We start from the raw sequence: 264,826 nt of genomic DNA on the forward strand, positions 1-264,826 counted from the left end.
GCTGTAGCAGCAACTGCTATTCTGGGGGAAGCAAGCAGGAAATTAACCTTTGGGGGTCGTCTCATAGTTACTACTCCACACCGGGTTAAGACGATATTGACTAAGAGAGCTGGGCACTGGCTGACTGACTCTAGGAGTCAAACTTCTTCACAACCAATGTCTCTCATTGGCTCAGCTCTGGTCCCTTTTGGACACAGCTGAAACTGGCCCTTATCTAGCATGGGGCAGCTTCTGTCTCACAGAGGCCACCCCTGCAGCCCCCTGCTACCAAACCCTTACCATGCAAACCCAATACTGTGATCCTTGAATATTAACCAACTTTCTTGTGCCCCTCTTCCCTCCTGGGCCTTATCCCTGTCCTGGTTTCAGCTAGGATAGAGTTAATTTTCCTCCTAGTAGCTGGTAGGGTGCTGTGTTTGGGATTTAGGATGAGAAGAGTGTTGATAACACGCTGATGTTTTAATTGCTGCAGAGCAGTGCTTACACTAAGCCCAGGACTTTTCAAGGAGTATTCACCCAGGAGTAGGGGGGATGAGGGGAGATATGGATCCTCAAGGGTAGTTCAGGGAAAGAGGTATTATATATATATATATATATATATTTATATTGCTTAGTCAGGAGTTTATGATCTGGTGGCAATTACAGAGACATAGTGGGACAGCTCACATGACTGGAATGTGGTCATAGATGGTTATGTCCTTCTCAGGAAAGACAGGCCAGCAAGGCGAGGTGGCGGATTTGCTCTTTATAAGAGAGAGCAACTACAATGTATTGAGTACTGTCCAGGGGCGGATGAGGAGCGAGTTGAGAGTCTGTGGATGAGAGTTAAGGGACAGGCTGGCATGGGGGATACTGTTGTGGGTGTCTATTACAGGCCACCAGATCAGGGTGAAGAAGTTGATGAGGCCTTCTAGAGGTAGCTGATAGCAGCCTTGCAAGTACATGCCCTGGTTATCGTGGGGGATTTCAACTACCCTGACATTTGCTGGAAGGCCTACTCAGCCAGCCATCCGCAGTCCAGGAGGTTCCTCCAGTGCACTGCTGATAACTTCCTGATGCAATTGGTGGATGTGCCATCTAGGAGAGGAGCGCTGCTGGATCTTGTCCTCACTAACAAGGAGGGGCTGGTTGAAGAGATGAAAGTTGAGGGAAGCCTTGGTTGCAGTGACCATGAGATGGTGGAGTTCAGGATCTCACGTGGCAGGAACAAAACACCAAGCAGAATCACAACCCTGGACTTCAGTAGGGCCAACTTTGGCCTTTTCAAGCAATTGCTAGGGGAAATCCCATGGGACAAGGTACTTGAAGGAAAAGGGGCCCAGGATAGTTGGTAAGCATTCAAGGACTGCTTCTTCCAAGCTCAAGATCAGAGCATCTCAACAGGTAGGAAGTCAAGAAAGAGAGCCAGGAGACCTGCATGGTTAAACAAGGAACTGCTGGGCAAAGTCAAGTGGAAGAGGAGAGTCTACAGATCATGGAAGGAGGGGCTGTCCACTTGGGAAGAATATAAGACTGTTGTCAGAGGATGTAGGGAGGCAACTAGGAAAGCTAAGGCCTCCTTAGAATTAAACCTTGCAAGAGGGGTCAAGGACAACAGAAAGGGATTCTTCAAATACGCTGCAGATAAAACTAACACTAGAGGCAATGTAAGCCCACTGATGAATGAGGTGGGTGCCCTGGTGACAGAAGATAAAGAGAAGGCGGAGTTACTGAATGCCTTCTGTTTCTCTGTCTGTAATGCCGGAGGCTGTCCTGAGGAGCCTCGTACCCCTGAGGCCCCAGAGGAAGCTGGGATAAAGAAGGAGTTTGCCTTGGTGGATGAGGACTGGGTTAAGGACCGATTAACTAAGCTGGACATCCATAAATCCATGAGTCCTGATGGGATGCACATGCGGGTGCTGAGGGAGCTGGCAGCAGTCATTCACAGGCCACTCTCCATCATCTTTGGTAAGTTGTGGGGAACGGGAGAGGTGCCTGAGGACTGGAGGAAAGCAAATGTCACTCCAGTCTTCAAAAAGGGCAAGAAGGAGGACATGGGTATCGATAGACTGGTCAGCCTCACCTCCATCCCTGGTAAGGTGAAGGAACAACTTGGCATTGTCTCTAGACATATCAAGGATTAAAAGGTCATTAGGGGCAGTCAACATGGCTTCACCAAGGGGAAGTCATGCTTGACCAACCTGATAGCCTTTTATGAAGACATAACCAGGTGGATAGATGATGGTAAAGCAGTGGACGTGGTCTATCTTGATTTCAGTAAAGCATTTGACACCGTCTCCCACAGCATCCTTGCAGCTAAACTGAGGAAGTGTGGTCTGGATGATCGGGTAGTGAGGTAGACTGTGAACTGGCTGAAGAAAAGAAGCCAGAGAGTTGTGGTCAATGGGACAGAGTCTATTTGGAGGCCTGTATCTAGTGGAGTCCCTCAAGGGTCGGTACTGGAACCAGTATTGTTCAATATATTCATCAGTGGCTTGGACGAGGGAATAGAGTGCACTGTCAGCAAGTTTGCTGATGACACTAAGATGGGAGGAGTGGCTGACACACCAGAAGGCTGTGCTGCCATCCAGCGAGACCTAGACAGGCTGGAGAGTTGGGCAGGGAGAAATTTAATGAAATATAATAAGGGCAAGTGTAGAGTCCTGCACCTGGGCAAGAACAACTCCAAGCACCAGTATAAGTTGGGGACTGGCCTGTTGGAGAGCAACGTAGGGGAAAGGGACCTGGGGGTCCTGGTGGACAGCGGGATGACCATGAGCCAGCACTGTGCCCTTGTGGCCAAGAAGGCCAATGGCATCCTGGGGTGTATTAGAAGGGGTGTGGTTAGTAGGTCGAGAGAGGTTCTCCTCCCCCTCTACTTTGCCCTGGAGAGACCGCATCTGGAATATTGCATGCAGTTCTGGGCCCCTCAGTTCAAGAAGGACAGGGAACCGCTTGAGAGAGTCCAGCGTAGAGTCACAAAGATGATTAAGGGAGTGGAGCATCTCCCTTATGAGGAAAGGCTGAGGGAGCTGGGTCTCTTTAGTTTGGAGAAGAGGAGACTGAGGGGTGACCTTATTAATGTTTATAAATATGTAAAGGGTGAGTGTCAGGAGGATGGAGCCAGGCTCTTCTCAGTGACATCTAATGATGAGACAAGGGGCAATGGGTGCAAGCTGGAACATAGGAGGTTCCACTTAAATGTGAGAAGAAACTTTTTCACAGTGAAGGTGACAGAACACTGGAACAGGCTGCCATGGGGGGTTGTGGAGTCTCGTTCTCTGGAGGCATTCAAAACCCACCTGTACGCATTCCTGTGTGATGTGATTTAGGTGTTCCTGCTCTGGCAGGGGGATTGGACTAGATGATCTTTCAAGGTCCCTTCCAATCCCTAACATTCTGTGATTCTGTGATTCTTTGATAAGCTATATTTGATGGATTTAGTGAAGAATTAAAAGAGATGGGCAGATTGCCCAATAACTGGTCAGCCCAAATATGTGAATCATATGCTTTGAAACAGGCAATCAAACTTCATGAAGGAAAAGAGGGAATCATCTATACCGATTCGAGATATGAATATGGGGTGGTTCATACCTTTGGTAACATCTGGGAGGAGCGTGGGTTGATCAATAGCAAGGGGAAGGAATTGGTCCATGAAGAGCTTGTAAAGCAAGTCCTAGATAATTTATTATTACCTACTGGAATTGCAATAGTGCATATAAAAAGTCACCAGAAAGGGAATCACAGAATCACAGAATCACAGAATCACAGAATTGTAGGGGTTGGAAGGGACCTCAAGAGATCATCGGATCCAACCCCCCTGCCAAAGCAGGTTCCCTAGAGCAGGTTGCACAGGTAGGCATCCAGACGGGCCTTAAATATCTCCAGAGAAGGAGACTCCACAACCTCCCTGGGCAGCCTGTTCCAGTGATCCGTCACCCTCACCATGAAGAAGTTCTTTTGCATGTTGGTGCGGAACTTCCTGTGATCCATTTTGTGGCCACTGCCCCTTGTCCTGTCCCCACAGACCACTGAAAAGAGGTTGGCCAAATCCCTCTGTCTCCCACATTTAAGATATTTGTAAACATTAATAAGATCCCCTCTCAGTCTTCTCTTCTCAAGGCTGAACAGACCCAGGTCTCTCAGCCTTTCCTCATAGGGAAGATGCTCCAGGCCCCGTATCATCTTTGTGGCCCTCCGCTGGACTCTTCCCAGGAGATCCCTGTCTTTTTTTGGATCGGGGAGCCCAGAACTGGACACAGCACTCCAGGTGAGGCCTGACCAGGGCAGAGTAGAGGGGGAGGATCACCTCCCTTGACCTGCTGGCCACACTCCTTTTAATGCACGCCAGGATCCCATTGGTCCTCCTGGCCACCAGGGCACACTGCTGGCTCATGGCCAACCTATCGTCCACCAGGACCCCCAGGTCCATGTACTGATACATGGAGTTGTTCCTTCCCAGAAATTCAGTCACGGCTCAAGGGAACTATGTAACAGATGAAAAAGCCCAGGAGGCGGCCTTGCAGCCAGAAATCACTATAAATTATCTTATATGTGAAGTACCCTCCCCACCGGAAAAGCAGATATTTAGTGAAAAAGAGAGAGAGGTTTTTAAAGAATTAGGAGCCACGGAGTCCAAAGGAAAATGGATGCTCCCTAATGGGAGAGAAATGATGAATAAAGCACTAATGAGGCAAATATTAACTGTTTTACTTAAGGGAGTTATTGGGGAGTTCAAGCAATGTGTGACGCTGTGCTGTGGAATTATGTACGTGTAGGAACATATATATACTCTGGCTAAACAATAATGCAGGAGTTGTGTAGTATGTTAAAAGGTAAATAGGAAAATTATCTGCAGACAGCCCAAAAGGGGGCAAGAACCAGGAAGTCAACGCTTCCAAAGTGTACAGGTCGATTTTACAGAACTTTTTTTACAGATTTTACAGAAGATTTAAATACTTACTGGTCTTGGTCAATCACTTGTCAGGGTGGGTGGAAGTTTTCCCTTTAGTATCTGTTACTGCAAGCGTGGTAGCTAAGGTACTTCTAGACCAGATAATTCCCAGGTATGGAATCGTTGAAAATATTAATAGACTCTGATCAAGGAAGTCACTTTACATCACAAATATTGCAAGGGCTAATGCGGACTCTAGGAATGAAATGGGAATTTCACGCTCCTTGGCATCCTTCCTCTTCTGGAAGGGTGGAGCAGATGAATCAGACAGTAAAGAAGCAATTGACCAAGTTCTGGAAACTTGTCTCCCCTGAACGAAGTGCTTACCTTTGGCACTCCTCCGAATTCAAACGGCACCAAGAAAAGATGTGGGAGTTTCACCATATAAAATATTATTTGGATTGCTGTACATGGACAAAGGGAATGAATTACCTCAATTCGAGACAAAAGATGCTTTTCTTAAAAACTATATACTTGATCTGTCGTCCTCTTTGTCATCTCTCAGGACCCGTGGATTGTTAGCTCAGACCCCACCCTTGGAAGTCCCGATCCATCCATACCAAGCAGGAGTTTGGTTTCTGATATGAACATGGAGGGAATTGAAGCTGCAACCTGAGTGGGACTGACCGTTCCAAGTACTCCTGACTACTGAGACGACAGTAAGAACAGCTGAGAAATGGTGGACTCATTACACTCATTACATCCGGGGTGAGGACATCAGTTGATCCTGAGACCTGGGAGACTGTTCCTATAGTCCTTTAAAATTAAAAATTAGGAGGGGGTGCAAATCTTAGTTGTAAACTAAACTTCAACTTCTCCTTAGGAAAAAAATAATGAATACCATGTGTTATTGGGGAAAAGAGTTGGATTACATAGACTTAGAGTGTTCCCAGATCATTCTTCATACTGATGGAAATTCAGGGGGCAATAATACTGATCCTGGGTGTGGAAATGTTACCTGTGAGGAGGGGAATTATCTATACTGTACCTAATATGGTAACTATGGGAGTGCTAATATATATAATGCACGCCAAACACAGCGCGGGAATCATTCGTTAACCGGATGGCCAGTCCCAAATGGCAAAGGGTGGTATTGGCTATGTGGTAATAGGGCCAGGAAAGTGTTGCCCCTAGGATGGAAGGGAGCTTGCACCCTGGGGGCAATAATTGTGAACGTAACCATTACTGAGAATATGCAAAGCCAAAGCACAGGCCTCCTTGAGACACACCTATGCAGAATCAAGAGGACTTGAATTAATCCTCTAGTGGAGAGAGGAAAGGTGTTTCACAGTTTCGCGAGGTGGTTTATCCCTTGGTTAGGGGTGAGTGAATTAGAAAAAGCTACTGTGAATATCTCAGCCATAGCTGAAGAATTAGAAAATAACACTCTGGATGAGATCCAGGTACTGCAAGAGGAGGTGACAATTCTATCAAAGACAGTATTCCAGAATCTAATGGATTACTGGCCTTGCAAGGAGGGGTTTGCACTATAATTAATGCCAGTTGCTGTATGTATGTAGACCAAATGAGGCGAACTGAGACTGATATCAAAAATATTTGGGAGAAAACCAAGATCTTACATGAGGTGGTCCAAGACGACACTTCCTGGGGATTTAGAGACATTTGGGAAAAACCGACCTCGTGGTTGCCTGGATGGGAATGGCTCAAGCAACTCTTTGTTAGTTTTCTAGTAATAATGGCATTGTGTATCTGTCATGTCCCATGACATCCGAAGAAAAATATTGCACCCTAATGCTGGAAAAAATCAAGAGTGGGGGATGTGAAGGGGTGCAAAAACAATAGGAGTAAGAAAAGAAGAGGGGGGAATTGTGAGAAACAAAGTTGTGTTTTTGCAGTGGAAAATTCCACTAACCTTGCGTATTCAAAAGGGATTGTGCAGGCATGAGAGTGGCATAGCAGTGGGGAGTATGTTAAGCAGATAAGGGGAAGGTCCCACTGTCTCAAAATAAGGAGGCTAGCTAAGAAAAGCAGGACGAGCAGTGCAAAATCAATAAAATCAAAAAATCACAGGCCCTCTAGTCACGAGAGAAGAAGGAAAAGAAAGGAAAAGGAGCAATTAATGGTTAGTCAAATTAAATTTTACATATAAGGTATAGCAATAAGCGTTGAGTAGTTTGTGAACCTGTAGTACTCAGCCAACGAGCAAACAGGGGAGGAATCAAGCGTCGGGTAATAGGGAATATAAGGTTATGACATACTTTTGCTGTGCACTCCTGCTTGCAGGACGCCCGCCATTGCAATTGCAAATAAAAATGCTGCTTCACTGAGATCCTCGCCTGAGCCTTTGTTATTGGCTGCAGATTGTTTCTCACAATATTTACAAAGCAAATGATGGACAATGCAATTGCTCACCACCTGCTGACCAATGCCCAGTCCAGCCCTGAGCAGCGGTCACCATAGGACTTGCTTTTCAAGGCCCAGGATAGTGTTCTAGGTGGTGGCATGGGGCACAGGATATGTTTCCAGCCATCCGGTGGTTGCTTCCACCACTGTAAGTACATGGCACTTGCCATTGCTGGTTTGAGGGAGTGTGATGTAATCAATCTGCCAGGCCTCCCCATATTTATATTTCAGCCATCGTCCTCCATACCAAAGAGGCTTTGACCGTTTGGCTTGCTTGATTGCAGCACATGTTTCACAATCATGAATAACCTGTGCTATAGTGTCCATGGTCAGGTCCACCCCTCGATCACGAGCCCATCTGTATGTTGCATCCCTGCCTTGATGGCCTGAGGTGTCATGGGCCCATCAAGCTATGAATAATTCACCCTTATGTTGCCAGTCCAGGTCCACCTGAGCCACTTCAATCTTAGCAGCCTGATCCACCTGCTGGTTGTTTTGATGTTCTTCAGTGGCCTGACTCCTGGGTATTTGGGCATCTACATGGTGTACTTTTACAACCAGGTTCTCTATCCGGGTGGCAGTATCTTGCCACAGTGCAGCAGCCCAGATGGGTTTGCCTTTGTGCAGCCAATTGTTCTGTTCCATTGCTGTAACCTCCCCTGCAGGGCATTTGCTACCATCCAGGAGTCAGTATAGACAAAGATCAATGGCCACTTCTCCCATTCAGCAACCCAGAATGCCTAAGAAAGCTTGTGTTTCCTTTTTGCCACATTGTGGAGACATAGCTCTTATTTTGTTGATCACATCCATTGGGATCTGACAACGTCGATCTTGCCATTGTATTCCTAAAACCTGGATCTCCTGTGCAGGTCCTTTGACTTTATTTTGCTTTATGGAAAAACTTGACTTCAAAAGGATTTGGACTACTTTCTTCTCTTTGAGAATAAGAAAGCAGGAACATTAGTGGTTATAGAGTTTGTCTTCCCATGTAACCATTATGCATGCTGAGACCCTGCTTTCCAGGAAGTGGCTGGACATCTATCTGCTTGCCAATGGGAAGTAGTAAAAGTATTCCTCTTCTTGCTTTCCTTGTGTGCACAGTTTTGCCTTCCCTACTAGCCTGTCATTATCTCGATCCATGAGTTTTCTCACTTTTGTTCTTCCACTTCTCTTCCCAGCCTGCTAGGGACAGGGAGTGAACAAGTGACTGGGTGGTTGCTTAGTTAGTGACTGACTGTATTGGATGTACACAGCAAGGTTTTGGTAGCAATGAGAGGCTGCAGAGGTGGTCTTTGTGAGAAGAGGTAGGGGGCTGCCCTGTGCCAGAAACAGACAGTTCCAGCCAGCTCAGCAACAGACCAACCACTGGCCAAAGCTGAGCCAACCAGCATAATCTGGTGGCACCTCTGTGAAAACATATTTAAGAAAGAATAAAACTCTGCAAAGCAGTGTAAGGAGTGTGATATATGGAGTAATAATTCGTGTCAAGAAGATGGTTGATGTTAATAAAGAAGGGGGAGATGTGGGAGTGTGGCCATGGGGGTCGACAAGCCCCATGGTTGGGGATAACATCAGACTCAACGATGAGGCCATCAGGAATGTAAAGAGTTTAGAGGGAACATTCTTCATTTTCCCTCAGACACTAGATGGATGCCCTAAATACTTGACTTCTCTTTCCACATACTGCAATTTATTTTTTGATACTCTCAAGCCCTGTTTTCCCAGAAAGTTGAATAGCTTGTTAGTGGCTTCCTTCACAACTGTTTTCTCCTGTCCTGACAATAAAAGCTCATCTACATATTGTAACAGTAACACCCCTTCCGGCATATGGAATTGATCCAAAATCTGTCCTAGAACTTGCCCAAATAAATTCGGTGACTCTGTAAACCCCTGAGGTAATACTCTCCATCTGTATTTTTGCTTCTGCTCCATTTCAGGGTCTTCCCACTCAAAGGTGAACATATCTTTGCTCTCAGGATCTGAGGGCACCCCATTAATAACACCGATATTCCAGTCTAACAACTTACTATTCCAGTGGCCAATTTCATCATCAAATCCCTTCCAAAAAGTTAGTCCATTCCTTGGGTACATACAATAATTGCCCAGTGATCAGTTTATCCCCTAGTCTCAGCTTGGTGTCCCCAAAAAGTAGCACTGTTATCCCAGTCCCTTCTACCCCCATCACCTTCAGGGCTTCATTAGTTAAATTAAGGCCTGATACTTTACGGGCCAGCAATGACCTAGCTGCCCCAGTGTATTAGGTTTATATGGCAAGGTTCTGGTAGCCGTGGGCTTGCAGCGGTGGCCTCTGTGAGAAGAATCCAGCAGCTGCCCCATGTTAGATAAGGGCCGGTTTCATCTGGGTCCAAAGCAACGCTGTTGGCATCTCTGTGAGAGCACACACAAGAAAAGCAAAACAAACAAACAAAAAAATGCTGTACAACAGCAGCTGGGAAAGTGAGGAGTGAGAAACAGCCCAGCAGAGACCAAGGTCAGTGAAGAAGGAGGGGGAGGAGGTGCTCCAGGCACCGGAGCTGAAGTTTCCCTGTGGCCTGTGGGGAGGCCCATGGTGGAGCAGGCCGTCCCCCTGCAGCCCATGGGTACAATGGTGGTGCAGATCTCCACACTGCAGCCCGTGGAGGAGCCCACGGTGGAGCAGGTGATCGGGGAGGGGGGAATCTGCTGCCTGTGAGGGTCCTAAGCCGGAGCAACCCGCTCCTGACGGATGGACCCCACGGCACAGACCCACACCTGGAGCAGCTCTCAAAGAGCCGCTGCCTGTGGAGAAACCCACACAGGACCAGCCTAGGAAAGTCCGCAACCCGTGGGAGGGACCCCACGCCAGAGCAGGAGAGAGAGCGACCCTGAAGGAGTGGTGGAAATGAAGCACCACGGACCAACCACAGTCCCCACTCCGCCCCCCCGCCCCACTCAGGGCAGGGAAGATGTGGAAGAGAGTGGATGGGGGAAGGTGCCCTCAGCTTGTTTCTTTGTTTCTCACTGCTCCAGCCCATCAGCAGTAGGTAATAAATTTTATTAATCTTCCTATGCTAAGTCTGTTTTACCCATGACGATAATTGTAGAGTGATCTCCCTGTCCTTATCTCAACCCTTGAGACCTTTTAATTTATCAAGGGCTCTCAGTGGGACTAGCTTTCTGAGAAGCCCTGACTCCCCTATTCTGAATTTATAATAGCAAACAATTTCTCCTTCTTCTTCCACTCCGGATACTCCTGTGATACATGGAGTAATAATTCGTGTCAAGAAGATGGTTGATGTTAATAAAGAAGGGGGAGATGTGGGAGTGTGGCCATGGGGGTCGACAAGCCCCATGGTTGGGGATAACATCAGACTCTTAACGATGAGGCCATCAGGAATGTAAAGAGTTTAGAGGGAACAAAGAAGGGTGATTCAGAAGACGCCATGCCGTCTCGGGTTGCTTGTTCTCCCGCCGTTAAGGCATGGAAGTTGCTGGGGGTTTGCTTGTTGCCGGGCGAAGTTGTTTGACCAATGAAGAGTTAGTGGAAAAGGACTGCTGTGGGGCGAATGGTATAAGAAGGGAGCCCGTCCTCAATATGGGATGTAACACATATATAATGAAGTTATGTCATTAATAAAGAAGTAGCAGTTACTGATCCTAAAAGAACCCTGGTGTCCGTGTGGTCGTTACGCCACAAATGGCACCCGAACAGGGACCTGAAGAAAACAAGAACAGGGACATGAACAACAGGAACAGGGACAGGCTAACAGAACAGGGACCAGGACAGGAACGGGGACATTGATCGCCTAATGAAGATGGGTTCGGCCAAACTCAGCAAACCGCTCAAAGGAGCTCGTATAGAAAGTCGCTGGAAATAGGCGCACCGGAGCTGGAAGGAAGCTCAAGCTGAGAGAAGCGGACCCGCGCACACAACTGCCCCTCGCTGGCCGAAGGTAAGCAGTTGCGCATTATGGGGAATCATACGTCCTTAGAAACAAAGACTGTCCTGGTAACCTTACAGCTTATTCCCTTTATTAACAATCAGACAGTTTATGATCCTGAAACATGGGACCAAACTGAGGTCAAGGTGTGGGACTCTGCTACTAAAAACGACAAGGTTGCGGTGGGATTGCTCGGCACCTGGCGAGCAATCTCTGAGGCCTTAAAGAGCCGTGTGCGACCACAATCAGAAACGTGTGGTTTGCCAGATAGTGAGGGAGCTGCGGGCTCGTCCACCGATCCTTCTGCTACACCATCGCCCCCCCCGCCGCTACTGCCATCGCAGGCCTTTGCTGTTACGCCCCCTGGTGACCTGGACGTTCCTTTTGATCCAGGCCCTATAGGCCCTGAAAAGGAGCCGGATCTGTTTCCCTTCGATCCGGGAGGAATAGGATACATAAGGCCCGAAGGCCGAGTTGCTTAACAACTTAAAGCGAGACATATTGTTCCCACGACTAGCCCTGGAATTCTCTGGTGTTTGTAATCAAGAAAAGGAATGGAAAATGGAGACTGTTATATGATCTGAGAAAGATTAATGAAGTCACGGAAGATATGGGAGCACTTCAACCAGGATTACCAACTCCAACTATGTTCCCCCAGTCATGGACATTAATAGTAATAGACTTAAAGAAGTGTTTGTTAAACACTTGCCAGAATTCGGAAAACTTTGCCATGTTTATGTTTCAATGGATACCTTTTCTGATTGTACATATGTATAGGCGTACTCGGGTTTCTTATGAATACGTAAAAGCAATGTTCTATATATTTAGAAAGTTCGACGGTTGTGCGTGCGTGTTGGTAGAGCGTAGACTCCCCGCGCACCCAGCGCTGTTTACTTGCCTTTAATAAATATTACTAAATTCAGATTGAGTTGTATAACAGGAGTGAGGAAAAAAAAAGTGAGACAACAGTATGAACAACAAGGTTAGAGATGAAGGCACGCACCTAGTGTGCGTGCCGAATTGTCCAAGCTACAGGGGTTATATACAATCAAAATATACATGTTCATTAGATTTCCGAGAAATATTCAACGTATTCATAGTATTTCCTGTAACTCGTTAAAATATGTAAACGACACATGCACAACTGTTTCTACTGGTGGTCTTTTGGGGGTCTCTGGTGGTCCTTGGTAGTCTTCCTCACTGTGTTTGCTACTTGAACCCAGTTCTTGCATATGCTCAGACCATCTCATTCTTTCTTAACTCATTGTTCAAATTTAGGCATGCATATTAAGCTAAGTCATTTACACATCCAAAGACGTGCACAGACCATGACTTCCTGGCCTATTTACAGGCACATCCTCCAGGCCTGGGTTATCTTGCCCCCCTCCCCCATCCTGGGATGCAATTCTGTATGGTCTTACAGATAAGACTGACTTAATTAGTAAGTAAGGCAGCACCAGACATACAGAGTTCCTAGTCTTCCTCCTATCTAACTAAACATAAAATATTTCAAACTTGGTTCTATTATTCTATCATGGAGAGAACCATATGTCCTTCTGACTTAGTATCACAGACACCAAGGTCAGTGCAGAAGGAGAGGGAGGAGGTGCTCCAGGCACAAGAGCTGAAGTTCCCCTGCAGCCTGTGGAGAAGATCATGGTGGAACAGTCTGTGCCCCTGCAGCTCAAGGTGTACCACGGAGGAGCAGATTTCCATGCTGCAGCTCATGGAGGAGCAAACGGTGGAGAAGGTGGTTCTGACCTGAAGGAGGCTGCGGCCTGTGGAGAGCCCCCAGCAGAGCAGACTGTGGGATGGACCTGTAGACCACGCAGGAGCAGGTGATCTGGCAGGAGCTGCTGCCCGTGGGGAGCCATGTTGGAGCAGTTTGCTCCTGATGGATAGACCCTGTGGTATGGACCCATATCTGGAGCAGTTCTTGAAGAGCTGCTGCCTGTGGGAAGCCCACGCAGGATCAGTTCAGGAACTGCATCCTGTGGGAGGGACCCCAAGTTGGAGCAGGGGAAGAGAGTGACCATGAAGGAGCAGCAGAGGTGAAGTTCTACAGACTGACCACAGCCCCCATTCCCCTGTTCCCCTGCGCCACTCAGGGGGAGGAAGTGGAAGAGGGTGGATGGGGGGAGGTGTTTTTAGTTTGTTTTCTTTGTTTCTCACTTCTCTAGCTTGTTAGTAATAGGTTAGAGGAGGCTGAACGAATTTTAGTAGATAAGATAGGCTAATGAGCATGTGAAAGGAAGCCAAAAGGATTTCAGTAGATAAGATAGGCTAATGGGCATGTGAAAGGAAGCCAAAAGAATTTTAGTAAATAAGACAGGTAAGGGACATGTACTATATCTTCCGCTATCTATTGTGCAAAGAAACTGAGGCAGGAAATTCTGGGATTCCCCACGAAAAACAGTTCCTGATAGAAAACAGGAAGCACATTTCAAGAACCAACTGAAATCGAATCTGCAGTTTAAGCAGAAGCTGAGAAGCTTATGAGTCTGCACTGAGATGGGAGGTCAACCAGCGGTGACGAGGAAGACTCACTAATCTTCATCCCCACGATCCCCGGCAACCACTACCAGAAAACACTGCGCAAGCGTGGATAGGAGGAATCTATGAAAATGACTCCCTGGAACTAATTTTAATACAAAGCGGGGATAGGTCACGCATATATATAGGCATCTCAAGAAACTTCATGCGTATGTAACTCTTCACCACATATAACCAAGGCAAGTGCCGTGCTGGGGTGCGCACGACTTTGGTGGGACTACCCCCCGTGCCACCCAGCGCTGAATAAACATACCTACTTTACAATCTTACTGATTGTGGAGTTTGCTTTTCGCACATCAGTTTGGCAAGCCAGGCAGGAGACGCTCTGCTCGGCTGCGGGATCGACTGGGGAGCGGATGCCCCTAGGTGCACCCCGAGTATTTTCCTCAGAGGGCACTCCACTCTCAGCCGCTCACCCGAAGAGCAGACAAGGACCTCCTGAAGCTGCGGACAAACGGTATGTTTTACAGTACAGGAAGGGCCTGTAAGTCGTACGCGTGGCTGGGGCAGCTGGTAAATCGCGCAGAGACATCTGGTGTGCAGCATAGTCCCCGTAAGAGAGGAGGGTACCCTACAGGCTGACCAATAGAGTGGTCAAAGGAGATTAGGTGACCGATAGAGTGGTCAAGGGGCATTTGCTGACCGATGGAACAGCCGCTAGCGATCTTGGGAGTAGATCAAGCAAATCCGAGGTTACCGCTGCATCCCAGTTTTGGGAGCCAGGACGGACCTGCTAATGACTATATAAGAAGCAGGAGAAGGGTAAGTGGGCCTCTCAAAATTGTGATTTATTGGAGTGTTAATAACTGAATGTCTTATTTGTGGATGTCTGGGTATCTCATGTTGAAAGCATTTGTGTAAGTGTATGTGTTTGAAACAAAGTATCGTTGTGGAGTGAGTCACTCCACGAAGAACACAGTCAGAAACAATACTTGTTTGGTTGGTTATCGTTTTAAATTACATATTCTTGTGGTATGAACGAGATGTGCTAGAGGCCTCTCTGTATGATTGCGTGATTGTGCTGTGAGTGAGACGCAGCATTGCTGTGAAGCGAGTGCGAAGTTCCGATCCGGGGTTCCATATTCTCTGCGAGGGGAACAGCCGGAGACGAAAGAGGCGCATGACAGACCGAAAAGGAGTGCTGTTTTATCCAAGTGTTGATTGGTGGTGCCCAATATATGGGCCCGGCAGTGTGTCTTGTAATCCTATTTTGTTCTTAAATGTTTTGAGTGTGACAAGGAGAAAAGCGGGAGCACTATCTAAGTAACAATCTAGAAGATTTGGAATATTCACTGTGGTGTTTGGTCAGTTTCCCAAGTATCGGGGGAGGGGGGCTGACTGATTATCAAAGTGGTAGAACGGAGAGTCACTTCTTTGGTGGTTCGGGCCTGAGCCCTGGGAATTTGGTAAGAAGGGGGAGAGCATGGATACACAGGAGCAATTCCGTGTTTTGTGTGGGCTTACTAACAAAGTGCATGAGAAAAATTAGCATTCGGCTTGAAATTCGGTCCTGTTGAAATGTAAATTTTGTGAAAAAGGTGTTATTGTTTGTCTAGAAGATGGAAGGCTGAGTGCTTCAGGTGTTTTCCCGAAGTCCTGTGGATTTATGATTGGAACGGGGTTCATTAATAATCTGAAATAGTAAAGTCTGTATGTGGAAAAAAGAGTTTAATCCCAGAGAACTGGGACATTTGGGAAGAAGATTAGGAAAAGATAGTAAAAACCTGCAATAAAAAGGTTTGCGTGGAAATTGAAACAAGGGACAGTAACTAATATAAATAAATAAAAGGGAATGGGAAATCAAGGAAATGGGTAATATCCAAAACAAAGACGTTTTAAAGAAAGCCTCCTTGGGTGCATATCGGCACATTGGAAGGATATTGTTAGAAATGGGGGCACAGAAAGCAAGAGGACTTTCACTAAGTATTGCAATCAACGGTGGCCACTATATAAGCTAAATGGCCACTTTATGGATCAACCGACTATAACGGTGTCTTGCAATTAATGTTGTTTTTGAGGAGAGAAGGAAAATAGGATGAAATGTTGTATACTGATATGTTGTTTCAGCATCTTAGAAGGAAAAGGAATGGAATTAAGTTGGCCCCTGACTGAGCCTTTGGTGTTGGCATTAGAAAGGTACAGGCTGGAGAAAGATAAAGGAAGTGTTAAAAGGGTTGTTGAAGGTGTTAAAGGTTGTGTGGCATGTAGTATTTAACAGAGCTGTTTGAAGTTGAATGAGCAGGGAAAGAGCATGTAGGAATGCTAATAGTTCCGCCTCAACCCGAGGCTGAGATCTCTAAATCACGGGTGTGAGCCCTCTGGGGCAGAGGGACCGTGATGGGTCCGAGAGAGTTGTCATGGAACAGCTAACTCTTAAAGCAACCTGAGTTCGTGTGTGAGCTCAGATTGCCAATGGGACCGCTCAGGGAACTGTCAACGATTGCATTCCCCTGACCGACCCCCCACTGAGACCCTAATCACCCCGGAAATTAAATACCAAAATCTGGTTAAATTGGGAATTGAGAATCTGTTCCAACAAGGTCCAAAAGAAACCCCTAACCCCCCACTGAGACCCTAATCACCCCGGAAATTAAATACCAAAATCTGGTTAAATTGGGAATTGAGAATCTGTTCCAACAAGGTCCAAAAGAAACCCCTATGGAAGTTTTGGACCAACTTTGAAATGTAATGAAGAAAAAAACAACAACAACAAAAAACCACACACACAAAAAAAGCAAACAAACAGAAATTTGGACCTGGCTTCAGAAAACAAACAGAGGCAATTGGCTAGCCTCTTTCTAGGGCAATCGGCCCCTGATATCAGAAAGAAATTGTCTTAGGCTGCAGGACAAACTTACAACAGTCAGGAATGACGGGGACCTGGGGCATCTACCCTAGCAGGTCCACCAGTTGAAATAAAGCTAGGAAACGAAGAGAGAAGCTTGAATTTTTTGTTGGTTACGGGAGCTTCTTTCTCTCTGTTAATTAGTCTGTAAATGTAATAGGAGCAACTGGCCAACAGGAAAAGGCGTTTTTTGCAATGCTTGAAATTTAAATTGGGAAAAATGGTTGGAATTACAAAAACAGTCAAGTTTGGTTCATGGTACTAGATTTAAAGGATGCCTCTTTCTGCCTGCCCGTGGCAACTGAAAGCCAGAAACTCTGCCTTTGAATGGGAAAAATCCTAATAGAGGATGGAAAACTCAGCGTACGTGGACAGTGTTACCACAGGTGTTCAAGAATAGCCCCACCATATTCGGGAACTGTGATCTTGAAGCTTGAAAGACCCCTTCGGGAAAAGGGGACACTGTTGCAATACGCAAATGATAGCTACTGAAGAAGAAAAGGAACGTGTATAATGGACTATTACTTTACTAAATGTTTTCGGCACTAATACTGTGAACCCAGCCTCCTTACAGAGTTTCCAGATCACCCATTCATGACTGCATCAAAACCATGGACATGGAACCAGACTTAAAGGATACACCCCTCAGCTTCATCTGCCAGGGACTTCGCCTCAGGATATGCGGTAACAAACATCAGTCCCAAAGGTGGAAATCATTGCCTTGATAAGAGCTTTTGAGCTCGTAAACATTTGGACAGATTTGAAATATGCCTTTGGTGTGGTGCATGCACACGGGGCAATTTGGAAGGAGAGAGGACTTTTATCTTCCTCAATTAAACATGCAGAAGAGATAATGAAATTACTCCAAGCAGTATACCTGCCTACTAAAGTTGACATTAAGGACATCAACTAGGGGATACTGATATTGAAAGGGGAAATAGATTGGCTGATGCAGGAGCCAAAGGGGTGGCAGAACGGGCATCTGAGAGTCAAATTTTGGCACTAGTACCAGGAACAGAAAACCAGGCATTAACAAAAGCTTTAGAAAATGAAGTAGAATATTCTAGGATGTAAATGGAAAATGTTACCTACAGGTTTAACGTAAATAAATGATGGGAGAATTGTGATATTAAATTGAATGGTAATTGTAGAACATAATAAAGCATGCTGGGGAGCTGAAAAATAAACCACAGACAGGAATCACGCTCCAAACAGTCGTAAATTAATTTTTTTCAAACTCCCAAGAAAAGGGGGGTATCAGTAACTGACACCTTTTCAGGATGGCCAGAAGCATTCCCGACTAGAACAGCCAAGGCTCGGGAGGTAATTAAGATACAAGAAATAATACCACATTTCGGGATCCCCATGACTATATCTTCTGACAGGGGGTCACACTTCATCTCAAGGGTGGTACAACAAACTAGCCGCCGTCTGGGTATAGACTGGCAACTACATACTCCATATCACCCTCAGTTAAGTGGTCAAGTAGAAAAAACGAGCCACTTAATCAAACAACAAATTGTAAAACTGGGACAGGATGTGAACTTGGCCTGGACTCAGTCTCTTCCCCTAGCTCTTTTATGCATTCGAACTAAACGGAGAGTGAAGGAAGGGTTGAGTCCTTTCGAAATCTTATACGGAAGACCTCATGGAATACAAGGGGGAATATCTATGCAAGCAGGGGATGAAATTATGGCATCCTATATGGTGGCCTTGGGCAAACAGCTGAATGAGATTGGAAAACATGTGAGTGGGACGCGGGGTAGAGGACTAGATGGGCCGGTGCATGATATACAGCCTGAGGATCATGTGTATGTAAAGTCTCTTGCAGAAAAAACTTTGAAACTACAGTGGGAGGGACCATTCCAAGTGCTCCTTACTTCTTCCACGGCAATCAAGATTAAGGAGCAAAACGCCTGGATTCATCACACCAGAGTGAAAAAGGCTCCCAGGACTCCATGGAAGGTTACTCAGGTGCAGCCTGGAAAACTAGGTTTTTCACGGTCTTAATTATTGAATCAGAAAACCGAACAGTGGGAACAAAATACTTATGTGAAACTCACCCAAGCGGTGAGCAATAGTTTTAACCTTTCTGACTGTTGGCAACTGCCTAAAGGTAACCTGGAATTTCCTGTATGGGGAATACCCAGTATGAATTGGACACTAACCTTTGCACACCGAAGAAATGGAACATGTCCATTTGGCAAGGATGATTATGAACATCTAGGGGAGAGATTTGAACTACTCCCACGTGGGAAAGTTAATGTTTAAATGACAAGTTCCCGTGCATGGGTACAGGTCCACTTAGTTGGCTAGCCCAGGAACCTGATAATTGTAACACGGCAGAATATGTGGGAATTTTTAATCTTACTGAAATTAAAGAGTCGGGTGCAAGAGTCAGGACGTGCTGATAAAAAGAGGCATGATGGTCGTGGCCTCAATCCCCTCACACAAATTTGCAAGTTACAGAAGGGGTTTAATTGATTGTGTGGAGACGGGCATGCCAGAAAAAGCCTCCCCTCAAATTGGAAAGGTCATTGTATTGGAGGCTATCTTAACCCACGAGGAGGTATTTTTACTGAACCGCCCCTGGGAATAATTCGGACTTTATGGAGGCAGACCCATGCTGTCCCAGATAATCCCCTTGTAATAAGGCCCACGGGGTTCCACAGTTCCGTTAGATGGTTGATTCCATCCTTGGGAGTGAGTGAATTAGAGAAAGCTATCATAAATATTTTAGCCACACTAGAAACCATTGAGAATGCTACAGCCGATGCTCTTTCAGCATTGCAAGAGGAGGTTTCGTCCCTACATAAAGTGGTGCTCCAAAATAGAATGGGACTGGACATGCTTTTAGCTAAGGAAGGGGAACTATGTACAGTAATAAATCAGACTTGTTGTGTACATGTAAACAAGCAAAAACGGAGACAGATTTGGGAAAAATTTGGGGGAAAAAAAATCCTACATGCAGTAGCTCAGGATGATTCCTCTTGGGGGATTACAGATTTGTTAGAAAAATCAACTTCTTGGCTACCGAATTTAACTTGGCTGAAACAGCTATTTGTCACAATAATCATAGTCGTAATTTTGTCCATTGCACCTGGCATAGTAATACGATGTGCCTTGTGGTGTTTTAAGAATATGGGAGACTCCTATAGTGAGGAAGAAGAATCAATTAAGATAAAAATTGGAGTCCAACGAATGCTTTGAGAGAATGCTGGACGAAAGAAACACTGTATTAAAATAGTAAAAGAATTTACTAATCCTCTTGAAAAGGGGGGACTGAGAGGAGGCTGAAAGAATTTTAGTAGATAAAATAGGCTAATGGGCATGTGAAAGGAAGCCAAAAGAATTTTAGTAAATAAGACAGGTAAGGGACATGTACTATATCTTCCGCTATCTATTGTGCAAAGAAACTGAGGCAGGAAATTCTGGGATTCCCCACGAAAAACAGTTCCTGATAGAAAACAGGAAGCACATTTCAAGAACCAACTGAAATCGAATCTGCAGTTTAAGCAGAAGCTGAGAAGCTTATGAGTCTGCACTGAGATGGGAGGTCAACCAGCGGTGACGAGGAAGACTCACTAATCTTCATCCCCACGATCCCCGGCAACCACTACCAGAAAACACTGCGCAAGCGTGGATAGGAGGAATCTATGAAAATGACTCCCTGGAACTAATTTTAATACAAAGCGGGGATAGGTCACGCATATATATAGGCATCTCAAGAAACTTCATGCGTATGTAACTCTTCACCACATATAACCAAGGCAAGTGCCGTGCTGGGGTGCGCACGACTTTGGTGGGACTACCCCCCGTGCCACCCAGCGCTGAATAAACATACCTACTTTGCAATCTTACTGATTGTGGAGTTTGCTTTCCGCACATCAGTAATAAATTTTATTAACCTCCCTTCTCCTTCAGCAGTTTCTGCAACTTGTCATGTAGGACTCAAAACAGCAGCCTTCCACCTCTGATGCTTTCCCACGATACAACAGGATCCATCTATGAACAGGGCAAATTGCTTCTCATTTTCTGGTAGCTTGTTAGTGAGGTTTCTTCAACACGTGTCACCTTCTTCTCTGGTGATATTACAAAATATTTGCCTTCTGGCCAGTCCATAATCACTTCCAAGATTCCTGGGCTGAGACAGTGAACAAGATAAAGAATGTTGTTTCCATAGGTCTTAGCTAGAACAACTGTATGTTAATCACAAGGACAGGAAGACCCCAAAGATAAGGGAGTAAAAGACTGTATGCATAGATAATGGAACCAGCAAGAACTGGCTTGACTGCTGAAGTCTGTCAAAGAAAGGAAAGGTCAGAAGTTTAGCAGCAAGGAAGCCTCCTGGCCTTCATCAGAATAGGGATGGGACGGGAATAGGGACGGGAACCTATGTTAATGATTCTTCGGAGACTTGATGAATATGCAAGAGACTTACGGGAAAAGGAATGAATATGTATTTGTCCCACTAAGCACACTGCCAGTAACTCTTGGTGTGTGTGTGTTACGCAGAGCGATCCCCCCCACACCCAGCACCGTAATAAAGAATACCTGCTTAATAACTTTGGTTATTGAGTTTTCACTGCATCAGGATGGCTCAGGGAACTGTAGATGATTGCATTCCCCTGACTGACCCCCCCACTGGGACCCTAATCGCCCCAGAAATTATGAATGGTTACGTAAATAATGAAATCTGTTTAAATTGGGAATTGAGAACGTGGTTCCGAAAGCTTTAAATCATTCAACCCTGTATAGTATCCAACAAGGTCCGAAAGAAACCCCTGCAGAATTTTTGGACGAACTTTGAAATGCAATGAGAAAAAGTTTGGATCTGGCTTCAGAAGATGAACAGAGGCAATTGGTAGCCTCTTTCTAGGGCAATCCCCCACATGCCCGGCACCATAATAAAGAATACCTGATTAATAACTTTGGTTATTGAGTTTTCACTGCATCAGGGCGACTGCGGTTTCCTATTCGAGCCCACTGTGTAATCAGTGCAGCTCACTTCCTCCACATAGCATCAGTTGCATGATGTGTAGAGGGGTCATTTCTTTGAACATCGAGCCCAGCACCGGCAATTGGGGTGCCAGAAGGAGCTGTGCTTCAGTAGCAACCACTTCCAAAGCAGGTCAAACCCCTTCATATGCTGCCAAAATCACTTTTTCGGTTAGAGTGTAGCGGGCCTCAGATCCTCTGTATCCCCGACTCCGAAACCCTAGGGGTCGACCTAGAGTTTCCCCAAAGCTCTTTCTGCCAGAGGCTCCAGGTGGGGCCATTCTCCCCAGCTGCAGTGTAGAGCACATTCTTTACATCTGGTCCTGTTCGGACTGGCCCAAGGGTTATTGCATGTACTACCTCCAGTTTAATTTGTTCAAAGACTTGTCATTGCTCGGGGCCCCATTTGAAATTGTTCTTCTTATAGGTCACTTGACTGAGTGGGCTTATAAACATTGTAATTTGAAATGTGCATTCTCCAAAAACCCACGACACCTAAGAAAGTTTGTATTTCTTTGGAATTGCCAGGATGACGACAGACCTTTTTCAAGCATTCTGCCAGCTTTTTAGGATTTTGCACTTCTTCAGGGGTCAATTTCCAAAGCACTGGAGGCTCCCACTGCTCTAGATGCCTGCCCATATCCTCCCACACTCCTTGGCACTCATAACTATCCCGCCTCAGGACATATCTCCAGATGAGATTCCTAAGTAGTTGTTTAACCTTAAACAAATTCTGAAGCGCATTCAGGAGACATAACAATAACAACATGCTGGTTTGAACATCCCAAGGATATTCAAATTTTTGAAGTGCTATTGTAACTAGCCTGGAGGAAAGGGAGAGTGAAGAAGTGGGGAAAAGTATCCCCCCTTTTCCCTCCATAGATTGGCTCTCTGAGTAAGAAAGTTAAAAGGTGTAATTATTAATAGTTTCTGAGATATAGTTTCTGAAGTATGGACGTGACAACAGTGCTGAGTACAAATACCAAGTTACACAGAATCACACAGCATAGTTTGGGTTGGAAAGGACCTTAAAGATCATTTAATTCCAACCCCCCTGCCGTGGGCAGGGACACCTCCCACTAGACCAGGTTGCTCAAAGCCCCATCCAACCTGGCCTTGAACACATCCAGGGATGCGGCATCCACAACTTCCCTGGGCAATCTGTTCCAGTGCCTCATCACCCTCTGAGTTAAGAACTTATTTCTAATGCCTAATCTAAATCTACCCTCTTTCAGTTTAAAACCATTACCCCTAGTCCTATCACTAAACTCTTTGATGAAGAGTCCCGTCCCAGCTTTCCTGTAGGCCCCCTTTAGGTACTGGAAATCTACTATATGGTGTCCTTGGAGCCTTCTTTTCTCCAGGCTGAACAAACCTAACTCCCTCAGCCTGGAATTAGTCTAATGACTAGCAATTTTTAATATCATAAGCCAGTGTTACACAGTACAGCAAAATAATAACCTCAAACCAGTGACGCAGTGAAAACTGAATAACCAAAGTTATTAAGCAGGTATTCTTTATTACGGTGCTGGGTGTGTGGGGGATCACTCCACCTAACACACACACATACCAAGGGTTACTGGCAGTGTGCTTATATTAGTGGGATAAATACATATTCATTTATTTTCCCGTAAGTCTCCTGTATATTCATCAAGTGAAGAATCATTAACGTAGGTTCCCGTCCCTATTCGCATGCATACTGGAGTCTTTGGGTGGTCCTCTGGCGTACTCTGGTGATCTTTTGATGAAGGCCAGGAGTCGCTGCTAAATTCCTGACCCTTCCTTTCTTTGACAGACTCCATCAGTCAAGCCATTTCTTGCTGGTTCCCTTATCTATGCATACAGTCTTTTACCCCCTTATCTTTGGGATCGTTGACATACCATTGTGCTGGCTAAGACCTACGGAATCAACATCCTTCATCTTGTTCCCTGTCTCACCAGCCCCCAGAAATGATAAACAGCACAACGGGGAACACATACAGTAAGTAATGTGCTATATAACTCAATTCAAAAAACAGGCACAGCAGACCTGCTATCAAAAGAATCGACGTTGTGATTAGCAACTATTAAACCGATCTAATGATTACAACAGTTTTGTTTTAACACACTCTGGTCAGATCTGTTGTTATCTCAACCCTTCATGACTCATTTTGGGTGCCAAAAAGTCTATTGTGGTTTAACCTGGCAGGCAGCTAAGCACAACACAGCTGTTCGCTCACCCTCCCTCTGGAGTAGGGTGCAGGAAGAGAATCAGGAAAAAAAAAGTAAAAGCTGGTGGGTTGAGATAAAGACAGTTTAATAGGACAGAAAAGGAAGAGAAACAATAATTATAATAGTAATAATAATAATATGTACAAAGCAAGTGATGCACAATGCAATTGCTCACCACCCACTGACCGATGCCCATCCCATCCCCGAGCAGTGGTCCCCCCCACCCTGGCCAGCCCCCCCATATTAATTGTTCAGCATGACATCAGATGGTATGGAATACCCCTTTGGCCAGTTTGGGTCAGCTGTCCTGGGTCTGTCCCCTCCCAGCTCCTGCTGCACCCCCAGCCTCCTTGCTTGCAGGACAGAGCGAGAAACTGAAAAGTCCTTGGCTTAGTGTAAGCACTGCTCTGCAACAACTAAAACATCAGTGTGTTATCAACATTATTCTCATCCTAAATCCCAAACACAGCACCCTACCAGCTACTAGGAGGAAAATTAACTCTATCCTAGCTGAAACCAGGACACTGATAAGTCCCCTTTTACATGACAACTACATAAAGAAAGCACTTTAAGCTAAGAAAGGTACTTCATATGCAATGAAGGAAAATACATTATTACCATACCATATTGTAAACTGAATTAACTTCAGAAGAAGAAGTGTGGGAATAAAAATGTTTTTGCAAGTATTATCTGTAAAGCGTCAGATAGGTTGTGAACCTGGACTGCCCAGTCCATGGGGAAACAGGGGAGGGTCCTGGTCGTCGAGGAAATAAAGTATATAAACTGTGCTATGTAACTAGTAGGCGTGCTCCTGCTTGTGGGACGCCCGCCATTGCAATCGCGAAAATAAAAAAATGCTACTTCACTGAGATCCTCACCTGAGCCTATGTGATTGGCTACAGAGTGTTTCTCACAGAAGTGTCACATTTCAAATGTGGGATGCAGAGACCTTCAGAACTGTGCCAACCATACATTGACAGATTGTTAACTCACTTTTTTCTATTAGAGTCTAGATTTTTCTCTTAAGTTACAAATGTATTATTTTTAACTGAATGCTGCAAATCTATATACTCATGCTACTTAGATGTCTTACAGGAGGACTAATAGGAGTTAAGTGTTATGGTCTCCATTGCCAACTAAATTGTCGAGGACAGTTCACTGATTTGCTCTCTTTGGGGAGGCATACACAGAGTTATGTGCATCCATGTTCTCAACACGCTCTTACCTGATCATGAATATCAACCATCATTGAATTCTGCTGTGGTGGGTGAGCAGCTGGGTGAAACATATGATGGGATATATTTGGAGGGTGAAAAGTTTGGGGATCTTCTATTGCTTGCTGCTGTCCATAGGAGAGATGGCGATAGTTTTCATCTTGGCTAATAGAATTATGTCGAGACAGAAGATCCCTTCTTGCTCTCTGACGGTGAACAGGAGGACTGAAAACACATTAAAAGAAAGATGAAAGATCACATTAAGAAAAGTTTGTGGCACTTATAACAGGAAGCACAAAGAACTCAATAGTAAGGACATTTTTATACTGGAAAGTTCTACTAAACCAGGTATGTTAGCTTGGCATACAATCATTAAGAAAACTGCTGAAAGCCCTAAAAAGCACTAACGCATATTTCAATATAAGAGTACTTAAGTAGAGCTTAACACAAAAGAGAAAACCAGAAGCATTTAAAAAGAAATATTACCTTCACAAAACCTGTTAAAAAGACATTTGAGCACTTGATTCACAAAATCACAGAATGGTTGAGGTTGGAAGGGACCTCTAGGGGTCATCTTGTCCAACCTCCCTGCTCAAGCAGGGACACCTAGACCCGATTTTCTTGAACTATGTCCAGATGGCTCTTGAATATCTCTGAGGATGGAGACTCCACAACCTCTCTGGGCAACCTGTTCCAGTGCTCCATCACCTGCACAGTAAAGAAGTGTTTCCTGATGTTCAGGTGGAACGTCCTGTGTTTCACTTTGTGCCCATTGCCTCTTGTCCTGTCACTGGGCACCATTAAAAAGATCCTGGCTCCATCATCTTTACACCCTCCCTTCAGGTATTTGCATACTTTGATAAGGTCCCCTGTGAGCCTTCTCTTCTCTAGGCTAAACAGCCGCAGGTCTCTCAGCCTTTCCTCCTAGGAGAGATATTTGAGTCCCTTAAGAATCTTCGTGGCCCTTCATTGGACCATCTCCAGTAGGTCTCTGTCTCTCTTGTACTGGGGAGCCCAGAACTGGACACAGGACTCCAGGTGTGGCCTCACCAGGTCTCAGAATAGGGGAAGGACCAATTCCCTTGACCTCTCCACAGCATTTGCCTTCTTTACCACAAGGGTGCATTGCTGGCTCATGTTCAAGTTGTCCACCAGCACCCCCAGGTCCTTTTCTGCAAAGCTGCTTTCCAGCTGGTTGGTTCCCATCATGAACTAGTGCCTGGGATTATTCCTTCACAGGTGCAGGACTTTGCACTCCCCCTGTTGAACTAAGGGTTCAGAAACACTAAAACCCTTTGTTGTAGGGTTTAAAAACCCTAAAAACAAGAATGCAAAGTTTAGTAGACTTCCACATATTTATATTACACAAGAATCTTTAATTACATGATCACAGATTCCCCCAGAGTTCCTGCCATATCCAGGGTAAAGAACAATGGCTCACTTAGTGACAGCAGACAAAGCAATAGGCTACTATGAAAATAAATTATTTCCTTAGCTCTTACACATGACCATCACTAAAACACCACAGTGCTTCACAAAAATTACCTTTAGAAGATCCTAGCAAGTTGTAACTGTGGTAATATTTCTATTTTATGATGGGTAACTGACATTTAGATCAACTGAAGCTAGAACATCTGCTTAGTTATGTGAGAAACACTCTGTAGCCAATAACTTAGGCTCAGGCGAGGATCTCAGTGAAGTAGTAATTTATTCGCGATTGCAATGGCGGGCATCCCACAAGCAGGAGCGCACCTATTAGTCACACAGTACGGTTTATATACTTTATTTCTCGATGACCAGGACCCTCCCCTGTTTCCCCATTGACTGGGTAATCCAGGTTCACAACCTATCCGATGCTTCACAGACAATACATGGCCTTCAGTTGCCGGCCTGTTAAATTTCTAATGTCTTATGACTTTTTTACTGTTTGAAGTGGTAATGTTTTTTCACTTATCTGACTTGACTTGACACCATGATCTTCACCTAATTGTTCTAAGGAGTCTGGTTGTCTGCATTTTACAAGGTCGCCTGCTAAGTTTTCTTATCACTGCAAGCATATCTCAATACCCCATTCCTTACCTTTAAACAATTTAACTCTGCAGAAACAACATTTTTATTCCCACAATTCCCCCCTTTTTTTCTTTATAAATTGTTGATTTTTGCAAAACTTTTCTCTAACATGTAATTTGGTAGATATCTTCCTCTTCTTCACTTTATTTGCTTTCCATCTCCTCTAATATCATCACCTTATCTGAGTAAGATGGTGGCTCCATGGTCATTTGTTTCAAGAGCGCAGTTTCAATTAACCACTGTACTAGTCCTCTTACACAAGGGATAATGCAACAACCAATGGCTGTCAAAACTCCTGCTACTACAATCAAGGACGTAAATATGGACATTACCATCCCTTTCCATTTACCAAACCAAGATTCCAAACATCTTGTGATGGAAGTGCCTGTTCCTAAGTTTTCTGCCAATTCACTGGCAAGGGTGGTAAGCCCTTGCAATGCTCTAGTTACTGTGCCATCCAGGGCAGTATTGTTGGGTATAAAAGTGCAACAACAGTTGCTCAGTATCACGCACACACCTCCTTTCTCCACGAGCATCATATCTAATGCTATTCTGTTTTCCCAAGCCATTTTGCTGGTGGCATCTCGTTGTTCAGCGATTCCTCTTATCGCATCCCTTGTATAATTTATGAATCTCTGCTGATTATAATAAATATAATTAATCCAGTCCTCATTCTTATTGATTGTTACCCACCAGAACAGTGACTCAAACCCTGCAGCAATTTGATTCCTGGCTTTATGTTCATCAGGAACTCCTCTAGGCACCCAATAGAATCTATGTACGCTCTATCATCAAATGATACTCCTAAGCCTCTTTTACTTCTTCTGGGTATTTGTGATGTTTCTCTTTCAAATGCCAGGGTGAAGGGTATAGCTAATTGAACAAGTGCACAATTGCCTCCCCAGTTAGATGGTAGGGTGGACCGTAAGATCTTCCTTCCACAGTACCACCAGAGATCTGCCCTGGGGATCTCAAGTCTTGAGCAGTTTCCCATCAAGTCCTTGGTAGCATTCAAGGTCCTCGTGCACAAGGCAAATTCTCCCAGATGACGGGTAGCACTCACACCCTGCCGTGAGAGGCAAGCTGTATGGTTACCTATAGCTGTAGAGAATACAGGGGGAACCCTGATATTGCTATCACGCAAGGAAGGGAACAGCAAAGAGAGAGACTTACAGGCCTCATTTCCCCTGGCAGTCTTTTCTTGGTACAATGCAATCAAACATCGCATCCCCTGGGAATCCTTGGTCCACCCCAATGGGAAGGGCACTATCCGGGCAATCGGTCATCCTGAGGCACAAGCATAGCAATTGCTATGGTTGAGACTCTGGACAGTATAGTTGACCCATTCTATCCAGGCATTCACATCCCCATACCCTGTTTCAATCTCAAATGTTTGAACTGCCGCATTTCAAAGAGGGCCTCCTGTTTTCTCTCCTGTTTTCTCCTTGAGTTTCTCCCTTTCTCTGATGGCAATAGAGGATCGTTTCCATACAGCTATTCTCAATCTGGCTGTTGGGTCTCTCCCAGTTATTTATTCTCTCTGCTCAATTGTTGTTGGGCATTTAAATCTCCACAAGCTAACACCTCACAAGCATCAAACATGACGGATTGTGGTACATAACCCTCTGTCACATTCACCCATATTTTTACGGGGTATCCCGTCTTACTATTATCTGGTCATGCCTTTTCCAAGTTGCCAATTGACCAAGGCCTTCTCTGAGGCCTACAATCACTAGAAACAAAATTAATAATTGATTTTTCCCTGTCATTATTTTTAACCGTTAGGTTTCCAAATAATTATCAATACAAAGAATAAGATATATGTACACTACTACTAGAACAAAAACCCCTTGGGAGCACTTCAATTCACTATAGGTCTGTCCTTTCTCTCAATCACAAGTCACACTCATTAGTTACCTGTGAAAATAAAAGGTTAGTTTACAATTGTAAGCTTTTATCCTGCTCAGAGTCCAGTATGAGATTTTTCTCTTCGATTTCAGCTTCCAACGAGTCTTCTGTGGGAACAGCTTCCCAGGTACTAGGGTCGACGGATGCTTTCACTTGAGTATAGTGAGTCCAAACTTTTTCCACAGTTCTTACGGCTGTTTCAGTGGTTAGTAGTACTTGGAAAAGTCCTTCCCACTCAGGCTGGAGTTTTGATTCTTTCCAGGTCCGAATCAGGACCCAATTTCCTGGTTGATGGTGGTGAATGGGGAATTCCAAAGGTGGAGTTTGAGCCTACAGCCCACGGGTCCTGAGAGATGACAAAGAAGAGGACAACCCCAGAATACAGTTCTTAAGAAAACTCTCTTGTTTCGAATTGTGGTATCTCATCCCTTCTGCCCAGATAGGGCAATCCGAACAGCATCTCATATGGTGAAATTCCTATATCCTTTCTTGGTGCTGTGTGAACCTGGAGGAGTAAGCATTTTACCCAAGGAAGTTGGGTTTCTAACACTAATTTAGTTAATTGCTTCTTTAATGTCTGGTTCATTCGCTCCACCTTCCCAGAAGAGGAGGGGTGCCAGGGGGTGTGAAAATCCCATTCAATCTCTAAGGCCTGCATTAACCCTTGCAGTACTTGTGAAGTGAAATGACTTCCTTGATCTGAATCAATGTTTTCAACTATCCCATATCTAGGGACCATTTGCTCGAGTGATACCTTAGCCACAGTGTTCGCAGTGGCAGATAGGGAAGGGAAAGCTTACACCCATCCAGTCACGTGGTCAATTAGGACAAACAAGTACTTAAGTCTCCCTGCTTTAGGTAACTCAGTAAAGTCTACCTGTATACTTTGGAAAGGTCGAATCCCTGGCTCCCGTCCCCCTCTAGGTGGGTTACGGATGACCTTTTTATTTGCCTTTTGACATATGGTACATCCTCTGCATATTTGCTTCACTAAAGTGTATATTCCTACACAGACATACTTTCTTAGCACAACATCACACACTGCTTGCACCTCCCAATGACTCTCTTGATGTAAAACAGTTAATATTTGCCTCATTGGTGCTTTATTCAGCATTTCTCTCCCATCACGGAGTATCCATTTTCCCTCAGACTTCATGGCTCCTGATTCCTTAAAAAAATCTTTCTCTTAAAGCTTTTTAGTTCTTTCTTAGTTTTCAACAATTCCCTGAATCCTCTCTGGATTTATTCTCCGTTTTCCCTCAGACATTAGATGCCTTAAATACCTGACTTCTCTTTCTACATATTGTAATTTATTTTTCAATACTCCCCAGCCCTGCTTTCCCAGAAAGTTGAATAGCTTGTTAGTAGCTTCCTTCACAACTGTTTTCTCCTGTCCTGACAATAAAAGATCATCCACATATTTGTAACAGTAATACCTCCTCGGGAGGTTGTAATTGCTCCAAAATCTGTTCTAGAACTTACCCAAATAAATTGGTGGCCCTGTAAACCCCTGAGGTAAAACCATCCATCTGTATTGTTGCTTCTCCCCCATTTCAGGGTCTTTCCAGTCAGAGGTGAATATATCTTTGCTCTCAGGGCCTGAGAGCACTCCATTAATAACACTGTTATTCCAGTCTAACAATTTACTATTTGAATGCCCAATTTCATCATCAAATCCCTTCCCAACAAGTTAGTCCCTGCCTTGGGTACATACAATAATTGCCCAGTGATCATTTTATCCCCTAGTCTCAGCTTGGTATCCCCCAAAAGTGGCACTGTTATCCCAGCCCCTTCTACCCCCATCACTTTTTAGGGTTTCATTAGTTAATTTAATCCCTGATACTTTACGGGCCAGCAATGACCTAGCTGCCCCAGTGTACTGGGTTTGATGGCAAGGTTCGGGGGGGGGGCTGCAGTGGCAGCCCCCGCGAGAAAATCTAGAAGCCTCCCCGTGGCAGATAAGGGACAATTTCATCCGGCCCCAAAGGGGCCCACCTCTGCCCAGAACCAAGCCATGAGCAACACAGTCCGTGCCTCTGTGAGAGCACATCCACGAAAAGAAACAAAAAAACAAACAAAAACCTGCTGCTCAACAGCAGCTGGGAGAGCGAGAAGCGAGAAACCTCCCCGCAGACACCAAAGTCAGCGCAGAAGGAGGGGGAGGAGGCGCTCCAGGCACCGGAGCCGAAGCCCCCCTGCGGCCTGTGGAGAGGCCCCTGGTGGAGCAGGCTGCCCCCCCCACCCCCGCGTCACCACCCCGTCCCTCCGTCCCTCCCTGATACTGTTACTTAGATAATGCCTACATCCTCTTTCCCTGCTCATTCAACTTCAAACAGCTCTGTCAAACACTACATACCACACCTTTAACACCTTCAGTAACCCTTTTAACACTTCTTTTTTGTCTTTCTCCAGCCTGTACTTTCACCAAAGTCTCAGTCATTGGCCAACTTAATTCCATACCTTTCTCCCTCCAGGATGCTGAAACAACATATCAGTATACCAGATTTCATCCCATTTTCCTTCTCTCCTCCTTCTTCCACTCCGGATATTCCTATTTGAAGTGGCCAGTCTGGCCACACTTCAAAGCCTGTCCCTGAGCTTTCCTTGCCTGCCATTCCTTCATCTCTCTTCCTATCCTTTCTATACTGGCCCTGACTCCCCCTGAAAATTTCCTTCCTCTTTCTCCAAGCCTCTGCCTCACTACCTGCTACTGAGAGAAGGAGTTAGGAGAATCTTATCAAGTAGAGATAGAGCGCTGACGGCATTAAACTAGGATGCTACTTAGTGTCTTTGCTAACTATGGTGCATTGTGGAAATTAACTAAAGCAAGAAGCCTTGGGCCCCTTACCAAGGTCAGTCTCCTAATAAGAGAGTGAGCCTGTCTTAAGAAACTGGTAGAAACTGGTCCTGCGGATGGACAAGTTGCCAAGGAGCAACTGAGTCTGTGCAAAGACAAGAGGTCAACTAGCGGTGACGAGGAAGCGTCATCAACCTTCATCCCCACGACCCCCGACGACCACCACCAGAATACACTGCGCAAGCGCAGATGGGAGGAGTTTATGGAAATGACTCCTTGGAACTAATTTTAATACGAAGCGGGGACAGGTTATGAATGTGTATAGGCGTATTGTGAAACTTCATGCATATGTAACTCTTTACTGCATATAACCAAGGCAAGTTGCCGCGTCAGGCGCGCACGACTTTGGCGGGACTAACCCCCGTGCTGCCCAGCGCTGAATAAACATACCTACTTTACAATCTTACTGATTGTGGAGTCCGTTTTCCGCAAGTCACTACACTGTCAATACCATTAGTTTCGCTCTCTGCTTTTCCTTCTCATCTCCCCTCCTGACATACACCTCCAGGGCCTCCCGCAGGAGGGCCCCCCACAGTGACTGTTCACTACATCCCCCCACCTTCTGGAGCTTTTTCTGTGTATCTTGCCAGGCTTTAATCACAAAATGAACTTTCAAGAGCCCTTGGGATACCGGGTCCTCGGGACTCACCCCCGAACACTCCCCCACCCCGACCCCAAGTCTCCCACATGACCCCTGCGCTGCGCACTATCACCACTCCAGCCAGGATCGGCAAGTGGGCACCTCTGCTCTGCTGGTATTACCCCCAGTCCCGGAGGATGAGCTCCTTCCCATTCTTGTATAGCAGCTCTTCTCCTGATCATTCTCATTTCTTCCCCTGTAAACAATATACTTAGTATAGACATCATTTCCCCCCAAGAGTATAAGTTAGGTCCTAGGAACTGGTCTAATTGCTCAGCTAGCCTGATGGGGTCCTCAATTAAAGACTTCATCTCCTTCTTAAAACCCCTAACATCTCTCTGCCGGTAAGGAGAGGGGGGAGTTCACCTAAGAGGATACACAGTTAGTGTTAGTACTGTTAGTATCAGGGAAGGCAAAATTCTCAATATCTCTTCTACCTTGTTCTAATTCTTGCCAGAGCCTAGAGTACGCTCTTCTCTAGGGACAGTGTTAATTGCAGTCCCTGTCTCCCTTCCTGGAGCGACTGCTGCTGCCACCGGTGCAATATTAGGATTATAGGGAGCATAATTTGGCTCCTTCTCCGAAAAAAAAGGAATTTTATTGTTTACACATAAATTTAAAGCCTGAATTTTCATCAGGCCCGTATTTTGGCCAAAATACTGCTGTTTCCTTAATTGGTTCTTTTGTCCAGACTGATGCACAATATTTAACCATTTTTTTCTTTTATCATCTCCTCTAATTTTGAGATTATTTTTCCAATTTCTTATCATTCTTCAGGAAGAACTGTCAGTAGGCACTCCCCCAGGGATATCTCCCTTTCCCCTGGAACTCATATTTCCCATTTTTCCTAGCCCTTGTCAGTGTGCTGCTACAGAAATTTCCCTCCTGCAGGGTACCACACACTAAAGTTCCGATTCTGGAAAATGGGGGTGTACTGCCAGGCACTTTACCGTGCAAGGGGTACCATACACCAAATTTCCCGAGACTCTTCCTTTCTCTCCCTTATCTCACGCTTTGTCCGTCTCCGGCCGCACCCCTCGTGGAGCTACGGAACCGCGGATCAGGACTCCACACTCGCTTCGTACAGAAGTACGTCTCAGTCACACATCACACAGAGTCTCACCCGACCCCCAGGGCAATACTTAATATTTCTTACCTTGGTCTGTGCACAGAGTTACCGGATCAATTCTTAAACCCGGAGTGCCTACCTTCTTCCCTTCCCCACTACTTCATGGATCCTGCCTCTTTAATCAGTCTCGGGCCCTCTGTCAGCTCTCCGCAGAACCACCACCATCGATGCACAGGACTGCTGAAATCAGCGGGGGCATGCCTTCCTGCTGCTGCGGCGGTGGGGCTCCCCGGTAGGCGACTGGATCCCGGACGAGCCCCCAAATTGTGAGAAACACTCTGTAGCCAATAACTTAGGCTCAGGCGAGGATCTCAGTGAAGTAGTAATTTATTCGCGATTGCAATGGCGGGCATCCCACAAGCAGGAGCGCACCTACTAGTCACACAGTACAGTTTATATACTTTATTTCTCGATGACCAGGACCCTCCCCTGTTTCCCCATTGACTGGGTAATCCAGGTTCACAACCTATCCGATGCTTCACAGACAATACATGGCCTTCAGTTGCCGGCCTGTTAAATTTCTAATGTCTTATGACTTTTTTACTGTTTGAAGTGGTAATGTTTTTTCACTTATCTGACTTGACTTGACACCATGATCTTCACCTAATTGTTCTAAGGAGTCTGGTTGTCTGCATTTTACAAGGTCGCCTGCTAAGTTTTCTTATCACTGCAAGCATATCTCAATACCCCATTCCTTACCTTTAAACAATTTAACTCTGCAAAAACAACATTTTTATTCCCACAGTTAGAGTAAGCAATTTAGAGACTTGGGATTTTAGCATGTATTCATGAATCACACAAGTAAAAACTTGGCCATTAAAAAAAGTTTTGATGAAGTGACTTACATGGCATTTCTTATAAATTTGGTCTGAGAACAAACTAAGTAGAGACCATCCCACAGTCCCTCACCTGATTCTACAACATGCCTTCCAGTCTCCACAAATAGCAAAATTATCCATTGCATGTTCAAATGGCATGGGAAGTGCTACCCTGAGTATGGAGCAGGCTGAATGAGCCAAACTGCAGAAAAAAAAAAAGAAAAAAATAAAAAAAAAAAAGAAAAAAAATAAAAAAAAAGAAAGGGTCTGTGACAACTAGAGCACATCCTTTTCAACACATCCTGGAACAGAATCCAAGATTCTCAGCTTTCAGCATTCCCTTTGTTATCATCAAACAACCCTGAAACCTGTTGGCAACTCACTATGTAACCCTGACATTTCTCAAGCTGGATCCAGTTTTGCTACTGAAGATAGGAGGGGTGGAGGAGACAGAGAAGGGTACTACCACAGTAGTTCAAATGCTTTCATGCCTGTATCATAGTCTGTCATAGATTAGTCATACTCATAGATTGTCCCCCTCTACATTATTACTAATAATGATCCACCCATTTAATGTTTTGCATTAGGACAATTTTCTTTCCTCTATCTGATTCTAATCCTAGAGCAGATAGTACTTCAGGCAGTAGACATTCTTTTTTCTTTGTAGTATTCTACTTATGACTTTAAAGATGTTATTTCATACTTAAAATAAAAAAAAATAACAAAATCGATGCATATATGCACTATGTCCACACATCTCTTAAATACCTGTAGGTATGGTGACTCCACCACCTCCCTGGACAGCCTGTTCCAATGCCTAACAACCCTTTCCACAAAAAAATTCTTCCTGACACCCAATCTAAACCTCCCCATGTGCAACTTGTGTCCTGTCACTTGTCACCAGAGAAAAGAGATCCACACCCTCCTCACTGCAACCTCCTTTCAGGTAGTTGTAGAGGGCAATGAGGTCTCCCCTCATCCTCCTCTTTTCCAGACTAAACAGATCCAGTCCCCTCAGCTGCTCTGCATAACACTTGTTTTCTAGTCCCTTCACCAGGTTTGTTGCTCTTCTGGAATGCATTCCAGCAATTTGAAACCCTTCTTGTAGTGAGAGGCCCAAAACTGAATACAGTACTCAAGGTGCGTCTCACCAGTGCCAAGTACAGAGGGACAATCACTTCCCTAGTCCTGCTGTCCACACTACTTCTGATACAAGCCAGGATGCCATTGGCCTTCTTGGCCACCTGGGCATACTGCTGGCTGTTCAGGTGGTCGACCAACACCCCCAGGTCCTTTTCTGTCAGGCAATTTTCCAGCCACCCATCTCCAAGCCTATACCACTGCATGGAGATATTATGATCCAAGTGCATCACCCAGCATCTAGTTTTGTTGAATGCCATACAATCGGATGCAGCCAATTGGTCCAGCCTATCCAGATCCCTCAGCAGAGCCTTCCTACCCTCAAGCAGATCAACACTCCCACCCTACTCGGTGTTGTCTGCAAACTTACTGAGGGTGCACTCAATCCCCTCATCAAAACCATTGAAAAAAAAGTTAAACAAAACTGGCCCCAATACTGAGGCCTGAAAAGCACCACTTGTGACCAGCCGCTACCCCCATTTAACTCCATTCACCATGACCCTTTGGGCCCAGCCATCCAGCCAGTTTTTTACCCAGCAAAGAGTACATCCGTCCAAGGCGTGAGCATCCAGTTTCTCCAGAAGGCTATGGGAAACAGTATCGAATGCCTTGCTGAACTTTACATAAACAACATCCGCAACCTTTCCCTCATCCACTAAGTGGGTCATCTTAGAAGGAGGTCAGATTAGTTAGGCAGGACCTGCCTTTCATAAACCCATGGTGACTGGGTCTGATCACCTGGTTTTCCTGTACATGCTGTGTGATGGAAGTTGGGATGAATTGCTCCATGACCTTCCCTGGCACATGCTCCCAATAACTGCAATATAAAACATATGCAAGGACTTATGTTTACAAGAATTGTAGGAGGAAAGTAGAGTTACTAATCCAAGTACCAATTTATTGTAAGAACAATTAAGCAGATTTCCTAATTATGATCAGCACTGATCTTCAGAGTAGCTTATTTTAAGGCTACTTCTAGAGAGAAGTAGAAGAATGCAGGGTTGTTTTTTTTTTGCATTGATTCTTGTATGTTTTTCTACCCCAATCGGGTAGAACAAAAATTCTCTGAAAGCAGCAACATCAGAAGTAAAATATTTTTTTTTACTTTGTAGAGCTATTTAAAAATCATTTATCAAACCTCAGAGTATCCCAATAGAACTTCATATAAATTATTAAATACCTATATTGAAGATGCACTTCAATTTTTTTCTTCCATACACTGTGCTAGGTTATGTATAAAATAAGTAAGTGACAGTCCCTGACAACCAAAATCATTCACAAGCTTTCACTTCACAGAGTGTCCGGGTGAACTAAAGTAGGTCAGATGGAAATAGACAGAAGAACAGATACTGAGTACAATCTTTAGGCAGGAACAGCCATCACAAGCTGTTCATAACTGAAGAGTCTTGATCTGTATTCTTTAAGTTCTTTAATTTCTTTGAAGCAGCGACTTTTTGAATGTACTTACTCAGTTCAAAATTACTGTTATGGTAAAGAAGAAAGGAAGGTGGTAAATGCAACATACCATATCATACCAAAGGGACGGAAGTCTGCAGTTTCCAGTGATTGGTAGAGAGGGAATGGAATGGTCCTTTTTTCTGTTTATCATCTCTGGGGCTGGTTTAAGGTTTCTTCTAGTTTTATCACTTCATTGTACTGTGCAACACTGTCTTCTGATATGATAAAATTACCCATTGTGAGCATAATCTGGTATTTCTACTCAGTCATCTTTGTACTTCAGGAACTACCTCTTGGAAACTATTAACACTTACACTCTATACCTTTTGTCTTCAGATAGCCAGTCTGTGCAGGATACAAGGGAGAACACTTTCCCCTTCTTCATCTTCCCTTACTCCTTCATCTTCCTCTAAAGCTCCAAGCTAATTACAATAGCTCTTCAGAATTTTGAATATCCTTCGGATGTTCAAACCAGCATGTCTTTATTGCTATGTCTCCTGAATGTGTTTCAGGTTTTGCCTAAGGTTAAACAATTAGTTAACAATACCTCCTTGCTGGTAGGGCAACATAAGAAGTAGAAAAGTCCATGGCTCTATGTAAGCACTGCTCTACAACAACTAAAAATATTGGTGTATCTGTCCTGGTTTCAGCTAGGATAGAGTTAATTTTCCTCCTAGTAACTGGTATGGTGCTGTGTTTGGGATTTAGGATGAGAAGAGTGTTGATAACATGCTGATGTTTTAATTGCTGCAGAGCCGTGCTTACACTAAGCCAAGGACTTTTCAGCTTCTCGCTCTGTCCTGCAAGCAAGGAGGCTGGGGGTGCAGCAGGAGCTGTGAGGGGACAGACCCAGGACAGCTGACCCAAACTGGCCAAAGGGGTATTCCATACCATCTGGCGTCATGCTGAACAATTATATGGAGGGGCTGCCCAGCGTGGGGGGGACCACTGCTTGGAGATAGGCTGGTCATCCCTTCTACCCTTATATAACAGGTATGAAGCTCTAGAACATGACAGTCAAAACAACAAAGTAGACGAAAGCCCGTCCCAGTTGGAGAGGGTGCCTAAGGCAAGGCAACCTACCCCCCACACTGCTATATCTTCTGTCAAGAAAGAAAGAAGGGTTATCGTCATGGTGGACTCCCTTCTGAAAGGGACAGAGGGCCCAATATGCCAACCGGACCCAATCCACAGAGAAGTCTGTTGCCTCCCTGGGGCTCGGGCGAGAGCCATTGCTAGGAAAGTCACTTGCCTGGTACAGCCCACCGGCTACTACCCGCTACTGGTCTTTCAGGCTGGTAATGACGAGGTAGCAAGGAGAAGTCCGTGAGCGATCAAAAGGGACTTTAGGGCTTTGGGGCGACTACTTAAAGGATCAGGGGCACAGGTTGTGTTTGCCTCTGTCCTTCTGATAGGGGGGATCGATGCTGACAAGCAGACTCGTCACATTAACATGTGGCTTCGGGACTGGTGCAACCGGCAGAATTTTGGGTTTTTCGATCATGGGAAGGTCTATGTGACACCGGGCCTGCTGGCACCAGATGGGATGCGCCTCTCTCAGAGGATTTTTGATCAGGAGTTAGCGGGGCTGATAGACAGGGCTTTAAACTAGAGTCGAAGGGGGAAAGGGATAAAACCAGGCCCGCCGGTGATAAGCTAAGGGATGGTGCACTAGAATCAGAGGGACTGTGTGCCAGTGAGGTCCTTCGGTCTGCTCCACAAGGTGTTGCGTGCAGTGAGGCGCATTTGAAGTGCTTCTACACAAATGCACGCAGTATGAGGAATAAAATGGATGCGCTAGAAGTCTTGGCCCAGTCCCACAGCTACGACATCATCGGCATAAGTGAAACCTGGTGGGATGAGTCCTGTGGCTGCTGTGTTGCAATAGATGGTTACAGGCTCTTCAGGAGGGACAGGCAGGGTAGGCGAGGTGGGGGGGTGGCAATGTACGTGAAGCAGGGGCTGGACTTCAAGTAGGCGATGGCAAAGTTGAGAGCCTCTGGGTAAGGATTAAGGGATGAACAAATAAAGGGGATGTCGTTATGGGAGTCTATTACAGACCACCCGGCCAGGACGAGAACGCTGATGAATTATTCTTTGCGGAACTAAGAGATGCCTCGAGATCAACTCCCCTTGTCCTTATGGGGGATTTCAACTTGCCAGACGTCAACTGGGATTACCACACGGCCGACACGAGCAAGTCCAGGAGGTTCCTAAAGCACCTCGATGATAACTTCTTGGTGCAGGTGCTAAGGGAGCCAACTAGGAAAGGTGCCCTCCTAGATCTGTTGCTGGAGAACAGAGAGGGTCTTGTGGGAGACGTGGCAATTGGCGGCTGTCTTGGCCATAGTGACCATGAAGTGGTTGAATTTAAAATTTATGGTGACAGAAGGAAAACTGCCACCAAAACTTCAGCCCTGGATATGGGGAAAGCAGACTTCAGGCTGCTCAGGGAACGTCAGCAAGGTCCCCTGGGAAACTGCTTTTGAAGGCATTTGTGTCCATCAGTGCTGGTCCATCTTTAAGCACTGCCTCCTAAAAGCACAAGATCAGGCAATTCCAAAATATCGGAAGTCAAGCAGGCGGGGCAGAAGGCCGGCCTGGCTGACCAGGGGTCTTCTACTGGAGCTTAGGCGGAAAAAGAAAATGTATGGCTGCTGGAAGGAGGGTCAGGCAACGTGGAAGGAATATAGGGATGCTGTTCTCGTTTGCAGGGAGAAAATTCGTGTGGCCAAAGCCCAACTAGAGTTGAAGCTGGCCATGTCTGTGGGAGACAATAAAAAAGTTTTTTTTAGATATGTTAACAGAAAAAGGAGAACCAAAGAAAACATAGGTCCGCTACTAGATGGGGAAGGTCTCCTCACAAACAAGGACATAGGCAAAGCAGAGACATTTAATGCCTTCTTCGCCTCTGTCTTCAACGCTGATGATGGGCTTCAGGACCCCAGGTGCCCTGAGCTGGAGGACCATGACGGTGGGAAGGACAAACTCCCAACCGACCCTGAATGTGTGCGGGATTTCCTGCTCCACCTGGGTCCATACAAGTCCATGGGTCCGGATGGGATTCATCCCAGGGTGCTTAGAGAGCTGGCTGACGTCATCGCGGGACCTCTCTCAATTATTTTTCAACGGTCTTGGGAATCTGGTGAGGTCCCAGTAGACTGGAAGCTGGCAAATGTTGTACCAATTTTCAGGAAGGGCAAAAAAGAAGACCCTGGCAATTATAGGCCTGTCAGTCTCACGTCAGTGCCTGGTAAAATTATGGAGAAGATAATCCTTGAAGTTATTGAAGCGCACCTGGGGGACAATGCAGTCATTGGTCCCAGCCAACATGGGTTCACGAGGGGTAGGTCCTGCCTAACAAATTTGATTTCCTTTTATGATAAGATCACCCATCTAGTCGATCAAGGGAAACCAGCTGATGTGATCTTTTTGGACTTCAGCAAAGCTTTTGACACAGTTTCCCATAGGATCCTACTGGACAAAATGTCCAGCATACAACTTAACAAAAAAATCATACGATGGGTGAGCAATTGGCTGATGGGCAGGGCTCAAAGGGTTGTGGTAAATGGGGCCACATCTGGCTGGCGGATGGTCACTAGTGGGGTCCCTCAAGGCTCCATTTTAGGGCCAGTCCTCTTCAATGTTTTTATAAACTATTTGAATGTAGGACTAGAAGGTGTTTTGAGCAAATTTGCCGACGACACCAAACTTGGAGGAGTTGTGGACTCTGTTGAGGGTGGAAAGGCCTTGCAGAGAGATCTGGACGGATTGGAGAGCTGGGCGCTCACCAACCACATGAAGTTTAACAAGAGCAAGTGCCGGGTCCTACACCTGGGACGGGGCAACCCTGGCTATACGTACAGACTGGGCAATGAGACGCTGGAGATCAGCCCCGCAGAGAGGGATCTGGGGGTTGTGGTTGACAGCAAGTTGAATATGAGCCAGCAGTATGCCCTGGCAGCCAGGAGGGCCAACCGTATCCTGGGGTGCTTATCAAGCACGGCATCGCTAGTCGGTTGAGGGAAGTGATTGTCCTGCTCTACTCTGTGCTGGTGCGGCCTCTCCTCAAGCACTGCGTGCAGTTCTGGGCACCACAGTACAAAAAAGATGTAAAACTGTTGGAGAGTGTCCAGAGGAGGGCGACGAAGATGGTGAAGGGCCTAGAGGGGAAGATATCCGTGTGGTGGAAGTTTGTACAGAGTGCACTATCATCATATGCCAGCTCATTGGCAGTAATGACCTGGAAAGACCATGAGGAACGCACGGTGGATGAATTGGCTAAACAACTCCAGCATACGAAGAAAGTCTCTCCTCTTCCCAATGGATGCTCCATGCATCCTTGGCATAGACTGTCTCAGGAGAGGATATTTCAAGGACCCAAAAGGGTTCCACTGGGATTTTGGCGTAGCTGCCTTAGAGACAGAGGACATGAAACAGTTGTCTACCTTGCCCGGTCTCTCGGAGGACCCTTCTCTTGTGGGGCTGATAAGGGTCGAAGAACAGCAAGTGCCAATCGCTACCACAACTGTGCACCGGCGGCAATATCGCACCAACCGAGACTCCCTGATTCCCATCCATAAGCTAATTAATCAACTGGAGAGCCAAGGAGTGATCAGCAAGACTCATTCACCCTTTAATAGTCCCATATGGCCAGTGCAAAAGTCTAATGGTGAGTGGAGACTAACAGTGGACTATCGTGGCCTGAACGAAGTCACGCCACCACTGAGTGCTGCAGTGCCGGACATGCTAGAACTCCAGTACGAACTGGAATCAAAGGCAGCCAAGTGGTATGCCACAATTGATATTGCTAATGCATTTTTCTCCATCCCTCTAGCAGCAGAGTGCAGGCCACAGTTGGCTTTCACTTGGAGGGGAGTCCAATATACTTGGAATCGGCTGCCCCAGGGGTGGAAACATAGCCCTACCATTTGCCATGGACTGATCCAGTCTGCGCTGGAGCAGGGAGAAGCTCCTGAACACCTGCAGTACATCGATGACATCATTGTGTGGGGTGACACAGCAGAGGAAGTTTTCGAGAAAGGGAAGAAAATAGTCCAAATCCTTCTGAAGGCTGGTTATGCCATAAGACAAAATGAAGTCAAAGGACCTGCACGAGAGATCCAGTTTTTAGGAATAAAATGGCAAGATGGACGTCATCAAATCCCAATGGATGTGATCAACAAAATAACAGCTATGTCTCCACCAACTAGCAAAAAGGAAACACAGACTTTCCTAGGTGTCTGTGGTGCAATTGCCTGAAGTAACTAGGAAAATAAAACTAATATTCACATTTTAGAGAAAACGTACAGCACTGAAGAGGCTTTCAGGGTAGGGCATAGCTGCATTACCTGAGCGTTCCCTAGGCCTCCAGCCTTAGATGCTATCACACTGGGGGAATCTGGTGTGCTGACTCTAAGGAACAGTACGGAGCATAGAGTGGAGTGGAGACACCACAGCTAGGCTCTGTGACCAGGTGGGGACTCGATTGTTCTTGTGCACACCAAGACCGGTAAGCCACACTTTTTGCTACCCTGAGCCAACGACCTGTCATGTTTTGACATATGCTGTACTCTAGTGTACTTTTGCTCATTATAATATCATTATAATACCACAACACACCTCCACCCCAAGGGCTACGAAGATGGTGAAGGGCCTAGAGGGGAAGATGTATGAGGAGCGGCTGAGGTCACTTGGCCTGTTCAGCCTGGAAAAGAGGAGGCTGAGGGGAGACCTCATGGCAGGCTACAGCTTTCTCACGAGGGGAAGTGGAGGGGCATGCGCCGACGTATTCTCCTTAATCACAAGTGATAGGACCCGCGGGAATGGAGTGAAGCTGAGGCAGGGGAGGTTTAGGCTAGACATCAGGAAGAGGTTCTTCACCGAGTGCGTGGTCGCCCACTGGAACAGGCTCCCCAGGGAAGTAGTCACTGCACCAAGCCTGTCAGAGTTTAAGAAGCGATTGGACTGTGCACTTAATCACATGGTCTAAACTTTTGGGTAGACCTGTGTGGTGCTAGGAGTTGGGCTCGATTATCCTTATGGGTCCCTTCCAACTCGGGATATTCTATGATTCTGTGATTCTATGATTCTATGATTCTATGATCAGTCAGCGGGTGGTGAGTAATTGCATTGTGCATCACTACTTTTGTACACATTATTAGTAGTAGTACTATTATCATTATTATTATTATTTTCCATTTTTTCTGTCCTAATAAACTGTCTCTATCTCAACCCACAGGCTTTATTTTCCTGATTCTCTCCCCCATCCCAGAGAGGGAGGGGGGAGAGCGAGCGAACAGCTGTGTGGTGCTTAGCTGCCGGCCGGGATAAACCATGACAGTATCACCACTATCTCCATGAAAAATCCAAAACACAATATTGTGTGAGCATCTATGAAGAAAATTAAGTCTATCCCAGCCAAAACCATGTCAATAGTCAAGACAAAACAATGGAAGCAGAAGTCAGCTTCTTTAGTAAGGGAAGAAGCAACTCATAGAGTCATAGAATAATAGAATCCTAGCATGGCTCGAGTTGGGAGGGACCTTAAAGATCATCTACTTCAAACCCCCTGCCATGGGCAGGGATGCCACCCACTAGATCAGGTTGCTCAGTGCCTCATCTAACCTTGTCTTGAACACCTCCAAGGATGGGGCAATCACAACTTCTCTGGGCAACCTGTTTCAGTGCCTCACCACCCTCTGAGTGAAGAATTTCCTCCTAACCTGTAATCTAAATCTCCCCTCTTTTAGTTTAAAACCATTCCCCCTCGTCCTGTCATCATCCGATTGAGCAAAGAGTTGCTTCTCATCTTTTTGTAAGTCCCCTTCAAGTACTGAAAGGTTGCAATGAGGTCCCCCCGGGGCCTTCTCTTCTGTAGGCTGAACAGCCCCAGCTCTCTCAGCCTCCTTAGGCTTCCTTCGAAGAAGGTGTAGGAGGAAGAATTGGAAGAGGCAGGCTGTTCTAGATCATGGCCATCACAAAAACAGGAGGTGGAAGAGAGAGAAATCATAAGTGAGTCAAACCACCCGATCCCTATCCCTGAGTGAGTTGCAAGATATGCCAAAGGATTTTGGCCGTCACTCACACAAGCACATTGTCACCTGGCTGCTCCAATGCTGGGATAAGGGGGCCAGAAGCCAGGAATTAGAGGGTAAGGAAGCCAAGCAGCTGGGATCCCTCTCTAGGGAAGGAGGCATTGACAAAGTGACTGGAAAAGGGGCTCAAGTCCTCAGCCTCTGGAGGCAACTCCTGTTAGATATGAAGGAAAGGCATCCCTTCAAGGAAGATATTATGTCACCCAGGCAAGTGTACCACTGTGGAGAGAGGTATCCAGTACCTGAGGGGACTAGTCACGCTGGAGGTGATTTATGATGAAATGGACAATGACCAGATGCTGTGGTTTAACCCGGCTGGCAGCTAAGCACCACACAGCCGTTCGTTCACTCTCCTCCCGCAGTGGGATGGGGGAGAGAATCGGAAAAAAGTAAAAGCTTGTGGGTTGAGATAAAGACAGTTTATTAGGACAGAAAAGAAAGAAAAAAAATAATGATAGTAGTACTACTACTAATAATGTGTACAAAACAAGTGATGCCCAATGCAATTGCTCACCACCCGCTGTCCAATGCCCAGCCTATTCCTGAGCAGCGGTCGTGTGTCGTGTTCCCCCCCCCCCTCCCCCCCAGGCCAGCCACCCCATAGTAATTGTTCAGCATGACGTCAGATGGTATGGAATACCCCTTTGGCCAGTTTGGGTCAGCTGTCCTGGGTCTGTCCCCTCCCAGCTCCTGCTGCATGCCCAGCCTGCCCGCAGTGATTGGTATGGAGGATGATGGCTGAAATAGAAATACGGGAAGGCCTGGCAGATTGATTATATTACACTCCCACAAACCCTCAGTGACAATGGCCATGTACTTACAGTGATGGAAGGAACGACATGATGGATGCAAAAATATCCCATGCCCCATGTCACCACCAGGAACACTATCCTCAGACATGAAAAGCAAGTCTTACGGTGACATGGCACCCCACAAAGAATTGAATCAGACAATGATGCTCGTTGGGATGCACATGTAGCAAAAGCTACTTGGTTAGTTAACACTAGGGGATCTGCCAGTCGAGCTGGCTCTGCCCAATCAAAACACTTATGTACTGAAGAAGGGGACAAAGTCCCTGTACTATTCGTAAAGTACTTCCTGGGATAGACAGTCTGAGTTATTCCTGCCTTGGGAAAAAGAAAACCCATCCATGGGACTGCTTTTGCTCAAGGACCTGTGTGCACTTCATGAGTAATGTGGATGGATGGGGAAATCTGATGTGTACCTCAAGGGGATTTGATTTTGGGGTGAGAGTAGCCCATGATTAGAATTCATAGAATCATAGAATATCCTGAGTTGGAAAGGACCCACAAGGATCATTGAGTCCAACTCCTGGCTCCACACAGGGACCACACAGGGACCATATGTCAAACCATATGTCTGAGAGGGTTGTCCAAACGCTTCTTAAGCTCCGACAGGCTTGCTGCCATGACCACATCTCTGGGGAGCCTCTTCCAGTGCCCAGCCACCCTCTTGGTGAAGAACCTTTTCCTGATATCCAGCCTGAACCTCCCCTGATGCAGCTTCAAGACATTTCCTCGGGTCCTATCACTGGTCACCATAGAGAAGAGATCAGCACCTAACCCTCCACTCCCCCTCATGAGGAAGCTGTAGGCTGCGATGAGGTCTCCCCTCAGCCTCCTTTTCTCTAGGCTGAACAAATCAAGTGACTTCAGCCACTTCTCATAAGTCTTGCCCTCTAGACCCTTCACCATCTTTGTTGCCCTCCTTTGGACACTCTCTAACAGTTTTATGTCTTTCTTATATTGTGGCACCCAAAACTGCACACAGTACTCATGGTGAGGCCGCACCAGCTCAGAGTAGAGCGGGACAATCACTTCCCTCAACTGTCTAGCTATACTATGCTGGATGCACCTCAGGATATGGTTGGCCCCTTTGGCTGCCAGGGCACACTGTTGACTCATATTCAACTTGCCATTGACCAAAAACCCCAGATCCCTTTCCACAAGGCTGCTTTTAAGCTTCTCGTCCCACAGTCTGTACATATATCCAGGATTTCCCCATTCCAGGTGCAGAATCCAGCACTTGCTCTTGTTAAACTTCATATTGTTGGTGATTACCCAGCCCTCCGATTTGTCAAGATCTCTCTACAAGGCCTCTCTATCCTCAAGGGAGTCAACAGCTCCTTCCAATTTAGTGCTGTCCGTAAACTTACTTGGTATACCTTCAAGTCCTGCATCCAAATCATTTATGAAAACATTAAAGGGAACTGGCCCTAAAACGGAGCCCTGCGGAACCCCACTAAGTGACTGGCCACCAGCCTGATGTAACCCCATTTACAAGAACCCTTTGGGCCCGACCTGTCAACCGACCTGTTCATCCATCTTATTATGCTTTTATCTAACTGTATTCTGGTCATTTTGTCCAGAAGGATACTGTGAGACAGTATCGAAAGCTTTACTGAAATCCAAAAACATTACATCAACTGGCTTCCCTTGGTCAACTAGATGGGTGATCTTGTTGTAAAAAAAAAATTAAGTTTGTTAAACATGGCCTTCCCCTCATGAACCCACATTGACTGTTACCAGTGACTGTGTTGTCCTTCAAGTATTTTTCAGTAACTCAACAGGCTAATCTTCATCATTTTACCAGGCACTGAAGTGAGACTGACAGGCCTGTAATTACCAGGGTCTTCTTTCTTGCCCTTCTTGAAAACTGGGACAACATTTGCCATCTTCCAGTCGACTGGGACCTCTTGAGAGTCCCAAGACCACTGAAAAATATTTGAGAGAGGTCTCGCAATGACATCAGCCAGCTGAGTACCCTGTGATGAATCCCATCGGGCCCCATAGACTTGTATGCATCTAGGTGGAGCAGCAAATCCCGCACAAGTTTGGGGCTGACTGGGAGTTTATCGTTCCCGCAGCCACGGTCCTCCAACTCGGGGCAGCTGGGGTCCCAGAGCCCATCATCGGTGTTGAAAACAGAGGCAAAGAAGACATTAAACGTCTCAGCTTTGTCTGCGTCCGTATTTGCGATGTGACCATCCTCATCAAATAACAGACCAATGTTTTCTCTGGTCCTCCTTTTGCTGTTAAAATACTTTAAAAAGCCCTTTTTATTGTCCCCCCGCAGTACAGGATGGCTTCAACTCTAATTGAGCTTTGGCAGCACAAATTTTCTCCCTTCAATGGTGAACAGTATCTCTGTACTCCTCCCATGTCGTCCGAGTTGTATTTGTTTTTTCATACAACAAATTAAATGTTCAACTGTCCGTTTCCATAGACCAGCAATATTCATCCTTTCCTTTTGTGGTGGTTTTACCCTGCTGGGCATCTAAACTCCACCACAACTGCTCTCTCATTCCAAAATGGTGATACTCCAAAATCTCTGCCTTCTGGCCAGTCCATGATCTCTTCCAGGATTCCTGAGCATTAAATGAAAAAATGCATTAAACATCTCTGCTTTGTCTATGTCCCTGTTTGTTAGGTGACCATCCTCATCAAGTATCAGACCAATGTTTTCTCTGGTCCTCCTTTTCCCATTAACATTCTTTAAAAAGCCTTTCTTATTGTCCCCTACAGTGCTGGTCAGCTTCAACTCTGAGCCTTGGCCTCACAAATTTTCTCCCGACAAAGGCGAGCAGCATCCCTGTAGTCCTCCCATGTCGCCTGATCTTGCTTCCAGCGACCATACACTGTCTTTTTCTGCCTAAGCTCTTGAAGAAGATCACTGCTTAGCCAGGCCGGCCTTCTGCCCCTACTGCTTGACTTCCGACATTTTGGAATTGCCTGTTCCTGTACTCCTAGGAGGTGGTACTTAAAAGCCAACCAGCACTAATGGACCCCAATGTCTTTAAAAGCAGTTTTCCAGGGGACCTCACTAACTAGTTTCCTAAGCAGTCAGAAGTCTGCTCTCCCCGAATCCAGGGTTGAAGTTTTGGTGGCAGTTTTCCTCCTATTGCCAAAGATTTTAAACTTGACTACATCTTTTTACATGTTAGACAATCTTCCCAAAGACGAATCACTAGGAAACTAGACAAGAATGATTTGTAGCCTGCCTCAGAACACTCAGGCTAGGGACAAGTAACTTTTTATATCAAGATAACAGGAGACAACACAAAAACATACACAAGAAAAAAAATCAGAAAGAAGATTTGAATGTAGGAAGGATACAGAGGGTTCAGAGAATTTGGCAGATCAATAAAATACAGCAAAGGGATAAAGTACTTACTGCTCTACCTACACTTCATATCTGCCTTTGGCTAGACATCTCTTAATTTAGTGTCCAAGAAAGGCGCCAGAGTTAAAATGAACATGCTTTATACAGGGCAGGAGGTGTTAGTCTTGGGGAAATGGTTATTTTATCTTTTTCATTTGGAGAACATCACTTCAAAGACAGCAGAAATGTAAATTACTATGTGGTTAGCCTTCATCACGATTCAAAATTACTAATTATTATCAAGTCTGGAATAGCTATGCTAAGAACTAATTGCCTTTTATGTTAAGCAATGGTATCAACATTCCAATTCGTTTGCCACTAGAAAGGAAAAAAAAAAAAAGATAAAATCCTTGTCTGAACTACATATAATTATGTTTTTAAAATGGACTTTTATATGTTTTTCTGCACTGAAAATAAAGAAGTCGAGGGCTGAACTTCAGGTTATTTTATAAGTTGTCATAAAACCACCCCAAAAAAACTGGTGGCTTTATTTAGTTTTAACTATAAATAAATAAACAGATTCCCATGTGATGGCTACAGTAAGGTTATAAAAGCATGCTATGAAAATGTAATAGGTGAAAATAACAAGGTTTTAGTAGTGGGGGGCTACAGGGGTAGCCTCTGTGAGAAGAGGTAAGGGGCTGCACTGTGCCAGATACAGACGGTTCCATCCAGCTTGGCAGTAACCTCACCACTGGCCAAAGCTGAGACAATCAACAAAGCTGATGGCTCCTCTGTGAAGTGACAGCCATTCAACTGGCTTCAGATATTGCTGAACGAGAAAAGTGGCCAGTTCTCTATCTCTATACTGATTCATGGATGGTGGCAAATGCCCTGTGGGGGTGGTTACAGCAATGGAAGCAGAACAACTGGCAGCGCAGAGGTAAACCAATCTTGGATGCCACATTGTGGCAAGATATTGCTGCCCGGGTAGAAAACCTGGCTGTAGAAGTACGTTACATGGATGCTCATGTACCAAAGAGCTGGGCCACTGAAGAACATCAAAACAACCAGCAGGTGGATCAGGCTGCTAAGATTGAAGTGGCTCAGGTGGACCTGGACTGGCAACATAAGGGTGAATTATTCATAGCTTGATGGGCCCATGACACCTCGGGCCATCAAGGCAGAGATGCAACATACAGATGGGCTCGTGATCGAGGGGTGGACCTGACCATGGACACTATAGCACAGTTTATTCATGACTGCGAAAGATGTGCTGCAGTCAAGCAAGCGAAATGGTCAAAGCCTCTTTGGTATGGAGGACGATGGCTGAAATATAAATATGGGGAGGCCTGGCAGATTGATTATATTACACACCCACAAACCCGCAATGGCAAGAGGCTTGTAAGTGGTACTTAGAATGGAGGAAGCAACCACTGGATGGATGGAAACATATCTCATGCCCCATAACACCACCCAGAACACTATAGAATGCTGTAGAAGGGGATAAAGTCCCTGCAGTGCATGTAAAAAACATGCTGGGGAAGACTCTTCCCACCATGGGAACAGAAGGAGGAAGAGGCTGATGTCATAAACACAGCAGGAACCACTGATCGCTATCCTTGTGTGAGCTGCAAGATATGAAAAAAGATTTCAGATGTCGTCTAGGAGAGCACATTGTTACCTGGATGCTCCAGTGCTGGGATAAGGGGGTCAGAAGCCAGGAATTAGAGGGCAGGGAAGCCAAGCAGCTGGGATCATTCTCTAGGGAAGGAGGCATTGACAAAGTGACTGGAAAAGGGGCTCAAGTCCTCAGCCTCTGGAGGCAACTCCTGTCAGGCCTGAAGGAAAGGTATCCCTTCAAAGAAGATGCTGTATGTCATGTGTATGTAGTGCATATAAAGAACTTAGTGGGGAAGACAGTCTGGGCTGTTCCTGCCTCAGGCAAAGGCAAAGCCATCCATGGGAGTGCTTTTCCACAGGGACCTGAGTGCACTTGGTGGGTAATGTGGAAGGATGGGGAAGCGTACCTCAAGGGGATTTAATGTTGAGTGAAAATAGCCCATGATTTGACTTGTATGATGTTAGTTGCTATGTAATACTGCATGTCATAGAATCATAGAATGGACTGGGTTGGAAGGGACCTCAAGGATCATTTAGTTCCAACCCCCCGCCATAGGCAAGGATGCCACCCACTAGATCAGGTTGCTCAGGACCTCATCTAACCTGGTCTTGAACACCTCCAGGCAGGGGGCATCCACAACCTCTCTGGGCAACCTGTTTCAGTGCCTCACCACCCTCTGAGTAAAGAATTTCCTTCTAACCTCTAATCTAAATCTCCCCTCTTTTAGTTTAAAGCCATTCCCCCTTGTCCTATCATTATCCACCTGAGCAAAGAGTCACTCTCCAGCCTAAGACACCCTCAATTACTGAAAGGCTGCAATGAGGTCACCCCGGAGCCTTCTCTTCTGTAGGATGAACAGCCCCAGCTCTCTCAGCCTTTCTTCATAGGAGAGGTACTCTAGCCCCTTGATCATCTTCATGGTCATCCTCTGGACCCATTCTTCTTGTGCTGGGGGCTCCAAAATGTACTGGATGCAGTACTCCAAGTGGGGCCTCACCAGGGCAGAGTAGAGGGGGACAATCACCTCCCTCCAGCTGCTGGTCACACCTCTGTTGATGCAGCCCAGGATGCAGTTGGCCTTCTGGGCTGCAAGCGTGCACTGCTGACTCATGTCAAGCTTTTCATCCATCAGAACCCCCAAGCCCTTCTCTGCAGGGCTGCTCTCTGAGTTCTTCTCCCAGTCTGCACATGTCTGGGATTGTCCTCGCCCAGGTGCAGCACCCTTCATTTAGACTTGAATCTCATTAGGTACACGTGGGCCTAATTCTCAAGCTTGTCCAGGTCCCTTTGGATGGCATCCCTTCCTTCTGTTGTATCAACCACACCACTCAGCTTGGTGTCATCTGCAAACTTGCTGAGGGTGCACTCGATCCCATCGTCTATGTCATTGATTAAGGTGTTAAACAGTACCAGTCCAGGGACAGATCCCTGAGGGACACCACTTGTCACCGGCCTCCACCTGGACATAGAGCCATTGACCATCACTCTCTGGATGCGGCCTTCAAGCCGATACCTTATCCACTGAATAGTCTACCATATCTCTCTAATTTGGAGACCAGGATGTCATGTGGGACTGTGTCAAAGGCCTTGCAGAAGTCCAGGTAGATGACATCAGTCGGTCTTCCCTTGTCAGCTGATGCAGTCACTCCATCATAGAAAGCCACCAGATTGGTCAGGCATGATTTACCCTTGGTGAAGCCATTCTAGCTGTCTCAGATCACCTCTTTGTCTTGCGTGTGCCTTGACACTGCTTCCAGGAGGATCTGTTCTATGATCTTGAAAGGCACACAGGTGAGGCTCACCAGTCTGTAATTTCCGGGTCCTCCTTTCTACCCTTTTTAAAAAGGGGGATGATGTTTCCATTTTTGCAGTCACCAGGGACTTTGCCTGACTGCCAGGACTTTTCAAATATGATGGAGAGAGGCTTTGAAACTGCATCAGCCAGTTCCCTCAGGACCCTGGGATGCATGTCATTGGGCCCCACAGACTTGTTTATGTTTATTTTCAACAGGTGGTCTCAAAACTGCTCTTTGTTTACAGTGGGTGGGACTTTGCTCCCCCAGCCTCCATCTATGGGTTCAGGAAAATGAAAGACTTGGGAAGCCTGACAGTGAAGACGGAATCAAAGGAGTTGTTGAGTACCTCAGCCTTCTCCACGTCTGTTGTTACCAGTTCTCCCTTCTCATCCATCAGAGGGGGTACACTCTCCTTGGCCTTTCCTTTCTGAGCAACGTATCTATAGAATCCCTTCCTGTTATTCTTTGCATCCTTTGCCAAGCTCAGTTCCATCTGTGCCTTGGCTTTCCTGATCCCATCCCAGCACATCTGGACTGCATCCCTGTACTCTTCTCAGGCCACTTGTCCCTGCTTCCACTGCCTGTGCATTTCCTTCTTGCACCTCAATTTGATCAGCAGGCCCTTGCTCAGCCATCCTGGTTGTCTGCCCTCCCTGCCACTTTTTTATGCAGGGGGATGGAGAGTTCTTGCGCTCTAAGGAAAACATCCTTAAAGAGTCTCCAGCTCTGCTCAGCTCCTTTGTCCCTAAGGACAGTGTCATCACTACGATGGTTGCTGTATGCCATATTGTCTTACAATAAGAGTCACCCAGATAATGATGAATAAATTTTGATGGAAGAGAGCAAAATGCAGTGGTGATAGAACCAGACAAGTGCAGTGGTGATGGAATCAGAACTGGTTTCAGCAAGCAACATCCAACACCACACACCATCTCTCCTGCCCCGACAGACTGTTATGTTCCCAAAGTCATGGATTAAATGACCTCAACAGTGAGCCAATAACTGATGCTGTTTGCATCTGTGTGAGAGCAGATTTAAGCAAGGGAATAAAAATACTGCACAAGAGCAGCTGGGAGAGTGAGAAACAGCCCTGCAGACACCAAGTGAAGAAGGGGGGGGAGGAGGTGCTCCAGGTGCCAGAGCAGAAGTTCCCCTGCGGCCTGTGGAGAGGACCACAGTGAAGAAGGTTGTCCCCCTGCAGAGGGTGGATGGGGAGAAGGTGTATTTCTTTTGTTTTATTTGTTTCTCACTTCTCTAGCTTGTTAGTAATAGGTAATAAATTGCATTAATCTCCCTATGCTATGTCTAGTTTGCCTGTGATAATAACTGGTGAGTGATCTCCCTGTCCTTATCTCAACCCTTTATCTTCATCGTATTTTCTCCCCCTTTCCCTTTGAGGAGGGGGAGTGAGAGAGTGGCTGTGGTGGAGCTCAGCTGAGTAAAACCACCAAACCTCCCAGCAAGGAGGCTGGAGGTGTGCAAGATGCTGTTGGGGGACAGAAACAGGACAGATGACCCAAACTGGCCTAAGCGATATTCCATACCATATGAAGCCATACTGAACAATAAAACTGGGGTGGGGGAGCCACTAGTCAGGGTCTGGCTGGGCTTTGGTCAGCAGGTGGTGAGCAATTGCATTGTGCATCACTTGCTTTGTATATTATATTATTATTATCCCTTCCTTTTCTGTTCTATTAATCTGTCTTTATAGTCAACCCATGAGCTTTTTTTTTTTTTTTTTCCCAGATTCTTTCCCCCATCCCAGCAGAGATAACGTCAGGGTCAGAGAAGGAGGGGGGAGAAAGTGCTCCAGATGTCAGAGATGCCCCTGCAGCCCATGGAAGAGACCATTCCAGAGCAGATATTCACACTGCAGCCTGTGGAGGACCCCATGCTAGAGCAGACGGATATTTCCTGAATTAATTGCAGACTGTGGAGAACCCACTCTGGATCAAAACTTTTACTGAAGTACTGCAAACCAGGACCAGGTCTCGGGATACCTAACACTATTGTTTGGCCTAAAAATCCCCCAGCTTTTTTTCCTCAAAAAAAGGAGGATGACACATATATTAACATGTAATGGAGTCTCAAACAAGGGGATGTCACTCAGCATGACTTTTCTGTGCACAGACCACCCTAATGTTAAAGGACAATATAAATACAATACAGCTCAGAGGAAACAGTCTAGGAGGTTTCTGGAGAGCGTGGAAGTTCACTAACTGACGCAGCTGGTTAGTGAGCCTAGAAGGGGAGGTGCCCCGCTAGACCTTCTGTTCACAAACAGAGAAGGACTGGTGGTAGATGTGGTGGTCAGGAGCTGTCTTGGGCAGAGTGACCACGAAAAGGTAGAGTTCTCTATTCTTGGCGAAGTCAGGAGGGGGATCAGTAAAACTGCTGTCTTGGACTTCCGGAGGGCTGACTTTGAGCTGTTCAGGACGCTGGTTGGCAGAGTCCCCTGGGAGGAGGTTCTGAAGGGCAGAGGAGTCCAGGAAGGCTGGGCACTCTTCAAGAAGGAAATCTTAAATGCTCAGGAGCGGTCTGTCCCCACGTGCCCAAAGACGAGCCGGCGCGGAAGAAGACCGGCCTGGCTGAACAGAGAGCTGTGGCTAGAGCTTAGGAAAAAAAAGAGGGTTTATGATCTTTGGAAAAGAGGGTGGGCCAATCAGGAGGACTATAAGGCTGTTGTGAGGCTGTGCAGGGACAAAATTAGAAAGGCCAAAGCTCATCTGGAGCTCAATCTGGCTACTGCCGTTAAAGATAACAGAAAATGTTTTCATAAATACATCAACACAAAAAGGAGGACTAAGGAGAATCTCCATCCTTTACTGGATGCAGGGGAAACTTAGTGACAAGAGATGAGGAAAAGGCTGAGGTACTCAATGCCTTCTTTGCCTCAGTCTTTAGCGGCAAGACCAGTTGTTCTCTGGATACCCGGTACCCTGAGCTGGTGAAAGAGGATGGGGAGCAGAATGTGGCCCTCATAATCCACGAGGAAATGGTTGGCGACCTGCTACAGCACTTAGATGTACACAAGTCGATGGGGCCGGATGGGATCCACCCGAGGGTGCTGAGAGAACTGGTGGAAGAGCTGGCCAAGCCGCTTTCCATCATTTATCAGCAGTCCTGGCTATCAGGGGAGGTCCCAGATGACTGGAGGCTAGCAAATGTGACACCCATCTACAAGAAGGGCCTGAGGGTAGACCCAGGAAACTATAGGCCTGTTAGTTTGACTTCAGTGCCAGGGAAGCTCATGGAGCAGATTATCTTGAGTGTCATCACGCGGCACTTGCAGGACAACCAGGCCATCGGGCCCAGTCAGCATGGACTTATGAAAGGCAGGTCCTGTTTGATGAACCTGATCTCCTTCTATGACAAAGTGACGCGCTTAGTGGATGAGGGAAAGGCTGTGGATGTGGTCTACCGTGATTTCAGTAAGGCTTTTGACACCATTTCCCACAGCATTCTCCTCAAGAAACTGGCTGCTCATGGCTTGGACTGGCATACGCTTCGTTGGGTTAAAAACTGGCTGGATAGCCGGGCCCAAAGAGTTGTGGTGAATGGAGTCAAATCCAGTTGGAGGCCGGTTACTAGTGGAGTCCCCCAGGGCTCAGTGCTGGGGCCGGTCTTCTTTAATATCTTTATCGATGATCTGGATGAGGGGATTGAGTGCACCCTCAGTAAGTTTGCAGACGACACCAAGTTAGGTGCGTGTGTCGATCTGTTCGAGGGTAGGAAGGCTCTGCAAGAGGATCTGGATAGGCTGGACCGATGGGCTGAGGCCAACTGTATGAAGTTCAACAAGGCCAAGTGCCGGGTCCTGCACCTGGGGCGCAGCAACCCCAAGCAGCGCTACAGGCTGGGAGATGAGTGGTTAGAAAGCTGCCTGGCAGAGAAGGACCTGGGAGTATTGGTTGATAGTCGGCTGACTATGAGCCAGCAGTGTGCTCAGGTGGCCAAGAAGGCCAACAGCATCCTGGCTTGTATAAGAAGCAGCGTGGCCAGCAGGGCTAGGGAGTTGATTGTCCCCCTGTACTCGGCTCTGGTGAGGCCGCACCTCGAGTCCTGTGTTCAGTTTTGGGCCCCTCACTACAAGAAGGACATGGAGGTGCTTGAGAGAGTCCAGAGAAGGGCAAAAAAGCTGGTGAGGGGTCTGGAGAACAAGTCTTACGAGGAGCGGCTGAGGGAGCTGGGGTTGTTCAGCCTGGAGAAGAGGAGGCTCAGGGGCAACCTTTTCGCTCTCTATAGGTACCTTAAAGGAGGCTGTAGCGAGGTGGGGGTTGGTCTATTCTCCCACGTGCCCGGTGACAGGACGAGGGGGAATGGGCTCAAGTTGCGCCAGGGGAGGTTTAGGTTGGATATTAGGAAGACAGGGTTTTTAGGCATTGGAATGTGCTGCCCAGGGAAGTGGTTGAGTCACCATCCCTGGAGGTCTTTAGAAGATGTTTAGATGTAGAGCTTAGTGATATGGTTTAGTGGAGGGCTTGTTAGTGTTAGGTCAGAGGTTGGACTAATTGATCTTGGAGGTCTCTTCCAACCTAGATGATTCTGTGATTCTGTGAAGTAGCCACTGCATCCAAGAGCTCCAGGACCTGGGGATTCCTCTTGCCATGATGCTGGAGCCTAGCCAGGAGACCTGGGGGTCTCCATCCCATGCTGATGGATGCAGCTACTGTTTTCATGTTTGCAATTTCAAGCAGTAGCAAGGCTGAGTGGGCAACCCAGAGACACCCACACATACATACACACAGGGCACCAACACAGCTGGCTACCCAGACTGCCACAGACTAGGCACTGCCTTTAACAGCACCTACATATAACACTACCAGGACTCACGTAAAACATAAGTATAGGCTGCCAAGTCCCCTTCCTCTTTGGCTGCTAGGGATTAAAGTTCACTATGGAGAGCACACACACCCTCACTCTCTAGATTCACAAGCACACACACTTGCAAATTTCTCACTGATCAATGTCCAGCCCGTCCCTGAGCAGCAGTCACCCCCCACCCCAGCCAGCCACCCCATATTAATTGTCTCACCTGACGTCATATGGTACAAAATATCCCTTTGGCCAGATTAGGTCAGCTATCCTGGTTGTGTCCCCTCCCAGCCCCTCGTGCACCCCCATCACGAGAGAGAATACCTAGGTGTTGTGGTTTAACCCCAGTAGGTAGCCAAGCACACCCCAGCTGCTCTCTCACCCCTCCTCCTCAACATAACAGGGGGAGAAAAAACAATGAAAAAAAGCTCATGGGATGAGATAAAGACAGGGAGATCACTCACTAATTACCATCAAGGGGAAAACAGACTCAGCTTGGGGAAGATTAATTTAATTTATTGCCAATTAATAACAGAATAGTCATCCATGGAGGGTGGGGTGCAGCTCCTGCCAGATCACCTGGTCCACTGTGGGTTCCTCTCCACAGGCTGCATTTCAAGCATAGAGCCTGCTTCTGTGGGGCTGGAACAGGCTCTACCTAACATGGGGCAGCTCCTGGACTTTTCTCACAGAGGCCACCTTTGTAGCTCCCCCCTCCCGTGTAGTGGGTTTACATAGCAAAGTTTTGGTAGTGTGGGGCTGCAGGAGTGGCCTCTGTGAGAAGAATCCAGAAGCTGCCCCATGTTAGATAAAGGCCAGTTTCATCCGGCTCCAAAAGGGACTTGCCGCTGCCCAGAGTCGAGCTACTAAGCGATGTTGTTTGTGCCTCTGTGAGAGCATACTTAAGAAAGGGGAAAAAATGCTGTGCAACAGCAGCTGGGAGAGTGAGAGGAGTGAGAAACAGCCCTGCAGACACCAAGGTCAGTGAAGAAGGAGAGGGAGGAGGTGCTCCAGGCGCAGGAGCTGAAGTCCCCCTGCAGCCTGTGGAGAGGACTATGGTGGAGCAGGTTGTCCCCCTGCAGCCCATGGTGTACCACAGTGGAGCAGGTTTCCACACTGCAGCCTGTGAAGGAGACCACGGTGAAGCAGGTGGGTCTGACCTGAAGGAGGCTGCAGCCTGTGGAGAACCCCTGCTGGATCCAACTCCAGGCTGGACCCATAGCCTGTGGAGAGGAGGCCACACAGGAGCAGGTGACCTGACAGGAGCTGCTGCCTGTGGGGGATCCAGGTTGGAGCAGTGTGCTCCTGATGGATGGACCCTGTGGTACTGATCCATATCTGGAGCAGTTCTTGAAGAGCTGCTGCCTGTGGGAAGATAACAACAGATCTGACCAGAGTGTGTTAAAACAAAATTGTAATAAGCATTATAAGCATTGGACTAGTTTAATAGTTGCTAATCACAATGCTGATTTTTTGATCTCAGGTCTGCTGTGCCTGTTTTCCAAACTGAGTTATATAGCACATTACTTACTGTATGTGTTCCCCGTTGTGCTGCTTATCCTTTCCGGTTTAGGGTTATTATTTTGCTGTACTGTGTAATGCTGGCTTATGATATGATAAAATTGCTGGTCATGAGATTAATCTGGTACTCATACTCAGCATTGCCGTCAACTCCATACTTTGGAAACCATATCTCAGGAACTATTAACAATTACACCTTTTACCCTTTTTCTTCAGGGAGCCAATCTATGGAGGGGACAGGGGAAGATATTTTTTCCCACTTGTTCGCTCTCCTTTTCTCCTTCACTCCCATCTTCTTCTCCAGGCTAGTTACGATAGCTCTTCAAAACTTTGAATATCCTTGGGATACTCAGACCAGCATGTTCTTGTTGTTATGTCTCCTGAATGCGCTTCAGGTTTTGTTTAAGGTTAAACAACTACTTAAGAATGCCTTCCAGAGATCTGTCCTGAGGCAGAATAATTATGAGTGGCAGGGAGTGTGGGAGGATATGGGCAGGCTTCTAGAGCAGTGGGCACCCCCAGTGCTTTGGAAGTTCACCCCTGAACAACTGCAAAATCCTAAGAAACTGGTAGAATGCTTGAAAAAGGTGTGTCATCACCCTGGCAATGACAAAGAGACACAAATCAGTGCAACGTACTGGGGCTTGGCCTATGCTTACCGAGCTGCAATCGACGCCACTCCAACCCCAGTGACAGGCCATGTGGCCACTCCAAGCCCTATGACGGGCCCCAAGGCTGAGCCAGGGAAACAGACTACCAGTGTCAGTTGCACCCGTATCCCAGATGAAACAGTGGATGAGAAAGTCAGGTCGTTTAGAAAGCAGAGGAACTCCTACTGACACTAGGGATGAAGAAGATGAGGCAGGCTACTCCAAAGTGGCTGGGCCATCAGAGGAACAGGAAGATGAAGATGATGCTCATAAGAGCATCAATGACTACCCGATGCCTATCCCAGCGTGAGCTATGAGATATGTGAAAATATTTTGGTCATTGTCCAGGTGAGCACCTTGCCACCTGGCTCCTCTGGTGCTGGGACAGCGGAGCCAATAATCTGGAATTAGAGGGTAGGGAAGCCAGGGAGCTGAGATCCTTTGCTAGGGACGCAGGCATTGACAAAGGAATTGGAAAAGGAGCACAAGTGTTCACCCTCTGGAGGGTGAGGGACAGAGGATCTGATCAGAGCTAGCAACTCTTTAAGGATAATTTCCTTAGAGTGCAAGAGCTCTCTATTCCCATATGCAATAAATCAAGCAAGGAATGTAGGAAACCGGCATGGTTGAATAAAGATCTGCTTGTCAAACTTAGGCAAAAGAAGGAAATGCACAGATGGTGGAAACAGGGCCACGTGCCGTGGGAAGAGTACAGAAACACTGTCCAGATGTGCAGGGATGGGATCAGGAAAGCCAAGTCATTGACAGAACTAAACTTGGCAAGGAATGCAAAGAAGAACAAGAAGGGGTTCTTCAGGTACGTTGGCCGCAAAAGAAAGACTAGGGAGAGTGTAGTGCCTCTGACAAATGAAGACAGAGAACTGGTAACAACAGACGTGGAGAAGGCTGAGGTACTTAATTTCTTTGCCTCGGTATTCACTAGTGGTCAGGCTTCTCACATCTCTTGAGTCCCCAAACCTCTAAGTGGGGGCTTGGGGAGCAGAGTGTGGTGGTTTTACTTGGGTGGGCGGCCGAGCTCCACCACAACCACTCTCTCACTCCCCCTCCTCAAAGAGGAACGGGAGAAAATACGATGCAAAGGGCTCAAGGGTTGAGATAAGGACAGGGAGATCACACTATTTATCGTGACGGGCAAAACAAACTCAGCGTAGGGAGATAGTAAAATTTATTGCCTATTACTAACAAGCTAGAGAAGTGAGAAACAAAGGAAAGAAACCAAAAGCACCTTCCCCCCATCCACCCTCTTCCACCTCCTCCCCCCCGAGCGGCGCAGGTGAATGGGGGTTACAGAATCACAGAATCGTCTAGGTTGGAAGAGACCTCCAAGATCATCTAGTCCAACCTCTGTCCTAACACTAACAAGACCTCCACTAAACCATATCACTAAGGACTACATCTAAACGTCTTTTAAAGACCTCCAGGGATGGCGACTCAACCACTTCCCTGGGCAGTCCATTCCAATGCCTAACAACCCTTTCAGTAAAGAAGTTCTTCCTAATATCCAACCTAAACCTCCCCTGGCGCAACTTTAGCCCATTCCCCCTCGTCCTGTCACCAGGCACGTGGGAGAATAGACCAACCCCCACCTCTCTACAGCCTCCTTTAAGGTACCTATAGAGAGCGAAAAGGTCGCCCCTGAGCCTCCTCTTCTCCAGGCTGAACAACCCCAGCTCCCTCAGCCGCTCCTCGTAAGAATTGTTCTCCAGACCCCTCACCAGCTTTTTTGCCCTTCTCTGGACTCGCTCGAGCACCTCCATGTCCTTCTTGTAGTGAGGGGCCCAAAACTGAACACAGGACTCGAGGTGCGGCCTCACCAGAGCCGAGTACAGGGGGACAATCAACTCCCTAGCCCTGCTGGCCACGCTGCTTCTTATACAAGCCAGGATGCTGTTGGCCTTCTTGGCCACCTGAGCACACTGCTGGCTCATAGTCAGCCGACTATCAACCAATACTCCCAGGTCCTTCTCTGCCAGGCAGCTTTCCAACCACTCATCTCCCAGCCTGTAGCGCTGCTTGGGGTCTCTTCCAGGATTCCTGGGCGGTTGGGTTTCCCCATTCGAGCCCGCTGTGTAATTAACGCTACCCACTTACTCCATGTAGCGTCGGTTTCATGGTGTATAGCGGGGATTCTCCCTTTGAACATCCAATGTAAGACAGGTAGCCGTGGTGCCAAAAGGGGCTGTGCTTCTGTACCGGCAACTTCTGAAGTGGCTCGAACTCCCTCATATGCTGTTAGCTTCTCCTTTTCAGGTGGGGTGTAGTGGGCTTCTGATCCTCAATAACGCTGACTCCAGAACCGCAGAGGTCGACCTCGAGTTTCTCCTGTTTTTTTTGCCAGAGGCTCCAGGTGAGGCCATGCCCCCCAGCTTCAGTATAAAGTAAGTTTTGCAAAGCTGGTCCTGTACGGAGGGGCACTAGGCCTACCGCACGAGCTATTTCTTGTTTGATTTGTTCAAAGGCCTGTTGTTGCTCGGGGCCCCACTCAAAATAGTTCCTCTTTCGAGTCACTCGATATAGAGGACTCACAAGCTGACTATAGCCTGGAACATGCATTCTCCAGAACCGCACAAGGCCTAGGAAAGCTTGTGTTTCCTTTTTGGTAGTTGGTGGAGACATAGCAGTTATTTTGTTGATCACATCCATTGGGATCTGATGACGTCCATCATGCCATTTTACCTCCAAGAACTGGATTTCCTGTGCAGGTCCTTTGACCTTACTCTAATGGCATAATCAGCTTTCAGGAGAATTTGGTCTGTTTTCTTCCCTTTCTCAAAAAGAACTTCTGCTGTCTTGCCCCCCATGACGATGTCATAAATGCATTGCAGGTGTTCAGGAAGTTCAAAGTGTTCCAGTGCAGTCTAGATCAGTCCATGGCTAATGGTAGGGCTGTGTTTCCACCCCTTGGGCAGGCAATTACAGGTGTACTGGATGCCCCTCCAAGTGAAAGCAAACTGTGGCCTGCACTCTGCTGCTAAAGGGATGGAGAAAAATGCATTAGCGATATCAATTGTGGCATGCCACTTGGCTGCCTTTGACTCTGGTTCGAATTGAAGTTCTAGCATGTCCAGCACAGCAGCACTCAGTGGTGGTGTGACTTCATTCAGGCCACAATAGTCCACTGTTAGCCTCCACTCTCCTATAGACTCCAATGGTGACAGAGTTCAAGGAGGAGTCGGAGAGATTAGGGACCATTGGGGAGTGTGAGCAGGAGTTATACTGGCGGAGCAACTCCTTGCCGTGCCTGCGAGAAAGGCACCAGGGTGATACACCCCAAAGAGTGGTGGACCCCCTACCCTGTAGCTGTCGAGCAGAGGGAAGGGACCTAACAGCTGGAGAGGAATGGAAACAGGTCCCTGCTTGGCATCACAGGCAAGCCCCCTCCCTACCCACCTCACCTCCCCAGGTGCCCTTACACAATAGATTTGAAGCTCTGGAGCTTGAGGGATGGGGTAGGTGAGGATACAGTGGAAGGTCTACCCAGGAGGTTGTCTAGGGCAAAGAAGTCAACTCCACGCCTCAAGACTGCCTACACCAAGAAGGAAAGAAGGGTAATTGTTGTAGACAACTCCCTTCTCAGGGGAACAGAGGGTCCCATATGTCAGCCAGACCCTGCCCATAGGGAAGTCTGCTGCTTCCCTGGGGCCCGGGTCAGAGACATTACCAGGAAACTTCCCGGCCTGGTTCACCCCTCCGATTATTAACCCTTATGGATAATTCAGGCTGGCAGTGACGAAATTGCTGAGAGAAGCCTGAAGGCTATCAAAAGGGACTTCAGGGGATTGGGGCGGTTAGTGGATGGAGTGATGGTGGTGGTGTTTTCCTCTATCCCTTCAGTGGCAGGGAGGGATTCTGAAAGGACCTGGAAAGCCCAGCGGATAAATACATGGCTGAGAGGCTTGTGCCATTGCAGGAATTTGGGGGGTTTTCACCATGGGAAAGTTTACGCGGCACCTGGCCTGATGGCTGCAGGTGGGTCCCACCTGTCTCAAAGGGGGAAACAGATCCTAGCCCAGGAGCTGGCAGGGCTCATTGAGAGGGCTTTAAACTAAGTAAGAAGGGGGACGGGGATGAAATAAAGCTCGTTAGAGGTGTGCCAGGGGGAACAATGTCAGGGCCGGGGGAGAAGGCAATGGCCCAAGTGAAGTGCATCTACACTAATGCACGCAGCATGAGCAACAAACAGGAGGAGCTGGAAGCCATTGTGTGGCAGGCAAACAGCAACTTAGTTGCCATTGCTGAAATGTGGTGGGACCACTCCCATGACTGGAGTGCTGCAATGGATGGCTATAAGCTCTTCAGAAGGGACAGGCAACAAAGGAGGGGCGGTGGAGTGTCTCTCTGTATTAGAGAGTGTTTCGATGTTGTTGAGCTCGGGGCTGGGAATGATAAGGTCGAGTCCCTATGGATAAGGATCAGGGGGATGGCCAACAAGGCGGACATCCTGGTGGGGGTCTACTATAGACTGCAAAACCAGGATGAAGAAACGGAAGAGGCATTCTACAAGCACTTGGCAGAAGTCACGCAATCACCAGCACTTGTTCTCATGGGGGACTTTAACTTCCCGGACATATGCTGGAAATACAGTACAGCCCTGAGGAAGCAGTCTAGGAGGTTTCTGGAATGCATGGAAGACAGCTTCCTGACTCAGCTGGTTCGTGAGCCTAGCAGGGGGGGTGCCCCGCTAGACCTGCTGTTCACAAACAGAGAAGGACTGGTGAGAGATGCGGTGGTCGGGAGTTGTCTTGGGCAGAGTGAACACGAAATGGTAGAGTTCTCCATTCTTGGTGAAGTTAGGAGTGGGGTCAGTAAAACTGCTACCTTGGACTTCCGGAGGGCAGACTTTGATCTGTTCAGGATGCTGGTAGGGAGGGTCCCTTGGGAGTCAGTCCTAAAGGGCAGAGGGGTCCAGGAGGGCTGGACGCTCCTCAAGAAGGAGCAGGCTGTCCCTGTGTGCCATAAGATGAGCCAGCGGGGAAGAAGATTGGCGTGGTTGAACAGAGAACTTTTGCTGAGTCTCTGGGAGAAAAAGAGAGTTTATGTCCATCGGAAGAAGGGACAGGCGACTCGGGGAAAGTACAAGGAAGTTGCCAGCATATGCAGAGAGAAAATCAGAAAGGCTAAGGCCCAGAACGAGCTCAAACTGGCCACTACAGTAAAGGATAACAAAAAAATGTTTTCACAAATATATTAACAGTAAGAGGATGGCCAATCTCCATCTCCACTGGACACAGGGAGGAACATGACTGCTGAGGATAAGGAAAAGGCTGAGGTTCTCAATGTCTTCCTTTGATCTGTCTTTACTAGTCAGACCAGTTATCCTCGGGGTACTCAGCCTCCTGACATGGAAGTCTGAGACAGGGAGCAGAAGAAACCCCCCACAGTTCAGGTGGAAACAGTTAGAGATCTGCTGCTCCACCTGGACTGTCACAAGTCCATGGGGCCAGATGGGATCTACCCGAGGGTGCTGAGGGAGCTGGCGGACGTAACTGCCGAGCCACTTTCCATCATCTATCAGCAGTCATGGTCATCCAGAGAGGTCTCAGATGACTGGAGACTTGCTAATGTGACTCCCATCTATAAGAAGGGTGGTAAGGAGGACCCGGGGAACTACAGGCCTGTCAGCCTGACCTGGGTGCAAGGAAAAGTGATGGAACAGGTCATCTTGAATGCAATCACACAGCATGTTTGGAACAGTTCTTCAAGAGCTGCTGCCTGTGGGAAGCCCATGCAGGATCAGTTTGGGAAGGACTGCATTCCATGGGAGGAACCCCACGTTGGAGCAGGGGAAGAAAGTGACTGAGAAGGAGCGGCAGAGGAGAAGCGCTATAGACTGACCGCAACCCCCATTCCCCCTGTTCCCCTGTGCCACTCAGGGGGAGGAGGTGGAAGAGGGTGGATGGGGGGAAGGTGTTTTTGGTTTCTTTCCTTTGTATCTCACTTCTCTAGCTTGTTAGTAATAGGCAATAAATTTTACTATCTCCCTACGCTGAGTCTGTTTTGCCCATCACGATAATTGTTGAGTGATCTCCCTGCCCTTATCTCAACCCTTGAGCTCTTCTCATCATATTTTCTCCCCCTTTCCCTTTGAGGAGGGGGAGTGAGATAGCGGTTGTGGTGGAGCTCAGCTGCCCACCTGAGTATAATCACCACACCCACCTGGTGGATTATGGAAAGTCTGCTGACATAGTCTACCTAGACTTCAGCAAAGCCTTTGACACGGTCTCCCACAGTATTCTCCTGGGGAATCTGGCAGCCCATGGCTTGGACAGGTACACTCTTTGCTGGCTTAAAAACTGGCTGGATGGCTGGGCCCAGAGAGTGGTGGTGAATCGAGTGAAATCCAGCTGGTGACTGGTCACAAGTGGTGTTCCTCAGGGGTCGGTGCTGGGGCCCTCCTCTTTAATATCTTTATTGATGACTTGGATGAGGGAACTGAGTGTACCCTCAGTAAGTTTGCAGATGACACCAAGTTGGGGTGTGTTGTGGTTTAATCCGGCTGGCAGCTAAGCACCACACAGCCATTTACTCACCCTCCGCCCTCCCTCTCTGGGATGGGGGAGAGAATCAGAACGAAATGAAAACCTGTGGGAAGGTAAAGACAGTGTGGTTGAGATAAAGACAGTTTATTAGGACAGAAAAGAAAGGAAAATAATAATAATAATAATAATAAGGATAATAATAATAATAATAGTACTACTACTAATAATGTGTACAAAACAAGTGATGAACAATGCAATTGCTCACCACCCGCTGTCCAATGCCCAGCCTATCCCCGAGCAGCCGGTCCCCCCACCCTGGCCAGCCCCCCCATATTAATTGTTCAGCATGATGTCAGATGGTATGGAATACCCCGTTGGCCAGTCTGGGCCAGCTGTCCTGGGTCTGTCCCCTCACAGCTCCTGATGCACCCCTAGCCTGCCCTCTTGCAGGACATTGTGAGAAGCTGAAAAAGTCCTTGGCTTAGTGTAAGCACTGCTCTGCAACAATTAAAACATCAGTGTGATATCAACATTATTCTCATCCTAAATCCCATACATAGCACCATACCAGCTACTAGGAGGAAAATTAACTCTATCCTAGCCAAAACCAGGACAAGGGGAAGTGTCGATATGCCGGAGGGTAGGAAGGCCCTGCAGAGGGACCTGGACGGGTTGGGTCGATGGGCAGAGGCCAATGGGATGATGTTCAACATGGATAAGTGCCGGGTCCTGCACTTTGGTCACAACAACCCCATGCAACGCTACAGGCTTGGGGCAGAGTGGCTGGAAAGCTGTGCAGAGGAAAAGGATCTGGGGTTGTTGGTCGATGCTCGCCTGAACATGAGCCAGCAGTGAGTCCAGGTGGCCAAGAAAGCCAACGACATCCTGGCTTGTATCAGGAATAGTGGAGCCAGCAGGACCACGGAGGTGATCGTCCCCTTGTACTCAGCTCTGGTGAGGCTGCACCTCGAGTACTGTGTTCAGTTTTGGGCTCCTCACTACAAGAAAGACATCGAGGCCCTGGAACGTGTCCAGAGAAGGGCTACGAAGCTGGTGAAAGGTCTGGAACACAAGTCCTATGAGGAGTGGCTGAGGAAAGTGGGGTTGTTTAGTCTGGAGACGAGGAGGCTCAGGGGAGACATTATTGCTCTCTACAGCTACCTGAAAGGAAGTTGTGGGGAGCTGTGGGTTGGGCTCTTCTCGCAGATAACCAGCGATAGGACTAAATGGAATGGCCTTAAGTTGTGCCAGGGGAGGTTCAGGTTGGAAATTAGAAGGAACTTATTCTCAGAAAGGGTAGTCAGGCATTGGAACGGGTTGCCCAGGGAGGTGGTGGAGTCCCCATCCCTGGAGGTGTTTAAAGAAAGGTTGGATGTGGTACTTAGGGACATGGTTTAGTGGGTGATTCTGGTGGTAGGGGAATGGTTGGACCAGATGATCTTGGAGGTCCTTTCCAACCTTTATGATTATATGATTCTATGACTTTCTCACTGGCCATATGGGACTGTTCAAGGGTGAATGAGTCTTGCTGATCAATCCTTGGCTCTCCAGTTGATGAACCAGCTCATGGATGGAAATCAGGCAGTCTCGGATGGTGTGATATTGCCACCGGTGTACCTTTGTGGTAGCAATTGGCACCTGCTGTTCTTCAACCCTCAGCAATCCCAAAACAGAAGGGTCTTCTGAGAGGCCGAGCAAGGTAGACAGCTGCTTAATCTTCTCCATACTTAAGGCAACTATGCCACAAGCCCACTGGTACCCTTTTTGGTCCTTGAAGTACCCTCTCCTGAGGTAGTCTATGCCAAGGATGCATGGAGCCTCAGGGCCAGGCACAATAGGATGCTTTTGCTACTCATTCCCAGTTAGGCTTACTTCCGCCTCCAATACAGTTAACCATTGAGATTATACCCCTGTTGCTCCAGAAATACAGATGGGCTCTGAGGTCATTCCAACCTCTGTGACGGGCCCTGCAGCTGTTCCAACTCATGTGACAGGCCCCAAGGGTAGGCCAGGGAAACAGTGTCAGTTGCTCCTGTATCCAAGATAAAACAATGGATGAGAAAGTCAGGTCATTTATAAAGCAGAGGAACTCGTACTCAGACTGAGGAGGAAGAAGAAGACGAGGCAGGCTACTCCAAAGTGGCTGGGCCATTAGAGGAACAGGAAGACGAAGAGGAAGATATCATAAGAGCATCAATAATTATCCCCACAAAGGGAGTGGGGAGGGTGAGCGAACAGCTATGTGGTGCTTAGCTGCCAGCCAGGTTAAACCACAACAAGCAGTAATTTTCTTAGGATACCCCCTTTTGTCTGCTGTATTTCCTTGCAGTTCACATACCCGAGCTGCTAGGGTCGAGGTAGGTTCACCATCCCGCTTCCTCCTGTCTTCCCCATGGTGACACAGATAAAACCACAGGGTGCCATGTGCTGTGCATCCTCGGTACTCTCTCCCTCGAGCAGAAAAACGCTGATTCTTATTAGCCTAGATACTGGTCCATCTGGGTGAGGAAGTAGATATATGTTCTTTAAGGTGGTGTACCTGTTGGGACATTTTCTCCACAGCTGAGATGCAGGCCTGTAAGGGGAGAGAGACATTTTCTTCGTATTGCCGGAGTGGGCTGGACACAAGATCCACTGTTGGTTCCATCCCATCACTCCAGTTCATTGCTGCCAGCACGCTGGTGGATGATGATGGTGCGCTCTGTACAACCTTCTGCCACGTGGCCCGTGTGCACTGGACTTCATCAGGATCTTTGTGTGCTTGGTCATTGTCCTAATCACTATAAAGCATTTCCAGCACAGTTAATTCCCTCAGGTGCTGGAGACCTTTCTCCATGGTGGCCCATTTGCCTAGTTGATATTCAATAGGGATACTTTTCCTTCACACCTGATATCCTCCACCAATTGAGTTCCAGAGGAGAAGAAAGAGAGAGTGCAGTTGATAATATTCTCCTAGAGATAGTTCCCAAAGGACAGAGATGATAGCAATGCAGGGCCTGAATACCAGATTAGGCTCAAGGCCAGTGCTTTACAGCACGGTGAACTGAAAAAAAACAAACAGCCTTTAACAAGCTCTCAGATCTGATATATAGCAAAAGGGAGAACATGGCACAGATCACATAAAACAGGATCATATAGAACAATATTAAGAGCAATCCAGACAACATTGTGACTAGCAACTGTTAACTAAGTATGATAATTGTAAGTTCCCTCTAAAGTGCTCTGGTCGAATCTATTGTTATCTCAACCCTTCAAGACCCATGTTGGGCGCCAAAAAGGACTGTATTGGTTTTACCCTGATGGACAGCTAAACTCCACCACAACCGCTCTCTCACTCCCCCTCCTCAAAAGAAGAGGGGGAGAAGAAAGTATGATGGAAAGAAAAAAAAAGCTCACAGGTTGATATAAGGATAATTTAATTAAAGGGAAAAGAAAGAGGAACAAACAAGCAAAGGCCGTGCAGAAGCAAAGAGGGAAGAAAAAACAATTATTCTCTACTTCCCATCAACTAGTGATGTTCAGCAACGTCTTGGGAAGCAGGGCCTCAATACATGTAGCAGTTGTTTGGAAGGACAGATGTCCTTCCCCTTCCCCTTCCCCTTCCCCTTCCCCTCCCCTCTTCCTCCTTTTTCCACCTTTTATTGCTGAGTGTGACATCATATGGTATGGAATATCCCTTTGGTCGGTTTAGGTCAGCTGCCCTGGTGAAGTCCCCTCACCACTTCTTGCCCACCCCCAGCCTACTGACTTTAGCGGGGGGGGGGTTGGAGAGAGTCTTAATGCTGTGCCACCACTGCTCAGCAATAGACAAAACATTGGTGCGATATCAATTCTGTTCTAGCTACAAGTTGCTAAGCCTGGACCAAGGGACCTTCACAGGAAATACAATCTCTGGTGACCAGCGGTAGGACCCGAGGGAATGGCATAAAGCTGCATCAAGGGAGGTTCAGGCTGGATATCAGGAAAAGGTTCTTCACCAAGAGGGTGGCTGGGCAATGGAAGAGGCTCCCCAGGGAAGTAATCATGGCACCAAGCCTGCTGGAGTTCAAGAAGCGTTTGGATAACACTCTCAAACACATAGTCTAATTTTTTGGGTGGTCCTTTGGGGACCCAGGAGTTGGACTTGATGATCCTTGTGGGTCCCTTCCAACTCAGGATATTCTATGATTCTGTGATTCTAAGATGTATATTCTGATTTAAGCTCTTTCTCATGGCTGGGGCACTTGAAATGTCTTCACATAGATGGGGTTTTCTGGTGTTTAAGGAGGCTGATCTTATGGAAGTGGGAGCCCTTCCTCAGGAATTGCCCATTACATGGTCCTGTGGACTTGATGGACTTTGGACTTGATGGTCTTGAAGGTCTTTTCCAACCTAGACTGGTCTATGTGGTTTAATGAAACTTTACACCAGAAGTCTTTGACTTCTTCTTTGTTCTTTCAAGTTAAATTGCAGTTTATGAAGGAATTCAAAAGTGAGTGGGGGATGAGCAAATATATGTTTCATAGATTCATAGGATAATTCAGGTCTGAAGGGATCTCAGGAGTTTTCTAGTCCAACCTCTTACTCAAAGCAGGGTCAACTATGCTATCAGACCGTATGAGTTGACCAGACTGGATAATTGTATTCACACCGGCTTCATTTTAAGGAAACCATGATAAACAGGAATCAATACTGGGTCCAGTCCTGTTTAACATCTTCATTACTGATCTGGATGATGGGGCAGAGTGTACCATCAACAAGTTTGCTGATGATACAAAAATGGGAGGAGTGGCTGATACGCCAGAGAGTAGTGCTGCCCTCCAGAAGGACCTTGACAGGCTGGAGAAATGGGCTGACAGGAACCTCATGATTTTCAGCAAGGGGAGGTGCAAGGTCCTGCATCTGGGGAGGAACTATGTTAGCATGCACCTCGTAGGAATGGAGTGCATATGCTGAACTAGAGTTCTAGATGGCATCTATGTACTGGCAAATATGGATCCCACTGATTTGAAGTCTGTGCTTATCTTCTCCAAAAAGGTCTTTTCATCACTTACGTGTTTATATCCTGTATATACAAGGATTCTTGTAAATGGGGTTACATCAGGCTGGTGCCTTCCCTGAGACAGGCCCAGCAGGCAGAAGGGACACTCAATAGAGGGGTTTCCCTGTCCTCTGACAGGGAAACTGTCCTCTGTCCATCCAGCTGAAAGCACTGACCTAGATGATAAGGGGCAGTGTCAACAAGTCCATGCCCGGCATGGCAGGCGTGTCCCCTCAGGGACTTCCTTGCCTTCCCAGGTGCCCGCGCACAATAGGTATGAAGCTTTGCAGGTTGATCTGAACAATACTGAGGAACATGGTACATCTGGCTTGGAGGTGACACCAAGGTCACGTTGACCTGCACCCCGCATAAAAACAGCTCCCACCAAGTAAAAAGATGGGACGTTGCTGTGGGAGACTCCCTTCTGAAGGGAACAGAAGACCCAATATGCGGACCAGACCCACTTCAGAGGGAGGTCTGCTGCCTCCCTGGGGCCCGAATTAGGGACATGAAGAGAAGGCTTCCTGCCCTGGTTCACAGAATCACAGAATCACAGAATCACAGAATTGTAGGGGTTGGAAGGGACCTCAAGAGATCACTGGGTCCAACCCCCCTGCCAAAGCAGGTTCCCTAGAACAGGTTGCCCAGGTAGGCATCCAGACATTTATTTGTAAACATTAATAAGATCCCCTCTCAGTCTTCTCTTCTCAAGGCTGAACAGACCCAGGTCTCTCAGCCTTTCCTCATAGGGAAGATGCTCCAGGCCCCGTATCATCTTTGTGGCCCTCCGCTGGACTCTTCCCAGGAGATCCCTGTCTTTTTTGTACCGGGGAGCCCAGAACTGGACACAGCACTCCAGGTGAGGCCTGACCAGGGCAGAGTAGAGGGGGAGGATCACCTTCCTTGACCTGCTGGCCATGCTCCTTTTAATGCACGCCAGGATCCCGTTGGCCTTCTTGGCTACCAGGGCACACTGCTGGCTCACGGTCAACCTGTCGTCCACCAGAACCCCCAGGTCCATCTCCGCAGAGCTCCTGTCCAGCAGGTCATCCCCCAGCCTGTACTTGATACATGCGGTTGTTCCTTCCCAGGTGCAGGACTCTACACTTGCTCTTGTTAAACCTCATTTGGTTTCTTCCTGCCCAAGTCCAAGTTCGGCCTTTGGACTATTACTTGTTATTGATTTTTCAGGTAGGCAGTGATGAAACTTCAAGATGAAGTCCGAGGGCAATCCAAAGAGACTTCAGGGCCTTGGGACAACTAGTTAAGGGGTCAGGACCATAGGTGGTGTTTTCCTCTGTCCCTCCGGTTGCGGGTGAGGAACAGGAAGAGACAGCAAATCAATATCTGGCTCCGAGCCTGGTGTCACCAGCAGAACTTTGGGTTTTTTGATCATGGGTCATTTTACAAGACACCAGGCCTGCTGGCGATGGACGGGGTTCACCTGTCTCTAAGGGGGAAAAGGATCTTTGCTCAGGAGTTAGCAGGGCTCATTGATAGGGCTTTAAGCTAGATTTGAAGGGGGAAAGGGATAAAACCAGGCTTGACAGAGACAAGCCTGGGGGTGGTATGACAGTGGTTATGGGATGGTGTGCTAGCAAGGTCCATCAGTCTGCCGCCCCTGTTGAGGTAGGGGATGGAGAGCCACACAGCAGCAAAGGCACAAGGGACATTGACGGGTTAGAAATCACAAAAGTGCCTGGTAATGGTCATGCAGGAATTAGGGCTTCTCCCCCCAAAACGGTGACGGATTCACTAGCCCAGCTGAAGTGCATCTACACCAATGCACACAGTATGGGCAACAAACAGGAGGAACTGGAAGCCATTGTGCAGCAGGAGGACTATGACATAGTTGCCATCACTGGAACATGGTGGGGTGGCACGCATGACTGGAGCGTTTCAAAGAATGGCTACAAACTCTTCAGAAGGGATAGGCTAGGAAGGAGAGGCAGTGGGGTAGCCCTGTATGTTAGGGAGTGTTTGGATTGTCTTGAGATTAATAATGGCGATGACAGGGTTAAATGCTTATGGGCAAGAATCAGGGGGAAGTCCAATGATCGAGTTAGGAAAGCTAATGCCCAAATAAAATTGAATCTCACCAGGGACGTCAAGGACAACAAGAAGGGCTTCTATAGGTACATCAATTATAAAAGGAAGACTAGGGAAACTGTGGGCCCTCTCCAGAAAGAAATGGTTGACCTAGTTACACAGGATATGGAGAAGGCCAAGGTACTCAATGACTTTTTCACCTCACTGTTCACTGGCAAGTGCTCTAGCTACATCGTCCAAGTCCCAGAAGGCAAAGGCAGGGACTGGGAGAATGAAGAAACTCCCAATGTAGGAGAGGATCAGGTTCAGAACCATCTAAGGAACCTGAAGGTGCACAAGTCCATAGGACCTGATGAGATGAATCTGAGAGTCCTGAGGGAGCTGTCTCATGAAGTTGCTAAGACACTATTATTTGAGAAGTCGTGGCAGTCTGGTGAAGTTCCCACAGACTGGAACAGGGACACCCCACCCCTCACAGTTTTAAAAGGGAAAAAAGACGCAAGGAACTACAGGCCAGTCGGTCTCATCTCTGTGCCTGGAAAGATCATGGAGCAGATCCTCCTGGAAACTATGCACATGGAAAAAAAGGTGGTGATTGGTGAAAGCCAACATGGTTTCAGTAAAGGCAAAATATGCCTGACAAATCTGGTGGCCTTCTACAATGGGATTACAGCATTGGTAGATGGGGAAGAGCAACTGACATCATCTACCTGGCCTTGTGCAAATCATTTGACACTGTTCTACACGATTTAAACAGCACTTCTTCCGAGCTCAGGATCGGTGCATCCCAAAGAGTAGGAAATCGGGGAAGGGTGGCTGGAGACCTGCGTGGATGAGCAAGGAGCTCATCAACAAGATCAAAAGGAAGAGGAAGGTCTATGAAATGTGGAAAAAGGGCCTGTCCTCTTGGGAGGAGTATAGGAGTGTTGTCAGGGCCTGCAGGGACACGACAAGGAAGGCTAAAGCCCACCTGGAGGTGAAGCTTGCAAAAGAGATAAAGGATAATAAGAAGTTTTTTTTTTTTAAGTATGTAAACAGTAAAAGAAAGACTAGAGATAATGTGGATTCCCTGCTGAACGAGGGTGGTGTCCTGGTAACGGGGGACACTGAGAAGGCGGAGATACTGAATGCCTTCTTTGCTTCGGTCTTTGCTTCAAAGAGTCCCCCCCCTCCCCAGGACTCCTGGACCCTGGAGGGAGGAGAAAGAGTCTGGGAAGTGGAGATCTCCCCCCTGGTTGACGAGGGAGTGGTTCGGGAGCATCTGAGTGAGCTCAACGCACACAAATCCATGAGCCCCGATGGGATGCATCCACGTGTCCTGAGGGAGTTAGCGGAGGTGATCGCCAAACCACTCTGTCATCTTTGAAAGGTCCTGGAGAACAGGAGAGGTGCCTGAAGACTGGAGGATAGCCAATGTCACTCCGGTCTTCAAGAAGGGCAAGAAGGAGGATCCGGGAAACTACAGGCCAGTCAGTCTCACCTCTGTCCCTGGAAAGGTGTTGGAACAGCTTGTTCTGGAGGCCATCTCCAAGCAACTGGAAGAGAAGAAGGTTATGAGGAGTAGTCAGAATGGATTCACCAAGGGGAAGTCGTGCTCGACCAACCTCGTTGCCTTCTATGATGGCATCACCAGCTCGGTAGATGGGGGGAGAGCAGTGGATGTCATCTACCTTGACTTTAGCAAGGCTTTTGATACTGTCTCCCATGACATCCTGCTAGCAAAGCTGAGAAAGTGTGGGATAGAGGAGTGGACAGTAAGGTGAGTTGAGAACTGGCTGACTGGCCGAGCTCAGAGGCTGGTGATCGGTGGCGCAGAGTCCGGCTGGAGACCTGTGACTAGCAGTGTTCCCCAGGGGTCGATGCTGGGTCCGGTCTTGTTCAACGTCTTCATCGACGACCTTGACGAGGGAATAGTGTTCACCCTCAGCAAGTACGCTGATGATACAAAGCTGGGAGGAGTGGCCGACATGCCAGAAGGCATTCAGCAAGACCTGGACAGGCTGGAGAGCTGGGCAGGAAGAAACCAAATGAGGTTTAACAAGAGCAAGTGTAGAGTCCTGCACCTGGGAAGGAACAACCGCATGTATCAAGTACAGGCTGGGGGATGACCTGCTGGGGAGGAGCTCTGCGGAGGAGGACCTGAGGGTCCTGGTGGACGACAGGTTGACCAGGAGCCAGCAGTGTGCCCTGGTGGCCAAGAAGGCCAACGGGATCCTGGCGTGCATTAAAAGGAGCATGGCCAGCAGGTCAAGGAAGGTGATCCTCCCCCTCTACTCTGCCCTGGTCAGGCCTCACCTGGAGTACTGTGTCCAGTTCTGGGCTCCCCGGTACAAAAAAGACAGGGGTCTCCTGGGAAGAGTCCAGCGGAGGGCAACAAAGATGATACGGGGCCTGGAGCATCTTCCCTATGAGGAAAGGCTGAGAGACCTGGGTCTGTTCAGCCTTGAGAAGAGAAGACTGAGAGGGGATCTTATTAATGTTTACAAATATCTTAAATGTGGGAGACAGAGGGATTTGGCCAACCTCTTTTCAGTGGTTTGTGGGGACAGGACAAGGGGCAATGGCCACAAAATGGATCACAGGAAGTTCCGCACCAACACGTGAAAGAATTTCTTCATGGTGAGGGTGACGGTGCACTGGAACAGGCTGCCCAGGGAGGTTGTGGAGTCTCCTTCTCTGGAGATATTCAAGGCCCGTCTGGATGCCTACCTGTGCAACCTGCTCTAGGGAACCTGCTTTGGCAGGGGGGTTGGACCCAGTGATCTCTTGAGGTCCCTTCCAACCCCTACAATTCTGTGCTTCTGTGATTCTGTGATATCCTTGTCTCTAAATTGGAGAGATTTGGATTTGACGGATGGACCACTCGGTGGATACAGGATTGGCAGGATGGTCTCACTCAAAGTGTTGTCAATGGTTCAATGTCCAGGTGGAGATCAGTAATGTGTGGTGTTCCTCAGGGGTCAGTATTGAGACCAGTGCTATTTAACATCTTTGTTGGTGACATAGACAGTGGGATCGAGTGCACCCTCAGGAAGTTTGCCGACAACAGCAAGCTGTGTGGTGCAGATGACATGCTGAAGGGAAGGGATGCCATCCAGAGGGACCTTGACAGGCTCAAGAGGTGGGCCCACGCGAACAACATGCGGTTCAAGAAGGGCAAGTTCAAGGTCCTGCACCTGTGTCAGGGAAAACCCAAACATGAATATAGTCTGGGTGACGAGTGAATAGAGTAGCCCTGCGGAGAAGGACTTTGGGGTAATGGTGGATGAAAAGCTCAACATGAGCTGACAATGTGCAAATGCAGCCCAGAAAATCAACTGTATCCGTGTCTGCATCAAAAGAAGCGTGGCCAGCAGGGAGGTGATTCTCCCCCTCTACTCTGCTCTCGTGAGACCCCACCTGGAGTACTGTGTTCAGATCTGGGGCCCTCAGCATAAGAAAGACATGGACCTGTTAGAGTGGGTCCAGAGGAAAGCCATGAAGATGATCAGAGGGCTGGAGCACCTCTCCTATGAAGAAAGGCTGAGAAAGCTGGGGTTATTTAGCCTAGAGAAGAGAAGGATCCAGGGAGACATAGTGGCCTTTGAGTACCTAAAGGGGGCCTACAGGAAAGATGGGGAGAGACTTTTTATCAAGGAATGTAGCGACACAACAAGGGGTAACAGCTTTAAATTAAAAGAGGGTAGGTTTAGGTTAGATATAAGGAAGAAAATCTTTACTATGAGGGTGGTGAGGCACTGGAAAAGGTTGCCCAGAGAAGTTGTGGATGTCCTCTCTCTGGAAGTGTTCAAGGCCTGGTTGGATGGGGCTTTGGGCAACCTGGTCTAGTGGGAGGTGTCCCTGCCCATGGCAGGGGGGTTGGAACTAGATGATCTTTAAGGTCCCTTCCAACCCAAACCATTCTATTAGTCTATGATTCATTCATTTTTTCTGTTTAACATATGATAAATATTATTCAGTGTTGCCTGAAATAGGCTTCCCCTGAGTTGACAATAGAGAGTCCCTAGAAACTGGTCCCTAATCTATATAGCTTGCCTACCTCCTTCTATTTCGTGCAGGTGTGCTACAGTGTTCCCCAGAGAAGTGATGTTGGTTGGACCGAGCCAAAGGAGGCTGCCTATTTGATGTCATCTCCCATGGTCGCACTGGTGGTGATGCAGTTGGTGATGACACTGTATAGTCAAAGACTGAATGAGAAAGGCGTTGTCTCTTGGGACTCGAACTATCTTCGCTCTGTGGCAATATAAAAAAGAAAAAAGAAAAACCCTCAGCTGAGTGATTTGTTTCCCATACTGAAACTCCAATATTATTTTCTTCAGCTAGCATTAGAGAAATAGACTTAACAAACTAGATCAAAACACCATAAAATTACAAAACTATAATTAGTTATAAAATCTACTGCCTTCATAATGTAAACACTTATTTGTCCGCATGAGCATTTTTACTAAAGCATATTTTAGCAGCATCAAGGTATTTTAAATACTAATGCTAAGATAACAACCTAAGTTATATCAGATAAAGGAGTAAACATTTACTTCAGAAGAAGGAGGTATGTCACATTTTGTTATAATATCCAGCACAGGCACCCCCCCCCCCCAAGAGATATAGGATATAAACACGTAAGTGATGAAAAGACCTTTTTGGAGAAGATAAGCACAGACTTCAAATCAGTGGGATCCATATTTGCCAGTACATAGATGCCATCTAGAACTCTAGTTCAGCATATGCACTCCATTCCTACGAGGTGCATGCTAACATAGTTCCTCCCCAGATGCAGGATCTTGCACTTCCCCTTGCTGAAAATCATGAGGTTCCTGTCAGCCCATTTCTCCAGCCTGTCAAGGTCCTTCTGGAGGGCAGCACTACTCTCTGGCGTATCAGCCACTCCTCCCATTTTTGTATCATCAGCAAACTTGTTGATGGTACACTCTGCCCCATCATCCAGATCAGTAATGAAGATGTTAAACAGGACTGGACCCAGTATTGATTCCTGTTTATCATGGTTTCCTTAAAATGAAGCCGGTGTGAATACAATTATCCAGTCTGGTCAACTCATACGGTCTGATAGCATAGTTGACCCTGCTTTGAGTAAGAGGTTGGACTAGAAAACTCCTGAGATCCCTTCAGACCTGAATTATCCTATGAATCTATGAAACATATATTTGCTCATCCCCCACTCACTTTTGAATTCCTTCATAAACTGCAATTTAACTTGAAAGAACAAAGAAGAAGTCAAAGACTTCTGGTGTAAAGTTTCATTAAACCACATAGACCAGTCTAGGTTGGAAAAGACCTTCAAGACCATCAAGTCCAAAGTCCATCAAGTCCACAGGACCATGTAATGGGCAATTCCTGAGGAAGGGCTCCCACTTCCATAAGATCAGCCTCCTTAAACACCAGAAAACCCCATCTATGTGAAGACATTTCAAGTGCCCCAGCCATGAGAAAGAGCTTAAATCAGAATATACATCTTAGAATCACAGAATCATAGAATATCACAGAATCACAGAATGTTAGGGATTGGAAGGGACCTTGAAAGATCATCTAGTCCAATCCCCCTGCCAGAGCAGGAACACCTAGATCATGTCACACAGGAATGCGTACAGGTGGGTTTTGAATGCCTCCAGAGAACGAGACTCCACAACCCCCCATGGCAGCCTGTTCCAGTGTTCTGTCAACTTCACTGTGAAAAAGTTTCTTCTCACATTTAAGTGGAACCTCCTATGTTCCAGCTTGCACCCATTGCCCCTTGTCTCATCATTAGATGTCACTGAGAAGAGCCTGGCTCCATCCTCCTGACACTCACCCTTTACATATTTATAAACATTAATAAGGTCACCCCTCAGTCTCCTCTTCTCCAAACTAGAGACCCAGCTCCCTCAGCCTTTCCTCATAAGGGAGATGCTCCACTCCCTTAATCATCTTTGTGGCTCTGCGCTGGACTCTCTCAAGCAGTTCCCTGTCCTTCTTGAACTGAGGGGCCCAGAACCGAATGCAATATTCCAGATGCGGTCTCTCCAGGGCAAAGTAGAGGGGGAGGAGAACCTCTCTCGACCTACTAACCACACCCCTTCTAATACACCCCAGGATGCCATTGACCTTCTTGGCCACAAGGGCACAGTGCTGGCTCATGGTCATCCCGCTGTCCACCAGGACCCCCAGGTCCCTTTCCCCTACGTTGCTCTCCAACAGGCCAGTCCCCAACTTATACTGGTGCTTGGAGTTGTTCTTGCCCAGGTGCAGGACTCTACACTTGCCCTTATTATATTTCATTAAATTTCTCCCTGCCCAACTCTCCAGCCTGTCTAGGTCTCGCTGGATGGCAGCACAGCCTTCTGGTGTGTCAGCCACTCCTCCTATCTTAGTGTCATCAGCAAACTTGCTGACAGTGCACTCTATTCCCTCACCAAGTCATTGTGGAATATATTGAATAGTACTGGTCCCAGTACCAACCTTGAGGGACTCCACTAGATACAGGCCTCCAAATAGACTCTGTCCCATTGACCACGACTCTTTTCTTCAGCCAGTTCACAGTCTACCTCACTACCCGATCATCCAGACCACACTTAGTCAGTTTAGCTGCAAGGATGCTGTGGGAGACGGTGTCAAACGATTTATATATCCTGAGCTGGAAGGGACCCACAAGGATAATCAAGTCCAACTCCTGGGTCCGCAAAGGACCACCCAAAAAATTAGACTATGTGTTTGAGAGTCAAACTCGTCCTGTCATCATCCGATTGAGCAAAGAGTTGCTTCTCATCTTTTTGTAAGTCCCCTTCAAGTACTGAAAGGTTGCAATGAGGTCCCCCCGGGGCCTTCTCTTCTGTAGGCTGAACAGCCCCAGCTCTCTCAGCCTCCTTAGGCTTCCTTCGAAGAAGGTGTAGGAGGAAGAATTGGAAGAGGCAGGCTGTTCTAGATCATGGCCATCACAAAAACAGGAGGTGGAAGAGAGAGAAATCATAAGTGAGTCAAACCACCCGATCCCTATCCCTGAGTGAGTTGCAAGATATGCCAAAGGATTTTGGCCGTCACTCACACAAGCACATTGTCACCTGGCTGCTCCAATGCTGGGATAAGGGGGCCAGAAGCCAGGAATTAGAGGGTAAGGAAGCCAAGCAGCTGGGATCCCTCTCTAGGGAAGGAGGCATTGACAAAGTGACTGGAAAAGGGGCTCAAGTCCTCAGCCTCTGGAGGCAACTCCTGTTAGATATGAAGGAAAGGCATCCCTTCAAGGAAGATATTATGTCACCCAGGCAAGTGTACCACTGTGGAGAGAGGTATCCAGTACCTGAGGGGACTAGTCACGCTGGAGGTGATTTATGATGAAATGGACAATGACCAGATGCTGTGGTTTAACCCGGCTGGCAGCTAAGCACCACACAGCCGTTCGTTCACTCTCCTCCCGCAGTGGGATGGGGGAGAGAATCGGAAAAAAGTAAAAGCTTGTGGGTTGAGATAAAGACAGTTTATTAGGACAGAAAAGAAAGAAAAAAAATAATGATAGTAGTACTACTACTAATAATGTGTACAAAACAAGTGATGCCCAATGCAATTGCTCACCACCCGCTGTCCAATGCCCAGCCTATTCCTGAGCAGCGGTCGTGTGTCGTGTTCCCCCCCCCCCTCCCCCCCAGGCCAGCCACCCCATAGTAATTGTTCAGCATGACGTCAGATGGTATGGAATACCCCTTTGGCCAGTTTGGGTCAGCTGTCCTGGGTCTGTCCCCTCCCAGCTCCTGCTGCATGCCCAGCCTGCCCGCAGTGATTGGTATGGAGGATGATGGCTGAAATAGAAATACGGGAAGGCCTGGCAGATTGATTATATTACACTCCCACAAACCCTCAGTGACAATGGCCATGTACTTACAGTGATGGAAGGAACGACATGATGGATGCAAAAATATCCCATGCCCCATGTCACCACCAGGAACACTATCCTCAGACATGAAAAGCAAGTCTTACGGTGACATGGCACCCCACAAAGAATTGAATCAGACAATGATGCTCGTTGGGATGCACATGTAGCAAAAGCTACTTGGTTAGTTAACACTAGGGGATCTGCCAGTCGAGCTGGCTCTGCCCAATCAAAACACTTATGTACTGAAGAAGGGGACAAAGTCCCTGTACTATTCGTAAAGTACTTCCTGGGATAGACAGTCTGAGTTATTCCTGCCTTGGGAAAAAGAAAACCCATCCATGGGACTGCTTTTGCTCAAGGACCTGTGTGCACTTCATGAGTAATGTGGATGGATGGGGAAATCTGATGTGTACCTCAAGGGGATTTGATTTTGGGGTGAGAGTAGCCCATGATTAGAATTCATAGAATCATAGAATATCCTGAGTTGGAAAGGACCCACAAGGATCATTGAGTCCAACTCCTGGCTCCACACAGGGACCACACAGGGACCATATGTCAAACCATATGTCTGAGAGGGTTGTCCAAACGCTTCTTAAGCTCCGACAGGCTTGCTGCCATGACCACATCTCTGGGGAGCCTCTTCCAGTGCCCAGCCACCCTCTTGGTGAAGAACCTTTTCCTGATATCCAGCCTGAACCTCCCCTGATGCAGCTTCAAGACATTTCCTCGGGTCCTATCACTGGTCACCATAGAGAAGAGATCAGCACCTAACCCTCCACTCCCCCTCATGAGGAAGCTGTAGGCTGCGATGAGGTCTCCCCTCAGCCTCCTTTTCTCTAGGCTGAACAAATCAAGTGACTTCAGCCACTTCTCATAAGTCTTGCCCTCTAGACCCTTCACCATCTTTGTTGCCCTCCTTTGGACACTCTCTAACAGTTTTATGTCTTTCTTATATTGTGGCACCCAAAACTGCACACAGTACTCATGGTGAGGCCGCACCAGCTCAGAGTAGAGCGGGACAATCACTTCCCTCAACTGTCTAGCTATACTATGCTGGATGCACCTCAGGATATGGTTGGCCCCTTTGGCTGCCAGGGCACACTGTTGACTCATATTCAACTTGCCATTGACCAAAAACCCCAGATCCCTTTCCACAAGGCTGCTTTTAAGCTTCTCGTCCCACAGTCTGTACATATATCCAGGATTTCCCCATTCCAGGTGCAGAATCCAGCACTTGCTCTTGTTAAACTTCATATTGTTGGTGATTACCCAGCCCTCCGATTTGTCAAGATCTCTCTACAAGGCCTCTCTATCCTCAAGGGAGTCAACAGCTCCTTCCAATTTAGTGCTGTCCGTAAACTTACTTGGTATACCTTCAAGTCCTGCATCCAAATCATTTATGAAAACATTAAAGGGAACTGGCCCTAAAACGGAGCCCTGCGGAACCCCACTAAGTGACTGGCCACCAGCCTGATGTAACCCCATTTACAAGAACCCTTTGGGCCCGACCTGTCAACCGACCTGTTCATCCATCTTATTATGCTTTTATCTAACTGTATTCTGGTCATTTTGTCCAGAAGGATACTGTGAGACAGTATCGAAAGCTTTACTGAAATCCAAAAACATTACATCAACTGGCTTCCCTTGGTCAACTAGATGGGTGATCTTGTTGTAAAAAAAAAATTAAGTTTGTTAAACATGGCCTTCCCCTCATGAACCCACATTGACTGTTACCAGTGACTGTGTTGTCCTTCAAGTATTTTTCAGTAACTCAACAGGCTAATCTTCATCATTTTACCAGGCACTGAAGTGAGACTGACAGGCCTGTAATTACCAGGGTCTTCTTTCTTGCCCTTCTTGAAAACTGGGACAACATTTGCCATCTTCCAGTCGACTGGGACCTCTTGAGAGTCCCAAGACCACTGAAAAATATTTGAGAGAGGTCTCGCAATGACATCAGCCAGCTGAGTACCCTGTGATGAATCCCATCGGGCCCCATAGACTTGTATGCATCTAGGTGGAGCAGCAAATCCCGCACAAGTTTGGGGCTGACTGGGAGTTTATCGTTCCCGCAGCCACGGTCCTCCAACTCGGGGCAGCTGGGGTCCCAGAGCCCATCATCGGTGTTGAAAACAGAGGCAAAGAAGACATTAAACGTCTCAGCTTTGTCTGCGTCCGTATTTGCGATGTGACCATCCTCATCAAATAACAGACCAATGTTTTCTCTGGTCCTCCTTTTGCTGTTAAAATACTTTAAAAAGCCCTTTTTATTGTCCCCCCGCAGTACAGGATGGCTTCAACTCTAATTGAGCTTTGGCAGCACAAATTTTCTCCCTTCAATGGTGAACAGTATCTCTGTACTCCTCCCATGTCGTCCGAGTTGTATTTGTTTTTTCATACAACAAATTAAATGTTCAACTGTCCGTTTCCATAGACCAGCAATATTCATCCTTTCCTTTTGTGGTGGTTTTACCCTGCTGGGCATCTAAACTCCACCACAACTGCTCTCTCATTCCAAAATGGTGATACTCCAAAATCTCTGCCTTCTGGCCAGTCCATGATCTCTTCCAGGATTCCTGAGCATTAAATGAAAAAATGCATTAAACATCTCTGCTTTGTCTATGTCCCTGTTTGTTAGGTGACCATCCTCATCAAGTATCAGACCAATGTTTTCTCTGGTCCTCCTTTTCCCATTAACATTCTTTAAAAAGCCTTTCTTATTGTCCCCTACAGTGCTGGTCAGCTTCAACTCTGAGCCTTGGCCTCACAAATTTTCTCCCGACAAAGGCGAGCAGCATCCCTGTAGTCCTCCCATGTCGCCTGATCTTGCTTCCAGCGACCATACACTGTCTTTTTCTGCCTAAGCTCTTGAAGAAGATCACTGCTTAGCCAGGCCGGCCTTCTGCCCCTACTGCTTGACTTCCGACATTTTGGAATTGCCTGTTCCTGTACTCCTAGGAGGTGGTACTTAAAAGCCAACCAGCACTAATGGACCCCAATGTCTTTAAAAGCAGTTTTCCAGGGGACCTCACTAACTAGTTTCCTAAGCAGTCAGAAGTCTGCTCTCCCCGAATCCAGGGTTGAAGTTTTGGTGGCAGTTTTCCTCCTATTGCCAAAGATTTTAAACTTGACTACATCTTTTTACATGTTAGACAATCTTCCCAAAGACGAATCACTAGGAAACTAGACAAGAATGATTTGTAGCCTGCCTCAGAACACTCAGGCTAGGGACAAGTAACTTTTTATATCAAGATAACAGGAGACAACACAAAAACATACACAAGAAAAAAAATCAGAAAGAAGATTTGAATGTAGGAAGGATACAGAGGGTTCAGAGAATTTGGCAGATCAATAAAATACAGCAAAGGGATAAAGTACTTACTGCTCTACCTACACTTCATATCTGCCTTTGGCTAGACATCTCTTAATTTAGTGTCCAAGAAAGGCGCCAGAGTTAAAATGAACATGCTTTATACAGGGCAGGAGGTGTTAGTCTTGGGGAAATGGTTATTTTATCTTTTTCATTTGGAGAACATCACTTCAAAGACAGCAGAAATGTAAATTACTATGTGGTTAGCCTTCATCACGATTCAAAATTACTAATTATTATCAAGTCTGGAATAGCTATGCTAAGAACTAATTGCCTTTTATGTTAAGCAATGGTATCAACATTCCAATTCGTTTGCCACTAGAAAGGAAAAAAAAAAAAAGATAAAATCCTTGTCTGAACTACATATAATTATGTTTTTAAAATGGACTTTTATATGTTTTTCTGCACTGAAAATAAAGAAGTCGAGGGCTGAACTTCAGGTTATTTTATAAGTTGTCATAAAACCACCCCAAAAAAACTGGTGGCTTTATTTAGTTTTAACTATAAATAAATAAACAGATTCCCATGTGATGGCTACAGTAAGGTTATAAAAGCATGCTATGAAAATGTAATAGGTGAAAATAACAAGGTTTTAGTAGTGGGGGGCTACAGGGGTAGCCTCTGTGAGAAGAGGTAAGGGGCTGCACTGTGCCAGATACAGACGGTTCCATCCAGCTTGGCAGTAACCTCACCACTGGCCAAAGCTGAGACAATCAACAAAGCTGATGGCTCCTCTGTGAAGTGACAGCCATTCAACTGGCTTCAGATATTGCTGAACGAGAAAAGTGGCCAGTTCTCTATCTCTATACTGATTCATGGATGGTGGCAAATGCCCTGTGGGGGTGGTTACAGCAATGGAAGCAGAACAACTGGCAGCGCAGAGGTAAACCAATCTTGGATGCCACATTGTGGCAAGATATTGCTGCCCGGGTAGAAAACCTGGCTGTAGAAGTACGTTACATGGATGCTCATGTACCAAAGAGCTGGGCCACTGAAGAACATCAAAACAACCAGCAGGTGGATCAGGCTGCTAAGATTGAAGTGGCTCAGGTGGACCTGGACTGGCAACATAAGGGTGAATTATTCATAGCTTGATGGGCCCATGACACCTCGGGCCATCAAGGCAGAGATGCAACATACAGATGGGCTCGTGATCGAGGGGTGGACCTGACCATGGACACTATAGCACAGTTTATTCATGACTGCGAAAGATGTGCTGCAGTCAAGCAAGCGAAATGGTCAAAGCCTCTTTGGTATGGAGGACGATGGCTGAAATATAAATATGGGGAGGCCTGGCAGATTGATTATATTACACACCCACAAACCCGCAATGGCAAGAGGCTTGTAAGTGGTACTTAGAATGGTGGAAGCAACCACTGGATGGATGGAAACATATCTCATGCCCCATAACACCACCCAGAACACTATAGAATGCTGTAGAAGGGGATAAAGTCCCTGCAGTGCATGTAAAAAACATGCTGGGGAAGACTCTTCCCACCATGGGAACAGAAGGAGGAAGAGGCTGATGTCATAAACACAGCAGGAACCACTGATCGCTATCCTTGTGTGAGCTGCAAGATATGAAAAAAGATTTCAGATGTCGTCTAGGAGAGCACATTGTTACCTGGATGCTCCAGTGCTGGGATAAGGGGGTCAGAAGCCAGGAATTAGAGGGCAGGGAAGCCAAGCAGCTGGGATCATTCTCTAGGGAAGGAGGCATTGACAAAGTGACTGGAAAAGGGGCTCAAGTCCTCAGCCTCTGGAGGCAACTCCTGTCAGGCCTGAAGGAAAGGTATCCCTTCAAAGAAGATGCTGTATGTCATGTGTATGTAGTGCATATAAAGAACTTAGTGGGGAAGACAGTCTGGGCTGTTCCTGCCTCAGGCAAAGGCAAAGCCATCCATGGGAGTGCTTTTCCACAGGGACCTGAGTGCACTTGGTGGGTAATGTGGAAGGATGGGGAAGCGTACCTCAAGGGGATTTAATGTTGAGTGAAAATAGCCCATGATTTGACTTGTATGATGTTAGTTGCTATGTAATACTGCATGTCATAGAATCATAGAATGGACTGGGTTGGAAGGGACCTCAAGGATCATTTAGTTCCAACCCCCCGCCATAGGCAAGGATGCCACCCACTAGATCAGGTTGCTCAGGACCTCATCTAACCTGGTCTTGAACACCTCCAGGCAGGGGGCATCCACAACCTCTCTGGGCAACCTGTTTCAGTGCCTCACCACCCTCTGAGTAAAGAATTTCCTTCTAACCTCTAATCTAAATCTCCCCTCTTTTAGTTTAAAGCCATTCCCCCTTGTCCTATCATTATCCACCTGAGCAAAGAGTCACTCTCCAGCCTAAGACACCCTCAATTACTGAAAGGCTGCAATGAGGTCACCCCGGAGCCTTCTCTTCTGTAGGATGAACAGCCCCAGCTCTCTCAGCCTTTCTTCATAGGAGAGGTACTCTAGCCCCTTGATCATCTTCATGGTCATCCTCTGGACCCATTCTTCTTGTGCTGGGGGCTCCAAAATGTACTGGATGCAGTACTCCAAGTGGGGCCTCACCAGGGCAGAGTAGAGGGGGACAATCACCTCCCTCCAGCTGCTGGTCACACCTCTGTTGATGCAGCCCAGGATGCAGTTGGCCTTCTGGGCTGCAAGCGTGCACTGCTGACTCATGTCAAGCTTTTCATCCATCAGAACCCCCAAGCCCTTCTCTGCAGGGCTGCTCTCTGAGTTCTTCTCCCAGTCTGCACATGTCTGGGATTGTCCTCGCCCAGGTGCAGCACCCTTCATTTAGACTTGAATCTCATTAGGTACACGTGGGCCTAATTCTCAAGCTTGTCCAGGTCCCTTTGGATGGCATCCCTTCCTTCTGTTGTATCAACCACACCACTCAGCTTGGTGTCATCTGCAAACTTGCTGAGGGTGCACTCGATCCCATCGTCTATGTCATTGATTAAGGTGTTAAACAGTACCAGTCCAGGGACAGATCCCTGAGGGACACCACTTGTCACCGGCCTCCACCTGGACATAGAGCCATTGACCATCACTCTCTGGATGCGGCCTTCAAGCCGATACCTTATCCACTGAATAGTCTACCATATCTCTCTAATTTGGAGACCAGGATGTCATGTGGGACTGTGTCAAAGGCCTTGCAGAAGTCCAGGTAGATGACATCAGTCGGTCTTCCCTTGTCAGCTGATGCAGTCACTCCATCATAGAAAGCCACCAGATTGGTCAGGCATGATTTACCCTTGGTGAAGCCATTCTAGCTGTCTCGGATCACCTCTTTGTCTTGCATGTGCCTTGACATTGCTTCCAGGAGGATCTTTTCCATGATCTTGCCATGCACAGAGGTGAGGCTCACTGGTCTGTAGTTCCCCGGGTCCTCCTTTCTACCCTTTTTAAAAAGGGGAGTGATGTTTCCCTTTTTCCAGTCACCAGGGACTTCGCCTGACTGCCAGGACTTTTCAAATATGATGAGTCTTTGCAACTACATCAGCCAATTCCCTCAGGACCCTGGGATGCATGTCATTGGGCCCCACAGACTTGTTTATGTTTATTTTCAACAGGTGGTCTCAAAACTGCTCTTTGTTTACAGTGGGTGGGACTTTGCTCCCCCAGCCTCCATCTATGGGTTCAGGAAAATGAAAGACTTGGGAAGCCTGACAGTGAAGACGGAATCAAAGGAGTTGTTGAGTACCTCAGCCTTCTCCACGTCTGTTGTTACCAGTTCTCCCTTCTCATCCATCAGAGGGGGTACACTCTCCTTGGCCTTTCCTTTCTGAGCAACGTATCTATAGAATCCCTTCCTGTTATTCTTTGCATCCTTTGCCAAGCTCAGTTCCATCTGTGCCTTGGCTTTCCTGATCCCATCCCAGCACATCTGGACTGCATCCCTGTACTCTTCTCAGGCCACTTGTCCCTGCTTCCACTGCCTGTGCATTTCCTTCTTGCACCTCAATTTGATCAGCAGGCCCTTGCTCAGCCATCCTGGTTGTCTGCCCTCCCTGCCACTTTTTTATGCAGGGGGATGGAGAGTTCTTGCGCTCTAAGGAAAACATCCTTAAAGAGTCTCCAGCTCTGCTCAGCTCCTTTGTCCCTAAGGACAGTGTCATCACTACGATGGTTGCTGTATGCCATATTGTCTTACAATAAGAGTCACCCAGATAATGATGAATAAATTTTGATGGAAGAGAGCAAAATGCAGTGGTGATAGAACCAGACAAGTGCAGTGGTGATGGAATCAGAACTGGTTTCAGCAAGCAACAATCCAACACCACACACCATCTCTCCTGCCCCGACAGACTGTTATGTTCCCAAAGTCATGGATTAAATGACCTCAACAGTGAGCCAATAACTGATGCTGTTTGCATCTGTGTGAGAGCAGATTTAAGCAAGGGAATAAAAATACTGCACAAGAGCAGCTGGGAGAGTGAGAAACAGCCCTGCAGACACCAAGTGAAGAAGGGGGGGGAGGAGGTGCTCCAGGTGCCAGAGCAGAAGTTCCCCTGCGGCCTGTGGAGAGGACCACAGTGAAGAAGGTTGTCCCCCTGCAGAGGGTGGATGGGGAGAAGGTGTATTTCTTTTGTTTTATTTGTTTCTCACTTCTCTAGCTTGTTAGTAATAGGTAATAAATTGCATTAATCTCCCTATGCTATGTCTAGTTTGCCTGTGATAATAACTGGTGAGTGATCTCCCTGTCCTTATCTCAACCCTTTATCTTCATCATATTTTCTCCCCCTTTCCCTTTGAGGAGGGGGAGTGAGAGAGTGGCTGTGGTGGAGCTCAGCTGAGTAAAACCACCAAACCTCCCAGCAAGGAGGCTGGAGGTGTGCAAGATGCTGTTGGGGGACAGAAACAGGACAGATGACCCAAACTGGCCTAAGCGATATTCCATACCATATGAAGCCATACTGAACAATAAAACTGGGGTGGGGGAGCCACTAGTCAGGGTCTGGCTGGGCTTTGGTCAGCAGGTGGTGAGCAATTGCATTGTGCATCACTTGCTTTGTATATTATATTATTATTATCCCTTCCTTTTCTGTTCTATTAATCTGTCTTTATAGTCAACCCATGAGCTTTTTTTTTTTTTTTTCCCAGATTCTTTCCCCCATCCCAGCAGAGATAACGTCAGGGTCAGAGAAGGAGGGGGAGAAAGTGCTCCAGATGTCAGAGATGCCCCTGCAGCCCATGGAAGAGACCATTCCAGAGCAGATATTCACACTGCAGCCTGTGGAGGACCCCATGCTAGAGCAGACGGATATTTCCTGAATTAATTGCAGACTGTGGAGAACCCACTCTGGATCAAAACTTTTACTGAAGTACTGCAAACCAGGACCAGGTCTCGGGATACCTAACACTATTGTTTGGCCTAAAAATCCCCCAGCTTTTTTTCCTCAAAAAAAGGAGGATGACACATATATTAACATGTAATGGAGTCTCAAACAAGGGGATGTCACTCAGCATGACTTTTCTGTGCACAGACCACCCTAATGTTAAAGGACAATATAAATACAATACAGCTCAGAGGAAACAGTCTAGGAGGTTTCTGGAGAGCGTGGAAGTTCACTAACTGACGCAGCTGGTTAGTGAGCCTAGAAGGGGAGGTGCCCCGCTAGACCTTCTGTTCACAAACAGAGAAGGACTGGTGGTAGATGTGGTGGTCAGGAGCTGTCTTGGGCAGAGTGACCACGAAAAGGTAGAGTTCTCTATTCTTGGCGAAGTCAGGAGGGGGATCAGTAAAACTGCTGTCTTGGACTTCCGGAGGGCTGACTTTGAGCTGTTCAGGACACTGGTTGGCAGAGTCCCCTGGGAGGAGGTTCTGAAGGGCAGAGGAGTCCAGGAAGGCTGGGCACTCTTCAAGAAGGAAATCTTAAATGCTCAGGAGCGGTCTGTCCCCACGTGCCCAAAGACGAGCCGGCGCGGAAGAAGACCGGCCTGGCTGAACAGAGAGCTGTGGCTAGAGCTTAGGAAAAAAAAGAGGGTTTATGATCTTTGGAAAAGAGGGTGGGCCAATCAGGAGGACTATAAGGCTGTTGTGAGGCTGTGCAGGGACAAAATTAGAAAGGCCAAAGCTCATCTGGAGCTCAATCTGGCTACTGCCGTTAAAGATAACAGAAAATGTTTTCATAAATACATCAACACAAAAAGGAGGACTAAGGAGAATCTCCATCCTTTACTGGATGCAGGGGAAACTTAGTGACAAGAGATGAGGAAAAGGCTGAGGTACTCAATGCCTTCTTTGCCTCAGTCTTTAGCGGCAAGACCAGTTGTTCTCTGGATACCCGGTACCCTGAGCTGGTGAAAGAGGATGGGGAGCAGAATGTGGCCCTCATAATCCACGAGGAAATGGTTGGCGACCTGCTACAGCACTTAGATGTACACAAGTCGATGGGGCCGGATGGGATCCCCCGAGGGTGCTGAGAGAACTGGTGGAAGAGCTGGCCAAGCCGCTTTCCATCATTTATCAGCAGTCCTGGCTATCAGGGGAGGTCCCAGATGACTGGAGGCTAGCAAATGTGACACCCATCTACAAGAAGGGCCTGAGGGTAGACCCAGGAAACTATAGGCCTGTTAGTTTGACTTCAGTGCCAGGGAAGCTCATGGAGCAGATTATCTTGAGTGTCATCACGCGGCACTTGCAGGACAACCAGGCCATCGGGCCCAGTCAGCATGGACTTATGAAAGGCAGGTCCTGTTTGATGAACCTGATCTCCTTCTATGACAAAGTGACGCGCTTAGTGGATGAGGGAAAGGCTGTGGATGTGGTCTACCGTGATTTCAGTAAGGCTTTTGACACCATTTCCCACAGCATTCTCCTCAAGAAACTGGCTGCTCATGGCTTGGACTGGCATACGCTTCGTTGGGTTAAAAACTGGCTGGATAGCCGGGCCCAAAGAGTTGTGGTGAATGGAGTCAAATCCAGTTGGAGGCCGGTTACTAGTGGAGTCCCCCAGGGCTCAGTGCTGGGGCCGGTCTTCTTTAATATCTTTATCGATGATCTGGATGAGGGGATTGAGTGCACCCTCAGTAAGTTTGCAGACGACACCAAGTTAGGTGCGTGTGTCGATCTGTTCGAGGGTAGGAAGGCTCTGCAAGAGGATCTGGATAGGCTGGACCGATGGGCTGAGGCCAACTGTATGAAGTTCAACAAGGCCAAGTGCCGGGTCCTGCACCTGGGGCGCAGCAACCCCAAGCAGCGCTACAGGCTGGGAGATGAGTGGTTAGAAAGCTGCCTGGCAGAGAAGGACCTGGGAGTATTGGTTGATAGTCGGCTGACTATGAGCCAGCAGTGTGCTCAGGTGGCCAAGAAGGCCAACAGCATCCTGGCTTGTATAAGAAGCAGCGTGGCCAGCAGGGCTAGGGAGTTGATTGTCCCCCTGTACTCGGCTCTGGTGAGGCCGCACCTCGAGTCCTGTGTTCAGTTTTGGGCCCCTCACTACAAGAAGGACATGGAGGTGCTTGAGAGAGTCCAGAGAAGGGCAAAAAAGCTGGTGAGGGGTCTGGAGAACAAGTCTTACGAGGAGCGGCTGAGGGAGCTGGGGTTGTTCAGCCTGGAGAAGAGGAGGCTCAGGGGCAACCTTTTCGCTCTCTATAGGTACCTTAAAGGAGGCTGTAGCGAGGTGGGGGTTGGTCTATTCTCCCACGTGCCCGGTGACAGGACGAGGGGGAATGGGCTCAAGTTGCGCCAGGGGAGGTTTAGGTTGGATATTAGGAAGACAGGGTTTTTAGGCATTGGAATGTGCTGCCCAGGGAAGTGGTTGAGTCACCATCCCTGGAGGTCTTTAGAAGATGTTTAGATGTAGAGCTTAGTGATATGGTTTAGTGGAGGGCTTGTTAGTGTTAGGTCAGAGGTTGGACTAAGTGATCTTGGAGGTCTCTTCCAACCTAGATGATTCTGTGATTCTGTGAAGTAGCCACTGCATCCAAGAGCTCCAGGACCTGGGGATTCCTCTTGCCATGATGCTGGAGCCTAGCCAGGAGACCTGGGGGTCTCCATCCCATGCTGATGGATGCAGCTACTGTTTTCATGTTTGCAATTTCAAGCAGTAGCAAGGCTGAGTGGGCAACCCAGAGACACCCACACATACATACACACAGGGCACCAACACAGCTGGCTACCCAGACTGCCACAGACTAGGCACTGCCTTTAACAGCACCTACATATAACACTACCAGGACTCACGTAAAACATAAGTATAGGCTGCCAAGTCCCCTTCCTCTTTGGCTGCTAGGGATTAAAGTTCACTATGGAGAGCACACACACCCTCACTCTCTAGATTCACAAGCACACACACTTGCAAATTTCTCACTGATCAATGTCCAGCCCGTCCCTGAGCAGCAGTCACCCCCCACCCCAGCCAGCCACCCCATATTAATTGTCTCACCTGACGTCATATGGTACAAAATATCCCTTTGGCCAGATTAGGTCAGCTATCCTGGTTGTGTCCCCTCCCAGCCCCTCGTGCACCCCCATCACGAGAGAGAATACCTAGGTGTTGTGGTTTAACCCCAGTAGGTAGCCAAGCACACCCCAGCTGCTCTCTCACCCCTCCTCCTCAACATAACAGGGGGAGAAAAAACAATGAAAAAAAGCTCATGGGATGAGATAAAGACAGGGAGATCACTCACTAATTACCATCAAGGGGAAAACAGACTCAGCTTGGGGAAGATTAATTTAATTTATTGCCAATTAATAACAGAATAGTCATCCATGGAGGGTGGGGTGCAGCTCCTGCCAGATCACCTGGTCCACTGTGGGTTCCTCTCCACAGGCTGCATTTCAAGCATAGAGCCTGCTTCTGTGGGGGCTGGAACAGGCTCTACCTAACATGGGGCAGCTCCTGGACTTTTCTCACAGAGGCCACCTTTGTAGCTCCCCCTCCCGTGTAGTGGGTTTACATAGCAAAGTTTTGGTAGTGTGGGGCTGCAGGAGTGGCCTCTGTGAGAAGAATCCAGAAGCTGCCCCATGTTAGATAAAGGCCAGTTTCATCCGGCTCCAAAAGGGACTTGCCGCTGCCCAGAGTCGAGCTACTAAGCGATGTTGTTTGTGCCTCTGTGAGAGCATACTTAAGAAAGGGGAAAAAAATGCTGTGCAACAGCAGCTGGGAGAGTGAGAGGAGTGAGAAACAGCCCTGCAGACACCAAGGTCAGTGAAGAAGGAGAGGGAGGAGGTGCTCCAGGCGCAGGAGCTGAAGTCCCCCTGCAGCCTGTGGAGAGGACTATGGTGGAGCAGGTTGTCCCCCTGCAGCCCATGGTGTACCACAGTGGAGCAGGTTTCCACACTGCAGCCTGTGAAGGAGACCACGGTGAAGCAGGTGGGTCTGACCTGAAGGAGGCTGCAGCCTGTGGAGAACCCCTGCTGGATCCAACTCCAGGCTGGACCCATAGCCTGTGGAGAGGAGGCCACACAGGAGCAGGTGACCTGACAGGAGCTGCTGCCCGTGGGGGATCCAGGTTGGAGCAGTGTGCTCCTGATGGATGGACCCTGTGGTACTGATCCATATCTGGAGCAGTTCTTGAAGAGCTGCTGCCTGTGGGAAGATAACAACAGATCTGACCAGAGTGTGTTAAAACAAAATTGTAATAAGCATTATAAGCATTGGACTAGTTTAATAGTTGCTAATCACAATGCTGATTTTTTGATCTCAGGTCTGCTGTGCCTGTTTTCCAAACTGAGTTATATAGCACATTACTTACTGTATGTGTTCCCCGTTGTGCTGCTTATCCTTTCCGGTTTAGGGTTATTATTTTGCTGTACTGTGTAATGCTGGCTTATGATATGATAAAATTGCTGGTCATGAGATTAATCTGGTACTCATACTCAGCATTGCCGTCAACTCCATACTTTGGAAACCATATCTCAGGAACTATTAACAATTACACCTTTTACCCTTTTTCTTCAGGGAGCCAATCTATGGAGGGGACAGGGGAAGATATTTTTTCCCACTTGTTCGCTCTCCTTTTCTCCTTCACTCCCATCTTCTTCTCCAGGCTAGTTACGATAGCTCTTCAAAACTTTGAATATCCTTGGGATACTCAGACCAGCATGTTCTTGTTGTTATGTCTCCTGAATGCGCTTCAGGTTTTGTTTAAGGTTAAACAACTACTTAAGAATGCCTTCCAGAGATCTGTCCTGAGGCAGAATAATTATGAGTGGCAGGGAGTGTGGGAGGATATGGGCAGGCTTCTAGAGCAGTGGGCACCCCCAGTGCTTTGGAAGTTCACCCCTGAACAACTGCAAAATCCTAAGAAACTGGTAGAATGCTTGAAAAAGGTGTGTCATCACCCTGGCAATGACAAAGAGACACAAATCAGTGCAACGTACTGGGGCTTGGCCTATGCTTACCGAGCTGCAATCGACGCCACTCCAACCCCAGTGACAGGCCATGTGGCCACTCCAAGCCCTATGACGGGCCCCAAGGCTGAGCCAGGGAAACAGACTACCAGTGTCAGTTGCACCCGTATCCCAGATGAAACAGTGGATGAGAAAGTCAGGTCGTTTAGAAAGCAGAGGAACTCCTACTGACACTAGGGATGAAGAAGATGAGGCAGGCTACTCCAAAGTGGCTGGGCCATCAGAGGAACAGGAAGATGAAGATGATGCTCATAAGAGCATCAATGACTACCCGATGCCTATCCCAGCGTGAGCTATGAGATATGTGAAAATATTTTGGTCATTGTCCAGGTGAGCACCTTGCCACCTGGCTCCTCTGGTGCTGGGACAGCGGAGCCAATAATCTGGAATTAGAGGGTAGGGAAGCCAGGGAGCTGAGATCCTTTGCTAGGGACGCAGGCATTGACAAAGGAATTGGAAAAGGAGCACAAGTGTTCACCCTCTGGAGGGTGAGGGACAGAGGATCTGATCAGAGCTAGCAACTCTTTAAGGATAATTTCCTTAGAGTGCAAGAGCTCTCTATTCCCATATGCAATAAATCAAGCAAGGAATGTAGGAAACCGGCATGGTTGAATAAAGATCTGCTTGTCAAACTTAGGCAAAAGAAGGAAATGCACAGATGGTGGAAACAGGGCCACGTGCCGTGGGAAGAGTACAGAAACACTGTCCAGATGTGCAGGGATGGGATCAGGAAAGCCAAGTCATTGACAGAACTAAACTTGGCAAGGAATGCAAAGAAGAACAAGAAGGGGTTCTTCAGGTACGTTGGCCGCAAAAGAAAGACTAGGGAGAGTATAGTGCCTCTGACAAATGAAGACAGAGAACTGGTAACAACAGACGTGGAGAAGGCTGAGGTACTTAATTTCTTTGCCTCGGTATTCACTAGTGGTCAGGCTTCTCACATCTCTTGAGTCCCCAAACCTCTAAGTGGGGGCTTGGGGAGCAGAGTGTGGTGGTTTTACTTGGGTGGGCGGCCGAGCTCCACCACAACCACTCTCTCACTCCCCCTCCTCAAAGAGGAACGGGAGAAAATACGATGCAAAGGGCTCAAGGGTTGAGATAAGGACAGGGAGATCACACTATTTATCGTGACGGGCAAAACAAACTCAGCGTAGGGAGATAGTAAAATTTATTGCCTATTACTAACAAGCTAGAGAAGTGAGAAACAAAGGAAAGAAACCAAAAGCACCTTCCCCCCATCCACCCTCTTCCACCTCCTCCCCCCCGAGCGGCGCAGGTGAATGGGGGTTACAGAATCACAGAATCGTCTAGGTTGGAAGAGACCTCCAAGATCATCTAGTCCAACCTCTGTCCTAACACTAACAAGACCTCCACTAAACCATATCACTAAGGACTACATCTAAACGTCTTTTAAAGACCTCCAGGGATGGCGACTCAACCACTTCCCTGGGCAGTCCATTCCAATGCCTAACAACCCTTTCAGTAAAGAAGTTCTTCCTAATATCCAACCTAAACCTCCCCTGGCGCAACTTTAGCCCATTCCCCCTCGTCCTGTCACCAGGCACGTGGGAGAATAGACCAACCCCCACCTCTCTACAGCCTCCTTTAAGGTACCTATAGAGAGCGAAAAGGTCGCCCCTGAGCCTCCTCTTCTCCAGGCTGAACAACCCCAGCTCCCTCAGCCGCTCCTCGTAAGACTTGTACTCCAGACCCCACACCAGCCTCGTTGCCCTTCTCTGGACTCTCTCAAGCACCTCCATGTCCTTCTTGTAGCGAGGGGCCCAAAACTGAACACAGTACTCGAGGTGCGGCCTCACCAGAGCCGAGTACAGGGGGACAATCAACTCCCTAGCCCTGCTGGCCACGCTGCTTCTTATACAAGCCAGGATGCTGTTGGCCTTCTTGGCCACCTGAGCACACTGCTGGCTCATAGTCAGCCGACTATCAACCAGTACTCCCAGGTCCTTCTCTGCCAGGCAGCTTTCCAACCACTCATCTCCCAGCCTGTAGCGCTGCTTGGGGTTGTTGTGCCCCAGGTGCAGGACCCGGCACTTGGCCTTGTTGAACTTCATACAGTTGACCTCAGCCCATCGGTCCAGCCTATCCAGATCCTCCTGCAGAGCCTTCCTACCCTCGAGCAGATCGACACGCACCTAACTTGGTGTCGTCTGCAAACTTACTGAGGGTGCACTCAATCCCCTCATCCAGATCATTGGTAAAGATATTAAAGAGGACCGGCCCCAGCACTGAGCCCTGGGGGACTCCACTAGTAACCGGCCTCCAACTGGATTTGACTCCATTCACCACAACTCTTTGGGCCCGGCCATCCAGCCAGTTTTTAACCCAACGAAGCGTACGCCAGTCCAAGCCATGAGCAGCCAGTTTCTTGAGGAGAATGCTGTGGGAAACGGTGTCAAAAGCCTTACTGAAGTCAAGGTAGATCACATCCACAGCCTTCCCTTCATCCACCAGGCGCGTCACTTTGTCATAGAAGGAGATCAGGTTCGTCAAGCAGGACCTACCATTCATAAACCCATGCTGACTGGGCCTGATCGCCTGGTTGCCCTTCAAGTGCCGCATGACGACATTCAAGATAATCTGCTCCATGAATTTCCCTGGAACTGAGGTCAAACTAACAGGCCTATAGTTCCCCGGGTCTACCCTCTGGCCCTTCTTGTAGATGGGCGTCACATTTGCTAGCCTCCAGTCGACTGGGACCTCCCCTGATAGCCAGGACTGCTGATAAATGATGGAAAGCGGCTTGGCCAGCTCTTCCGCCAGTTCGCTCAGTACCCTCGGGTGGATCCTATCCGGCCCCATCGACTTGCGTACATCCAAGTGCTGTAGCAGGTCGCCAACCATTTCCTCGTGGATAGTGAGGGCCACATCCTGCTCCCCATCCACCATCCACCATCCCCATCCCCTTCCACCAGCTCAGGGTACCGGGTATCCAGAGAACAACTGGTCTTGCCGCTAAAGACTGAGGCAAAGAAGGCATTGAGTACCTCAGCCTTTTCCTCATCTTTTGTAACTAAGTTTCCCCTGCATCCAGTAAAGGATGGAGATTCTCCTTAGTCCTCCTTTTTGTGTTGATGTATTTGTAAAAACTTTTTTTGTTGTCTTAAACGGCAGTAGCCAGATTGAGCTCCAGATGAGCTTTAGCCTTTCTAATTTTATCCCTGCACAGCCTTGCAACATCCTTATAGTCCTCTTGAGTAGCCCGCCCTCTTTTCCAAAGATCATAAACCCTCCTTTTTCTCCTAAGCTCGAGTCACAACTCTTTGTTCAGCCAGGCCGGTCTAGTTCCGCGCCGGCTCGTCTTTGGGCACGTGGGGACAGACCGCTCCTGAGCCATTAAGATTTCCTTCTTGAAGAGTGCCCAGCCTTCCTGGACTCCTCTGCCCTTCAGAACCTCCTCCCAAGGGACTCTGCCAACCAGCGTCCTGAACAGCTCAAAGTCAGCCCTCCGGAAGTCCAAGACAGTGGTTTTACTGGTCCCCTTCCTGACTTCGCCAAGAATAGTGAACTGAACCATTTCGTGGTCACTCTGCCCAAGACAGCTCCCAACCACCACATCTCCCACCAGTCCGTCACTGTTTGTGAACAGAAGGTCTAGCGGGGCACCTCCCCTGGTAGGCTCTCTAACCAGCTGTGTCAGGAAACTATCTTCCACACTCTCTAGAAACCTCCTAGACTGCTTTCTTTGGGCTGTGTTGTGCTTCCAGGATATGTCTGGGAAGTTGAAGTCCCCCACAAGAACAAGCGCTGACGATTTCGCGGCTTCTGCCAGCTGCCTGTAGAACTCCTCATCTATCTCCTCATCCTGGTTCGGTGGTCTATAACAGACCCCCACCAGGATGCTTGCCTTGTTGGCCTTCCCTCTGATCCTAACCCAAAGAGACTCAACCTTATCATTCCCAGCCTCAAGTTCCTCAACATCAAAACACTCTCTAATATAGAGAGCCACACCACCACCCCTTCTGTGCTGCCTGTCCCTTCTGAAGAGCCTATAGCCAGGCATTGCAGCACTCCAGTCATGAGAGTGGTCCCACCACGTTTCCGTGATGGCAACCAAGTCATAGCCTTCCTGCTGCACGATGGCTTCCAGCTCCTCTTGTTTGTTACCCATGCTGCGTGCCTTAGTGTAGATGCACTTCAGTCGGGCCATTGCCTTCTCCCCCGGCCTTGCCATTGTTCCCCCTGGTACAGCTCCAACAAGACTTATTTCAGCCCCGTCCCCCTTCTTTCCTAGTTTAAAGCCCTCTCAACGAGCCCTGCCAGCTCCTGGGCTAGGATCCGTTTTCCCCTTGGAGATAGGGACCCGTCTGCGGTCACCAGGCCGGGTGCCGAGTAAAGCGCCCCATGGTCAAAAAACCCAAAATTTCTGTATTGGCACCAGCCTCTGAGCCACGTGTTAATCAGGTGGGCTTTCCGTGTCCTCTCGGTACCCCTCCCTGCCACTGCAGGGATGGACGAAAACAATACTTATGGTCAGTCTATAGCACTTCCTTTCCACCGCTCCTTCACAGTCACTCTCTTCCCCTGCTTCCACGTGGGGTCCCTCCCACGGGATGCAGTCCTTGCTGAACTGATCTGGCGTGGGCTTCCCACAGGCAGCAGCTCTTCAAGAACTGCTCCAGATATGGGTCCGTACCACAGGGTCCATCCATCAGGAGCACACTGCTCCAACCTGGGTCCCTCACGGGCAGCAGCTCCTGCCAGGTCACCTGCTCCTGTGTGGTCTCCTCTCCACGGGCTATAGGTCCGGCCCGGAATCTGGTCCTGTGGGGGTCCGCCACAGGCCGCAGCCTCTATCGGTGCAGGTCCACCTGCTCCACCCTGGTCTCCTCCACGGGCTGCAGCGTGGAACCCTGCTCCACCGTGGTACTCCATGGGCTGCAGGGGGACAGCCTGCTTCACCATGGTCCTCACCACAGGCTGCAGGGGACTTCAGCTCCTGTACCTGGAGCACCTCTCCCCCTCCTTCTTCACCGACCTTGGCGCCTGCAGGGCTGTTTCTCACTCTTGTCACTCTCCCAGGTGCTGTGTAACAGCGTTTTTTTTTGTTTGTTTGTTTTGTTTTGTTTTGTTTTTTCATTTCTTAAATATGTTCTCACAGTGGCGCAAACAGCATCACTTATTGGCTCGGCTCTGGTCAGCAGCGGGGTTCTTACCTAACATGGGGCAGCTTCTAGATTCTTCTCACAGAAGCCACCCCATGGCCCCCTGCTACCAAAACCTTGCCATGTAAACCCACTACACAGAGTCCCTTCTACTCTAAATGAAGAGCAAGTTCAGGACCTCCTGACACAACAACTACAAGTCTATGGGGCCTGATGACTTGCATCCCAGGGTCCTGAGGGAATTAACTGATGTAGTCGCCAAGCCACTCTCCATCATTTGAAAAATCATGGCAGTCAGGCAAAGACCCCAGAGACTGGAAAAAAGGAAATATCACTCCCCTTTTTAAAAAGGGTAGAAAGGAGGACCTGGGGAAATACAGACCAGTGAGCCTCACCTCTGTGCATGGCAAGATCATGGAATGAGTCCTCCTGGAGGTGGTGTTAAGGCACATGCAAGAAAAGGAGGTGATCCGGGACAGCCAGCATGGCTTCACCAGGGGCAAATCGTACCTGACCAGTCTAGTGGCCTTCTGTGATGGATTGCCTGCATCAGTCTACAAGGGAAGACCGACCGATGCCATCTACTTGGACTTCTGTAAGGCCTTTTGACACAGCCCCACACGAAATCCTAATCTCTAAATTGGAAAGATATGGATTTGAAAGGTAGACCATCTGGTGGATAAGGAATTGGCTCAGTGGCCACACCCAGAGAGTAGTGGTCAGTGGTTCTATGTCCAGGTGGAGGCCAGTGATGAGTGGTGTCCCTCAGGGGTCTGTCCTGGGACCGGTGCTTTTCAACATCTACATCATTGACATAAACAATGGGATCGAGTGCACCCTCAGCAGGTTTGCAGATGACACCAAGCCGAATGGTGCAGTAGATACAACAGAAGGAAGGGAAGCCATCCAAAGGGACCTGGACAAGCTTGAGAAGTGGGCCCACGTGAATCTAATGAGGTTCAACAAGCCCAAGTGCAAGCTGCTGCACCTGGGTTGGGGCAATCCCAGATATAAGTACAACAGACTGGGAGAAGAACTCATTGAGAGCAGCCCTGCTGAGGAGGACTTGGGGGATTCTGGTGGACAAAAAGCTCGACATGAGCCAGGAATGCGCATTTGCAGCCCAGAAGGCCAACTACATCTTGGGCTGCATCAACAGAGGTGTGACCAGCAGCTTGAGGGAGGTGATTGTCCCCCTCTACTCTGCCCTTGTGAGGCCCGACTTGGAGTACTGCATCCAGGTCTGGAGCCCCCAGCACAAGAAAGATGTGGACCTCTTAGAGTGAGTCCAGAGGAAGGCTACAAAGATCATCAGAGGGCTGGAGCACCTCTCCTATGAAGAAAGGCTGAGAGAGCTGGGGACGTTCAGCCTGGAGAAGAGAAGGCTCCAGGGAGACCTCATTGAAACCTTTCAATACATAAAGGGGTCTTATAAAAAAGATGGAGAAGGACTCTTTACTCAGGTAGATAATGATAGGACAAGGGGGAATGGTCTTAAACTAAAAGAGTATAGATTTAGACTAGTCATTAGGAGGAAATTCTTCACTGTAAAGGTAGTGAGGCACTGGAACACGTTTTCCAGAGGTTGTGTATGCCCCATCCCTGGAGGTGTTCAAGGCCAGGCTGGATGGGGCCTTGGCCAACCTGATCTAGCGGGTGGCATCCCTGTCTACGGCAGGGGGGTTGGAGTTAGATGATCTTTAAGGTCCCTTCCAACCCGTGTCATTCTATGAGTCTATGAATATGAAAGGAAAAGCCATCACAGCATCATTCCTCTGTAATCTACAGAATGCAGTGGAGTCTGACACTGTCTCACTCACCTGTTGAGGTCTAAGGTGAGAGGGACTGAACAACCTGATTCCTAAACAAATTGGCAAAAGACCTGAATTCTGGAAAATTACTGACCAAAAGACAATGGCCTCACAATACTATAAATAGCAATTCCAAGCAAGAACTCTTTGAGCTCTCCAGGGACCACAGCAGGCTGCCCTCTCGATCTCCCCTTCCCGTGAGCTGGAATGCCTCTCAGGGTACCCCTGAGGAGATGTGCATCTCAGGGCTGACTCCTCAAGGAACAAGCTTGTCTGAGGATAAAAGCCAAGGGAAAGTAGGGTGAGTAATTCACTCTAAAGGGGTAGGGGGTATTTTGGAAGCATGTGTCTGGATTTAGACACCCACCAGGGCCCTACAGTAAGTCTCGGGTGAACCTTGACATTCATGAATCTTTAACTAAGTTGCTGTTAATATTGTAGCAAATTCCTTTTGATCATTGTGTTAATTGACTGATACTTAGATACAGATTAAATGCTGTTAAAATCATATAATCTAACCTTTTTATTTGCTATAAAGGTATATAATAAATCCTTAATTGCTGCTACGTAAGAGTTGTGTAAATCTAATTCCACGACAGTAGTTTTCCTTGTAGCAATGATTTCAGTTTTGCTAACCTATGAACCAAGGCCCTAGAATTATCAGCACCAGCAGCCCGTTTATGCCCCCCTTGACTGCCACACCTCTGTGCCCGATAATAATCCCAGTCTTTCAGCTCTGCAATACCCCTTTTGCTCTTACTGCTCCCCTTTCTCCTGCAGTAGCTGTGGTGTCTAAGATATAATCCTTCCAAACATTAAGATGTACAAAGTTATAGGGAAGATTTCCAAGAACAGTGACAAAGCACAAAGGACTTTTAACATCATCATCAAACAAAACACAAGAAAATATTAAGAAGTGTTAGTGCAAGCATATGCAACACTGAACCACTGCAGCTAAAATATTACTTTGATTCTATAACCTTAAGATGAGGAAGAGGCAAATCTGGGCATTTTACACATTCTGTATATTTCATGCTAAGTATTATACTTCATTAATCAGTATCATATAAACGTTTAATTTAGGGGAAGAATCTGTCCCTTATTTAGTGCCTTATCTAGCAGTTCTTAGTGCCAGCAATGGTCCCATGGTGCTTTATTTTTTACATTACTATTGGATGGTCAGTTTGTTTTTATTTGCATAGTAACTAAGAAAATAGATTGCTGGATGAAGTCTCTGAAAAAGAGACCTCCAAAAAAAACTTACAAGTTTCATCTTTGGAGGTTTGTTCACATATAAGAACAGTGAGAAATTAAATGAGCATGCAATCAGTTAACTGATTGCCCAGTCTTGCCCAAGACTGGGAGAAGGTCTAACCATGTACGATGTAGAAATACTTAGATCACCATAACCCATTGATTTCAGAAGTTTAAAATCTGAATTTTGGGCAAGTAAATATAGCATGACAAGTTGCATTATGCAGTACTTTCTGCTGTAAAACAGTCTCAGAAAAAAAAAAAAAGTGACCTCCAATCAGATTGTTCTTGCAGTAATCTAAAGACAGCTGGCAATCAGAGAGACTACATGTTTCTTTTCAAGTAGAGGAAGTGTCTTTTTATGTAATTATGCCACTTTTGAAATAAAGAGAAATAGGAGGAAAAACATTTAAAGAAAATAAACTGAATATGGTTGAAAGGCACTGAAAGATAATATATCTCTCTACCTTTAATAGGAAGCCATTATTGGTGTTTAAAGCAAAGTAATATTTCAAACAATGGCATTTTCTTTTTAAAAAATACTTTTCCCTAAATACAGAACTTCAAGAAGATTTTTATCAATTTTTGTAATTTCTTTAACAATTTCAGCCTCACTTTATATTATTATATTAATTTAAAAATAATTGAGATTAAATATAAATGGCCTGTTACACATCAAAGAAAAATTGAAAAAAATTACAAGTATAAAAAAGGGTCCATCTGATTCATGCATTAATACTTGAAAGTTCCCACCTCCAAAACAGCAATTTAAGACTTGTTTATAATCATTCTACAATACAATGTACAATGAAAAACTACATATGTATGAAATACTACATCTTTTTAAGGGATAAGTTGCAAAATGTTTTTTGATGATGGAGGGTTAATCAGATTCTCTGTATTACCAATAACTGTTTTTTAATGCCATAAGGCCATGCAATGAAGAAATCCTAGTTTTTCTTGCTGATCTCACTGAACATGAATTCAAGATTCTTGCATGTTGAATTGGTGTGGAATTCCTTATTCACATAGACACACATGGAGTGTTGGAAGAAAGGGGTAGGAGATTGTTATTATACCCTAGTATTGTAACCTACTGCTTTTAGAAAGCAGTATTATAGCTCAAGTTTGGTAGAATTATGTATGGTCCTGAGAAGAAACAATCATTTTACTGGGGGAATCATCAGATTATCCTATAATGTGAGAAATGGTTTCACATTTTCTCATAGAAAAATCAAAGATACTACTAACATAAAACTGACATTGAGGTAGATGTGGTTTAAGCCAGCAGGCAGCTAAGCACCACACAGCTGTTTGCTCATTCCCCCACAGTGGCATGGGGGAGAGAATCAGACAAAAGAAAAAACTTGTGCGTTGAGATAAAGAGAGTTTAATAGGACAGAAAAGGAAGGAAAAATAATGATAATTATTATGATAAAGTAACATACAAAACAAGTGATACACAATGCAATTGCTCACCACTTGCTGACCGATGCCCATCCCATCCCCAAGCAGCGGTCCCCCCACCCTGGCCAGCCTCCCCATATTAATTGTTCAGCATGATGTCATATAGTATGGAATATCCCTTTGGCCAGTTTGTGCCAGCTGTCCTGGTTCTGTCCCCTCCCAGCTTCTTGTGCACCCCCAGCCTCCTTGCTGGCAGGGCGGTATGAGAAGCCGTAAACTCCTTGACTCTATGTAAGCCCTGCTCTGCAACAACTAAAATATCAGTGTGTTATCAACATTATATTCTTCCTAAATCCAAAATACAGCACCATACCAGCTACTAGGAAGAAAATTAACTCTATCCCAGCCTAAACTAGTACAGGAGAAAAATAAATATATCTCTGCAGTGCTTCCAAAATGCATTTTTCCTGTGTTTTGGACGATATTTACTTTTATCTGCTTTTACAACTTTGATACAGAATCAATACCAATAAGAAAGATGGATTTTCCTCTCCTGCCTTCCAACAAATGTGGAAAACAAATAAGTTCTAGTTCTTTTGTTCTATCAGTTTGGAGGCAGATCATATGCTACGCAACACCAAAAAAAAAAAAAGTTTGCAGTCTTCTGTAATTTAAACCTGCTATGGTCTGCCCCCTCCAAAAGTTTTATGACATACCAAAAATGGAATTTTCAAATGAAATTAAAACAGTTTTACTTGCCCATATATTATTATCTTCCCTGAATTTTGTCTTAACCCAACTTCTAATAAAAAGCTGATCTTCACCATAATAGCAGAAAGGTAGGAGAGTTAAAAAGGAAGGAAATTGGAATATGGAGGTTGGTGTATTAGTGTAACTCTGAAAGGAAATTATTACTGCCTGATCCTCTTCCCCAAGAATCCACATGGAACATAGCTCACAAGGAACAACAACAACAACAAAAAATTATGAATAAACAACTTGTAAAAAGAACTAAAGAATCTTATTGCAGAGTAATGTTTACATAGAGTCAAGGACTTTTTTGCTTCTCACACTGCCCTGCCAGCAAGGAGGCTGGGGGTACACAAGAAGCTGGGAGGGAACACAGCCAGAACAGCTGACCCAGACTGACCAAATAGATATTCCATACCATGTGACATCATGCTCAGCAATAAAAGCTGGGGTAAAGAAGGAGGAAGGGGAGGACATTCAGAGTGATGGCATTTGTCTTCCAAAGAAACCATTACGTGTGATGAGCCCTGCTTTCCTGGAAGTGGCTGAACACCTGCCTGCTGATGGGAAGTAGAGAATGAATTCCTTGTTTTGCTTTGCTTGTGCACGCAAGCTTTTGCTTTACCTAGTAAACTGTCTTTATCTCAATCCATGTTTTCTTACACTTTTACCTTTCCAATTCTCTCCCCCATCGCATCTGGGGAGAGTGTGCGAGCAGCTGTGTTGTACTTAGCTGCTTGCTGTGATTAAACCACAACACTAGTTGATAAAGGAACCCCCCTCCAAGGCAGTCCAGGCTTCATGTTAATAAAATAATCAATAGATTGACAGGAACTCCAGAGGCAATTCCTGCTTTGCACAGATAAAATAGCTGACTAATTGATATATGCTATTTGTATGTTTAGATATGTTTATTATTTGATAAGACAATAGTTAAGATGCACATAGTTAAGATAGTTAAGTTTAACTACTCAATAGAAACTGATCATACGTATGCTAGAGTTGTCTTGTAGGACCAGGAGCCAGCTAGATTATGACAATTTACAGAACAGTTAGGGGAGTCTCATCTGAACCATTACAAGGACCCTTGCAACTGAGACTCCTGTCAACATCCAGACAGCAACTGGATATCCTATTTGAGAGATTCCCTGAATTAGCATTACCCTATGCAGAAGATGGCAATAAATCAATTTCTTTAAGTAACACAGTGTGAATACGCAACAGCACCCAGTGACTGTACAACTGAATCCTGACCACACAATCTTCAACTCTTTTATCTCTTTTAACTCTTTTCTCTCTTCCACATTTCCACAATCTGTTCCACACTTCTAAAGTATCACCTAGAAGTGACTTTCAACCCTGTTGAGTGTCCAAGAAGGACAGAAAAGGCTGCCTATTGTCCATTACAGAAGGCAAAGGTATAACATATCTAAGTTTCCTTGAAAATGGATCCAACACCATAGAAAAAGAAAACAATTTAAAGTAATTAGGCTATTTTTTCCTCCTTGTTTAGTTAGAAAGAAGCTTTTCAGACCTTGGAAACACCATAAGGGAAAGTAACTGTCTTACTCTACCACAGTGTATGAGTGCTGGGGCCCAGAGCGCACCAACAGACTCTGCAACCTCTTTCCTGCTCCCCATCAAGGAGCTGGCTGCCTGCTCAAGGCCAGCTCTGATAAAGCACAGTTGTGTAACCTGGGATCAGACTGCTAAGAAAGAGCTGGGAAAAGCCTTGGTGCAGGGGCTAGCCCCTCCACTCAGGAGCTGCATTTAAGTTCAGGCCCTTGGACCTTGTCCTTACCTGAGCTACACTGTAGGTATATTATGTACGTTTGTACCTGGCTGTGTACCTTTTTGATCCTGTCCTTGCCTTGCTGACTTGATTTCCTAGCTTGACCTTAGACCTGCCTCATCACTATGGGCTTGCCTATCATTGGATTGTAGCTGACCCTGGTCACCGTCACTAGACCTGCTCTGCTCTCCTTGTTCAGATGCTGTGAGACTGCACCCTTTTTGGTGAATCCACTGCCCTGTCTGCCTTGCTGTCACCCTCAGCACCCAGTTCGCATGCTCTTATGGAACAGCCATTCCTTTAATTCAATGTGAAGCTTTAAACATTTTTTACCAAGTTAAAGCTAGCATATTTGTCCAATATTTTATTTGTGAGATAACTTGTAAGACCTTAAACCTGGGACACACTTCCAAATTATGAAAAAAGACAGTCATTCTGAAAAGGAACTTGGCTTTAGAATGAGATGAAAATGCTACAAACAAACTGATTCTTAAGTTACCCCACCAATTCAAAATACAAGTATTTTTGTGGTTATCAGAGCCCTGACAGGCAGCTAGCATTCTGACTTCTAAGAAAGATTAATTAAATTTGACTAATACATGCCCTTTCCCAGGGTCAAGGCAACAAGAAAGCTTATTATACAGCATCAAACTTGAAAATAATGTAATGCATGTTACATATTGGACTAATGTTAAGCAATTTGCATTATTAATGAAAGGTACTTTTACAGAAAAAAAAAAGAACAGAAACATGAAAGTAAGTCCTGACAATAATTCAACCTGAAAACTTTTCCCTTCTGTATTCCACACATATATTGTTGATTCAAGCCTCACTGAACACTTAACAACAATTCCAATGCACATCTCCACAGACTGAAAGTAAACCAGTGTTTGAGCATGATCCCTTGCTAAAAGGTTAGGAAAAAAACTTGCATGGTGCTAGAAAGTATAATATTTTAAAGGTACAGTAATGAACAATAGGTTCCTGTCTGTAAAACCTGGAGTTCCCATCTCCAAATATAGAAAGAAAAGCCATTGCAAAAAAACCTCTCTGCATTGTTAACTATCTCAAACCCCAGAAGTCACAAATGATGGTAGTAAAACATGTTACTGTGTCTAACATATTAACAATGACATTACTACTCTTTGTTACCTGTGAGAGTCAGTATGGTAAACCACAAATATTTAGAATATCAAGGGAATGCAAACAAGAAGAAAAATATGCTACAAGAAAACGTCTCTTTAATCAACTAAAATATTGTCTTGACTACAGTACATATACTTCTTAAAAGACCAGTAAGATTTCAAAGTGTGATGCAAAGTTAGCTACTGGGCCTGGAAAACAAACATTATTAGTCAAATAAAAAAAAAAAGTGATTCATTAAAAGATGCACCTTGTAAATGGAACATTTATGCAAATCTCACCTTGTCACTGTCATTGCTGCAAATGTGATCTTGATGGATTGACTGGCACTGAAAGGAAGGGCCAATGCTACCTACAAGAGAAGCAGGGGGAGAAGGAAGAAAATGGCATTAAAATAAAAAACCCAATTCCTATGAACACTAAAAATAACTATAGACAACTGTTGCAGCCAGAAACAACTTTTACACAGCAGAAATATTTACTTACCAAACATGTCAGACAGCTCATATTTAATCCTGACAATAAGCATGAGAGAGACATTTTTCAATGTGCCAGCAATAACTTCACCCAGATATTTTTTAGATGTTTAAAGAGAACAAAATTAGCACTGGTTCATCAAGCCAAAATGAAAATATACAGTAAGATACATGTGCACAAGTTTAAGTAAAGACTAGGTTATACTGAATCAAAATAATTAGAAGGCAGGAACAGCTTTTGTATATCATGCAAATGAATACATGTGCAGAGCCTGTATGCTGTGGAAAAAAAAATTGTCTCCCTCTTCCCACTGAGCAAAGACCTTAAAATAAAAAAGTAGAAAAAACAGTCTCATTTGTTGCGCTGGATATGGCTGGGATGGAGTTAACTTTCCCTGCAGCAGCCCACACAGTGCTGTGCTCTGCACTTGTAGCTGGAACAGCACTGGTATCACACCAGTGTTGTGTCTGCTGCTGCACAATACTGGCACCACATCAGGACTCCCTCCAACCCCCCCAGAGCCAGCAGGCTGGGGGTGGGCAAGTGATGGGGAGGGGACATCGCCAGGGCAGCTGACCTAAACCAACCAAAGGGATATTCCATGCCATATGATGTCACACTCAGCAATAAAAGGTGGGAAAGGGAAAGGAGAGGGGTGGGATCTCATTGTGAAAACATCTATCCTCCCAAAAAACCACTACATGTATTGAGGCCCTGCTTCCCAGGATGTGGCTGAACATCTCTCATTGATGGGAAGTAGAGAGTAACTGCTTTTCTCTCTGTGCTTCCGCACAGCCTTTGCTTTTTTTTCCCCCCCTCTCCCTTTTCCCTTTAGTTAAATCATCCTTATCTCAAACCTTGAGCCCTTTGTGTCGTATTTTCTCCCCCTTCCCCTTTGAGGAGGGGGAGTGAGAGAGTGGCTGTGGTGGAGCTTGGCTGCCCACCCGAGTAAAAACACCACATTTGTAAAGCTGCATTATCACATGGTTTCCTTGTGGAAGATCTACCTAAAGCTTTTCTCTAACAATTTCTCATTGTTTTTGAAGTTTTTAAATGTGAATATTTTTTTTTTGTAATTTCACATACACCATTTTTATACATCTTTGTGGTCCACATTGCTTTGGGCCATAAGAGGGCTAAAGATTTTGTAAGAATGCTTGACAAAATACAAACCAGCCACAGGCAGAAATCATTGTCAGTGCCAAGGCTCCTTAGCCACCTCTCACAATACAGTTATTTGGAAAAAAAATCTTAATGTCATTGCTTATTGCCATTAATACTTCAGTTAATCAAAAATTTATCAGACGTTAAAGTTGCTTTCAATATTTTTTTCTTGCTTTTAAAGTAGAAAGTCAAGAATCATATGTGAGTGTCAGTTAATTGGTGAGTACAATTACTTTGTTGTAAACTTGTTTTGTTCAAGGACATGATCTTCAAAGGAAATTTTTTAGAAAAGTTTTAATCCTTCCCTTCTCAAATGGAAATGTTAATGGAAATATACTCTCACTCCTCAAGTATTCCTATAATTGTATCTTAGGAAAGAAAAACAAAATTGCCCAAAAAACACAAACAAAAAACAAACAAACAAACAAACAAAACAAGAACCTCCCTGTTAGTTTGAACACCTCCATGATTTCACTACATTGAAATTGCTAATTTGTTACAGACTACTTTATTACTACATAAACATAATAAATGACTATTATACCTAGATAAGTGTTTTACTGATTATTGGTTTGAACTTCCAAAATTGATACCAGTTGCAAACTAACAACTTGACCAAGCTTATTTAAATCTCTTAGCCTTTTTACTCACAAGCAATCTTTGAAGTGAATCTAGATTCCACAGGGTTTTTTTATTACTATTATTTTGGTCTATGTGGTAAGGATGACATAAGAATACATGCAAAAAGCTTGAAAGCTTCACTGTTAATTCGAACATCAGTCATTATTTAGCTTCTTATTGTTTCTGTTATTATTTACAGGTGAACAAGTGCTCAGAATACTGGAAATAGCAGAAGGGTTTTTCAACTTTGGGTACAGTAATTTCTGTCAAGATTGGATTGACAGACACCCAAATAATTATCGGTTGTTTGGCCAGTACAAAGTGAAAGTAGTAGCCTCCATTTAATTCTTAGATAAGATCCATGCACGTTGTAAAACCCACTAAAACAAACCCCTGCCACCTGTGGCAAATTCTATGGAATTTAAGCTATAAATGTGATATAAGGAAGAAATTATAGTTACAATTGTGGTGTAGCTGGTTATCAGGGCTGTGCTTATGTGTTTATCCAGTGAACCAAGTCATCAGTTCCCTTTGGTGGTCCAGGAGCTCAAGATAGTCTCTTCTATGTGAGACAATGGACTGACTTGAGACAAGGTGATTGACAATTCCAGCACCTTCACAAAAAAGCATTTGACTAATTGTTACAGGACCTCTGCCACTGGGAATTTCAGATAGTCCAGGAGATTCCACCAAGCAGCCCCTGCTGTGCATAGGCCAATTGATAGGCACTACTTATATGCTTCAATATGTTGATTAATATCCTGAGTGGAGAATCTGGTAGTCCCAGTGACTCCCAGGGGCAGCTCCTGTTGTAAAACTGTATATATATGTGTCCTGGTTTCAGCTAGGATAGAGTTAATTTTCCTCCTAGTAGCTGGTAGAGTGCTATGTTTTGGATTAGGATCAGAAGAGTGTTGATAACACACTGATGTTTTAATTGTTGCAGAGCAGTGCTTACACTAAGCCAAGGACTTTTCAGCTTCTCGCTCTGTCCTGCCAGCAGGCAAGCTGGGGGTGCAGCAGGAGCTGGGAGGGGACAGACCCAGGACAGCTGACCCAAACTGGCCAAAGGGGTATTCCATACCATCTGACGTCATGCTAAACAATATATGGGGTGGCTAGCCAGGGTGGGGGGGACCGGCTGCTCGGGGATAGGTTGGGCATCGGTCAGCGGGTGGTGAGCAATTGCATTGTGCATTACTTGTTTCGTACACATTATTAGTAATAGTACTGTTATCATTATTATTTTTTTTCTGTCTTAACAAATTGTCTCTATCTCAACCCACAGGCTTCATTTTCCTGATTCTCTCCCCCATCCCAGAGAGGGAGGGGGGAGGGTGAGCGAACGGCTGTGTGGTGCTTAGCTGCAGGTCAGGTTAAACCACAACAATTAGATACTTGTAAATAGTCAGTAGAAACTGTTCCTGCACATGCAGAAATGGTCATGTAGGACAGTATTTTTTGCACATAGTTAAATGGAGATAATCAGTAGCAATGGCTCATGCATGCACCGGAGCAGTCACATAGGAAGAGGAGTGTAGTGGGTTTATGTGGCAAGGTTTTGGTAGCAGGGGGCTGAAAAACTCCAGAAGCTGCCCCATGTTAGATAAGGGCCCCACTGCTGACCAGAGCTGAGCCAATAAGTGATGTTCTTTGCACCTGTTAGAGCATACTTAAGAAAGGGAAAAAAAAAAAACTGCTGGGGAACAGCACCTGGGAGAGAGAGAGAGGAGTGAGAAACAGCCTTGCAGATACCAAGGTCAGTGAAGCAGGAGTGGGAGGAGGTGCTCCAGGTACAGGAGCTGAAGTCCCCCTGCAGCCTGTGGTGAGGACCATGGTGAAGCAGGCTGTCCCTCTGCAGCCCATAGTGTACCACAGTGGAGCAGGGTTCCACACTGCAGCCCGTGGAGGAGACCAGGGTGGAGCAGGTGGGTCTGATCTGAAGGAGGCTGCGGCCTGTGGCGGACCCCCACAGGAGCAGATTCCGGGCCGGATCTGTAGCCCGTGGAGAGGAGACCACGCAGGAGCAGGTGACCTGGCAGGAGCTGCTGCCCGTGGGGGACCCAGGTTGGAGCAGTGTGCTCCTGATGGATGGATCCTGTGGTACTGATCCATATCTGGAGCAGTTCTTGAAGAGCTGCTGCCTGTGGGAAGCCCATGCAGGATCAGTTTGGGAAGGACTGCATCCCATGGGAGGGACCCCACGTGGAAGCAAGGGAAGAGAGTGACTGTGAAGGAGTTGCGAAGACGAAGCCCTATAGACTGACCATAACCCCCGTTCCCCTGCACCGCTCGGGGGGGAGGAGGTGGAAGAGGGCGGAGGGGGGGAGGTGTTTTTGGTTTCTTTCCTTTGTTTCTCACTTCTCTAGCTTGTTTGTAAAAGGCAATAAATCTTACTATCTCCCTGTGCTGAGTTTGTTTTGCCCATCACGATAAATAGTGTGATCTCCCTGTCCTTATCTCAACCCTTGAGCCCTTTGCATCGCATTTTCTCCCCCTTTCCCTTTGAGGAGGGGGAGTGAGAGAGTGGTTGTGGTGGAGCTCGGCTGCCCACCCAAGTAAAACCACCACAAGAGCCATCTGCATTATAAGAATTCAGTAGAAAAATTGTTCAGGGGCACTTGTCTGATCCAGCTGAAGACGTCATTACAAGGAGCTTTACAATGGAGGCTCATGTTCCATCTAAACGGCAAACAGTCAACAACTTTGAGAGATTTGATTCATGTGGTGGGTTAGCCTTGGACAGCAGCCAGGTGCCAACCAGCTGCTTTCTCATGCTTCCTCCACAAGACAGGATGAAAAAGCTCATGGGTCAAGATAAAGACAGGGAGATTGCTTAGCAATTACTGTCAGGGGCAAAACAGACTCAAATGGGGGAAAATTAACTTATTTTATTGACAATTAAAAGAGTAGTAGTGAGAAGAAGTGAGGGTAGTGAGAAAAAAAGACAAAATTAAAATACCTCACTCCACTCTTTTCTCAGGCTCAACTTCACTCCTTCATTCCAGAGTCCTCTATCTACTCTGCTCCCCCAAGCAGCACTGGGGGAATGGTGTGTTATGGTCAGTACATAACAGTTCCTCTCTGCAGCTCCTTCTGCCTCACACTTTTCCCGTTCCAGCATGGGTCTTTTCACAGGCTGCAGTCCTTCAGGAAAATCTGCTCCAGCGTGGGTTCTCCACAGGCTACAATGTGAATTGAATATTTGCTCCAGCATGGTCTCTTCCAAAGACTGCATACCTGCTCTGGTGCCTGGGGCACCTTTTCCCCCTCCTTCTTCTCAGACATTGGTGTTGACACTGCTGTTTTGCACTCTTTTTTTCTATCCTCCTCTGCCTGTTTGGTGTTTTTCCCCTTTCTTAAACATGTTTGCACAGAGGTGCAACCAACTTCTCTGATTGTCTCAGCTTTGGCCAGTGGTGGTTTAATTGCAGAGGCAGGTGGAACAGGCTGTGACCAGCACAGGGCATCCCCTTGCCTCTTTTCATAGATTACCTCTTCTCATTCTCATAGTCATCCTTGCCACATCCATCCCATATAATTTCACGTGAACATTTTCCTATGCAAAATAGCCCAATAAATTAGCTGTTGTTTTTTGTTTGTTTGTTTGTTTTAAAGAAGCACTCTGTGAGTGTTTGTGCAACACATCCTTATAGTCAAGAATGATTAGTGTGGATCACAGCAAACAGAGGCAGCCAACAGATGCAACAGTTCGTGCATCAGTTTCTGGGCTCTGCTTTTTTGATCTCTTCTAGAGATTTCCTTGACCTTCTGGGAAGTTTGTCTGGCATCTGGAAACTCCTGGGAACCCTCAGAGCAATGAGTGTGCCTGCACCCTTGTTCTGCACCCAGGGGTGCGGTGGTGACAGAGAGAGAGACTCTGTAGGGTTCAACAAGAAAGGCACAACGACAAAGGGTGTAATAAAATAGCTGCTTTAATAATGCAGAAAGAGAAGAGAAATATAGATAGCAAGTAAATCTTGCATCCACAGAATCAATTAGGGTGGAAGAGACCTCCAAGATCACCTAGTCCAACCTATGACCTAACACTAACAAGTCCTCCACTAAACTATATCACTGAGCTCTACATCTAAACGTCTTTTAAAGACCTCCAGGGATGGTGACTCAGCCACTTCCCTGGGCAGCCCATTCCAATGCTTAAAAACCCTGTCGGTAAAGAAGTTCTTCCTAATATCCAACCTAACCTCCTCTGGCGCAACTTGAGCCCATTCCCCCTCGTCCTATCACCGGGCACGTGGGAGAATAGACCAATCCTCACCTTGCTACAGCCTCCTTTAAGGTACCTATAGAGAGCGAAAAGGTTGCCCCTGAGCCTCCTCTTCTCCAGGCTGAACAACCCCAGCTCCCTCAGTCGTTCCTAGTAAGAATTGTTCTCCAGACCCCTCACCAGCTTTTTTGCCCTTCTCTGGACTCGCTCGAGCACCTCCATGTCCTTCTTGTAGTGAGGGGCCCAAAACTGAACACAGGACTCGAGGTGCGGCCTCACCAGAGCCGAGTACAGGGGGACAATCACTTCCCTAGTCCTGCTGGCCACACTGCTTCTGATACAAGCCAGGATGCTGTTGGCCTTCTTGGCCACCTGAGCACACTGCTGGCTCATAGTCAGCCGACTATCAACCAATACTCCCAGGTCCTTCTCTGCCAGGCAGCTTTCCAGCCACTCATCTCCCAGCCTGTAGCGTTGCTTGGGGTTGTTGTGCCCCAGGTGCAGGACCCGGCACTTGGCCTTGTTGAACTTCATACAGTTGGCCTCAGCCCATCAGTCCAGCCTATCCAGATCCTCCTGCAGAGCCTTCCTACCCTCGAGCAGATCGACACACGCACCTAACTTGGTGTCGTCTGCAAACTTACTGAGGGTGCACTCGATCCCCTCATCCAGATGATCGATAAAGATATTGACGAGAACTGGCCCCAGCACTGAGCCCTGGGGGACTCCACTAGTGACCGGCCTCCAACTGGATTTAACTCCATTCACCACGACTCTTTGGGCCCGGCTATCCAGCCAGTTTTTAACCCAACGAAGCGTATGCCAGTCCAAGCCACGAGCAGCCAGTTTCTTGAGGAGAATGCTGTGGGAAATGGTGTCAAAAGCCTTACTGAAATCACGGTAGACCACATCCACAGCCTTTCCCTCATCCACTAAGCGCGTCACTTTGTCATAGAAGGAGATCAGGTTCGTCAAACAGGACCTGCCTTTCATAAACCCATGCTGACTGGGGCCGATGGCCTGGTTGTCCTGCAAGTGCCGCGTGATGACACTCAAGATAATCTGCTCCATGAGCTTCCCTGGCATCGAAGTCAGACTGACAGACCTATAGTTTCCTGGGTAATAATCCCTTCAGGTGCTGGGAACTCAGTTTTCATGTAACATAGGATGGACCACAGATGGATTTTCCCATGGCATCCTGCGTAGATCCAGTCCGTGGAGAGGTTCAGCTTTCCTCCCATACCATGATGCCTTTTATTTTGTGTAACAAACAGAATCATATGTCTTCTGAAAGGTTGGAATGTTCTCTCTGTCGTAACATCTATCAGCATGCACCACAGGCCAGAAAAGGGCATTCCATCAGATACCCTTACAGCAGCTACTCATGCTAACATACAGGCTCCTCAGTTCCTAAGTACAAGTCCCAATAGAGCAGACTTGGTCTGCTCAAGATCACAAACTCCTCAAATACAACGTCTTCCACAGAGTGCTCAATACAAAGTTTATAGACAACATACTTGTGAAGATCATTAAAAACTCATCAAAGGTAGCCAATAAGTTGGAGGAAAAAGCATGATGAGAAAAAATATAGACTTTTTTAAAAATAATTTTTAAGCTGAACTCCTCAATCTTTCGTTTCCAACCTATGATCTTACAGAACTTTTGAGTTGGCTGTGTAGGTAACACAAAGCTACGCAGACAAAGGGAATTTAGGATGAAGGACTCTCTGTCCTGTGTGCATGTATGGTTATGGGGATGTAAGTGCCAGCAACTGAAGCGGGACCATGGATCAGAGGACCTGTGTGTCTATGGTGCCAGCAACTGGAGCAAGTATGGGTGTGTGAATGTTTGATTGCTAGTGAAAATAAAGGCAGAGTAGCCAGCAAGTAGGTGAAGTGGCCTGGGAGCCAGGGGTTTTGTGTGTGTCTCTAAGAGCAAGGCCACAGGGGGAGCTGGCTACCTAAGGGACCAGGGGAGTCCCAATCAACTGCTGGAGAGCTCTGTTTGTGTGTGCACCTGTAAGGCAATTTGCACCAGCAACTAGAGCTGGGCTGTAGCCTCTGGGGCTCTTATGGCCAGGTGCCAGCAACTAGGGAGACTGAGGATCCAGGGGACAGCTACTGGGCAGACTGAGTGTCTGAGCCCAGCTCCTGGAGGGAATCCACATTGTACTTAGGTTTATATACATTTCCCACTAATGTACCTTCATCCTGATTAGCCAGCAAGTAGAACAGGATGAGGCTGTTGCTATTTTTGTGAGCACTGAGTGTTTCTATCTGTGTTGGTCTGTATGGCCAGCGATGTATATATATGTATATGTACATGTTCTATACGTGTGTGTGTGTATGTGTGTGTACCTACTAGGAATACATTCTCAACCTTGCTATTGGTTGGTCTCGTGGACATGGAGCTGTAGCAGCCTCACCTCTTTTGGGCTACTGGATTCAGCTCTCCCTAATGTTGCAGGAAGGTAATTATGGACTTCATTTACAGAACAGACACCAGCAGCAAATGAACTACTGAGAAAGTCTGTTTTCAAACAAGTGTCCTTAGTTACAAAAGGATCCTGAAAATTACGGAAAATGTGATATGCAAGCAGAATTTTCTCCAAAGTTCCATTAATTATTACATACAGAACTGCCTAGATATAGAATCATAGAATCATAGAATATCCCGAGTTGGAAGGGAGCCATAAGGATCATCGAGTCCAACTCCCGGCTCCACACAGGTCTACACAGAAATTCAGACCATGTGACTAAGTGCACAGTTCAAACGCTTCTTGAACTCCGACAGGCTTGGTGCCGTGACTACGTCCCTGGGGAGCCTGTTCCAGTGCACAACAACCCTCTCAGTGAAGAACCTCTTCCTGAAATCCAGCCTGAACCTCCCCTGTCACAGCTTGACACCATTCCCACGGGTCCTATCACTGGTCACTAAAGAGAATAGAACGGCACCTGCCCCTCCACACCCCCTCATGAGGAAGCTGTAGACCATGATGAGGTCTCCCCTCAGCGTCCTCTTTTCCAGGTTGAACAGATCAAGGTACCCCAGCCGTTCCTCATATGTCTTCCTCCCTAAAATGGGGGGACCCCACTGGTGACTGACCGCCAGCCTGATGTAGCCCCATTTACTATAACCCTTTGAGCCCTAGAAGCTTTGCCTCTGCCTAAAGCTGTAAGCACTGGCCTGAGCACTTTTGCAGTCTGTACTAGGAGCAACAAACTGATTATGTGACAAAAACACCAAAAATCGTGTTCAGAGAAAACTTGAACTTTGGAAAAGAGCAAGGTCTTAGGGAGGCATAAACAAAGGACTGGAGCCAACCTAAGACCTGCACCTGTCCCATGCCAGAAGCCCTGCTTTGCATGTAAATGAGAGAAGATGTTTGGCAGAGTTAGAAGTGCTGTAACAATATGATTGCATACATTTGCATAGAGTTTTGTTGCAGATTGCATATAAGCTGCTGCAAATTTTAACGGCAGGGGGGCGTGGTGTGGCATGGCATGGCAGCTCTCTCCCTCTCATTTCCCCAGTGGAGCAGGGGAGGGGTCTCATGATCATGACTAACCTTTAGTAAAACTTTGTAAATCTACCCTTGGGTCCTGTTTCCTCCTCAGTCCTGAGTCACTCTTGTGATAGAGACCAAAGGAGCTCAGGAATCCTGGGAGATTTTCAGACACAGCCTCCTCAAAACACAAGAGCAGTCTATTCTCCCAAGCAGGAAAAGGAGTAGATGTAACAAGAAACCGGTCTTGTTAAACAGTGAGCTACTGAGAGAGAGCTCAAATGCAAGAAAGAAGCATACGAGAGATGGAAAAGGGGACAGACTTCCAAAGAAGAATATAGAAATACTGCTTGGACATGCAGAGATGCAGTTAGGAAGACAAAAGCTCAGCTGGAGCTCAAAATGGCAAGAGATGTCAAGAACAGCAAGAAATGCTTCTATAGCTATGTTAGTAGCAAGTGAGCATGTATGCATAATTATTTCCCTCTGCACACATATGTGCATGTGCGTCTCCCTCTCATAAAATGTCTAGGTTGGAAGGGACCTGTGGAGATCATCTGGTCCAACCTTCTGTTAAAAGCAGGCTTTTAGATTAGCTTAGCCAGGACCAGCACAGCATTTTTCTACCTTTCTTGTGGTCCATCTATCCAGTCCATATCTTGCCAACTTGCCAGCAAGGACGGGGTGGGAGACCATGTCAAACGCCTTGCTGAAATCGAGGTAGATGACGTCTACTGCTCTCTCTCCATATCCACTGAACAAATGCACATGCAATGGGAGAGGAGAACACTCATGGACATACAAAGGGAGAAACATGTACTCACATATGCAGACAGAGGCATTTGTGTATGCATGCACACAGAGGGTGACACAGAGGGAGACACTCATGCACATACAGAGAAGGGAGAAGCTCTCATGCACTCCCACAGAGGGACACATGCACAGACACAGATGGAGATGCTCACACATACACACTGAGGGACAGATGTATGCACACAGAGATTCATACAGACGTAGAGGGAAACTCCCTCTCCATGCACACACAGAGGACGGTGATGCACATGACCACAGAGGGAGATGCACACACTCAGAGGGGGAGCTGTGTACATGTGCAGCATGCATGCAGAAGGAGATGCATACAGAAAGGGAGACGGAGATGTGTGCACACAGAGGGAGGCTGTGGTGGTTTTACTCAGGTGGGCAGCTGAGTTCCACCACGGCTGCTCTCTCACTCCCCCCTCCTCAAAGAGGAAGGGGGAGAAAATACGACACAAAAAGCTCGAGGTTTGAGATCAGAATGATTTAATTAAAGGGAAAGTGAAAGTGAATGGGGAAAAAAACCCAAAAAAACAAAACAAACAAACAAACAAAAAGAACAAGGCCGTACGGAAGCACAGAGAGAAAGGGGAAAAAGAAGTTATTCTCTACTTCCCATCAACGAGCAATGTTCGGCCACGTCCTGGGAAGCAGGGCCTCAAAACGCATAACGGTTGTTCGGGAGGACAGCCCCCTCCCCCACGAGAGCCCCCCTTTTTATTGCTGAGTGTGACATCATGTGTTATGGAATATCCCTTTGGTTGGTTTAGGTCAGCTGCCCTGGCGATGTCCCCTCCCCATCACTTGTCCACCCCCAGCCTGCTGGCTCTTGGGGGCTTGGAGGGAGTCCTGATGCGGTGCCAGTACTATGCAGCACTAGACACAACACTGGAGTGATACCACCGCTGTTCCAGCTACGAGTGCAGAGCACAACACTGTGTGGGCAGGGAAAGGTGACTCCATCCCAGACAGACCCAGCACAGAGGCACACACATAGACATACAGGGAGATGCCCATGCGTGTATGCACGTGGACACAGAGGGAGATGTTAACATGCACACAGAGGGAGATACTTATGCTTGCACACACTTGCACATTGGTAGACACTGATGCATGCTCACACACAGGAAGACATATGCACACACATCCACAGAAGGAGACACTCCGATGCATACATATACACATACACAGAGGAAGACACACATGCATACACACGGTTAGAGACAAACATACATATATGCTATTGTCTCTTCCCCTGTCTTGTTGTTATCATAGAGTGGTTTTGGTTGGAAGGGACCTTAAAGATCATCTAGTTCCAAACTCCCTGCCATGGGCAGGGACACCTCCCACTAGAACAGGTTGCTCAAAGCCCCATCCGACCTGGCCTTAAACACTTCCAGGGATGAGGCATTCATAGTTTCTCTGGGCAACCTGTTCCAGTGCCTCACCACCCTCAGAGTAAAGAATTTCTTCCTTACATCTAATCTAAATCTACCCTCCTTTAGTTTAAAGCCATTATTCCTTGTCCTATCACTACACTCCCTGACAAAGAGTTCCCTCCTCAGCTTTCCTGTAGGCCTCCTTTAGGTATTGGAAGGTTGTTATAAGGTCTCCCCGGCACCTTCTCTTCTCCAGGCTGAACAACCCCAACTCCCTCACCCTGTCTTCGTAGAAGAGGTACTCCAGCCCCTTGATCATCTTTGTGGCCCTCCTCTGGACTCATTCTAGTACTTGTGTGTCCTTCTTGTGCTGGGGACCCCAAAGCTGAACACAGTACTCTAGGCGGGGTCTTATGAGAGCAGAATAGAGGGGGAGAATCACCTCTCTCAACCTGCCGGCCACGCTTCTTTTGATGCAGCCCAGGATACAGTTGGCTTTCTGGGCTGCAAGCGCACGTTGCCAGCTCATGTTGAGATTCTCATCCACCAACACCCCCCCAGGTCCTTCTCATCAGGGCTGCTCAGTCCATTCTCTGCCCAGCCTGTATTTGTGCTTTGCACAAGTCCAGTTAGATGATGTCACTTGCTGTTCCCTATCCACCAGTGCTGTAACCCCATCGTAGAAGGCCACCAGATTTGTCAGGCACGATCTGCCCTTAGTGAAGCCATGTTGGCTGTCACCATTCACCTCCTTATTTTCCATGTGCCTTAGCATAATTTCCAGGAGGATCTGCTCCATGATCTTGCCAGGCACAGAGGTGAGACTGACTGGCTTGTAGTTCCCCGGGTCTTCCTTTTTTCCCTTTTTGAAAATGGGGGTTATGTTTCCCCTCTTCCAGTCAGTGGGAACTTCACTGGACTGCCACGACTTCTCAGATATGATGGATAGTGGCTTAGCAACTACATCTGCCAGTTCCCATGGATGCATCTCATCGAGTCCCATGGACTTGCGCACCTTCAGGTTCCCTAGACGGACTCGAACCTGATCTTCTCCTACAGTGGGCGGTTCTTCATTCTCCCAGTCCCTGCCTTTGCCTTCTGGGGCCCGGGCCATGTGGCTGGAGGTCTTGTCGGTGAAGAGTGAAGCAAAAAAGTCATTCAGTACCTCAGTCTTCTCCATATCCCAGGTGACCAGGTCTTCTGTTTCCTTTCAGAGAGGGCCCACAGTTTCCTTAGTCTTCTTTTATCATCGATGTACCTATAGAACCCTTTCTTATTGCCCTTGATGTGCCTGGCCAAATTTAATTCTAAAAGGGCTTTGGCTTTCCTAACCTGATCCCTGGCTGCTCGGACAATGTCTCTGTATCCCTCCCAGGCTATCTGTCCTTGCTTCCACTCTCTGTAGGCCTTCTTTTTCTGTTTAAGTTTGGTCAGGAGCTCCTTGTTCATCCATGCAGGCCTCCTGGTGTTTTTGCCTGACTTTCTCTTTGTTGGGATGCATCACTCCTGAGCTTGGAGGAGGTGATCCTTGAATATTAACCAGCTTTTTTGGGCCCCTCTTCCTTCCAGGGCTTTGTCAAATGGTACTCTACCAAGGCCAAAGTCTCCTTTCCCAAAGTCCAGGGTTGTGAGCTTTGTATGCTCCCTCCTCACTGCCCTCTGAATCCCAAACTGCACCATTTCATGATCACTTGCAGCCAAGGCTGCTCTTGAGCTTCACATTCCCCACCAGCCCCTCCTTGTTGGTGAGAATGAAATCCAGCATAGCATTTCTCGTCGTTGGCTCCTCTGTCACCTGGAGAAGGGAGTTGTCATCAATGCATTCCAGGAACGTCCTGGATTGCCTATGCCCTGCTGTGCTGTTCCTCCAAAAGATACTGGGGTGGTTGAAATCCCCCATGAGGTCCAGGGCTTGTGAATGTGAGGCTGCTTCTATCTGTCTATAGAGGGCCTCATCTGCTTGGTCTTCTTGATCAGGTGGCCTGTAGCACACTCCCACTATAATGTCCCCTGTCCCTGCCCTCCCTTTAATCTTGACTCATAAGCCCTCTGTCAGCTCCTCCTCCATCCCCAGGCAGAGCTCCATGCACTCCAGCTGTTTATTGACATAGAGGGCAATGCCCCTCTCCTCACCTCCCCTGCTTGTCCTTCCTAAAGAGCCTGTATCCTTCCATCCTAACACTCCAGTCATAGGAGTCATCCCACCACATCTCTGTAATGCCAATGAGGTCATAGCCCTGCAGGTATGCGTACATCTCTAACTCCTCTTGTTTATTCCCCATGCTACGTGCGTTAGCATATAGACATTTGAGTTGGGCCCCTGATGAAACCGACTTACTGGCTGGAATGGCTGGACTTCCTTTGTGCTGCTCTTCAGGTGCTCTCCTGCTGTTCCATGACCCTTCTCCAGGCTCTGGGCATCTGTTGCTGACACCGGCATCAAACTAGGAGGAGCGGGATGGACTGAGGTTCCCCTCCCCCAGCAACTCTAGTTTAAAGCCCTCTTTACCAGCTTGGCAAGCCTATGACCGAAGACGTTCTTCCCCTTCTCTAACAGGTGGACTCCATCATCTCCCAGCAGACCAGGTTTCTCAAAGCAAGTCCCATGGTCTAAGTAGCCAAACCCCTGTCTTGTGGCACCAGTCCTGCAAACATCTGTTGATTTGCCAGACTCGACTGGCCTTTTCAAACCCCTTCCCTTTGACCGGAAGGACTGATGAAAAAACTACCTGCGTTCCCAAGTCCTTTACTGCTGCTCCCAGGGCTCTGTAATCCCTCTGGACACTCCTCAGACTTCCCCTGGCTGCATCCTTGGTGCCCACGTGAAACAGTAGCAGTGGATAACAGTCCTTAGGCTGTATGAGGCTTGGCAGTCTCTTGGTAACATCCCTGATACAAGCCCCTGGTAAACAGCCGACTTCCCTCCAGAGCAGATCGAGTCGGCAGATGGGTGCCTCTGTACCTCTCAGCAGAGAGTCTCCTACTACTATCACCTGTCGCCTTTTCTTAGTTGGACTAGTTGTTATTATGCAGGAAGCAGACCGGGCTGTCTTACTCAGTTAGCTTCACCCTCCGTGCAATGGGTCTTTCCTTTTCAGTCTGCAGAGGGGTGAAGCGGTTCTGTAAGGGCACCTAAGGCTTTGGGGAAAGACTCTCCCTCCTGCTGGACCTTGCTCTTTGCCAGCTTCCATCCTCCAGTGTTATTGGTCCCCTCCCTTCTGTGAGTGCTGGTGAGGGAGTTTTGGGCTGTCTGGCTGTGGGTCCCTGCAGACTGTCCTAGGATCCAGCTTTCTAACTCCACCCCAGCCTCTCTGATCCTACGCAGCCTTCTCGCTGCCTCCTGCAGCTCAGCCACCTACTGCAGGAAGTCCTCCAGCTGGGCACACCTTTTGCAGGCAGGTCTGCCACCTGTCCCTACCCCAGGGGAAAGATCTAGGCACTTCCAGCAGTTAGAGGTCTTCACTTTAGCCTCACCCCTTGGCAGCTCTGTCTGAGTGGAGGCATCAGCCACTGCTGGGGTAGACGGTGCAGACCACATACAGCCAGTGCCGCCGCCTTTGCCCTGAGACAAGTGCCCACCATTAAGGATCAGGAAAGGTGCATGCCGTTGGCCTGTGAAGATCTGGGTGTGGTGTTAAGGTGTCCTTGACGTAATTGGTGCCTTCCACTCGGCCCGTGGAATGGTCCTCCCCCATGGGGCGCCCCTCCCTGCGCCCCCTACCTGCGTAAACTGCCACACCATGCTCTGTTTGCCGCACTCCGGGTCACTCGTGCTTCCTAGGGGCTGCTTATGGGGCAGTAGGGGGTGGCCGCTGTTACTGCTGGCCCTGTCCACGCTGTGTCAGCTGCTCTCGAGCGAGCTGCCGGCCCTTGACGGGTCTCTGGGCTCCCTTGGGGCTTCCTTGGCTCAGGGAACCACCGCCCCCCCCCCCCCCCCCCCCATATGCTGCGATCTGACGCTCCGCTGCGGAATGCGCCCACCCAGAGTTGACCACCTTGGCAAGTAGCTGGCCTGTTTTTGTTTTATGGCAAAACCGGCCTTCAGAAGTATTTGGACTATTTTCTTCCCTTTCTCGAAAACTTCCTCTGCTGTGACACCCCACACAATGATGTCATCGATGTACTGCAGGTGTTCAGGAGCTTCCCCCTGCTCCAGCGCAGACTGGACCAGTCCATGGCAAATGGTAGGGCTATGTTTCCACCCCTGGGGCAGCCGATTCCAAGTATATTGGACTCCCCTCCAAGTGAAAGCCAACTGTGGCCCGCACTCTGCTGCTAGAGGGATGGAGAAAAATGCATTAGCGATATCAATTGTGGCATACCACTTGGCTGCCTCTGACTCCAGTTTGTACTGGAGTTCTAGCATGTCCGGCACTGCAGCACTCAGTGGTGGCGTGACTTCGTTCAGGCCACGATAGTCCACTGTTAGTCTCCACTCACCATTAGACTTTCGCACTGGCCATATGGGACTATTAAAAGGTGAATGAGTCTTGCTGATCACTCCTTGGCTCTCCAGTTGACGAATTAGCTTATGGATGGGAATCAGGGAGTCTCGGTTGGTGCGATATTGCCGCCGGTGCACCGTTGTGGTAGCGATTGGCACTTGCTGTTCTTCAACCCTCATCAACCCCACAACAGAAGGGTCCTCTGAGAGACCGGGCAAGGTAGACAACTGTTTAATGTCCTCTGCCTCTAAGGCAGCTATGCCAAAAGCCCACCGGAACCCTTTTGGGTCCTTGAAATATCCTCTTCTAAAATAGTCTATGCCAAGGATGCATGGAGCATCCGGGCCAGTCACAATACGGTGCTTTTGCCACTCATTCCCGGTTAGACTCACTTCGGCCTCCGATACAGTTAACTGCTGGGATCCCCCCGTCAACCCACAAATACAGATGGGCTCTGGCCCTTTATAGCTTGATGGCATTAGAGTACATTGTGCACCGGTGTCTACTAAAGCCTTATACTTCTGTGCGTCTGACGTGCCAGGCCATCAAATCCACACAGTCCAATAAACTCGGTTGTCCCTTTCCTCCCCCTGGCTGGAGGCAGGGCCCCTCTAGTCCTGGTCAGAATCTTTGTTTCTGTGTTTAAAGGACTGCCTGCTGGAAGTTGGAGCAGCATGCTTTTCAGAGAACCCCTTTTTCCCGATTGTTTTCCTTTGCAACTCACGTACCCGTGCCTCTAGGGTCGTGGTAGATTTTCCATCCCATTTTCTCATGTCCTCTCCATGGTCACGTAGGTAAAACCACAGGGTGGCGCGGGGTGTGTACCCACCATATTGTCTTCCTTGCACGGATGAACGCTTACCCCTAATAGCCGAGACACTGGTTTGTACAGGTGGGGAGGAAAATAAAGTCTCTTTAAGTTGGTGGACCTCTTCAAAAAGTTTCTCCAAAGTATTCTCTTTTAGTTGGTGGACACTGGTTCGTTCAGGTGGGGGGGGGGAAGATAAATTCTCTTTAAGTTGGTGGAACTCTTCAGAGAGTTTCTCCACAGCCGAGACGCAGGCCTGTAGGGAAGAGGAGAGACTTCCTTCGTACTGCCGGAGTTGTTTAGCCACTTCATCCACTGTGGGTTCCTCATCCTCTTTCCAGGCCATTATTGCCAATGAGCTGGCATATGCTGATGGTGCACTCCGTACAAACTTCCGCCACATGGGTCATGCACACTGGACTTCATCTGGATCTGTGGATATTTGTGCGTCGTCTAGGTCCTTATAAATTACCTCCCGTACGGCTAATTCCCTCAGGTACTGAATTCCCTTCTCCATGGTGGTCCACTTGCCTGGTAGACATACAATTTCTTCCTTGAAGGGATACCTTTCCTTCACAGCTGACAGGAGACGCCTCCAGAGGCTGTGAGATCGTTCTCCATCTCCAATTGCTTTGTCAATGCCTGCGTCTCTAGCAAGGGATCCCAGCCGCCTGGCTTCCCTGCCCTCTAATTCCACACAATTGGCTCCAGTGTCCCAGCACCGGAGCAGCCAGGTGACAAGCTGCTCACCTATGCAGCGACCAAAATCTTTTTGCACATCTCGTAGCTCACGCTGGTATAGGGTTCGGGTAGTTACTGTTGATTTTTCGACATCCTCATCTTCATCCTCCTGCACCTCTGATGGCCCAGCCTCGTCTTCTCTATACCTAGACCTAGGAGAAGACTGTCTGCGTTCTAAACGACCTGAGTCTCTATACCATTTTTTCACCTTGTCTACAGGGGCAACTTGCACTGCTATAGCTCGTTTCTCTGACCCAGCCACAGGAGTGGGAGTGGCTGCAGGAGCTGGAGCAGCTGCAGGGGCTGGAGCAGCTGCGGGAGCTGGAACTGGAACGGCTGCAGGAGCTGGAGCGGCTGCGGGAGCTGGAACTGGAGCGGCTGCAGGAGCTGGAACTGGAACGGCTGCAGGAGCTGGAACTGGAACGGCTGCAGGAGCTGGAGCGTCTGCGGGAGCTGGAACTGGAACATCTGCAGGAGCTGGAACTGGAACGGCTGCAGGAGCTGGAGCGGCTGCGGGAGCTGGAACTGGAGCAGCTGCAGGAGCTGGAGCGGCTGCAGGAGCTGGAACTGGAACGGCTGCAGGGTCTGTCACTAGGTTGATAGTAGCATCAATTACAGCTCGATAGGCACAAGCCAGACCCCAGCACGCTACAGTGATTTGTGTCACTTTGGAACTGCCAGAGTCATGACACCTTTTTTTCAAGCATTCTACCAGTTTTTTAGGATTTTGCAGTTGTTCAGGGGTGAATGTCCAAAACACTGGAGGTGCCCACTGCTCTAGAAACCTGCCCATATCCTCCCACACTCCCTGCCACTCGCAACTATCCCGCCTCAAGACAGATCTCCGGATGAGATTCCTAAGTAGTTGTTTAACCTTAAACAAAACCTGAAGCGCATTCAGGAGACATAACAACAAGAACATGCTGGTCTGAGTATCCCAAGGATATTCAACATCTTGGAGAGCTACCGTAACTAGCTCGGGGGATAAGAGGGTGGTGAAGGAGAAAGGGAGAGTGAACAGGTAGGGAAAAACATCTTCCCCTGTCCCCTCCACAGATTGGCTCCCTGACGAAAAAAGGCAATAGGTGTAATTGCTAATAGTTTCCAAGATATGGTTTCCAAAGTATAGAGTCGACGACAGTGCTGAGTACAAATACCAGGTTAGAGTCATGACCAGCAATTTCATCATTTCATAAGCCATTGTTACACCGCACAGTACCATAACAATCTTAAACCAGGGCCCGGAAAGGATAAACAGCACGACAGGGAGCACATACAGAAAGTAACGTGCTATAAAACTCAATTTGGAAAACAGGCACAGCAGACTTGAGATTAAGGCAATCAACATTGTGACTAGCAACTATTAAGCAGGTCGAATACTTATACCAATTTTAGTTTAACACACTCTGGTCAAATCTGTCGTTATCTCAACCCTTCGAGCCCCACATTGGGTGCCAAAAGGACTGTTGTGGTTTAGCCCGGCTGGCAGCTAAACACCACACAGCCGTTCGCTCACCCTCCCCCCTCCCTCTCTGGGATGGGGGAGAGGAACGGGAAAGTGAAGTCTGTGAGTTGAGATAAAGACAGTTTATTAAGACAGGAAAATAATAATAATAATGATGATGATGATGATAATAATAATAATAGTATTACTACTAATAATGTGTACGAAACAAGTGATGCACAATGCAGTTGCTCACCACCCGCTTACCGATGCCCAGCCTATCCCCGAGCAGCCGGCCCCCCCACCCTGGCTAGCCACCCCTATATATTGTTTAGCATGACGTCAGATGGTATGGAATACCCCTTTGGCCAGTTTGGGTCAGCTGTCCTGGGTCTGTCCCCTCCCAACTCCTGCTGCATCCCTAGCCTGCTCGCTGGCAGGACAGAGCGAGAAGCTGAAAAGTCCTTGGCTTGGTGTAAGCACTGCTCTGCAACAATTAAAACATCAGCATGCTATCAGCGCTCTTCTCATCCTAATCCAAAACATAGCACCCTACCAGCTACTAGGAGGAAAATTAACTCTGTCCTAACTGAAACCAGGACAGCCCACCCAGAGTTGACCACCTTGGCAAGTAGCTGGCCTGTGACTAAAAGTAACAATGCAAACATATTTAACTAAGTGACTTGATTTCAGTATTAAAAACTCTTCAGTTTCTCTTTGTAGTTAAATAGCTTTTAAAATTATTATTATTATTCTTTTTTTTTAGCTCAGTCCATGTCCTAGCACTTCACTTTTATATCTGCATTATTTTTCCGTATTGGAAATGATATTACAAATGCACATGTTTTCATGCCTATCTTAAAGTAGCATCACAGACACCCAAACATGTTGTTTGTGCTGTGGGTTATTTCATTCCAGGGTAAAATTATTTAAAACCTATTGCCTGCTTCTTTTCTTGTACTCTTCCTGCTTTACGTAAGGGTTGTGCTTTGGGACAGCTGGGGAGACTGAAATTTTATGTCAGAAGTTTTATTTATATGGTATTAAAAACAACAATTGCTTTGTCACTGAAAGGCTAAAGAAAAAATGTTTTATCAGGGTATTAATAACTGTGACTGTGGACATATAAAACCTTGGAAAAGCTGCTGTAATTAGCCCACAGGGAAAGAAGGAGGAAGAACGATTCCTGATATTGTCCACAAACTGACTTGCAGAGGAGGAAAAGAAGAGCGTAGTTCTTAATATTCTTGAGGAGAGCATTTCCAAAGGACAGAAATGATAGCAATGCAGGGCCTGAATACTAAATTAGGCTCAAGGACACTGCTTTATAGCACAGGAAGCTGAAAAAAAAACAAAGCCTTTAACAAACTCCCCAACCTGATATAGAGTAGAAGGGAGAACATGGCACGGATCGCATAAAACAGGATCACATAAAAAAATAATAATAGCAAACCAGACAATATGTTGACTAGCAACTAAGTATGTTAATTGTAAGCTTTTAAATCAAATCTACTGTTATCTCTACCATTCAAGTGCCATGTTGGGCACCAAAAAGGACTGTGGTGGTTTTACCACAGGTGATAAGAATCAGGGGGATGGTCAACAAGGCAGACATCCTGGTGGGGGTCTGTTATAGACTGCCAAAGCAGGATGAAGAGATAGATGACACATTCTACAAGCAGCTGGCAGAAATCGCGCAATCACCAGCACTTGTTCTCATGGAGGACTTTAACTTCCCGGACATATGCTGGAAATACAACACAGCCCTGAGGAAGCAAAATGAAACCTGCACACCTACATACATAATATTTTTAACTTATGTTGTCCGCAAAAAAAGTTTAAATTTTTTGCAAAGTTGAAAGTATTTAATAAGGTGACAGATTCAGAATTGCTGTTGATAAATACGCTTACTGCAATAGTGCTAACATATGATAGTAACGCTGGCAAAATGCTATCCCAGGTACTCCTCACCAATAGGTGAAGGTGCAGAGCTTACCAAGAAGGTGTCCCTGTCTTGGTGAAGGAGAAGGAACACAGCCCGTCGACTGCCTCTTCTAGGCCTCCAATATCTTCTTTCTCCCACACTCTTTTCTAACTTTTCTCTCACTTTATCTAACTAATGCTAACACTAACTCTCTTTCCTTTATATCCTAACCTTATCTGTTCCCCACCCTAGGGTGACATTTAGCATGATTTGGGTGGAGAGTTGAGTACTACAGTCATATATGTTTAATATGTGCTTCATTAAGCTCATTATCATATCCAGGGGTATTAACTTTAATATTCATTTTACAAATAATCAAGCAAAAGGTTTCACTCCAGGCACCGTGGCCTTCAAGATTCTATTCTGCTGCCAAAACAGGGCCATCCTTCCACTGCAAGACTCCCTCCTTCGGCAGCCTCTCATACCAAGCTTGCAGACATCCATCTACAAAGTTTATATAAGAGAGAAGCAGAAGCAAGCTGCTCAGCTCCCCCTTGCCCAAGGCCAGTGCTTAACAGTGACACTAACAAGTCTGACTATTCTCCACATTTATATTGTCTGAGAAAAGTTTTTAAATCTTTTTTTTTTCTCCCTCAAGATTCTTGCTCTTGAAAACGACTTATCAGGTCTTCTTATATGGTATCTGCTTCATGTCAGGTGTTCAGATAGAAAGATGTCACCTAAATATAGAGCTGCAACCTGAATGAGGTGCATGATGTAGGTGGGAGCCACAGATTTAAGTCTGGACATCCTTCCCTATCCCTCAGCAAGGTGGCCATCTGGCAATAGTTACTGGCAGCAACCATCCCAAACCACATGGTGGTCAGAAGCCTGACTGAGGAAAGATTAGTAATGTTTTCAGTGTGACTCTAAGGAGATGAATGTCTTACTTGGAAGAGAGGAGAGAAGAATGACAAAGCCATGGAGTGATACTCTGACTACACTCTCCTCTCTTCAAACAAGAATATAAAATGTTGGGGAGTGTCTTAAAAAGTTTGTAGTGAATCTCCCTTCATGTGAACATGCTGATGTTGAGGTGCTGCTTTCCTTCTGCTTTTGTTTATCTGTTGCTTTTTTAAAGAAAACAGCATCTAAAGAGATGCCTTTTGGTTGAACTCCCTTGTGCTTGTTCTAAAGTGGTGTTTTTTTCTGTGTGTGCTCTGACAATGTAAGATAAAGCTTTCTTTTGGAAATTACTTTACTTGATATGTAATGTAGAAGGAAGAATGAGTGAATAAGTACCTACCAAATGTTCACTCCTAAAACACTGTTTTCCCGGGCCTTTCTCAGTTGAAGGGATTGATATTGTACTTTGTTATCACCTAGGTTACTGTTCCCAGAATCACTGCCATCTTATTTAGGTTGAGCCTCTGCCTCTTGGCTTTCATTCAAGCCCTTGATAATCATGATTTGTGTGAAAAGGGAACCTTTGTCATCAGTCTATAGGTGGTAAAGTATTTCAACTCCTCTTGCAATGGCTAATCTTCTGCAGCAAGCAGATCATTCACTATATTGCATCAATCCTATAGCAACAATTATTTACACGAGGAAAGGTGTATTTAGAAAGTGTCCAGTATACTTTGAATTACATTTGAGCTGCCCATGAGAACCAGCACCTTGGACCAGGCATCTCCCTGCATGTCCTGGTTTCGGCTAGGATGGAGTTAATTTTCTTCCTAGTAGCTGGTATGGCGCTGTGTTTTGGATTTAGGATGAGAATAATGCTCATAACACACCAATGTTTTAGTTGTTGCTGAGCAGTGAGTGCTTACACTAAGGCAAGGGATTTTCAGCTTGTCACACTGCCCTGCCAGCAAGGAGTCTGGGGGTGCACAAGAATTTAGGAGGGGACAAAACCAGGACAGCTGAGCCAAACTGGCCAAAGGGATATTCCATACCATATGATGTCATGCTGAACAATAAAACTGGGGGAGGTGGCCAGAGGGGGGCGCAGCTGCTGCTCGGGGACATGCATCACTTGCTTCATATTTATCACTTGCTACAAAGTCCCTGCCTGGGGTGTGTCTGTTTCAGTCAGCTCTTGAAATATGAATATCCTTTCCTTTTAGGGACTCCACAGTATATCCCTTGTGCACCTCCTCTTGCATATGCCTTTATGCACACTCATTTGCTATAGGCTGTGTGGAGATGAATGCTTATTCTGCATAGTGGTAATTGGGACAGGGTTGGGACTTGCTATAATTTCTGCCTGGCACATCAGCATGAAATTTATGCACTGGTTAAAGCTGATTTTAAGTGGGATTAGGGGCTGCCCCCCCCGCAAGAGGTGAATTTCACCTTTTCAGAATAGAATTGAAAATTGCCTCAGTCAATTTTATACCTAATTAAAAGCCAATAAGCATTACAATGTAGAAGGAGCTGGGAGTACAATATATTTCCTTTGCCACCCATGCATGTTTCATCTGTGCCTGGCCATAGACTATGGCTGATCTTCTGCATCCACACAGATAACCTGTGTTCTTGCAGAGTTGTCCAACACCTGGCACAATTTTGTTCATAGAATCATAGAATATCCTGAGTTGGAAGGGACCCACAAGGACCATTGAGTCCAACTCCTGGCTCCACACAGGACCACCCAAAAATCAGACCATATGTCTGAGAGCATTGTCCAAATGCTTCTTGAACTCCGGCAGGCTTGGTGCTGTGACCACTTCCCTGGGGAGCCTGTTCCAGTGCCCAGCCACCATCTCAGTGAAGAACCTTTTCCTAATATCCAACCTGAACCTCCCCTGCCTGACACAGCTTCATGCCATTGTTGGGAACCTTTCCTCTGTACGTAGAGAGATTATATGATTTGGCTTTCATAGTTTTGAACTATTTTCTTAATTATCAGCCTTCAGTAAAGCACTGCAATATTTCAGACTTCAGAAATGAGCCAGTCCATCACTATGAACTTGCCTGGCCAGCTGGACTGTTGGATGACCCTTGTTACTGTGAAAAACACTCTGTAGCCAATAACATCGGCTCAGGCTCAGTGAAGTAGCATTTTTATTCGCGATTGCAATGGCAGGCGTCCCACAAGCAGGAGCGTGCCTACTAGTTCCATAACACAGTTTATATACTTTTTTTTTTCTCAACGACCGGGACCGTCCCCTGTTTCCCCATTGACTGGGTGATCCAGGTTCACAATCTATCTGATGCTTCACAGACAATACATGGCTTTCAGTTGCTGGCCTGTTATAAGTCAAATTTCTTTTGACTTTTATACTCTTTGAGGTGGTAATGTTTCTTACACCATGATTTCCGCCTAATTGCTCTAAGGATTCTGGTTGTCTGCATTTTACAAGGTTGTCTGTTAAGCTTTCTTATCACTGCAAGCATGTCTCAATACCACATTCCTTCCCTCTAAACAATGTAACCCTGTGCAAAAACAACATTTTTATTCCCACATTACTGTCACCAGACCTCCTCTGCTCTCCTCACCCAGGTATTGTGGGTTTAAGGGCCCTGAGAGCATCCCCTCTAGCAGCTGGCCCCCACCTAGGCTACAACTATACCACAGCCTGTGCCTGTCCAGAGACCCCACTGATGCAGACCTTGACCTGGGGACTGACCTCCCAACTTGGCCTCAGACTTGCCTCATCATCACAGACTTGCATGGCAATTGGGTCTTTTGATTGAACCTGGCTACCACCCCCAGGCCTGCCCTGCTTGCCTCACTGAGGTACTGTGGGACTGGGCCTTTGCTGGCAAGGCCACTGCTTCTGCTGTCCTCGTTATAATGCTCATCTCCTGGCTCCTCTTCCCTTAGGGAACAGCCAGCCGTCACTGCACCCAGAGAGTGGGGCTGCACACCTTGTGAAGTCACTGCCCTGGCTTGCCTTGCTGTCACCCTCATCTCCCAACTTGCCTTTCCTCAAAAACCATCACACTTACTGTTCGCTGAGCCTTTCTCAGTCATGGAAGGAAGCAGGTCTGGTCATGTATGTAATCTAGTGTGTAATGGCATGATGACATGAACATGCATTCATTGTCATTCCTAAAGCCCTGCCTACTTTAAAACGATCATTTAAACTACTGTCCTGGTTTCAGGTAGGACAGAGTTAATTTTCCTCCTAGTAGCTGGTAGGGTGCTATGTTCTGGATTAGAATGAGAAGAGCGCTGATAACATGCTGATGTTTTAATTGTTGTAGAGCAGTGCTTACACCAAGCCAAGGACTTTTCAGCTTCTCGCTCTGTCCTGCTAGCGAGCAGGCTAGGGATGCAGCAGGAGGTGGGAGGGGACAGGCCCAGGACAGCTGACCCAAACTGGCCAAAGGGGTATTCCATACCATCTGACGTCATGCTGAACAATATATAGGGGTGGCTAGCCGGGGTGGAGGGGGGGCCGGCTGCTCGGGGATAGGCTGGGCATCGGTCAACGGGTGGTGAGCAATTGGCATTGTGCATCACTTATTTTGTACACATTATTACTATTAATACTATTATTATTATTATTATTATTATTATTGTTATTATTTTTCCTGTCTTAATAAACTGTCTTTATCTCAACTCACAGACTTCACTTTCCCGTTTCTCTCCCCCATTTGAAATCATTCTTCTTACGAGTTACTTGGTAGAGCAGGTTTACAATCAGACTGTAATTTGGAATGTGCATTCTCCAAAACCCCACGACACCTAGGAAAGTTTGTGTTTCTTTTTTGCTAGTTGGCAGAGACATAGCTGTTATTTTGTTGATCACATCCATCGGAATATGGCGACGTCCATCTTGCCATTTTATTCTTAAAAACTGAATATCTCGTGCAGGTCCTTTGACTTTATTTTGTTTTATGGCAAAACCAGCCTTCAGAAGGATTTGGACTATTTTCTTCCCTTTCTCAAAAACTTCCTCTGCTGTGTCACCCCACACAATGATGTCATCGATGTACTGCAGGTGTTCAGGAGTGTCCCCCTGCTCCAGCGCAGACTGGATCAGACCATGGCAAATGGTAGGGCTGTGTTTCCACCCCTGGGGCAGCCGATTCCAGGTGTACTGGACACCCCTCCAAGTGAAAGCCAACTGTGGCCTGCACTCTGCTGCTAAAGGGATGGAGAAAAATGCATTAGCAATATCAATTGTGGCATACCACTTGGCTGCCTTTGATTCCAGTTCGTACTGGAGTTCTAGCATGTCCGGCACTGCAGCACTCAGTGGTGGTGTGACTTCATTCAGGCCCAATAGTCCGCTGTTAGTGTCCACTCACCATTAGACTTTCGCACTGGCCATATGGTACTATTAAAGGGTGAATGAGTCTTGCTGATCACTCCTTGGCTCTCCAGTTGACGAATTAGCTTATGGATGGGAATCAGGGAGTCTCGGTTGGTGCGATATTGCCGCCGGTGCACCGTTGTGGTAGCGACTGGCACTTGCTGTTCTTCAACCCTCATCAACCCCAAAACAGAAGGGTCCTCTGAGAGACCGGGCAAGGTAGACAACTGTTTAATGTCCTCTGTCTCCAAGGCAGCTATGCCAAAAGCCCACTGGTACCCTTTAGGGTCCTTGAAGTACCCTCTCCTCAGGTAGTCTGTGCCAAGGATGCATGGAGCCTCTGGGCCAGTCACAGATTCACAGAATCACACAATTGTAGGGGTTGGAAGGGACCTCGAAAGATCATCGGGTCCAACCCCCCCAATGGGGTTGCTTTTTCCACTCATTCCCAGTTAGGCTCACTTCGGGCTCCAACACAGTTAGCTGTTGGGATCCCCCTGTCACTCCAGAAATACAGATGGGTTCTGTCCCTTTATAGCTTGATGCCATTACAGTACACTGTGCACCGGTGTCTACTAAAGCCTTATACTTCTGTGCGTCTGACGTTTCAGGCCACAGAATCCACACAGTCCAATAAAACCGATTGTCTCTTTCCTCCTCCTGGCTGGAGGCAGGACCCCTCTAATCCTGGTCAGAATCTTCATTACTGTGTCTGGAGGACTGCCCGCTGGAAATTGGAGCAGCAAGTTTCTCAGAGTAACCCCCTCTTCCTTGCAACTGATGTACCCGTGCCTCTGGGGTTGAGGTAGATTTTCCATCCCATTTTCTCATTTCCTCTCCATGGTCACGTAGGTAAAACCACAGGGTGGCACGGGGTGTGTACCCAGTATATTGTCTTCCTTGCACAGAAGGACGCTTGCCCCTGATAGCCGAGATACTGGTTCATACAGGTAGGGAGGAAGATAAATTCTTTTTCAGTAGTGGACTTGAGAAAGCTTTTCCACAGCCGAGACGCAGGCCCGTAGGGAATAGGAGAGACTTTATTCGTACTGCCGGAGTTGTCTAGTCAATTCATCCACTGCGGGTTCCTCATGGTCTTTCCAGGCCATTACTGCCAATGAGCTGGTATATGATGATGGTGCACTCCGTGCAAATTTCCACCACATGGGTCGTGTACACTTGACTTCATCTGGATCTCTGGATATCTGTTCATTGTATAGGTACTTATAAATCACCTCCCGTACAGCTAATTCCCTCAGGTACTGGATTCCCCTCTCCATAGTGGTCCACTTGCCTGGTTGACATACAAGTTCTTCCTTGAAAGGAAACCTTTCCTTCACATCTGACAGGAGACGCCTCCAGAGGCTGAAGCCTTGTGCTCCATTTCCAATTCCTTTGTCAATGCCTGCGTCCCTAGCAAGGGATCCCAGCCGCCTGGCTTCCCTGCCCTCTAATTCCACACAATTGGCTCCGCTGTCCCAGCACCGAGAGCAGCCAGGTGGCAAGGTGCTCACCTGGACGACAACCAAAATCTTTTCGCACATCTCATAGCTCACGCTGGGATAGGCATCGGGTAGTCATTGATGCTCTTATGATATCTTCCTCTTCATCTTCCTGTTCCTCTGATGGCCCAGCCACTTTGGAGTAGCCTGCCTCGTCTTCTTCTTCATCCGTAGTCTGAGTAGGAGTTCCTCGTTCCTCTGCTTTCTAAACGACCTGACTTTCTCATCCATTGTTTCATCTGGGATACGGGTGCAACTGACACTAGTACAGTCTGTTTCCCTGTCTCAGCCTTGGGGCGTGTTGTAGGGCTTGGAGTGGCCGCTGGGCCTGTCTCAGGGGTTGAAGTGGCCGCAGGGTCTGTCACTGGGGTTATAATGGCATCGATTGCAGCTCGGTAAGCATAGGCCAAGCCCCAGTACGTTGCACTGATTTGTGTCTCTTTGTCATTGCCAGGGTGAGGACACACCTTTTTCAAGCATTCTACCAGTTTTTTAGGATTTTGCAGTTGTTCAGGGGTGAAGTTCCAAAGCACTGGGGGTGCCCACTGCTCTAGAAGCCTGTCCATATCCTCCCACACTCCCTGCCACTCATAATTATTCTGCCTCAGGACAGATCTCTGGAAGGCATTCTTAAGTAGTTGTTTAACCTTAAACAAAACCTGAAGCGCATTCAGGAGACGTCATATGGTATGGAATACCCCTTTGGCCAGTTTGGGTCAGCTGTCCTGGTTCTGTCCCCTCACAGCTCCTGACGCACCCCCAGTCTGCTCACTGGCAGGGCAGTATGAGAAGCTGAAAAGTCCTTGCCTTAGTGTAAGCACTGCTCTGCAACAATTAAAACATCAGTGTGTTATCAACATTATTCTCATCCTAAATCCAAAATACAGCACCATACCAGCTACTAGGAGGAAAATTAAGTCTATCCTAGCCGAAACCAGGACAATCAACCTTTAATTTCTCCTTTTTTGGAAGTGGAGGGTCCCATGATTTTATAACTTCTTAAGCTCCGCAACTGCTTATCTTGTGTTTCTTAGACATCCTCCTTATTTTGGGACACTGGAACCTTCCACTGTCCCCTTATCTGCTTATCTTAACAGACCCCTCCCACTGTTATGCCTGTACAGTCACTTTTGAATATGCAATGTTAGTGGAATTTTCCACTGCAAAAGCACAGCTTTAATTCTTACAATTCCCCCCTCTTAATTTCTTACTCCTGTTGTTGTTTTTGCACCTTTTCACATCCTCCACTCTCGAGTTTTTCCAACATTAGAGCGCAATATTTTCCTTCAGATGTCACGGGGGATGACAGTATCTGCCAAGTACATATTTTTGATGCAACACACAAGGATTAATACAAGGAATAAGCAAGCAGATCAAAATACACAATGCCATTGTTACTATAATGCTAACCAATAGTTGCTTGAGCCAATTCCACCCAGGCAACCATGAGGTCAGTTTTTCCCAAATGTCTCTAAATCCCCAGGAAGTGTCATCTTGGGCCACGTCATGTAAGATTCTGTGTATGTAGGTTCCAAGGAGGCCTGTGCTTTGGCTTTGCATATCCTCAGTAATGGTTACATTCAGAATTATTGCCGCCAGGGTGAAAGCTCCTAGGTGCAACATTTTCCTGGCCCTATTACCACATAGCCAATACTACCCTTTGCTATTTGGGACTGGCTATCCGGTTACCGAATGATTCCTGTGCCGTGTTTGGTGTGCGTTATATATATTAGCACTCCCATAATTACCATATTCGGTACAGTATAGATAATTTCCTACCTCACGGGTAACATTTCCACACCCAGGGTCAGTATTATTGCCCCCTGAATTTCCATCAGTATGAAGAATGATATACATACTAATATAAAAAACAGAATCCCCTGGGAACAATCTAATTCTATGTAATCCAAACCTTTTCCCCAGTTATATGTGGTATTCATTACTTTTTCCTAAGGAGAAGTTAAAGGTTAGTTTACAACTATGATTCACACCTCCTTCTAATTTTTAATTTTAAAGGTTCTCCTCTAGGAACAGTCTCTCAGGTCTCAGGGTCAACTGATGCCTTCACCTGGGTGTAATGAGTGTAACGAGTCCACCCTTTCTCAGTTGTTCTTACTGCCGTCTCAATAGTCAGGAGTACTTGGAATGGTCAGGCCCACTCAGGTTGTAGCTTTGATTCCCTCTATGTTTGTATCAGAACACAATCTCCTGCTCGGAATGGATGGATCGGGACTTCCAAGAGTGGGGTCTGAGCTAACAATCCACGGGTCCTGAGAGATGACAAAGCCCAAGCATATAGGTCTTAAGAAAAGCATCTTTTGTCTTGAATTGAGGTAATTCATTCCCTTTGCCCAGATATGGCAATCCAAATAATATTTCATATGGTGAAACTCCCACATCTTTTCTTGGCGCCGTTTGAATTCAGAGAAGTGCCAAAGGTAAGCACTTTGTCCAGGGGAGCCGTTTCCAGAACTAACTTAGTCATTTGCTTCTTTACTGTCTGATTCATTCGCTCCACCCTTCCAGAAGAGGAAGGATGCCAAGGAGTGTGAAATTTCCACTTAATTCCTAGAGTCTGCATTAGCCCTTGCAATATTTGTGACGTAAAGTGACTTCCTTGATCAGAGTCAATATTTTCAACGATTCCATACCTGAGAATTATCTGGTCTAGAATTACCTTAGCTACCATGCTCGCAGTAGCAGATACCGAAGAGAAAGCTTCCACCCACCCTGACAAGTGATCGACCAAGACCAATAAGTATTTAAATCTGCCTACTCTAAGGAGTTCTGTAAAATCTACCTGTACATTTTGGAAGGGTTGAAATCCTGGTTCTCGCCCCTGTTTGGGCTGACTGCAGATAATTTTCCTATTTACCTTTCGGCATACTACACAACTCCTGCATACTTGTTTAGCCAAAGTATATATATTCCTACACATTCATATTTCCATAGCACAGCATCACACATTGCTTGAACTCCCCAATGACGCCCTTGATGTAAAACAGTTAATATTTGCCTCATTAGAGCATCGTCCAAATACTTGAACTCCAGCAGACTTTGTGCTGTGACCACTTCCCTGGGGAGCCTCTTCCAGTGTCCAACCACCCTCTCAGAGAAGAACTTTTTCCTAATATCCAATCTAAACCTCCCCTGATACAGCTTCATCCCATTCCCTTACAGCCTATCGCTGGTCACCAGAGAGAAGAGATCAGCACCTTCCCCTCTGCTTCGCCTTTTGAGGAAGCTGTAGAACATGATGAGGTCTCCCCACAGCCTCCTCTCTTCTAAGCTGAACAAATCAAGTGACCTCAGCCGCTCCTCGTACGTCTTCCCCTCTAGACCCTTTGCCTTCCTTTGGACACACCCTAATAGTTTTCTATCCTTATATCCTTTATATCCTTGGTATAGACATGGGAAGACACAGGGCTCGCTGCGAGCTGAGCACTCTTCTTTCTCTCTCTGTATAATTTATGTTGGGCTTGTGAGGCCGATGGAAGAAGAGGAAGGAAGCAACTTTTTCCCTGAGCCCTTGGGCCAGTCTGAGCAGGACAAGATGTAAAAACTGTGCTCTACACCACAGCTGGGGGAGAATGGCCCCACCTGGAGCCTCTGGCAGAAAGCACGAGGTCGACCCCGAGGGTTTGGGAGTCGAGGATACAAGAGATGCTTGGGGATTTGTTGGACATCAGTTGGTTGGTGGTGAGCAATTGCATTGGGCATCTCTTGGCTTTGTTTATTCTCCTCGTTGCTACTGGATTTTCCTTTCCTTTTTTTCTTTCTTATTACACTGTCCTTATCTCAGCCCACAAGTTCTTCCACTTTTCGGTTTCTTCCCCATACCACTGGGGAGAGGGGGAGTGAGTGAACTGCTGTGCTATGTTTAGCTGTCTACCAGGTTAAATGACAACGGTCCTTTTCTTGCGGTTTAACCCAGCAGACAGCTAAGCACCACAAAGCTCACTCCCCACCCCAGTGTGCTGGGGTAGAGAACTGAAAAAAGGTTAAAGTGCCAGAACTCGTGGGCTGAGATAAGAACAGTTAAATAAGGATATTTAGAAGAAAAAAAAAAGTGGTGCAGCAATATCTTTCCACTATGTGTCAGCCCAGATAGGTTTGCCTCTAAGCTACCAGTTGTTCTGCTTCCATTGCTGTAACCACCCCCACAGGGCATTTGCCACCGTCCAGGAGTCAGTATAGAGATAGAGCATGGCCACTTTCCCTGTTCAGCAATATCTAAAGCTAGCTGGATGGTCTTCACTTCTGCAAATTGGATTGACTGACCTTCTCCTTCAGCAGTTTCTGCAACTTGTCGTGTAGGACTCCACACAGGAGCCTTCCACCTCCGATGCTTTCCCAAAATAGGTCAGGACCCATCAGTGAACAGGGCATATTACTTCTCATTTTCTGGTAGTTAATTATACAGTGGGGCCTCTGAAAGCACACTTCACCTACTTCTCTGGGGATAATCCAAAATACCTACCCTCTGGCCCGTCCATGTTCACTTCCAAGGTTCCTGGGCGACTGGGGTCTCCTATTGGAGCACATTGTGTGATCAGTGCGACCCACTTCGTCCCCTAAAATCAAACCCTGTGGAACCCCACTGGTGACTGGCCACCAGCCCGATGTAACCCCAATTACTATAACCCTTTGAGCTCGACCCATCAGCCAATTGCTCAACCACTGTATTATGTATTCATCTAGCTCTATGCTGGACATTTTGTCCAGAAGGATACTGAGAGAAACAGTATGGAAAGCTTTGCTGAAATCCAAAAGGATCACATCAACTGGCTTCCCTTGGTCAACCAGGTGGATAACCTTGCCATAAAAGGAAATTATGTTTGTTAAACAGGACTTTCCCCTCATGAACTCGTGCTGGCTATGATCAGTGATCACATTGTCCTTCAAGAGTTTTTCCCAGGATAATCTTTCCCATAGTTTTACCAGGCACTGATGTGAGACTGACAGGCCTGTAATTACCAGGGTCTGTCTGACTCTTACTGTAATACTATTGATATAGCATATAACAACCATAATAGTGATGACATACAGTATTATATAGCAATTAACATCATCCAATTGAAAACATAGGCTATTCTCACCCAACATCAAATCCCCTTGAGGTACATATCGGACTTCCCCATCTTCCTGCATTACCCAACAAGTGAACCCTGGCCAGTCCATGATCACGTCCAAGATTCCTGGGCATCTGGGGTTTCCTATTGGAGCCCATTTTGTGATCAGTGCAGTCAACTTCCTCCACGTAGCATCAGTTGCATGACGTGTAAAGGTGACCCTTTAAACATCCAGCCCAGCACTGGATGTTGGAGTGCCAAGAGGAGCTGCGCTTCAGCACCAGTCACTTCCAAAGCAGCTTGAAACTCTTCCTATGCTGCCAATATCTCTTTTTTGGTTGGAATGTAGCAGGCCTCAGATCCTCTGTATCCCCGACTCCAAAACTCTAGGGGTCAACCTCAAGTCTCCCCAGGCTCTTTCTGTCAGAGGCTCCAGGTAGGACTATTCTTCCCGGCTACGATGTAGAGCACATTCTTTACATCTGGTCCTGCTCGGACTGCCCTAAGGGCTACTGCATGAATTATCTCCCATTTAATTTGTTCTATGGCTTGTTGTTGGTCGGGGTCCCATTTGAAATGATTCTTCTTCCAGGTCACTTGATAGAGAGGACTTACAATCAGACTGTAATTTGGAATGTGCATTCTCCAAAAACTCACAGTGCCTAAGAAAGCTTGTTTCCTTTTTGCTCATTGGTGGAGACATAGCTGTTATTTTGTTGATCACATCCATCGGAATATGGTGACGTCCATCTTGCCATTTTATTCCTAAAAACTGGATCTCCTGTGCAGGTCCCTTGACCTTACTCTGTTCAGTGTCAAAACCTGCTTTCAAAAAGATTGGGACTATTTTCTTCCATTTCTCATAAACGTCTTCTGCTGTGCTGCCCCACATGAAAATGTCATCGATGTACTGCAGGTGTTCAGGAGCTTCCCCCTTTTCCAGGGCAGTCTGGATCAGTCCATGGCAAATTGTGTTTGGGGATTGTGTTTCCACCCCTGGGGCAGTTGATTCCAGGTGTACTGGACACCCCTCCAAGTGAAAGCAAACTGTGGCCTGCACTCTGCTGCCAAAGGGATTAAGAAAAACGCATTAGCGATATCAGTTGTGGCATACCACTTGGCTGCCTTTGACTCCAGTCAAAACATGCTGCTTTACTATAAGATACAGACATGGACACACAGGTGTGGTAATCTGGTGCCAAGTGAGAGCTGCCTGCAAGCTCCTCCATTACAATTAACTGGTGTCACAAAAGTCACTCGTGATGTTCCGTGACCAAGGAGGAAACAGGACCCAAGGGTAGATTTGCAAAGGTTTAACTAAAGTTTAGTCATGATCATGAGATCCCTCCTCCAATAGGAAATGAGAGTTGACCATTAAAATTTGCAGCAGCTTATATACAATTTGCCACAGAACACTATGCATACGTATCCAGTAGCATTGTTACACCATTCCTAACTCCACCAAACATCTCTCATTTGCATGTAAAGTGGGCTTCCGGCATGGGACCGTTGCAGGTCTTAGGTTGGCTCCAGTCCTTTGTTTATGTCTCCCTAAGACCTCGTTCTTCTCTGAAGTTGAAGTTTTCTCTGAAGAGGATTTTTGTTGCTTTGGTCAACTAATCTGCTTGTTGCTGCTAGTACATCCTGCAAAAGTGCTCAAGCAGGTATTTATTTGGTAGAGACAAAGCAATCAGTTCAAAGCTTCTAGGCTGAATAGTTATTTCTTTTCCTTGCAGACCAGTTGACCCTTTTGTTACAGTTCCCCCCTTTCTAATGCCCATCTAGGCCTATATCTCTTCAGTATCTCAGTATAAGTGTTACCATAAAAGTTGGTCAAAGAAACTCTCTAAGACTCAATTTGGAATTTTAGAAATTTTTCCGCATTCTTTAATTGCGGCGCCAGACTCACAGGGGATCACTCTACGTAGTGTGCGTGCCGAATTGTTCAAGCTACAGGGTTATATACAATCAAAACATACACATTCATTCAATTTCCATGAAATGATTAACATATTCATGTTATTTCCTGGAATTCATTAATATGTAAATGTTCCTGATACATGTAAATTAGTTTCTACTGGTGGTCTTTTGGGGCCTTCTGGTGGTCGTTGATACTCTTCCTCACTGTGTTCGCTGCTTGAACCCAGTTCTTGGCCATGCTCAGGCTATCTCCTTCTTTCTTATGTGAGAAATACAATGTCAAGGGCTCAAGGGTGTGAGAAATATCTCAGTAATTTTCTCAGACAGGATCTTCTGTGAAGCTATTTTATTCGTGATTGCAATGGCGGACGTCCTGCAAGCAGGAGTGCACAGTAAAAGTATATCATAACCTTATATTCCCTATTACCTGACGCTTGATTCTTCCCTTGTTTCCTCATTGGCTGAGTACTACAGGTTCACAAAACCTCCCTGCAGACACCAAGGTCAGTGCAGAAGGAGGGGGAGGAGGCGCTCCAGGTGCCGGAGCCAAAGCCCCTTCCCATGGCCTGCTCCAGAGAGTCCATGCAGGAGCAGGGGATCGGAGGGGGGGGGAGGGGTTGTCCCCAGGGTGTCCCAAGCCAGACCAACCCGCTCCTGACGAATAGACCCTGCGGCACAGACCCACACCTGGAGCAGCTCCCAAAGAGCCGCTGCCCATGGAGAAACCCACACAGGACCAGCCCAGGAAGGTCATCACCCCATGGGAGGAACCCCACACCAGACCGGGGAGAGAGCGACTGTGAAGGAGCGGTGGGAATGAAGCACCATGAACTGACTGCAGCACGCACTCCCGGCCCCCCCTGCACCACTCAGGGCAGGGAAGAGGTAGAAGAGAGTGGATGGGGGAAGGTGCCCCCAGCTTGTTTCTGTTTCTCACCGCTCCAGCCCATCAGCAATAGGTAATAAAGTTTATTAATCTTCCTATGCTAAGTCTGTTTTGCCCGCGACGATATTTGTAGAGTGATCCCCATGTCCTTATCTCAACACTTGAGGTACACATTTTCATTTATCAGGGTCTCTCAGTGGGACTAGCTTTCTAAGAAGCCCCAATTCCCCTATTCTGAATTTATAACAGCAATCTCTCCTCCTTCTTCCACTCCAGATATTCCTATTTGAAGTGGCCGGCCTGGCCACACTTAAAACATCTTCTCAAAGCCTGTCCCTGCTAGGATTCAGGCTGCAACACGGGTAGCTTTCCTTGCCTGCCATTCCTTCGTCTCTCTTCCTCTCCTTTCCATCCCGGGCCTGACTCCCCTGAAAGTTTTTCTTCCTCTTTCTCCAACCCTCTGCCTCACTACCCAGTACACTCTGAATACCACTAGTTTTGTTATCTTCTTTTCCTTCTCATCTCCCCCCCGACATATACCTTCAGGGCCTCCCGCAGGAGGGCCTCTAGTGACTGTTCACTCCATCCTTCCACCTTCTGGAGCTTTTTCTGTGTATCTGGCCAGGCTTTAATCACAAAATGAACTTTCAAGAGCCCTTGGGTTACCGGGTCCTCAGGATTCATCCCCGAGTACTTTCTCATTCTGACCCCAAGTCTCTCATATGATTTCTGTGTTGTGGGTTGTTATTATCACAGTTGGATAAGCGGATATTTCTGCTCTATTGGAATTACTGTCGGTCCGGGGGGAGGGTTAGTTCTTTCCCATTCTTGCATAGCTGCCTGCCAAATCATTCCCCTCCTAAACATTCTTCTCCAGTGAATAACATACTAACATACTCAAGATAGACATTTCCCCCCCCCCCCCCCCCCCCCAGGAATACAAGTTAGGCCTTAGAAACTGACCTAACTGTTCTGCTAGTCCTATAGGGTTCTTAGTTAAAGACTTCATTTCCTTTTTAAAACTCCTAACCTCTCTGCTGGTAAGGGGGGGGAGTTCACGTAACCTATTTGTCCTTGTCCCACTGGAACCTCCCTAAGAGGATACACAGTTAGTGTTAGTACTGTTAGTATCAGGGAAGGGGAAATTCTGAGTATCTCTTCTACATTGTTCTAATTCTTGCCAGAGCCTACAGTGCGCTCCTTCTCCAGGGACAGTGCCAATTGCAGTCCCTGTCTCCCTTTCTGGAGTGGCTGCTGCTGCCGCCGGTGCAATATTAGGATTATAGGGAGCATAACTTGATTGCTCCTCTGAAAAAGGAGTCTTACTGTTTACATATAAATTTAAAGCCTGAATTTTCATCAGACCCGTATTTTGGCCAAAATACTGCTGTTTCCTTAATCGGTTCTTTTGTCCAGACTGATGCACAATATTTAACCATTTTCTTCTTTTATCATTTCCTCTAATTTTGGGATTATTTTCCAATTTCTTATCATTCTTCAGGAAGAATTGTCGGTAGGCACTCCCCCAGGGATATCTCCCTGTCCCCTGGAACCCATATTTTCCCATTTTTCCTAGCCCTTGTCAGTGTGCTGCTACAGAAATTTCCCTCCTGCAGGGTACCACACACTAAAGTTCCGATTCTGGAAAATGGGGGTGTACTGCCAAGCACTTCACTGTGTAAGGGGTACCGTACACCAAATTTCCCGAGACTCACCCGACCCCCAAGGCAATACTTAATATTTCCTACCTTGGTCTGTGCACAGAGTTACCGGATCAATTCTCAAACCCCGAGTGCCTACCTTCTTCCCTTCCCCACTACTTCATGGATCCTGCCTCTTTAATCAGTCTTGGGCCCTCTGTCAGCTCTCCGCAGAATTGCCACCATCGATGCACGGGACCGCTGAAATCAGCGGGGCATGCCTTCCTGCTGCTGCGGCGGCGGTGGGGCTCCCCGGTAGGTGGATCCTGGACAGGCCCCCAAATTGTGGGAAACACTCTGTAGCCAATAACATAGACTCAGGCAAGGATCTCAGTGAAGTAGTAATTTATTCGCGATTGCAGTGGCGGGCGTCCCACAAGCAGGAGCACATCTACTAGTCACATAGTACAGTTTATATACTTTATTTCTCGAGGACCGGGACCCTCCCCTGTTTCCCCATTGACTGGGTAATCCAGGTTCACAACCTATCCAATGCTTCACAGACAATACATGGCCTTCAGTTGCTGGCCTGTTAATTTTCAGTTTTCCTTTGACTTTTTTACTCTTTGAAGTGGTAATGTTTCTTAACTTATATAACTCTGTGATTTTTGCCTAATTGCTCCAAGGAGTCTGGTTGTCTGCCTTTTACAGGGTCGTCTGCTAAGCTTTCTTATCACTGCAAGCATATTTTAATACCACATTCCTTCCCTTTAAGCAATGTAACTCTGTGCAAAAACAATATTTTTGTTCCCACAGAGAGAAAGGAAAAAAAAATCCTCAGGATTTAACAGAGATGGAACTCTCCGCAAAATGTTGACGAAGCCGGTGGGCACCGACCAGGAATCCCCTGGGCAGCCCTGACCGGTGCCAGGAGATGCAGCACAGACAGCCGCGGCTCAGGTGGGCCCTGCCAACCCCGTCTGCCCTGTATTGCTCGGGGTCACCGGATGGTGATGCACAGATGGGATGGGCTGCACTGCACCGCGTGTGGAGCCGTGGGCTTCCTCCTCCGTGCCCATCCCTCCCCTCCTGCACACTGGGGCAGCACACAGTTTCTTCCTTAACACAGTAACAGAGGGGGAGAAAGAAGATTCCCAGAAGATGCTTAATTTTTTTAAAATACTCATCATCTCAGAGATGATGCGAGCACATTATCAGACAAAAAAAACCACCAGCTATATTTGAGGAATGAACTAAAACATTATTAGTAAGACAGCCCTGAGGCTGAGTTGTTCGGTTTTGAGCCAAGACCTAAGCATTTCTTTCCGCTTCATAATTTCAAGCCAAATTAAATGCTGGACCATCAGTTTTTCCCTTTGTCTGTGTTGTGGTTTAATCCGGCCGGCAGCTAAACACCACACAGCCTTTCCCTCACCCTCCCCCCTCCCTCTCTGGGATGGGGGAGAGAAATGGGAAAGTGAAGCCTGTGAGTTGAGATAAAGACAGTTTATTAACAAAGGAAAATAATAATAATAATAATGATGATGATGATGATAATAGTATTACTACTAATAATGTGTACGAAACAAGTGATGCACAATGCAGTTGCTCACCACCTGCTGACCAATGCCCAGCCTATCCCCGAGCAGCCGGCCCCCCCACCCCGGCTAGCCACCCCTATATATTGTTTAGCATGACATCAGATGGTATGGAATACCCCTTTGGCCAGTTTGGGTCACCTGTCCTGGGTCTGTCCCCTCCCACCTCCTGCTGCACCCCTAGCCTGCCCGCTGCCAGGACAGAGAGAGAAGCTGAAAAGTCCTTGGCTTGGTGTAAGCACTGCTCTGCAACAATTAAAACATCAGCATGTTATCAGCACTCTTCTCATCCTAATCCAAAACTTAGCACCCTGCCAGCTACTAGGAGGAAAATTAACTCTGTCCTAACTGAAACCAGGACAGATATCCACCCTTTATTCCATACCATTTATGTCATGCTCAGGTTACACTCTTTCCAATACCTTCTAATTAATCACCATTTTCATCTATGATATATAGCAACCATGGTAGCGATGACATACAGTGTTATATGATAATTAACATACTACAATTCAACTCATGGGCTATTCTCACCCAGGATTAAATCCCCTTGAGGTACACACCGGACCTCCCCATTCTTTTGCATTACCCACCAAGTGCATCCAGGTCCCTGAGCAAAAGCAATCCCACAAATGGGTTTGCCTTTTCCTGAGGCAGGAGTAGCCCTGACTGTCTTACCCAGCATGTTTCTCATGTGCACTACAGGAACTTTATCCCCTTCTACAGTGCGTAACAGGCTTGATTGGGCAGGTCCAGCTCGGTTGGCAGATCCCCTAGTATTGACTAACCAGGTGGCCTTTGCCAAATGTGTATCCCAATTTTTGAATGTCCCAGCACCCATTGCTTTCAGTGTAGTCTTTAACAGTCCATTGTATCGTTCAACTTTCCCGGAGGCTGGTGCATGATAAGGGATGTGATACACCCACTCAATACCATGTTCTTTGGCCCAAGTGTCTATAAGATTGTTTCGGAAATGAGTCCCATTGTCTGACTCAATTCTTTCTGGGGTGCCATGTCGCCATAGGACTTGCTTTTCAAGGCCCAGGATAGTGTTCCGGGCGGTGGCATGGGGCACAGGATATGTTTCCAGCCGTCCGGTGGTTGCTTCCACCATTGTAAGTACGTGGCACTTGCCGTTGCGGGTTTGAGGGAGTGTGATGTAATCAATCTGCCAGGCCTCCCCATATTTATATTTCAGCCATCATCCTCCATACCAAAGAGGCTTTGACCGTTTGGCTTGCTTGATTGCAGCACATGTTTCACAATCATGAATAACCTGTGCTATAGTGTCCATGGTCAGGTCCACCCCTCGATCACAAGCCCATCTGTATGTTGCATCTCTGCCTTGATGGCCTGAGGTGTCTGGGCCCATCGGGCTATAAATAATTCACCTTTATGTTGCCAGTCCAGGTCCACCTGAGCCACTTCAATCTTAGCAGCCTGATCCACCTGCTGGTTGTTTTGATGTTCTTCAGTAGCCCGATTCTTGGGCACATGAGCATCTACATGGCGTACCTTTACAACCAGGTTCTCCACCCGGGCAGCAATATCTTGCCACAATGCAGCAGCCCAGATGGGTTTGCCCCTGCGCTCCCAGTTGTTCTGCTTCCATTGCTGTAACCACCCCCACAGGGCATTTGCTACCATCCATGAATCAGTATAGAGAGAGAGAACTGGCCACTTTTCTCATTCAGCAATATCTAAGGCCAGCTGAACGGCTTTCACTTCTGCAAACTGACTCGATTCACCTTCTCCCTCAGCAGCTTCTGCAACTCGTCGTGTAGGACTCCATACAGCAGCTTTCCATCTCCGATGCTTTCCCACAATACGACAGGACCCATCAGTGAACAGGGCATATTGCTTCTCATTTTCTGGGAGCTTGTTGTACAGCGTGGCTTCTTCAGCACGGGCCACCTCCTCCTCTGGTGATATCCCAAAATATTTGCCTTCTGGCCAGTCCATAATCACTTCCAAGATTCCTGGGAGACTGGGGTTTCCTATTCGAGCCCGCTGAGTAATCAGTGCAACCCACTTGCTCCATGTAGCATCAGTTGCATGATGTGTAGAGGGGACCCTTCCTTTGAACATCCAGCCTAAAACCGGCAGTCGGGGTGCCAGGAGGAGCTGCGCTTCAGTACCGACCACTTCCGAAGCAGATCGAACTCCTTCATATGCTGCCAATATCTCCTTTTCGTTTGGAGTGTAGCGGGCCTCAGATCCTCTGTATCCCCGACTCCAAAACCCCAGGGGTCGCCCTCGAGTTTCCCCAGGCTCTTTCTGCCAGAGGCTCCAGGTGGGACCATTCTCCCCGGCTGCGGTGTAGAGCACATTCTTTACATCTGGTCCTGTTCGGACTGGCCCTAGGGCTACTGCATGAACTATCTCCTGCTTAATTTGTTCAAAGGCTTGTCGTTGCTCAGGGCCCCATTCAAAAGCATTCTTCTTACGGGTTACTTGGTAGAGCGGGTTTACAATCAGACTGTAATTTGGAATATGCATTCTCCAAAACCCCACGACACCTAGGAAAGTCTGTGTTTCCTTTTTGCTAGTTGGTGGAGACATAGCTGTTATTTTGTTGATCACATCCATTGGGATTTGACGACGTCCATCTTGCCATTTTATTCCTAAAAACTGGATCTCTCGTGCAGGTCCTTTGACTTTGTCTTATGGCAAAACCGGCCTTCAGAAGGATTTGGACTATTTTCTTCCCTTTCTCAAAAACTTCCTCTGCAGTGTCACCCCACACGATGATGTCATCGATGTACTGCAGGTGTTCAGGAGCTTCCCCCTGCTCCAGCGCAGACTGGATCAGACCATGGCAAATGGTAGGGCTATGTTTCCACCCCTGGGGCAGCCGATTCCAAGTATATTGGACTCCCCTCCAAGTGAAAGCCAACTGTGGCCTGCACTCTGCTGCTAGAGGGATGGAGAAAAATGCATTAGCGATATCAATTGTGGCATACCACTTGGCTGCCTTGGATTCCAGTTTGTACTGGAGTTCTAGCATGTCTGGCACTGCAGCACTCAGTGGTGGCGTGACTTCGTTCAGGCCACGATAGTCCACTGTTAGTCTCCACTCACCATTAGACTTTCGCACTGGCCATATGGGACTATTAAAAGGTGAATGAGTCTTGCTGTTCACTCCTTGGCTCTCCAGTTGACGAATTAGCTTATGGATGGGAATCAGGGAGTCTCGGTTGGTGCGATATTGCCGCCGGTGCACCGTTGTGGTAGCGATTGGCACTTGCTGTTCTTCAACCCTCAGCAACCCCAAAACAGAAGGGTCCTCTGAGAGACCGGGCAAGGTAGACAACTGTTTAATGTCCTCTGTCTCTAAGGCAGCTATGCCAAAAGCCCAGCGGAACCCTTTTGGGTCCTTGAAATATCCTCTTCTAAGATAGTCTATGCCAAGGATGCACGGAGCATCCGGGCCAGTCACAATACGGTGCTTTTGCCACTCATTTCCGGTTAGACTCACTTCGGCCTCCAATACAGTTAACTGCTGGGATCCCCCCGTCACCCCATAAATACAGATGGGCTCTGGCCCTTTACAGCTTGATGGCATTAGAGTACATTGTGCACCGGTGTCTACTAAAGCCTTATACTTCTGTGCGTCAGACGTGCCAGGCCATCGAATCCACACAGTCCAATAAACTCGGTTGTCCCTTTCCTCCCCCTGGCTGGAGGCAGGGCCCCTCTAGTCCTGGTCAGAATCTTTGTTTCTGTGTTTAAAGGACTGCCTGCTGGAAGTTGGAGCAGCATGCTTTTCAGAGAACCCCTTTTTCCCGATTGTTTTCTTTTGCAACTCACGTACCCGTGCCTCTAGGGTCGTGGTAGATTTTCCATCCCATTTTCTCATGTCCTCTCCATGGTCACGTAGGTAAAACCACAGGGTGGCGCGGGGTGTGTACCCACCATATTGTCTTCCTTGCACGGATGAATGCTTACCCCTAATAGCCAAGACACTGGTTTGTACAGGTGGGGAGGAAAATAAAGTCTCTTTAAGTTGGTGGACCTCTTCAAAAAGTTTCTCCAAAGTATTCTCTTTTAGTTGGTGGACACTGGTTCGTTCAGGTGGGGGGGGAAGATAAATTCTCTTTAAGTTGGTGGAACTCTTCAGAGAGTTTCTCCACAGCCGAGACGCAGGCCTGTAGGGAAGAGGAGAGACTTCCTTCGTACTGCCGGAGTTGTTTAGCCACTTCATCCACTGTGGGTTCCTCATCCTCTTTCCAGGCCATTATTGCCAATGAGCTGGCATATGCTGATGGTGCACTCCGTACAAACTTCCGCCACATGGGTCATGCACACTGGACTTCATCTGGATCTGTGGATATTTGTGCGTCGTCTAGGTCCTTATAAATTACCTCCCGTACGGCTAATTCCCTCAGGTACTGAATTCCCTTCTCCATGGTGGTCCACTTGCCTGGTAGACATACAATTTCTTCCTTGAAGGGATACCTTTCCTTCACAGCTGACAGGAGACGCCTCCAGAGGCTGTGAGATCATGCTCCATCTCCAATTGCTTTGTCAATGCCTGCGTCTCTAGCAAGGGATCCCAGCCGCCTGGCTTCCCTGCCCTCTAATTCCACACAATTGGCTCCAGTGTCCCAGCACCGGAGCAGCCAGGTGACAAGCTGCTCACCTATGCAGCGACCAAAATCTTTTTGCACATCTCGTAGCTCACGCTGGTATAGGGTTCGGGTAGTTACTGTTGATTTTTCGACATCCTCATCTTCATCCTCCTGCACCTCTGATGGCCCAGCCTTGTCTTCTCTATACCTAGACCTAGCAGAAGACTGTCTGTGTTCTAAACGACCTGAGTCTCTATACCATTTTTTCACCTTTTCTACAGGGGCAACTTGCACTGCTACAGCTCGCCTCTCCGACCCAGCCACAGGGTCTGCCACAGGGGTTGGAATATCCTTTGCAGGGGCAACTTGCACTGCTACAGCTTGTTTCTCTGACCCAGCCACAGGAGCGGGAGCAGCTGCAGGGGCTGGAACTGGAACGGCTGCAGGAGCTGGAACTAGGTTGATAGTAGCATCAATTACAGCTCGATAGGCACAAGCCAGACCCCAGCACACTACAGTGATTTGTGTCACTTTGGAACTGCCAGAGTCATGACACCTTTTTTTCAAGCATTCTACCAGTTTTTTAGGATTTTGCAGTTGTTCAGGGGTGAATGTCCAAAACACTGGAGGTGCCCACTGCTCTAGAAACCTGCCCATATCCTCCCACACTCCCTGCCACTCGCAACTATCCCGCCTCAAGACAGATCTCCGGATGAGATTCCTAAGTAGTTGTTTAACCTTAAACAAAACCTGAAGCACATTCAGGAGACATAACAACAAGAACATGCTGGTCTGAGTATCCCAAGGATATTCAACATCTTGGAGAGCTACCGTAACTAGCTCGGGGGATAAGAGGGTGGTGAAGGAGGAAGGGAGAGTGAACAGGTAGGAAAAAATATCTTCCCCTGTCCCCTCCGCAGATTGGCTCCCTGATGAAAAAAGGCAATAGGTGTAATTGCTAATAGTTTCTGAGATATGGTTTCCAAAGTATAGAGTCGACGACAGTGCTGAGTACAAATACCAGGTTAGAGTCATGACCAGCAATTTCATCATTTCATAAGCCATTGTTACACCGCACAGTACCATAACAATCTTAAACCAGGGCCCGGAAAGGATAAACAGCGTGACAGGGAGCACATACAGAAATTAACATGCTATAAAACTCAATTTGGAAAACAGGCACAGCAGACTTGAGATTAAGGCAATCAACATTGTGACTAGCAACTATTAAGCAGGTCCAATACTTATACCAATTTTAGTTTAACACACTCTGGTCAGATCTGTCGTTATCTCAACCCTTCAGGCCCCACGTTGGGCACCAAAAGGACTGTTGTGGTTTAACCCGGCCGGCAGCTAAACACCACACAGCCGTTCGCTCACCCTCCCCCCTCCCTCTCTGGGATGGGGGAGAGGAACAGGAAAGTGAAGCCTGTGAGTTGAGATAAAGACAGTTTATTAAGACAGGGAAAAGAATAACAATAATAATAATAATAATAGTATTAATAGTAATAATGTGTACGAAATAAGTGATGCACAATGCAATTGCTCACCACCTGCTGACCGATGCCCAGCCTATCCCCGAGCAGCCGGCCCCCCACCCCGGCTAGCCACCCCTATATATTGTTCAGCATGACGTCAGATGGTATGGACTACCCCTTTGGCCAGTTTGGGTCACCTGTCCTGGGTCTGTCCCCTCCCACCTCCTGCTGCACCCCTAGCCTGCCCGCTGGCAGGACAGAGAGAGAAGCTGAAAAGTCCTTGGCTTGGTGTAAGCACTGCTCTGCAACAATTAAAACATCAGCATGTTATCAGCGCTCTTCGCATCCTAATCCAAAACATAGCACCCTGCCAGCTACTAGGAGGAAAATTAACTCTGTCCTAACTGAAACCAGGACAGTCTGCCACAGTTGTAAATAATGGCTTTGAGATTAGCTAATTATGGTGTGCTAATCACTGACAGAAATAAAATAAAGCCAGTTTGATTTTTTTCAAACGCACTAGTAGAGAAGTGTGTAGCAACTCTATGTACATAAAATAGGTGCTGTTTAAGTTACTGAGGCTACAGAGTAAACCACATGACTTAAATATATTTATATATTTATACATACCAATTATGCTGTTAAGTTGAGGTTTGGGGGATTTTTTTCAGTAGCTTTGTTAAAAAAAATAATCCTATAGCACTACATTCTTGAGACAGGGAACAAGACAAAGGATGTTGATTCTGTAGGTCTTAGCCAGGTCTTAGCTATGTTAACCACAAGGACAGGATGACCCCCCCAATGATAAGGGAGTAAAAGACTGTATGCATAGATAATGGAACCAGCAAGAACAGGCTTGTCTGCTGAAGTCTGTCAAAGAAAGGAAAGGACAGAAGTTTAGCAGCAAGGAATACTTCTGGCCTTCATCAAAGACCACCAGAGTACACCCGACGACCACCCAAGGACTCTACTGCGCACGCGAATAGTGGCGGGAACATTAATGATTCTTCAGAGACCCGATGAATATGCAAGAGCCTTACGGGAAATGAAATGAATATGTATTTATCCCACTAATATAAGCATACTGCCACTAACCCTGTGTGTGTGTGTGTTAGCCGTCACCGTAATAAAGAATACCTGCTTAATAACTTCAGTTATTGAGTTTTCACTGCATCAATTTGGCGACCTAGATGGGACACTCTGTTTGGCTGCGGGAGCTGCTGAGACGTGGGACTTTCTAGGCGCACCCTGGGAAATTCTCGGAGGGACTCCTCGCCTCAGCTGGCTCACCACAGGGACAGACAAGGACCATCTTTTGCAAAGGTATTTTTTGGAATGTTGTTTGGTTGGTATACCGTTGTTTTGGAAGGTACCTGTAAAGCGTAGAAAATGTTCTACATTGGGTGCCATACTACTAGTCACTGGGAGTCCATGTGATTTAGTTGGCACGTTGTTTTAACTTTGTTTTAGTTTTGGATTTGTTCTGGCATTTGGACTCTGAATGTGTTCTTGACATTGAATAACGGAAAACGCTTAACAGATCATGATTTATGCTGGGAAATTTGTTGTAATAAGTGATACTATTTGTAGTAGTGATTGATGTTTTGTGTTGCTTAAGTGAGAGGTGTAAGGGGCCTCTTTGTGTGATTGCGCTGTGTGAGTGAGATGCAGCATCGCTGCGAAGCGAGTGCAGAGTACCAATCCACGGTTCTGCTATTCCGCGAGGAATACATCTGGAGACCAATGAAGCATAAGAGATTAAGAAAACACATCATAATGGGAACAACTTCAAGTACTATTGATAAAAAGACCCCTCTGTGTTGTATCTTGGCCCACTGGAAGGACATTGGTGGGCCACCCAGAGGAAATGTTAATCGTAAGACCTTAATTAAGTATTTTAACCAATGGTGGACTTAATAGAGAGAGAGAAAAAAAATCAGGATCCAGACTGGGGAGACATTGATCTAATGTTGGGGAAGATGATGGAAACAGAAAAGCAGCTAATTCTTAGAACAGCCTGAGTTCACGTGCGAGCTCAGATTGCCAATGGGACCGCTTAGGGAACTGTAGACGACTGTGTTCCCTTGACTGACCCCCACTGGGACCCTAATTACCCTGGAAATTATGAACAGTTATGTAAATACCAAAATCTAATTAAACTGGGAATTGAGAACCAGTTCCGAAAGCTATAAATCATTATCCAACAAGGTCCAAAAGAAACCCCTACAGAATTTTTGGACCAACTTCAAAATGCAATGAGAAAATATACCAATTTGGACCTGGCTTCAGAAGACGAACAGAGGCAATTGGCTAGCCTCTTTCTAGGGCAATCCGCCCCTGATATCAGAAAGAAATTACAGAAATTGGAAGGACAAGACTTGGGAGACCCAGAAAGGTTATTGAATGCAGCGTGGAAAGTATTTAGGAATAGGGAAGACACGAAGGACAGAAGTTATCTAAGGTGATAGCCACGGCAAACAGTGGCTGCACTAGAACAGAAAGAAAGAAGGGGGGGCCCAAGGGGGAATTGAAAAAGGTAAAGAAAGGATTTTAGGAGGGTTTAGAGGAACATCAGGACAGAACCAGTGTGCATACTGCAAGAAGGAAGGACACTGAGGAAGAAAAAAAAGAAAAAAAAAAAAAGAAAAAAAGATTGCCTTAGGTTGCAGGATAAACTTGCAACAGTCAGAGCAGGAATGACAGGGACCTGGAGGCATCTACCCTAGCAGATCCACTGGTTTAAATAAAGCTAGAGAACGAAGAGAGAGGCATGGATTTTTTGGGGGGATTTTTTTTTTTGGATATGGGAGCTTATTTCTCTGTGTTAATCCAAAAATCGATTCTGGAAAAATCCTGAGTCTGTAAATGTAATAGGAGCAACTGGCCAAAAGGAAAAGGTATTCTTTTTGCAACCCCTGAAATTTAAATTGGGAAAAATGATTGGAATACCTCAGTTTTTATACTTGCCCAATTTGCCAATGCCCTTATTAGGAAGGGACTTGCTGGAAAAATTGGACGCAAAAATTTCTTTCGAACAAGAGAAAATAGAAATAAAAGTAACATATTAAACTCTTAAATCTATCCCTGGTGAGTCAAAAGAAAGCTCCAGACAGGACTCCCTGAATGGATGTAATTATGAACCAAGTGTATCCGGGAGTTTGAGCTACAGGAATACCTGGGAGAGCAAAGAATGCAATATCTGTAAAAAATGATTTAAAGGAAAATGCTCCCAGGGTATGCCAAAAGCAATACCCACTAAAGGTGGAAGACAGAAGGGGAAGGGAAGGAATAATTAATAACTTTCTTAAACATGGACTATTAGTAGAATGTGAGTCAGAATATAATACTCCTATCCTCCCAGTTAGAAAAGCAGATGGAACCTATCGTATAGTTCAGGACTTAAGGACCATCAATAGGGTCACAAAAGATTTATACCTTGTAGTAGCCAACCCCTATAACCTTTCGACAAAATTAGAAAACAGTCAAGTTTGGTTCACGGTACTACATTTAAAGGTTACCTTTTTCTGCCTGCCCGGGGCGACTGAAAGCCAGAAACTCTTTGCCTTTGAATAGGAAAATCCCAATACAGGACGAAGAACTCAGCTTACTTGGACTGTGTTACCACAGGGGTTCAAGAATAGCCCCACCATATTCAGGAACCAACTAGTCTGTGATCTTGAAGCTTGGAAAACCCCTTCAGGAAAAAAAGGACTCTAGTACGCATGCGAATAGGGGTGGGAACCTATGTTAATGATTGTTCAGAGACCTGATGAATATGCCAGAGACTTATGGGAAGTGAAATGAATATGTATTTATCCCACTAATATAAGCACACTGCCAGTAACCCTTGGTGTGTGTGTTAGGTGGAGCGATCCCCCCCCCACCCGTCGCCATAATAAAGAATACCTGCTTAATAACTTTGGTTATTGAGTTTTCACTGCATCAGTCTGAAGCTGACAACGCTGAAATGTCGAATTAACAAATTTGTTGTTAAAAAACAAACAAAAAACAAAGAATATAGAGGAGACAAATATAAAGATATGAGAGATCTGCAGATAAACATCTTGTCAAAAAGAACCGTTATAGTATTTTTCCCATGATTAAGTTACACAGAACTCTATACAATAACATTCATATTAAAGGCTGTATTTTTAAGTATTTCAATAACCTTCATATCTTTCCTGCTGTCATCCCCATAGCACAGCACATTTTGTAGGTATGTCTTCTCACTGCTCAGAGGAATTTATTTTCAGGGGTGGGGGTTAATTAAGTATATGCCAGAAAGCAACAAGCCAGTTTCTAGGGGAAGAAATCACATAGGTCTTAAAAAACAACCAACAACAAAAAAACGAAACAAGAAAAAGGAGAGGAGAGGAGAGGAGAGGACATACAGACAACAATTCAGAGCCCCAGTGAGGAGACCTAAAAGCCTCTCACCAGACCAGATGGACAGGCACATACATCCACTCCAAAAAGCGCTCCTCCAACTGAAACTCCCCTGCTCTCAGACCGTACCTTCACAGGACTCCACTGCCCCCATCAGCTGAGCTCTCCAACCCCCACGGCTGCCTGAAAAGTGGAGCTGAAGAAGCCTCCCAAGACTCCCCAACCCCGTCGCCACCTACACGCACCCATACGCTGCCCCAAGCTAGGCACCACTGCCAAGTGCAGGTAGCCCATGTTCTGAATACTAAATCCATTTAATATTATCTTCCTCCTTCCTTTTAGTCAGGAACTCTATAATTAATTTTAAGTTACTCCACATACCATGTCATTAAAAACAGGTGGGGAAATAGTACCAGACCACGGGAGTGGGGGATGGGGAAGGGAAGGGTGATTTGCATGAAGCTTTGTCTTTAATGTGGGCTGAGCTGGCATGAGTTATAACGCTAATTGCACCAAATTAATGTTCATGTTGGTCTCTGCTGTGTTCCCGCGCCTGGTTTAAACAGAGCTGTACCCACTCCCATGTGCTCTCCACTGGCCGATTCCCTCTGCCCCCCAGGGTCAGACCCCGTGGCTGTGACCGCACTGTCTTTGTGGGGGGAGCTCTCTGCCCTGACCCCGACCCTTCCCCCCACCCGAGCCCGCTCCATAGGTGCGGGGTGCGGTGGCAGCACAATCCCACGCCGTCCCGCGATGTCGTGCTGCCACCTGGCAGCCATACTACACCCCCTTCCCCGCACATCCTGCGCGCCCCACGGTGGGGCGCGGGTGGGTGGTGGGGTGCTCTCATCACTGTCCCCAGTGTGATGCTAAACCGGGGGCACTGTTTTGCTAGGCTGTTGTACAAGTCATGAAGTCCTCCTGGCTTTCTGAGATTAACGTTTTAGACTGCCTTAAGCGGTAGTAGGAGTAAAAGGCTGGTGAAGGATGGGAATCATGTGGCTTTCTATCTCATGTAATATAGTGCACAATATTTTATTTATTTATTTAGTTAGTTAGTTAGTTAGTTATTTGCAACCAGATTCACATAATGCCTACTATGAAATGGCACCTTAAGGCAAGGCTCTACTTTTCCCTTTCACAGTACTGTGGGAGCATGCAGGCTGCCCTGCTGTGGGTAGCCCCTCATTATGAAATGCAGCTGTGATGGGATGGGGAGAGGGATAAGGGCAGGGAAACAGCGCCCTCATCCTTAGCACCCTGTATAGTTTTCTCTTGCTGAATCTGATGTCTGATGCTTGCAGGATAAGAGGACTAAAAATAAATGGATTTTCAGTAGGAATGTATTTCCTTAAGAAATTCTGCTTCAGGCTTGTGCTGTATGTGTTGAGATAATCTTCAGTGTTGCTAATATCTAGAATGAACAAAATGCTATTTTACTTTTAAATTAATGGGGTTCTATTGCACCTTCACTATTTGGATTAGTCTGAGCCTAGTTTATTTTGCTTCTTCTCTCTCTCCCTGAGCTTGGTAGACCCAGCTGCAGGCAGTATCTAGGGCAGGGATGTAGCAGTACCCATCCTGCTCTGTCCTGCTGCAGTAGGATGCCTCAGTGACTAACGATCCAGCACCTGAATACAAGCACATTTTCCAGCCATTTAAGCTAATATGGAAGCAGTGGTCATTTCTAGCAGAGTCCGAGGTGGGTAACCAGTAAATTGGTGCACTCAAACCAGGACTCACCTGCCAGAAATGTTACTGTGCAGCTGTACAGGGCCTGATGGCAACCAGATCTCAGGGGCTTCTAGATCGCAACAGGTTTTCTAGGTATGCTCGCAGCACAAGCTAATCACTATTTTGCATAATTATTAGTTTGATTTAGTTAGTTATCATTAGCTTGGCATAATCAGTTATGATTGTCTTTGCTCCGTGGTAGAGCAAAAAGACATATTTCTGCTTCCATTGCCATGCAAGTAAATGTTACAACCAGTCCTAACTGATGGTACATTACGCACTTCAAAGTACTCATCAGCCACAAATACCATGACAAGTATGCAGTGGACCTTAAAGTTTAGTATGTACCTGAAGGGATGAAAGACACGGACTCCTGATGGCTCTTGAACAGAAGGCCTTTATTGCCATTTTTTCCTCCACTACACATACTTTCCCCGTAACCCCATACGCTGTCCACACGCCCAAATTGGTCATACAGTTGGTTAGAGACCCTCAGACACGCCTCAAGCCAGCCAGCAATTGGCCACTGCCCAAAGCTCATCTTTAACACTGCAGCCAAGTTAATTTATCTCGACCTTGCTCAAGTTTTTGTTTCTACCGCTTACTTCCTCATTGTCTCTAATTCAGGGACGTGTGAAACAGCGCAAAGCCACCTGCGAATTCCTTTCCCACATGTACCTTCCTTTGCTAGCTGCGCATATTCATGTCCTTTTGTTAACACTTTCCTAAAATCTTCAGAATCAGATTCATGCATAAGTAGGGATAGAGCATGGTCAGAATATTTACATTTATTTCCAGGTACTACTAGAAATCCACAGGTCACAGGCACTTATGGATCAAATATTCTCGCATTAAAGTACTTCAAAATTTGTGGCTGATTTCTGTGCAAATTGCACACAGAGCCGTTCTGCCCGTCAATGTATCAAGCTCAGAGCAAATGACATTTTGTACATTGAAGACTGATAGCTCTTATATCCCTTCTGTTACACCCCTCATCGATATTAATAAGAATCTTTCAACAGTGTCTCCCAAATTTATGCTGACATATCACTAATAACCATTACTATGTCTTTATTTGCCCTTTGTATCTGTTGCAATTTGAAAAAGCAGACAAATTCAGTAGCTAATGGGCTGGTATTCTTTGTATGAGCACACCAGAAATTAATTAGGCCCACATGCCTGCTTAATTTAACAAGTCCAAGTTGATGCTTCACCTGCTCTCTTTGCACTTTGTCCTGTATCACAGATATTTCCACTCCGAAACATGCATCTTTCAGCCATGATTGCTAATTTTTATAGAGATGTGTTAAAGATATCTTTGAGGTGTTTGCCTTTTCAATATGATATCTGTGTCCCCCCAGGGTTTAGTTACACCTTCCACTCTGTGGCAGAAAAGGCTATTACATCATTTACTTTTATCTATGTTCTTTTTCCTAGAAGAGAAGGTTGTGGGAGGATCCTCCACAGGGTTCAGAGCCTCCTTCCATCACTGCCTAATCACTTCTCTTCTGAGACAGTTCCCTGGGCAAGACTCAGAAAGAGCAGCTCATAAAGAGGCAGCTTTTGCACAGGTGAGGACAGGAGCTAAGTGCAGCAGGCTAACCAGTGCTGAACAGGGAAGAAGTGACAGGAGCACTCTCATGTTGGAGAGACTGGGAAAGATGTGGTTTCATAAAAATCAAGAGTGCTTGGGATCAGACCAGTTAGAAAGAAATAGTGTGCGCTAAAGCCCAGAGCATCTGCTTTCTGTGAAAAGTACAAAGATGAGAAAAAAGAAAGATTCCCTTTATATGTTTCTACACAAAAGAGAATTCCTGATATACCTCTAAAATTGCTTATAACTTAAACCCCAAATAGCCACAAATACACATGATGGAGATTACTGCTATATAAAATCAGTAGCTGTGCAAAGCAGGTAAATGCACATACTGTAGCTAATTCACAGGCAGCTTAAACACTGTAGACCTATGAGGTAAGGCTTTATTTCTCCTGGGGATATGTGAGCAGGAGCTTGTGAAACCCAAGAGAAAATTCAGTTACTGCACATTTCTCTTGTGGAAGAGAACAACAGAGACACAGCTGGCAGCATCCTTGCTGAGTCAGTAGGCAACCTCTGTGCTTCAGTTATGAACATAGAATCACCGAACAGCTTGGGTTGGAAGGGACCGTCAAGATCATCTAGTTCCAACCCCCTGCCATGGGCAGGGATGCCACCCACTAGATCAGGTTTCCCAGGGCCTCGTCCAACCTGGTCTTGAACACCTCCAGGGATGGGGCATCCACAACTTCTCTGGGCAACATGTTCCAGTGCCTCACCACCCTCTGAGTGAAGAATTTCCTCCTAACCTCTAATCTAAATCTCCCCTCTTTTAGTTTAAAACCATTCCCCCTTGTCCTGTCATTGCCTGTCTGAGCAAAAAGGTGCTCTCCATCTTTTTTATAAGCTCCCTTTAAGTATGGAAAAGTTCTTCTTTTGAAGAAGCATTCTCTTCTTTTGGCTGAACAGCCCCAGCTCTCTCAGCCTTTCTTCATAGGAGAGGTGCTCCAGCCCTCTCATCAACTTCGTGGCCCTCCTCTGAACCCATTCTAACAGATCAACATCCTTCTTGTGCTAGGGGCCCCAGACCTGGATGCAGTTCTCCAAGTGGGGCCTCACAAGGGCAGAGTAGAGGGGCACAATCACCTCCCTCAACCCGCTGGCCATTCCTCTTTTGATGCAGCCCAGGATGCAGTTGGCCTTCTGGGCTGCAAGCACGCACTGCTGGCTCATGTCAAGCTTTTTGTCCACTAGAACTCCCAAGTCTTTCTCTGCAGGGCTGCTTTCAATGAGTTCTTCACCTAGTTTGTACTCATGTTTGGGATTATCCTGATCCAGGTGCAGCACCTTGCACTTAGACTTGTTGTTTTTGAAAGTGACTCTCAGCAGGAGGTTGGGAGATGATGTTGATTTTTACGGCCTTTAGAAATGTGCCCTGCAGAAGACTGTTAGATTGGGAACAAATAAATTAAAAGATTCCAGATGTTTGAGAAATGCATAGTTCAGTGGAACAGATTGACTAACTCTCTTCACAGCTCTCAGGAAGGGAGAGTCTAAACAAAGTGACCATGCCAAGTGCTCAGATTTTGTGCAGTCAGCTTCAGATTGACTTTCAAAGAGTAATTCTCAGAAAGTAATCAACTGTTCTGGTTTCAGCTAGGATAGAGTTAATTTTCCTCCTAGTAGCTGGTAGGGTGCTATGTTCTGGATTTAGGATAAGAATGTTGATAACACACTGATGTTTTAATTGTTGCAGAGCAGTGCTTACACCAAGCCAAGGACTTTTCAGCTTCTCGCTCTCTCCTGCCAGCGGGCAGGCTAGGGGTGCAGGAGGATCTGGGAGGGGACAGACCCAGGACAGCTGACCCAAACTGACCAAAGGGGTATTCCATACCATCTGACGTCATGCTGAACAATATATAGGGGTGGCTGGCCGGGGTGGGGGGACCGGCTGCTCGGGGGGGATAGGCTGGGCATCGGTCAGCGGGTGGTGAGCAATTGCATTGTGCATCACTTGCTTTGTACATATTATTATTATTACTATTATCATTACTGTTGTTATTATTATTATTTCTTTTTCTTTTCTGTCCTATTAAACTGTCTTTATTATCCCCACTGGGAAGGGGGAGGGGGGGTGAGCTGTGAGGTGCTTAGCTGCCTGCCAGGATAAACCACAAGAACGTGGGGTCTCCTGGGAAGAGTCCAGCGGAGGGCAACAAAGATGTTACGGGGCCTGGAGCATCTTCCCTATGAGGAAAGGCTGAGAGACCTGGGTCTGTTCAGCCTTGAGAAGAGAAGACTGAGAGGGGATCTTATTAATGTTTACAAATATCTTAAGTGTGGGAGACAGAGGGATTTGGCCAACCTCTTTTCAGTGGTCTGTGGGGACAGGACAAGGGGCAATGGCCACAAAATGGATCACAGGAAGTTCCGCACCAACACGCGAAAGAACTTCTTCACGGTGAGGGTGACGGAGCACTGGAACAGGCTGCCCAGGGAGGTTGTGGAGTCTCCTTCTCTGGAGATATTCAAGGCCCGTCTGGATGCCTACCTGTGCAACCTGCTCTAGGGAACCTGCATTGGCAGGGGGGTTGGACCCAATGATCTCCTGAGGTCCCTTCCAACCCCTACAATTCTGTGATTCTGTGATTCTGTGAAATAACTACTTCAAGTCAGAGGTGTGCTTGCTTTGTGAAAGATTGCCAAGCACCTGATTCTGCAGAATTAATTAAATATTTAATTAAAATACCTTTGTTTAGATTCTGACTCTGTGTGCTTATTGGCGAGACACATCAGACACAAAACTATGGATAACAATTTTGGCACCCCAGATAGGACTCCTAAATTAGCCTAGCCTGGTTCAACTTCTTAGCATCGGTGTCAAAAGGTAGGATGCCAGAGACCAAAAACACACCAGTGATTTTATCGGAGGTCTGTCCTTGACCCTCCAAATGTATGGGGCCAGCGAGCAGTACAACGGCACAACACTTTGGAACTACCATCTGGAGATAAGGGAGAAGTCACTGGACCGGTAAGTATGGTTTATATCTTCTCTATGGGTATTTGGAAAGCGGATCATCAGCCTCACATGTAGACATTGTAGTTTGTCAAGAACAGGATATGGACCTGTAAGCCACCTGATTTGACTGACTGGTTTAAGTCAAATCTGAGTGCGAGCAGCCACCAAAGGGAAAATGGGAAGTGGTCAGTCCAAAATTCCCCCTTGCTCCCTGCTTCAATGTAGCCTTAAAAACTGGTCTAAATTTGGTGGTGACTCTATGACAAAGGGTAAATGTACTATTTTTCTTTCTTTTCTGTCCTATTAAACTGTCTTTATCACGACCCACAAGCTTTTACTTTTTTTTTTTTTTTCCCGATTCTTTCCCCCATCCCACTGGGGGCAGAGGGTGAGCAAATGTCTGTGTGGTGCTTAGTTACCTGCTTGCCAAGTTAAACCATAACAGTCCTTTTGGTGCCTAACGTGGGGCCTGAAGGGATGAGATAGCGACAGATCTGACCAGAGTGTGTTAAAACAAAACTGTTATAAGCATTAGATCAATTTAATAGTTGCTAATCACAATATTGATCTTTTTGATCTCAGGTCTGCTGTGCCTGTTTTCCAAATTGAATTATATAACACATTACATACTGTAGTTGTTCCCTGTCATGCTGTTTATCCTTTCCGGGGGCTGGTTTAAGGTTATTATTTTACTGTACGGTGTAACACTGGCTTATCACAGAATCACAGAATCACAGAATCACAGAATCATCTAGGTTGGAAGAGACCTCCAAGATCACCTAGTCCAACCTCTGACCTAACACTAACAAGTCCTCCACTAAACCACTAAACCATATCACTAAGCTCTACATCTAAACATCTTTTAAAGACCTCCAGGGATGGTGACTCAACCACTTCCCTGGGCAGGAGGGAATCTGCCTTCTTTACCTTCTTTCGGTAAAGAAGTTCTTCCTAATATCCAACCGAAACCTCCCCTGGCACACCTTGAGCCCATTCCCCCTCGTCCTGTCACCAGGCACGTGGGAGAATAGACCAACCCCCACCTCGCTACAGCCTCCTTTAAGTTACCTATAGAGTGCGATAAGGTCGCTCCTGAGCCTCCTCTTCTCCAGGCTGAACAATCCCAGCTCCCTCAGCCGCTCCTAGTAAGAATTGTTCTCCAGACCCCTCACCAGCTTCGTTGCCCTTCTCTGGACTCGCTCGAGCACCTCCATGTCCTTCTTGTAGTGAGGGGCCCAAAACTGAACACAGGACTCGAGGTGCGGCCTCACCAGAGCCGAGTACAGGGGGACAATCACCTCCCTAGACCTGCTGGCCACGCTGCTTCTTATACAAGCCAGGATGCTGTTGGCCTTCTTGGCCACCTGAGCACACTGCTGGCTCATGTTCAGCTGCCTATCAACCAGTATTCCCAGGTCCTTCTCGGCCAGGCAGCTTTCCAACCACTCATCTCCCAGCCTGTAGCGCTGCTTGGGGTTGCTGCGCCCCAGGTGCAGGACCCGGCACTTGGCCTTGTTGAACTTCATACAGTTGGCCTCAGCCCATCGGTCCAGCCTATCCAGATCCTCCTGCAGAGCCTTCCTACCCTCGAGCAGATCGACACACGCACCTAACTTGGTGTCATCTGCAAACTTACTGAGGGTGCACTCGATCCCCTCATCCAGATGATCGATAAAGATATTGACGAGAACTGGCCCCAGCACTGAGCCCTGGGGGACTCCACTAGTGACCGGCCTCCATCTGGATTTAACTCCATTAACCACGACTCTTTGGGCCCGGCCACCCAGCCAGTTTTTAACCCAACAAAGCATTATTATGATATGATAAAATTCCTGGTCATGAGACTAATCTGGTATTTGTACTCAGCATTGCCGTCAACTCCATACTTTGGAAACCCTATGTCAGAAACTATTAACAGTTATACCTATTGCCTTTTTTCTTCAGGGAGCCAATCTATGGAGGGGACAAGAGATGTTTTTTCCCATTCGTTCACTCTCCCTTTCTCCTTCACCCCCCTCATCTCCTCCAAGCTAGTTACGATAGTTCTTTGAATATCCTTGAGATGTTCAGACTAGCATGGTGTTATTGTTATGTCTCCTAAATGCGCTTCAGATTTTGTTTAAGGTTAAACAACTACTTAGGAATGCCATCCAGAGATCTGTCCCGAGGCAGGATAATTAGGAGTTGCAGGGAGTGTGGGAGGATATGGGCAGGCATCTAGAGCAGTGGGCACCTCCAACGCTTTGAAAATTCACCCCTGAACAACTGCAGAATCCTGAAAATCTGTCAGAATGCTTGAAAAAGGGGTGTCATCTCCCTGGCAATTCCAAAGAGACACAAATTACTGCAACGTGCTGCGGCTTGGCCTATGCTTACTGAGCCACAATCAACGCCACTATAACCCCAGCGACAGACCCTGCGGCCACTCCAAGCCCTGCCACGGTTCCTGCAGCACTTCCAACCCCTGGGACAGGCCCTGCAGCAGTTCCAGTCCCTGAGACGGGCCCCAGGGCTGAGCCAGGGAAATAAACTGTACCAGTGTCAGTTGCCCCTGTATCCAAGATGAAACAATGAGAAAGTCAGGTCGTTTAGAAAACAGAAGAATTACTCAGACTGGGGAGGAAGAAGAAGACGAGGCATGCTACTCCGAAGTGGATGGGCCAGTGGAGGAACAGGAAGACGAAGAGGAAGACATCATAAAATCATCAATAACTACCTGATGCCTATCCCAGCATGAGCTATGAGATATGCGAAAAGATTTCAGTCATTGTCCAGGTGGGCACCTTGTCACCTGGCTGCTCAGTTGCTGGGACAGCGGAGCTAATAGTCTGGAATTAGAGTGACTTGCGGAAAACGGATTCCACAATCAATAAGATTGTAAAGTAGGTATGTTTATTCAGTGCTGGGCAGCACAGGGGGTAGTCCCGCCAAAGTCCTGCGCGCCTGACACGGCAACTTGCCTTGGTTATATGCAGCAAAGAGCTACATATGCATGACATTTCACAATACGCCTATACATATTCATAACCTGTCCCCGCTTCGTATTAAAATTAGTTCCAAGGAGTCATTTCCATAAACTCCTCCCATCTGCGCTTGCGCAGTGTATTCTGGTGGTGGTCGTCGGGGGTCGTGGGGATGAAGGTTGATGACTCTTCCTCGTCACCACTAGTTGACCTCTTGTCTTTGCGCAGACTCAGTTGCTCCTTGGCTCTTGTCCATCTGCAGGACCAGTTTCTGCCAGTTTCTTAAGATAGGCTCACTCTCTTCTTAGGAGACTGACCTTGGTAAGGGGCCCAAGGCTTCTTGCTTTAGTTAATTTGCACAATGCACCATTAGTTAGCAAAGACACTAAGTACCATCCTAGTTTAATGCCATCAGCGCTCTATCTCTACTTGATAAGATTCTCCTAACTCCCTCTCTCAAGTGGGTGGAGAAACCAGGCAGCTGGGATCCCTTGTTAGGGAAGTGGGCATTGACAAAGCAATTAGAAAAGTAGAACAAATTTTCTCCCAGCTCTTTTCCCCAGTTATATGTGGTATTCATTACTTTTTCCTAAGGAGAAGTTAAAGGTTAGTTTACAACTATGATTCACACCTCCTTCTAATTTTTAATTTTAAAGGTTCTCCTCTAGGAACAGTCTCTCAGGTCTCAGGGTCAACTGATGTCTTCACCTGGGTGTAATGAGTGTAATGAGTCCACCATTTCTCAGCTGTTCTTAGTGTCGTCTCAGTAGTCAGGAGTACCTGGAATTATCCATCCCACTCAGGTTGTAGCTTCAATCCCATTCTTCTTCGTATCAGAACACAGTCTCCTGCTCGGAATGGATGGATTGGGGCTTCCAAGGGTGGGGTCTGAGCTAACAATCCACGGGTCCTGAGAGATGACAAAGCCCAAGTATATAGTTCTTAAGAAGAGCATCTTTTGTCTCGAATTGAGGTAATTCATTCCCTTTGTCCAGGTACAGCAATCCAAATAATATTTCATATGGTGAAACTCCCACATCTTTTCTTGGCACCGTTTGAATTCAGAGAAGTGCCAAAGGTAAGCACTTTGTTCAGGGGAGCCAATCTTTTTATCCCCTAGTCTCAGCTTGGTGTCCCCAAAAAGTAGCACTGTTATCCCAGTCCCTTCTACCCCCATGTTAGAAAAGGGCCAGTTTCATCCAGCTGTAAAGGAACCCTGCCGCTGGCCTGAGCTGAGCCATGACCAACACTGTTTGTGCCTGTGTGAGAGCACATCCAAGAAAAGGAGAAAAAGAAAGAAAGAAAGAAAAGAAAGAAAGAAAAAAAGAAAGAAAGAAAGAAAGAAAGAAAAAGAAAAACAACTGCTGCCCAACAGCAGCTGGGAAAGTGAGGAGTGAGAAACCTCTCTGCAGACACCAAGGTCAGTGAAGAAGGAGGGGGAGGAGGTGCTCCAGGTGCTGGAGCCGAAGCCCCCCCCACAGCCCACAGAGAGGCCTATGGTGGAGCAGGCTGTCTTGTGTCCGTTCCGTCCCCCCCCCCCGCAGCACGTTGTACCACTGTGTAGCAGATCTCCATGCTGCAGCCTGTGGAGAGGAGCCCATGCAGGAGCACGTGATCTGCTGCCCGTGGTGGTCCCAAGCTGGAGCAACCCCCTCCTGACGGATGGACCCCATGACACAGACCCACACTTGGAGCAGCTCCCAAAGAGCCTCTGCCTGTGGAGAAACCCACACAGGACCACCACAGGAAGGTCGGCACCCCACAGGAGGGACCCCATGCTGGAGCAGGGGTGACAGCGACCATGAAGGAGTGGTGGAAATGAAGCACTGTGGACCAACTGCAGCCCCCATTTCCCCCCCCCGCCCCATGCCACTCAGGGCAGGGAAGAGGTGGAAGAGAGTGAATGGGGGAAGGTGCTTGTGGAGTAATTGCCTAAGGTGACTAGGAAAATTAAACTAATATTCACATTTTAAAGAAAATGTACATCATTGAAGAAGCTTTATCTGCATTACCTAAGCGTTCCCTAGGCCTCTAACCTTAGATGTTATCGCACTAGGGGAACCTGGTGTGCTGACTCTAAGAAGAACTGTATGGAGGGTGGAGGGGAGTGGAGACACCGTGGCCAGGCTCTGTGATAAGATGGGAACTTGAAGATACATCGTAACAGATAAGATCAAAACACACCTCCAGTCCAAAAGCTACCCGCCTCCAAGGTGCGACCACCCCTCACTGAGCATGCGCTCTGAATTTCTCAGACACTATACCTTTAAACAAAAGCAAGAAAATTTGGCACCAATCGTAACAAAGGTATGTATGACTAGAGTAACTCAATCTCCACCTAAAAGACAGAAAAATAATATAAATTGGCTTAAGAGAGAGGGGATGTTAGGGAAGATACCATTGTGACTTCTTGGATCAGTCGACGGGCTGAGTCTTTCTTCCCCCCCCCCTTTCTTCCCCACTGGGACGCCTTTGGGTAAGATTTGAACACTTGGTTATACCAAGTGCCTCCCCAGGAAACTTAGAAATCTCTATAGAGTCTTTGTGCCTTTTAACGCATTAATAGCCAGGCTGTATGCCTGTGTATTTCATGCATGCTAGCTTGCTTTTGCAGACAGTGCTGCATATACTAATATTTTAGGATTTAACATATTGCATGGGCAAATGTGGAGACTCCCTGATGGAACTGTGTGGAGTTTCACGACACATCAAAGGGATTCAGGCACAGTGAGATTGAGTCTGTTACAAACATCCATACCCTTACCCCCCTCTCAAATCACTAATGTTCGGCAATATCTGTTGCCAGCAGCACCACTTATGGGGATTGACGGGGTGGTAACAGAATTGGAAGAAAGAGGCATTATTAAAAGGACTCATTCACTTTACAATTCGCCGGTGTGGCCGGTAAAGAAACCAACCGGGCAATGGCATTTTACAGTGGATTACAGACAGTTAAATACTAACACCACATCTTTGACTGCCGCAGTTCCAAACATGGCAGAGATAGTGAAAGCCTTCTGTGCATCTACCAGTACAATCACCCCAAAGGTTTATTATAAACCAGAAGAACATCCTACAGGGTTTTACACTGGACAACCTGTGCTAGTGAAAATGCCTCCGATTGGAACAGTAGCAAAGGTGCTAACTACTCCCAAATATCCCTACGCATGGGAAGTCAAAGATTGTTATTTCACCCTCTTTCTAACCCTGCTGGTTGAATACAACCGAGCATATTTTATTTCCTTTTGTGTTCACAGGAATCCTGAATGAACTGCATGTGGACAGATGGAGAATCACAAATCAGCAGTTTGGATTGATAATGCTATGTTTTACCCTGACCTTAATGCAATCCCTTTGGTTCATAGCCAAAAAGACCCAAAATGGCCGTGGTCGAAAGCCCATGTTAAATACACTGGATTATGGGAACACATGCCATCAGGGAAAACAGCTACTGTGGTTATGCATGGAGCTGAGGTGTTTCACCGTGTAACTATGCATTGTCACAGTATAGTGCAATCACTAGAACGTCTCAAAACAAAAAGGACTTACATCTCTCTACTTTAGTTTTACATGGAAACAAAATATTTTCAAAAGATGAATGGAGTTGTAATGATTCTCTAAGAATGGCTGAACTTCAAGCCACGTCTGGCCAGCCAATACAAATCAGTTGCCGAATAACTAATGGATCTACTTAAAATAAGCCGACTGAAATTAAGACAATTTATGCTGATTCTTCCAGACCTCAAAATTTTGTTACTGACTGTAACAAAATAACTGAACCAAATTCTGATTGCTGGCACAATTTTACTTTCACCAAACCTATAATTGTGTACTGTCTTTGGGGTTACAGAAGCACAGAATTACTATTTGAATTTATGATCAATACAGAAACATCTTCATCAACTGCAAAGGATAAGAAGCCTCTGCTTTTGAAAATGTACCAACTCGGCCTAACTCTTTCCATCTAAGAAACTCTTACATCTAAGAAACATCTAAGAAACTAAGAAACTCTTTCCATCTGAGAGTCTAACTCTTTCCATCTTCAACACAGGTCCTTACATAATTAAAAATGTGGGACAACAACAAGTTCTCTTTAACCCTAGCTGGTCTCTAAAAAGGGTAGAGCTAGCACTGCACATTAATATCTCAGGAATCAACTCAAAATGTACCACCTTTTTGAGAAATGCCTACACTGGCTGGTTAGCATGGTTACATAGACGTTCTCTGAAACAATCTTGGTGATTGTCATGGAATGCAACTGGGTTATTGGGAACGGGATTAGGTATGCTAAATAACATTGATGTTGAGGTCCTAACGAGTAGAATAACTGCTACCACAGAAGACCTGAGGAAATTGGAATGACCAATAAAGTCATCCTTACTGGCCCTAGGAGCAAGTCAATGGCTTCTATCAGACATCTTACCCCATTGGGAACAAATTGAAGAAAATGATCATCAATTAATTGTAAATGCCCTTGAAAAAACCCAAGGCAATACTTCCCTTGCCTTGAGCTGCATCCAAGCGCAGTTATGGATACAATCTGTAGCAGCAGCTAATATTAGAAAGGGAGAAGGAGGAACTTTGCCCACTGAAATTCGAAAATTGATTTGGGATAATGCTTCAGAATTTGAAAAGGAGTTTCAAGCATGGTGGCAATTAGTCAACTTCACCTATTATGCAGAAAGTGATAAAATTATTGCCTTTATACTTACCATAAGCAATGCCACCATATACAATGTATATCCAATCATTGCATTAGGACTCAGTCATAATGGAACTATACTTCATCCTAAGGAGCATAAAGTATGGGCCCATCAAAAGGGAGGAAAGTGGTGAACAATTGATGTGAATGCATGTATTGTGCGTGAACAACAAGGCTTCATCTGTGAGAGTAACACACTCGAAGCCCAAGACATTTGTCTTGACACTGAACAAAATATTTGTCACTTCGAGATACACCTTAATGAAACCCTTGAAATTGTACTTGTATATATTGGGAAAGGCTGTGTTTGCATGAGAACCCATTGTGATGCTATAGTCATAGATAATACTATTGTAAATACAAGTGATCACTCCAATGTTTGTGTTTTTAACTTTAACAAAATTCTAGGATGTGATTTTAGTTACTCAGCTCCTGTCACCACTTACTAACTTGTTACATCCAATTATATTCTGCTTCACGATCTGCTGCCTACTCCTATTGGAATGAACCTTCCCTTGGTGAAGAAATTACTGTTACATGAAGACTTAAAGCGGCTGATGAAACAAGTCCGAGAGAGTGGATGAAAGACTCTGATTACTGTCCATCATGAGATAGAAGAAGTACATCGAGTGAGGGAAAGAGTAAAGAAAGATGAAAAACACCGTTGGTGGGACATTTTGTTTGGATGGGCACCACCTGCCACAGGAATCTTCAATGCTTTATGCTAACAATTAGTTTGTATGTTAAACTCTGGATCATGATGAAACGTTTAGTATCCCTATGCAATGTGCATACACTCGATAAATCTCATTCCGAGGATGTATGTGATATACCCGACAATGTTGGATCGTCACACGTTGAAGCCTGTTCTCGTTCCATCACATCGCTGTGCTTGTCCATTTCTATCAAAATTCATTCATTATTATCTGCGTGGCTGTTAATGTGATACCATTAATAGGAATAGCAATCATAGTAGTGATGACATACAGTATTATATAATAATTAACATACTACAATTCAACTCATGGGCTATTCTCACCCAGGATTAAATCCCCTTGAGGTACACACCGGACCTCCCCATTCTCTTGCATTACCCACCAAGTGCATCCAGGTCCCTGAGCAAAAGCAATCCCACGAATGGGTTTGCCTTTTCCTGAGGCAGGAGTAGCCCAGACTGTCTTACCCAGCATGTTTCTTACGTGCACTACAGGAACTTTATCCCCTTCTACAGTGCGTAACAGGCTTGATTGGGCAGGTCCAGCTCGGTTGGCAGATCCCCTTGTATTGACTAACCAGGTGGCCTTTGCCAAATGTGTTTCCCAATTTTTGAATGTCCCAGCACCCATTGCTTTCAGTGTAGTCTTTAACAGTCCATTGTATCGTTCAACTTTCCCGGAGGCTGGTGCATGATAGGGGATGTGATACACCCACTCAATACCATGTTCTTTGGCCCGAGTGTCTATAAGATTGTTTCGGAAATGAGTCCCATTGTCTGACTCAATTCTTTCTGGGGTGCCATGTCATCATAGGACTTGCTTTTCAAGGCCCAGGATAGTGTTCCGGGCGGTGGCATGGGGCACAGGATATGCTTCCAGCCATCCGGTGGTTGCATCCACCATTGTAAGTACGTGGCACTTGCCGTTGCGGGTTTGAGGGAGTGTGATGTAATCAATCTGCCAGGCCTCCCCATATTTATATTTCAGCCATCGTCCTCCATACCAAAGAGGCTTTGACCGTTTGGCTTGCTTGATTGCAGCACATGTTTCACAATCATGAATAAACTGTGCTATAGTGTCCATGGTCAGGTCCACCCCTCGATCACAAGCCCATCTGTATGTTGCATCTCTGCCTTGATGGCCTGAGGTGTCATGGGCCCATCGGGCTATAAATAATTCACCTTTATGTTGCCAGTCCAGGTCCACCTGAGCCACTTCAATCTTAGCAGCTTGATCCACCTGCTGGTTGTTTTGATGTTCTTCAGTAGCCCGATTCTTGGGCACATGAGCATCTACATGGCGTACCTTTACAACCAGGTTCTCCACCCGGGCAGCAATATCTTGCCACAATGCAGCAGCCCAGATGGGTTTGCCCCTGCGCTCCCAGTTGTTCTGCTTCCATTGCTGTAACCACCCCCACAGGGCATTTGCTACCATCCATGAATCAGTATAGAGAGAGAGAACTGGCCACTTTTCTCATTCAGCAATATCTAAGGCCAGCTGAACGGCTTTCACTTCTGCAAACTGACTCGATTCACCTTCTCCCTCAGCAGCTTCTGCAACTCGTCGTGTAGGACTCCATACAGCAGCTTTCCATCTCCGATGCTTTCCCACAATACGACAGGACCCATCAGTGAACAGGGCATATTGCTTCTCATTTTCTGGTAGCTTGTTGTACAGTGGGGCTTCTTCAGCATGGGCCACCTCCTCCTCCAGTAATATTCCAAAATATTTGCCTTCTGGCCAGTCCATAATCTCTTCCAGGATTCCTGGGTGACTGGGTCTTCAGAATCGGGCCCGCTGAGTAATCAGGGCAACCCACTTGCTCCGTGTAGCATCAGTTGCATGATGTGTAGAGGGGACCCTTCCTTTGAACATGCAGACCAGCACCAGTAATCGGGGTGCCAGGAGGAGCTGCGCTTCAGTACCGACCACTTCCAAAGCAGATCAAACTCCTTCATATGCTGCCAATATCTCTTCTTCCGTTGTAGTTGTGTAGGCCTGGGATCCTCTGTATCCCTGACTCCAAAACCCTAGGGGTCGCCCTCGAGTTTCCCCAGGCTCTTTCTGCCAGAGGCTCCAGGTGGGACCATTCTCCCCGGCTGTGGTGTAGAGCACATTCTTTACATCTGGTCCTGTTCGGACTGGCCCAAGGGCTACTGCATGAACTATTTCCTGCTTAATTTGTTCAAAGGCTTGTCCTTGCTCAGGGCCCCATTCAAAAGCATTCTTCTTACGGGTTACTTGGTAGAGCGGGTTTACAATCAGACTGTAATTTGGAATATGCATTCTCCAAAACCCCATGACACCTAGGAAAGTTTGTGTTTCCTTCTTGCTAGTTGGTGGAGACATAGCTGTTATTTTGTTGATCACATCCATTGGGATTTGACGACGTCCATCTTGCCATTTTATTCATAAAAACTGGATCTCTCGTGCAGGTCCTTTAACTTTATTTTGTTTTATTGCAAAACCGGCCTTCAGAAGGATTTGGACTATTTTCTTCCCTTTCTCGAAAACTTCCTCTGCAGTGTCACCCCACACAATGATGTCATCGATGTACTGCAGGTGTTCAGGAGCTTCCCCCTGCTCCAGCGCAGACTGGATCAGTCCATGGCAAATGGTAGGGCTGTGTTTCCACCCCTGGGGCAGCCGATTCCAAGTATATTGGACTCCCCTCCAAGTGAAAGCAAACTGTGGCCTGCACTCTGCTGCTAGAGGGATGGAGAAAAATGCATTAGCAATATCAATTGTGGCATACCACTTGGCTGCCTTTGATTCCAGTTCGTACTGGACTTCTAGCATGTCCGGCACTGCAGCACTCAGTGGTGGCGTGACTTCGTTCAGGCCACGATAGTCCACTGTTAGTCTCCACTCACCATTAGACTTTCGCACTGGCCATATGGGACTATTAAAAGGTGAATGGGTCTTGCTGATCCCTCCTTGGCTCTCCAGTTGACGAATTAGCTTATGGATGGGAATCAGGGAGTCTCGGTTGGTGCGATATTGCCGCCGGTGCACAGTTGTGGTAGCGATTGGCACTTGCTGTTCTTCAACCCTCAGCAACCCCACAACAGAAGGGTCCTCTGAGAGACCGGGCAAGGTAGACAACTGTTTAATGTCCTCTGTCTCTAAGGCAGCTATGCCAAAAGCCCAGCGGAACCCTTTTGGGTCCTTGAAATATCCTCTTCTGAGACTATGCCAAGGATGCATACAATATACCATAAACTTTCTCATTTGAAAATTGACTGTTGATGAATATTGAGAGAGCATGTGATCTAGCAATTTGGAAAGGGAGCATCAGTTAAGCCAGAGCTGGTAGAAATCCTGTCCCTCCTGGTATCTGTGGGTACTGATTTTAGGGGAGTCTGAGGTTTCACCATTGATTCAGTTCTTGGATTCCAACCTTGGAAGTCACTCTTTCTTCCAAATTTAAGGTCCCCCAAAATATTACCTGTGTTATAGAATTCAGGCTCCGCCTGTAGATGCCAGTCAAAGGCAAAAGATCAGTCATTTGGAGTAGCAAAGATATATTTTTTCTTATGTCCAGTATTTATATGTGTATAAAATACTTATCAGCATTCAGAATAATACTGTCACTTTAACTTTTCCAATACAAAATGTGTACAAAATACTGTACGCACAAAATCCTGCTTTAATTCTAGTATCTCTATTTTGAGATTGTTACTGTTACAAAGCTGGATAAAAGAGGCTTAAATAGCAATAGAAAGTAAGTGCAGTAAAAAGTAAATAGAGAAAATATTTGGCTTTAGTGATCCTTTGGCAGTATTTACGTTATGTACCTATTGTTAAATATTTGTAGTAATTTTAAGGAACCATAGAGTAAATAGCAGGCTGCAGTACTTTTTTGTGCACAGAATTCAATAAATTTATTTGGAGGGAAAAAGGCTGTAGAATTAAAAGAAACATAGGCATATTTTATGTTTATATAAAGGAGTGTCTGCTTCTTAAAATTCAAAGATTCAATGCATAATGACATAATGGGTAAATTTAAAAAATATTTTTAGAACATTAAATTATATTGAATGTGTATAAGGACTATTTTTACTGAGTTACTGGTAAATGTTTACTGTAATCTATTCTTCAACAGCTTTTTCATATGCTAGATATGTTCACCTAATATCTACTTGAATTCTTTTTTTGTTTTTATTTTCCTTGACAAAAATCTTATACCTAGTATATCATACTGTGCACAAAATCCCAATGCAAAGTATAACAGGTTGTAATTTGCATCATCACTATTCCCTGGCAGACGAAAGTTTAGCAGAAACACCCAACCATAGTATCAATTCGTCACACCAAACAGCGGCTCAGTGTATTTTATTTTGCTCACTTGTGGTGGCAGCTGCGGGTCGTGAGGTGGCCAAAACCACCCCCTCCCAGAGAGGTGAAGGAGCCCGGCCTCTTCACACCCAAAGCGTCCAAAACTGAATCTGGAGACTCAACCCCCTTGTGACAGCCTCATGCATTCTACATGACACTGCAGAGTGCTGCTTTGCTTTAAATCTTTCCTTTTTTATTTATCTCGCTCAGAGGCATGAGTTTACCTCCACTCCTCAGTACTTTAAGGAATAAATTTGATTACTATTACAGCCCTGGCTGACTAGACACAAGATACTTTTTGAACAACTTTCAGCTCTACATGTGTTTTAACCGCTCTGCAAACAAACAGCCTTGTTCAGTTTAGTCCACAGGCCCATCTTTCCCCTTGAGGTAGCGTTTCTAATGAGGAAGTCCAACAGGACACCCGACTGACCCCTCGGTTTTGCACATGCTGTGCTGTAGGCCCCGCAGTGCCTCACAAGACAAGCGAAGGCCCTGCAAGGGTTATGGCAAGGCTCAGCCCTGCCTGCTGGGGCCTTTCCCACTCTTTCTCCCCCACCACTTTCACCACTTGAGGCCTCTGCTGCTGCCCCACCCTCAGGCAGATGAAGAAGTCCTGCCGTGTTCCACCCAGACATGCTGGCTGCCACAGACCTTCACATCAGAGGCTTGTAAAACACTTACCATGAAAGTGAGGCATGATGGACACAAAAAACACCTACATTTGTTCAAGGGCCTAACCTGCGGGAGGAGTTCAGCACAATACGGGATCAGACCTCAAACCTGTATATTTTGAAAATGCTAAGATTACAGAGTGCTTTTGCTCCGGTAGAATTACCTCCCTGTCACCTGTCAGTCATGACGCGTACTTTTTTTATTCGGCTTACAAGAAGAAATCCGTAAATTAATATAATCCTAATGTAATTAGACACTGTTTTTTCTATATTTGTTTATTATTTTTAATGTTTCTTTTTAATTCGTGAAACTCTTCATTCAGTTGTCCCTTTGTTTTTTGCACTTTTTTTGCAGTGTTGGAAGTACACTCATTATTTCTACAGTAGGAAGTGGTTTATAAGCATAGTATAATTGATCTAAGCACGAAGTCTTCACTTGGAAGTGGTTTTATATTTGTATTAACAAACACATAATCTTAGCATTATTCATTAGATGCATTTTTAGTACCGACGTCTATAATATTAAAATTATACAGCATCAATTCCAGTTTTTCAAGGGCTTTAGAGAAAATACAAGTATAAACAACTCTGGTGTCATCAACTAGTTCCCCTAAAACATTAAGCAGAATGTTACACAAGCTGGCTATTTTATGACAAGTAATGTGGAGCCAAAGACTCAGGTAATCAAAACAGTGTAGCACTGCTGAAGAAAATAGAGCTACGCTGATTCATATTATATAAGAATATAACCCAAATTGCTTAACACCTTGAATGCTAAATATTGGTCTGAATTTCAAGAAAGGTTTAAAAACATCTTTTTTTATTCTTTTCTCGATGTTTAAAATACTCATAGAAGTATAAGTAAGGCAATTTATGATTAGGTTGCAAAATTAAGGTATTAACAATTTTTTTTCCATCAAACCTTCCATATTTCATAGAATCATAGAATGTCTTGAGTCGGAAGGGACCTTAAAGATCATCTAGCTCCAACCCCCCCGCCATAGACAGAGATGCTACCCACTAGATCAGGTTGCCCAGGGCCTTGTCCAACCTGGTCTTGAACACCTCCAGGGATGGGGCATCCCAATTTCTCTGGGCAAAAGAGAATTACAAACCCACATATTTGTGGGTTTGTAATTTGTTGTGGGATGTAGAAAGAAGTTAGGCAGTTCTTTCCCAAGAGCTCTCTCGGTTGCTCCATGCAGGACACAGTCACAGCCAGATATGACTTCATGGAGATTTCTACCAAGAAAAGTAATAGAGCCTGGGGCTTTGTATTCTCTCTGTGTGATTTAAAGCTATTTGTGAAAAGTTTACATCTTTACAGCAGGACTTAAAAAGATTGCTCTATCACCAGTACACGTCCTTGACAACAGAGGAAGGGAAATGCAAGGGTTTTATGGATAACACAGGGCCTTTGCTCAGATGACCCTAGCTTTTTGTTTCTCATCCTCTGGAATATATGCAAATATATGTATTTGTAAGAATTTGACAATATGCAATTCCAGCCTTGGATAAAACCTCTAGAGGAAAATCCTTCAAAGAAAATCTCCTCCTCAGACTTGTCCATTTCCAGTTCTTGGTGAGAAAGTATTTGCTTCACTTTTGAAGTTTGCTACAGAAGGGCAATTTATTTTTGACTAACAAATCCACAGAGAACCTCCCTTTTTTCCTTCACCTTTAAAAAATTATGAGAACTAATACTTTGTTAAAGGAACAATCTGAGGACTCATTTTTCACCTGCAGATAATGTAACACCAAGAAGTTCTCCATTAATATTTTGGCTAATGAAAAAATTGACTGACCTACTGTGTAGCAAGTGAAATTTTATTTAATTCCATTGCTGCTTGTGTGTGACATTGGGCTTGCTCCCAGGTATCTTTGCTACCTTTCCAGGTGGCCCGGCTCCCCCAGGCACAATGCTGCACTCTTCCCCATGCTGCAGGTTTGTTGCCCCCGTCCCTTTTCCAGACACGCACAGGGTGGGACCTGAGTTGCTAATGCTGCCTGTTAGAAACTTGGAGGCTCCCAATTTATTTATTTATTATGTTTCCTACCAGCAAACCACCCACCCCTTCAGAACTACCCTTCTTCTTCAAAGGTTTTTCCCTCTCCCATTGCTTTGTAATGCCTGTGCTCACCATATTATGGTCACCCTTCTTCACCCCCCACACTTTGGTCAGTCCCCTCAATGCTCCCTGAAGCAGGCACTCTACAACAGCAAGGTCTCCCCATACACCTCTGAGTCCTGCTTTCCTCCATACTTTCCCTCCCTTCCTCCAACTCATCAATTTTAAACAATCTTCTGAACAGTCTTAAAATGTGGCAGCCATATATATTTTCTCTCCCCTTTCCAGTGGATAGCATCATGCATGGCCAGCATCATGATACCAACGTGCAAAGCAAGGCTAACTCACTGACATAGCTACACTCCAGGTCTCTTCTTTTAAGGGGTTCACTTGTGACCCTACTGCAACTTGAGTGGACTGGAAAGATGACTGTTTACTTGTATTCTCCAGTTCATTCACGGTCATCTTTTGTTTTACCTTGTTTTTTGAGGAGGCCTCTCAGAGTGGTGAACTGTCAGCCCAGAAAGTCAGTGCAGGATATCTTGGTGGACTTGCTTCCTAGTTTCTTTCTGTGTTTTGCAAAAACATAGTGATTCAGATACATATTGCAGGACAAATAATGGAGAGATGGTCATTCCAGGTTTTCAACTCCACTTCTGAATTCTGCTGATTTTATGCAGCTGCACAACTTAATGCAGTCCTTATGTAGATAGACAAATTTCAGGAATCCTCTTTGTTTCAAGAAGTTAAACCGTGTCCCAACACAAAAAATAACAATTAAAATCATGGTTCTCAAATGAGAGGTCCACCAAATGGGGGTGAAAGTCAACAGAAATTCAATAGCAAAATAGGGCTTTGGAAACAGAATTCGGCTGACAAGTCTGGATGCAAACCCAGAAAAACTGAGGTAACCAGCAAGTAAGTCTGGAATACTAAAAAAATCAAACATCTCCAATTAAGTCCCAATAATACTATTTTACTTGCAGGGTGTGGTGCAATTGCCTAAAGTAACTAGGAAAATAAAACTAATATTCACATTTTAAAGAAAATGTACAGCATTGAAGAGGCTTTCAGGGTAGGGTGTAGCTGCATTACCTGAGCGTTCCCTAGGCCTCCAGCCTTAGATGCTATCACAGTGGGGGAACCTGGTGTGCTGACTCTAAGGAACAGTACGGAGTGTAGAGTGGAGTGGAGACACCACGGCTAGGCTCTGTGACCAGGTGGGGACTCGATTGTTCTTGTGCACACCGAGACCGGTAAGCCGCACTTTTTGCTACCCTGAGCCAAAGACCTGTCATGTTTTGACAAAATGCTGTACTCCAGTGAACTTTTGCTCATTATAATATCATTATAATACCAAAACACACCTCCATCCCAAAAGCTACCCGCCTCCAAGGTGCGACCACCCCTCACTGAGCACGCGCTCTGAATTTCTCGGAGCCTATACCTTTAAACAGAGACGGGAAAACTTTGCACCAATCATAACTAAGATATGCTTGAATAGAGTCACTCAAGCTCCACCTAAAAGATAGAAAATGATATAAATTGGCTTAAGAGAGAGGGGATGTTAGGGAAGATAGCACCGTCAGGGGAGATACCATCCCGAGGGAATACACCATCCCAAGGACCTCCTGACCCCTGGGATCAGTCAACAGGCTGAGCCTCTCTTCCCCCCCATTGGGACGCCTTTGGGTGAGATTTGAACACTTGGTTATACTGTGTGTCTCCGCGGAAACTTAGAAATCTCTATAGAGTCTTTGTGCCTTTTTAACGCGTTAATTTCCAGGCTGTGCACCTGTGTATTTCATGCATGCTAGCTTGCTTTTGCAGACAGTAAATTATCGCCAGCAATCCAAAGAACCTGTGTACCTGTTGCTGTAATAAATTGCACCTCACTGCATTGTTCCTAGCCGTGATAGTTCTCACTGAACGCGACTAGAGTAAGGGCGGTTATACGTTATTGGTGAATCTGTGACCGTGGTAGTTCAATTCAATTGAATTCATTTCAATTTCAATTCATTCACTAATTCAACTTCAATTCATTGAATTACGATGAATTGAAATTTCAGTCCAATTCCATCAAAGAATAAGGGAATTTAATTTGGACTAAAAAGAAGGAATCACCCATTACCACTAAATTTGAATAGTCTCCCTCTAATGAAGTTCTATTTAAAAGAAACAAACACTAGTTGGTGCTCTGTTGTGCTGTTATTTGGCTCTTCAGTGTATTTATCACAAAAATAATATAATAGAGAATTCATTCTATTTTTACTTTCTGTGGTGGCTTGTACTAATGGCACAGATGGGCAAGTTGAACTGCTTTACATATTTGAGGGTGTGATGCTGCAGGATGGCTACTGCGAGAGCTGCCAAGGGCACAGGATATACTTTATGCCTTGGAGACTGGCCCTGTCCTGGTTTCAGCTAGGATAGAGTTAATTTTCCTCCTAGTAGCTGGTAGGGTGCTATGTTTTGGATTAGGATGAGAAGAGCGCTGATAACATGCTGATGTTTTCATTGTTGCAGAGCAGTGCTTACACCAAGCCAAGGACTTTTCAGCTTCTCGCTCTGTCCTGCCAGCGGGCAGGCTAGGGGTGCAGGAGGATCTGGGAGGGGACAGACCCAGGACAGGTGACCCAAACTGGCCAAAGGGGTATTCCATACCATCTGACGTCATGCTGAACAATATATAGGGGTGGCTAGCCGGGGTGGGGGGGCCGGCTGCTCGGGGATAGGCTGGGCATCGGTCAACGGGTGGTGAGCAACTGCATTGTGCATCACTTGTTTCGTACACCTTATTAGTAGTAGTACTACTTTATTAGTAGTAGTACTATTATCATTATTGTTATTATTATTTTCCTGTCTTAATAAACTGCATCTATCTCAACTCACAGGCTTCACTTTCCCGTTCCTCTCCCCCATCCCAGAGAGGGAGGGGGGAGGGTGAGCGAACGGCTGTGTGGTGTTTAGCTGCCGGCCGGGTTAAACCACAACAGTCCTTTTGGCGCCCAACGTGGGGCACGAAGGGTTGAGATATCGACAGATCTGACCAGAGTGTGTTAAACTAAAATTGGTATAAGTATTGGACCTGCTTAATAGTTGCTAGTCACAATGTTGATTGCCTTAATCTCAAGTCTGCTGTGCCTGTTTTCCAAATTGAGTTTTATAGCACGTTACTTTCTGTATGTGCTCCCTGTCGTGCTGTTTATCCTTTCCGGGCCCTGGTTTAAGATTGTTATGGTACTGTGCGGTGTAACAATGGCTTATGAAATGATGAAATTGCTGGTCATGACTCTAACCTGGTATTTGTACTCAGCACTGTCGTCGACTCTATACTTTGGAAACCATATCTCGGAAACTATTAGCAATTACACCTATTGCCTTTTTTCATCAGGGAGCCAATCTGCGGAGGGGACAGGGGAAGATGTTTTTCCCTACCTGTTCACTCTCCCTTTCTCCTTCACCACCCTCTTATCCCCCGAGCTAGTTACGGTAGCTCTCCAAGATGTTGAATATCCTTGGGATACTCAGACCAGCATGTTCTTGTTGTTATGTCTCCTGAATGCGCTTCAGGTTTTGTTTAAGGTTAAACAACTACTTAGGAATCTCATCTGGAGATCTGTCTTGAGGTGGGATAGTTGCGAGTGGCAGGGAGTGTCGGAGGATATGGGCAGGTTTCTAGAGCAGTGGGCACCTCCAGTGTTTTGGACATTCACCCCTGAACAACTGCAAAATCCTAAAAAACTGGTAGAATGCTTGAAAAAAAGGTGTCATGACTCTGGCAGTTCCAAAGTGACACAAATCACTGTAGCGTGCTGGGGTCTGGCTTGTGCCTATCGAGCTGTAATTGATGCTACTATCAACCTAGTGACAGACCCTGCAGCCGCTCCAGTTCCAGCTCCTGCAGCCGCTCCAGTTCCAGCTCCCGCAGCCGCTCCAGCTCCTGCAGCCGTTCCAGTTCCAGCTCCTGCAGCCGTTCCAGTTCCAGCTCCTGCAGCTGTTCCAGTTCTAGCTCCCGCAGCCGCTCCAGCTCCTGCAGCCGTTCCATTTCCAGCTCCCACAGCCACTGCAGCCCCTGCAGCCGTTCCAGCTCCTGCAGCTGTTCCAGTTCCAGCTCCCGCAGCCGCTCCAGCTCCTGCAGCCGTTCCATTTCCAGCTCCCACAGCCACTGCAGCCCCTGCAGCCGCTCCAGCTCCTGCAGCCGCTCCCACTCCTGTGGCTGGGTCAGAGAAACGAGCTGTAGCAGTGCAAGTTGCCCCTGCAGAGGGTATTCCAACCCCTGTAGCAGGCCCTGTGGCTGGGTCAGAGAAACGAGCTGTAGCAGTGCAAGTTGCCCCTGTAGACAAGGTGAAAAAATGGTATAGAGACTCAGGTCGTTTAGAACGCAGATAGTCTTCTCCTAGGTCTAGGTATAGAGAAGACGAGGCTGCGCCATCAAATGTGCAGGAGGATGAAGATGAAGATGAGGATGTCGAAAAATCAACAGTAACTACCCGAACCCTATACCAGCGTGAGCTACGAGATGTGCGAAAAGATTTTGGTCGCTGTATAGGTGAGCAGCTTGTCACCTGGCTGCTCCAGTGCTGGGACACCGGAGCCAATTGTGTGGAATTAGAGGGCAGGGAAGCCAGGCGGCTGGGATCCCTTGCTAGAGACGCAGGCATTGACAAAGCAATTGGAGATGGAGCACGATCTCACAGCCTCTGGAGGCGTCTCCTGTCAGCTGTGAAGGAAAGGTATCTCTTCAAGGAAGAAATTGTATGTCTACCAGGCAAGTGGACCACCATGGAGAAGGGAATTCAGTACCTGAGGGAATTAGCCGTACGGGAGGTAATTTATAAGGACCTAGACGACGCACAAATATCCACAGATCCAGATGAAGTCCAGTGTACACGACCCATGTGGCGGAAGTTTGTACGGAGTGCACCATCAGCATATGCCAGCTCATTGGCAATAATGGCCTGGAAAGAGGATGAGGAACCCACAGTGGATGAAGTGGCTAAACAACTCCAGCAGTACGAAGGAAGTCTCTCCTCTTCCCTACAGGCCTGCGTCTCGGCTGTGGAGAAACTCTCTGAAGAGTTCCACCAACTTAAAGAGAATACTTTGGAGAAACTTTCTGAAGAGGTCCACCAACTTAAAGAGACTTTATTTTCCTCCCCACCTGTACAAACCAGTGTCTCGGCTATTAGGGGTAAGCGTTCATCCGTGCAAGGAAGACAATATGGTGGGTACACACCCCGCGCCACCCTGTGGTTTTACCTACGTGACCATGGAGAGGACATGAGAAAATGGGATGGAAAATTTACCACGACCCTAGAGGCACGGGTACGTGAGTTGCAAAAGAAAACAATCGGGAAAAAGGGGTTCTCTGAAAAGCATGCTGCTCCAACTTCCAGCAGGCAGTCCTTTAAACACAGAAACAAAGATTCTGACCAGGACTAGAGGGGCCCTGCCTCCAGCCAGGGGGAGGAAAGGGACAAGGAAGGACTCATTCACCTTTTAATAGTCCCATATGGCCAGTGCGAAAGTCTAATGGTGAGTGGAGACTAACAGTGGACTATCGTGGCCTGAACGAAGTCACGCCACCACTGAGTGCTGCAGTGCCAGACATGCTAGAACTCCAGTACGAACTGGAGTCAGAGGCAGCCAAGTGGTATGCCACAACTGATATCGCTAATGCATTTTTCTCCATCCCTCTAGCAGCAGAGTGCGGGCCACAGTTGGCTTTCACTTGGAGGGGTGTCCAATATACTTGGAATCGGCTGCCCCAGGGGTGGAAACATAGCCCTACCATTTGCCATGGACTGGTCCAGTCTGCGCTGGAGCAGGGGGAAGCTCCTGAACACCTGCAGTACATCGATGACATCATTGTGTGGGGTGTCACAGCAGAGGAAGTTTTCGAGAAAGGGAAGAAAATAGTCCAAATACTTCTGAAGGCCGGTTTTGCCATAAAACAAAAACAGGCCAGCTACTTGCCAAGGTGGTCAACTCTGGGTGGGCGCATTCCGCAGCGGAGCGTCAGATCGCAGCATATGGGGGGGGGGGGGGGGGGGGGGGGCGGTGGTTCCCTGAGCCAAGGAAGCCCCAAGGGAGCCCAGAGACCCGTCAAGGGCCGGCAGCTCGCTCGAGAGCAGCTGACACAGCGTGGACAGGGCCAGCAGTAACAGCGGCCACCCCCTACTGCCCCATAAGCAGCCCCTAGGAAGCACGAGTGACCCGGAGTGCGGCAAACAGAGCATGGTGTGGCAGTTTACGCAGGTAGGGGGCGCAGGGAGGGGCGCCCCATGGGGGAGGACCATTCCACGGGCCGAGTGGAAGGCACCAATTACGTCAAGGACACCTTAACACCACACCCAGATCTTCACAGGCCAACGGCATGCACCTTTCCTGATCCTTAATGGTGGGCACTTGTCTCAGGGCAAAGGCGGCGGCACTGGCTGTATGTGGTCTGCACCGTCTACCCCAGCAGTGGCTGATGCCTCCACTCAGACAGAGCTGCCAAGGGGTGAGGCTAAAGTGAAGACCTCTAACTGCTGGAAGTGCCTAGATCTTTCCCCTGGGGTAGGGACAGGTGGCAGACCTGCCTGCAAAAGGTGTGCCCAGCTGGAGGACTTCCTGCAGTAGGTGGCTGAGCTGCAGGAGGCAGCGAGAAGGCTGCGTAGGATCAGAGAGGCTGGGGTGGAGTTAGAAAGCTGGATCCTAGGACAGTCTGCAGGGACCCACAGCCAGACAGCCCAAAACTCCCTCACCAGCACTCACAGAAGGGAGGGGACCAATAACACTGGAGGATGGAAGCTGGCAAAGAGCAAGGTCCAGCAGGAGGGAGAGTCTTTCCCCAAAGCCTTAGGTGCCCTTACAGAACCGCTTCACCCCTCTGCAGACTGAAAAGGAAAGACCCATTGCACGGAGGGTGAAGCTAACTGAGTAAGACAGCCCGGTCTGCTTCCTGCATAATAACAACTAGTCCAACTAAGAAAAGGCGACAGGTGATAGTAGTAGGAGACTCTCTGCTGAGAGGTACAGAGGCACCCATCTGCCGACTCGATCTGCTCTGGAGGGAAGTCGGCTGTTTACCAGGGGCTTGTATCAGGGATGTTACCAAGAGACTGCCAAGCCTCATACAGCCTAAGGACTGTTATCCACTGCTACTGTTTCACGTGGGCACCAAGGATGCAGCCAGGGGAAGTCTGAGGAGTGTCCAGAGGGATTACAGAGCCCTGGGAGCAGCAGTAAAGGACTTGGGAACGCAGGTAGTTTTTTCATCAGTCCTTCCGGTCAAAGGGAAGGGGTTTGAAAAGGCCAGTCGAGTCTGGCAAATCAACAGATGTTTGCAGGACTGGTGCCACAAGACAGGGGTTTGGCTACTTAGACCATGGGACTTGCTTTGAGAAACCTGGTCTGCTGGGAGATGATGGAGTCCACCTGTTAGAGAAGGGGAAGAACGTCTTCGGTCATAGGCTTGCCAAGCTGGTAAAGAGGGCTTTAAACTAGAGTTGCTGGGGGAGGGGAACCTCAGTCCATCCCGCTCCTCCTAGTTTGATGCCGGTGTCAGCAACAGATGCCCAGAGCCTGGAGAAGGGTCATGGAACAGCAGGAGAGCACCTGAAGAGCAGCACAAAGGAAGTCCAGCCATTCCAGCCAGTAAGTCGGTTTCATCAGGGGCCCAACTCAAATGTCTATATGCTAACGCACGTAGCATGGGGAATAAACAAGAGGAGTTAGAGATGTACGCATACCTGCAGGGCTATGACCTCATTGGCATTACAGAGATGTGGTGGGATGACTCCTATGACTGGAGTGTTAGGATGGAAGGATACAGGCTCTTTAGGAAGGACAAGCAGGGGAGGTGAGGAGAGGGGCATTGCCCTCTATGTCAATAAACAGCTGGAGTGCATGGAGCTCTGCCTGGGGATGGAGGAGGAGCTGACAGAGGGCTTATGAGTCAAGATTAAAGGGAGGGCAGGGACAGGGGACATTATAGTGGGAGTGTGCTACAGGCCACCTGATCAAGAAGACCAAGCAGATGAGGCCCTCTATAGACAGATAGAAGCAGCCTCACATTCACAAGCCCTGGACCTCATGGGGGATTTCAACCACCCCAGTATCTTTTGGAGGAACAGCACAGCAGGGCATAGGCAATCCAGGAGGTTCCTGGAATGCATTGATGACAACTCCCTTCTCCAGGTGACAGAGGAGCCAACGACGAGAAATGCTATGCTGGATTTCATTCTCACCAACAAGGAGGGGCTGGTGGGGAATGTGAAGCTCAAGAGCAGCCTTGGCTGCAAGTGATCATGAAATGGTGCAGTTTGGGATTCAGAGGGCAGTGAGGAGGGAGCATACAAAGCTCACAACCCTGGACTTTGGGAAAGGAGACTTTGGCCTTGGTAGAGTACCATTTGACAAAGCCCTGGAAGGAAGAGGGGCCCAAAAAAGCTGGTTAATATTCAAGGATCACCTCCTCCAAGCTCAGGAGTGATGCATCCCAACAAAGAGAAAGTCAGGCAAAAACACCAGGAGGCCTGCATGGATGAACAAGGAGCTCCTGACCAAACTTAAACAGAAAAAGAAGGCCTACAGAGAGTGGAAGCAAGGACAGATAGCCTGGGAGGGATACAGAGACATTGTCCGAGCAGCCAGGGATCAGGTTAGGAAAGCCAAAGCCCTTTTAGAATTAAATTTGGCCAGGCACATCAAGGGCAATAAGAAAGGGTTCTATAGGTACATCGATGATAAAAGAAGACTAAGGAAACTGTGGGCCCTCTCTGAAAGGAAACAGAAGACCTGGTCACCTGGGATATGGAGAAGACTGAGGTACTGAATGACTTTTTTGCTTCACTCTTCACCGACAAGACCTCCAGCCACATGGCCCGGGCCCCAGAAGGCAAAGGCAGGGACTGGGAGAATGAAGAACCGCCCACTGTAGGAGAAGATCAGGTTCGAGTCCGTCTAGGGAACCTGAAGGTGCGCAAGTCCATGGGACTCGATGAGATGCATCCATGGGAACTGGCAGATGTAGTTGCTAAGCCACTATCCATCATATCTGAGAAGTCGTGGCAGTCCAGTGAAGTTCCCACTGACTGGAAGAGGGGAAACATAACCCCCATTTTCAAAAAGGGAAAAAAGGAAGACCCGGGGAACTACAAGCCAGTCAGTCTCACCTCTGTGCCTGGCAAGATCATGGAGCAGATCCTCCTGGAAATTATGCTAAGGCACATGGAAAATAAGGAGGTGAATGGTGACAGCCAACATGGCTTCACTAAGGGCAGATCGTGCCTGACAAATCTGGTGGCCTTCTACGATGGGGTTACAGCACTGGTGGATAGGGAACAGCAAGTGACATCATCTAACTGGACTTGTGCAAAGCACAAATACAGGCTGGGCAGAGAATGGACTGAGCAGCCCTGATGAGAAGGACCTGGGGGGGTGTTGGTGGATGAGAATCTCAACATGAGCCGGCAACGTGCGCTTGCAGCCCAGAAAGCCAACTGTATCCTGGGCTGCATCAAAAGAAGCGTGGCCGGCAGGTTGAGAGAGGTGATTCTCCCCCTCTATTCTGCTCTCATAAGACCCCGCCTAGAGTACTGTGTTCAGCTTTGGGGTCCCCAGCACAAGAAGGACACACAAGTACTAGAATGAGTCCAGAGGAGGGCCACAAAGATGATCAAGGGGCTGGAGTACCTCTTCTACGAAGACAGGGTGAGGGAGTTGGGGTTGTTCAGCCTGGAGAAGAGAAGGTGCCGGGGAGACCTTATAACAACCTTCCAATACCTAAAGGAGGCCTACAGGAAAGCTGAGGAGGGAACTCTTTGTCAGGGAGTGTAGTGATAGGACAAGGAATAATGGCTTTAAACTAAAGGAGGGTAGATTTAGATTAGATGTAAGGAAGAAATTCTTTACTCTGAGGGTGGTGAGGCACTGGAACAGGTTGCCCAGAGAAACTATGAATGCCTCATCCCTGGAAGTGTTTAAGGCCAGGTCGGATGGGGCTTTGAGCAACCTGTTCTAGTGGGAGGTGTCCCTGCCCATGGCAGGGAGTTTGGAACTAGATGATCTTTAAGGTCCCTTCCAACCAAAACCACTCTATGATAACAACAAGACAGGGGAAGAGACAATAGCATATATGTATGTTTGTCTCTAACCGTGTGTATGCATGTGTGTCTTCCTCTGTGTATGTGTATATGTATGCATCGGAGTGTCTCCTTCTGTGGATGTGTGTGCATATGTCTTCCTGTGTGTGAGCATGCATCAGTGTCTACCAATGTGCAAGTGTGTGCAAGCATAAGTATCTCCCTCTGTGTGCATGTTAACATCTCCCTCTGTGTCCACGTGCATACACGCATGGGCATCTCCCTGTATGTCTATGTGTGTGCCTCTGTGCTGGGTCTGTCTGGGATGGAGTCACCTTTCCCTGCCCACACAGTGTTGTGCTCTGCACTCGTAGCTGGAACAGCGGTGGTATCACTCCAGTGTTGTGTCTAGTGCTGCATAGTACTGGCACCGCATCAGGACTCCCTCCAAGCCCCCAAGAGCCAGCAGGCTGGGGGTGGACAAGTGATGGGGAGGGGACATCGCCAGGGCAGCTGACCTAAACCAACCAAAGGGATATTCCATAACACATGATGTCACACTCAGCAATAAAACGGGGGGCTCCTGTGTGGGAGGGGGCTGTCCTCCCGAACAACCGTTATGCGTTTTGAGGCCCTGCTTCCCAGGACGTGGCCGAACATTGCTCGTTGATGGGAAGTAGAGAATAACTTCTTTTTCCCCTTTCTCTCTGTGCTTCCGTACGGCCTTGTTCTTTTTGTTTGTTTGTTTGTTTGTTTTTTTGGGTTTTTTTCCCCATTCACTTTCACTTTCCCTTTAATTAAATCATTCTGATCTCAAACCTCGAGCTTTTTGTGTCGTATTTTCTCCCCCTTCCTCTTTGAGGAGGGGGGAGTGAGAGAGCAGCCGTGGTGGAACTCAGCTGCCCACCTGAGTAAAACCACCACAGCCTCCCTCTGTGTGCACACATCTCCGTCTCCCTTTCTGTATGCATCTCCTTCTGCATGCATGCTGCACGTGTACACAGCTCCCCCTCTGAGTGTGTGCATCTCCCTCTGTGGTCATGTGCATCACCGTCCTCTGTGTGTGCATGGAGAGGGAGTTTCCCTCTACGTCTGTATGAATCTCTGTGTGCATACATCTGTCCCTCAGTGTGTATGTGTGAGCATCTCCATCTGTGTCTGTGCATGTGTCCCTCTGTGGGAGTGCATGAGAGCTTCTCCCTTCTCTGTATGTGCATGAGTGTCTCCCTCTGTGTCACCCTCTGTGTGCATGCATACACAAATGCCTCTGTCTGCATATGTGAGTACATGTTTCTCCCTTTGTATGTCCATGAGTGTTCTCCTCTCCCATTGCATGTGCATTTGTTCAGTGGATATGGAGAGAGAGCAGTAGACGTCATCTACCTCGATTTCAGCAAGGCGTTTGACATGGTCTCCCACCCCGTCCTTGCTGGCAAGTTGGCAAGATATGGACTGGATAGATGGACCACAAGAAAGGTAGAAAAATGCTGTGCTGGTCCTGGCTAAGCTAATCTAAAAGCCTGCTTTTAACAGAAGGTTGGACCAGATGATCTCCACAGGTCCCTTCCAACCTAGACATTTTATGAGAGGGAGACGCACATGCACATATGTGTGCAGAGGGAAATAATTATGCATACATGCTCACTTGCTACTAACATAGCTATAGAAGCATTTCTTGCTATTCTTGACATCTCTTGCCATTTTGAGCTCCAGCCGAGCTTTTGTCTTCCTAACTGCATCTCTGCATGTCCAAGCAGTATTTCTATATTCTTCTTTGGAAGTCTGTCCCCTTTTCCATCTCTCGTATGCTTCTTTCTTGCATTTGAGCTCTCTCTCAGTAGCTCACTGTTTAACAAGACCGGTTTCTTGTTACATCTACTCCTTTTCCTGCTTGGGAGAATAGACTGCTCTTGTGTTTTGAGGAGGCTGTGTCTGAAAATCTCCCAGGATTCCTGAGCTCCTTTGGTCTCTATCACAAGAGTGACTCAGGACTGAGGAGGAAACAGGACCCAAGGGTAGATTTACAAAGTTTTACTAAAGGTTAGTCATGATCATGAGACCCCTCCCCTGCTCCACTGGGGAAATGAGAGGGAGAGAGCTGCCATGCCATGCCACACCACGCCCCCCTGCCGTTAAAATTTGCAGCAGCTTATATGCAATCTGCAACAAAACTCTATGCAAATGTATGCAATCATATTGTTACAGCACTTCTAACTCTGCCAAACATCTTCTCTCATTTACATGCAAAGCAGGGCTTCTGGCATGGGACAGGTGCAGGTCTTAGGTTGGCTCCAGTCCTTTGTTTATGCCTCCCTAAGACCTTGCTCTTTTCCAAAGTTCAAGTTTTCTCTGAACACGATTTTTGGTGTTTTTGTCACATAATCAGTTTGTTGCTCCTAGTACAGACTGCAAAAGTGCTCAGGCCAGTGCTTACAGCTTTAGGCAGAGGCAAAGCTTCTAGGGCTCAAAGGGTTATAGTAAATGGGGCTACATCAGGCTGGCGGTCAGTCACCAGTGGGGTCCCCCCATTTTAGGGAGGAAGACATATGAGGAACGGCTGGGGTACCTTGATCTGTTCAACCTGGAAAAGAGGACGCTGAGGGGAGACCTCATCATGGTCTACAGCTTCCTCATGAGGGGGTGTGGAGGGGCAGGTGCCGTTCTATTCTCTTTAGTGACCAGTGATAGGACCCGTGGGAATGGTGTCAAGCTGTGACAGGGGAGGTTCAGGCTGGATTTCAGGAAGAGGTTCTTCACTGAGAGGGTTGTTGTGCACTGGAACAGGCTCCCCAGGGACGTAGTCACGGCACCAAGCCTGTCGGAGTTCAAGAAGCGTTTGAACTGTGCACTTAGTCACATGGTCTGAATTTCTGTGTAGACCTGTGTGGAGCCGGGAGTTGGACTCGATGATCCTTATGGCTCCCTTCCAACTCGGGATATTCTATGATTCTATGATTCTATATCTAGGCAGTTCTGTATGTAATAATTAATGGAACTTTGGAGAAAATTCTGCTTGCATATCACATTTTCCGTAATTTTCAGGATCCTTTTGTAACTAAGGACACTTGTTTGAAAACAGACTTTCTCAGTAGTTCATTTGCTGCTGGTGTCTGTTCTGTAAATGAAGTCCATAATTACCTTCCTGCAACATTAGGGAGAGCTGAATCCAGTAGCCCAAAAGAGGTGAGGCTGCTACAGCTCCATGTCCACGAGACCAACCAATAGCAAGGTTGAGAATGTATTCCTAGTAGGTACACACACATACACACACACACGTATAGAACATGTACATATACATATATATACATCGCTGGCCATACAGACCAACACAGATAGAAACACTCAGTGCTCACAAAAATAGCAACAGCCTCATCCTGTTCTACTTGCTGGCTAATCAGGATGAAGGTACATTAGTGGGAAATGTATATAAACCTAAGTACAATGTGGATTCCCTCCAGGAGCTGGGCTCAGACACTCAGTCTGCCCAGTAGCTGTCCCCTGGATCCTCAGTCTCCCTAGTTGCTGGCACCTGGCCATAAGAGCCCCAGAGGCTACAGCCCAGCTCTAGTTGCTGGTGCAAATTGCCTTACAGGTGCACACACAAACAGAGCTCTCCAGCAGTTGATTGGGACTCCCCTGGTCCCTTAGGTAGCCAGCTCCCCCTGTGGCCTTGCTCTTAGAGACACACACAAAACCCCTGGCTCCCAGGCCACTTCACCTACTTGCTGGCTACTCTGCCTTTATTTTCACTAGCAATCAAACATTCACACACCCATACTTGCTCCAGTTGCTGGCACCATAGACACACAGGTCCTCTGATCCATGGTCCCGCTTCAGTTGCTGGCACTTACATCCCCATAACCATACATGCACACAGGACAGAGAGTCCTTCATCCTAAATTCCCTTTGTCTGCGTAGCTTTGTGTTACCTACACAGCCAACTCAAAAGTTCTGTAAGATCATAGGTTGGAAACGAAAGATTGAGGAGTTCAGCTTAAAAATTATTTTTAAAAAAGTCTATATTTTTTCTCATCATGCTTTTTCCTCCAACTTATTGGCTACCTTTGATGAGTTTTTAATGATCTTCACAAGTATGTTGTCTATAAACTTTGTATTGAGCACTCTGTGGAAGACGTTGTATTTGAGGAGTTTGTGATCTTGAGCAGACCAAGTCTGCTCTATTGGGACTTGTACTTAGGAACTGAGGAGCCTGTATGTTAGCATGAGTAGCTGCTGTAAGGGTATCTGATGGAATGCCCTTTTCTGGCCTGTGGTGCATGCTGATAGATGTTACGACAGAGAGAACATTCCAACCTTTCAGAAGACATATGATTCTGTTTGTTACACAAAATAAAAGGCATCATGGTATGGGAGGAAAGCTGAACCTCTCCACGGACTGGATCTACGCAGGATGCCATGGGAAAATCCATCTGTGGTCCATCCTATGTTACATGAAAACTGAGTTCCCAGCACCTGAAGGGATTATTACCCAGGAAACTATAGGTCTGTCAGTCTGACTTCGATGCCAGGGAAGCTCATGGAGCAGATTATCTTGAGTGTCATCACGCGGCACTTGCAGGACAACCAGGCGATCAGGCCCAGTCAGCATGGGTTTATGAAAGGCAGGTCCTGCTTCACAAACCGGATCTCCTTCTATGACAAAGTGATGCGCTTAGTGGATGAGGGAAAGGGCTGTGGATGTGGTCTACCTTGATTTCAGTAAGGCTTTTGACACCATTTCCCACAGCATTCTCCTCAAGAAACTGGCTGCTCGTGGCTTGGACTGGCATACGCTTCGTTGGGTTAAAAACTGGCTGGATAGCCGGGCCCAAAGAGTCGTGGTGAATGGAGTTAAATCCAGTTGGAGGCCGGTCACTAGTGGAGTCCCCCAGGGCTCAGTGCTGGGGCCAGTTCTCTTCAATATCTTTATCGATCATCTGGATGAGGGGATCGAGTGCACCCTCAGTAAGTTTGCAGACGACACCAAGTTAGGTGCGTGTGTCGATCTGCTCGAGGGTAGGAAGGCTCTGCAGGAGGATCTGGATAGGCTGGACCGATGGGCTGAGGTCAACTGTATGAAGTTCAACAAGGCCATGTGCTGGGTCCTGCACCTGGGGCACAACAACCCCAAGCAGCGCTACAGGCTGGGAGATGAGTGGCTGGAAAGCTGCCTGGCAGAGAAGGACCTGGGAGTATTGGTTGATAGTCGGCTGACTGTGAGCCAGCAGTGTGCTCAGGTGGCCAAGAAGGCCAACAGCATCCTGGCTTGTATCAGAAGCAGTGTGGCCAGCAGGACTAGGGAAGTGATTGTCCCCCTGTACTCGGCTCTGGTGAGGCTGCACCTCGAGTCCTGTGTTCAGTTTTGGGCCCTTCACTACAAGAAGGACATGGAGGTGCTCGAGCGAGTCCAGAGAAGGGCAAAAAAGCTGGTGAGGGGTCTGGAGAACAATTCTTACTAGGAACGACTGAGGGAGCTGGGGTTGTTCAGCCTGGAGAAGAGGAGGCTCAGGGGCAACCTTTTCGCTCTCTATAGGTACCTTAAAGGAGGCTGTAGCAAGGTGAGGATTGGTCTATTCTCCCACGTGCCCGGTGATAGGACGAGGGGGAATGGGCTCAAGTTGCGCCAGGGGAGGTTAGGTTGGATATTAGGAAGAACTTCTTTACCGACAGGGTTTTTAAGCATTGGAATGGGCTGCCCAGGGAAGTGGCTGAGTCACCATCCCTGGAGGTCTTTAAAAGACGTTTAGATGTAGAGCTCAGTGATATAGTTTAGTGGAGGACTTGTTAGTGTTAGGTCATAGGTTGGACTAGGTGATCTTGGAGGTCTCTTCCACCCTAATTGATTCTGTGGATGCAAGATTTACTTGCTATCTATATTTCTCTTCTCTTTCTGCATTATTAAAGCAGCTATTTTATTACACCCTTTGTCGTTGTGCCTTTCTTGTTGAACCCTACAGAGTCTCTCTCTCTGTCACCACCGCACCCCTGGGTGCAGAACAAGGGTGCAGGCACACTCATTGCTCTGAGGGTTCCCAGGAGTTTCCAGATGCCAGACAAACTTCCCAGAAGGTCAAGGAAATCTCTAGAAGAGATCAAAAAAGCAGAGCCCAGAAACTGATGCACGAACTGTTGCATCTGTTGGCTGCCTCTGTTTGCTGTGATCCACACTAATCATTCTTGACTATAAGGATGTGTTGCACAAACACTCACAGAGTGCTTCTTTAAAACAAACAAACAAACAAAAAACAACAGCTAATTTATTGGGCTATTTTGCATAGGAAAATGTTCACATGAAATTATATGGGATGGATGTGGCAAGGATGACTATGAGAATGAGAAGAGGTAATCTATGAAAAGAGGCAAGGGGATGCCCTGTGCTGGTCACAGCCTGTTCCACCTGCCTCTGCAATTAAACCACCACTGGCCAAAGCTGAGACAATCAGAGAAGTTGGTTGCACCTCTGTGCAAACATGTTTAAGAAAGGGGAAAAACACCAAACAGGCAGAGGAGGATAGAAAAAAAGAGTGCAAAACAGCAGTGTCAACACCAATGTCTGAGAAGAAGGAGGGGGAAAAGGTGCCCCAGGCACCAGAGCAGGTATGCAGTCTTTGGAAGAGACCATGCTGGAGCAAATATTCAATTCACATTGTAGCCTGTGGAGAACCCACGCTGGAGCAGATTTTCCTGAAGGACTGCAGCCTGTGAAAAGACCCATGCTGGAACGGGAAAAGTGTGAGGCAGAAGGAGCTGCAGAGAGGAACTGTTATGTACTGACCATAACACACCATTCCCCCAGTGCTGCTTGGGGGAGCAGAGTAGATAGAGGACTCTGGAATGAAGGAGTGAAGTTGAGCCTGAGAAAAGAGTGGAGTGAGGTATTTTAATTTTGTCTTTTTTTCTCACTACCCTCACTTCTTCTCACTACTACTCTTTTAATTGTCAATAAAATAAGTTAATTTTCCCCCATTTGAGTCTGTTTTGCCCCTGACAGTAATTGCTAAGCAATCTCCCTGTCTTTATCTTGACCCATGAGCTTTTTCATCCTGTCTTGTGGAGGAAGCATGAGAAAGCAGCTGGTTGGCACCTGGCTGCTGTCCAAGGCTAACCCACCACATGAATCAAATCTCTCAAAGTTGTTGACTGTTTGCCGTTTAGATGGAACATGAGCCTCCATTGTAAAGCTCCTTGTAATGACGTCTTCAGCTGGATCAGACAAGTGCCCCTGAACAATTTTTCTACTGAATTCTTATAATGCAGATGGCTCTTGTGGTGGTTTTACTTGGGTGGGCAGCCGAGCTCCACCACAACCACTCTCTCACTCCCCCTCCTCAAAGGGAAAGGGGGAGAAAATGCGATGCAAAGGGCTCAAGGGTTGAGATAAGGACAGGGAGATCACACTATTTATCGTGATGGGCAAAACAAACTCAGCACAGGGAGATAGTAAGATTTATTGCCTTTTACAAACAAGCTAGAGAAGTGAGAAACAAAGGAAAGAAACCAAAAACACCTCCCCCCCTCCGCCCTCTTCCACCTCCTCCCCCCCGAGCGGTGCAGGGGAACGGGGGTTATGGTCAGTCTATAGGGCTTCGTCTTCGCCACTCCTTCACAGTCACTCTCTTCCCTTGCTTCCACGTGGGGTCCCTCCCATGGGATGCAGTCCTTCCCAAACTGATCCTGCATGGGCTTCCCACAGGCAGCAGCTCTTCAAGAACCGCTCCAGATATGGGTCCATACCACAGGGTCCATCCATCAGGAGCACACTGCTCCAACCTGGGTCCCCCACGGGCAGCAGCTCCTGCCAGGTCACCTGCTCCTGCGTGGTCTCCTCTCCACGGGCTACAGATCCGGCCCGGAATCTGCTCCTGTGGGGGTCCGCCACAGGCCGCAGCCTCCTTCAGATCAGACCCACCTGCTCCACCCTGGTCTCCTCCACGGGCTGCAGTGTGGAATCCTGCTCCACTGTGGTACACCATGGGCTGCAGAGGGACAGCCTGCTTCACCATGGTCCTCACCACAGGCTGCAGGGGGACTTCAGCTCCTGTACCTGGAGCACCTCCTCCCACTCCTGCTTCACTGACCTTGGTATCTGCAAGGCTGTTTCTCACTCCTCTCTCTCTCTCCCAGGTGCTGTTCCCCAGCAGTTTTTTTTTTTTTTCCCTTTCTTAAGTATGCTCTAACAGGTGCAAAGAACATCACTTATTGGCTCAGCTCTGGTCAGCAGTGGGGCCCTTATCTAACATGGGGCAGCTTCTGGAGTTTTTCAGCCCCCTGCTACCAAAACCTTGCCACATAAACCCACTACACTCCTCTTCCTATGTGACTGCTCCGGTGCATGCATGAGCCATTGCTATTGATTATCTCCATTTAACTATGTGCAAAAAATACTGTCCTACATGACCATTTCTGCATGTGCAGGAACAGTTTCTACTGACTATTTACAAGTATCTAATTGTTGTGGTTTAACCTGACCTGCAGCTAAGCACCACACAGCCGTTCGCTCACCCTCCCCCCTCCCTCTCTGGGATGGGGGGGAGAATCAGGAAAATGAAGCCTGTGGGTTGAGATAGAGACAATTTGTTAAGACAGAAAAAAAATAATAATGATAACAGTACTATTACTAATAATGTGTACGAAACAAGTAATGCACAATGCAATTGCTCACCACCCGCTGACCGATGCCCAACCTATCCCCGAGCAGCCGGTCCCCTCCACCCTGGCTAGCCACCCCATATATTGTTTAGCATGACGTCAGATGGTATGGAATACCCCTTTGGCCAGTTTGGGTCAGCTGTCCTGGGTCTGTCCCCTCCCAGCTCCTGCTGCACCCCCAGCTTGCCCGCTGGCAGGACAGAGCGAGAAGCTGAAAAGTCCTTGGCTTAGTGTAAGCACTGCTCTGCAACAATTAAAACATCAGTGTGTTATCAACACTCTTCTGATCCTAATCCAAAACATAGCACTCTACCAGCTACTAGGAGGAAAATTAACTCTATCCTAGCTGAAACCAGGACACATATATATACAGTTTTACAACAGGAGCTGCCCCTGGGAGTCACTGGGACTACCAGATTCTCCACTCAGGATATTAATCAACATATTGAAGCATATAAGTAGTGCCTATCAATTGGCCTATGCACAGCAGGGGCTGCTTGGTGGAATCTCCTGGACTATCTGAAATTCCCAGTGGCAGAGGTCCTGTAACAATTAGTCAAATGCTTTTTTGTGAAGGTGCTGGAATTGTCAATCACCTTGTCTCAAGTCAGTCCATTGTCTCACATAGAAGAGACTATCTTGAGCTCCTGGACCACCAAAGGGAACTGATGACTTGGTTCACTGGATAAACACATAAGCACAGCCCTGATAACCAGCTACACCACAATTGTAACTATAATTTCTTCCTTATATCACATTTATAGCTTAAATTCCATAGAATTTGCCACAGGTGGCAGGGGTTTGTTTTAGTGGGTTTTACAACGTGCATGGATCTTATCTAAGAATTAAATGGAGGCTACTACTTTCACTTTGTACTGGCCAAACAACCGATAATTATTTGGGTGTCTGTCAATCCAATCTTGACAGAAATTACTGTACCCAAAGTTGAAAAACCCTTCTGCTATTTCCAGTATTCTGAGCACTTGTTCACCTGTAAATAATAACAGAAACAATAAGAAGCTAAATAATGACTGATGTTTGAATTAACAGTGAAGCTTTCAAGCTTTTTGCATGTATTCTTATGTCATCCTTACCACATAGACCAAAATAATAGTAATAAAAAAACCCTGTGGAATCTAGATTCACTTCAAAGATTGCTTGTGAGTAAAAAGGCTAAGAGATTTAAATAAGCTTGGTCAAGTTGTTAGTTTGCAACTGGTATCAATTTTGGAAGTTCAAACCAATAATCAGTAAAACACTTATCTAGGTATAATAGTCATTTATTATGTTTATGTAGTAATAAAGTAGTCTGTAACAAATTAGCAATTTCAATGTAGTGAAATCATGGAGGTGTTCAAACTAACAGGGAGGTTCTTGTTTTGTTTGTTTGTTTGTTTGTTTTTTGTTTGTGTTTTTTTTGGCAATTTTGTTTTTCTTTTCTAAGATACAATTATAGGAATACTTGAGGAGTGAGAGTATATTTCCATTAACATTTCCATTTGAGAAGGGAAGGATTAAAACTTTTCTAAAAAATTTCCTTTGAAGATCATGTCCTTGAACAAAACAAGTTTACAACAAAGTAATTGTACTCACCAATTAACTGACACTCACATATGATTCTTGACTTTCTACTTTAAAAGCAAGAAAAAAATATTGAAAGCAACTTTAACGTCTGATAAATTTTTGATTAACTGAAGTATTAATGGCAATAAGCAATGACATTAAGATTTTTTTTCCAAATAACTGTATTGTGAGAGGTGGCTAAGGAGCCTTGGCACTGACAATGATTTCTGCCTGTGGCTGGTTTGTATTTTGTCAAGCATTCTTACAAAATCTTTAGCCCTCTTATGGCCCAAAGCAATGTGGACCACAAAGATGTATAAAAATGGTGTATGTGAAATTACAAAAAAAAAATATTCACATTTAAAAACTTCAAAAACAATGAGAAATTGTTAGAGAAAAGCTTTAGGTAGATCTTCCACAAGGAAACCATGTGATAATGCAGCTTTACAAATGTGGTGTTTTTACTCGGGTGGGCAGCCAAGCTCCACCACAGCCACTCTCTCACTCCCCCTCCTCAAAGGGGAAGGGGGAGAAAATACGACACAAAGGGCTCAAGGTTTGAGATAAGGATGATTTAACTAAAGGGAAAAGGGAGGGGGGGGAAAAAAAAGCAAAGGCTGTGCGGAAGCACAGAGAGAAAAGCAATTACTCTCTACTTCCCATCAATGAGAGATGTTCAGCCACATCCTGGGAAGCAGGGCCTCAATACATGTAGTGGTTTTCAAGGACTTTTCAGCTTCTCGCTCTGTCCTGCCAGCGGGCAGGCTAGGGGTGCAGCAGGAGCTGGGAGGGGACAGACCCAGGACAGCTGACCCAAACTGGCCAAAGGGGTAGTCCATACCATCTGACGTCATGCTAAACAGTATGTAGGGGTGGCTATCCGGGGTGGGGGGACCGGCTGCTCGGGGATAGGCTGGGCATCGGTCAGCCAGTCACAGTTACCAGGTCTGTGATGGAACTGTACAAGTGATAAAGGTTCTATTTCTTTACTATACCTAAGGATTTCCAAGTCACAGGCAATGTAAAATCTTTTCTTTCACAGTGATACACTACATAAATTTTATTATGAGATTGTCAGAAACGTGGGAGAATTGGGAGAGGATTTGAGATCAGACTTCAACCTGAGCTGTTCAACTACACCAAAAATGTCCAATTTCTAAACAGCAGAATTGAAAGGAAGCTTTGTCAAATAAAACTTCCCTTCCTGAGATCATTTACATCTGGAGAAGATTTTATTATTGAGAGAGGGAGTTAGGAGAATCTTATCAAGTAGAGAGAGAGCGCTGACGGCATTAAACTAGGATGCTACTTAGTGTCTTTGCTAACTATGGTGCATTGTGCAAATTAACTAAAGCAAGAAGCCTTGGGCCCCTTACCAAGGTCAGTCTCCTAAGAAGAGAGTGAGCCTGTCTTAAGAAACTGGTAGAAACTGGTCCTGCAGATGGACAAGAGCCAAAGAGCAACTGAGTCTGCGCAAAGACAAGAGGTCAACTAGTGATGACGAGGAAGAGTCATCAATCTTCATCCCCACGACCCCTGACGACCACCACCAGAATACACTGCGCAAGCGCAGATGGGAGGAGTTTATGGAAATGACTCCTTGGAACTAATTTTAATACGAAGTGGGGACAGGTTATGAATGTGTATAGGCGTATTGTGAAACTTCATGCATATGTAACTCTTTACTGCATATAACCAAGGCAAGTTGCCGTGTCAGGTGCGCATGACTTTGGTGGGACTACCCCCCGTGCTGCTCAGTGCTGAATAAACATACCTACTTTACAATCTTACTGATTGTGGAGTCCGTTTTCTGCAAGTCATTATCTGCTAAGTATCATCTTTTGTGAAAAGCCTGCATAACTGGGGAAGAAAGAGAGCTATATAAGAAGTGGTCTCCAATGTGCGCACATGCACACACAAATACATGCATGTATTTCTGCAATATATAAAACAGGTCAAAAGTAAAAATTAAAATTCTTTCTAAATTTTTACATGGTATTCCTTTAAAACATTCCCAACCACAAATTCCAAAAGAAAGCAGCAAACCCTGTTGTGTATAAAATATATTTCATTTTAGATTAAGATTGCTAACAGTGTAAACATCCATACTACAGACTTCCATAAGTCATCTAAGTAACTCCCCAAGACATGAGTAGCTAAAAATATACTCTAGGAAAGGACTAATTAGGTAGTCTATTTTTCCATGCTCTAATCCCATACTGACTTCATATATATAATAGCTATATTATATAGTTATTATATATAGATATCTATGTATACATATATAATAGATCTTATTGTCATATCTCTGATTATAACCACAACCCTGTGGCCAGTTCTCATTCTGCCATTCTGCCAAGGATCCCTAAAAGAACCCACCTGTCCTCCATAGTGACGGGTGACAGAGCCCAATCCTGAAACCACAGTTGTTTAAAATTTAATAATGTGGGCAATCCCAATGTAGTCTAGAAGAGAACTCCCATATTTAAAAATAAATCCACAAACTTGTGTCTTGAAAACATCATAGCTCCAAAATAAAAGTGAATTGAGTGGTCAAAAGCTGTTCCTCGGAGGGATATCCGTTGTGTAACCATTTTTAAGAGGAAATGGACCTGACATTTAAAAAGTCAGGTGTCAAATGGCTAATATACAGAAATGATTAGGAAGAAAGATAGGGTCTCTGTAAGATGATGTTTTCCCAGCATTTTGGAGCTACCAACATAAACAAGAATTTAAGAAGCCATATCAGTCTTAATAATAGTTTCAAAGGACACTGACACTATGGAAAAAATGTAGTCAACCAGCCAGAGGCTGCTTTAGATTTACATATGCATGTAATTTCAGAACTGAAAGCCACTCCTGAAGGACTACAAGTTTCCCCACAAAATAAATATTCTAAATAATACATATTCTAATAAATATTCTAAAATTCAAGCACTTGGTGCTTCAAGCACAAAAGCATGTCAGTTCACTTTCCTATACCAATAAAGCCAAAGGACAATAAGAACGCAAGTAGTCAGTTACTCATTAAGGAAATTAAAGAAATTTATGCTATCTACTACATTTACCAACAGATTAGCTGTATTAGAGGGCTTTCTTTACCAAAGAGATCAGAGCTAACCATAGACAATCACTGAATCTCACATAATATTTTGAAGAATCAGCTAATCAAAATAGGTGATTATCCCACTATATTTAGCACTGGTGCAACCTCACCTTGAATATTGTGTGCACTTATGAGCTCCACAATATAAAAAGGATGTTAAGTTATTTGAAAGCATCCAGAGGAGGGCAACAAAGCTGGTAAAAGGGCTGGAAAGCATGTCCTATGAGGAGAAGCTGAGGACACGGGTTGTCTAGTCCAGAGAAAAGAAGGCTAAGAGGCGACCTCATTGCTCTCTACAACTTCCTGAACAGGGGAAGTGGAGAGGGAGGTGCCAATCTCTTCACCCTGGTGATGATCTCTGAAGATCCCTTCCAACTGAACTATTCTATAAACAGAGTAACTACAATCAGTTACACAACTCTGGTATCATTCAGAATGCAACAAAAGTTTATATCATAGTACAGACATTTAAATGCACATTAAAATAAATTCTATTGTCAAATAAAAAAAACCACACAACAAAACAAATACAAACAACAGGAAATATGAAGACAGCACAGATACTATATTAGCAATGATTATACAAGAACAAATGTGCCCTATCAAATTTAATTACAGCATCTCTTCTCCAACAGCATAATTTATAATGCCATATCTGATGCTAAGAAAAAAAAAAAAAGGTATATCTGAAAGGTCTCAAATAATGGCATAATTTTAAATGCTTCTATCCTAACACCCAACTCAGGCTCTGTGGCAGGATCCATGCACCCCTTTGAGTGACCCGGAGCAAGACAGTTCAGAAACTTTCTCCAGCAGTACAGTCCACTCAACGATTCCAACACCAGAAATACAAGGAGAAAATACAGAGAAGGAAATGGCTCCTCAACACTCCTGGAGACTCCAGAGACCCTCGGTCTTGGTAATCCTCTTTCTCTTTTCCCCGACATACTCCAAAGCTTCAGCTGTTTGCCAGGAGGTACAAAACTTGAACAAGATCCCCAACAAGTTTACTTGTTTTGGTATGACCCGTGCAGTTTTTACTCAGTCCCTTTTCTGGGGGCCTCAAAATCTCCCCCATGTGCGCTGCTGCTCCCATGTCACCCCCGGGGACTCAGCACCCTCGGGGCCGTGGGGCAACCACTCAATATGGTCACAAGCACTGAGGGCAGAGACACCCCAAAGGAGATGGAGAGCAATATCACGACTCTGGTCTCTCCCCCCTTCCCTGCGTGTTTTACCGCCTGGTGTCCAGACACCCGTCGTGTCTCCCATGGGGACACATACCCGGCGGGATGGGCACAACTCCACTGAAGTGTTGCGGAGGGTGTCAACTTCTGGGACCTTTGGGGGAGAAGATGAACAAAGGGGTAGTCCTTGGGAGAGGGGGTGGAGAGAAAATATCCCTTTCCGCCCCAAAATACTTCCCCGCCTCATACGCACCACTTACCTGACACAGGGGCTCTGTTGCCCAGGGCAGCGATGTGGCCGCCTCTACCCTGGCTCTGAGTTCCTTGCTCCGGGAGGCTCGGCCTGTGTAGGAGTGGCGGCGGCTGCTGGCAGAGGGTGGGGGGAGGAGGCTGTTGTAAATGAGTGGCGCCCCCGTTCATGGCGAAGCTGAGGAAGCTGGAGTGGATCGAGGGAGACTACAGGAGAAGAAAGGGAGCTTGGGGGGGGGGGGGCGACGGCTGCGGCAGCGATGGGGGAGGGGGAGAAGGAAAAGAAGGAGGCAGGCGACAGCGCAGGAGGAGGGAGAGGAGATACGGCGGAAGGAGCCACCAATCTTCTGGTGAGCCCGACTCCTCTATCCGCCTCTCCCACCTGGCGAAGGGGATCCGATCGATCTTCAATGCCGTCCTCCCCGGACTTTGCGGATTCCCGATCGTGGTTCCGCAAGCAGGCGGAAGGAAAGAGGCGGGAGTCGGACTGCACCGCGGAAGGTTCTGAGTTGGTGGCGATCGGCATCACTTCCCCCTTCCCGCCCGCCCCCAATCAGTTGGCGGCAGCCGGGGTCCCTGCCGCCCGGACAGCGCACGAGAGGTGGCAAGCACGGCAACAAACTCCCTTTTGGTCTCCCCTTCCCTGCGAAGTAGCAGCGGTGGGACAAGGGGGCTGCCACCGTTCGTTGTCCGAGCGAGGTGTCCCCCTCGTAAGAGGTGGCAAGGTCTACTTTATCAGTCTCGGCCCTGACTGGAAGGGGGGGGACGATTCCTAGCGGGTGCCTGTTCATGTATTAGGTCTGTCTTTGTGCATGTGCATGCCTTCCCCTCTCCCTGTGTAGGGCAGGGGCAAGTCCTCTATCCCCTAATGTGAGAAATAAAGTTGTGTTTTTGCAGTGGAAAATTCCACTAACCTTGCCTATTCAAAAGTGATGGTGCAGGCATAACAGTGGGGAGTAAGTTAAGCAGATAAGGGGACAGTGGAAGGTCCAATGTCCCAAAATAAAGAGGATAGCTAAGAAAAACAAAACGAGCAGTGCAAAATCAGTAAAAAAAAATCACAGGCCCTCTAGTCACAAAAGTAGAAGGGAAAAAAAGGAAAAGGAGAAATTAAAGGTTAGTCAAATAAAATTGTACCTATACGGTATAGTAATAAGCATAGAGTAGTTTGTGAACATGTAGTACTTGGCCAACAAGGAAATGGGGGAGGAATTAAGCATTGGGTAATAGAGTATTACAAGGTTATGACATACTTTTGCTGGGCGCTCCTGCTTGCAGGACGCCGGCCATTGCAATCGCGAATAAAAATGCTACTTCACTGAGATCCTTGCCTGAGCCTGTGTTATTGGCTACAGATTGTTTCTCACACTAACGTTGGGCTGGTGTCCTGGTTTTGGCTAGGATAGAGTTAATTTTCTTCCTAGTAGCTGGTATGGCACTGTGTTTTGGATTTAGGATGAGAATAATGCTCATAACACACCAATGTTTTAGTTGTTGCAGAGCAGTGCTTACACAGAGTCAAGGATTTTTCAGCTTCTCATACTGTCCTGCCAGCAAGGAGTCTGGGGGTGCACAAGAACTTGGGAGGGGACAGAACCAGGGCAGCTGAGCCAAACTGGCCAAAGGGATATTCCATACCATATGACATCATGCTGAACAATAAAAACTGGGGATAGTTGGCTGGGGGGAGGACTGCTGTTGCTTGCGGACTGGCTGAGCATCTGTTGGCTCATGGTGTGCAATTGTATTGTGCATCACCTGTTTTTTTATTCTTTTTTTTTCTTTTCCTTTCCCTTTCTTATTAAACTGTTCTTATCTCAACCCATGGATTCTCCCACGTTTACCTTTTTTCCATTCTCTCCCCCATCCCACTGTGGAGGGAGTGAGCAAACAGCTGTGTGGTGCTTAGCTGCCTGCCAGGTTAAACCACAACAGTCCTTTTGATGCCCAATGTGCAGCACAAAGGGTTGGGATAACAATAGATCTGACCAGAGCATGTTAGAGAGAACAAATTTGCTTTTAAATTGCTATATTTGTTTAGTAGCTGCTGGCTACAAAGTTGATTTATTTGCTCTCAAAGTTGTTGTATTTGCTCACAGAGTTGTGTTATAGAATCATAGAATCATTAAGGTTGGAAGAGACCTTCAAGATCATCTGGTCCAACCATCACCCTACTACCAATGTCACCCACTAAACCATGTCCCTGAGGCTCAGGGGAGGCTCAGGGGTATTATGTACTCCTTTACTTTCTGTATATGCTTCCTGTTTTGTTGTTTATCATCTCTGGGGTCTGTTTTAAGGTTGGTTTTGATTTTATCACTTTGCTGTACTGTGTAATGCTGGCTTCTGATATGATAAGAGTACTAGTTGTAAGCCTAATCTGGTATTTCTGCTTAGCATTTCAGTCATCTTTGTACTTCAGGAACCATCTCTTGTAAACTATTAACAAATACATTCTTTACCTTTTCTCCTAGTGAAGCCAGGGATAGAAGAATGAGGACTTGTTTAATCACAGTAATGATTTCTAAATAAAACAGTCGTTATTATTAAAGCCAGGAATGGAAGAATGGGGGCTTGCTTAATCGCATTAAAATAGATGTTGCTGAGTGTCTTTGCTTACTACTGTGCAAATTAACCGAAACAAGGAGTCTCGGGGCCCCTCACAGAGGATGTTTCCTGACAAAAATGGGGAACCTGTCTCAAAAACCAGCTGAGACCGACCTTGTGGTTTGGACAAGAGCCAAGGAGCAGCTGAGTCTGTACAAAGGCAGGGGGTCAACTAGTGGTGATGAAGAAGAGTTATCAGCCTTCATCCCCACGACCCCTCAACGACCACCACCAGAAGGCACTGCGCAGGCGCAGATGGGAGGAGTTTATGGAAATGACTTCTTGGAGCTAATTTTAATACAAAGCGGGGATAGGTTATGAATATGTATAGGCATATCCTTCACTTTCCCTTTCTCCTTCACCTTTCCCTTCTCCTCCAGGCTAGTTACAATAGCTCTTGAGAATTTTTAATATCCTTGGGATGTTCAAACCAGCATGATCCCATTGTTGTTTAAGAATACCACCCAGAGATCTGCCCTTAAGTGGGATGGTTATGGATGGCAAGGTGTGTGGGAGGATATGGGCAGGTAACTATAACAGTTGTCACCTCTGATGGTTTTGGACTTCACCCCTGAACAAGTGCAGAATCCTAAAAGATTGATAGAATGTTTAAAAAAGATATGCTCTGTCCCTGGCAATGCCAGAGTTACAGCTTGCCACACTGTGCTGGGGGCTGGCTTATGCCTGTCAAACAATAGTCAACACTATTTAGCACCCTCATGGGGAAGAGAATGCACCTGAATCTGATCCAAGCCCCACAACAGACTACGTGGTTAATCCAGCCCCTGCACCAGGCACAGCAGCTAATACAATTCCCGTGAAGGACACTGTGGCAGAATCAGAGAGCCAACCTGTGCCGGTATCAGTTGCCCCTGTACACAGGAAGAAATAATGGATGCGAAAGTCAACTTGTTTAGTAACAAATACTAGGAGGGGGAAGGAGGAAGAAGTGGATGAGGCAGGCTACTCTGAAGTAGGGCCATCATGAGAACAGGAGGAGGAAGAGGCAGAACTCACAAATGAGGCAGTAACCACTCAATCCCTATCCCTGGGTGAGCTGTGAGATATGCAAAAAGTTTTCAACCGTTGCCCAGATGAGCACATTATCACCTGTATCCAATTCTGAGATAATGAGGCTGCTGTACTGAAAGGGCCGGGACTCCAGAGTGAACTTGAGTCAGAGGGACCGTGACCTGTGGATAATTCCATGTAGGAACGCCTATACCACAAAAAATCTGTAGCCATACATAAGTCCACTCCAGAGCAGGTACACCCTTAAGGAACTGTGGCCTTGTTCTGGTGGGATAGATGAAGAGAGTGTACTGGGTCTGGCTGGGGTTGGAGTTAACTTTCCCTGCAGTGGCCCATATTGTGTTGTACCAGCAAGACTCCCTCCAAACCCCCGCAGAGCCAGTAGGCTGGGGGTGGGCCAGAAGTGGGAAGGGGACATCACCAGGGCAGCTGACCTAAACCAACAAAAGGGATATTTCATACCGTATGATGTCACACTCAGCAACAAATGGTGGGAAAGAGGAAGGAGAGGGGGGGCTCTCATTATGTAGACGTCTGTCCCCTCCAAACAACCACTGTGCGTATTGAGGCCCTGCTTCCCAGGACGTGGCAGAACATCACTAATTGATGGGAAGTAGAGAATAATTATTTTTTCCTCTCTCTGTTTCCTTTGCTTTTTTTTTTTCCCTCTTCCTTTTCCCTTTAATTAAATTGCCCTTATCTCAACCCGCGAGCCTTTTTTTGTTCTTTCCAGCATACTTTCTCCTCCCCCTCTTCTTCTGAGGAGGCGGAGTGAGAGAGCAGTTATGGTGGAGTTCAGCTGCCCAGCAAGGTAGAATCATAGTATCATTAAGGTTGGAAAAGACCTCCAAGATCATCTAGTCCAACCATCCCCCTACCACCAATACTACCCACTAAACCATGTCCCTAAGCACTACATCCAACCTTTCCTTAAACACCCCCAGGGACAGTGACTCCACCACCTCCCTGGGCAACCCGTTCCAATGCCTAACTACATTTTCTGAGAAGAAACATCTTCTAATTTCCAACCTGAACCTGCCCTCGACTAAATAATCAATAAAGACATTAAAGAGGATGGGCCCCAATACCGACCCCTGGGGAACACCACTTGTGACCAGTCGCCAGCTGGATTTCACTCCATTCACCACCACTCTCTGGGCCTGGCTGTCCAGGCAGTTTTTAACCCAGCAAAGAGTGTACCTGTCCAAGCCACAGGCTGCCATTTCTCCAGGAGAACACTGTGGGAGACCATGTCAAAGGCCTTGCTGAAGTCTAGGTAGACTACATCAACAGCCTTTCCCTCATGCACCAGGCGGGCTACCTGGTCATAGAAGGAGATGAGGTTGGTCAGGCAGGACCTGACTTTCATGAACCCATGCTGGCTAGGCTTGATCCCCTGGTTGTCCCACACATGCTGTGTGATTGCACTCAGGATGACCTGTTCCATAATCTTTCCTGGCATGGAGATCAGGCTGACAGGCCTGTAGTTCCCTGGATCCTCCTTATGATCCTTCTTAAAGATGGGTATCACAAACAAATTAATAATAATCAAATAATTAAATTGAACAAATTAAACAGGAAATAGTTCATGCAGTAGCCCTTAGGGAAGTCCGAGCAGGACAAGATGTAAAGAATGTGCTCTACACCGCAGCCGGGGAGAATGGCCCCACCTGGAGCCTCTGGCGGAAAGAACCTGGGGAAACTCGAGGTCGACCCCTGGGGTTTTGGAGTCGAGGATACAGAGGATCTGAGGCCCGCTATACTCCAACTGAAAAGGAGATATTGGCAGCATATGAGGAAGTTCGATCTGCTTCGGAAGTGGTCGGTACTGAAGCGCAGCTCCTCCTGGCACCCCGACTGCCGGTACTGGGCTGGATGTTCAAAGGAAGGGTCCCCTCTACACATCATGCAACTGATGCTACATGGAGCAAGTGGGTTGCACTGATTACTCAGCGGGCTCGAATAGGAAACCCCAGTCTCCCAGGAATCCTGGAAGTGATTGTGGACTGGCCAGAAGGCAAATATTTTGGGATATCACCAGAGGAGGAGGTGGCCCGTGCTGAAGAAGCCCCACTGTACAACAAGCTACCAGAAAATGAGAAGCAATATGCCCTGTTCACTGATGGGTCCTGTCGTATTGTGGGAAAGCATCGGAGATGGAAAGCTGCTGTATGGAGTCCTACACGACGAGTTGCAGAAGCTGCTGAGGGAGAAGGTGAATCGAGTCAGTTTGCAGAAGTGAAAGCCGTTCAGCTGGCCTTAGATATTGCTGAACGAGAAAAGTGGCCAGTTCTCTATCTCTATACTGATTCATGGATGGTAGCAAATGCCCTGTGGGGGTGGCTACAGAAATGGAAGCAGAACAACTGGGAACGCAGGGGCAAACCCATCTGGGCTGCTGCATTGTGGCAAGATATTGCTGCCCGAGTAGAGAACCTGGTTGTAAAGGTACGCCATGTAGATGCTCGTGCCCAGGAATCGGGCTACTGAAGAACATCAAAACAACCAGCAGGTGGGTCAGGCTGCTAAGATTGAAGTGGCTCAGGTGGACCTGGACTGGCAACATAAAGGTGAATTATTTATAGCCCGATGGGCCCATCACACCTCAGGCCATCAAGGTAGAGATGCAACATACAGATGGGCTCGTGACCGAGGGGTGGACCTGACCATGGACACTATAGCACAGGTTATTCATGATTGTGAAACGTGCTGCAATTAAACAAGCCAAATGGTCAAAGCCTCTCTGGTATGGAGGACGATGGCTGAAATATAAATATGGAGAGGCCTGGCAGATTGATTACATCACACTCCCCCAAACCCGCAACGGCAAGCGCCACGTACTTACAATGGTGGAAGCAACCACCGGATGGCTGGAAACATATCCTGTGCCCCATGCCACCGCCCGGAACACTATCCTGGGCCTTGAAAAGCAAGTCCTATGGCGACATGGCACCCCAGAAAGAATTGAGTCAGACAATGGGACTCATTTCCGAAACAACCTTATAGACACTTGGGCCAAAGAACATGGTATTGAGTGGGTGTATCACATCCCTTATCATGCACCAGCCTCCGGGAAAGTTGAACGATACAGTGGACTGTTAAAGACTACACTGAAAGCCATGGGTGCTGGGACATTCAAAAATTGGGATACACATTTGGCAAAGGCCACCTGGTTAGTCAATACTAGAGGATCTGCCAACCGAGCTGGACCTGCCCAATCAAACCTGTTACGCACTGTAGAAGGGGATAAAGTTCCTGTAGTGCACATAAGAAACATGCTGGGTAAGACAGTCTGGGCTACTCCTGCCTCAGGAAAAGGCAAACCCATTCGTGGGATTGCTTTTGCTCAGGGACCTGGATGCACTTGGTGGGTAATGCAAAAGAATGGGGAGGTCCGGTGTGTACCTCAAGGGGACCTAATATTGGGTGAGAATAGCCCATGAGTTGAATTGTAGTATGTTAATTATTATATAATACTGTATGTCATCACTGCCATGATTGCTATATACCATAGATGAAAATGGTGATTAATTAGAAGGTATTGGAAAGAGTGTAACCTGAGCATGACATAAATGGTATGGAATAAGGGGTGGATATATGTCCTGGTTTCAGTTAGGACAGAGTTAATTTTCCTCCTAGTAGCTGGCAGGGTGCTATGTTTTGGATTAGGATGAGAAGAGCGCTGATAACATGCTGATGTTTTAATTGTTGCAGAGCAGTGCTTACACCAAGCCAAGGACTTTTCAGCTTCTCGCTCTGTCCTGCCAGCGAGCAGGCTAGGGGTGCAGCAGGAGTTGGGAGGGGACAGACCCAGGACAGCTGACCCAAACTGGCCAAAGGGGTATTCCATACCATCTGATGTCATGCTAAACAATATATAGGGGTGGGGGGCCGGCTGCTCGGGGATAGGCTGGGCATCAGTCAGCGGGTGGTGAGCAATTGCAATTGTGCATCACTTGTTTCATACTTATTATTGTTATGATTATTATTATTTTCCTGTCTTAATAAACTGTCTTTATCTCAACTCACAGACTTCACTTTCCTGTTTCTCTCCCCCATCCCGGAGAGGGAGGGGGGAGGGTGAGCGAACGGCTGTGTGGTGCATAGCTGCCTGCCGGGTTAAACCACAACATGGTAGCATATAAGTTCCTGGCAGTAATTTTTCCAATTAGATTGTAATACAAGGCATCTATTCCCCAGTGTGCTTTCCAGTGTTCTTCCCTTACAAGTGACCACATTAAATTGGAGGGGATGACTAGCTTCCCTTTCCCTTCTTCAGTAATAGCCCATCCCTCTTGGTTATATTTTCCCTTTTGACTTTCGATTAATTTTCTGTACACAGGCTTACCTTTAGGGGGAATCTGCCCTGTCTGGAATCAGGGCTCCCTCAGTTGCTACCTCACCTTTTGCTGCTTCTTTTGCCTCTCTGTCCGCCAGACCGTTTCCTTCCTCCAATTCTGAGCTCACCTTCTGGTGTGCCTTAATGTGCACGATTGCTACCTTTTCAGGCAGCTGAACTGCTTCTAATGATCGCATTATTTCTTTTGCATGTTTGATGTTTTTCCCTTGCAAGTTCAACAGTCCTCTTTCTCTCCAGATGGCTCCATGTGCATGTACAACCCCAAATGAATATCTTGAGTCCGTATAGATGTTTATTTTCTTTCCTTTTGCTATTTCTAAGGCACAGGTCAGAGCAAATATCTCAGCCTTTTGTGCAGAGGTATCTGTTGGCAAAGGTCCAGATTCTATTACCTCGTTGCAAGTGGTAACTGCATACCCAGCATGTCGTTTTCCGCTGATGACCTAGCTGCTCCCATCAGTGAACCAGATTTACACATACGGCTGGAGCAGGTAGCTTCGATGGTCTCCAGGCAGTCGTGGTGTACTGGCTCCCCTTGGTTTCCGCTGAGGAAAGAAGCTGGGTTGACAATGTTAGTTACCACTATTTCTACATCATCTACCGTGATAGCTTGTGTTGTGGTTTAGCCCGGCTGGCAGCCAAACACCACACAGCCGTTCGCTCACCCTCCCCCCTCCCTCTCCGGGATGGGGGAGAGAAACGGGAAAGTGAAGTCTGTGAGTTGAGATAAAGACAGTTTATTAAGACAGGGAAAATAATAATAATAATAATAAAGTGTACGAAATAAGTGATGCACAATGCAATTGCTCACCACCCGTTGACCGATGCCCAGCCTATCCCCGAGCAGCCGGCCCCCCCTCCACCCCGGCTAGCCACCCCTATATATTGTTCAGCATGACGTCAGATGGTATGGACTACCCCTTTGGCCAGTTTGGGTCAGCTGTCCTGGGCCTGTCCCCTCCCACCTCCTGCTGCATCCCTAGCCTGCTCGCTAGCAGGACAGAGAGAGGCTGAAAAGTCCTTGGCTTGGTGTAACCACTGCTCTGCAACAATTAAAACATCAGCATGTTATCAGCGCTCTTCTCATCCTAATCCAAAACATAGCACCCTGCCAGCTACTAGGAGGAAAATTAACTCTGTCCTAACTGAAACCAGGACATATATCCACCCCTTATTCCATACCATTTATGTCATGCTCAGGTTACACTCTTTCCAATACCTTCTAATTAATCACCATTTTCATCTATTATATATAGCAACCATGGTAGTGATGACATACAGTGTTATATGATAATTAACATATCACAATTCAACTCATGGGCTATTCTCACCCAATATTAGGTCCCCTTGAGGTACACACCGGACCTCCCCATTCTTTTGCATAACCCACCAAGTGCATCCAGGTCCCTGAGCAAAAGCAATCCCACAAACGGGCTTGCCTTTTCCTGAGGCAGGAGTAGCCCAGACTGTCTTACCCAGCATGTTTCTTACGTGCACTACAGGAACTTTATCCCCTTCTACAGTGCGTAACAGGTTTGATTGGGCAGGTCCAGCTCGGTTGGCAGATCCCCTAGTATTGACTAACCAGGTGGCCTTTGCCAAATGTGTTTCCCAATTTTTGAATGTCCCAGCACCCATGGCTTTCAGTGTAGTCTTTAACAGTCCATTGTATCGTTCAACTTTCCCGGAGGCTGGTGCATGATAAGGGATGTGATACACCCACTCAATACCATGTTCTTTGGCCCAAGTGTCTATAAGGTTGTTTCGGAAATGAGTCCCATTGTCTGACTCAATTCTTTCTGGGGTGCCATGTCGCCATAGGACTTGCTTTTCAAGGCCCAGGATAGTGTTCCGGGCGGTGGCATGGGGCACAGGATATGTTTCCAGCCATCCGGTGGTTGCTTCCACCATTGTAAGTACGTGGCGCTTGCCGTTGCGGGTTTGGGGGAGTGTGATGTAATCAATCTGCCAGGCCTCTCCATATTTGTATTTCAGCCATCGTCCTCCATACCAGAGAGGCTTTGACCGTTTGGCTTGTTTAATTGCAGCACGTTTCACAATCATGAATAACCTGTGCTATAGTGTCCATGGTCAGGTCCACCCCTCGGTCACGAGCCCATCTGTATGTTGCATCTCTACCTTGATGGCCTGAGGTGTCATGGGCCCATCGGGCTATAAATAATTCACCTTTATGTTGCCAGTCCAGGTCCACCTGAGCCACTTCAATCTTAGCAGCCTGATCCACCTGCTGGTTGTTTTGATGTTCTTCAGTAGCCCGATTCCTGGGCACGAGCATCTACATGGCGTACCTTTACAACCAGGTTCTCTACCCGGGCAGCAATATCTTGCCACAATGCAGCAGCCCAGATGGGTTTGCCCCTGCGTTCCCAGTTGTTCTGCTTCCATTTCTGTAGCCACCCCCACAGGGCATTTGCTACCATCCATGAATCAGTATAGAGATAGAGAACTGGCCACTTTTCTCGTTCAGCAATATCTAAGGCCAGCTGAACGGCTTTCACTTCTGCAAACTGACTCGATTCACCTTCTCCCTCAGCAGCTTCTGCAACTCGTCGTGTAGGACTCCATACAGCAGCTTTCCATCTCCGATGCTTTCCCACAATACGACAGGACCCATCAGTGAACAGGGCATATTGCTTCTCATTTTCTGGTAGCTTGTTGTACAGTGGGGCTTCTTCAGCACGGACCACCTCCTCCTCTGGTGATATCCCAAAAATATTTGCCTTCTGGCCAGTCCACAATCACTTCCAGGATTCCTGGGAGACTGGGGTTTCCTATTCGAGCCCGCTGAGTAATCAGTGCAACCCACTTGCTCCATGTAGCATCAGTTGCATGATGTGTAGAGGGGACCCTTCCTTTGAACATCCAGCCCAGTACCGGCAGTCGGGGTGCCAGGAGGAGCTGCGCTTCAGTACCGACCACTTCCGAAGCAGATCGAACTCCCTCATATGCTGCCAATATCTCCTTTTTGGTTGGAGTATAGCGAGCCTCAGATCCTCTGTATCCTCGACTCCAAAACCCCAGGGGTCGACCTCGAGTTTCCCCAGGCTCTTTCTGCCAGAGGCTCCAGGTGGGACCATTCTCCCCGGCTGCGGTGTAGAGCACATTCTTTACATCTGGTCCTGTTCGGACTGGCCCAAGGGCTGCTGCATGAACTATTTCCTGCTTAATTTGTTCAAAGGCTTGTCGTTGCTCAGGGCCCCATTCAAAAGCATTCTTCTTACGGGTTACTTGGTAGAGCGGGTTTACAATCAGACTGTAATTTGGAATATGCATTCTCCAAAACCCCACGACACCTAGGAAAGTTTGTGTTTCCTTTTTGCTAGTTGGTGGAGACATAGCTGTTATTTTGTTGATCACATCCATTGGGATTTGACGACGTCCATCTTGCCATTTTATTCCTAAAAACTGGATCTCTCGTGCAGGTCCTTTAACTTTATTTTGTTTTATGGCAAAACCGGCCTTCAGAAGGATTTGGACTATTTTCTTCCCTTTCTCGAAAACTTCCTCTGCAGTGTCACCCCACACAATGATGTCATCGATGTACTGCAGGTGTTCAGGAGCCTCCCCCTGCTCCAGCGCAGACTGGATCAGTCCATGGCAAATGGTAGGGCTATGTTTCCACCCCTGGGGCAGCCGATTCCAAGTATATTGGACTCCCCTCCACGTGAAAGCAAACTGTGGCCTGCACTCTGCTTCTAGAGGGATGGAGAAAAATGCATTAGCGATATCAGTTGTGGCATACCACTTGGCTGCCTTTGATTCCAGTTCGTACTGGAGTTCTAGCATGTCCGGCACTGCAGCACTCAGTGGTGGCGTGACTTCATTCAGGCCACGATAGTCCACTGTTAGTCTCCACTCACCATTAGACTTTCGCACTGGCCATATGGGACTATTAAAAGGTGAATGGGTCTTGCTGATCACTCCTTGGCTCTCCAGTTGACGAATTAGCTCGTGGATGGGAATCAGGGAGTCTCGGTTGGTGCGATATTGCCGCCGGTGCACAGTTGTGGTAGCGATTGGCACTTGCTGTTCTTCAACCCTCAGCAACCCCACAACAGAAGGGTCCTCTGAGAGACCGGGCAAGGTAGACAACTGTTTAATGTCCTCTGTCTCTAAGGCAGCTATGCCAAAAGCCCAGCGGAACCCTTTTGGGTCCTTGAAATATCCTCTTCTAAGATAGTCTATGCCAAGGATGCACGGAGCATCCGGGCCAGTCACCATACGGTGCTTTTGCCACTCATTTCCAGTTAGACTCACTTCAGCTTCCAATACAGTTAACTGCTGGGATCCCCCTGTCACGCCATAAATACAGATGGGCTCTGGCCCTTTACAGCTTGATGGCATTAGAATACATTGTGCACCGGTGTCTACTAGAGCCTTATACTTCTGTGCGTCAGACGTGCCAGGCCATCGAATCCACACAGTCCAATAAACTCGATTGTCCCTTTCCTCCCCCTGGCTGGAGGCAGGGCCCCTCTAGTCCTGGTCAGAATCTTCATTTCTGTGTTTAAAAGACTGCCTGCTAGAAGTTGGAGCAGCAAACTTTTCAGAGAACCCCTTTCTCCCGATTGTTTTCTTTTGCAACTCACGTACTCGTGCCTCTAGTGTCTCAGTAGATTTGGGAAACAGGCACAGCAGACTTGAGATTAAGACAATCAACATTGTGACTAGCAACTATTAAGCAGGTCGAATACTTATACCAATTTTAGTTTAACACACTCTGGTCAAATCTGTCGATATCTCAACCCTTCGAGCCCCACGTTGGGCGCCAAATGGACTGTTGTGGTTTATCCCGGCTGGCAGCTAAACACCACACAGCCGTTCGCTCACCCTCCCCCCTCCCTCTCCGGGATGGGGGAGAGAAACGGGAAGCCTGTGAGTTGAGATAAAGACAGTTTATTAAGACAGGGAAAATAATAACAATAATAACAACAATAATAATAATAATAATAATAGTATTAATAGTAATAATGTGTACGAATTAAGTGATGCACAATGCAATTGCTCACCACCTGTTGACCGATGCCCAGCCTATCCCCGAGCAGCCGGCCCCCCCCCCCCTCCACCCCGGCTAGCCACCCCTATATATTGTTCAGCATGACGTCAGATGGTATGGACTACCCCTTTGGCCAGTTTGGGTCAGCTGTCCTGGGTCTGTCCCCTCCCAGCTCCTGCTGCATCCCTAGCCTGCTCGCTAGCAGGACAGAGCGAGAAGCTGAAAAGTCCTTGGCTTGGTGTAAGCACTGCTCTGCAACAATTAAAACATCAGCATGTTATCAGCGCTCTTCTCATTCTAATCCAAAACATAGCACCCTGCCAGCTACTAGGAGGAAAATTAACTCTGTCCTACCTGAAACCAGGACAGCTTGGTATTTCAGGAACCTTTGTGGGGAAAGCCAGTGACCGTCTTTCACTTCCAGCACTGCGGACACTGTGTGAGACACAGTTATTTTCTGGCCCAAGGTGCGGCGGCATCCAGCTGCTTAGAAAAATAAGCCACTGCCCTTCAATATGGGCCCAGGTCCTGTGCTAGTATTCCCAGGGAAATCCCCTGTTTCTCATGGGAAAAGAGGAAAAATGGTGTATTCACATCTGGAAGTCCCAGAGCTGGAGCTGCTTTAGTTGGTCCAAGGCTCACGTGGCCTCCTTTGTCCATTGGAGGTCCCTGTTCCACAATCTGCACTACCCTGTCATTCCCAGAAAGGTTCGCAGTTCTTTTATTGTCTCAGGTTTCGGGGTTTGACATATCGCTTCTTTACAATCTTGCCCCAAGGTCCGTTGTCCGGCACTAACCTCATAACCCAGGTAGATCACCTTCTGCTTTACCATCTGAGCCTTCTTCTTCGATACCTTGTACTCCTGTATTCCCAGAAAGTTTAGGAGGCTTACCATCCAGGCCACACATGCTTCTTCTGTCTGGGTGGCTATTAGGAGGTCATCTACGTACTGCAACAGCCTTCCTTCTCCTGGTGGGACTTCCCAGGTCTCCAAGTCCTTTGCAAGTTGTTCTCCGAACAAGGTGGGTGAGTTCTTAAAGCCCTGAGGCAACCTTGTCCATGTGAGCTGTGTTTTGCGCCCACTCTTAGGGCTTTCCCACTCAAATGCAAAGATTTTCTGGCTGGCTTCATGGAGAGGGAGGCAAAAGAAGGCATCCTTCAGATCTAAAATGATAAACCAGGTTAGCTCTGGTGTTAAGCATGTTAGTAAAGTATATGGGTTTTCCACCACAGGGTAAAGGTCCTCAGTTATCTTGTTAACAGCTCGTAAATCCTGTATGACCCGATATGATCCATCAGGTTTTTGAAGGGGCAAAATAGGAGTGTTAAAGTCAGATTGACACTCTTTTAATAATCCTAATTGCAGAAAATTTTCAGTTATAGAGCTAATTCCCTTCCTATCCTCTCTTCTCAGGGGGTATTTTTTGATTCTGAGTAGCTGTCTCCCCTCCTTAAATTTGATTTGTATTGGAGGAGCATTTTTGCCTTCCCTGGTACTTCAGTGGCCCATATTCCCAGGAATACCTGACTCAAGATATCTTCATTAACCTCTTCCTTTGTTTTGGGGTTTGTTGATATCATTAGGCTTAGTACCTCCACATACCTCTGGTCATCTACCTCCAGAACAATCTCCCCGTTTTAAAATGATATAGTCGCTTGTAATTTTTCCAATAGGTCCCTTCCCAGGAGTGATTCCGGAGATTTGGGCATATATAAAAACTTATTAATGCCCTTCATATATTAGTGGGACAAATACATATTCATTTCATTTCCCATAAGTCTCTGGCCTATTCATCAGGTCTCCGAAGAATCATTAACGTAGGTTCCCACCCCTATTCGTATGCATACTGGAGTCCTTGGGTGGTCCTCTGGTGTACTCTGGTGGTCTTTTGTTGAAGGCCAGAAGTCTTCCTCGCTGCTAATCTTCTGGTCTTTCCTGTCTTTGACAGACTTCAGCAGTCAAGCCAGTTCTTGCTGGTTCCATTATCTATGCATACAGTCTTTTATTCCCTTATCTTTGGGTCGTTAACATACAACTGTTCTAGCTAAGACCTACAGAATCAACGTCCTTTATCTTGTTCTCTGTCTCAAGTGTCTGCTTAAAAGAGCCTTGATGAAAGCCCCAGCTTTAGGGCTGACTAATTTGGAAAAGCCTTTCAAACTGTTCACCTGTGAAAGGCAGGCTGTAGCCCTCAGTGTTCTGACCCAATGCTTGGGGGAATATAAGGGAGCAGTGGCATAAGTCAGGGATGGCCTGGATGCTTGAGAGCAGTGGCTGCTACAGTATTGTTAATACAAGAGGCCCGGAATCTCATCATGGGAAAGAAAATAACTGTTTATGTTTCAGACATGGTAACTACAGTATTGGACTGATAGACCATGTTTATGTGAAAACAAACAATGGAGGTGGTCTATTCAAGTAGACCCAACCTGAAGGATACCCCTTGGCAAGACACAGATTGGGAATTGTATACAGATGGCAGCAGTTTTATGAAGGAAGGAAAAAGAGTATTTGGATATGCAGTCACTACTATTGAGACAGTAGTCAAAAAGTAGCTCAAACATTACCTGCCAGCACATCAGCCCGGAAGGCCGAATTAATTGCCCTCACTCGAGCTTTGCAGCTAATCAAAGATAAACGCATAAACATTTGGACTGATTCAAAATATGCCTCTGGAGTAGTCCGTGTGCATGGAGCCATTTGGAAAGAGAGAGGACTACTGTCTGCCCAAGGGACAGAGATAAAGCATAAGGAAGAAATTTTAAGTTTACTTGAAAGTATACAAATCCCTCTTGCTGTAGCTAATATGCATTGTAAAGCTCACCAATCAGGGCAAACCACACAAGAAAGAGGAAGTAAGCTGGCTGATTTATCTGCAAAACGGGCTGCAGAAAAAGGCATGGAAAAGGAAGTACTAGCTATAGTGCCAGAGAAAAGAGATTCTTTCCAGGAAACAAACAAACAAACAAAACTATTTATGATAAGCAAGATTTAAAATTAACTGAAACTTCAAAAGTGGAAACATGGGAGAATGGATGGGCAGTTACACCCTGTACTCGGTCTGTCTGGAAGAAGACAGAAATCATACATGAATCAGAAACTACCTGATCCCTATCCCTGAGTGAGCTGCAAGATATACGAAAGGATTTCAGTTGACACCCAGGTGAGCACATCCTCACCTGTCTGTATCGATGCTGGGACACTGGGGCCAATAGCCAGGAACTAGAAGGCAAGGAAGCTATGCAGTTGAGATCCTTCTCTAGAAAAAGGGTCACTGACAGAGAAAATGGGAGAGAGGCACAAAATCTCACACTCTGGAGGTGACTCCTGGCAGGTGTGAAAGAAAGGTATCCCCACAAAGAAGATATTGTATATCAACTAGGCAAGTGAACCACCATGGAGAAAGGTCTCCAGCACCTGAGGGAATTAACTGCGCTGGAGATGGTTTATAGTGATTTGGACAATGACCAGACACCTAAAGATCCCGATTAAGACCAGTGCACGCTGTCCATATGGCGTAAGTTTGTATGGGGTGCACCATCATCACATGCCAGCACACTGGCAGCAATGAATTGGAAAGATGGGATGGGGCCAACAGTGGATGATCTGTCCTGTCAGCTTCAGCAACATGAAGAAAATCTCTCTGCCCCACTACGGGCCTGCATCTCAGCTATGGAGAAACTGTCTCAAAAGTTCCATCACCTTGAGGACCATATATCTCCCTCCTCATCCAGATGGAGCAATATTTCAGCCATTAAGAATCAGCATTTTCCTGCTTGAGGGAGAGAGTACCTGGGACGCACACCATGTTGCACACTGTGGTTTTATCTGTGTGATTGTACTGGGTCTGGCTGGGATGTTAACTTTCCCTGCAGCAGCCCATACAGTGCTGTGCTCTGCACTTGTAACTAGAACAGCAGTGGTATCACACCAGTGCTGTGTCTGCTGCTGAGCAGTGCTGGCACAGCATCAGGACTCTCTCTAACCCTCCTAGGGGGTGGGCAAAAAAGTGAGAAAGAAACATCACCAGGGCAGCTGACCTAAACCAACCAAAGGGATATTCCATACCATATGATGTCACACTCAGCAATAAAAGGCGGAAAAAGGAAGAAGAGGGGAGGGGTGGGCTCTCGTTGTGAAAACGTCTGTCCTCCTCCCGAACACCGGCTACGTGCGTTGAGGCCCTGCTTCAAGGACGTGGTCAAGCATCGCTCATTTGTGGGAAGTAGAGAGTAATTTCTTTCCTCTGCACTTCCACATAGCCTTTACTTGCTTTGTTTTGTTTTGTTTTTTCCCTTTCCCCCTCCCTTTTCCCTTTTCCCTTTTTTCCCTTTAGTTAAATTGTTTAATTAATAATAATCTTTCCTTAATAATTATTTTTCCCTTTAATTAAATCATCCTTATCTCAACCCGTGAGTTGTTTTTTTCCTTTTCTTCTTCCCCTCCTCTTCTAAGGAGGGGGAGTGAGAGGGTGGTTGTGATAGACTTCAGCTGTCTAGCAAGGTAAAACCACCACAGGCCTTTTTGGTGCCCAACGTGGGGCTCAAAGGGTTGAGATAACAATAGAATTGATTAAAACTCTTACAACTAAGACACTTACTTGCTAGTCACCGTGTTCAGTTTCCTGTTAATGTTTGCTTGTTTGATCATGTATCATGTAATCTGTGTCATGTTCTCCTTTCTCCTCTATATCCGATCCGAGAATGTGCTACAATCTGTGTTCGTTTTTTTTAATTCGCTGTGCTGTCAAGCACTGGCCTTGAGTTTAATCTGGCATTCAGACTCTGCGCTGTTATCATTTGGGTCTCATGGAAACTATCTTTTAGAGAATATTCAGAATTACACTGCCTTCCTTTCTTCATCTGGAAGTCAGTTTATGAATAATATCAGGAATGGTACCTCCTCCTTCTTTCACAGTGGGCTAATTACAACAGTTTTTGAGTTTTTTGAATATCCACATGTAACCCATATATTGCTATTTCTAATTCTGAATAATGGGTTTCCTCTTCTCTCTAAGGTTAATTGATTGTTTAGAAAGCTTACCCAGGAATTTGCCCCGAAACAGTCTTGTGGCAGGTGGCAAGGTGTGTGGGAGGATATCGGCAGGTACCTGTCACGGGTGTCTCCTCCAATAGTTTTGAACTTCACCCCTGAACAAGTGCAAAATCCTAAAAACCTGATAGAATGTTTGAGAGTCCTATGTCCTGACCCTGACAATGCCAGAGAACTCCAGCTTGCAGCACTGTGCTGGGTCCTGTCTTACGCCTATCAAACACTACTAAACACCATCCAGCACCCTCAAGGGAGGGAGGAGGTCTCTGAATCTGATGACCAGATAACACAGGCTGTGACAGACCCAGAGGATCAACCAACTATGGTATCAGTCGCCCCCATAGTCAAGTCAAAACAATGGAAACAGAATTCAGCTCTTTAATAAGAGAAGAAGCCTCTCCTAAGAAGGAGGGAGAAAGGGAAAAGGCAGGCAGCTCTAAAGCAGAGCCATCACAAAAACAGCAGGAAGAAGAGACAGAAATCATAAATGAATCAGAAACCACCTGATCCCTATCCCTGAGTGAGTTGTGAGAAATACGAAAGGATTACAGTCGACACCCAGGTGAGCACATCCTCACCTGGCTGCTTCAATGCTGGGACACTGGGGCCAATAGCCAACAATGAGAAGGCAATGAAGCCAAGCAGCTGGGATCCCTCTCTAGAGAAGTGGTAATTGACAAAGGAATTGGGAGAGAGACACAGGTTCTCAGCCTCTGGAGGCGACTCCTGGCAGCTGTGAAAGAAAGGTATCCCCACAAGGAAGATATTGTATATCATGTAGGCAAGTGGACCACTATGGAGAAAGGTCTCCAGCATTTGCGGGAATTAGCTGTGCTGGAGATGATTTATAGTGATTTGGACAACGCCCAGACACCTAAAGACCCTGATGAAGTCCAGTGCACAGCATCCATGTGGTATAAGGTTGTGCGGAGTGCACCATCATCACATGCCAGTGTGCTGGCATTAATTAATTGGGATGAGGGGATGGGACCAACAGTGTATACTCTGTCCTGCCAGCTTCAAAAATATGAAGACAATCTCTCTGTTCCACTACGGGCCTGTGTTTTGTCTGTGGAGAAACTGTCCCAAAGACTTGACCACCTCGTAGAACGAGCATCTCCCTCCTCATCCAGACGGAGTGATATTTCAGCCACTAAGAATCAGTATTTTTCTGCTCGAGGGAGTGGTCCCAAGATGTACACCACGTGGCACCTTGTGGTTTTATCTGCGTGACCACGGGGAAGATGTGAGGAAGTGGGATGGTGAACCTACTTCAACCCTAGCTGCTCGAGTATGTGAACTGCAAGAAAACAGAGCAGCAAAAAGGGGGTCTCCTAAGAAAAATGCTGCTACAGTTTCTGCTGGGCAGTTCCCCAGAGGCAGTAGAAGGGCTGATGCTATTCTTGACTCTGATGAAGGGACCACTGCCTCTCATTTGCAAGAATTAAGTTATAGATACTCCAACCAGGACTAGAGGGGCCTTGCCTCTGGCCAGGTAGAGGAGAAGGATAACCGGATTTATTGGACTGTGTGGATCTGATGGCCTGGCATATTGGAACCACAAGAATACAAAGCTCTAGTGGACACTGGCGCACAATGTACCTTAATACCATCAGGCTACCAAGGGACAGAACTCATCTCTATCTCTGGAGTGACAGGGGGATCCCAACAGCTAACTGTATTGGAAGCTGAAGTGAGTCTAACTGGGAATGAGTGGCGAAAGCACCGTATTGTGACTAGCCCTGAGGCTCCATGCATCCTTGGCATAGACTGCCTCAAGAGAAGGTACTTCAAGGATCCAAAAGGGTACCGGTGGGCTTTTGGCATAGCTGCTCTGAGCACAGAGAAGATTAGGCAGCTGTCTACCCTACCTGGCCTTTCAGAAGACCCTTCCATTGTAGGATTGCTGAAGGCTGAAGAACAGCAAGTGCCAATCGCTACCACAAGGGTGCACCGACGGCAATATCGCACCAACCGAGACTCTGATTCCCATCCATGAGTTGGTTCATCATCTGGAGAGCCAAGGAGTGATCAGCAAGACTCATTCACCCTATAATAGTCCTACATGGCCAGTGCGAAAGTCTAATGGCGAGTGGAGGCTAACGGTGGACTATCACGGCCTGAATGAAGTCACGCCACCACTGATTGCTGCAGTGCCGGACATGCTAGAACTCCAGTATGAACTAGAGTCAAAGGCAGTCAAGTGGTACGCCACAATTGATATCGCTAATGCATTTTTCTCCATCCCTCTGGCAGCAGCATGCAGGCCGCAGTTTGCATTCACTTGGAGGGGTGTCCAGTACACCTGGAATTGACTGCCCCAGGGGTGGAAACACAGCCCTACCATTTTCCATGGACTGATTCAGTCTGCACTGGAACATGGGGAGCTCCTGAACACCTGCAGTACATTGATGACATCCTCATGTGGGGCAACACAGCAGAAGAAGTTTTTGAGAAAGGGAAGAAAGTAATCCAAAGTCTCCTGAAAGCTGGTTTTGCCATTAAACAGAGTAAGGTCAAGGGACCCGCACAGGAAATCCAGTTCTTGGGAGTAAAATGGCAGGATGGATGTCGCCATATTCCAATGGATGTGATCAATAAAATAACGGCAATGTCTCTGCCAACTAGCAAAAAAGAAACACAAGCTTTCCTAGGCCTTGTGGGATTCTGGAGAATGCATGTTCCAGGCTATAGTCAGCTTGTTAGTCCTCTATATCGAGTGACTCAGAAGAGGAACTATTTTGAGTGGGGCCCCAAGCAACAACAGGCCTTTGCACAAATCAAAAAAGATCATGCAGTAGCCCTTGGGCCTGTTCGTACAGGACCAGCTGTGCAAAACATACTTTACACTGCAGCTGGGGAGCATGGCCTCACCTGACGCCTCTGGCAGAAAACCCAAGGAGAAACTCGAGGTTGACCTCTGGGGTTCTGGAGCTGGGGCTATTGAGGATCATGCTGTGATGCCCTGGCATCCGGGCCACTCACAATGGGGTGCTCTTGCCACTCATTCCCAGTTAGACTTCAGCCTGCAATACAGTTAACTGCTGGGATTCCCCTGTCAATCCAGAAATACAGATGGGTTCTGGCCCTTTATAGCTTGATGGCATTACAGTACACTGGGCACCGGTGTCTACTAAAGCCTTATACTTCTGTGGGTCTGACGTGCCAGGCCATCAAATCCACACAGTCCAATAAACCCGATTGTCCCTCTCCTCCCCCTGGCTGGAGGCAGGGCCCCTCTAATCCTGGTCAGAATCTTCATTACTGTGTCTCGAGGAGTGAAGGGATGAAAGACACGGACTCCTGATGGCTCTTGAACAAGGAGACGTTTATTGCCCTTTTTAACTACTACATATACTTTCCCTGTAGCCCCACATGTTGTCCATGCGCCCGAATCTGTCATACAATTGGTTAGAGACCCTCAAACGCGCCTCGAGCCAGCCAGCAATTGGCCACTGCCCAAAGCTCATCTTTAACACTGTAGCCAATTTACTTTATCTCGACCTTGCTCAAGTTTTTGGTTCTACTGCTTGTTTCCTCATTATCTCTAATTCAGGGACGTGTGAAACAGCACAAAGCTCCCTGCGAATTCCTTTCCCACAATTCCCCCTTTTTTATTTTCAACCAACCAAACGCTTTCTATAGATTTTTCTATCAAGCGCCGCAGGCATTGCAATAAGCAAGGTACAATAAGCAACAGGGTGAAAATCACATGCAGAATTACGATTGTAAAGTAGCATGCCTACTAGAATCTACATCAGTCAACAAGCCACTAAGCGCTAGGGATGTTGCTTCGCAGCGATGCTGCATCTCACTCGCACAGCACAATCACACAATCACGCAAAGAGGCCTCTTGCACTTCTCATTCATACCACAAGAAAATATCACTTAAAATAATTTGTCCACGGCTTCAGGAGGTCCTTGTCTACTCCCGTGGTGAGCGGCTGAGAGTGGAGACCCCTCCGAGGAAAATGCTCAGCATGCACCTAGGGGTGTCTGTTCCACAGTCGATCCCACAGCCGAGCAGAGCAGCTCCTGGCGCAAGGAATGATGCTATTATAGTTTTGTATAATTACAGCAAAGAGATGCATTGCAATAAGGAGCAAGTGTGGCGTTGACCATTTGTTTCATGGTTTGGTTTTTGCCCGAGCAATTGAACCTTACACATGCTGTTGCTGTTACACATCCCAGGATATCTAATTCCTGTGGCTCTAGGGGCGCTTGCGGTAAGTAGACAGTCCAGTCTTTGTTATCTGCTGGGTTCCCCACCAGACATGTCATAGACGGGTCGTTTCATTGGCTCCACCAGATCCAGGAACCTCCTCCTATCAGTTCCAACTTCCTCCTTTCTAGCTGTTTGCCACACTATGCCCCCGAGCCACCTCCCTCCTGACATTTAGTGCACCACTGTATTAATCAGCTCCAGATTATCTCCGAATGGGTCACCCACAATTCCCCCTTTTTTTGTTCCCACTAGCCATACCGTGCGTATTGAGCGACTAATCATTTTTTGCAGGCATTGCAACAGGCATGGCACGACTGCTAGGATTTCGACAAATGCAAGAAGCAGGCTAAGTGCTCCTTTTATCAGCTCCGTCAACCACCCGGTTATTCCTAGCCCCTTTAACCACGAATCTAATCCCAGTGAGCTTGTTGTTAGCTTGTCAGATAGTTCATTCAGCTGTTGAAACACTGTCTGGGAGTTATTGCTCAGATTCATGCAACACATACCCTCAAATTCCTCACACCCATGGCCTTGGGCTAATAGCAAGAAGTCGATAGCGGCCCTGTTTTGCAAAGTAGCATGTCGAACAGAATCAGTATCTGCCAAGAGAGCACTTAGCGCAGCAGACATAGCATTCTTTTGTTTGGCAAGCCAGCACCCTAATTTATTGAGTGTTGTCAGAATCTGGGCAGCAGCAACACCAGGTATAAGGAAGGAGGCTACGATAACTTTATCAGCCTCCCAGAAATCAAGATTGTCCTTGCAGTCTTTCTGGTAGTGATTGACTGCTCGTCTCATCCGCCTATGGAGCTTCGTGATATTCAAGATCATAGACATATTAGGTGTCAATAAAGTTAAACGTCCCAAAGTGCAAGGTCCTCCCGCAATATGCGAGGGGACACCCTGCCAGGCCTGGTCGCCACAAATAAGGAACACCCCGGCTGGCAAGGCCAGTGGTGCATTCGAGGACCTAGATATGTTAGGGATGGTATAATTGCACCATTTAGATTCATTCCGGTACACAGATAGGCTGGCCATGATGTTAACCGCAGTGATATTTTTCCCAGTATAATTGAACTTTAAGCAGGCAAGCGCATTAACACTTCCCAAGATATCTAGCTCCTGAGGCTCCAACGGGGCTATCGGTAATTGGACCACCCAACCATCCCTGTTGTTCATTGCCTCTCTGGAGGCATTTCCTGTATCTGAGAGGTTCCACCCCCCCACAAGGTGTGGCCCTGTCGATGTACTGCTAACCAAATTTGTCAGATCCTTATCTTCTAGCGGAATCCCAACTAGGCAGGTCGTGAACGGATTTCCCACGCTGGCCATAGACAGACACATATGGTTTTGTCCGGTCATGTTGGCGAGGGTGACCCAGATGTTTCGTCTGGGCTGGACTGAGAACCAGGAGGCGCCGAAGCTGCAGAGGCGGACGAGGATGATGGTCCCAACCCTGGTCGTACGCCACGAGCCGGCACCCATCGTGGTCCTTGTCCTGTGGAAACACAAGTGTACCCTCGCCCCCAGGTTATTAAGGGATATGGTCCTTCCCACCCCCCAGTATCCAGATTTCTCATCATAACCATCGCTTTTCCTGTTGGAACGGACGTTAGTCCTGATTCCATTGATTTAAAATGCTTAATTATAGGTGGTATTTCTTCGTATTGAAAAGGGAGTGTCAAATGATTCATGACATATACCACTTTGTTTAATCTATTCTGTGGGGTCTCCTGTGTCTCCCCCTTTTTCTGTTTTGCCAATAAGTCCTTTAATGTGCGGTGAACACGTTCTACTATTGCTTGTCCTGTGGGTGAGTGTGGGATGCCTGTCTTGTGAGTGATACCCCAGGTATGGAAAAAAACCCGCGTAGAGCGGCTCGCATAAGCCGGGCCATTATCAGTTTTTATTTCTTTAGGGATTCCGTGGGCAGCGAAGGCCGCACAGAAATGCGCCTGTACGTGATGGCTTGTTTCGCCCGTCATCGCAGAGGCCCAGAGCACGTGCGAAAAAGAATCTATGGACACGTGAACGTATTGTAGCCTCCTGAACTCGGGAACGTGAGTAACGTCGGTTTGCCAAAGTTGAAGAGAAGAGAGGCCCCTAGGATTAACTGTAGTCGGTGGGCTTGGTCGTTGTTGACAATCCGGGCAGGTCTGTACTATGAGCTTAGCATCTTCTATGGGGATGGCAAACTGTTTGGATAATGCTTTTGCTGCCTGGTGGAAGAATTGATGTGATAAACGAGCCTGGGACAATGTATTTGGCACTGGGACTTGCAATGCAATGTTGGTCAATTGATCAGCCCGGGCATTTCCTTCTGTAAAGAATCCCGGGAGTGTCGTATGACTTCTAATGTGGATCACGCAATAAGGGTGGGTACGGTGCTCTACAAGAAATAATAACTCTTTAAATTTTAAGAATAGTGCCTCGTTCTGGATGTGTTTGATCTGAGATCTTTCAATGTGTTGTGCTACTCCTACTGCATAATGTGAATCAGAGACAATATTTAGTGGAGCCTGGTCCCATTGCTTGAATGCCATTGCTACCGCATGTAATTCTACTATCTGAGGGGAGCCCTGTATTGTTTCTATCACATGTTGCCAGTGGCCTCCTTGTTCCCACGTGACTACAGCTTTTCCCATTCTCCCTGACCCATCTGTGAACACTGTTTGTCCTTGGACTGGGTGCCATTGATGTAGGGGCTTGTCCTCAACCTGTACATTATTATAAAAGGTAAGCATTTTATGAGACGGGAGATGTATATCAAGTCGACCATTGAAACCCGAAAGGGCTGATTGTAGCCCTAAGCTATTCTGGAGGCACCAATCAAGGTAGTCTTTAACTATCGGAATGGTAATGGATTTTGGCTCTTCTCCGGCCATTTCTATAATTCGTTCTCTACCCTTCCTAATCAAATCCGAAAACATTTCAATGCGGGTGGCAAGTGTCTTTGTTGGTTGGTGGGGTAGAAACACCCATTCTAATAGCAGCAACGGGTCTGTTGCGTTGGAGTCCCATTGCGCAATAATAGCTAAAGGTTGTGGATTCTGGTTGCATATGTAGAGCTGAATGGGTAAATTTTCTGCTCGCCGCTGGCATTGTTGGGCAGAGATCTTCTCCTCTATACGGTTTAGTGCTGCCCTGGCTTCATTAGTTAGCCGGCAGGGCACATTAATATCAGTGTCCCCTTTTAACAACTCAAACAGGGGTGCTAGTGTATGGTTGTCAATTCCGCATTGCGTCCTTATCCAATTTATATTGCCTATAAGCTTCTGGACATCATTGAGCGTGCGAATTTCCATTGTAATGGCTACGTTTTGGGGTTGAATACTTTGCTGCAGTATCTTCCAGCCTAAATATTTCCAAGGCGCCTCCATTTGAATTTTTTCCGGCGCGATTTGTAATCCCCATTTCTGTAACTCCTGCCGTAGAACAGGCGGTACCTCTTGCATTAAGTTGTCTGTTGAACTGGAGAGCAATATGTCGTCCATATAATGATAGATGTATACGTGCGGGAATCGTTTGCGTACGGGGCATAGTGCTCCTGCTACGTATGTTTGGCAAATTGTTGGGGAGTTTTTCATCCCTTGGGGCAGCACAGTCCAATGATACCTATCCATTGGTTCGGTCTTATTGATTTTTGGGACCAAGAACGCGAATCGAGGAGCATCAGTAGGGTGAAGCGGAATAGTAAAGAAGCAGTCCTTTAAATCAATAATCACTATATTCCAATTTCGAGGGATCATAGCGGGAGAAGGTAATCCGGGCTGGGAAGCTCCCATGTCTTCCATTGCATTGTTTATTTGACATAAATCGTGAAGTAATCACCATTTTCTGCTTTTCTTTTTAATAACAAACACGGGTGAATTCCACGGGCTGGTTGTGGGGGTAATGTGTCCCAATTGTAACTGTTCTTGGACAAGTTCTTGGAGAGCAGCGACCTTTTCCACAGGGAGCGGCCATTGATTCACCCACACAGGATTATTAGTCCTCCAGGTGAGTCTCATGTGCGGTCGCTTGTCAATGGCCGCTATCGAAAATTTTCCGGAAAGCTCAGGGTGAAAGCTCGCCCTGTCCCATCACATCCCTCCCCAGGAGACTGACAGGTATGAGGGCAGCATATGGCCGGACGTTATAGAGCGAGCCTTCATGAGTCTTAATGGTAAGCATATACCGGCTCTGAAAAGTACCGGAGACACCACCGACTCCCACAAGGCCTTTTGTGGTGGAATCTAACGGCCAACCTTTAGGCCAATCCTGAAGAGCAATTACCGTGACATCTGCCCCGGTATCCATTAATATGGTTATTTGTGCGCTCGAGGGGTCGGCCTTTGGGTGATGAAGTGTTAGGGTCAGCGTAGGCCTCTTGATGGCGATGGCCGAGGCCCAAAAAGCTGATGGGGGTCCCGTTGATCCAAACCCCACATCGTGTCGGTCGCGCATCTCTGCTTGTGGAACTATGGCTTTAAATAGTATTAACTGTGCAATTCTAGTCCCCTTGGGTATGAGCATTGGAGGAGAGGGAGTCCATGCCATTGCTTGTATTATTCCTTCATAATCAGCATCGATTACTCCAGGCAGTATAAAAAGACCCGTTAGTGTGGTGCTAGACCGTCCTAGCAAGAGGGCGCTGCATCCCTTCCCTATTGGTCCTTTTACGTTTAGAGGTATTTTGCGGACCCGAGTGTCCCAAAGGGTGCAGCTCGTTACTGTGGAGACATCCAATCCGGCGCTTCCTCGGGTTTTGGCTGTGAGGGAATCCACGGTGACATAGTCGGTGGGATCGCTGGAGCAGTGGGCGGCTGCGGTCGCGGTCCGGTAGTCATCATCGCCCGGGGCGGTGACTTCCACGAGGATGGCCCGTCCACGACGGAGGGCTAGGGCACTTGTGTCATCGCGCGGCTCCGCCCCGTGCTCTGCTTCCCGTTTCCCTGCCACGGTTGTAAAGGTTGTCTCTCTGCATTATGTTTCGAATGGCACTGGCTAGCCCAGTGCCATCCCTTGCCGCACAAATAGTGGGAGGAGCAGGGTTACCACGTTCCACCCCCCCCTCCTCGCTGTGGGCATTCAGTGGCAAAATGCCCCGTGGCTCGACAGCGAAAATACCGTTTACCCCCCGGTTTTAAGTGCAGCAGCAAAAGCTCCGGCCAAAGCGGCGGTGTGATGTTCTACGGATCCGACTCGATTGCAAGCCTCTATCATTTGTACCAGTGTAGTATTAACAGGCAGGGCTTGGAGTATTTTCTTACAGTCTGTGTTTGCATTTTCCACTGCCAGTTTTAGTATAAGGGCCTCTTTGGCCTCGCGGTTGTCAATTTGTTTGTCCAAAGCGTCTCGCAATCTATCAATGAATTGCATATAAGGCTCGGTAATTTGTTGCCTAATGCTGGTAAATGATGGCTCGGCTTTTCCAACTTCAGGCAACTTCAACATAGCCTGGAAGGCCAGAGACGCGGACTGCCGCAAGATGGCACCGTCGAGCCTAGCCTGCAATCTCGGATCAAATAACGGCTCAGTCCCCATCAACTGTGGGATCCCGGCTCCCAAGAGGGGGTCGCCGGGCTGCCGGTCCAGGTTACGCAGGGCGGCCAATTCGCACGCTTCTTTCCATTTTTGCTCCCACAGTAATTTTTGTGTTGGCGTTAAAATCATCGCGGCTATCTGACGGCAATCGTACGGCACCAGCAAGTGACCAGTCATAACGTTTTCTAACAATAACTGAGTAAATGGTGCATGTAATCCATATGTAGTCACAGTCTTTCTCAACTCTTTAATTAGGTCCCAGTGGAAGGCATTATATTCATTTGGACCGTTGGGTCGCACCTGCACCGGGAAAGCCATTCCCACCGGGTCCCCATCCTTTAGCGCTTCCCGGCGCACCAGCTCCCATCGTTCCCGCGGGTCGAAAGCTCGGGCCCGCAGGGAGGCATTATCGGGGGCAGGCAAGGCGGGAGCCGAGGGGGTCAGCGGGGAGGGGCTCTGCGGCGGCGGTCCGCGGCCCTCTTCCTTGTCTTCCCCCCAGGTCTATCAAACTGCACCGCTCTGGTGACCTTGCAGGCCCTGATCTCGGTTCGGCTGCTGTTATTGCCTGGGCAGCGGCGTTCTGTACTTCCTTTTCTGCCTGCCACGATCTTAAAGTCTCAGTCACCAGCCGCCACGTAGTCATCGCCTCAGCAGCATTAGTATCCCCACTGGACGCTGCTTCCCATATTTTTTCCCCCGCTTGGTCCCAAGTTTTTACATCAAATACTGTGGAAGCCATTGAGGGGAACCCTTGTTTTCGCAAAAATTTCAATAATAGCTTTATCTTAAACGGATCAGATTTTACTCCCCTGTCTATTAGGAGTTGCGTTAGTAGTTTCACTATAGCCTCTTCCTCTGCCGAAAGGCTAGCTCCCATGATTAATGTCCAGCCGCTCACCTGTCCTTCAGGTGATGTCCCAGGGTTGAAGCTGCAGTCCAGCTGCGAGCTTGACTCGTTCGGCTGGGTTCCCTTCGGACGCTCGTGCAGCGCTGCTCCTCCCACATCGGAGTCACCATTTGAAGGGATGCAAGACACGGACTCCTGATGGCTCTTGAACAGGAGACGTTTATTGCCTACATATACTTTCCCCGTAGCCCCACGCGCTGTCCACGCGCCCGAATCTGTCTTACAATTGGTTAGAGACCCTCTGACACGCGCCTCGAGCCAGCCAGCAATTGGCCACTGCCCAAAGCTCGTCTTTAACACTGTAGCCAATTTACTTTATCTCGTCCTTGCTCAAGTTTTTGGTTCTACCACTTGTTTCCTCATTATCTCTAATTCAGGGATGTGTGAAACAGCGCAAAGCCACCTGCGAATTCCTTTCCCACAGAGGAGCAAGGTGCTGTGTCTTGGAGCAGCAAGTTTCTCAGAGAACTCCCTTTATCCAATCGTTTTTCCTTGGAACACACCTACCCATGCCTCTAGGGTCGAAGTAGATTTTCCATCCCATTTTCTCATGTCCTCTCCATGGTCACACAGGTAAAACCACAGGGTGGCATGGGGTGTGTTCCCACTACATCTTCTTCCTTGAATAGAAGGACGCTTACTGCTGATAGCTGAGACGCTGGTTTGTACATGTGGGAAGGTAGATAAATTCTATCTAAGTTGGTGAACCTCTTCAGAAAGTTTCTCCAAAGTATTCTCTTTTAGCTGGTGGAACTGCTGAGAAAATTTTTCCAGAGATGAGACGCAGGCCTGTAGGGAAGAGGAGAGACTTTCTTATTACCGCCGGAGTTGTTTAGCCAATTCATGCACCGTGGGTTCCTCATGGTCTTTCCAGGTCATTACTGCCAGTGAGCTCGCATATGATGATGGTGCACTCCGTACAAACTTCCGCCACATGGGTGGTGTACACTTGCCTTGATCTGGATCTCTGGATATCTGTTCGTTGTCTAGGTCCCTATAAATCACCTCCTGTATGGCTAATTCCCTCAGGTACTGGATTCCCCTCTCCATGGTGGTCCACTTGCCTGGTAGACATACAAGTTCTTCCTTGAAGGGATACCTTTCCTTCAGAGCTGACAGGAGACGCCTCCAGAGGCTGTGAGATCGTGCTCCATCTCCAATTGCTTTGTCAATGCCTGCGTCTCTAGCAAGGGATCCCAGCCGCCTGGCTTCCCTGCCCTCTAATTCCACACAATTGGCTCCGGTGTCCCAGCACCGGAGCAGCCAGGTGACAAGGTGTTCACCTGGACAGCGACCAAAATCTTTTTGCACATCTCGTAGCTCACGCTGGTGTAGGTTTTGGGTAGTTATTGATGTTTTTTCAACATCTTCATCTTCATCTTCCTGTTCATCTGATGGCCCAGCCTCGTCTTCTCCATACCTAGTCTTAGTAGGAGTTTCTCTGTGTTCTAAACGGTCTGACTCTCTAAATCATTTTTTCACCTTGGCTACGGGTGCAACTGACACTGGTACAGTTTTTTTCCCTGGCTCAGCGTTGGGGCCCGTCATAGGGCTTGGAGTGGCTGCTGGGCCTGTCTCAGGGACTGAAGTGTCCTCAAGGTCTGTCACTGGGGTCATAGTGGCATTGAATGCAGCTCGGTAACCATAGGCCAAGCCCCAGCACGTTGCAGTGATTTGTGTATCTCTGGTATTGCCAGGGTGATGACACACCTTTTTCAAGCATTCTGCTGGTTTTTTTTAGGATTTTGCAGTTGTTCAGGGGTGAAACAAAGTGCTTTTGGAAACAAAGTACTGGGGGTGCCCACTGCTCTAGATGCCTGCCCATATCCTCCCATACTCCCTGCCACTCATAATTATCCTGCCTCAGGACAGATCTCTGGATGACATTCCTAAATAGTTGTTTAACCTTATACAACACCTGAAGCACATTCAAGAGGCATAACAATAAGAACATGCTGGTCTGAACATCCCAAGGATATTCAGAGTTTTGAAAGGCTATCCTAACTCTCCTGGAGGAGAAGAAGGGGGTAAAGGAGAAAGGGAGAGTGAACAAGTGCGAAAAAACACCTCCCCTTGTCCCCTCCACTGAAAAAGGGTGAAAAGTGTAATTATTAATGGTTTCTGAGGTAGGGTTCCCAAAGTATGGAGTTGACGGCAATGCTGAGAAAAATACCAGATTAGTCTAAGGACCAGCAATTTTATCATATCATAAGCCAATGTTACACAGTACAGCAAAATAATAACCGTATACCAACCCCCAGAAGTGATAAGTAGCACGACAGGGAACACATACTCTAAGTAATGTGCTATATAACCCAGTTCAGAAAACAGGCACAGCATACTTGAGATCACAAAAATCGGCATTGTGATTAGCAACTATTAAACTGATGTAACGCTTATAAGAATCTTGTTTTAACACACTATAGTAAGATCTGTTGTTATCTCAACCCTTCGTGCCCCACGTTGGGTGCCAAAAAGGACTGTTGTGGTTTAACCCGGCCTGCAGCCAAGGACCACACAGCCGTTCATTCACCCTCCCTCCTCCCTCTCTGGGATGGGGGAGAGAAATAGAAAGAAATCAAAGTCTGGGGGTTGAGGTAGAGACAGTTTATTAGGAGAGAAAAGAAAGGAAAATAATAATAATAATGATAAAAGTACTACTACTAATAGTGTGTACAAAACAAGTGATGCACAATGCAATTGCTCACCACCCGCTGACCGATGCCCAGCCTATCCCCGAGCAGCCGGTCCCCCCCACCCTGGCCTGCCCCCCCATATTAATTGTTCAGCATGACGTCATATGCTATGGAATACCCCTTTGGCCAGTTTGGGTCAGCTCTCCTTGGTCTGTCCCCTCCCAGCACCTCCTGTACACCCAGCCTGCCCGCTGGCAGGACAGAGCGAGAAGCTGAAAAGTCCTTGGCTTGGTGTAAGCACTGCTCTGCAACAACTAAAACATCAGTGTGATATCAACATTATTCTCATCCTAAATCCCAAACATAGCACCCTACCAGCTACTAGGAGGAAAATTAACTCTATTCTAGCCGAAACCAGGACAGATCAGAAGCCAACTGCACCTCGACTGAAAAGGTGATACTAACAGCGTATGAGGGTGTTCGAGCTGCTTCAGAAGTTGTTGGTAGAGAAGCACAACTCCTCTTGGCCCCACAGCTACCTGTGTTACATTGGATGTTCAAAGGGAAAATCTCCACTACACACCATGCAACTAACGCTACGTGGAGTAAGTGGGTAGCGTTAATTACGCTGCAGGATCAAATGGGAAAACCCAACCACCCAGGAACCCTGGAAGAGGTCATGTACTGGCTGGAAGGCAGAGATTTCAGAGTACAGACAGAAGAGGTAACTTGTGACGAAGGTGAGTCGAGTCAGTATGCAGAAGTGAAAGCTGTGGCAATGAATGCATGGACTTCGATGCAAGTTGCAAACGAATGAAAATAAGTTTTTTATTGTCTCTACCTCTGCTCTTTTATATCCGTCCTGAGATAGCACAATGCCATGGAAACCTCCTAGTGACAGAATACAGCCTACATGCACTTTGTTACTTTCTCACTGCCCAAGTTTAAGAAATATCACGGTAGCGCTTATACTACAAAAACAGTCTTTCATTGCTTTCCCAAGTTTCTCCTAATTGCCACATTCCCAGGGCTTTCTGCCGACCAAAGCAATAAGACTTTGGTGGCTATCCAAGTTTGTATATGCCTCTGGCCCCACAAAAACCATCCAGCTGGCCCTAGAAATTGCTGAAAGGAAATATTTGGCCAGTAATGTGTCTCTACACTGAGTCATGGATGGTGGCAAATGCCCTGTGGGGGTGGCTACAGCAATAGAAACAGAGCAACTGGCAGCACAGAGGTAAATTAAAAAAAAATATCAACAGTTCCTATGAACATTGTTTTGGGAGGGGCCTATATAATGAAAAAAAGTACCTATCTATAAATCTGTTAAAGGACAAGAAACAGTGGTGATGAGAAATACCTATATACTAAAGCATGTGGGACCTGAGCGTGACACAAATGTTATGGAATAAGGGGTGGAGGTTGTTCTGGGTCTGGCTGGGATGGAGTTAACTTTCCCTTCAGCAGCCCATACAGTGCTGTGCTCTGCACTTGTAGCTAGAATAGCATTGTTATACTTTCAAAAAACAGTGTTGCGTCTACTCCTGAACAGTACTTGCACAGAATCAGGACTCCTTCAAACCCTCCTGTTCCATTAAAGAGTGTAGCCAATTAGCCATTTTAAGTCCGGTCGCGTTCAGGGTACTGAATTATCATGATTACAGATTCACAAATAATGTAGCACACCCTCACTGTAGTCGTGTTCCATGAACTACCACAGCCACACCTAAAGAGTTTGGTCGCATTCAATGAGAACTATCACAGCTAGGGTCAATGCAATCTATTGCAATTTATTAAAGCAACAGGTACACAGGTTCTTTGGATTGCCGGTGATAAATTCACTGTCTGCATGTTGTGGTTTAACCCGACCTGCAGCTAAGCACCACACAGCCGTTTGCTCACCCTCCCCCCTCCCTCTCTGGGATGGGGGGGAGAAACAGGAAAATGAAGCCTGTGGGTTGAGATAGAGAAAGTTTATTAGGACAGAAAAAAAAATAATGATAATAGTACTACTACTAATAATGTGTACGAAACAAGTGATGCACAATGCAATTGCTCACCACCCGCTGACCGATGCCCAGACTATCCCCGAGCAGCTGGTCCCAGCACCCCAGCTAGCCACCCCATATATTGTTTAGCATGACGTCAGATGGTATGAACTACCCCTTTGGCCAGTTTGGGTCAGCTGTCCTGGGTCTGTCCCCTCCCAGCTCCTGCTGCACCCCCAGCCTGCCCGCTGGCAGGACAGAGCGAGAAGCTGAAAAGTCCTTGAAAACCACTACATGTATTGAGGCCCTGCTTCCCAGGATGTGGCTGAACATCTCTCATTGATGGGAAGTAGAGAGTAATTGCTTTTCTCTCTGTGCTTCCGCACAGCCTTTGCTTTTTTTTCCCCCCCCTCCCTTTTCCCTTTAGTTAAATCATCCTTATCTCAAACCTTGAGCCCTTTGTGTCGTATTTTCTCCCCCTTCCCCTTTGAGGAGGGGGAGTGAGAGAGTGGCTGTGGTGGAGCTTGGCTGCCCACCCGAGTAAAAACACCACATTTGTAAAGCTGCATTATCACATGGTTTCCTTGTGGAAGATCTACCTAAAGCTTTTCTCTAACAATTTCTCATTGTTTTTGAAGTTTTTAAATGTGAATATTTTTTTTTTGTAATTTCACATACACCATTTTTATACATCTTTGTGGTCCACATTGCTTTGGGCCATAAGAGGGCTAAAGATTTTGTAAGAATGCTTGACAAAATACAAACCAGCCACAGGCAGAAATCATTGTCAGTGCCAAGGCTCCTTAGCCACCTCTCACAATACAGTTATTTGGAAAAAAAATCTTAATGTCATTGCTTATTGCCATTAATACTTCAGTTAATCAAAAATTTATCAGACGTTAAAGTTGCTTTCAATATTTTTTTCTTGCTTTTAAAGTAGAAAGTCAAGAATCATATGTGAGTGTCAGTTAATTGGTGAGTACAATTACTTTGTTGTAAACTTGTTTTGTTCAAGGACATGATCTTCAAAGGAAATTTTTTAGAAAAGTTTTAATCCTTCCCTTCTCAAATGGAAATGTTAATGGAAATATACTCTCACTCCTCAAGTATTCCTATAATTGTATCTTAGGAAAGAAAAACAAAATTGCCCAAAAAACACAAACAAAAAACAAACAAACAAACAAACAAAACAAGAACCTCCCTGTTAGTTTGAACACCTCCATGATTTCACTACATTGAAATTGCTAATTTGTTACAGACTACTTTATTACTACATAAACATAATAAATGACTATTATACCTAGATAAGTGTTTTACTGATTATTGGTTTGAACTTCCAAAATTGATACCAGTTGCAAACTAACAACTTGACCAAGCTTATTTAAATCTCTTAGCCTTTTTACTCACAAGCAATCTTTGAAGTGAATCTAGATTCCACAGGGTTTTTTTATTACTATTATTTTGGTCTATGTGGTAAGGATGACATAAGAATACATGCAAAAAGCTTGAAAGCTTCACTGTTAATTCAAACATCAGTCATTATTTAGCTTCTTATTGTTTCTGTTATTATTTACAGGTGAACAAGTGCTCAGAATACTGGAAATAGCAGAAGGGTTTTTCAACTTTGGGTACAGTAATTTCTGTCAAGATTGGATTGACAGACACCCAAATAATTATCGGTTGTTTGGCCAGTACAAAGTGAAAGTAGTAGCCTCCATTTAATTCTTAGATAAGATCCATGCACGTTGTAAAACCCACTAAAACAAACCCCTGCCACCTGTGGCAAATTCTATGGAATTTAAGCTATAAATGTGATATAAGGAAGAAATTATAGTTACAATTGTGGTGTAGCTGGTTATCAGGGCTGTGCTTATGTGTTTATCCAGTGAACCAAGTCATCAGTTCCCTTTGGTGGTCCAGGAGCTCAAGATAGTCTCTTCTATGTGAGACAATGGACTGACTTGAGACAAGGTGATTGACAATTCCAGCACCTTCACAAAAAAGCATTTGACTAATTGTTACAGGACCTCTGCCACTGGGAATTTCAGATAGTCCAGGAGATTCCACCAAGCAGCCCCTGCTGTGCATAGGCCAATTGATAGGCACTACTTATATGCTTCAATATGTTGATTAATATCCTGAGTGGAGAATCTGGTAGTCCCAGTGACTCCCAGGGGCATGACCAGATAACACAGGCTGTGACAGACCCAGAGGATCAACCAACTATGGTATCAGTCGCCCCCATAGTCAAGTCAAAACAATGGAAACAGAATTCAGCTCTTTAATAAGAGAAGAAGCCTCTCCTAAGAAGGAGGGAGAAAGGGAAAAGGCAGGCAGCTCTAAAGCAGAGCCATCACAAAAACAGCAGGAAGAAGAGACAGAAATCATAAATGAATCAGAAACCACCTGATCCCTATCCCTGAGTGAGTTGTGAGAAATACGAAAGGATTACAGTCGACACCCAGGTGAGCACATCCTCACCTGGCTGCTTCAATGCTGGGACACTGGGGCCAATAGCCAACAATGAGAAGGCAATGAAGCCAAGCAGCTGGGATCCCTCTCTAGAGAAGTGGTAATTGACAAAGGAATTGGGAGAGAGACACAGGTTCTCAGCCTCTGGAGGCGACTCCTGGCAGCTGTGAAAGAAAGGTATCCCCACAAGGAAGATATTGTATATCATGTAGGCAAGTGGACCACTATGGAGAAAGGTCTCCAGCATTTGCGGGAATTAGCTGTGCTGGAGATGATTTATAGTGATTTGGACAACGCCCAGACACCTAAAGACCCTGATGAAGTCCAGTGCACAGCATCCATGTGGTGTAAGGTTGTGCGGAGTGCACCATCATCACATGCCAGTGTGCTGGCATTAATTAATTGGGATGAGGGGATGGGACCAACAGTGTATACTCTGTCCTGCCAGCTTCAAAAATATGAAGACAATCTCTCTGTTCCACTACGGGCCTGTGTTTTGTCTGTGGAGAAACTGTCCCAAAGACTTGACCACCTCGTAGAACGAGCATCTCCCTCCTCATCCAGACGGAGTGATATTTCAGCCACTAAGAATCAGTATTTTTCTGCTCGAGGGAGTGGTCCCAAGATGTACACCACGTGGCACCTTGTGGTTTTATCTGCGTGACCACGGGGAAGATGTGAGGAAGTGGGATGGTGAACCTACTTCAACCCTAGCTGCTCGAGTATGTGAACTGCAAGAAAACAGAGCAGCAAAAAGGGGGTCTCCTAAGAAAAATGCTGCTACAGTTTCTGCTGGGCAGTTCCCCAGAGGCAGTAGAAGGGCTGATGCTATTCTTGACTCTGATGAAGGGACCACTGCCTCTCATTTGCAAGAATTAAGTTATAGATACTCCAACCAGGACTAGAGGGGCCTTGCCTCTGGCCAGGTAGAGGAGAAGGATAACCGGATTTATTGGACTGTGTGGATCTGATGGCCTGGCATATTGGAACCACAAGAATACAAAGCTCTAGTGGACACTGGCGCACAATGTACCTTAATACCATCAGGCTACCAAGGGACAGAACTCATCTCTATCTCTGGAGTGACAGGGGGATCCCAACAGCTAACTGTATTGGAAGCTGAAGTGAGTCTAACTGGGAATGAGTGGCGAAAGCACCGTATTGTGACTAGCCCTGAGGCTCCATGCATCCTTGGCATAGACTGCCTCAAGAGAAGGTACTTCAAGGATCCAAAAGGGTACCGGTGGGCTTTTGGCATAGCTGCTCTGAGCACAGAGAAGATTAGGCAGCTGTCTACCCTACCTGGCCTTTCAGAAGACCCTTCCATTGTAGGATTGCTGAAGGCTGAAGAACAGCAAGTGCCAATCGCTACCACAAGGGTGCACCGACGGCAATATCGCACCAACCGAGACTCTGATTCCCATCCATGAGTTGGTTCATCATCTGGAGAGCCAAGGAGTGATCAGCAAGACTCATTCACCCTATAATAGTCCTACATGGCCAGTGCGAAAGTCTAATGGCGAGTGGAGGCTAACGGTGGACTATCACGGCCTGAATGAAGTCACGCCACCACTGATTGCTGCAGTGCCGGACATGCTAGAACTCCAGTATGAACTAGAGTCAAAGGCAGTCAAGTGGTACGCCACAATTGATATCGCTAATGCATTTTTCTCCATCCCTCTGGCAGCAGCATGCAGGCCGCAGTTTGCATTCACTTGGAGGGGTGTCCAGTACACCTGGAATTGACTGCCCCAGGGGTGGAAACACAGCCCTACCATTTTCCATGGACTGATTCAGTCTGCACTGGAACATGGGGAGCTCCTGAACACCTGCAGTACATTGATGACATCCTCATGTGGGGCAACACAGCAGAAGAAGTTTTTGAGAAAGGGAAGAAAGTAATCCAAAGTCTCCTGAAAGCTGGTTTTGCCATTAAACAGAGTAAGGTCAAGGGACCCGCACAGGAAATCCAGTTCTTGGGAGTAAAATGGCAGGATGGATGTCGCCATATTCCAATGGATGTGATCAATAAAATAACGGCAATGTCTCTGCCAACTAGCAAAAAAGAAACACAAGCTTTCCTAGGCCTTGTGGGATTCTGGAGAATGCATGTTCCAGGCTATAGTCAGCTTGTTAGTCCTCTATATCGAGTGACTCAGAAGAGGAACTATTTTGAGTGGGGCCCCAAGCAACAACAGGCCTTTGCACAAATCAAAAAAGATCATGCAGTAGCCCTTGGGCCTGTTCGTACAGGACCAGCTGTGCAAAACATACTTTACACTGCAGCTGGGGAGCATGGCCTCACCTGACGCCTCTGGCAGAAAACCCAAGGAGAAACTCGAGGTTGACCTCTGGGGTTCTGGAGCTGGGGCTATTGAGGATCATGCTGTGATGCCCTGGCATCCGGGCCACTCACAATGGGGTGCTCTTGCCACTCATTCCCAGTTAGACTTCAGCCTGCAATACAGTTAACTGCTGGGATTCCCCTGTCAATCCAGAAATACAGATGGGTTCTGGCCCTTTATAGCTTGATGGCATTACAGTACACTGGGCACCGGTGTCTACTAAAGCCTTATACTTCTGTGGGTCTGACGTGCCAGGCCATCAAATCCACACAGTCCAATAAACCCGATTGTCCCTCTCCTCCCCCTGGCTGGAGGCAGGGCCCCTCTAATCCTGGTCAGAATCTTCATTACTGTGTCTCGAGGAGTGAAGGGATGAAAGACACGGACTCCTGATGGCTCTTGAACAAGGAGACGTTTATTGCCCTTTTTAACTACTACATATACTTTCCCTGTAGCCCCACATGTTGTCCATGCGCCCGAATCTGTCATACAATTGGTTAGAGACCCTCAAACGCGCCTCGAGCCAGCCAGCAATTGGCCACTGCCCAAAGCTCATCTTTAACACTGTAGCCAATTTACTTTATCTCGACCTTGCTCAAGTTTTTGGTTCTACTGCTTGTTTCCTCATTATCTCTAATTCAGGGACGTGTGAAACAGCACAAAGCTCCCTGCGAATTCCTTTCCCACAATTCCCCCTTTTTTATTTTCAACCAACCAAACGCTTTCTATAGATTTTTCTATCAAGCGCCGCAGGCATTGCAATAAGCAAGGTACAATAAGCAACAGGGTGAAAATCACATGCAGAATTACGATTGTAAAGTAGCATGCCTACTAGAATCTACATCAGTCAACAAGCCACTAAGCGCTAGGGATGTTGCTTCGCAGCGATGCTGCATCTCACTCGCACAGCACAATCACACAATCACGCAAAGAGGCCTCTTGCACTTCTCATTCATACCACAAGAAAATATCACTTAAAATAATTTGTCCACGGCTTCAGGAGGTCCTTGTCTACTCCCGTGGTGAGCGGCTGAGAGTGGAGACCCCTCCGAGGAAAATGCTCAGCATGCACCTAGGGGTGTCTGTTCCACAGTCGATCCCACAGCCGAGCAGAGCAGCTCCTGGCGCAAGGAATGATGCTATTATAGTTTTGTATAATTACAGCAAAGAGATGCATTGCAATAAGGAGCAAGTGTGGCGTTGACCATTTGTTTCATGGTTTGGTTTTTGCCCGAGCAATTGAACCTTACACATGCTGTTGCTGTTACACATCCCAGGATATCTAATTCCTGTGGCTCTAGGGGCGCTTGCGGTAAGTAGACAGTCCAGTCTTTGTTATCTGCTGGGTTCCCCACCAGACATGTCATAGACGGGTCGTTTCATTGGCTCCACCAGATCCAGGAACCTCCTCCTATCAGTTCCAACTTCCTCCTTTCTAGCTGTTTGCCACACTATGCCCCCGAGCCACCTCCCTCCTGACATTTAGTGCACCACTGTATTAATCAGCTCCAGATTATCTCCGAATGGGTCACCCACAATTCCCCCTTTTTTTGTTCCCACTAGCCATACCGTGCGTATTGAGCGACTAATCATTTTTTGCAGGCATTGCAACAGGCATGGCACGACTGCTAGGATTTCGACAAATGCAAGAAGCAGGCTAAGTGCTCCTTTTATCAGCTCCGTCAACCACCCGGTTATTCCTAGCCCCTTTAACCACGAATCTAATCCCAGTGAGCTTGTTGTTAGCTTGTCAGATAGTTCATTCAGCTGTTGAAACACTGTCTGGGAGTTATTGCTCAGATTCATGCAACACATACCCTCAAATTCCTCACACCCATGGCCTTGGGCTAATAGCAAGAAGTCGATAGCGGCCCTGTTTTGCAAAGTAGCATGTCGAATAGAATCAGTATCTGCCAAGAGAGCACTTAGCGCAGCAGACATAGCATTCTTTTGTTTGGCAAGCCAGCACCCTAATTTATTGAGTGTTGTCAGAATCTGGGCAGCAGCAACACCAGGTATAAGGAAGGAGGCTACGATAACTTTATCAGCCTCCCAGAAATCAAGATTGTCCTTGCAGTCTTTCTGGTAGTGATTGACTGCTCGTCTCATCCGCCTATGGAGCTTCGTGATATTCAAGATCATAGACATATTAGGTGTCAATAAAGTTAAACGTCCCAAAGTGCAAGGTCCTCCCGCAATATGCGAGGGGACACCCTGCCAGGCCTGGTCGCCACAAATAAGGAACACCCCGGCTGGCAAGGCCAGTGGTGCATTCGAGGACCTAGATATGTTAGGGATGGTATAATTGCACCATTTAGATTCATTCCGGTACACAGATAGGCTGGCCATGATGTTAACCGCAGTGATATTTTTCCCAGTATAATTGAACTTTAAGCAGGCAAGCGCATTAACACTTCCCAAGATATCTAGCTCCTGAGGCTCCAACGGGGCTATCGGTAATTGGACCACCCAACCATCCCTGTTGTTCATTGCCTCTCTGGAGGCATTTCCTGTATCTGAGAGGTTCCACCCCCCCACAAGGTGTGGCCCTGTCGATGTACTGCTAACCAAATTTGTCAGATCCTTATCTTCTAGCGGAATCCCAACTAGGCAGGTCGTGAACGGATTTCCCACGCTGGCCATAGACAGACACATATGGTTTTGTCCGGTCATGTTGGCGAGGGTGACCCAGATGTTTCGTCTGGGCTGGACTGAGAACCAGGAGGCGCCGAAGCTGCAGAGGCGGACGAGGATGATGGTCCCAACCCTGGTCGTACGCCACGAGCCGGCACCCATCGTGGTCCTTGTCCTGTGGAAACACAAGTGTACCCTCGCCCCCAGGTTATTAAGGGATATGGTCCTTCCCACCCCCCAGTATCCAGATTTCTCATCATAACCATCGCTTTTCCTGTTGGAACGGACGTTAGTCCTGATTCCATTGATTTAAAATGCTTAATTATAGGTGGTATTTCTTCGTATTGAAAAGGGAGTGTCAAATGATTCATGACATATACCACTTTGTTTAATCTATTCTGTGGGGTCTCCTGTGTCTCCCCCTTTTTCTGTTTTGCCAATAAGTCCTTTAATGTGCGGTGAACACGTTCTACTATTGCTTGTCCTGTGGGTGAGTGTGGGATGCCTGTCTTGTGAGTGATACCCCAGGTATGGAAAAAAACCCGCGTAGAGCGGCTCGCATAAGCCGGGCCATTATCAGTTTTTATTTCTTTAGGGATTCCGTGGGCAGCGAAGGCCGCACAGAAATGCGCCTGTACGTGATGGCTTGTTTCGCCCGTCATCGCAGAGGCCCAGAGCACGTGCGAAAAAGAATCTATGGACACGTGAACGTATTGTAGCCTCCTGAACTCGGGAACGTGAGTAACGTCGGTTTGCCAAAGTTGAAGAGAAGAGAGGCCCCTAGGATTAACTGTAGTCGGTGGGCTTGGTCGTTGTTGACAATCCGGGCAGGTCTGTACTATGAGCTTAGCATCTTCTATGGGGATGGCAAACTGTTTGGATAATGCTTTTGCTGCCTGGTGGAAGAATTGATGTGATAAACGAGCCTGGGACAATGTATTTGGCACTGGGACTTGCAATGCAATGTTGGTCAATTGATCAGCCCGGGCATTTCCTTCTGTAAAGAATCCCGGGAGTGTCGTATGACTTCTAATGTGGATCACGCAATAAGGGTGGGTACGGTGCTCTACAAGAAATAATAACTCTTTAAATTTTAAGAATAGTGCCTCGTTCTGGATGTGTTTGATCTGAGATCTTTCAATGTGTTGTGCTACTCCTACTGCATAATGTGAATCAGAGACAATATTTAGTGGAGCCTGGTCCCATTGCTTGAATGCCATTGCTACCGCATGTAATTCTACTATCTGAGGGGAGCCCTGTATTGTTTCTATCACATGTTGCCAGTGGCCTCCTTGTTCCCACGTGACTACAGCTTTTCCCATTCTCCCTGACCCATCTGTGAACACTGTTTGTCCTTGGACTGGGTGCCATTGATGTAGGGGCTTGTCCTCAACCTGTACATTATTATAAAAGGTAAGCATTTTATGAGACGGGAGATGTATATCAAGTCGACCATTGAAACCCGAAAGGGCTGATTGTAGCCCTAAGCTATTCTGGAGGCACCAATCAAGGTAGTCTTTAACTATCGGAATGGTAATGGATTTTGGCTCTTCTCCGGCCATTTCTATAATTCGTTCTCTACCCTTCCTAATCAAATCCGAAAACATTTCAATGCGGGTGGCAAGTGTCTTTGTTGGTTGGTGGGGTAGAAACACCCATTCTAATAGCAGCAACGGGTCTGTTGCGTTGGAGTCCCATTGCGCAATAATAGCTAAAGGTTGTGGATTCTGGTTGCATATGTAGAGCTGAATGGGTAAATTTTCTGCTCGCCGCTGGCATTGTTGGGCAGAGATCTTCTCCTCTATACGGTTTAGTGCTGCCCTGGCTTCATTAGTTAGCCGGCAGGGCACATTAATATCAGTGTCCCCTTTTAACAACTCAAACAGGGGTGCTAGTGTATGGTTGTCAATTCCGCATTGCGTCCTTATCCAATTTATATTGCCTATAAGCTTCTGGACATCATTGAGCGTGCGAATTTCCATTGTAATGGCTACGTTTTGGGGTTGAATACTTTGCTGCAGTATCTTCCAGCCTAAATATTTCCAAGGCGCCTCCATTTGAATTTTTTCCGGCGCGATTTGTAATCCCCATTTCTGTAACTCCTGCCGTAGAACAGGCGGTACCTCTTGCATTAAGTTGTCTGTTGAACTGGAGAGCAATATGTCGTCCATATAATGATAGATGTATACGTGCGGGAATCGTTTGCGTACGGGGCATAGTGCTCCTGCTACGTATGTTTGGCAAATTGTTGGGGAGTTTTTCATCCCTTGGGGCAGCACAGTCCAATGATACCTATCCATTGGTTCGGTCTTATTGATTTTTGGGACCAAGAACGCGAATCGAGGAGCATCAGTAGGGTGAAGCGGAATAGTAAAGAAGCAGTCCTTTAAATCAATAATCACTATATTCCAATTTCGAGGGATCATAGCGGGAGAAGGTAATCCGGGCTGGGAAGCTCCCATGTCTTCCATTGCATTGTTTATTTGACATAAATCGTGAAGTAATCACCATTTTCTGCTTTTCTTTTTAATAACAAACACGGGTGAATTCCACGGGCTGGTTGTGGGGGTAATGTGTCCCAATTGTAACTGTTCTTGGACAAGTTCTTGGAGAGCAGCGACCTTTTCCACAGGGAGCGGCCATTGATTCACCCACACAGGATTATTAGTCCTCCAGGTGAGTCTCATGTGCGGTCGCTTGTCAATGGCCGCTATCGAAAATTTTCCGGAAAGCTCAGGGTGAAAGCTCGCCCTGTCCCATCACATCCCTCCCCAGGAGACTGACAGGTATGAGGGCAGCATATGGCCGGACGTTATAGAGCGAGCCTTCATGAGTCTTAATGGTAAGCATATACCGGCTCTGAAAAGTACCGGAGACACCACCGACTCCCACAAGGCCTTTTGTGGTGGAATCTAACGGCCAACCTTTAGGCCAATCCTGAAGAGCAATTACCGTGACATCTGCCCCGGTATCCATTAATATGGTTATTTGTGCGCTCGAGGGGTCGGCCTTTGGGTGATGAAGTGTTAGGGTCAGCGTAGGCCTCTTGATGGCGATGGCCGAGGCCCAAAAAGCTGATGGGGGTCCCGTTGATCCAAACCCCACATCGTGTCGGTCGCGCATCTCTGCTTGTGGAACTATGGCTTTAAATAGTATTAACTGTGCAATTCTAGTCCCCTTGGGTATGAGCATTGGAGGAGAGGGAGTCCATGCCATTGCTTGTATTATTCCTTCATAATCAGCATCGATTACTCCAGGCAGTATAAAAAGACCCGTTAGTGTGGTGCTAGACCGTCCTAGCAAGAGGGCGCTGCATCCCTTCCCTATTGGTCCTTTTACGTTTAGAGGTATTTTGCGGACCCGAGTGTCCCAAAGGGTGCAGCTCGTTACTGTGGAGACATCCAATCCGGCGCTTCCTCGGGTTTTGGCTGTGAGGGAATCCACGGTGACATAGTCGGTGGGATCGCTGGAGCAGTGGGCGGCTGCGGTCGCGGTCCGGTAGTCATCATCGCCCGGGGCGGTGACTTCCACGAGGATGGCCCGTCCACGACGGAGGGCTAGGGCACTTGTGTCATCGCGCGGCTCCGCCCCGTGCTCTGCTTCCCGTTTCCCTGCCACGGTTGTAAAGGTTGTCTCTCTGCATTATGTTTCGAATGGCACTGGCTAGCCCAGTGCCATCCCTTGCCGCACAAATAGTGGGAGGAGCAGGGTTACCACGTTCCACCCCCCCCTCCTCGCTGTGGGCATTCAGTGGCAAAATGCCCCGTGGCTCGACAGCGAAAATACCGTTTACCCCCGGTTTTAAGTGCAGCAGCAAAAGCTCCGGCCAAAGCGGCGGTGTGATGTTCTACGGATCCGACTCGATTGCAAGCCTCTATCATTTGTACCAGTGTAGTATTAACAGGCAGGGCTTGGAGTATTTTCTTACAGTCTGTGTTTGCATTTTCCACTGCCAGTTTTAGTATAAGGGCCTCTTTGGCCTCGCGGTTGTCAATTTGTTTGTCCAAAGCGTCTCGCAATCTATCAATGAATTGCATATAAGGCTCGGTAACTTGTTGCCTAATGCTGGTAAATGATGGCTCGGCTTTTTCAACTTCAGGCAACTTCAGCATAGCCTGGAGGGCCAGAGACGCGGACTGCCGCAAGATGGCATCGTCGAGCCTAGCCTGCAATCTCGGATCAAATAACGGCTCAGTCCCCATCAACTGTGGGATCCCGGCTCCCAAGAGGGGGTCGCCGGGCTGCCGGTCCAGGTTACGCAGGGCGGCCAATTCGCACGCTTCTTTCCATTTTTGCTCCCACAGTAATTTTTGTGTTGGCGTTAAAATCATCGCGGCTATCTGACGGCAATCGTACGGCACCAGCAAGTGACCAGTCATAACGTTTTCTAACAATAACTGAGTAAATGGTGCATGTAATCCATATGTAGTCACAGTCTTTCTCAACTCTTTAATTAGGTCCCAGTGGAAGGCATTATATTCATTTGGACTGTTGGGTCGCACCTGCACTGGGAAAGCCATTCCCACCGGGTCCCCATTTTTAGCGCTTCCCGGCGCACCAGCTCCCATCGTTCCCGCGGGTCGAAAGCTCGGGCCCGCAGGGAGGCATTATCGGGGGCAGGCAAGGCAGGAGCCGAGGGGGTCAGCGGGGAGGGGCTCTGCGGCGGCGGTCCGCGGCCCTCTTCCTTGTCATCCCCCAGGTCTATCAAACTGCACCGCTCTGGTGACCTTGCAGGCCCTGATCTCGGTTCGGCTGCTGTTATTGCCTGGGCAGCGGCGTTCTGTACTTCCTTTTCTGCCTGCCACGATCTTAAAGTCTCAGTCACCAGCCGCCATGTAGTCATCGCCTCAGCAGCATTAGTATCCCCACTGGACGCTGCTTCCCATATTTTTTCCCCCGCTTGGTCCCAAGTTTTTACATCAAATACTGCGGGAGCCATTGAGGGGAACCCTTGTTTTCGCAAAAATTTCAATAATAGCTTTATCTTAAACGGATCAGATTTTACTCCCCTGTCTATTAGGAGTTGCGTTAGTAGTTTCACTATAGCCTCTTCCTCTGCCGAAAGGCTAGCTCCCATGATTAATGTCCAGCCGCTCACCTGTCCTTCAGGTGATGTCCCAGGGTTGAAGCTGCAGTCCAGCTGCGAGCTTGACTCGTTCGGCTGGGTTCCCTTCGGACGCTCGTGCAGCGCTGCTCCTCCCACATCGGAGTCACCATTTGAAGGGATGCAAGACACGGACTCCTGATGGCTCTTGAACAGGAGACGTTTATTGCCTACATATACTTTCCCCGTAGCCCCACGCGCTGTCCACGCGCCCGAATCTGTCTTACAATTGGTTAGAGACCCTCTGACACGCGCCTCGAGCCAGCCAGCAATTGGCCACTGCCCAAAGCTCGTCTTTAACACTGTAGCCAATTTACTTTATCTCGTCCTTGCTCAAGTTTTTGGTTCTACCACTTGTTTCCTCATTATTTCTAATTCAGGGATGTGTGAAACAGCGCAAAGCCACCTGCGAATTCCTTTCCCACAGAGGAGCAAGGTGCTGTGTCTTGGAGCAGCAAGTTTCTCAGAGAACTCCCTTTATCCAATCGTTTTTCCTTGGAACACACCTACCCATGCCTCTAGGGTCGAAGTAGATTTTCCATCCCATTTTCTCATGTCCTCTCCATGGTCACACAGGTAAAACCACAGGGTGGCATGGGGTGTGTTCCCACTACATCTTCTTCCTTGAATAGAAGGACGCTTACTGCTGATAGCTGAGACGCTGGTTTGTACATGTGGGAAGGTAGATAAATTCTATCTAAGTTGGTGAACCTCTTCAGAAAGTTTCTCCAAAGTATTCTCTTTTAGCTGGTGGAACTGCTGAGAAAATTTTTCCAGAGATGAGACGCAGGCCTGTAGGGAAGAGGAGAGACTTTCTTATTACCGCCGGAGTTGTTTAGCCAATTCATGCACCGTGGGTTCCTCATGGTCTTTCCAGGTCATTACTGCCAGTGAGCTCGCATATGATGATGGTGCACTCCGTACAAACTTCCGCCACATGGGTGGTGTACACTTGCCTTGATCTGGATCTCTGGATATCTGTTCGTTGTCTAGGTCCCTATAAATCACCTCCTGTATGGCTAATTCCCTCAGGTACTGGATTCCCCTCTCCATGGTGGTCCACTTGCCTGGTAGACATACAAGTTCTTCCTTGAAGGGATACCTTTCCTTCAGAGCTGACAGGAGACGCCTCCAGAGGCTGTGAGATCGTGCTCCATCTCCAATTGCTTTGTCAATGCCTGCGTCTCTAGCAAGGGATCCCAGCCGCCTGGCTTCCCTGCCCTCTAATTCCACACAATTGGCTCCGGTGTCCCAGCACCGGAGCAGCCAGGTGACAAGGTGTTCACCTGGACAGCGACCAAAATCTTTTTGCACATCTCGTAGCTCACGCTGGTGTAGGTTTTGGGTAGTTATTGATGTTTTTTCAACATCTTCATCTTCATCTTCCTGTTCATCTGATGGCCCAGCCTCGTCTTCTCCATACCTAGTCTTAGTAGGAGTTTCTCTGTGTTCTAAACGGTCTGACTCTCTAAATCATTTTTTCACCTTGGCTACGGGTGCAACTGACACTGGTACAGTTTTTTTCCCTGGCTCAGCGTTGGGGCCCGTCATAGGGCTTGGAGTGGCTGCTGGGCCTGTCTCAGGGACTGAAGTGTCCTCAAGGTCTGTCACTGGGGTCATAGTGGCATTGAATGCAGCTCGGTAACCATAGGCCAAGCCCCAGCACGTTGCAGTGATTTGTGTATCTCTGGTATTGCCAGGGTGATGACACACCTTTTTCAAGCATTCTGCTGGTTTTTTTTAGGATTTTGCAGTTGTTCAGGGGTGAAACAAAGTGCTTTTGGAAACAAAGTACTGGGGGTGCCCACTGCTCTAGATGCCTGCCCATATCCTCCCATACTCCCTGCCACTCATAATTATCCTGCCTCAGGACAGATCTCTGGATGACATTCCTAAATAGTTGTTTAACCTTATACAACACCTGAAGCACATTCAAGAGGCATAACAATAAGAACATGCTGGTCTGAACATCCCAAGGATATTCAGAGTTTTGAAAGGCTATCCTAACTCTCCTGGAGGAGAAGAAGGGGGTAAAGGAGAAAGGGAGAGTGAACAAGTGCGAAAAAACACCTCCCCTTGTCCCCTCCACTGAAAAAGGGTGAAAAGTGTAATTATTAATGGTTTCTGAGGTAGGGTTCCCAAAGTATGGAGTTGACGGCAATGCTGAGAAAAATACCAGATTAGTCTAAGGACCAGCAATTTTATCATATCATAAGCCAATGTTACACAGTACAGCAAAATAATAACCGTATACCAACCCCCAGAAGTGATAAGTAGCACGACAGGGAACACATACTCTAAGTAATGTGCTATATAACCCAGTTCAGAAAACAGGCACAGCATACTTGAGATCACAAAAATCGGCATTGTGATTAGCAACTATTAAACTGATGTAACGCTTATAAGAATCTTGTTTTAACACACTATAGTAAGATCTGTTGTTATCTCAACCCTTCGTGCCCCACGTTGGGTGCCAAAAAGGACTGTTGTGGTTTAACCCGGCCTGCAGCCAAGGACCACACAGCCGTTCATTCACCCTCCCTCCTCCCTCTCTGGGATGGGGGAGAGAAATAGAAAGAAATCAAAGTCTGGGGGTTGAGGTAGAGACAGTTTATTAGGAGAGAAAAGAAAGGAAAATAATAATAATAATGATAAAAGTACTACTACTAATAGTGTGTACAAAACAAGTGATGCACAATGCAATTGCTCACCACCCGCTGACCGATGCCCAGCCTATCCCCGAGCAGCCGGTCCCCCCCACCCTGGCCTGCCCCCCCATATTAATTGTTCAGCATGACGTCATATGCTATGGAATACCCCTTTGGCCAGTTTGGGTCAGCTCTCCTTGGTCTGTCCCCTCCCAGCACCTCCTGTACACCCAGCCTGCCCGCTGGCAGGACAGAGCGAGAAGCTGAAAAGTCCTTGGCTTGGTGTAAGCACTGCTCTGCAACAACTAAAACATCAGTGTGATATCAACATTATTCTCATCCTAAATCCCAAACATAGCACCCTACCAGCTACTAGGAGGAAAATTAACTCTATTCTAGCCGAAACCAGGACAGATCAGAAGCCAACTGCACCTCGACTGAAAAGGTGATACTAACAGCGTATGAGGGTGTTCGAGCTGCTTCAGAAGTTGTTGGTAGAGAAGCACAACTCCTCTTGGCCCCACAGCTACCTGTGTTACATTGGATGTTCAAAGGGAAAATCTCCACTACACACCATGCAACTAACGCTACGTGGAGTAAGTGGGTAGCGTTAATTACGCTGCAGGATCAAATGGGAAAACCCAACCACCCAGGAACCCTGGAAGAGGTCATGTACTGGCTGGAAGGCAGAGATTTCAGAGTACAGACAGAAGAGGTAACTTGTGACGAAGGTGAGTCGAGTCAGTATGCAGAAGTGAAAGCTGTGGCAATGAATGCATGGACTTCGATGCAAGTTGCAAACGAATGAAAATAAGTTTTTTATTGTCTCTACCTCTGCTCTTTTATATCCGTCCTGAGATAGCACAATGCCATGGAAACCTCCTAGTGACAGAATACAGCCTACATGCACTTTGTTACTTTCTCACTGCCCAAGTTTAAGAAATATCACGGTAGCGCTTATACTACAAAAACAGTCTTTCATTGCTTTCCCAAGTTTCTCCTAATTGCCACATTCCCAGGGCTTTCTGCCGACCAAAGCAATAAGACTTTGGTGGCTATCCAAGTTTGTATATGCCTCTGGCCCCACAAAAACCATCCAGCTGGCCCTAGAAATTGCTGAAAGGAAATATTTGGCCAGTAATGTGTCTCTACACTGAGTCATGGATGGTGGCAAATGCCCTGTGGGGGTGGCTACAGCAATAGAAACAGAGCAACTGGCAGCACAGAGGTAAATTAAAAAAAAATATCAACAGTTCCTATGAACATTGTTTTGGGAGGGGCCTATATAATGAAAAAAAGTACCTATCTATAAATCTGTTAAAGGACAAGAAACAGTGGTGATGAGAAATACCTATATACTAAAGCATGTGGGACCTGAGCGTGACACAAATGTTATGGAATAAGGGGTGGAGGTTGTTCTGGGTCTGGCTGGGATGGAGTTAACTTTCCCTTCAGCAGCCCATACAGTGCTGTGCTCTGCACTTGTAGCTAGAATAGCATTGTTATACTTTCAAAAAACAGTGTTGCGTCTACTCCTGAACAGTACTTGCACAGAATCAGGACTCCTTCAAACCCTCCTGTTCCATTAAAGAGTGTAGCCAATTAGCCATTTTAAGTCCGGTCGCGTTCAGGGTACTGAATTATCATGATTACAGATTCACAAATAATGTAGCACACCCTCACTGTAGTCGTGTTCCATGAACTACCACAGCCACACCTAAAGAGTTTGGTCGCATTCAATGAGAACTATCACAGCTAGGGTCAATGCAATCTATTGCAATTTATTAAAGCAACAGGTACACAGGTTCTTTGGATTGCCGGTGATAAATTCACTGTCTGCATGTTGTGGTTTAACCCGACCTGCAGCTAAGCACCACACAGCCGTTTGCTCACCCTCCCCCCTCCCTCTCTGGGATGGGGGGGAGAAACAGGAAAATGAAGCCTGTGGGTTGAGATAGAGAAAGTTTATTAGGACAGAAAAAAAAATAATGATAATAGTACTACTACTAATAATGTGTACGAAACAAGTGATGCACAATGCAATTGCTCACCACCCGCTGACCGATGCCCAGACTATCCCCGAGCAGCTGGTCCCAGCACCCCAGCTAGCCACCCCATATATTGTTTAGCATGACGTCAGATGGTATGAACTACCCCTTTGGCCAGTTTGGGTCAGCTGTCCTGGGTCTGTCCCCTCCCAGCTCCTGCTGCACCCCCAGCCTGCCCGCTGGCAGGACAGAGCGAGAAGCTGAAAAGTCCTTGAAAACCACTACATGTATTGAGGCCCTGCTTCCCAGGATGTGGCTGAACATCTCTCATTGATGGGAAGTAGAGAGTAATTGCTTTTCTCTCTGTGCTTCCGCACAGCCTTTGCTTTTTTTTCCCCCCCCCTCCCTTTTCCCTTTAGTTAAATCATCCTTATCTCAAACCTTGAGCCCTTTGTGTCGTATTTTCTCCCCCTTCCCCTTTGAGGAGGGGGAGTGAGAGAGTGGCTGTGGTGGAGCTTGGCTGCCCACCCGAGTAAAAACACCACATTTGTAAAGCTGCATTATCACATGGTTTCCTTGTGGAAGATCTACCTAAAGCTTTTCTCTAACAATTTCTCATTGTTTTTGAAGTTTTTAAATGTGAATATTTTTTTTTTGTAATTTCACATACACCATTTTTATACATCTTTGTGGTCCACATTGCTTTGGGCCATAAGAGGGCTAAAGATTTTGTAAGAATGCTTGACAAAATACAAACCAGCCACAGGCAGAAATCATTGTCAGTGCCAAGGCTCCTTAGCCACCTCTCACAATACAGTTATTTGGAAAAAAAATCTTAATGTCATTGCTTATTGCCATTAATACTTCAGTTAATCAAAAATTTATCAGACGTTAAAGTTGCTTTCAATATTTTTTTCTTGCTTTTAAAGTAGAAAGTCAAGAATCATATGTGAGTGTCAGTTAATTGGTGAGTACAATTACTTTGTTGTAAACTTGTTTTGTTCAAGGACATGATCTTCAAAGGAAATTTTTTAGAAAAGTTTTAATCCTTCCCTTCTCAAATGGAAATGTTAATGGAAATATACTCTCACTCCTCAAGTATTCCTATAATTGTATCTTAGAAAAGAAAAACAAAATTGCCAAAAAAACACAAACAAAAAACAAACAAACAAACAAACAAAACAAGAACCTCCCTGTTAGTTTGAACACCTCCATGATTTCACTACATTGAAATTGCTAATTTGTTACAGACTACTTTATTACTACATAAACATAATAAATGACTATTATACCTAGATAAGTGTTTTACTGATTATTGGTTTGAACTTCCAAAATTGATACCAGTTGCAAACTAACAACTTGACCAAGCTTATTTAAATCTCTTAGCCTTTTTACTCACAAGCAATCTTTGAAGTGAATCTAGATTCCACAGGGTTTTTTTATTACTATTATTTTGGTCTATGTGGTAAGGATGACATAAGAATACATGCAAAAAGCTTGAAAGCTTCACTGTTAATTCGAACATCAGTCATTATTTAGCTTCTTATTGTTTCTGTTATTATTTACAGGTGAACAAGTGCTCAGAATACTGGAAATAGCAGAAGGGTTTTTCAACTTTGGGTACAGTAATTTCTGTCAAGATTGGATTGACAGACACCCAAATAATTATCGGTTGTTTGGCCAGTACAAAGTGAAAGTAGTAGCCTCCATTTAATTCTTAGATAAGATCCATGCACGTTGTAAAACCCACTAAAACAAACCCCTGCCACCTGTGGCAAATTCTATGGAATTTAAGCTATAAATGTGATATAAGGAAGAAATTATAGTTACAATTGTGGTGTAGCTGGTTATCAGGGCTGTGCTTATGTGTTTATCCAGTGAACCAAGTCATCAGTTCCCTTTGGTGGTCCAGGAGCTCAAGATAGTCTCTTCTATGTGAGACAATGGACTGACTTGAGACAAGGTGATTGACAATTCCAGCACCTTCACAAAAAAGCATTTGACTAATTGTTACAGGACCTCTGCCACTGGGAATTTCAGATAGTCCAGGAGATTCCACCAAGCAGCCCCTGCTGTGCATAGGCCAATTGATAGGCACTACTTATATGCTTCAATATGTTGATTAATATCCTGAGTGGAGAATCTGGTAGTCCCAGTGACTCCCAGGGGCAGCTCCTGTTGTAAAACTGTATATATATGTGTCCTGGTTTCAGCTAGGATAGAGTTAATTTTCCTCCTAGTAGCTGGTAGAGTGCTATGTTTTGGATTAGGATCAGAAGAGTGTTGATAACACACTGATGTTTTAATTGTTGCAGAGCAGTGCTTACACTAAGCCAAGGACTTTTCAGCTTCTCGCTCTGTCCTGCCAGCGGGCAAGCTGGGGGTGCAGCAGGAGCTGGGAGGGGACAGACCCAGGACAGCTGACCCAAACTGGCCAAAGGGGTATTCCATACCATCTGACGTCATGCTAAACAATATATGGGGTGGCTAGCCAGGGTGGGGGGGACCGGCTGCTCGGGGATAGGTTGGGCATCGGTCAGCGGGTGGTGAGCAATTGCATTTTGCATTACTTGTTTCGTACACATTATTAGTAATAGTACTGTTATCATTATTATTTTTTTTCTGTCTTAACAAATTGTCTCTATCTCAACCCACAGGCTTCATTTTCCTGATTCTCCCCCCCATCCCAGAGAGGGAGGGGGGAGGGTGAGCGAACGGCTGTGTGGTGCTTAGCTGCAGGTCAGGTTAAACCACAACAATTAGATACTTGTAAATAGTCAGTAGAAACTGTTCCTGCACATGCAGAAATGGTCATGTAGGACAGTATTTTTTGCACATAGTTAAATGGAGATAATCAATAGCAATGGCTCATGCATGCACCGGAGCAGTCACATAGGAAGAGGAGTGTAGTGGGTTTATGTGGCAAGGTTTTGGTAGCAGGGGGCTGAAAAACTCCAGAAGCTGCCCCATGTTAGATAAGGGCCCCACTGCTGACCAGAGCTGAGCCAATAAGTGATGTTCTTTGCACCTGTTAGAGCATACTTAAGAAAGGGAAAAAAAAAAAAAACTGCTGGGGAACAGCACCTGGGAGAGAGAGAGAGGAGTGAGAAACAGCCTTGCAGATACCAAGGTCAGTGAAGCAGGAGTGGGAGGAGGTGCTCCAGGTACAGGAGCTGAAGTCCCCCTGCAGCCTGTGGTGAGGACCATGGTGAAGCAGGCTGTCCCTCTGCAGCCCATGGTGTACCACAGTGGAGCAGGATTCCACACTGCAGCCCGTGGAGGAGACCAGGGTGGAGCAGGTGGGTCTGATCTGAAGGAGGCTGCGGCCTGTGGCGGACCCCCACAGGAGCAGATTCCGGGCCGGATCTGTAGCCCGTGGAGAGGAGACCACGCAGGAGCAGGTGACCTGGCAGGAGCTGCTGCCCGTGGGGGACCCAGGTTGGAGCAGTGTGCTCCTGATGGATGGACCCTGTGGTATGGACCCATATCTGGAGCGGTTCTTGAAGAGCTGCTGCCTGTGGGAAGCCCATGCAGGATCAGTTTGGGAAGGACTGCATCCCATGGGAGGGACCCCACGTGGAAGCAAGGGAAGAGAGTGACTGTGAAGGAGTGGCGAAGACGAAGCCCTATAGACTGACCATAACCCCCGTTCCCCTGCACCGCTCGGGGGGGAGGAGGTGGAAGAGGGCGGAGGGGGGGAGGTGTTTTTGGTTTCTTTCCTTTGTTTCTCACTTCTCTAGCTTGTTTGTAAAAGGCAATAAATCTTACTATCTCCCTGTGCTGAGTTTGTTTTGCCCATCACGATAAATAGTGTGATCTCCCTGTCCTTATCTCAACCCTTGAGCCCTTTGCATCGCATTTTCTCCCCTTTCCCTTTGAGGAGGGGGAGTGAGAGAGTGGTTGTGGTGGAGCTCGGCTGCCCACCCAAGTAAAACCACCACAAGAGCCATCTGCATTATAAGAATTCAGTAGAAAAATTGTTCAGGGGCACTTGTCTGATCCAGCTGAAGACATCATTACAAGGAGCTTTACAATGGAGGCTCATGTTCCATCTAAACGGCAAACAGTCAACAACTTTGAGAGATTTGATTCATGTGGTGGGTTAGCCTTGGACAGCAGCCAGGTGCCAACCAGCTGCTTTCTCATGCTTCCTCCACAAGACAGGATGAAAAAGCTCATGGGTCAAGATAAAGACAGGGAGATTGCTTAGCAATTACTGTCAGGGGCAAAACAGACTCAAATGGGGGAAAATTAACTTATTTTATTGACAATTAAAAGAGTAGTAGTGAGAAGAAGTGAGGGTAGTGAGAAAAAAAGACAAAATTAAAATACCTCACTCCACTCTTTTCTCAGGCTCAACTTCACTCCTTCATTCCAGAGTCCTCTATCTACTCTGCTCCCCCAAGCAGCACTGGGGGAATGGTGTGTTATGGTCAGTACATAACAGTTCCTCTCTGCAGCTCCTTCTGCCTCACACTTTTCCCGTTCCAGCATGGGTCTTTTCACAGGCTGCAGTCCTTCAGGAAAATCTGCTCCAGCGTGGGTTCTCCACAGGCTACAATGTGAATTGAATATTTGCTCCAGCATGGTCTCTTCCAAAGACTGCATACCTGCTCTGGTGCCTGGGGCACCTTTTCCCCCTCCTTCTTCTCAGACATTGGTGTTGACACTGCTGTTTTGCACTCTTTTTTTCTATCCTCCTCTGCCTGTTTGGTGTTTTTCCCCTTTCTTAAACATGTTTGCACAGAGGTGCAACCAACTTCTCTGATTGTCTCAGCTTTGGCCAGTGGTGGTTTAATTGCAGAGGCAGGTGGAACAGGCTGTGACCAGCACAGGGCATCCCCTTGCCTCTTTTCATAGATTACCTCTTCTCATTCTCATAGTCATCCTTGCCACATCCATCCCATATAATTTCATGTGAACATTTTCCTATGCAAAATAGCCCAATAAATTAGCTGTTGTTTTTTGTTTGTTTGTTTGTTTTAAAGAAGCACTCTGTGAGTGTTTGTGCAACACATCCTTATAGTCAAGAATGATTAGTGTGGATCACAGCAAACAGAGGCAGCCAACAGATGCAACAGTTCATGCATCAGTTTCTGGGCTCTGCTTTTTTGATCTCTTCTAGAGATTTCCTTGACCTTCTGGGAAGTTTGTCTGGCATCTGGAAACTCCTGGGAACCCTCAGAGCAATGAGTGTGCCTGCACCCTTGTTCTGCACCCAGGGGTGCGGTGGTGACAGAGAGAGAGACTCTGTAGGGTTCAACAAGAAAGGCACAACGACAAAGGGTGTAATAAAATAGCTGCTTTAATAATGCAGAAAGAGAAGAGAAATATAGATAGCAAGTAAATCTTGCATCCACAGAATCAATTAGGGTGGAAGAGACCTCCAAGATCACCTAGTCCAACCTATGACCTAACACTAACAAGTCCTCCACTAAACTATATCACTGAGCTCTACATCTAAACGTCTTTTAAAGACCTCCAGGGATGGTGACTCAGCCACTTCCCTGGGCAGCCCATTCCAATGCTTAAAAACCCTGTCGGTAAAGAAGTTCTTCCTAATATCCAACCTAACCTCCCCTGGCGCAACTTGAGCCTATTCCCCCTCGTCCTATCACCGGGCACGTGGGAGAATAGACCAATCCTCACCTTGCTACAGCCTCCTTTAAGGTACCTATAGAGAGCGAAAAGGTTGCCCCTGAGCCTCCTCTTCTCCAGGCTGAACAACCCCAGCTCCCTCAGTCGTTCCTAGTAAGAATTGTTCTCCAGACCCCTCACCAGCTTTTTTGCCCTTCTCTGGACTCGCTCGAGCACCTCCATGTCCTTCTTGTAGTGAGGGGCCCAAAACTGAACACAGGACTCGAGGTGCGGCCTCACCAGAGCCGAGTACAGGGGGACAATCACTTCCCTAGTCCTGCTGGCCACACTGCTTCTGATACAAGCCAGGATGCTGTTGGCCTTCTTGGCCACCTGAGCACACTGCTGGCTCATAGTCAGCCGACTATCAACCAATACTCCCAGGTCCTTCTCTGCCAGGCAGCTTTCTAACCACTCATCTCCCAGCCTGTAGCGCTGCTTGGGGTTGTTGTGCCCCAGGTGCAGGACCCGGCACTTGGCCTTGTTGAACTTCATACAGTTGGCCTCAGCCCATCGGTCCAGCCTATCCAGATCCTCCTGCAGAGCCTTCCTACCCTCGAGCAGATCGACACACACCCCTAACTTGTTGTCGTCTGCAAACTTACTGAGGGTGCACTCGATCCCCTCATCCAGATCATTGATAAAGATATTGAAGAGGACTGGCCCCAGTACTGAGCCCTGGGGGACACCACTAGTGACCAACCTCCAACTGGATTTAACTCCATTCACCACGACTCTTTGGGCCTGGCTACCCAGCCAGTTTCTAACCCAACGAAGCGTACGCCAGTCCAAGCCATGAGCAGCCAGTTTCTTGAGGAGAATGTTGTGGGAAACGGTGTCAAAAGCCTTACTGAAGTCAAGGTAGACCACATCCACAGCCTTTCCCTCATCCACTGAGCGCGTCACTTTGTCATAGAAGGAGATCAGGTTCGTCAAGCAGGACCTACCTTTCATAAACCCATGCTGACTGGGCCTGATCGCCTGGTTGCCCTGCAAGTGCCGCATGATGACACTCAAGAAACTCTGCTCCATGAGCTTCCCTGGCACTGAGGTCAAACTAACAGGCCTATAGTTTCCCAGGTCTACCTTCCGACCCTTCTTGCATCTTCCCTCACATCCCCTCTCTCTTAAGCCAATTTATATTATTTTCTATCTTTTGTGTGGAGCTTGAGTGACTTTAGTCAAGCATATCTTAGTTATGATTGGTGAATTTTTTCTCGCTTTCGTTTAAAGGTGTAGGCTCCGAGAAATTCAGAGCGCATGCTCGGTGAGGGGTGGTCACACCTTGGAGGTGGGTAGCTTTTATGATGGAGGTGTGTTTTGGTATTATAATGATATTATAATCAGCAAAGTTCACTAGAGTACAGCATTTTGTCAAAAACATGACAGGTCTTTGGCTCAGGGTAGCAAATGTGCAGCTTATCGGTCTCAGTGTGCACTAGAACAGTCAAGTCACTATCTTGCCACAGACACTAGCCGCAGTGTCTCCACTCTGCTCTACACTCCGTACTGTTCCTTAGAGTCAGCACACCAGGTTCCCCCAGTGTGATTAAGATCTAAGGTTGGAGGCCTAGGGAATGTTTAGGTAGTGCAGCTGCACTCCACCCTGGAAGCTTCTTCAATGCTGTACCTGTTCTTTAAAATGTAAATATCAGTTTAATTTCCAAGTCACCTCAGGCAATTATTCCACATAATCCACCCCATGACTACATTCACTCAAGCTTCATGATAGCTGGAATGTATCAGGTGTATCACTTATGTTCTTGTGATGAGGATTATCGAGGATATGTACATTTTAGTGATTCTAAAAGTTTCATCATAATCCAAAATTTAACAAAGTAATTGTTAGTATGAAACAATGCAGTGAGTATTAACAAAACAATAACAGGGTGAAGCGTCTTATTGAAGATTCCTGTGGAAGTTCGCGACCATCCAAACATAGTGTCCCACTGAAGGGATGCAAGACACAGACTCCAGATGGCTCTTGAACAGGAGACGTTTATTGCCCATTTTCACCACTACATATACTTTCCCCGTAGCCCCATGCGCTGTCCACGCGCCCGAATCTGTCATACAATTGGTTAGAGACCCTCAGACACGCGCCTTGAGCCAGCCAGCAATTGGCCATTGCCCAAAGCTCATCTTTAACACTGTAGCCAATTTACTTTATCTCGACCTTGCTCAAGTTTTTGGTTCTACCGCTGTTTTCCTCATTATCTCTAATTCAGGGACGTGTGAAACAGTGCAAAGCCACCTGCGAATTTCCCACAATTCCCCCTTTTTTATTTTCAACCAACCAAACGCTTTCTATAGATTTTTCTATCAAGCGCCGCAGGCATTGCAATAAGCAAGGTACAATAAGCAACGGGGTGAAAAATCACATGCAGAATTACGATTGTAAAGTAGCATGCCTACTAGAATCTGCATCAGTCAACAAGCCACTAAGCGCTAGGGATGTTGCTTCGCAGCGATGCTGCATCTCACTCGCACAGCACAATCACACAATCACGCAAAGAGGCCTCTTGCACTTCTCATTCATACCACAAGAAAATATCACTTAAAATAATTTGTCTATGGCTTCAGGAGGTCCTTGTCTACTCCCGTGGTGAGCGGCTGAGAGTGGAGACCCCTCCGAGGAAAATGCTCGGGGTGCACCTAGGGGCGTCCGTTCCACAGTCGATCCCACAGCCGAGCAGAGCAGCTCCTGGCGCAAGGAAGGAAGCTATTATAGTTTTGTATAATTACAGCAAAGAGATGCATTGCAATAAGGAGCGAGTGTGGCATTGACCATTTGTTTCATGGTTTAGTTTTTGCCCGAGCAATTGAACCTTACACATGCTGTTGCTGTTTCACATCCCAGGATATCTAATTCCGGTGGCTCTAGGGGCGCTTGCGGTAAGTAAACAGTCCAATCTTTGTTATCTGCTGGGTTCCCCACCAGACGTGTCGTAAACGGGTTGTTAGCACTAGCCAGGGACAGGCACATCCCTTCTTGTTCTGTCGTGTTGGTGAGGGTGACCCAGATGTTGCGGCGTGGTTGGATGGAGACCCAGAGGTGGCAATAACCGATGACAGCAGCGATTGTGAGGAGGAGGCCAACCATGGCGTTAGCCCCCTTGCTGGTACCCATCTTGGTCCGTGACCTGTGGAGACACAAGCATACCCTCGACCCCAAGTTATTAGAGGCTGGGGTCCCTCCCAAAGAACTGTATTTAATTTTTTACTATTACTAAGGCCTGCTCTGACTGTGGCACCTGTGACAGCACAGAATTCATATTTTTGTAATGTTTTACTATGGGCGGTACCTCTTTGTGAGGAAAGGGTAATGATAGGTGAGTCATTACGTGAAGTGCCTTTCCCAACCTGTTCTGTGGTGTTTCCTGGGCGTCTCCCCCTTTTAGTTTATTTAGCAGTGCTTTCAAGGTGCGATGTGTACGCTCTACAGTGGCTTGGCCCATGGGGGAATGAGGAATGCCTGTGATGTGTCAGATACCCCAAGTTTGAAAAAAGGTTTGAAGGGAGTGACTAGTATAGGCGGGGCCACTGTCGGTTTTTATTTCCTTTGGGATGCCTAGCACTGCAAAAGCAACACGGAAGTGAGCCTGGACATGGCGACTAGTTTCACCCACCGCAACTGTCGCCCAAATAGCATGAGAGAAAGTATCTACTGATACGTGAACATATTTCAAGAGACCAAATTCTGGAACATGCATTACATTGGTCTGCCATAACTGTAAGGACCGTAGACCTCTAGGGTTTACCATTAAAGACAGGGTCGAAACGTTGACAGTCAGGACATGTTTGGACGATCAATTTGGCGTCAGTGACCGATATAGTGAATTGTTTCGCCAAGACTTTGGCGGATTGATGGAAAAAGGCATGGGATAACTGTGCTTGCTCCAGCACCTTAGGCACCGGGGCAGTCAGGGTCATATTAGTTAGCTGGTCAGCGCGTGCGTTACCCTCTGCAAAAATACCGGGTAACATGGTGTGGCTCTGCATGTGAATAATACAATATGGGTGCACTCGCTGCTCTACCAAAAATAACAGCTCTTTAAATTTTAGAAACAATCTTTCCTTTGGGCTATGTCTCAAATGTGCTCTCTCAATGTGCTGAGCGACACCTACAGCATACTGCGAGTCCGATACAATATTGAAAGGTACTAGGTTTTTCTTTCTTTTGTTTGTTTGTTTGTTTGTTTTCTGGCTGCAAGGAGCCCATGTCCTCGATCACTGTGTTGATTCGTTGCAAATCATGCAGTAATCTCCATTTCCCACTCTTCTTCTTGATGACAAACACTGGTGAATTCCATGGGCTGTTTGTCGGAACAGTATGTCCTTGTTGGAGTTGTTCTTGAACCAAGTCCTGCAGACTACTGCTCGGAAAAGAATCAATTGAGCAATTCGAGTTCCCTTTGGTATTGACAATGGTGGAGACGGTGTCCAAGCCATAGTTTGGATTTGTCCATTATAATCGACATCAATTATCCCCGGCAAAACAAACAATCCGGTCAAAGTTGTACTTGATTGTCCTAGCAGCAATACACTACAGTCATTCCCAGTTGGTCCTTTGATGTTCAGTGGAATTTTATGAACGTGAGTACACCACAACGTGGCGTCTGTTACTGTGGAGACATCCACTCCAGCACTCCCTCTGGTTCTTGCTGAAAGGGTGTCCACGGTGGTAACCGTGGCAGGGGGGCTGCAGCGCGGAACCCTGCTCTACCATGGTACTCCACGGGCTGCAGTGGGACAGCCTGCTTCACCATGGTCCTCACCACAGGCCGCAGGGGACTTCTGCTCCGGTGCCTGGAGCACCTCTCCCCCTCCTTCACTGACCTTGGTGCCTGCAAGGCTGTTTCTCACTCCTCTCTCTCTCTCCCAGGTGCTGTTCCCCAGCAGTTTTTTTTTTTTTTTCCCTTTCTTAAGTATGCTCTAACAGGTGCAAAGAACATCACTTATTGGCTCAGCTCTGGTCAGCAGTGGGGCCCTTACCAAACATGGGGAAGCCTCTAGATTCTTCTCACAGAAGCCACCCCTATGGCCCGCTGCTACCAAAAGCTTGTCACA

At 46.8% G+C, this 264,826-nt stretch overlaps 1 protein-coding gene across 1 annotated transcript; it reads right to left on the bottom strand.

Annotated features, from left to right (window-relative positions):
* Positions 1–24,729: 24,729 nt before the first annotated feature.
* Positions 24,730–204,102, bottom strand: LOC121062956. Its single transcript, XM_040543260.1, has 5 exons — positions 203,959–204,102; positions 203,588–203,783; positions 107,401–107,471; positions 76,292–76,485; positions 24,730–25,263 (listed from the first exon to the last, which is right to left on the bottom strand). The coding sequence occupies exons 1-5, from the start codon at positions 204,100–204,102 to the stop codon at positions 25,035–25,037; spliced, it is 834 nt and encodes a 277-aa protein (XP_040399194.1). The 3' UTR covers positions 24,730–25,034.
* Between the last annotated feature and the right edge of the window lie 60,724 nt (positions 204,103–264,826).

This window comes from Cygnus olor (assembly GCF_009769625.2).
Source record: "Cygnus olor isolate bCygOlo1 chromosome W unlocalized genomic scaffold, bCygOlo1.pri.v2 SUPER_W4, whole genome shotgun sequence".
Lineage (NCBI taxonomy): Eukaryota > Metazoa > Chordata > Aves > Anseriformes > Anatidae > Cygnus > Cygnus olor.

Excerpts from the sequence above, each read along its gene's own strand:
- LOC121062956 (XM_040543260.1), bottom strand. The coding sequence starts at position 204,102 with ATGCCGATCGCCACCAACTCAGAACCTTCCGCGGTGCAGTCCGACTCC. Across the intron at positions 107,472-203,587 it reads CAACAGAGCCCCTGTGTCAG|GTAGCATTGGCCCTTCCTTT; the intron begins GTAAGTGGTGCG and ends CTTCTCTTGTAG. Across the intron at positions 76,486-107,400 it reads GCAGCAATGACAGTGACAAG|AGCGAAGATAGTTCGAGTCC; the intron begins GTGAGATTTGCA and ends ATATTGCCACAG.